The sequence below is a fragment of the Peromyscus leucopus genome, chromosome 12, assembly GCF_004664715.2.
Source record: "Peromyscus leucopus breed LL Stock chromosome 12, UCI_PerLeu_2.1, whole genome shotgun sequence".
In the NCBI taxonomy this organism is placed as follows: domain Eukaryota; kingdom Metazoa; phylum Chordata; class Mammalia; order Rodentia; family Cricetidae; genus Peromyscus; species Peromyscus leucopus.
Window position 1 is genome coordinate 59,022,592 of NC_051073.1, and position 288,210 is coordinate 59,310,801.

The 288,210-nt window shown below is 41.6% G+C and overlaps 6 protein-coding genes and 2 pseudogenes across 9 annotated transcripts; 4 read left to right on the forward strand and 4 right to left on the reverse strand.

The window, feature by feature from the left end:
- Window positions 1-415: 415 nt before the first annotated feature.
- Window positions 416-25,347, forward strand: Fbxo40 (F-box protein 40). Its single transcript, XM_028894990.2, is given in 5 exon segments — window positions 416-569; window positions 15,894-15,923; window positions 18,380-19,100; window positions 19,103-20,286; window positions 22,558-25,347. Coding segments are annotated over 4 exon segments (2,121 nt in total). The 5' UTR covers window positions 416-569; window positions 15,894-15,920; the 3' UTR covers window positions 22,771-25,347.
- Window positions 25,348-27,945: 2,598 nt separating this feature from the next.
- On the reverse strand, window positions 27,946-56,509 carry Hcls1 (hematopoietic cell-specific Lyn substrate 1). The gene is given in 15 exon segments (XM_028895001.2): window positions 27,946-28,524; window positions 28,718-28,780; window positions 28,931-29,138; window positions 29,585-29,646; window positions 29,649-29,700; window positions 30,149-30,351; window positions 30,941-31,010; window positions 35,120-35,175; window positions 35,754-35,864; window positions 37,504-37,558; window positions 41,002-41,112; window positions 42,768-42,897; window positions 53,328-53,401; window positions 53,925-54,008; window positions 56,371-56,509. Coding segments are annotated over 15 exon segments (1,545 nt in total). The 5' UTR covers window positions 56,503-56,509; the 3' UTR covers window positions 27,946-28,390.
- Window positions 56,510-58,518: 2,009 nt separating this feature from the next.
- On the reverse strand, window positions 58,519-124,155 carry Golgb1 (golgin B1). Its single transcript, XM_037209774.1, has 23 exons — window positions 123,998-124,155; window positions 115,810-115,904; window positions 114,210-114,350; window positions 113,879-114,031; window positions 111,120-111,248; window positions 101,368-101,493; window positions 99,218-99,340; window positions 97,687-97,800; window positions 93,968-94,333; window positions 93,548-93,584; window positions 91,951-92,066; window positions 87,468-87,582; window positions 84,774-84,847; window positions 75,740-80,871; window positions 73,035-74,913; window positions 67,214-67,392; window positions 66,163-66,316; window positions 65,831-65,968; window positions 61,565-61,708; window positions 61,319-61,416; window positions 60,681-60,815; window positions 59,454-59,559; window positions 58,519-59,221 (listed from the first exon to the last, which is right to left on the reverse strand). The coding sequence occupies exons 1-23, from the start codon at window positions 124,041-124,043 to the stop codon at window positions 59,087-59,089; spliced, it is 9,735 nt and encodes a 3,244-aa protein (XP_037065669.1). The 5' UTR covers window positions 124,044-124,155; the 3' UTR covers window positions 58,519-59,086.
- A 4,436-nt stretch (window positions 124,156-128,591) lies between these two features.
- On the reverse strand, window positions 128,592-177,469 carry Iqcb1 (IQ motif containing B1). 4 transcript variants are annotated; one of them, XM_028894981.2, is made up of 15 exons: window positions 177,350-177,469; window positions 176,766-176,836; window positions 173,905-174,020; window positions 173,369-173,531; window positions 170,986-171,115; window positions 161,922-162,015; window positions 158,309-158,408; window positions 152,941-153,119; window positions 150,660-150,769; window positions 149,198-149,307; window positions 145,694-145,836; window positions 143,257-143,405; window positions 135,374-135,505; window positions 129,929-130,085; window positions 128,592-129,342 (listed from the first exon to the last, which is right to left on the reverse strand). In XM_028894981.2, the coding sequence occupies exons 3-15, from the start codon at window positions 174,002-174,004 to the stop codon at window positions 129,113-129,115; spliced, it is 1,797 nt and encodes a 598-aa protein (XP_028750814.1). In that variant the 5' UTR covers window positions 174,005-174,020; window positions 176,766-176,836; window positions 177,350-177,469; the 3' UTR covers window positions 128,592-129,112. The 4 variants fall into 4 exon arrangements, with proteins under 4 accessions (XP_028750814.1, XP_028750812.1, XP_028750813.1 ...); XM_028894979.2 differs by having other exon boundaries at window positions 176,554-176,836; XM_028894980.2 differs by having other exon boundaries at window positions 176,554-176,836; window positions 177,320-177,469.
- A 120-nt stretch (window positions 177,470-177,589) lies between these two features.
- Eaf2 (ELL associated factor 2) lies at window positions 177,590-222,717 on the forward strand. The gene is made up of 6 exons (XM_028895016.2): window positions 177,590-177,825; window positions 181,342-181,436; window positions 206,092-206,228; window positions 208,607-208,734; window positions 218,600-218,848; window positions 222,525-222,717. The coding sequence occupies exons 1-6, from the start codon at window positions 177,720-177,722 to the stop codon at window positions 222,569-222,571; spliced, it is 762 nt and encodes a 253-aa protein (XP_028750849.1). The 5' UTR covers window positions 177,590-177,719; the 3' UTR covers window positions 222,572-222,717.
- On the reverse strand, window positions 191,530-193,629 carry LOC114710734 (annotated as a pseudogene).
- LOC114710726 lies at window positions 208,755-214,835 on the forward strand (annotated as a pseudogene).
- A 9,666-nt stretch (window positions 222,718-232,383) lies between the features above and the next one.
- On the forward strand, window positions 232,384-264,231 carry Slc15a2 (solute carrier family 15 member 2). Its single transcript, XM_028895015.2, has 22 exons — window positions 232,384-232,761; window positions 234,883-234,970; window positions 235,542-235,683; window positions 240,753-240,845; window positions 241,862-241,961; window positions 243,419-243,509; window positions 243,793-243,870; window positions 247,176-247,258; window positions 247,851-247,937; window positions 248,097-248,186; window positions 248,297-248,341; window positions 249,711-249,743; window positions 250,478-250,566; window positions 251,873-251,954; window positions 252,512-252,646; window positions 253,370-253,534; window positions 253,682-253,728; window positions 255,750-255,860; window positions 256,696-256,792; window positions 261,246-261,392; window positions 262,020-262,124; window positions 262,472-264,231. The coding sequence occupies exons 1-22, from the start codon at window positions 232,624-232,626 to the stop codon at window positions 262,646-262,648; spliced, it is 2,223 nt and encodes a 740-aa protein (XP_028750848.1). The 5' UTR covers window positions 232,384-232,623; the 3' UTR covers window positions 262,649-264,231.
- Window positions 264,232-288,210: the final 23,979 nt, after the last annotated feature.

Below are 288,210 nucleotides of genomic sequence, written 5' to 3' on the forward strand. Positions count from 1 at the left end.
GGCAGACCCCCCCAAAAGAGCCAAAAAGCTAAAGACTAATAAACAAACAAACAAACAAACCTATAAGTTGCTGCTTCCACCAGTGAGGGGCTTGGGTGAAAAGCAGGGTTATAATTTGAGCAAAAATCCTGCTGCTTCTCCCCCAGCTCCTGAGCACAGCTGGACCTGCCCTGGGCACACACAGGATTGTGGCTGTGCTGGCTTGCCCTGACCCTTCTTCCAAAGGCTTTCCTCCTTCCTTTGGTAAGAAAAAGCCCATTGGTATAAAACCCCGCTTCCCCTGGGCTCTGCTCCGCCACTCCAGGACTTGGACACCGAGTGTTGATAACCTACAGGCGAAGGGAGTCGTAAGCTGAGCCTGATCACGTTGCCCTTGTGATATAGTTTTATTTTTAACTTTGAAACACTTGAACTATGTCAGTTGACGTTTTCTCCCATTCGCTTGCCTTTCCAGGGGAACTCGGGTCCTCTGCTGCGGCAGAGGCACTGGCAGCCACCTCCTTGAGACCTGCTTGCGCACCATCTAAGAGCTGGTAGCTGCAGATGCTGAGTCAGCTTGTACCATTTAGGTAAGATTTTCAAACGCGGGCAGGTGCGACCCAGGTTGTTCCTTTGTGCCCTGAAGGTGGGTTGTTAAACAAACTTCGGAACCTGTGGGTGATGGGGGAGAGGTTGGTACTGGGAATCCTCAGCCATGTGTAATCTGTTTTGAATTTATTTCAAATCCTACAGCAGCTTGTAGTGCCAGCAGCCTTCTGCCGGCTTAGGCTGGCTCTTCTACGATCAATCAGAACAGTTCAGTGTCATCTTAGTTACAGAGCGGTGATAGGGGGAGGCGGCATGTGCCCAGGGAAGAAGTGGAGACCCAGAGTTAGTTCAAATGCTGCAACGTTTTCTCCAATCATCATTGCTGCTCTAATTGCAAGTCATTGTCACAAGGCTTAAATTCCATCCACTGTGACACACTGCGGGCTAACGCACCACAGCTGCATTCCACTGCACTCACTCTGCACTACTCACACTCTGCCTGCAATCTGAAACCCGGCTTTGCCTAACAAAACTGCCTAAGTGCAGCTCTTTCCTGCACACTTCCCTTGAATCCAAAAAAACACATCCATGAAAGTGAAAGTGTTCCACCAGATGAAAATCGTACACAGGCGGATGTACCTACTGTGACTGACTCGAAGCATGCACACCCAGAACAGCAGAAGTAAAGTGAGGAAAGCCATTCATGGTCTTAAAAGCTAGGAAAGCGGATAAAATTACTCCTGGAATAACCGTATAGCGTTGTGTGCATGAAAAAAGCTGGCAGCAGCCAAGGGGCCCTGTTTAGTTTCCGATATTTCTTCAGTTCAGAGTTCAGCTGAGGACAGTCTGGGAAGTGGCCTGAGCAGAAAGGGATCTGAGGTGTCAATGCTGAGTCAAAGGAGGTCTAAGGCAACTACTCAGAAGCCCTACCTTCCGGCTCCTTTTGTTCACCCTCCTGTACCCCCCAAGTCTGTACAGGAGTCTGTGTTAGTATCGGGACCTGTTTGCTTAGGCACAATCAGTTTCACTGTGGCCTCGTCTGAACGGCGTTTAATTTTGCCAGGGTTTCCATGGCACTGAGGCAGAAGTGAGTGCATGAGACTCGGGTAGGCTAGATTAGAAGTCTTCAAGGGGGCAACTTGCCAGCCCCCCCCCCAAGTTAAGGATTGACTATGAGAATTAAATGCTAATAAGTCAAAAGCTTTAAAGGTAGAGTGTCTTCTAGAGATGGAAGACTGCCGATTGTAAAGCTGACGGGATGCAGGGAAGCTCATTTTATTAGTGGATGGTGAAGTTGCTGGAATCACAGCCCAGAAGCCCGTGGACCACATGAGGGATTTATCAATAGATGCCTAGGGGAGTTAAAATCCCAAGAGGCAGAGAGATGAATTTAACGGTTAACTTTATACATGTTCTTTCTCTAGAGTTAAATATCTCCACAGCAGGAAAGTGGGTGAACAATGAGTAACTCTAACTGGTGGGTGAGTGGGTTGGGAGTTAAAGAGCATGTTCGATCTTTGCCTTTTAACCTTCCCACTTTCACTGAGTCTCAAGTTCAGAAAAATCAATCATTATTTCGAGGGCTGGCCATGTGAGGGGTCACAATTGTCACAGCACCATATGATGGGTGCTGAAAGGGCCATTTGCCTAAAAATATCTCCCTGACATCAAGCCTGTGTGTCACTAACTTTAAAACCATAGTAGAACATGTAAAAATTACTGTTGATCCCATTCTGTCTTGCTGGTTGTAAATACACCTGCTATGTGTGTTATTGCGACCTTGTTGGCCAATGACATTTAGTCACCTCCAACCTTGCCAGGCTCTGTCCTACTTCGCCTTTGGCACCATCTAAGTTCTTACCACGCCCTTGGCCACCCCCACTCAGGTACTGGCTGTGTGGGACCGGGGTTTCTACAGACTTATAGAACATCTGGGTGCAGCGAGAACAGAACATGTGGCTAATCACAGACAGTGTCCGAGCTCAGGCAAGACACAGTCCACCTCAGGGCCTCAGGTTCTCCTCTGAAAACTGGAGAGGTAGAACTTGGACCATCAGCCTAGCCTGGAGCTTGTTATGGGGAAATTCCAGGCTTCCCTCCGGTCCACTGAACCACAGTCTGTTACAAAGACCGCCCTAGTATATGCGCTGAAGTCAGACAAGCCCTGGAAGAGTTCCTGGTTTTCTGCCTGGTCCAGAGATGTCTGGTTATACAGCTGCAGGGGTTCCAAAGAACAAGGTGTGATAACAATTCTGGACGTGCTCAGTGTGTGTCTTCCAAGTCAGTCCCACTCAGTGCAGGTTTCATTTACCTAAGGGGCTGAAAAGCTTTCTTCTCCTGCCCCTCACCTCATTAACAAAAGACCTGGAAGTGACAGCCATCCATCATCACTACAGTACCTCCCTAAATTTGCTTCAAATTGTCCTTGGGGCCTTTTTAGACTGCCACTTAGGTTAAGGTTCTTTGTAGTGTAGGACAATTCAGTCCTATTCCAGAAACATCAACTGAGAAAACCCTGCAGCCACCCTTTGCTAAACCAGCACACTCCCTATCTACAGTCTAAATACTTGTTCTTAATTCTTTTTATTCTTTATAGATTTTTATTCTTACATTTGAGGGTTCTATGTTAGGGATGCTTGCTCCCCAGCTCCTATTCTAGTACATTCCTTGAGACACATTTGTGACCTCCACTAATATTCTGGTCAGAGGTCAGAGGTCCTTCTACTGCCTGAGTGCACCTGCCAGTCATGATATCTGCTCCGATTTGCCCATCTAAATTTCTCTCACTGTTCCCCCGACAGCAATGTCTAAGCCTAGTGGCAATGGGAACTCCCTTATTTTCTTTTAAAAATAGTTTAGAGATTATAATACAGTTATATCATTTCCCCCCTTCCCTTTCCTTCCTCCAAACCCTCCCATGTACACACTCCTTGTTTTCATTTAAATCCACAGCATCTTAATTGTTGTTACATACATATGTGTGTGTGTGTGTGTGTGTGTGTGTGTGTGTGTGTGTGTTCCCGAATATAAAAAATGCAACATTCTCAGTCCATATAATGATGTTCCTTGAATGCATATGTTTTCAGGGCTGAGCATTTGGTATCGAATAACCAACCTGTGTGCTCTTCCCTGGGGAAGACTATTCCTCCCATTCCCAGTATTCCTTCATTGCCTGTAATTCTTTCTAGGGTTAAGACCTCTGGAACCTTCTGCCTTCCATGTTAGCATGTCTATTGGTTTTCTCCTCCTTTGGGACTTTTTTAGGTAGCCATGTTGATGAGACTTCATAGATATAACTTCTCTGACATTTCTAGAAGACATGATCTCACCGCAAACTTCCTATTCTTTTGGCTCATATAATCTTCCCACCCCCTCTTCCACAATGATCCCTGAGCCTTAGGAGAGGAGCTGGGTTGTAGTTGTGTTACTTGGAACTGGGCTCCACAATTCTGCATTTTGATAAGTTGTAATTGTTTGGAATGATCTCCATCTGTATTGATGTAAGAAGACACCATGACCAAGGCAACCTCTAAAAGAACGTGTCTTAGGGTTTCTAGTGCTGTGAAGAGACCCCATGACCACAGCAACATGTGGCGCTTACAGTTCAGAGGTTCAGTCCATTATCATCATGTCAGAGAGCATGGCAGCAGGCAGGTGCTGGCTACATCTTGATCAGAAGGCAACAGGAAGTGGTCTGTCTCACTGGGAGTAGCTTGAGCATAGCTTGACCTCAAAGCCTGCCTCCACAATGACACACTTCCTCCAACAAGGCCACACCTACTCTAACAAGGCCACTCTATAGTGCCATTTTCTTTCACATTTCAAACCACCACAGAAAGTGTTGTGCCCATGTCACAAAACCCCCAGAGACCACCAAGGAGCCAGTTTCCAATGAAAGCACATAAGGGTCTTTTTGTCAGGTTCAAACCTGGGCCACCACCCGGCAGATGAAGGGAAATATGGCGGCAGTGGCAGGCCCATGGGTAGAAAGTTTTTATAGGGAAAAACCAATTAAAAAAGAAGAAAAAAAAACTGGGAATTACACGCTTTGCCATCTTGGGATTGGGTAGAAGGGATATGGGGCAAGGTGATTTTTTGAAACTATTGGTCTAGACTTTCGGCACAAAGCCACTTTTGAAACTATTGGGTTGGACTTTTGTCGGGGAACCACAACTTGCTGAGCAGGATTATCTGGGCTGCTCAGCAGGATTATCTGGGTATCTTCAAGGGTCATAAACCACAGACAATGTCTGCAGGAGCATACTGCCCTGTATCTGTTAGAGTTGCCATGGCACATTCCTGAGGTCCTTCCTGGAACTGAGTACAGCAGGTAGTCTAAGATGGTGGCCCTTCCCTAAGATGGAGTCTGTAAAATCAAGTCTAGGCCTTCATATTGCCTTCACAAAGGCATTTACTTAGGGACTGGCTTACAGTTTTAGAGTGTTAGTCCATGACTGTCACAGCAAGAAGCAAGCTGGTGGGCAGGCAGGCAAAGCACCGGAGCAGTAGCTGAGAGCTCGCATTTGTTGCAAGTTGAAGGCAGAGAGCCAGAGGCTGGGTCTGGAGTGGGCTTTTGAAATCCCAAAGTCCACCCCCAGTGACACACCTCTGCGAACAAAGCCACGCCCCCTAATCCTTCAGATGTCTGTGGCGGTTTGAATGTGAATGGCTCCCACACACTTATATATTTAAATGTTTGATCCTCAAGTGATAGAGCGATTTGGAAGAATTAGGAGGTGTGGCCTTGTTAGAGGACATGTGTCACTGGGGGTGGACTTTGAGGTTTCTAAAACTCAGTGCATTCCAGGTTAGCAAGGTCTTTCTGCCTTGTGGTTGTTATCTCAACATGTGAGCTCTTGGCTACTACTCCAGCATCATGCCTGCTTGCCTGCTGCCATGCTTCCCAACATGATGATCATGGACTCTAACCTCTGGAACTGTGAGCCTGAGTACACTCTTTTATAAGTTGCCTTGGAGCCGGCGGTGGTGGCGCATGCCTTTAATCCCAGCACTCAGGAGGCAGAGGCAGGAGGATCTCTGTGAGTTCAAGGCTAGCCTGGGCTACAGAGTGAGTTCTAGGATAGGCACCAAAGCTACACAGAGAAACCCTGTCTCAAAAAATAAAACAAAACAAAAAACAAAACAAAACAAAACAAAAGTTACCTTGGTCATGGTGTCTTATCACAGCAGCTAAAAAGTAACTAAGACACAATCTGTTTGCAAAGAAAAGTGTCCTTGGTGAGAAGTGGAAACCACACTTATCTGTGGGTATAAGAACAAATATTTAGAATGTAGTTAGGGATTATGCCGGTTTAGTAAGTGGTGATTATAGGCTCTCCCTCCAAGATCCATGATTTCACTAGTCCTGGGTGGCTGGCCAGGTTTTCCAGTATCAGGCATGATTTCCCTCTTGTTAAGCAGGCCTTAAATCAAATTATAGAACTATTCGTTACCACCAAAGTGTACATGCTACTACTACACCCTTAGGGTTACTGTGCCGTGCTTCTCCTTACTGTGGTTCGTTGGCATCATAGTGTTCCACAGTGTGTACGCACCACATTTTCACTGTCCATTTGTCAGCTGAAGGGCATCTAGGTTGCTCCCCTTTCTTAGTTATTGTGCATAGAGTAGCAGTGAACTTGGGTGAGCAAGGATTTGTGGAGTAGGATGCCAGCTCCTTGGGCATATACCAAGAAGTGTATCTGGGTCATACGGTAGCCTTAGAAGGTTTTTGAGGATTCTTCACACTGATTTTCAGAGTGGCTGCAATCTCTCCAACAGTGAACGAGGGCCCTCCTTTCTCCACATCTTCCCTGGCACCTGTTGTCAATTATTCTGTTGGTCTTTGGTATTCTCACTTGGTTAAGATGAAATCTCAAAGTTGTTCCTTACTGTTAAGGATGATGGGCATTTCCTTCATGAATAGGGCAATATGGATAAGCACTAAAAATTATAAACTTCAACCTAGAAAAGAGAGATTCCTTGAGTTAACTCTGTGACTTCTGATGACAGTGGGAGTCCCTAGACACAACACATGAAAGATCCGAGTGTACAATCTGCAGTCCTTCCGTGCTTAAGGAATGGCTTGTGGTGACCTGTGGGGGAGAGGATGTGGTTGATATATTATGCACCCCAATAAACTTATCTAGGGGTCAGAGAACAGAATAGCCACTATATTAAACATAGAGGTTAGGCAGTGGTAGCACACACCTTTAATCCTAGCATTCCGGAGGCAGAGATCCGTCACAGTTCAGCTGAGATCCCTTCTGGATGAGGACTCAGAGGCTTCCAGTCTGAGGAAACAGTATCATCTGAGGGGTTGGTGAGGTGAGGTTGGCTGTGGCTTATTCTGCTTCTCTGATCTTTCAGAATTCACCCCAATACCTGGCTCCCAAGTTTTTTATTAATAAGACCTTTTAATATTCATGCCACAAGAGGATGAGGATTTCTATTCTTTAAAAAAGTTAAGTAGAATTCTTTTTAATGGGATTTAAAGATCATTAAGCCACTTGTGGTCTGTAGGACATTGGAGCAAAGAGGAACCGCAAACTGAAAGACTAGCCAAGAGCTACCAGAGATGATGCAATGGACCAGGGAGATGGAGCAAAAATATCCTTCTCATACAGGAAGGATTTTAAAAAAATGGAATGATTTTATGTTTTCAGACACTTTCCTCATTTTGTCTCAGGTTACCTCCTCAGGTTCTGTGGGGGTGCTGAGCCCCATTTGATGGATAAATAATAGATTAACTTCCAGGATATTAGATAAGCACTTAGGTAATTCAGGAGAGCACTAATTGGTTTGTCTAGTACTAGAGCGGTCCAGAAGCTTCTCTGCAGAAGTGACATATTAACTGAGATACAAACACCGGCAAGGTGCTCATGATGCAGGTGGGACGAGGGGAGCACAGTCCTGGTGGAAAGAGCAAAGTGGGTTCCCTGCTAGAATAAGTGACAAGTCGGAGCAAAGGTGCAAGGTCAAAGGTGAGGTGAAAGGGACAGAGACAGTTCATGCCAGGGCTTGTCAGTCACAGCCATGACTTGACAGTTTCTTCCTTGTCTTGGAAATGGCTGAAGGCATTAAGCAGAGGAGTGATGGCACCATTTTTTTTTTTTTTTTTTTTTTTTTTTTTTTTTTTTTTTTTTTTTTCGAGACAGTTTCTCTGCGTAGTTTTGCGCCTTTCTGGAGCTCACTTGTAGCCCAGGCTGGCCTCGAACTCACAGCGATCCGCCTGGCTCTGCCTCCCGAGTGCTGGGATTAAAGGCGTGCACCACCACCGCCCGGCTACACCATTTTTTACATTGTTAAAGTCATTATTTCTCCTGGGAACTATGAATTATGGGATGCAAGATAGGGAAGTGAGCTTGGTTATATGGCCAAGGTATTAGAGCAGATAAGAGATCACCAACTTTGGTAGTGGTGCTAGATACAGAAATGAGCAGAGTTGCTCACTGTCTTTCTAGGTCTTTCATGAAAACCCTTCATCTAGCAGGCCAGCCTGGGCTACAGAGCAAGACTGTCTCAAGAAGAAAAACATAAGCCTTTATGCTTATTCTCACCCACCCAGCAGTGGTTCCATTGTGTGTCTGGAATTCAATGATTATCAAATTTGAACTTCCATAAAATTAGTGAGAATCAGTAGGTCTGATTCAGTAGATTTGGGTTTGGAACTCAAATGAGACTTCTAACAAGTTCACAGACAATGCTGCTGCTTCTGCCTTGGGGACCTCTCCTTGAAAGCTGTAAGAGCCACTGTTCTGCTTCCCTTGCCTTGGCTTAGCAACTTCATCACTTTCTAAGTAGTCAGCAGAATGCCACCACCATCATCTGGTTAAACTACTGTCCTCAACCCCACCAGACAGTCCTATCTCTCTCTCTCTCCATCCATCCATCCATCCATCCATCCATCCATCCATCCATCCATCCATCCATCCATCCATCTCTATCTATATCTATCTGTCTATCTATCTATCTATCTATCTATCTATCTATCTATCTATCTACCTACCTACCTATCTACTACCTATCTATTCATCCATCTATCTGTCTTAGACAGGGTCTCTCTTTGTCCTAGAACTCACTATGTAGACCAGGCTGGTCACAAATTCACAGAGATCCTCTTGCCACTGCCTACTGAATGCTGGGGTTAAAGGTGTGCTCCACCATGCCCAGCTCCTGCCAGGTTCTAAATGCTCCATTTCTTCATAGAGATATTCACTCCTTTACCACACACCTGCTCCCATCAACTTCACTCCGACTACATCTGATAGAGCCAATAAAATGGAGTGTATTGTTGGGCTAATAAAGGCTAAGTCATGTTAGTTATTGTCTCTTTTGGAGAGGGGAAATTTAAACCTGTATTTTGATGAAAGCATGTTGCACACATTTTAAACTAAATTTAGTTTGTTAGAGGTGGGGATAGAGAGTTTAAGGGCAAACACAAAAACACAAAAACTGAAAGGATCAGGGACACCTGGAAGCCATACATTGTTTCAGGAGCATCTTTGTTTTTTTCAAGACAGGGTTTCTCTGTATAGTGTTGGTGCCCGTCCTGGATCTCCCTCTGTAGACCAGGCTGGCCTCAAACTCACAGAGATCCACCTGGCTCTGCCTCCTGGGTGCTGGGATTCAAGTTGTGCGCCACCATCGCCCAGCTTCAGGCGTATCTTTTTTTATCATCTCTTTCACAGTGAAGAAGTTCTATAACATGTAACTGATATGGTGCGTATTTCACTTCAAGTTTCAGAACCAATACTGTAGTGTAGCATTTTAACCCTGAAGCTTTCTCTTTCACATTTGTGTCTCTGAAGCACAGCACCACCAATCGGAGACTGTTCTCTTGTTTATTCTACTCAAAGCGGGCACAATGTCGGATCTGATTGAAAGGCCCACAAAAACATCTGCATGGAGACAGGCGTTTCCTGCTGCAGAATATTATTTCAAGTTACTTTTGTTTTTGCTCTAGAATATTTGTTTAATGATGCAAAAATGTGTTTGATTAAGTAAAATTCACCTGTGGTCAGGAGGCTGAGTCAGCAACTAGCTGACAGGAAGTGGTAGGGAGGAGCCAGGTGGAGAAGGGTTTATAAGGAGGGGAGAGGCGAAACGCGAGGGCTTTTAGGAGAGGAGGTGAGCTCCTTGCTATTCAGCCTCTGAAGAGCAGAATTCCACCTTACCCTACGAATCTTGAGTTCTTTAGGGGGACAGAGGTTTAGTTAAGTTCCCTTCGTAGCTTTGCAAGAGTCAGAGCCTGAGGACACAGAATTCCTTCTGGCTATGGCCCTTGCAGCCTAATTGCTGCTGGCAGTGGTGGATTTAGATAGCTGTGGCTTAAAAGACAGAAACAATTTATAATAGGACAACAGTTTCCTGATAAGGATCATCTAGCTCCTTTCCACTCTGGAAGGGTTACACATGTGAACACTGTACTGTGCCCACTCTAGCCATGGCCTTGTGTTTTCTCCAGATGATGGAGATGAACCATACATGTCCCTTAGGAACACAATAGAGTGTTGGATTTGAAGCCTGACAAATGGAGATCTCCTTGTGCCTCAGTGTCCTTGTCTGTAAACTGAAGATGGCAACCCCCACCTCACAACGGTTTTTGTGAGGACTAAATAAATGTTAATATAGGCACTAAAACCTTCCTTCTTAGGCTAGCTAATTTCACCACAATTTGACACAAGCTAGAGTCATCGAGAGAGGAGGGGGCCTCAGTTGAGAAAATGCCTTTATAAGATCTAGCTGTAGGGCATTTTTAAAATGATTAATGTGAGGGGACCGAGCCCATTGTGATTACTGTCACTGTGGGGGGTTCTATAAGAAAAGCGGGCTGAGCAAGCCATGCATGATGAGCAAGCCAGTAAGCAGCATTCCTCCATGGCTCCTGCCTTCAAGTTTCTGTCCTGTTTGAGTTCCTGCCCTGACTTCCTTCAACGGTGAACTGTGATGTGGAAGTGTAAGCCAAATAAACCCTTTCCTCCTCAACTTGCTTTTGGTCATGGTGCTTCCTCATAGCAATAGAAACCCTAACTAAGACACTTCTCTTTGTCCATTATAGTCAACAGAGATACATCTTCAGTCTAGGTAAGTCAGATAAACTCCAAAGAAAAGCATCTAGCCACTGAGCACTGAATCAGAGGATGAGAGCAGCTTTCTTTACATCACTGATGTTACATCCAATTTGATTCAATTTGGGCAAGACTCACTGTCTGAAATTCAAGGTAATCAATTCACTGTGCAAATCTGCCTGCCCCTTAGGGGTTTCCTGGGATGTCTGGCTTTCAATACTACACTAGGAGAATCTCAGGCAATAATTCTAGACTCTCGAGAGTTCTGGATTGAGCCTTATCTAGGTAAAAAGAATTTCTCCCAAGTATACAATGGAAGGTTGAGATGTGATTTTTTTTTTTTTTTTATGTCTTGGACTATATCTGCCTTTCTTCTTTCTTTTTACTGCCAAACTTCTCCAAGGTGATCTTTGCTCAACACTAGTCCTGTCTCAAGGTCATTCAGCTGGTGACACTCTAGAGTTTGGAATGAGGTCTTTAAATAGTGACATTTAAAAAGGAAGGGGGAGAACATCTTTGTTAACAGCATGTGGTGTTTTCTCTCAGATATTTTCAAAAAACTTCACCGTAACAGAGAACAACAAGCTATAGTATATCCTCACCTTCACTCATGGTTCCTAAGAACTCTAAAACACTTAAGGGGAAAGCTTGGGCTTAGAGCCAATCACAATGCCTCTGGTGAAGTGCATCCTTGCTGGGGAGCAGAGTTCTCATGCCTGGAGTTCAGTAAACTAGCCAAACCCTTTGTTTCTCTTCCCAGAAATTGAGCTTAGCATTGTGACTAATTACATTGCCAACATGTACTAAGTATGCCGGACATTCCTGGTGTTGGTAGTTTTTTTCACACGCCCTCCCACCCTTTGTGATCAGCCTTTTTTTTCCACCTGAAAGCCAGAAGGGATCCAGAGGGTTCCACACTCCATCCTTACTGATTAGCTGCCATTCTGAACAGGAAGCAGATGGTGCCAATTCCTGCTGAGAGGTCACAATCCTGTCAGCATCAAAGTATCTGCTTCTCTCCTCTCATCCAGCACCCGTTTCAAACGGGCAAGGGTCCCACAGCTGGTGTGTGTGTGTGTGTGTGTGTGTGTGTGTCAGTGTAGGTGGCATTACTCACCTTTTCCTTTATATCTGTGACAGCATAGTCCTGATTTGCACATTTAGTCTCTCCTCTGGCTGCCCTTTTTCCTAATGTCTGCAAAGTGGTCACACATGGCTGGGTATTAATACTTCATGTCTCAGATGTCTATTCTGTGTTCTCATTTCCCGCTTAGAGCTTTCTCTCTCACCTGGGTAATTCCCACACCATCATCTCTGCCTCCAAGTTCCTCTTCTTGTCACAGGATTGCCATCACCTTGAACAATTTACATCAAACTTGTTGGACTTAGCTCGCCTCCTCAAGTAGTTTCTTCATAGACTTCCGTTTTTTCTCTGAACTTGTGGCCAATATTCTTTTCTCTTGGATTAAAACCTTGGCATCAACTTTAGCTCGTTTCCACATCTCCAGTCAGAAATAACCCGGAGTCTCCCTTTGCAATGCCTTCCATCAGATTCATCTTTCCGTTTCTGCTGTCTTCAGCCTCGCCTGTGAAACATCAGCTTCTCTACATCAGTTCCCAGCTCTAGAGCCTCTCCCTTCATCCCACTTAGCTCCCAAATCACAATGAAAAATGCCGCCTTATTGTGTACCAAATGGTTCCAGATCTCTTAGTCTAATATTTAAGACTTTTCACACAAAGTCCACCATGGACTTTTCCCTCTAGGAATGATCTCAAATATGGCAAGCGGCAACCTGCCCATTAAGCTGGTCTTAAGCGATCAGTTAGCTGGACCATTGCATACAAAAGATGTATTCTTTGGACTGACTTTGTTCTGTCTCCGTTTGCCATAGTTCACTTTGGTTACTATAACAAAACACCAGGGACTGTGTAACTTATAAAACAACATCAATTTATTTCCCACTTGGAAGTCCGAGATCAAGATTATGGCAGACTTGTTGTATTTTGAAGGCCTGCCTGCTGGTTCACAGCTATTGTGTTTTTTTGTGCTAAGAGGACAGAAGTCATGAGGGTCCTTCCTCTCAGACCCCTTTTATGAGGGCACTAATTTCATTTATGCAGGCTCTGCTCTCAAGACACAATCACTTCCCAAAGACTCCACCTCCAAATATAACCACACTGGTGATTAGGCTGCAGCATTAAAAACTTTGGTGGGCATAACATTCAGCCCATAAGACAGTCCAACCCTGTCAGTCCTCTAACCCTGTCCAGCTTCTCTCTGGCTCTCGTATCTTTGCTTTTGTATGACTGGGCCCTGAACCTATTTGATGCTGTGAGTTGCAGCTTCTTACCTGTTCCCTGGTTCAGGGTGGCAGGAGAACAGAGCACACTGGGAGAATCCTCCTTCATGATTACTCAGTGAGCCTGGTGCGGGATAACCAGATTGGAAGTGTGTTGACTAGTTTGGTTTCTATTGCTGTGATAAACAGCAGGGCCAAAAGCAACTTGTGGAGGAAAGTGTTTATTTAAGTTTGTAGTTTAGGGGCTGGAGAGATGGCTCAGTGGTTAAGAGCACTGACTGCTCTTCCAGAGGGCCCAGGTTCAATTCCCAGACCCACATGGTGGCTCACAACTGTCTGTAATTCCAGTTCCACAGGATCTGACACCCATAGCAAAACACCAATGCATATAAAAATTTTAAAAAGTAAAGTTTGTAGTTTATAGTCCATCATGAAGAGAAGTCAGAGAAGGAACTCAAGACAGGAAACTGGAGGCAGGAACTGAAGCAGAGACCACGGAGGAGGAATGTTGCTTACTAGCTTGCTCCTCGTGGCTTGCTCAGCCTGCTTTCTACACAACCCAGGACCACCTATCCAGGGTGGCATTATCCTCAGTGAGTTGGGCCCTCCCACATCAATCATCCATCAAGAAAATGCTCTGTAGACTTTCCTATAGGCAACCAATGGAGACAATTTCCTCTTCCCTGATGAGTCTAGCAAAAAACCAAATGAACAAAAAACACCAGGGCATGGATTGAGGGTATAAATCCAGTATTTATCCCACACATAGCCACGGGTGCAGACAGATTCTACAGTAGCACAGAGCATTATAACTCTCCATGAAAATGGAAATATTCTATTCTCCGTCATCCAACAGAGTAGCTACTTGAAGGTGTGACTACTGAACACTTAAAACACAATTGGCGTGAAGGAGGAATTGCTCTATTTTATTCCATTGTGATCAGATTGAAACAGCCACGTGTGGCTGACTACCACATAGAACAATGCAGATTTCCAGGTCCACACGTGCCACAGGTGAGTCTGATGAAAGTGTCTAGGACTCAGTTTGAAAGCAGTTTGTGTGACTCGCGGGCAGAGTACAATCAACAAATGTTTGTTGAACAGGTAGACAGAAAAACAAAAGCAAAAAGAGGGAGCCAGAGTTAAAATTCCTTGAAGATGTGGGGGGCAGGGGTTATTGCAGACTAAATAAAAAAGACTTGCCCAGCTTCAATACATTGGTACTGAAAAGAATTCTGTTTCAAACTAGGTGTGGTGGTGCATACTTTTAATCCCAGCACTGGGGAGGCAGAGACTTTTGATCTTTGTGAGTTCAAGGCCAGCCTGATCTACATAGAGAGTTCTAGGACAGCGGACAACGATACATAGGGATACATAGGGAGACCTGTCTCTGTGTGTGTGTGTGTGTGTGTGTGTGTGTGTTCATGATGCTAGGTAGCTGTTTTTAGTTTTTTTTTTGTTTGGTTTTGTTTTTTGTTTTTTGATGAGATGATGGTACCATAGATTCCAGAGGGAAAGGTCCATGCTGAAGTGCTTAGGGATGAAGCATCATTAGCATCTTTAGTATCTTGTTATCATGTAGGGTGACTCTAAACATTAAGAGGAAGAGGCACAAAAATAACACAATTGTTCGAGTGATGTGTCATGAATTGCTTATTGTATATGTTCATTCACCTTTTGTATATGTTTGAAAAAAAATTTTTACTGGGAGAGAATCACCCACAGCAAATTGCCAAATTCTAAATAAATAAAAATGTAAGGTTTTAGCCGGGAGGTGGTGGCGCACGCCTTTAATCCCAGCACTCGGGAGGCAGAGGCAGGCGGATCTCTGTGAGTTCGAGGCCAGTTTGGTCTCCAAAGCGAGTTCCAGGAAAGGCGCAAAGCTACACAGAGAAACCCTGTCTCAAAAAAAAAAAAAGGTAAGGTTTTGCACCTTCTGATTTTGGGGTGCTAACCTCCCAGCTGTGCCCCAGATGAACACAAACTGGAACAGCCTTGCTGACTCTCTAGGCCACGCGTTACAAACTTAGCCAGCATGGCTGGTCTAGCCTGAACAGTGTGTCTTTGCCCAAATAGAATGTTTTTGTTTTCAATTGAATTAGTTGTCAACACAGAGAATTCTGAGGATTTTCTGATACATCGTGTAGTAAAACATTTTGCACTATGATGAAATAGAGAAAACTTACTTTAAATTTCGTGTGCATTTAACTCTTTCATTCCTCTCAATAGTGCCAGCCTGCTCATTAGTGGTGTAGGTAGTGCTGGCCGCCTCCCTCACAGAGGGGGAATGGATTTAAAAGATGCTAAGAAACATTCCCAAAGCCTCCTAGCTACTGGCCTGTAGAGCTAGAGGAGAAACCTATGCAGTCGGCCTCCTAGCCACTCTGCTGATCCACAGTCAAGGAAATCTGCCCCCTCCCTTCTCTGGAAAACCCAGGAGATCCGGCAATCCATTCCCTCAGAGAACCAAGCAACCAGAGCTGGGTAAGAGCTGGCTAAGGCAGAACAGCTTCTCTTCTGATTGTCACTGTCCCCACTGTAGCCTGCTTCCAAGGTGAATGGCATAGGATAGGTATGCCCCAGGTCAAGCTGGACATCAGGCTGGCCCCTCAGTAGACATGAAGCTCCACGGGGGGGGGGGGGGGGGGGGGGAGCACGTGGACAGGCAAGGAGGTCAAAAGTACAGAGAGGTTTCAAGAAGCAGAAGTCGCGGGTTCCATAGTTGGAACAGGCCCCATCAGAGGACATGTGGGTCAGTGCAGAGAGCCTGGGCCAGCATGGCCTGACTTGAAAACCTGACTCCGTACTTAGCAGATGAGTGACCCTGGATGAGTTAGCTTCTCAAGTCTCCACTTTAACTGTAAAATGGGACAACCCCTCCAAGGTGGTAAGCAGAATTTAATGAGGGACCATGGGAAGCCTCTTTGGCCCTCGATCATATCAATAACTACAACACTTTCCTTACTAATCATTCATATTTTCATATTTCCCCTAGAGTTAAGAAGCCAGACATTGGGAAGCCATGGTAAGTATCAGGATTTTGTTGGAGCGTCACTGTTGAGAGATCCAGGTCTAACTCTAGTTATCCCAGAGCCCAAGCTGGTTATGGATGTGGCTGTGTGATATTTGTTATCAACAAGTGAACACTGACTAAGGGGAAAGATGAGAAAGAGTTGTGAGCAAAGACTTTTAGTGACAAAATGAAAATGAATTGCTCAACACATAGAAACAATAAACGATGAGATAGAAATGTTAATTACTATGATGTGGTTATTAGCCATTGGTTGATATATATGTGTGTGTGTGTGTGTGTATATGTATATATATACTGAATTATTATGTAATGTCAGTGAAATAATGAAAATTTTAAAAAGTAAAATATTAAAAATGCCAACAATAATCCAAATGGCTGACAGTTCCTTCATTCAGGAAGTACTGAATACCTAGTGTGGCTTATGTCAAGCACTGGATCCTAGAGAGGAAAACCAGACTTGGTCTTGTCCTCTGGAATAGTTGGCTAGATGAATAACAGCACATTCATCCTCAGAAGTGTTATGTACATCATCACTATTTTCAAAGAGTAAATATTATTTTGGTCTTGAATTAAATTATATACAAAATATAATCCCAATATATTGTAGCTCAAACTGGAAAATAAAACAAATAAAGACTCCTGAAGCTATGTAAATCTATATCTTCATAATCTTTTTTTTTTAACTGAGGATCGAACCCAGGGCCTTGCGCTTGCTAGGCAAAGTGCTCTACCACTGAGCTAAGTTCCCACCCTATCTTCATAATCTTAGGCAGAAGTTTGGTGGATTTTTTTGTTTTGTTTTTTGGTTGGTTTTTTTTTTTTTTTTTTTTTTTTTTGGTTTTTCGAGACAGGGTTTCTCTGTGTAGTTTTGGTGCCTGTCCTGGATCTCACTCTGTAGACCAGGCTGGCCTCGAACTCACAGAGATCCGCCTGCCTCTGCCTCCCAAGTGCTGGGATTAAAGGCATGTGCCACTGCCACCCAGCATGCAGAAGTTTTTAAATAATACTTTTAACTCTTAAAGAATTTCATACAATATATCTTGATCTTATTTACTTTTCCCCCATCTCCTCCTACATCTACCCTCTCCCCTTTTCATATCTTCCTTTCTTTGTCTTCTGTGGTGATATTTTATTTGTGCTCTAACAAAACTTATCTGGGGGTCAGAGAACAGAAACAGCCACTAGATTAGACATAGAGGCCAGACAGTGGAGGCACACATGCCTTTAATCCTATCACTTGGGAGGCAGAGATCCATCTGGATCTCTGTGAGTTCAAGGCCACACTGGGAACAGAGCTAGGCATGGTAGCACACACCTTTAGCCCCAGCACTTGAGATCTCATGTCTGTGCTTGGGAAGGACACATGCCTTTAATCCCAGGAACTAATGGCAGGAAGCAGAAAGGTATATAAGGTATGAGGACCAGGAACTAGAAGCTTTTTAGCAGCAGTTCAGCAGAGACACTTTTGGGTGAGGACTCAGAGGCTTTCAGTTTGAGGAAACAGAATCGGCTGAGGAGTTGGTGAGGTGAGGTTGGCTGTGGCTTGTTTTGTTTCTCTGATCTTTTGGCATTCACCTCAATATCTGGCTCCTGGTTTGTTTAGTAATAAAACCATTTAGCAATTAGTGTTACAGTCTTCAGAAGGGATTATCTCATAAAAAGTAATAAGCATGATGAGAAATATAGGTACATAGGTACAAATATAGGAATCTAGTCTTGTTTCTGAAAAGCAATGTTCAAAATTAAATTGATAGCTGTGTTGGCTAGTCTTATGTCAACTTGACACAAGCTAGAGTTTTCTGAAAGGGAACTTCAATTGAGAAAATGCCACCATAAGCTCCAGCTGTAGGGCATTTTCTTAACTAGTGATTGATGGGGGAGGGCCCAGCTCATTATGGGTAGGGCTATCCCTGGGCTGGTGGTCCTGGGTTCTATAACAAAGCAGGCTGAGCAAGCCATGAGGAGTAAGCCAGTAAGCAGCACCCCTCCAAGGTCTCTGCATCAGCTCCTCTCTCCATGTTCCTACCCTGCTTGAGTTCCTGTCCTGACTTCCTTTAGTGATGTAGAAGTATAAGCTAAATAAACCTTTTCCTCCACAACTTGCTTTTAGTCATGATGTTTCATCGCAGCAGCAACAGTAACCCTAAGACAATACTATTATCAATACAAATCACCCATAATACATAGTTTGAAAATAACAGTTGTCAAATGTAGTGAGTCACAGCCCAGTCTTTGGGATCAGTTTTGAACATACCACTTACACAGCATAAACTGCTACAAAGACTGTTCTGGACTGATGTGTTCCCAATTATCTCTGCATTCAGAGGTTGCTACAGAAGTCTTAAAGAGATAGGAGGTGAGTGCATCAAAACCCACTTCAGGAATGTATTCTGTTCCCCCTTGCTGCACTCACCTGTCTTTTCTGCCTTTGTCCCTACTGTGTCCAGGGCCGGGCGCGCAGGCCTCCACCTGGGCAGCACAGGCATTGTGAGGGATGCATCAACCGCCACTGCCATGTTCCAGTGGAGCCCAGCGTCTCCTGCCCGGTGATAAGCTGCCACCTGCTCTGTGGCGCTACCTTCCACATGTGCAAAGAGGCAGAGCACGCGCTCCTCTGCCCTCTAGAGCAGGTTCCCTGCCTCAACTCCGAGTATGGCTGCCCGCTCTCCATGGCCCGCCACAAGCTGGCTAAGCATCTGCAGGTGTGCCCCGCCAGCGTGGTCTGCTGCTCCATGGAATGGAACCGCTGGCCCAATGTGGACTCCGAAACCGTCCTTCATGAGAACATCATGAAAGAGACCCCCAACGAGGAGTGTTTGGACACAGCCCTGGCCCTCCAGGACCAGAACATTCTCTTCCGGTCCTTGAAAATGGTAGACCTTTTCCCAGAAACCAGAGATGCCGCCGAGGAGCCAGCCATGAATGGTGACACCAGTTGGGAAGAGAGTGGAGGCGCGGTGGGAGGAGTGGAGACCAGGCCAGGACCACACTGTTGTCTGCCAGCAGCCAACGGGCCAGTGATGGAACTCAGTCAGGAGGAACGAGATGCCCTGGCAAAAACCAAAGAAGGAATGGATTTGGCCAAGTTTGGCGAGTGGGAAAGCATGTTCAGCAAGGAGCACTCAGCCTCGGTTTTAACAGGTTCCTCGGGGAAGAGAGAAGACAAGGGTTTGACCGGAAAGAGCAGTGTCCCGGTGATGGTAGCACGCGTGATGCAGAGGACTCGCCCGGAGGGAGAGAAGCACAGGAAAGCCGGAAGCCCCAGGATCTTCCTGTTGCCATGGAGATGACAGGACTTGCCCCCTGGCAGGATGGTGTTCTGGAAAGACTGAAAACAGCCGTAGATGCCAAAGACTACAACATGTATCTGGTGCACAACGGGCGCATGCTCATCCACTTCGGGCAGATGCCTGCTTGTACGCCCAAGGAGAGGGACTTTGTTTACGGCAACCTCGAGGCTCAAGAAGTGAAAACGGTTTACACCTTCAAAATTCCTGTGAGCTACTGCGGGAAGCGAGCCCGCCTGGGAGATGCCATGTTGAGGTGCAGGCCAAGTGAGCACAAGGCGGTGGACACTTCCGATTTGGGCGTCTGTGTGGAGGACCTGCCCAAATCCGATCTCATCAAGACCACCCTCCAGTGTGCTTTGGAAAGGGAACTCAAAGGCCACGTCATCTCTGAATCCAGGAGCATCGACGGGCTCTTTATGGACCTTGCCACCCAAACGTACAACTTTGAGCCAGAGCAGTTTTCCTCAGAGACGGTGTTGGCTGATGTCCTAGGCACTGCCCAGCCTGGGGGCCTGCACGTGGAGCTCCACAGTGAGTGCGTGACCCGGAGGCACAATAAGAGCAGCTCAGCCTTCACTTTCACCTGCAACAAATTCTTCCGGAGAGATGAATTTCCCCTGCACTTCAAGAACGTCCACACAGACATTCAGTCGTGTCTCAATGGCTGGTTCCAGCATCGATGCCCTCTCGCCTACTTGGGATGTACATTTGTCCAAAACCACTTCCGGCCCCCTGGACAGAAAGCAAAAGTGATCTATAGCCAGGAGCTGAAGACCTTTGCCATCAAGCCAGAGGTGGCTCCGGAGCTGAGTGAGGGGTGGAAGAGCGACCCGCTCTCAGGCCATGGTAGGAAAAGCCTGAATTCTCTAACCAGCCTGCCGCTGGAGGTTTTGCAATACATTGCTGGGTTTCTGGACAGCATCAGCCTAGCCCAGCTCTCCCAGGTGTCGGTGCTGATGAGGAACATCTGTGCCACTTTGTTACAAGAGAGAGGGATGGTCCTCTTGCAGTGGAAGAAGAAGAGATATTCTCACGGAGGCACCTCCTGGAAAGTCCATAGTCAGGCAAGTAAACGCTTGTTTGGTTGTTTTTCTTCACTCACTCATTCATTCATGTGTTCATTCATTCAATATTTTTAAAAGTTCTCTTGGGGACAAGTGCTGTACCAGGCATTGGGACAGTTGCTGAAAGTAAGACTCACTGAAGCAGTTCAGTCCAGCAGGAAAGAGACTATAAACGTATCTTTGACAGTATAATGTGGATGCCAATGCCTGCTTAGACCCCTTGAATATCTTTCATTTGCTCACCCATTCTGTACGGGCTCTCTCTAGTCTCCATCCAGAGACTTATCTCTGCAGCTTGCCTCAGCTGGCTCCCCTCCAGCTCCTAGTTAGGCTGAACCAGAGTAACTGTTTCAGGAGAAGAAGGCAGGAGGGGGAAGTGCTGAAGGATCCACTCTCCTCAGCATGCCCGCCCCTCACCTTCAAGACACCATGAAGTGGCTGTGTCCCTCCACTGAAGGTGACTACACCAGGTGACTTGATCCACACAGCTACTTGTTCTGGGTGGAGTGAACAGTTTCCCCCTTTCCATGAAACTTTAGGCTACTAACTCTGAATATTGCCCCCAGATTTGCAAACCACCCCCCAAAAAAACCCACCCAATTTGAGTGTACCACTTGCTCCCTGCTTGGACTCTGATTGGTGTAATAGACAAACAAATTCCTCTCAGTCTCATGCCAACAGACTTTTAAAAATAGGTTTTATTTTGAAGTTGTGTTTGGAGCGTTTATTTCCCATGGCTGAATTGCTTGTTTAATATGAAACACTGCAATATATAAATCAAAGAATCTGTTTCTTCTGTAGAACCTTGTTCCTTTTCTCAAGTGAGTCCATCTTCACTGAATTACAACTTCCCCAGAAGTTAAACTCCTAATTCATCGTAGTCAAAGTGTCTGTGATATCTTTTCTCATAGCAAATGTGTTGATAACATGAACCCTGAATAGATGATGTCTACTTAGATCACTCATGCCACCGCTGTGTTTGCCCATAATACGTGGATGTTCTCAAACTGGTCTGGAGGAATTAGAGTTGTTTGCATCTATTTTTATTATGTCCAAAGTATCCTGTATATTTTCCCTTAATTATTCCTTAAACAGTCTTCATAAAAAATAATTATAAGACCATTTTTATTTATCTATGCCCACATTCACATATTAAAGACCAGTTGCCACCAACCCACGTTAGTGATAAACATTCATCTAAGACCAGAACATATCTTTCTCTATAAAATCAGATGTCAATAATGTAATTTACATACTAAAAAAAACTCATTATTTTTTGGTTCAATTTTGTCCCAAATTCAAATATGTCTGGCCACTTTTGGATATCATGTGGGACAGACTAATTTCCTTGCAGAAAGGGAGCAATAATTTATGCAAGGCTAAAGGATACACATATTAAAGGCTTTTTAAGAAAAAATGATAACAGTTCTAAGATTTCAGGAACACTTTTCTTGCCCAGGGACAATGATCAAACATGATGGTGGAGCAGTCAGGCTGAAAGGGCGTCTGTCTGTCTAACCCTCAGCCCTTTAAAGCTGGTGACTCTGTGGCCCTATCCCAGGTGGAAAAATCAATGAGCACCATACTCATAGACATCTTCTTTTGGCGTCTTTATTTCTAAGAATACCCTTCTTTGTTAGGCTATTTTTAATTTTAAGTTTTAGAAAACAAACATAAAGGGGCATAAATGATAAAAGAAACGTATTAACCGATATAATTAAAAAAAAAAAGGCAACAGCTTCAGGTAAGGTTTACTCTGGCAGCTCAAAAATGACTTTTGTTCCTAGCCTCGCTTCTGCAATATTGGCTGTATTCTAAGGGAGATCTTCCTCAGTGTCCCTGGGAGCTGCTGGGGGCTCCTCGGACCCCAGCCTTCTCCTAGTCCAAATACAGAGGAAAAGGAGAATCTGCTTTTGATGTCAAAAGTTCCAGAGCAGAACCCCACGAGTGCTAATCATCACCATTCGAACTGTGTCTAGACATAATTTTTGTTGCTCATAGGGTGCTGGGGAAGGTGTGTATCAAGTGCTGATTGACATCAGGCACGGCAAACAACTATAAGGCTGGCTGTGAAGGTGATTAATTAGCCAGGTGCTAGGCATTAGATGCAGGGAAAGGAAATAACGAATGTCCAGGCAGCCACTGAGCACTGTGGAAGCTGACCACAGAGGAACAGGGCCAGCCATCTCACGTACTGCTCAGACCCATTCAGCCTGGAAGCGCTCAGTGCTCACTGCCCGTGTTCACCTTTGAGCTTCTCTTTCCTAGCAGATCTGGCAGTTCAGCAGCCTCTTCTCCAAAATCAAGAGCTGGGAGTTTAATGAAGTCACCTCCATGTCTGAACACCTGAAAGCCTGTCCTTTCAACATCGTGGAGCATAAGACTGAACCAATTCGTTTGACCAGCATGTGTCAGCCCCAAGAGCAGGCCCGGGAGAGCTTGGTGTCCACATTTAGGGCCCGACCACGGGGTAGATACACCTAAATATTTGCACAGCCCTGCTCCTGGCTTCTCAGGGTTAGTGAAATTAGGACAGTACGGTTTGAGGACACCCCTCATATCTGCTTCACTGGGTCTGAGAATGTGTGAAGTCCTTCAGGCCTCAGCAACTACCCTAGGACACTAGTTTTCTGAGCTATGGCTTGTAAGATAGTGCCACATTTTTGCCTTATCTTAGTTCTTTCCTCTTTTCATTTCCTAAAATAGATCTGTCTGGGAGAAAATAAGTAACTTAAGGCCATTTGAAAAAAATGAACCCAAGTCCTTAGGTCAACTAAGAGAACCAGGAAATTCTGTAACTAGCATAGACTAGTGATTCTACACTGAGCTGTCTAGTTTACAAACCACCTGCAAGTTTTTGGAGCAGGCACTAGAGGGATAGAGTCTGAGGGGCAGGGGTATCCCAGGTGGAGGGAACTCGTCTGGAAGGTTCTAGAGTGTGGTCTTCCCTGACAGTTAAGGGCTCTTTTAGGCCCCCTACAGCATCAAAGCCCAGATGCTTCCAACACAACCCAACAGAACGGACCACACTGGGTAAGCATAGCAGTTTCAAGGACACCACAGGCCAAAGCCCAACAGTCCGTTGTGTAGAGTCTTGGCAACACAAAGAAAGTAAGTCCTTAAAAGTGAAGGAAAGGTCAAAGATCTCCAGGAACAAAGCAGCTCCTGGTTGAGAGCCACTGTCCTGAAGGTGGTTACACCAGCAACACCAAGCTAGGATGTGCTCCCCTTTTGGTGTGCCAAATCAGATCTCACAGAGCTATCCAGTGCTCCCCTTTTAGTGTGCCAAATCAGATCTCACAGAGCTATCCAGTGGCCATAATTCAACGCGACTCTTACTTGTTTACAAAATGGCTTTTAAACATGTGATGATGCTAAATTGAGAACCAGATGGAGCTGATCTCCCCAATATGGTTTTGGGCCACCAGTGTAAGAATATATCCTCCCTCCCTGGCCTCTTTGGGGATACCTGAAACCAGGAAAGTAATTTATCTTAGATTAAGTTACTCTTCCCTTATTTGGTGCCATTTCCCAGCAATCTTAGAAGTTCTCATGCTAATGAAAAACAAGGAAAGGGAGGCAGGCATCACTGGGAACCAGCCAGCCAAGAATTCAAATCACGAAGGAGTCTCGCCAATCTGTGAGCTGCTTGTCTGGGCATCCGCCTCTCTGACCATGGTTCCCAGCTTGTGCAGACGAAGAAGCTGGTGCGGATGAAGAAGCTGGTGCAGACGAAGAAGCTGGTGTGAATGAAGAAGCTGGTGTGGATGAAGAAGCTGGTGTGGATGAAGAAGCTGGTGCGGATGAAGAAGCTGGTGCAGATGAAGAAGCTGGTGCAGAGGAAGAAGCTGGTGCCTCTGCACGGCGTCAGGAAGGCAGCAGAGCGAGCCCAGACTGAAAGCGTGCTCACTTTTCACATCTTCCTCTCACACTATTGTTAACACCATGCTATGATACCCCATCTTTACAGCTTGGTTTGTATTTCACCACGCTTTTTGTATGTGTGTGTGTGACTTGTCATTTTCTAAAACTGTATCTAGAGTGTTCTCTAAGATTTTGTTCAGTGAAGAGGAATAACTTAAAAAAAGCTAAACAATGTCGTAGGCTGAAAGAAATTGAGTTCTTCAGGCCTCGGTTCTGACTTCTTCCCCTAGTGGAATGGAGTTCTCAGAGCCCTCTCAGGGTTTCTTATTAGAGAAAGAGAGAACTACAGACCACAGAAGCAAGCCCAGGACTCTAGTTACATGGGCCAGGAGCTGCAGAGAGACAGAGAAGCCACAGGGCTCTGCCTCCATAAGCCGCACTGCTGGGGGCAACCTGGCCGAGGAGAGCCACCCCTGCCCCACACACACCTGATTGGGGTGTGGCTACTTAGTCACACTTTCCTCCATCAATTCCCATCTCAGAGCAGCCCTGAGATGATTGACATCTTCAAACATTTTATAAGGGAATTCATTGTGTATGTTAAAGGAAACCAAGATTTCCCCTGTGGTATTCCCCGGTCCCTGGAGATACGCTCACTTTGTGGGAGGGCAGCCATGGCGAAAGGGACCTTCTCAGAGGCCCTGGGCTTGGTGGATGATTGGATGGAGGAAACTGCAGAGAACAGTATGAGCAGCGGGTCCCCTGTGACAGAAGCAAGGCATTGCCATGTGGCTTCAGTTTAAGCAGCAGGTGAGGAGAATGAGGATGGATGTATTGCAAGCACAGAGCCTAGACAGGAAGCCACCCATGAGCGGGGCGCTTTGATGACCATCACCCTCAGGAAAGGCAACCTAGAGGTGGAAAGCCGCTGAATGTGGAGCAGGGAGGCTATAGAACTGAGCCGCACATGACCTCAGCAGCTTAGGGACTTGAGAAGGAAGCTTGCCTTACCAGGAAGGGTCAAATGGGAAGCAAGGTAGGTTTAAAGCAACAATGTTGTACAAGTCTAACATGTGTGTGATGCCAAATCCAACTGAAATGGAGAACACAGCTTTATGTATCTATGCTGACTTATCTCTGCATCAGCAACCCCAGCGTGCCTCTAATGGGAAATAAAAGTTGCTTTGCACTCTAAAAGGTGGTGTGGAAATTTATGTAAAAATGTGTTGCATTTGTTTATGCTGAGGAATATTCAACTGTGTAAAGGTGTGTTACATTCATTTATGTTGCATTTGTTCAATTATGAAAAGATGTAGCCAGGCGGTGGTGGCGCACACCTTTAATCCCAGCACTCGGGAGGCAGAGGCAGGCAGATCTCTGTGAGTTCGAGGCCAGCCTGGACTACCAAGTGAGTTCCAGGAAAGGCGCAAAGCTACACAGAGAAACCCTGTCTCGAAAAACCAAAAAAAAAAAAAAAAAAAAAAAAAAAAAAAGAAAAGAAAAGATGTGTTGCTGTTTCACCTTGCCTGCCTAAAGTACCTGATTGGTCTAATAAAAAGCTGAACAGCCAATAGGTAGGCAGAAAAGGATAGGCGGGGCTGGGGGGACAAATGAATAAATAGGAGGAATCTAGGCTTGAGGAAAGAAAGAACAAAGAGAAAGAAAGGACCATGCCTGGGGTCAGAAGCCAGGCAGCCACCAGCCAGACAGACACAGAGACAACCGTAAAGTAAGACATACAGAAAGAAAGGTAAAAAAAACCCTGAGCCAAAACAGAGGAAGAGAAACAGGTTAGTTTAAATTAAAGAAAAAAGTCAGAAACGATCATAAGCTAAGGCCAAGAATTCATAACTAATAAGTCTCCATGTCATGATTTGGGAGCTGGTTTGTGGCCCAAAAGAAAAAGCCTGCTACAGAAAGGCTGAGTGGGTAAGTCTTGTGAGGTAGGTCCAGGGACAGATTCACTGCCAAGTGTAAAGGTCATCATTAAAATCCAGCAGTGTTTATCTTGAAGAAAGGCCAAAGGAAAGTATGGAGTGTGTAGAGTTCTAGAAAGGTGGGGCTCCCTCCCTGAGGCCCTGGGGCTACTGTGGCCTCAGCTATTGTAGCTCCTCCATGCCAATGCCTTCTCCATTTTTGGCAGCTGAAACCAATGTCAATACTGCTAACAGCTTCGCCTTCTATATCTTATCAGCCAAAGATGACCTATTTCAATCCCTGACTTTTATTTGGATTGTACTCCAGGATCTCTATTTTTCTAAGAAAGAAAAAATTCCCATTCTAAAAAAATGGGCGTCTCTATTTTTGCTGGGGCTGGGTTAAGCATTGGCCTCCCTCATCCCAGTATCGGGCTTGGGGAGTCACTTTTTGCTCATCGTGGCTGCCTGGGTGTCCTCATCTCTCTTTGTACCTGTTCGAGCTCTGGACCGCACAGAGGCTTCATGAACTTTCTCCATCTGCTCTTTCCTGGACATGGGCTCCAATTGTCTTGGTATCAGGGGGTCCGGGCCTTCCGGAGGTCCAGTCACTCTTCAGCTCACGTGACTTTGTTCTCCTTTGGTGTCCGTCTTTTCTTTTTGGCCACCTTCCCTTCCTATTTCCAACCCTCTAATCTCTGCTGCTTCCTCAAGAATCCACCATGGGCCAGAGGCTAGGGGAGATGGCTCAGTTAGCCAAGTGCTTGCTTACCAAGCACGAGAACCCAAGTTTGATCTCCAGAACCCATTCAGATGCCACATGGGGGTGGCTTTGGCTGCTAATCTTAGTGCTGAGGAGGCAGAGACAAGAGGCTCATCCCTGGGGCTCCCTGGCCGGTAGAATCTAGCCTAAGTGGTGAGCTCCAAATCAAAGAGAAATTCTTCTCAGAAAGAGGTGGATTCTATTCCTGAGGATTAACAGTCAACGTGGCCCTCTAGCCAACACACACAAATGTGTATGCCTGAACCCACAAGTGCACCTGTATACACACACACACACACACACACACACACACACACACACACACGTCACCATGTGCTGAAAAAGTCTGGTGTTTTTCCCAGGCAGGAAGCTAACTTCATACAACTGCTCAAACTGAGAGACGCTGAACTATCTTAATCTGGATGTCACCTGACCCTGTTATTCCACATTGCTGCCACTCTGGGTGTGCTGGGTTTTTTTTTTTTTTTTTTTTTTTTGTTGTTGTTGTTTGGTTTTTTTTTTGTCAACTTGACACAAACCAAGACATATTTGGGAAGTAATCTTAATTAAGAACATGCCTCCATCAGATTCCTCCACAGGCAAGTCTGTAGGACTTATTTTCTTAATTAGTGGTTGATGTGAGCAGGGCGGTACCACCCCTGGGCAGGTGGTTCTGGGTGTATAAGAAAGCAGGCTGAGCAAAACATAGGGAGCAAGCCAGTAAGCAGCATCCCTCACTGGCTTCTCCTTCAGTTCTTGCTTCTCCTCTAGGTTCTTGCTCTGAGTTCTTGTCCTGATTTCCCCCAGTGATGGAGTGTGACTTGAGAATTGTAGACTGAAATAAACCCTTTCCTCCCCAAGTTGTTTTTGGTCATGGATTTTATCACAGCAGTAGAAACCTTAACTAAGACATCAGGCTTGTCTGTCTTGGACAGGGGCTAAGGTATGTCCAAATAAAAAGGCCTAGCTCCTGACCCCTAAGGCTCAGGGTTTGGGCAGTGCTAAGAGCACCACATCCTAACCACCAGGCTAGAGGGAGTCTTCTGGGTGCATCTGGCAGAGGGATGGAAAGTCGGGGCCAGAGAGGCACACACTAAAAGCACCACTTAACCCCAGTACAAAACTAAGCCATAGTCTCGCTTTATTTTCAGTTTTAGGACTAAGCAGAAGGACAGTTCCAATTTGTCTCTTAAGGGAAGAAAAACAAGCAAAAAGCGCAACCAGGTAAATCAGGCAGCCTAGGCTTCCCTCTAGGCCAGCACACGGGAGCACCAGCACTCAGGAGGGAGAAGAGCAGAGTGGGGTGTTGGTGAAGGAGGCAGGACCACAAGATGATTGTGTGAGCTACTCCAGGGAAGAGTGGACACAGAGGGAAGGCCCCTGCCTCATGCTGGCTCTGCCTAAAGCTCTTAATGAAGCAAGAGAGGGAGGTCTGTCTGAACCTCAGGCGCCCATGACGTTCCATTAGGTCCTTGCAGCAGGTACTGTGGAGTGGGTAGAGGGTGGCCGCGCCACTTTGAACGTGAGGAATCAGAGTAGCAAAAGACAATGGGGCTGGTCCCTAGAGGAGCTTGACGTAGTTTGCAGGAAAGAGTCCAAAGTGGCCATGGCAACGGCCCCGCCACCAGCCTTCATCCACCATCTCAATGTCAGTGATGACGTCATCCGGATCAAAGGAAAGCTCATCGCTTCCCTCTGGGGAGGAAGGTGAGACATTAGGATGGTCAGTCAGGAATCCCTCTGTCCCTGCCTGTGCCAACTCTAAGCCTTAGGGAAGGGAACAGGCCCAGTCTTTGGGGCCCTTTCTTGACCCTCAGAACCCACCCCCCTTTTCCTATGTACCAGAGGCCACAGGTGCAGCAGGCCCTTCAGGTGACTTCAAACTTACCTCCTTGGTAATCATACAGGGCTACCGCAGAGGTTCCTGCCCCACCAGCCCCGGCTGGCGATCCTGAATAATGAGAAATAGAAACGTCGATATGGAGGAGGCAAACAGACGTGATCCTGTTGGGAGGAGAGGAGAGATTCCTCCTCCACCCCTGATGCCCAGAAACTGACCACATCTGGGAGCTGCTTTGCCCCGCCCATTCACCCCACTCACCAGCCTGGTAGGACAGAGAAGGGGTAGTCTCAGGCTCCAGGACATCCTCATAGTCTCCCTCTGCATCCTCCTCCTGCCGATCTAGCTCCCCAACATCCTCATAGTCGTTTTCAGGCTCCTGCTCAGGCGCTGCTTCATACACCGGCTCTTCCACCAGCTGGAGGCCTTCTGGGGTCCTAGGGGGCAGAGCTGGGGGCTCCTCGCTGTCCTGAGGAGAGATGTGTGGACCAGGAGGATTCAATCACGGCTTAATGGGGCTGCTCACAGCCTCACCACCCGACCTCTTCCCTGCCGTTTCGAAGCCTTTCCTCAGAAATGGTCTGTTCTTCATTCCCCAGTCTCCTAAAACACTTGCCTCCTCAAAGCCCCTACCCAGAAGTGGCAGGAGGGGACTCAAGGTGTGAGGTGAGGGGTATGGAAAGCAAGGCAGAGTCTTTGGAAAACCAGGGAGACATCAAAGCAAAAGCACACTGTCGGGATACCGCAGCTAAGAGAACCAGCTGTCCAAGTTTGCTCAGGACCGGGGAGTTTCCAGAATGCAAGGCTTTCAGTGCTTAAACCAGAGCAAGCAAAGCCCCATGACTGGCTGCCCCTCTACAGCCCCCAAGATGAGAACATGAGTTGGGAACTGAGACTCTCTAGGGCACTGCTTACCTCCAGGGGATTCTGCGGTGGAGTCTGCATCCTGGGCAGAGAAGGCACAGGGTGTTCCCTTCACTTCTCACAGGCTCGGGTTCCGGGGGTGGGCGACTCTCGGCTGGAGGCCAAACCTGAAGAACACCCACCCGCCATGTTCTCTCTTATACTTACCAGGAACCCTTCCAGATGTGTTGTCTGCTGGTCCAGTACAACTCATCCCTCAGGATGGGTCCCACATTGGAGGTGATGGCTCCTCCTCCGTCTTTAGTTGGGACAGCGAAGGCTACCGGTTGCAGCTGGTGACCTGCCATCTGTTAGACTCTATTATAGAGTCTCTACTTGGTGGCTTTGTTTTTTTCCTTGACCTGCTTCCTGGAGCCAATTATACATACTGAATCTTCTCAAAGACCCGTACACCAGGCTCTGCTCAACAAGGAGACATCTGCCTTCTTTTTATTTACTTATTTATTTATTTACATGCTTATGTCTTTATTTGCTTTTGCCTACCACTTGGGCACCTGAGACGCCTGTCTAGGCGAGAGATCCTGGACCCCCCCCCCCCCAAAACGAGGCACTCACCTCTGAGGAGATCTTCTTGGGCAACGGGGCTGGCACTGCTGGTTCTTCCTCAGGCTGCTGAGCTTCGTGGCTCATCTTTACCACAGCCTTTCGCTCCTGTTGCTGGCGGGCCATCTGCTGTGTCTTCTCTTCTTCCTCTTGCTTCCTCTTCTCCTCCGCCATGGACTCGAACTTTGCCTTCAGCCCACGGGCACCGCTGGACGCTGCCGACACGGACAAGAAAAATGAAGGGGTGTCTCGAATTGTGAGTGGAGAGAGAGGGGCTAGAGCTGGAGATAGGAAGGAGAGAAATCTGCTAAACATGCCGGAGGAGAGAAGATGAGGGGGTGACTCATGGAGGGGACGGTACGGAAGGAGTGAGAGAGCAGGACGACCTAGGGATCTGATGGTATTGAAGCCCAGATTCCATGTGACCAAAGGACCATTCGTCCTTCCAAAATTATGAGTCCTTGAACCAGCATCTTTCTCTGTCCACATTCCTTAAATCTCTGTGTCTCCACCCACCACCATCCTATTTCCCATCCCAAGGGTCTACTCTACCGGTCTGTCCCAGGTAACTCCTCACTCGTGTCTGTGTGTCTCTGCCCCTAGGTCCTTCCTAATTCCACTCCTCTTGTCGTCCAGTTGGTCTGGATTTTCTAGGGACAAGACTCTGGAACTTTGAGAGTAAGGGTCTCATCTTCCTTGGCTAATCTCGGTGGTTAAAGGCACGCAAGGGGAAGTCTTGGGGGAGAAAGAGTCAGAAGAGAAAGGAGGTTGAAGGGCACAGAGAAGGGAACCATGAAGACTAACCGGCTTCTATGGGTGTGGTTTTCTTATACGCTGTGGTTGGGGCCTCCATTTCATTGAAGCCAACGGCACTCTGTAGGCAGAAGAACAGTATGTATAGTGACATGAAGCAGGGGGGTAGTGATCCACAAGCCAGGACTGGGGGATAGAGCCACCCTGGGAGGCATCCGTAACCATGTAGTAAGCAACAGTTGGACTGGGTTCTCCAATATTATCCGGTGGAAGAGATGGGTAAAGAACTCTACTGGTGGGCTCAGCTCCCTCTTTGAAAGCTCAGTGGACTTAGAATTTCATGTTTCTGAGCCCAGTTACCGAGAAGGAAGCAAGGCCCTTGCTTATGCCGGAAGCAGAGGTGTTGAGCCTATATGACAGTGATGTGGAGCAGGAGGAGACTTAGACAAGTTTAAGAAATGCCTGAAATGTCGTGTCGGATTTCCCTGGTGTCTTTTTTTCCTCTCTGACTCTGCCACCCTCCACTCTTCTCAGTTAAACCTCAGAGTATAGAATTCATACTTCTTAGGTATTAAGGCCCAACACTCCAGGCTCAGGATCCAGCTCCAAGAGTTCCATTTTTCTTCTGGCTTCTCTTTTCTCTTGCTATCCTTCATGCACCCCGTTTACCATAGAGACACTCTTGGGACCATGGTGTCCTGTGTTTACCTTATCTACTCGGTCCTTCTGGATTCCATATTGGCCACCAAAGCCCTTGGCATAGTCTGTAGGAAAGACAATTCTGGGAGTGAAAACAGGAGACTAGACTATTGGAGTGGGTGGGGAGAGGGAGGAGAAGGGCTAGGAGACAGGCATGTGAAGGCAGAGGAAGAGGAAGAAATGTCAGAGGTCAGAGAGATACATGGATGATGGGAAGAAAAGGGAGAGGGTCGAGGGTCGAGGGTGGGGGTGGGGGACTCAGGAGAGAAAGAAGACAGAGGTGGAAAGAGGAAACAAGAGAAATGCCAGCCAGGGCAAAACACAAGGGAATAAATCCACAGGAAGACAAGGCAGCCTTCCAGCCCCCCCTGCTGTGTCCCAAGGAAGAGCTCTCTGTCCTCACCAAGGCTGACTGGCCTGTGCTACTCACATCAAGCCACCTCATGCCCATCACCCAGCCTGGCTCCACCCCTTCCCCAACCCCCTTCCTCCTTGCCCCTTCTCTGTCCTGCTTCCAATCCTGCTGTCTTTCCATCCATGATGACTCTCCACATGCCCCTCTTTATTCTGGGACCCTGGACCAGCTTCCAGAAGGGAAGGAAAGAGGACCCTGTGATCCCTAGTCACCTCCCTCCTCTGAATCCAACTTACCTCGCTGAGACTCATGCTTCTCTGTCTCTCCCTTGTAGTCGTAGCCTAGAGCAGCTTTGTCCCGTTTATCCTTCTCCACCCCATAGCGGCCACCAAAGCCATGGGAGTAATCTGCAACAGACATGGGAGGCCTGAGAGCCCAGCCTCGGGCCACTGGGAGACACTAGGGAGAGAAGTCCATAGGACAGAAGAGAGTGAGAGGGCTGGGAAAGGCTCAGAGCCCAGAAAGAGACGACTCCCTCACCTACATCCCAAGACAGGAAGACCCCCCTCAATATTTTCCCTTCTTCAAGGAAAGGCTATGTGTAGAGAATGTGAGACGTGATCTCAGGGGTAAAACACAGACATAGGAGATGTGTGCTGTTCCAATCCTGCCATAGAAACAGAGAAATCTCAGCTGAATATAGTAATTTCTAAGTAGTAAAAGTCAAAAAGGAGGAGGAGGGAGAGGAGGAGGGAAAGAAGGAAGATAGGGAAGGATGAAATAACCCTGTCTCCAGAAAGAAACACAAGAGTTGGAGCACACAAGTTCAAGGATGACTGTGAGCAGACATCATAGAAGCCCCGAGTACTGTAAAGTCAAAATTTAATGAACTGGGATTAGAACCTAGGGTCTGTGGCTCTAAAATCTATTCAAGAGTGGGTATGGGAGCTGGGAAGGAGGGTCATGTAAATATGAGGACTTGAGTTCGGGTCCCAAGTGCCCAGACACAAAGCTAAGTGTGACAATGTACGCCTGTGATTCTAGAGCTGCAGAGGCAGAGACAGGGTGCCTGGAGCTTGGTGAGCTGCTGGTCTTGTCAAATCTGTCATCTCCAGGTTCAAGGAGAGACCCTGTCTCCATAGTTAAGGAGGACAGTGATCAAAGAAATCACCCAGCATTGACCTCTGGCTTCCGAATGCCTGAGGACATACATGCTTGTGCATCCACACACAGGAGCAAGTTCACACAAGGAAAATACATATGTGCAAAGAACAGCATAAGAAAGGTAGCATGGACACAACACACAGTAGATGTCAAGAGAGAAAGCATTCTAAAAGGCAAGAGGGGACACAACATCATCCATCAGGAATATGTACACTCGCATAAATCTGCTAATAGAATCAAAGTTCATGAAGCAAAACCCAAGAGAAACGGCAAGATAAACAGACAAATCTATGGTCGTTATTGAAATTTTAAATCTCTTGAACAAAAAGAACCATCAAGAAAGTTATAGAAGATCCAAATAAATTTGTCACTAAGACCAACTTAGCCCTTAAGACCACTCTATCCTAAACCACACAATATACTCTTTAGTTCTAATGCACATAGAGCACTCACCAAAATAGGTCATGCTGGGTAAAGCCACTAGGAAACCTGAAAATTGTCTCCCACAAGAACCTCCGGTTTATAGCCTCAAGTCACTGACCGCTCACTCTCTGTTTCCTCATCAAAGGTGTGGGTTAAGTTTTAAAGGTAAAAAAATTCTAGGACAAAGGAGAATATTTAATCTTCAACCAGGGAAAGAAAGGATTAGTCAGACTTGATCAAGCTCATGGCAGGAATTGGAGAACCAAAGAAGCCAGCTCATAACTGGAACTGAAAAGTGGCCCAAACAGTGGGGAGCTGGAGACAGGGAGCCATGACAAGCTGCTGGAAGGGGGATGGGAGCAGGGGGAGCGGGCCAGCCAGGTGGCCGAGGTGCTGGGTACTTGCCTTTCTGAGATGCATGCTTCTCCACTTCTCCTTTGTAATCAAAGCCCACTGCTGACTGCAGAGGAGAGAGATGATTAGGGACCGGGTCTGCTTCCTCCCGCTCGGACTGATCCTAACTTTCATTTCAGTCCCGGAGACAGTTTCAGACCTGTGGCTAGGTTTGGAGGTTTAAAGTAGAAACAGTGCTACAGAGCAGTCCTCTGGACATAGACCACTCGAGATCCAAACCGACTCCTCCCATTGGTAGTTGTTTAGCTTTAGGAATAATCCTTAAAGTCACTGAGCACTGGTCCCTTTGAATAATATTAAATGTGTCTTATCCACTACACAGTAAAAAGAGAGACCCCAATCGTCTCTCTTCATTTGGAATACTATGACAGCTCAACAGAACAAGGCGTATACAGTGTCTGCACTGAATTACTCAGGGAGTCACCACTGTTTTCCCTAAGTGAGGCGCACAAACTCAGACAAGACAATGGGTACCAAAGCCTTGTAAACTGGAAGCTGTGTGTGCATATGGGCTAGTCACCTCAATCCCACTTAACCCTGCTGGTCTCAGCATGGCCTCGGGGGGATGCAAGACACAGATTTTGGTGGGATGGGATCCATGTTGGTCCCAAGACCTAATATCCTGTAAAATATTATTTTAAAGTGTGTTACTTTTGTTCATGTTGCATTTGTTTGACTCTGTGAAGCTGTGTTACTGTGCCTGTGTAAAACACCTGATGGTCTAATAAGAACTGACCAATAGTGACGCAGGAGAAAGGCTAGGCTGGGCTGGAAGACAGAGAGATATATAGAAGGAGAAGTCTGGGAGGAGGAGGAGAAAAGGAGATGGAGGAGTGAAGAGAGCTAGGAGCCAGAGAAGGAGGAGGACTCCAGGGGTCACCCAGCCAGCTACACAACAAGCCACAGAGTAAGAGTAAGATTTACAGAAGTAAGAGACCAGAAAAGGCCCAGAGGCAAAAGGAAGATGGGATAAGTTAAGTTAAGGAAAGCTGGCTAGGAACTAAGCCAAGTTAAGGCTGGGCATTCAAAAGTAATAATAAGCCTCCCTCGTGTGTGATTTATTTGGGAGCATGGTGGTGGCCGCCCCCCCAAAAAGAGCCAAAACAACCAACAACACCTCTGTGTACCTCCTTTACCATAGAGACACTTTTAAGTCCATGATGTCCTGTGTTTACCTTATCCACTCGGTCCTTCTGGATTCCATATTGGCCACCAAAGCCCTTGGCATAGTCTGTAGGAAAGACAATTCTGGGAGTGAAAACAGGAGACTAGACTATTAGAGTGGGTGGGGAGAGGGAGGAGAGGGGCTGGGAGGCAGGCATGTGAAGGCAGAGGAAGAGGAAGAAATGTCAGAGGTCAGAGAGATACATGGATGATGGGAAGAAAAGGGAGAGGGTCAAGGGTGGGGGTGGGGGACTCAGGAGAGAAAGAAGACAGAGGTGGAAAGAGGAAAACAAGAGAAATGCCAGCCAGGGCAAAACACAAGGGAATAAATACACAGAAAGACAAGGCAGCCTTCCAGCCCCCCTGCTGTGTCCCAAGGAAGAGCTCTCTGTCCTCACCAAGGCTGACTGGCCTGTGCTACTCACACCAAGCCACCTCATGCCCATCACCCAGCCTGGCTCCACCCCTTCCCAACCCCCTTCCTCCTTGCCCCTTCTCTGTCCTGCTTCCAGTCCTGCTGTCTTTCCATCCATGTTGACTCTCCTCATCCCCCTCTTTATTCTGGGACCCTGGACCAGCTTCCAGAAGGGAAGGAAAGAGGACCCTGTGCTCCCTAGTGACCTCCCTCCTCTGAATCCAACTTACCTCGCTGAGACTCATGCTTCTCTGTCTCTCCCTTGTAGTCGTAGCCTAGAGCAGCTTTGTCCCGTTTATCCTTCTCCACCCCATAGCGGCCACCAAAGCCATGGGAGTAATCTGCAATAGACATGGGAGGCCTGAGAGCCCAGCCTCGGGCCACTGGGAAACACTAGAGAGAGAAGTCCATAGGACAGAGAGCAGAGGGAGAGGCTGGGAAAGGCTCAGAGCCCAGAGAGAGACGACTCCCTCACCTCCATCCCAAGACAGGAAGACCCCCTCAATATTTTCCCTTCTTCAAGGAAAGGCTATGTGTAGAGAATGTGAGACGTGATCTCTGGGGTAAAACACAGACATAGGAGATGTGTGCTGTTCCTCCACCCCATAGAAACAGAGAAATCTCAGCTGAAGATAGTAATTTTTTAAGTAGTGAAACTCAAAAAGGAGGAGGAGGGAGAGGAGGAGGGAAAGAAGGAAGATAGGGAAGGATGAAATAACCCTGTCTCCAGAAAGAAACACAAGAGTTGGAGCACACAAGTTCAAGGGTGACTGTGAGCAGACATCATAGAAGCCCCGAGTACTGTAAAGTCAAAACTTAATGAACTGGGATTAGGACCTAGGGTCTGTGGCTCTAAAATCTATTCAAGAGTGGGTATGGGAGCTGGGAAGGAGGGTCATGTAAATATGAGGACTTGAGTTCGGGTCCCAAGTGCCCAGACACAAAGCTAAGTGTGACAATGTACGCCTGTGATTCTAGAGCTGCAGAGGCAGAGACAGGGTGCCTGGAGCTTGGTGAGCTGCTGGTCTTGTCAAATCTGTGATCTCTAGGTTCAAGGAGAGACCCTGTCTCCATAGTTAAGGAGGACAGTGATCAAAGAAATCACCCAGCATTGACCTCTGGCTTCCACATGCCTGAGGACATACATGCTTGTGCATCCACACACAGGAGCAAGTCCACACAAGGAACATACATATGTGCAAAGAACAGCATAAGAAAGGTAGCATGAACACAACACACAGTAGACATCAAGAGAGAAAGCATTCTAAAAGGCAAGAGGGGACACAACATCATCCATCAGGAATATGTACACTGGCATAAATCTGCTAATAGAATCAAAGTTCATGAAGCAAAACCAAAGATAAATGGCAAGATAAACAGACAAATCTATGGTCGTTATTGAAAATTTAAATCTCTTGAACAAAAGGAACCATCAAGAAAGTTATAGAAGATCCAAATAAATTTGTCACTAAGACCAACTTAGCCCTTAAGACCACTCTATCCTAAACCACACAATATACTCTTTAGTCCTAACGCACATAGAGCACTCATCAAAATAGGTCATGCTGGGTAAAGCCACTAGGAAAATTGTCTCCCACAAGAACCTCTGGTTTATAGCCTCAAGCCACTGACCGCTCACTCTCTGTTTCCTCATCAAAGGTGTGGGTTAAGTTTTAAAGGTAATAAATTCTAGAACAAAGGAGAATATTTAATCTTCAACCAGGGAAAGAAGGGATTAGGCAGACTTGATCAAGCTCATGGCTGGTTTCTTTGGTTCAACCAGGGAAAGAAGGGATTAGCCAGACTTGATCAAGCTCATGGCAGGAATTAGAGAACCAAAGAAGCCAGCCAGCTCATAACCGGAACTGAAAAGTGGCCCCAACAGTGGGGAGCTGAGGCAGGGAGCCATGACAAGCTGCTGGAAGGGGGATGGGAGCAGGGGGAGGGGCCAGCCAGGTGGCCATGGTGCTGGGTACTTGCCTTTCTGAGATGCATGCTTCTCCACTTCTCCTTTATAATCAAAGCCCACTGCTGACTGCAGAGGAGAGAGATGATTAGGGACCGGGTCTGCTTCCTCCCGCTCTGACTGACCCTAACTTTCATTTCAGTCCCAGAGACAGTTTCAGACCTGTGGCTAGGTTTGGAGGTTTAAAGTAGAAACAGTGCTACAGAGCAGTCCTCTGGACATAGACCACTCCAGATGCAAACCGACTCCTCGCACTGGCAGTTGTTCAGCTTTGGGAATAATCCTTAAAGTCACTGAGCACTGGTCCCTTTAAATACTATTAAATGTGTCTTATCCGCTACACAGTAAAAAGAGAGATCATCTCTCTTCATTTGGGCTGGCAGGCAGAGAGGATATATAGAAGGAGAAATCTGGGAGGAGGAGGAGAAAAAGAGATGGAGGAGTGAGGGGAGCTAGGAGCCAGAGAAGGAGGAGGAGTCTAGGAGCCAGCCACCTAGCTACACAGCAAGCCACAGAGTAGGAGTAAGATTTACAGAAGTAAGAGACTGGGAAAAGCCAGGCAGAGGTGTTGCATGCCTTTAATCCCAGCACTCGGGAGACAGAAACAGACCAATCTCTGTGAATTTGAGGCTAGCTTGGTCTACAGAGTGAGATCCAGGACAGGCATAAAAAATACACAGAGATACCCTATCTCGAACCAGAGAGAGACAGAGAGAGACAGAGAGAGACAGAGACAGAGAAGAGACACCAGGAGAAGCCCAGAGGCAAAAGGTAGAGGGGATAATTTAAGAAAAGCTAGCTAGAAACTAAGCCAAGGGAAGGCCAGGCATTCTTAAGTAATAATAAACCACAGTGAGTGATTTTTATTTGGGAGCTGGGGGGTGGGCCTCCCAAAAAGAGTAAGAACCGATAACAACATTTTTTGGCACCCCATATTGGGTGCCAATTATTGTCCTTCTTAAAATTATTTCAGCCTTTTAAGCCACAGCTGTCCTAATCAGCAACTTTGACTCCGCCCACTACCAGCAGCAGTTAGGCTGCAAGGGCCATAGCCTGGAGGAAATCTGTTCCCTCAGGCTCCAACTCTCCCAAAGCTACAGAGGGAACTCAGCTAGCTGACAGGAAGGGTTTTTAAGGAGAGGCAAGGAGAAGTACGTTTGCAGGACGTGAGCAAGGAGAGGAGGTGAGCTACTTGCTAGTCAGCCTCTCTGAAGAGCAGAATTCCACCTTAACCTTTGAATCCTGAGTTCTTTAGAGAGACAGAGGTTTTAGTTAAATTCCATCTGTACCTTTGCAAGAATTGGAAACTGAGGAAACAGAACTCCCTCTGGCCACAGCCCTTGTGGCCTAACTGCTAGTAGCTATGGAGTTGCAGTTGCTGATTCTGACAGCTGTGGCCAAAAAGGCAGCAACCATTTTAAAAAGGACAACACTAAAACATCCTGGGAGCTGCGTCCCTATTTGCTCAGCATCTATGGGTTTTGCATCTTAAGAACCAGTCTCCTCTTCTCCCTGCTCTCCTCTTCCATCTGCTCCCTCCCTCCTTCTCTGGGACTCCCATACCTGAGGCTGGCCTCAAACTTTCTCTACAGTCAAGGATGACTTTGGACTTGAGGGGAGACAGAAGAAAGTTAATTCTTGAATAAGCAGATACCGAGGGAAAGAGATCCTGGATCAGATCAGGCTAATGCCTGGGTGTTTCCACCTTAGATCCATGACAGCTTGCTCCAAGACTCTCACTCAGAAGAAATCCCTCTATTGCTGAGGCTTTTCCTCTCTGGCAGGCCACTGGGCTCACTCCCAGCCAGCTAGCTGACTTCCTCCCCACCCCATTGTGGGCCACAGATAACCCATTAGGTAGGCTTGGCTGGGCAAACTCCATGTCAGGAGCTAACTGCAATTGTGGACTACTGAAGAGGAGGCCCTGTAGAGTCCTGTGGGTTTTCTTCTCTGCAATTTTAAAAGTCTCCATCAGTGTCACACCTAGTCAGGGCCTTGCTGTTATTTAAAATGACACAACCAGCATTAAATGCATCCTGCCTAGACCGATTCAAGGAGAAGGGGAGCCAAGCTTTGCTCCACACCCTGTTAAGAAGTGTATAAACCCAGACTCCCTGTGGAGCAAGCAGATCATGTTCCCTCTCTAGACATATGCCCCTTGTAATGCAGGGAGCTCCGGCTTTGTGTGTCACATGCTGTCTCTGCTGCTATAAATCTTACCTGTGGTAGACTGCATACACACTTATCATCCTGCAATTCTTTAGTTGATGGACAAACGGACTTGTGGAAAGAGGGCAAGCAGGCAATGCATTTCTGATCCTCTGTTTCTTCATAGGAGTTAGTATGTACCACATACCTGGTTTATGAGATGCTGGGGTGGTACCCATACCCTAGGCTAGCATGCTACCAACTGAGTTACTTCCCCAACCTCTAGTCTCTGATTCTTGATCTATGGACACATGGATTGCTTAGGTGATGCAATTTGTGCTTGTAAAATAATAACAATAAGAGAACTGGACAAAGGCAATCAGGAGGGGAGCCAAGACTTAGCAGGAAATTCTCTGTTGTTTCTAGAACCATATGTGCTCCGCATGATATTATTGTCTTTAAACATGTTTTCTGTACTTTTTTTCTTTTACATCATATTTTGAATGCTATTGGTTTTGTTTTGGATGTATTTTCTCCTACAGTGCAAACAATTATCATCCTAGCACTTCGTAATGTGGATTCAGGCCTACCTGCTGGTAATAATAATAATAATAATAATAATAATAATAATAACAACAACAATCCTTCTCAGCCAGATGTGAAGATTTCCCACACCATTCCTCTCTTCCTCCCCCTCTTCTCCCTTCTCCTCTCCCTTCCCCTTTCAGATGAGACTCTAACCTGTGCCATGAAAAGGGATTCCGTTACCAATATCACAAGTTGGAATTCGAAGCACCAAGGAATCCCCAGCCCTGCTCTTTCCACTGGATCAGCTGAGCTCACTTAGAACTGTTTTTTTTTTTTCTCTTTAAAACTACTCTTGTATTCAAAGGAGTCTCCATCAACACTCAGCTTCACAGATTATCGTTTAACCCTTCATCTTCTCAGAGCACTGTCATCCTAATTAATTGACTGGCTTATTTGCTTATTTGAGAAATTCTCTCTTCTCTGCTAATGCCTTGAGGAATTCTTATTTAGGGTTTGAAGAACCTTTGCCTATTGACTGACTAAATGAGGCTTTGCTGATGAATCCCCGGGCTCTCCTGTGTTAGGCCAGAGCTGTACCACAACCCCAGGCCTGGCAAATTTAAGTGGATGATGATGCTCCACATGCAGCCCCCAGCACCAACAAATCTGCTAAGAGAGGTCATGAGAGCTACCCTAGCTCAGGACCAGAACCAGACACCGATGGCCTCCATTGTCCTGGATTTCACCTGAGAAGCATGGATCTACATTTAGGACTGGGTGTTGGTGAGGCCCACATAATTTAAGGACTATGGTAGAGGGAGAAAGCTGTCACTTACCTTGTCTGCCCGGTCCCTCTCAACTCCATATTTGCCCCCAAAGCCTCTGGCGGCATCAGTCTGGGAAGAGTGTTTCTCCACGTCAGCAACATACTCGTGGCCCACAGCACTCTAAGAAAAATCAGGAATGGTGTACAAAAAGATCAGAGTGACCTTAAGAAATAGATGAGGTGGCAAATGGATGTTGGGATGCAAGAAATTCCATCCTGGGTCAGACCCATAACCTCTGACAGTGATGCCAAGGAACCCACAGTGGGGGTGCAGTAACTTTCTCTAGAGCCGTGCCCATGCCAGATTCTTTTTCACATCGCTGGAGAGCTACCGGAAGTCAGAAGACAGAGAAGAGATAGTCAGAACAGTGTTGAACCCAAAGGAAGGGAGAGGAGAACTCAGAGAGGGGCATTACAGAAAAACAAAGGAGCAAAGCCTGGGTGCATCAGAGGGCGCTGACCTTTTTCACTCCATCACCCAGGTACCTTTGTCCTAGATCTTTACCCATTTGGACAACCAAAGTTCAGAAGTGAATTCTGAAGTTTTCAGTGTGTTTATAAAAGATGACTACAGGACTGAGGAGAGACTCAGTGCGTAAGAGTCCATGCTCTGCAAACATGAGGACCTAGGGTCAAATCTCTAGCTCCCACAAAAAAAGCCAGGCATGGTTGCATGGATCTATAACCCCAGCATGGGAGGGTGGAGACAGGTGCATTCTGGGAGCTCCCTTCCCAACTGGCCTGGCTGAAATGATGAGCTTCACGCTCAGAGGAGATCCTGTCTCAAGGCACTAAGGCTGAGAGCTACAGAGAAAGACATTTGACACCTGGCTGTGGCTTCCGCTTGTGCACACACAGATTCACTCACCCTCCCCTGCCCCCCCCACAACCTGCACACATGCATACACCACATACAACACATGCATACAATATGCACACACACATAATCACATAATACAATAAAGCAGTGGTTCTCAACCTTCCTAATGCTGTGACTCTTTAATACAGTTCCTTGTGCCGGCTGTGGTGACCCCCAACATAAAATTATTTCATTGCTACTTCATGGCTATAATTTTGTTACTATTATGAATCACAATGTAAATATCTGATATGCAGGATATCTGATATGTGAACCCTAAAAGGGTTGTTTGTTTCTGTTGCTATGATTAAAACACCCAAAAAAAACTTTAAAGGAGAAAGGTTGTATTTGGATACAATTCCAGGTTTGGGTCCTTGACGTTAGGGAAGACAGGGACTTGAAGGAGCCAGTTACATCCACAACCAGGAGCAGGGAGAGAATGAGGTACGCTTACTGCTTACCTCTCCATTTCTACTCTTCTACAACACAGGACCCAAGCCCAGAGAGTGGTGTCGCCCATAGTGGGCTTCCCACATCTGTAAAAGTAATCAAGACACTCCCCAACAGACATGCCCACAGGTCAGTCTGACCTAGACAGTCCTTCACTGATGCTCTTTTCTCGGGTGGTTCCAGATTGTGTCAGGTTGACAGTGTAAACTGTCCATCACACAGGGTCATGGTATACTTGGAGCTGTAACAGGTCAGCTGCTCTAACGTCTTGATTGTTCTCTGCCATCCATATCTTGTGTGTTGAGATTGGGGGCAAAAAAGATATAAATAGCACATAGATACTCTGCTTTAAAGCCCAAATGGAACACCGTATTTAGAACAAATTTTAAAGCAAAGCACCCACAAGCTAGTACTTTGCTTTTCATTATTTTTTTTTCTTTAAAATAGATGTCTCCTTTTCTACTCACCTTGTCCATCCGGTCTCTTTCCACTCCAAACCGACCTCCGTAGCCATGGGATGCTTTAGGCCCCGACTCCAACTCTTTCTTCTTGAGAATGTCATGCTCCTCGGACACTTTGCTCCTCAGCTGGTGGATGCTGCAAGTCACCACACAACTAAGACTCCCCTCATACAGGGAGGTCAACAGACCCCTTCCCCCGAAAAGTAGAAATCTTTTGTAGCAAAACTCTGAGTCCCCCAGATATATCAGTGACAGGCTTGGAGTAAGAAGTTGGTACAACCAACATAGCCTGATTCAAACTCTCTAGAAGCCAAGATCTTGTGGTCTGTCATCTTTCTCACTGCCATAACCTTGTCATCTTCAGTCTCATTTCTCATGTTCTCATGTGTCACAGAACAAATGGTATCTATATACTTATAACTGAGAAGTCATTGCTCTCTCTCTGAAAAGACCTGCCTTCAACCAACTAGGTGGTCTGTCTCAAGAATCATATAAAGACAGGAAAACACCTTTAGACCACAGTTCTCAGAGTCGACCCCAGAAAAATACTTCTAAATATGGCAAAACTTAATGTCTAGTGATGAAAACATTACAGATAATAGCAAAAACAAGCATTCTGTATGCCTAGTAATTGGAAAATAGCTTAGAAAATAGAAATGCTACTTTTCAGTAACATAATGGGAGTCATTAAAACTGATGTTTGTAAAAATGCAGTTTGGGGTAAGTTTATTAATTAGTATTGGTGTATTTTCTTTTTTTTCCCCTTTTTTTGGTCAAGCATTAACATTCTGCAACCTAAGCCTGATAGTTTCTGAGAATAACAAACAGAAACAAAGCCGCAAACCCCACTCCTTGTCATCTGTTAGGACAGTTAAAGGCCCCATAATTTAGGATTGGGACTTGACCTCTGACAGTGAGTGACACTTATTCCTCTTACTTAGTTTATGCTCATTTCCATCCTTACTTCTGTGGAGGCTGCAACACCAAAGAGGGTAGAGAGTCACAGTCTACTTAGTCTGAAGATAAGAGCTGACCGAACAGCACCGTACCCACAAATGACAGCAGTGGTTCACACATTTGGAAATATGCAAGGACCCCTGGGACCATGTAGAAATATCTGGGTGAGAGAACTCTAAATTGTAGAGAGCTGACTTTCTGCAGTAAGCAAAGGTCTGCAGGGTAGTTACTGTCCTTGGGACTCCAGAGCTCAGGCCCAGCAGAAATGGTTACAGGCAGAGTGGCCATCTCACAGTGGAGATGGTCTCCCCTCATGGAAGATTAGACCCATCTGCTGGTCTGGAGGGATAATCTCGCTGACCGCTTTCTAAAAGCCTTTCAGCTTTACCATGGTTAATTTTAGAAGGCTGGCTACGAACCAGATGAAATCAATCCCGCTGCTGGAGGCACCCAGTGTTCCCATGCCTCACCTGACCCCTCTGGCAGCTCTAAAAGCAGAAATCAGCAGCAGCCCTAGAGCTGCCTGTGCCTGAAAAGGACTGGGCTCCCAGAGCTTGTGAATGACTGTCCGAGGTTCCCAGCTGAGGTATTCAAGTGAGAAATCGAGGGCTGGACACAAACATTGTTTTCAATTGAGAAAATATGCAAATCCACCTACTCAATGGCAGGCTAGTTAGATTGGACCAACAGATTACATCATTTGAATGAAAATGTTTTGAGCAAAAAGAAAAAAATTTACAAAGTATTTTACCTTTGTTTTGTTTTTGTTTGTGAGAAGCAGTCTCATGAAACCCAAGATTGCCTTTAACTTCCTGTGTAGCCAAGGATAGCCTTGAACTTCCAATTCTCCCTCCACCACTTCCAAGTGCTAGGATTATAGGCATCTGCAGCCACACCCAACTGAAAACCCAACTTTTTATGAATTTCTTTACCATATAGCTGAATCCATCATGAGTAGGTCTTAATATATAATCATTTATTAATCATTGATAAATAACAGTTAAACAACTTTGAGTGTGAAGCATTGCTAGGCTCTGGGGACACAAAAGGTCTCATGTATGGTGACAGTGGACAGACGGAGACACAGAAAAAGAACATGTTACAGTCAGGGTGCCAAGTGTCAGACCTAAGAGGTTTTTGACACACTGTCTCTGCTTCAAGTTTGCAAATGGCTTGTGTAGACGCAGCAAGAGAGTCAAGCAAAATTCAGCACTGCCAAAAGAGGAGAAAGGGCAGTGCTTTGGGGCTTGATTAGAAAATAAAAATAAAGGCATAAAGCTGAATGAGTCTGCCTATAAAGTCTTTATTCATAAACATTATGGCTGGGCAGTGGTGGCGCACGCCATTAATCCCAGCACTCAGGAGGCAGAGGCAAGTGAATCTCTGTGAATTCGAGGCCAGCCTGGGCTACAGAGTGAGTTCTAGGACAAGCTCCAAAGCTACACAGAGAAACTGTATCTTGAAAAACAAACAAATAAGCAAACAAACAAACAATATGACAACGTGTTTAGAAAAGCCTAACTCCACAAAGAAGCTACCAGAACTATTAAGTCTTTATGACAAGGTTACAGGATACAAAGTCACTTTATCAAAGTCAAGTGCATTTATCTACCAGCCACAGACATTTGAAAACTGAAAGTGAAAAGTAAGTTATACTCCTGACAGAACCTGAAATGTTTTAGGGGAACTTTAATGAAATATGAGTAAGACTTAACACCGAACAATACTTCTGAAAAAAAAAAAATCTAAATAAGTAGAAGACTATCTCAGGTTCATAGATTGGAAAACCCAATACCATCAACATGTTTATTGTCCTCCTAAATGACCTTCATCTCAAGTGGAATCCTAATCAAAATCCCAATAAGCTTTTTTTTTTTTTTTTTTTTGAGGAGCTGACTACCTGACTCTAAATGTATAAAATTATAAAATCTTGGAACAGACAGGTCCCTCCTCTTAGACCTCAGGGAATTCTGAGGGAGAGGGGAAGGGAAAATTGTAGGAGCCAGAGGGGTCCAGTACACCAGGAGAACGTGTCCCGCAGAATCAACTAAGCAGGGCTCACAGGGGCTCACAGAGACTGAAGAGGCAATCATAGAGCCTGCACAGGTCTGAGCCAAGTCCTCTGCATATATGTCATGGCCATGGAACTTGGTGTTCTTGTGGGACTCCTAACAGCGGGAGTTGGGCATGTCTCTGACTCTTTTATCTGTTCTTAGGACCTTTTTTCTGCTACTGGGTTGCCTCCAGCCTTGATGTGAGGGTTTGTGCCTTGTCTTACCGCATCTTGTTATGCCACGTTCGGTTGATGTCTCTGGGAGGCCTGCTCTTTCTGAAGGGAAATGGATGAGGAATGGATCTGGGGGAGAGGGGAGTTGGGAGGGAAAATTGGGAGGAGTGGAGGAAGAGGAAACTGAACTCAGGATGTATTGTATGAGAGAAGAATTTAAAAAAAGATTAAAGAGGAATTAAGATTTTTGTATCAAAATAAAATAAAATAAGATAAAATCCTGTAATAGTAAGAAAAAAAATGTAAGGGGTATACTGTTGGAGGCCTGTTTGGTTTCAGTGACTTACCACACGACTACAGCAGTCATTGCACTTAGTAGCTATGCTGCCAGGGCAAACACATTGCTTAATGAGGCAGAATAGAGTCCAGAAACCAACCACACAGAAGGTCAAAGAAGCCTGCCAAGTCAGTGGAAAAAGGATATCCATAGAAGAAGATGAACCTTGATCTCAACTTCATGTTGCACATAAATATTAAAGATAAAAATTTTAAATTGAACCAAATGTTAGAGATGATCTTCACAACTTTGAGGTAAATTTTTTCTTTGACAACAACAGTAAACAAACAAAAAACTAACCAACTAATTATAAAAATCTTTTTATATAAATTAGACTTCCTCAGAATTCAAATCTCATGCCTACAAAATAATATCAGCAAGAAACTAAAAGAGCAATCATTACTCTTGGATAAATATTTATAGAACATACATCTCAGAAAAGATCTGTTCCTAAAATATAGAGAGAACTCAGTAAGAAGACAGTAGAAGACAGTTCATTTTAAAGGTGAGGAAATATTTGAACATACATTCCAGAAAGAAGATGGATGAAGACACACGGATGGCATATTCAAAACACTTAATAAAGTTTACTCACCCAAGAAATACAAATTAAAATCACCACATACCTACAGAGTGGCTAAAATTTGTTATAGAATATTATTTTAAGGTGTGTTAGTTTTGTTTATGTTGCATTTGTTTAACTCTGTGAAGCTGTGTTACTGTGCCTGTCTAAAACACCTGACGGTCTAATAAAGCACTGAATGGTCAATAGCAAGGCAGGATAAAGGACAGGCAGGGCTGGCAGGCAGAGAGGATGTATAGTAGGAAAAATCTGGGAGAAGAGAGATCTAGGATTGAGAGAAGGAGGAGGACATCAGGAGCCAACCAGCAACAGAGTAAAACAGAAAGGTATACAAAAATAGAGAAAGGTAAAAGCCCAGAGGCAAAAGGTAGATGAGATAATTTAAGAAAAGCTGGCAAGAAACAAGCCAAGCTAAGGCCAGGCATTCATAATTAAGAATAAGCCTCCCTGTGTGACTTATTTAGGAGCTGGATGGTGATCCCCCAAAAGAGTGAAAAAACAACTACAAAAGTTCAAACTACCAACAATAATAAGTATTGGCAAAGACATGGTCTAAGTGAAACATATACATTTCTGGCAAAACTCAATTATGCTAACTTCCTTTTGGAAAATAGATTGGCAGTTTCTCAAAAGGTAAACAGACACTGACTATATGAACAAGCAATTAGATTTTTAACTATACCCTGGGAAATATAAAAATATATGTCGACAAAGAGATTTGTGTTCAAATGCTCTTGATATGCTTATAGATGTAGATGTCCAACAACAGAGCTGTGAATAAACACAATGGTTATTATTTGACAAGAAATAAAAGACCAACGTATGCAATGCTCTAGCTAGATTTCAAAAACATTCTAAGTAAAAAAAAAAAAATGCCAACACAAAAGAGTGTAGTCTATGTTATTCATTTCCTGAAACTCTAGAGAGACCAGACTAACTACCCAACACTGACAAGATATAGGTTAGCATTTTTGTGCAGACTGGGCAAGGGGGCACCGACTACAGAGACACAGAAGACTTTCAGTCATAACTGAATCTTCCATGTCCTGACTGTATTGGTGGTTACTTGTAGTATTATCAAAATTCACTGAACCATTTGTTTATGATGATTAAACATTAACAACATTGATTTTTTTTAAATAAGAAAGTATTAAATGAATGTACTCCTGAAGAGGCCCATGCTGGTGCTGTGAGTATGGCATGTCGTCAAGACCAGACTATAATATAATCAGCTGTTTTCAACAGAACAGCAGCCTCAGGGAAAGGTGATAGTTGATCATGAGAATTCACATTCCATTTTTAAAAGAGAATCATGGACATTACAAAATGCATTTAATAGAAATAATATGACATAGTGGATAAGTATTCAGCCCATAGATTCAGACTGAGTTGAATTCAAAATATTTGTCTATAGTATTTCTATATCCTTAGACAAATTGTTAAAATCAAGAATGAATATCTTTTCTGTGCTATCAGAACCACATTGTCATCTATTAAAGACATGCATGACTGCATGACAAGACACAATAAATGTTGCCCTTTATTCTCATGTTATAGCTATGGTTCTTTACAGTACCCCAGTGAGGTAAGGAGGGCCAGTATTGATATCTCCAGTCACATGGGTAAACAGAGGGAGAGTGGTGAGATTATTCTCTTTAATGCCCTGGGTGCTGGCAGAGCAGATCTGGCACCCATCCCTGGACCTCTGGGCTTCTATTTTAGTACTCTGGTACTGTGTTAACTCTTCATTTCTACTTTGTGTAAAATGGTAGGACACAGAAATCAGATAAGCCGCTGAGGCAGATACTTAGAGCTATTTCTCAGTGAGACCTAATCTAAAGGCTTCAGGAAGCACAGGAAGGCCTTGTCCAGTGTAGTGCTGCGTGGTGATATATTGTGTACCCTAAGAAAATTTGCCTGAAGATCAGAGAATAGAACAAGCCACTAGATTAAACATAGATGCCAGGCAGTGGTGGCACACGCCCTTAATCTTAGCACTCTGGAGGCAGAGATCTGTCTGGATCTCTGGGTTTAAAGCTACTGTGAACTACATGAGATTGACTCAGTCGAGGAGAGAAACAGAGCCAGGCAGTGGTGGCACACACCTTTAATCCCAGCACTTGAGATCTCATGCCATTGCTTGGGAAGCACACACACTTTTAATCCCAGCACTAAGAAGGATATGGCTGGGTGGAGAAAGGTATAGAAGGCATGAGGAGACAGGAACTAAAAAGCCATTTTCAGGCTGAGGAGTCCTAGAGGTGAGAGGTGGCTGTGTCTTGTTCCTTTGTCTCTCTGATCTTTCAGCATTGACCCCAATGTCTGGCTCTGGGTTTTTTATAACACCAATTAAGATTTGAGCACCAGTGCTGCCCAAAGCATTGTTCGCGGGGCATTCTGGGAGCTGGCTTGTTTCTCTTCCACAGAGAAAAGAAGACAGAAATCAAGAGTATGGTTTTAGAAACACGAACAAGAGTCTGACACGGTGCTCTCTTATCTGTTTAATCCAAAAGTAAAAATTGTGCTTATATCTTCAATGCCGTTGTCTTTCGGTTATATTTTATTTTACGAAAGCAGACGAACAACAGACAAAAACCTCTGTCCTCTCCCACGGAGAGTTTACGAATCACTGTTTGAGGGTGGTAAGGACGCTTCACGAGTCAAGGAGAAAGACAGCAAGAAGAGCAGGCATGGGGGGAGCACAGGGACGTGATAGCCCTTGACTGTCGGGCCATTTCTTTCTACAACTGATGAGACATGGAAGAATCACTTAAGCTCGGCTCTGACTTAGAAAGCCATCCCCACACTAAATTTATTCAAGGCTGACCTGAAAGAAACACAGTGGTGAGGGGCAGGCCGCACGCCTACTAAGAACCACAGTCACTTCCTCTTCCTGTTTTGAGTCAGCCCGGTTGGGCAAGTACTCTCCCCTCCCGTTTCTCCTCCTCTCCCAGGGTCTTGGTGATTTCCACTTGACCATGAAAGGTGCTTAGTGGGCACCGAGCAAAGAACATCCGAGACTTTACATGGGAATGTCCCCCGGAGGGCTGTTTGATGTGGATGGGGAAACTGAACACCAGAGAGGGTGAAAGGTTTGTCCAAGGTCAGCCGGCCTCTTCCCAGGGGGATCCAAGCTTTTGTACCTTCAAGGCCTTAACAAATATAGACAAATAAGCCTTTGTGGAAATATCTCCAGCATTCACTATAGAGGACACAGATTCAGTTAGTTTGATATGCAGAGACCCACACGATGTGTGCAGTGCTACGCCATGCAGTCCTCTGAGTCAACAAAATTTAGGAAGAAGGAAGGTACCAGCTGTTGCATACTCATGTTAGGTTTGGGGATGGAAATGACGAAACTCATCTGTATTAACAGAGTATAGAAATAACATCACCAAAGTGCTAAGAAATATTAAGTACCAGCAGACACTCATGTATGCTACTCACTGAATTCTAAGCATAAACCTTTAGAGTAGCTGCTGTTATCCCCATGAATTAATAAAATGGGTTACTGAAATATGAGGGCTGACTAAGTTTACACTGCTAATAATGACAGAGCTGTGGGCTGATGCAAACCCTTCCAGATGCAAGCTCTTCCCACAGGCTCACAGGGGGACACTAGCAGTCCTTAAAATGCTCTATCCTAACATGCAAGATGCAGACACTGGGCGGGGAAAGCACTCTGATAGTGTTTTCTCATCTCAGCAGTTCCCAGAACTCCAGAGCGTGTGGCCTTCACTCAAAAAAGGAAAGAGCTTCAACCTTCTTGAATCTGTGAGCTCTCAGGGGCGTGAATACTAAGGAAGTTTCTGGAAAGGCCCTGTTTCTATTCTTTTCCTTTGTCACACTATGTATTTCCAGAATTGCTTGATTTGTTTAATATTCAGCTGGGCCTAGAGAGATGACTGAAAGATTAAGAGCTGTTCTTCCAGAGGACCCAGGTTAGATTCCCAGCACCCACATGGTAGCTCACAACTATCTGTAACTCCAGTTCCAGAGGATCCAACATCCTCTTCTGGATTCCACAGGCACCAGACCCACACATGGTACACAGACATACATACTGACAAAAGACCCATACACATAAAAATAAATAAAAATTTAAAAGAATAATATTTAGTATAGCTATGTAAGTCAAACCATTTAAGTCTGAATGGTGTTCAGTAATATTCCAGATCTGCACAAACATGTGCCAAGTCTCCTAAGACTATGGCTGTTGCAATGTGGTCATCACTGACACCTTTTAAAATCTAGGGGAAAATGAGGTCAAAATATTGTTAGAGTATGGGAGGAGGAGTTGGGAATAGAACTGAAAATTGCCTTAACTTGCCAAATTTAGGAGTAATGTTGATTCATTACTTTCCAACTTTCAATCTTACTCATTGTGTTTACTTTGCTACTAAAATATGGCCGTCTGGGGCTTTCCATAGCCAGCAGTCCTAATTAGAAGGTCCTGTCTAGTCCATGGAAGAGAGATGAGTATCTCTTGGTTGCCAAGTACAATATTCTACAGAAAACCCTAGGTGTGCTCATGTATTGTGGTGATATGATAGTCTAAAAATATCTCTTACATCCTAAGAGACTGAAGCTTTTGCTGGCCCTCGAAGCCAAAGTGAACAATATGCCTTGAAATCACTTACCACTTAAGACTGCTAGCCTGTTACGACTGACTTTAAGAGAACAATGTAACAACCAAGCTTACTTGCCATGTGATCAATTCTTCCAACCTTAGCTAATGCACAGCTGCAACTTAAAGTTATGTCCTCTTCCGTGCCCCTGACCCAGAGGAACGCCTGTGTATCATTTGCTGAAAGCAGCAAATACAGAAGTTGAGAGCAACTTCCTAAAATCTACCCTAAAGGTTGAAAGCCTCCATTTATGGGTACTGGTTGCTAACCAATGATATTTGCTATCTGGGTCAGTTGGAGCCAGTGACTTGATCCCTTGTTCAACTCTGTTGAAGATTTTTGTTAAGTATTCCTTACTCCTGCCCCACAAGTGAAGCTTTCCATGCAGTTCAATAAAGACAGAGCAGAGCCTTTTGCTAGGGAGATCCAGACACCAGGCACACAGTCACAGAGCAGCCACACACAAGACAGATAGACACACAGACGCAGGGACACACAGACTCACAATTCAGCCTTCCACCAGTCTAAGAGACTGAGACACATACAGCAGACCAACCGAGGAAGAAGATAGAGAGCGTGAAGTAGAGAATTCAAATCTAGACTCTCTTCCTTAAACAAGGGGAAGTGATTCTCTTTCTTTCCTTAATGGGACACGGGTGTATTATTGGTAGTGCAGAGTCAATGGCTAACACGTTATAATCCACACAGTGTAACCCAGGCTAGCCTTGACCTTGAACTTCTGATTCTTCTGCATCCATCACTCCCCCGACAGCCACCCCCTCCACCCTCCAGTGCCAAAATTATAAGCATAAGCTGCCCCACCTAGTTTATTTAGTGCTGGAACCAAATACAGGGCTTCATGCATTCTAGGCAAAAGTTTTACCACTTGAGCTACATTGCCCCATTTATTTCAGACAAAATGGAAGTTGGATCTTTGTCCTGAAGACTAAACATCATTGCTAAAATGGTTTTAGTCATCAGCTTTTCCAAATGTCATATTTCCTTATATTAATATTAACATTCATGGTTCCCAATTTCTATCAAGTAGTCCAATGCAAATCTGTCGCTCAAGTCACTGTACCAACTACAGATATTGTTCTCACAACAGCATTGATGGGAGAGCTCTTTCCCTTGACATTTTTACTGATGCCTTCTCTTTTTGAGACAGGGTCTCATTGTGTAGTCCTGACCGACCTGGAACTCACATGCAGACCAGACTGGCCTTGAAGTCACAGAAATCTGCTTGCCTCTGCCTCCCGAGTGCTGGAATTAAAGATGTGTAAGACCACACCCAGCACTGAAGTCTTCTTAACCCATTGGAAATCACCCTCCACTCTAAGCACATGTTCTATATTTATGAGAAGGGTTAGGTGAATGGCATTTGATAGATAATTGATAGATGATAGATAGATAGATAGATAGATAGATAGATAGATGTTAGATAGATGTTAGATAGATAGTAGATGATAGATAATAGATGGATAGATAGACAGAAAGATAGGTAGACAGACAGATAGACAGACAGAAAGATAGACAGAACTTCAGCATTGTGCCACTTCTCTGACTACCTCCTATCTGAATGAAGGAAGGGAGATAGTTAAAACAACAGACTAGCCTGGGGGGAGAATGATAGAGGTGTCCTATATAAAAGACACATAAGGCAGACGATGAGCAAGATTAAGTGAAAACACACGAGACGGCGTCTAGACTATATAAATAAACACAAAGATTCACAGGCAAGGCTATTTTCTTGCCACACGTTCCCCGGAGCCTGCAGGTTTTCCATCAGCTCTTCATGGGACACACTTCTCCTCCCGCTTCTCCCGGCACCTACTTAATGTGCTCTGTGCGTCCAGAGCCCTCGATGGTCTTGGCTCCCCACCGTTGCTCTTTCTCAGAGATGTCATTCTAAAAAAGATAGCACGCAACACCGTCAGCAAGAAATGTGCTATGTTGCAAGGAACCTCACGACCGACCCTCACCCTCTCTGTCCCTGCATTACTCTCACTTACAGCTGCAGTTAACCTCTCTCAACCCCACATGGGAATTAAAATTGAGCTAGTGATCCTTGGCATGTCCCTTCCTACTCTGAATCACCGTAGGTCTACTCTCCTCTCTGTAGGTCTCCCATGACATCTCAAACCATGGATCACAGGCCAGAAGAGTCCCAGGTCCAGAGTTCCTGATCCTCCACTTCAGGATAGAGTGACCTGGTCCCTCAGTTTCACTATCAAATGCACTCATATCTGTGCCCTTCTATGCTCATCACCAGTTATGCATTTAATAATGACAGCTAATGATTCTGCCAATCTGTCTCACCATGAAGACTAGCCTAATCTCAGCTAGTCCTTCCTAAGCCCCCTCAAAGGTCAGAGTGGCTGAGATGCGCCCCCCCCCACATTGTCCAAGCAAAGCTTACTTCCTTACTCACCACAAAGTCAGGGTCTGTGTCCCAGTCATCACCCTGGGTCTCCACGGAAACAGATACATCATGCCCGACTACAGACTTCCACATCTGAGGGTGATGGATGATGGAAATAATTAGGAATGGAAACAGAATTGAGAGAAAGGATGATAAGTATGCCTAAGTCAACTGTATAGCAATTGGGTGTTTCTTGCCCTTCTTAGAAGAAAACGAGAGCTGAAATGAAGCTGATAGAAGTTCTAGGGAAACTTCTGCTCAACTAGAAGATATTTATTTAAGATAAACCAGGATGGTTTGAGTCCACCCACATCTGCAGAGAAGTCATTGTAGATGTAGGTAAGAGTCAACAACCTCTGTCAAAGTGCCGGGACTGTTCGCTATGCAGGGGTGACCAGTGGTCATACAATACTCACTACAGGATTGTGGTGGCATTTCCCTCAGATTTCTCCATGGTTTCCTTTCTAGCTGTGAAGACGTAAATGAGTCCAGTGTCCTTCCTGTCTATAATCTGCTTAGCTACATTGAAAAGTTGTCACCTGTCCATGGACTACTGTCCCACATTCACTCTAAGACTGGTCACTCACTGCACAGCGGTAGATCATCAGTAGGGACAACTGGTTGAAATACCTACACTGGTTGATGCATGGGAAAGCATTAAATGACAGGAATCTCAATTTTCTAAGAAAGAAAATGCCAATGCTGTATGTTTTATCACTCAATAAAAATACTGTCCAAGTAGACTTAAAAAGATAAATATTCAAACACAGCATGTAACAAGTCCCTGTTTTGGAACACAGTGTGGAATTTACCAACCAAGTAAACATTGCAGAAGTCTTTGGAGAAGACTAGTTTGATGGGGTGTCAATCATCCTCTGGACACCCGTGTTTTATTGAGCCTTGCCAAGGGAGCGTGAGGAAGTACTGTCTAGTCACACTGTGGACTTCTGAACAGAGGTGTAGAGAGGTAACAAGGGACGAAGCCCATCTGCCCTTTGGGATTTCCTGGTTCAGCTCCTACCTACTGGCTAGCAAGTCCATGTTCATCCTTCTTTCTAAGGAACCTCCATCCCCAGGAGGCCTTCCTGGTGTTCATTACTCCCTCCTAAAGGAGACCCTCTTCAGCTACCCATCCTCAGGGCTCTGTCCATCTAGGCTCCAAGGGCTCTGTCCATTAGGTCTCCACTTTCTAGATTCACCTGGGAACCTCCACTCTTCCCCTGTTTTCTGATAACCCCTAGAAGATCATCCATGGGGAAATCTGAGGTAGGTGGGTTAGAGGTGTGTTATGGGGCAATGGGGGAAGTGGAGGGGGGTTAACCAGGCCAAGAGTCTGGTGAGCTACTAAGAACAATGCCTTCCCTACTTGGCAATAGCTACTGATAGGGGTTAGAACAGGTAAAGATGACCTGTGAGCCATATCCCTATGGCCTCTGTTTGACATGTCCTGGCTTTGAGGCTGTCCTGCAACAGAGGGAAACTGGAAAGGAGAAGTCAACTATATTCATGAGCAATAAGCAAGCAGTGAGGTCCAATGGTCTCATCCTCTGTCCTTCTATCCCCCCAGGCCTCAGCCCATCTCCCCCATCAGCCCCTCACACTCACTTTTAAGATCAAAAATAACTTAATATGCTTGGACTGTTGATGACTAGTCAAGAAGGTTGCCAACTTGAAGCAGAAGGCTGGAGAATAATCTGATGAAGGACAGTGAATGCCAGGCACATCCAGTGCCTGATGAGAGTGTCATCTTATGGCATCAACAGTCCATAGATACCTCAGTAATATAACAGCCCCTGTGGGACCACAGCCAATCACGCAACACAGTATACACCACTTAGCCAGACATTAGACTAAGCAATTCACAAATATTAAATACTTTGACAAATCATTGGTTGCTGTGATTTTGTTCCTCAATGTTAAATAGTGAAGAGGTTAGCCTAGCTGCCTGTTTCTGACACTCTGGGGTTCCCACAAACACAGAGAGTCACCCTGGCTGAATAATCAAGCTTGCATTTGGTCCCTAAAAGCGCTTGGCTCAGCACCAGTGTTCATGTGTGGTTAATTCCCGTTCCCTCACATTTCCCATGTGCATTTGGTGTCCTTGCTAGACGATACAAAAGCCCACTTTGTCTTCATCTTCTGTGGGTCTCTTTTAGTTTAATGCCCAGGGGCAGCCAGCCCTTAGCGTGGGCTGTGTAGATCATCAGTAGAACCCAGGGCATACTTGGCTGGACCCACAGTCCTAGATGGCTGATCAGTCATGTTCCCTGAGTGCGGGCCATTTCCTTGGTCCTATCTTCAGATGCTTATTGTCAACCACGACACAGGCCTTATGGCCATCAGAAGTTCAACACCTGTTAGCAAGGCCCTCCCTCAGCAAGAACTAAGTGCTATGCAGATCTCTCTTCCATGTGGCCCTGTGTTCCCCAAGTCCCCCAGAGCTCCCAGTACCTACCTTTATTACCGTTTGTGCGAGCTCGAAGCTCTGGCTCTTCAAGTCCACACCCGGCTCCCCCTCCAGCCGCTGCCGCTTCGGGGTAAGAAACTGAAGCAGCTGCTTCAGTTCCGTTTTCAGGTTTCCTGTCATTTCCTGCCACACTGTCCTCACAGCTACTTCCTGGAGTTTGAGTCGGTTCCCTAAGCGCTGGGTACTTAAAAGGGTTAAGTGATTCTGTGTCTCGTATTTTGAAACTTTTTTTTTTTTTTCAGGTCACAGGATGGTTATAAAAATGACCGCCGAGCCACATCCCTAACAGTTAAGACACGTTCAAGAATGCTGTAGGACTGCTCTGTGTCCTACATAGGGCAGCTGCACCTAAGACACTAAAAGAATTCACAACGGACCAGGTAGGTGTGGTAGCAAACATCTGTGATCCCAGCACTAAGGTGTAGCCTGGGCTCCAACATGGTTGTAGAGGCCGGGTCTCAGGGAGGGAAACAAAAACAGAACGTTTGATATTAGTGTGACAGTGATCTACATGTGAATTTTGAAGGGCGAGCCTTAGTAAGTAATACATACCTCTTCATTACCTATAGCACTTACAACAGGGCTCACACAGAGCTGACACCCAAAGGGTAACTCGTGGGAAAGGCGGACAAAGTTCCCTAGCTTGCTGGGAAGCTCTGTGGGGCCTGAGCTCACTGATAGAGGTCTGACTCCAGATGAACTTCTCCAAGAAGTGCACATGAACTCTGACACACTCTACACTGTTAAGATCTGCTGCCCTTCCCTTCTATCTTCAAGTGATTTGTTTGGACCAATGAAAGAGACCCTTTCGCTTTTACTGGCTGCTTTACAAATAATCCCCCAGGGGGACACCACACACATACACACACACATACACACACACACACACACACACACACACACACACACACACCACACACACACACACACACACACACACACACACACACACACACACACACACACCGGCAACCTGGGGCCCTCAGTGACAAAGATGAGGCAAATAAAGCCCCAAGGATCTCTGGTTGAAAATTAATCCTACTAAGAATTTATTGAATCTGACCCTGGCTCTCCTCACCTTGGTCATCTGTGGAGTTCTGACCTGATTGGCTTAGAGATAATGAACCCTGAGAGGGTCCCAGAAGGACTGGAGAAACCAGTCTATGACATAAGAGAGCGTTTCTGCAGAATAGAAAGCTTCTAAGTTCACTTCCAAATGGAAGCTGGACTTGGGACATCTTATTTGTTCTGATAAAGCTACTTTAGAGAAATATGTAGAAAGGGGAAATCTTAGCTAATTTGGAATTCTAATCCAACGTCAAAATTAGAATTATCAGAGCAGACATTATAACACATCATACAGCAACGCAGTTCTCTGGAGAAACCATAGAACTTCAGAGATGACACCAAGAAAACTCAATTCCCCTTTACAAATACCCCATGTTCATCCCTTGAGGAGCAGACTGTAACATGCAGGAATAGCAAGGCTTTGAGACCAAAGAGATCAGGTTCAAAATACACATGTACACTGAGACAGCCAGCTAGCTTTTCCCAAGCAACATCATATAAAAGCATAATTATACCTACCCAACGTGCACGAGATACAAAACTTCCCCTCCTGCACTGGGTGTGTGTTGGGGGGCCTGTCTTAGGAAACTTTTTTTGTTTGTTTGCTGGTGTGTGTGTGTGTGTGTGTGTGTGTGTGTGTGTGTGTGTGTTTCCTTCGAGACAGTCTTGCTATGTAGCACATGCTGTCTTGAACTTACTATATGGACAAGATTGACCTGGACCTTATGATCCTCCTGCCTCAGCCTCCTAAGTGCTGGAATTACAGGTAAGTGCCACCATACCTGGTGGCCCAATATTTTCCAGAGTTCTCTCAGAACTATACACAAGGCTTCAGGAATTTCACACCCCCTGATTCTGCTCCTTTAACTCAATTTCAGGATGGATGTCTTCACTATACCTCACCTCCTTCAGCTCCAGCGGCTGAGGCTAGAAGGATGCTCACAGCCATCTGATGCTGGCCAGTGAGAAGGGAGGATTTTCACAACTTTCTGCCCCAGTAAGCATTCCTCCATCCTTCACTCTCCATAGAGTGCAAACACAGGTCCATAACATCTGTGCCGACACAACTCATTCTGAAAATAATTTTATTATTTTACAGTAGTTCAGGAAAGTTCTTAGGATGTTGTGACTAAAATTTAATCACCATGGAACAAAGATCTGATGAGCCCATCAGTCTTTCTTCTTCAGATGATCGGCCCAGGAAGGAAATACATCATGTCCATAATGAGAAAACCAGTGGCTGACAGAAGAGAGAGGTACAGCGGGAGCCACTCGTGACCCTGCTGTCAGGTCTGGATTCGGGTGCTTTGCCTTCTCTTTCCATTGCCTCAGCCCTGTTCCCAGAGGCAGGTGACAATGGTGTTGAAGATGGAATAACTCACACCCGCACAGCAGTGTGGTAGCTCAAGTTCTCCAGGCTAGAAGCGGTGATGCTCCCCGCAAGGTCTCCGGACCCCTGTGTTGGCACATCCAGAAAATAGGACACACCGGGCCTGCAGCTCCAAATTGTTCTCAGAGCCGCCTTTGTTGTTACAGGAACTTCCCAAGGAGATAAGGTGGGTTCAGGGTGGGAAGGTTGTAATGGAACTAACAATTCTGATTAGTTACGAAGGAATGAAACGTTCTGAAGTCAAGTTCACAGGTAACCTGTGAGACACAGGATGAGAATGACGTGAACCATCAGGAAGTAGATGGCTGCAAGCAGCGGTGCTCGGGTCCGGGAATGGCACAGTGAACGCAGAACCCGCTTCCATCCAACACCACTCCGGGTCTGAAACCAACAACGTAACAACAATAACAACAAACGGGGAAGTCCAAGCTCCACCTGAGGGCTCTTTCCCTTCACCAGTAATCCTGCATGTAAGTCAAGCCCATCCTGTCCTCCCAGAAGGGAGGCGTCCTGCGAGGGTTTCCTCAGTGGCTGGACACCTACAACATTGGCCACCTCCATCCCTGCAGCCCAGTCCCAGAGCAGAGTCCTCTCTGTGGCCCTCCTCCCTTACCCTTCGATAGCTGCTGTCTGGGATATCTATTAACACAGACGTCTCCTGAGAGCCACAGGCGCCAATGATAGGAGTCCGGGCTGATTCCCATTCACTCTGCTCCAACCTGTGTTGAGGAAGAAGATATAACACGGGTCCGCTGCATGAGAATCTTCCCAGTCACCCTTCCGGTTGGGAAGCTGGTTAGTGTCTTGTCCTCGGGAGCATGACCAACAACCAATGGAACTGGGATCCAAGACCCGTTTGTCTTTATGCCTCATGTTCCTCCCCCCTCGATTCCACATTTGATTCAGAAACTCACTAATTTCTCTCTCCCCTTCCTTCTCCACCCCACCCCCCTTTTTTTTTTATGTGGCCCAGGCTGGCTTTGAACTTAGACTGAAGCTGACTGGCAGCCTCTGCAGTCCTCTGCTGACTGGCTTATAACTTCATTTGGGAAATTCTCCGTTTGTGAGAAGCTGCCATTACTCAGTGGTCTCTGAAAACAGGGCAAGGGCACGTCTCATCATTCATTTGCCTACAGGGACACACATTTCACCTGGAGTGGGGAGAAGGCCACGCCCCTTTCCTCTTCATGTTTCTTCCCACACAGGGAATCTCCATCAGCGGAACATTGCTTCTCGGTGGGCCACTCTCTTCTTCAGCAGAGACGAAATGCCTTAATCTGACCCTGGTCTACGTGGGCCATCCTTAGCCAGCCCGCGCTCCATTCTGCTCTCAGCCAGAAGGAAAGTGGGAAGGGGCTAACCTTAAGTTAATGTGGTCCAGACACAGGCTCCAGAGTCATCCTGACTAAGCTGCCTCAAGGGGTGCAGATGAATGACACCGGAGGGGGATAAACCTCCCCATAGACGAGGTTTCAGAAATCTGAACAATTTCATAAGTGGCAGAGAAATAGCCATGAACAAACAGGCTTGAAAGTCTTGGTATGGCCCCTCCACCATGCTGTACTGTGCTTCCACAGAGCCGACCCTCAAAGCTACCTAGACAGGCGCTGAAAACAAAAAGCTGTGAATATGCTGGATCTGGATGCAAAGGAAAGAAATCCCAGCACAAGCCTTTGAAACTCCAGAAGTACTGTGCTTCTCGGTGATGACTCTCAAGGCACTCCAGGACCATGTCAAGGGGAGATTAAGATCCTAACTCACCCTGAGCCTGGCCGCAGAAATGTGCAGGAGCAAGGTCAGGAACGGGGAGAAGTGGACAGAAGGCCCCCCCACACCTTACCGTCTGATCTGCTCCTCGGCCAGGGAGAGGGCGCTTTCAGCGGCCAGTCTTTGGTCGTGTTCTTCTTCCAGCAGCTTCTTTAACTCATTCACTTCTTGCTTGGTGCTGCGCAGCTGCTCCTGGGCCTTGGAAAAACTTGAGGGTAAAGGCAAACAAAGGGTGTCAACTAGATGCAGAACACAACCTCTAATACATCTTCACAAGGCTGGAAGCATTTCGCCAAACAGGGAAACTAACACAGAAGCAAACAGAGCAGAAAATACCCACTGAGAGATGGGAGCCTGCGGAACAGTTTCAATTCCGTTTGTAGCGCTGTATGTATGCACTTTTACTATAACTCCTGTTCACTCTTACACACCCTCTGTTAGGTATTGTTATGTTCAGTCTTTACCTCACTTCTGTGACACTAGTCAAGATAATAGGGCACGCTAAGTACAGACGGTGAACTCTACCTCCACCAAGATTACAACCCAATTTCCTTAAAATGGTGTACACTGACCATAGGTTTCGTTATGACACCTCCACACATGTAGATAATGTGTCTTTATCATATATATTCATTCCCATCGCCCTCTCTTGTCTACCACCCAATTTCTTTGCACACAGTGCATGATGGAGGGCAAGTCCTGATCCTCTACCTTGGCTGTGGCTCCCTTGTGGCCTCAGGATTACTCTTCTTCCAAGTTTGAGTCTTTTCCTGCGGTGCTCCTGGAGCAACATCTATAGTTGGTGACCCCTAGAAAACACAGCAGCGTAGGTAGTGGTCGTGATGGAAACTCTTCAGATACTGTATGTCTGCAAACCGAAAGCGGTCCACAGCCCCTAGCTCCCCCCACCCCCCCCCCGACTACCACTACTACTCTTTGCTGCGGCCTTGGCCTTACCGCCTGCAGCTCCTGCACCTGCTTCTCCAGGACAGCACAGCGTTTGAAGAGCTCACTGTAGTGGTGCTGGTTCTCCCGGAGGCTCTGGCTGGCGTCACTGAGCTGGATGGCGAGGGTATTCTTCTCCTCGAGCAGCTGAGAGAACTGGAGGAGGGAGAGGGGAGAAGGGAGAGGGGAGTACTGCCCTCAGGACCACATCACCGGAAGCAGCACTAAGGCAACTGGCCTGAGCTGTCAGGACCTGATTTGTAACACAGGACCTACCTTAGAATCACACCACAGTACGTTTCTTCAAAGGGAAAAATGCCTAAATGTTTCAGCCACAAAAGGAAAATTATTCTGGAAGAGTAGCAGGAAACTGGTTTATTTTTAATGGTGCCAAGGTCTATGAGCTGAACAATGATTAAGCAGAAACCCCTAACAAACATTCCAGTAGAATAGGCTAGTCCAGAAATGTAAGCAGAGGGTGGTAGATTGGGTCCATGTTTGAATTACTAGTAAATAACAAGGCCCAGAGCTCAATACAGCCAGAGAACAAGCTTGCACTTAAAAAAGGTGTATAATAAATAGTATGGCTGGGTGGATATGTTTCTGAGAGAGCAGAAATACATCATCATGTGTCTATGTCTACCGGAGAGACTGGAGTGGGAGCTCAGATGCCCACACGTAGAAATAGTAGTCTCAAAGCCAATCTTTCCTCTGGTTCCCAAGTTACAGGCAGTGGTCCGATCTGTCCCTGCACAAGTTCAGTGTCAGGGTGCCCACCGCCTGGCAAAGCAATCTAAGCCACTGGTTTCTGAGCCAGAACATTTTCTTTTTCTTTCTTCTTTCTCTCTTTCTTCTTTCTCTTTCTTTCTTCTTTCTTTCTTTCTTTCTTTCTTTCTTTCTTTCTTTCTTTCTTTCTTTCTTTCTTTCTTTCTTTCTTTCTCTCTTCCTTTCTCTCTCTCTCTCTCTCTCTCTCTCTCTCTCTCTCTCTCTCTCTCTCTCTCTCTCTCTCTCTCTTTCTCCAACGAGTGAAAACATTTACCTGGTGTAGCGTCTACCAGCTGATTGGGATTTGACTCCTCTGGAACCAGAATTCTGATTCTTCATTTGTGGGCTGTCATTTTAAACTTTAGTTATGATTAATACCAAGATACATTAGTAGCCATGGAGATGTCCCCTCTGAGTACCCCATCACAGAAACACAGGAAGGCTTGTATCACAGGAAATGGACAAATCTAGCTGCAAGTCTTGTCTTCTCTTGAGGATTCTTTTCTAAGTGTTTGTGTAGGAAAGTTTATCAATGTTTTAGAGAAAACAGTTTTCTAGAGACACCCCAGGAAAATGCATCTGATGCACACAGAAGAGCACACATGATTACAAACATGGTCTGTAACTGAACACTGCTCCAGATGACTCTCTGTGTGGTTGTAACTCTGAAGATCAAGGTTCAGTTCACGAAACATTTGGACAAATACTGTCTTTCTTGAAAGAAGCGGAGAAAGGATTTCCATCCTTGTTTACAAATGGAAAAAAGAAGTAAGTTTATACTTGTCAAGGCCATGACACCAATAGCTCCCAGAGCAAAGCTCACAGGTATGGGTCTCTCTAAGTCTTGAGATCCACCTGCTTTATGATGCTGCCCAAGCTAAGGGCCAGCAGAAAAGTCATGGGTGTCAGGAGCTGTTGCTGAAGAAAAGGTTGTAAACGTTTGAGAAGCAATATTAATTTGAGAGCAGAAAGCTGCGTACAATAGGAACTCCAGGGTAAGGAGTAACACAATGCTTTCCTAACACAGGAGGAAGAAGACGTTCCTAGTCATAATGAACAGCCCAAGCTACCCCAAACACAAGTAAACAGAAACAAAACAAAACTCCTCAGTGTTGAAAAGAACCTTCACATTTTGTCTTTGGTAAATCTAGAGACAGAGGGCAGGCCCAGGAAACTCGATAAAAGCAAGGCTTCCAAACAGCAAATGACAGGTAGCCAATGGCTAATAAGCCACCCCCATGATCCATTTCGGATGTTGTCTGCATCTGTTTAGGTTCCTGGAGTTTAGGAGCAGGCATGTGATCCAGGGACCACTGCCCTCTCAATGTCAGTGAGTTTCACCGGAACACAGCACTGCTCTTTTATGCACTGCTGCTTTGGAGTGGCAACCACAAAGGCATGCAATGCACAAACCAACTTAGGCTTCTAAGTCACTGCGCTCTGCTCTACCTCACAAGCTAACCGAATTTAAGCCGCTGAAATTAGAGGAACATTATTCCATCCATCACGTTTTAAAGTTTCTAACATATTCCTACACCACACAGAAACATTTAGCTAAGTCAGAACTGTGCAGAAAACCTGAGCCTCCAGCAAAGGAACCGGGGCACACAGGAGTAGAGAGAAACACCTATGACAGCCCTTCAGCGTCATCTCACTCAAGTCCCCAGAAGCAATTCTCCTAGTTGGTTGGGACCCCAATGACTGCAGGTTTCCTGTGTGTCCTCAGTGCCTACCACATTGCCAGACTCTCAGCCGGCAAATGAGAGCTACTTGTTAACCAGTAGCTGTTAACTACTACTATGATGAGGGAAGCTAGGGAGGAGGCGCCTTCCTCACAGCTAAGTTCTAAAGAGAACTGTTTCTTACCAGAGTGACAAAGGCCTATAGTAGTGCTGTTCACACTGCAAGTGATTGCACTTAGTTCTAAGGTGAGTGGCTGTGATCGGAAGAGGAACAGGGACTTGTGGGGGTGTGGAACATTATGGTTTTTATCTTGACTGCTTCTTACGCATCTCTTTACTTTGTGAAAATGTACCATGCTATGCTGATGATCTGTTACTTTTATTTATTTTTTAATTTTTTTTAAGATTTATTTTACTTATTATGTATACAGTGTTCTGTATACATAATAAGAAGAGGGCACCAGATCTCATTACAGATGGTTGTGAGCCACCATGTGGTTGCTGGGAATTGAACTCCGGACCTCTTGAAGAGCAGTCAATGCTCTTGACCTCTGAGCCATCTCTCCAGCCCCTACTTTTATGTTTAACTTCAATAAAACATTTACAATTTTTAGCTGGTATCATCTACCAAAGTGACTGATTTCATCATCTATAAACAGTTCTGTTTAGTTTAAAATGCTGTCACAGGAGGATAGATGCCAGACAGAGCCACAGGCTAGTATGTGGAGAGGAGTAAGAACTGAAGTGGACTGAAAGGTGTCCACTGGGTCTTCATAGCCACAGAGTGACAAAGGTCAGCAATTCTGGAAACAGGTAGGTCAGAGGAGACCCTCCCCACCAAACCAAACCAAACTAAACCAGGGCTGGCTCTTCCATCAACTCATTAGGATCCAAAGCCAGTGAAGTCTCTGACATTTCAGTGTTGGTTGAATTTAACATCTAATGAGTATCTCTAAGTGTGGCAAGCACACTGGCCACATATATAACCACTGACCTCAGAGTGACTGAAGCCTTGAGCAAGCCACTTAGTACTTGTGGCCTTTTCTCCTCATCTGGGAAAACCATCTCCTGATTTTTATGATTTTGAATCTCAATGTTATTAGTTGTGTGTGTGTGTGTGTGTGTGTGTGTGTGTGTGTGTGTTTGTTTGTGTGTGTGTATAATACTCGTGCATGAGTGTAGGCATATTCATTCTACACCACACATGTAGAGGACAGAAAAGAACACTCGGGAGTTGATTCTGTCTCTCCACTGTGGGATCCAGAGATCAAACTGAAGTCATCAGGATTTCGAGGCAAGTACTTTCTCCCCCTGAGCAGTCTCACTGGCTCATGTTATGTGAGTTCCTGTGATAAGATGCACGCACTCCCACTCCAAACTATGCATGTATTTTGGGGGCGTTTACAACTCTTCTCCAGGTAGACCTCTGGACTCCAGTCTCACTAGCCTCATGAATAACTTCTAATTCAGGCAGAGACTACCAATCTAGGCTTCTCTGAAGAGGGCAGGACTGGGGAGGAGCCACTGAGAACACTTTGACTAATCAGAGAGCAATAGAAAGACAATGACTCATGGGAGGTGGACAGGGAGATGCTTATATATTCCTAACAAGTGATAAGATGGGGTGAACCTTCTGTATGGGTTTTCCAAGTTGTTCTCAAAGACCTGCCAAGGGCAAGGAGAACATGGCCCATGTCCTCTGCTCTGGAATAAACACTTACTCTTATAAACTTCTGTTCCTAAGTTCTGCTGAAGCTGGGTGCCTGTGCTGAATCTTACCTCCAGGAAGAGAAAAAAGAAACTGAATTTCAGTCTAGCACAAAACACTGACCTTGCTGTTCAGCTGCTCGATTCTTATTTCCTTCTGGTGAATTTCCTTTAAGCTGTCATTGAGCTGAGTCCTGAGAAGTTCAGTCTCATAAACGAGGTTTTGTGACCCATTGAGGGGATCTGACATCTCTGGGGACGCCTGCCAGGGTACAAACATCACTGGAATTGTCTCCTAAGATTGCTCATACTTAATCCTCCCCTCTAGAAGAAACCATGTCCACCCAGAAAAAGTCAGGAGGAGGCTTGTCTAATAGTTGCAGATGGGCAGTTCGAGGAGGTTGATGCTTTTTGGATAGCGGCACCCTGAGTGGCAAAGCACATGGACATTCTCACCTGTCTTTGGTGCTGTGAGGGGAAGATCTGAGGTTGTGAGGAAGGCCTCGGGAGATTCTGCAGATGGTCAAACTGCTGACTGTCATCTGAGAAGGCCATAATATTGTGTTCCTTCATCCTTCTCTCATGATGTTCCCAGGCATTCTTCTCCATTCTACACCATGAAAAAAAAATGGCTCAAATACACTCATGATGCAAAGCAGACAAATTCCATATTCAAAACATTCTTATGCAATATTAGCAATGCAGTATAACTAATACAGATCAGAGTGAAATTTACTCTACAAGTGGAAACACCCAGTAAGACAGTGAGAGCAGGGCAGTGACGGGGCTAGGGATTGAAGTGTCTTCACAGAAGAACTGCCATTGGATTGGGAACCTGGGCAAAGAGCTGGGTTTCCAAATGGGAACCATAATTCAAAATCAGCACGAAAATTCAGCCTGAGACACCAGGAGGAATGCAGAGACCGAAGTTCAGAACTGCAGGAGTCAGTGTGTAGAGTAAATACGTATGGAATGAGGACGGTGAGACCATGCAGGGCACCGGAGACCACCGCAGTCCTTCAGCAGAGTCACGCCCATGATGCAGAATTAGCATCGGGGTTGGCTCTGAAGGACTTAGAATTCTGGTTGTTGCACATACTGGGTGTGAGACCTGAGGACATGCCATTCTTGCCAAATTTCTTCAATAAAGTAGGAATAAACTAGCTATTCCTTAAGACTATTGTTAAGGACTGAATGAGATCTCACACATCACTCATCAAACACAAAGCCTGGCACGTATTAAACATTAAATAATAAACATTAGTTGTTGCTATTTTATTTACTTATCTTCCTGAATTTGGTAAAGAGTGGAGCCATTTCTTTGTTAGGCACAAACCAGCTGGGTGTGATGTGTAACACATCACATAGGATGCTTTCACTGGAGGAAACTAGGCGAAGTGTACACAAACGTCCTCTCACTATCTCCGCGGCATTCTATAAAATCAACAACTATTTCAAAGTAAAATGTTAAGACAGTAAAGAAGGTCAAAATGCAGACCAGTCCGACCTGAGCTGATGCAGCTCCTGCTGCCAGGCGAGGTTTTCTTGCCTGAACTGCTCGTTCATCGTCTGCAGGGATTTTGTCTGCTCTTGATGCTCCTCAAGCTGAGCCTTGAGTGGACGTAACTCCACGACCTCTTTGTTCATCTGTAAGTACTGCTGCTGCAGGTTCTTCAGTTCCTGCAGCTTGAACCAGAGGGAGCAAAGGGTGACTCATTTCTTAGCCCGTACTGACCAGTCGCTCCTACCACAGGGACACCACAGACTGTGCGCGGCCTCCCACAGTCCACTGACAGCCAAGGAGCGGCCATCAAGGCCTCAGGGCCTAAGCATTCCTTCTACTTCTACCCCATAACCCCGCCTCAGAGGCCCGAAGCTCCAACTCTGACCCGAGACAGACTGGAAGGACCCACAGATTACTGTGACCGGCCAATGTGAGGAGCGGCTTCCCGCGTACACATGCGCTCTTGTTATGCTCCTCCGTTTCCTAAACGAACACCAGCAGCGTGGTCTTCGGTGCTGCGGTCTGCTTCTTTGTCTTGTCCTTGTTCCCCACACTCAGGCACACAGGCCAGTGCTCTACCACCAAGTCACAGCCCAGCTGGACTTCAGCCTTAACTCGAGCTGAGATGGTGTTCACTCAAAGAAGGTGTGCACCCTGGGCTGCTCTAGAATTGGATACCCTGTTTCTTGGATATGAGACAATGTAAGTCTTTATTTCACTGACCTACTAAATGAAGACCAATATAGCACTTTTCCTCGTTCAACTATGAGAATTAAATAAGGAAAATAATACATCTCACACAAGGTTAATGATTATTATGATAGACTTGCCTTTAGCAAAACTGCATTCTATACTCACTAAAAGTCTGGTCAAGAGATAATGTCAGGACATCTGGGGAGGACAACAGTCTTAAACACACACACCTTTCACCCACTCACAAACGTTAATGCCACTTTTTAAAAAGTACCAAACACAAGAATGGGAAGACAACCAAGGTCAGCGGCAACACACGCTTGAGGCTGGAAAGGAGATGACTAACAGTAACCGACTTCACACATTTTCTGAGAAAGCTGGGTCTTCAACTGGCCGCAGAGAAGCCAAGGACCAACAGAGCTTGCTCTGCAGAACCTTCAATGGGCTCAGGAATTAACAGCACAGGTTCCTCTGGAGAAAACGGTGATGGGGCTGGAGGGGGTCGGGAGCTGAGAAAAGGGGGACCAGAGCAGAGCTGCTTCGGAAGCAAGTGCATTCCAAATCCTCAGCTCCACCCTTTGGTATCCACCCGGAAAAACGAGCTTTACTCTCTGGAGAAGGCAAAGAATGTGTCCTCAAAGCAGGAAAATACCAGCCCAAATTAGAGTACTCAAACAGTAGCGATTGGTGATGCACGCTGTGAGTGCTCCTGCCAGTTCCCTACTCAGCTTGAAGATGTTGATTTCCTTCTTAAGAGGAGATGAAAGATCTCTCAAAAATCTCACCAGACCTTGAGGCGCCAAAGACACCAACTTGGGGGCCATTATCCATAAGCTCAACAAGATCACGCTGCAGTGACCTCACACCAAGTCCTTCCACTAGCTTCTTAGAGTCTACTCCTCATGTGAAGGTGAAACGATGGTTGCTCTTCATCTGAAGAAAGGCTAACATCGGGGATGAAAAGCAACTGCTCAGACGGTGATTCAATACATTAGCGAGGGGCAATCGCATGTGATGAAGGGCAAGAGAGAATGTTGGCGATCAGGAGCATTACAGCAGCAATACAAACAAATCACCAAGACAACTCACAGAAGAAGACAGGCAGGTGTGGAGGTGCACACACAATCCTGGCCTTTGAGAGACTGGTAGAGAGGACTGTGAGTTTGGGGGCAGCCTGGGCTACACTGACCCTCTAGGCAAGCCTCAACTATATGACAAGACCCTGCCTCAGAAACAAAATGGGTGGAGAGGTGGCTCAGCAGTGAAGAGCCCTTGCTGCTCTTCCAGAGGACCCCAGTTCAATTCCCATGCTGGGCAACTCAACATTGCCTGTAATTCCAATGCGCTCGCTCTTCTGGCCTCCACAACCACCTGCATGTGCCATACGTGCACAGTATGTACACATACGTGAAACAGCAACAGCCAAACACCACCATCCTTGGAGAGATAAGTTAGAAAATCCACCCATGAAACAAGAAAAAAAATACATTTAAAGAAAAAAAGGAATTTCTTACTAATTAAGAAGCAGGGCTGGAGAGATGGCTCAGTGGTTAGGAGCACTGTCTGCTCTTCCAGAGGACCTGGGTTCAATTCTAGAATGGTGGTTCACAACGGTTACCACAGTCTGAGGACATCCAAGGACACCACACATGCATGTGGTGCACAGACACACATGCAGGCAAACGTCCACACACATAAAGTAAATAACCAAGACAGGGAGGGCGACGACAACACGACGACAAAACCAGAAACATCACGTGGGGACAAAAGACAAGGCTGAGAGCAGATGAGATGCCCAGCGGCAGAGGCCCTCGTGTGCAGGCCACGCGAGACAAACGGTTCGGCAGGCATGGCAAGCACCTGGCAAGTAGGGAGGCAAAACAGAACCAAGCAACTGGGAAGTGTGGGAAGGGAGTTTAGGATCTGGAATGACCCCCAAAAGAGAGCAGTGAGGAAGGCAGCAGGATGGTAATGGGGGCAGGAGGTCCTCGCTGCGATCGCTGTGTGCTGAGGAGGTGGGCTGGCCACCTGCACAATAAGAACCAGTAAAAAGGCTGCAAAGACGAGGGCAAATCAGGAGGTCTTGAGTGGCCAACCCAGGCAGGGGTCCTAAGCCTCTTCTAGACAGTCATGTGCCTTTTAAAGGTTCCTGAGCAGGCAGTTCTAAGAAAGCAAGAGCTTGAGAATGATTTATCCACAAGCCTATTTGTCATCTACTGGAGAGGTTACCCAATGGAAGCAGTGTTGTTAATACTGTTGACGGTGAAGAAGCTTATCACGGGACGTTGAAGGTCAGAGGGGAGCTGTTTGAGACATTCAGAACAGAATCAGGTATCTTGATGGTTAGGTGATGGAAAATCAGAGTGACAGTTTTAAGAAACAGTTTCGCTGCAAGTTATAGAAACAGAGATATGGCTTCTTTAAAAAGGCGTGTCTCTTCAATATTCAGTAGACCAAAAGTGGGTGGGTGGGGTGGGGTGAGAGAACAAAATACTGTCCAGTGTTGACAATGCATAAACTTATAGTAAGCAATCTCTGAATGAAAGCACAGCTAACAGAATCTGCTGGAACCACTCAGGATTGTGACTTAGCACATAATGAATCCCAGCATGACATAAACTACAGCCTTCAGGCATAAATGTGTATGAAGTATATGTATGTTCATGAGGGTGCAGGCACATGTGTGTATACGTGTCTGCCTGGGTGCCAGAGGATAACTTTGGGTATATTCCTCTGGTGCTATACAGCTTTTTTATTTTTTATTTTTAAATCCAATTTTGGGTGTGTGTGTGTGCGTGTGCATGTGCGTGTGCGTGTGCGTGTGTGTGTGTGTGTGTGTGTGTATGTGTATGTGTGTGTGTGTTTTCAAGTGAGTTTGTGTACATGTTGTAGGTTACTGGTTTTCAACCTGGGGGTCGAATATCAGATATCCTGCATATCAGATATTTGCATTATGATTCATAACAGTAGCAAAGTACAGTTATGAAGTAGCAATGAAATAACTGTATGGTTGGGGGTCACCACAGCATGAGGAACTGTATTAAAGGGTCATAGCATTAGGAAGGTGCTGTGGGATAATGCTTTTGTATACTGGTTTAATAAAACGCTGACTGGCCAGTAGCCAGGCAGGAAGTATAGGTGGGATAAGCAGACAAGGAGAATTCTGGGAAGAGGAAGGCAGAGTCAGGAGCTGCCAGTCCACCGTCCAGGGAGCAGCATGTACTGGCACACAGGTAAAGCCACAGAACACATGGCAATATCTAGACTAACAAAAATGGGCTGAGTTTAAGTGTAAGCACTAGTCAGTGGTAGGCCAAGCAGTTTTAATTAATATAAGCCTGTGTGTCTACTTGGGTCTGAGTGGCTGCGGACCTGGCGGGACATAGGAAAACTTCTGGCTACAGGAAGGCTGAGAACCGCTGGTGCTCAGGCATGTGTGGGCAAAGGCTGACATCAGGTGCTTACCTCTGTTTCTCTTCACTTTATATTTTGAGACAGGGTCTGTTGTTACTTTTTCACTGACCCTGGAGATCACCAATTTGGCTTGGCTGGCTAGCCAGTGGGGTCCAGGGACCTGCCTATCTCTGTGCAGCCCTGGGATCACAGGTGCTGCTACATTTGTTTTTTTTTTTGTTTTGTTTTGTTTTGTTTTTTTGTTTTTTTCCTGGTGTGTTTAGCATCCAGACATATGTGTGGGTTCTTATACTTGGGCAGCAAGCACTTTTTTGTTTGTTTTTGAGACAGAGTTCCTCACTGGCCTGGTGCTTGTCTGCATAGGCCAGGCTGGCTGGCCAGTGAACCTCAAGGACCACCATCTTTGCTCTTTTAACAAGGGTTCTGTGAGTCCAACTCAAGCACAAGACAAGCTATCTCTCTAACCTCCTTTCTTCACTTCTGAAAAAAATTAATTGAAAGAAAGTGGGCAGAAACAGGCATGGCGCTATGTATCTGCAATCATATCTACTTAGGCAGCTGAGGAAGGACCTTGAATTTCATGGGTAGCTTAGCAACAGTCTATCTCAAAATAATAAATGAAAATAAATAAAACAAAATAATAATAAATTCCCAACCTAGGGATGGAGCTCAGTGGTAAAGGACTTGCCTAGCATGTAGGAGCCTTGGAATACATTGCGGTAGTGGAAAGGAAAAGAAAGATAGGAAGAAAGGAATGGACAATAGTTCATTTGCAAACAACCAATGACTGAATAGTGATTTTAAAAAATGGTTTTGAGACAGTCTTACTACATAGCCCAGCCTGGCCTGAAATGAGCTACATAGTCCAGGCTCGTCTTGAACTCACAACAGCCTCCCGAGTGCTAGAGTTTTAGGCATGTGCTGCCATGCCTAGCGACACTCACTTTAAAAAATCTTGTGGTGATACACTGTGTACCCCAATAAAGCTTTCCTGGGGATCAGAGGACAAAGCCAGTCACTAACACGAACCTTAAAAAGTCTTATAAAATCTCTTTTACATATAACTTCTTTCTTGACAAATTAGGTTTGAGCAACACTTCTAAGACGAGCTAAGTTCTTACTACCCTGATCCAGTGGACGATCAAGTGCTCAACCACCATTGTGAAAAGACACCGAGTGATTTTCTTCCAATCAACCTGCTTGAAATGCTGGAGCCACTTACAGAATGCTATCTTTTAATCCTTTTACAACCAATGCAGATGCTGTGCAAAGAAAAGTCAAGTTTGGAAATGGCAACAACATAACATGTCTGTTTCTCTTAACGGCAACAGCATGTCTGTTTCTCTTAAGACCCAAGCACTCTAGGAAATAGGCAGCAATGATGGTGACTTTATACACAGATTCTACAGATAGAAACATTTATCCTTTTCTTTCTTTTTTTTTTTGGTTTTGGTTTTGGTTTTGGTTTTTCGATTCAGGGTTTCTCTGTGTAGCTTTGCGCCTTTCCTAGAACTCACTTGGTAGCCCAGGCTGGCCTCGAACTCACAGAGATCCGCCTGCCTCTGCCTCCCGAGTGCTGGGATTAAAGGCGTGCGCCACCACCGCCCAGCAATTTTTTTTTTTTTTTTTTGGGAATTTATCCTTTTCTAGGGAGATAAAAATCAATGTAAAGAATGGCTCAAAACCTCTCAAACACAGATCTGAAACACACACTCACTAATCGATCTCTGTCATTCTGGAGAGAAGACATAGCTTTTTTCAAGCTCTGCATTTCAGCTGGGCTGGAGGCAGGTGAAGGAGCTACAGCCCTCTGCTTCTCTTCCTCCGACTTCCGGAATTTCTCCAGCTCATTCCACAGGTGATCTCTCTCATTCTGTAAACTGGTCATAGCCTTGGAAAAGGTCTGCATCTTGTTGCGAGAATCTTCTAGTTGGGAAGATAAATTAAGCAACTGTTTGTCTTTGGATATGAGCTGCTGGTCAAGTTTCTCAAGGCGGGGCAGGCTGTTCTCAGTGGTGGTCAGGGGCAAGGCAGCCTGGGGAAGAACGTCACTCTCTCTGCTTAAGTCCGTTTGCTCTTTTAGCTGGGCCAGCTCCTTCAGACTGGCATCATACTTCTTTTTCAGATCGCCAAGCTCCTCGGTGGCATGATCTCTGCTGTCCTGCAAGGAACTCATTGACCTTCTGAAAGACTGAATCTGGGCCGTGAGATCTTTATTCTCTTTGGTTACCGTGAGTAGCTTCTGCTCCATCTCGACCAGGTCCCTGGCCAGCTCTGCCACCCTCTCTTCTGCTGTTTCTGTTTCATTTCGCATTATCCCTGCATCATGATGGAGATGCTTCAGTTCCTTCTTCAGCTTGTCCTCGATCTCACTGACCTTCTGGGTCGCTTCCTTCTGGACACAAATGAGCTCCTCTTCCAGGTCTGCAGTTCTCTTCTGGCAGGAGGAGAGCGCCACATTTAACCTCTGAACCTCCTCGTCTTTCACTTTCAGCTGGGCCCCGAGGGTTCCTTCTTCCTGCAAGGCCGCCACGTGTCTCTTCAAGCCTTCAACCTCTGTAGACAAAGCACGTTTCTCCTCTTGGAGGGCTTCAGAGCACCTCTGCAGGCTTTGCCTGGCTTCTTCTGACCCCTTCAGCTTCTCTTCCAATTTTGTACATTCATTTTCCAACTCCTTATTCTTCTGGAGTTGAGCCTCAAGGAGTTGCTTCTGCTGACAGTCCTTTATGGATATCACTTCATTCAGGTCTTGCCTATACTGGATCAGCTCAGCATCCAGCTTGGCATTCTCGGAATTGAGGTCATCCAGATGACTCCTCAACCCTCGAATCTCTTCCTTCAATTTATTATTCTCAGCAGCAGCATCTTGGATGAGTTGGTCTTTTTCTAAGATCACAGAAAGATGTCGATCTTCCAGCTGCTGATAGTCACTTATTATACGGTCTCGGTCATTCTGAAGAGAGGACATAGATTTAATAAAAGAATCGAGATGTGCCTTCTGGTCAAGGTTCTCTTTTTTTATGTTTCCCAGAGTTTCCATAAGTTGATTGGTTTTCTCAATAGCCTTTTTGTTTTCTTCTTCTAAGGCAACATTCTCCTCTTCCTCCTGGGACAAGAGGTTTTCTAATTCCTTGATCTCTTTCTGGTGCTGCTGCTGCAGTTCGGCAACAGCTACTTGGATCGCCTCATCCTTGCTAGAAAGCAGGCTCATAATCTTCTCCTCCTTGGTTTTGATTTCATCATCCAACCTTCTGGTCAGCTCTCTGGAGGCCTTTAGATCAGTCTCGAGTTGTTCATAACTGAACTTACAATTCTGGATATCGGCTTCTTGCTGCTTTATGATCCCTTCCAAATTTTCTTTATGTTCTCTGCATTTTTCTAGAGAGTTATTTAAGTCAGTTGACTTGTCATTGAGATGTTTAAGTTCTGACTCCAGCTTAGCTAATTCATTCAAAGAATTGTGGTACAGCTGTTGAGTCTCTTCTAATTGGGACATAAGCTTTTTGTTGTCCCTCTGCAGGGTATCACAAAATTTCTGTTGATCCTGGAGCTCTGCCTGGGCCTTGGACTCCCACATTTCTTTATCATGTTCAAGCCTAGGGGTTAGGGGCGGGGAAGAAAAGGGGGAGAGAAGGAGAGATTACCTATATGACGTACACCTAACTGATCTACAAATCAGTCAACATTCATTGTTGAAGGCTTTAATAGAGAGCTTAGTTCTCTGCATCTATACACGTATACTAACAAGATCCACCACAGAGGAAAATGACATACAACCGCATCTCAGAGCTCTGAATCATGAAACTGTGTTCCTTATTTTAGTAATCCGTTTGAGACACTGAACAGCAAATCAGTCCAGCCCCCATTGTTTTATTCTACCTTGCTCCAGACAAGCTAATGGTGGGTTTCTTTAAAGTCATAATCCTGGCAAAAGACACAGTAAAGAAACAAAAGGGGAGACACGGTAAGGGTGGGGGCGCTGTCGCTTCCTGAGCTTGGACGGTGATATTCAAGAGTGTGAGGACGGAATTGCTAGCCAACATACAGAGCAGAGAGGTGGACAGCAGACCACTTAGGACACCAAAGCTATCCTTTGGGAGCAAGCTGGTGAAAATCTAGGTAAAGGTAGTCAGGTTGTCAAAAAATCCAGACACAAAAATGAAGAGAAACTTAGGCCATTTCTCAACGGAGATATGGGGGAAAAATACATCAGTGGTTTTATGTTAATGATTTTATGATAATACAAATTATAACAAGTTACAAAAATGGCAAAAAAAAAGTCAGAAGGTAAAGAGGATGTACATTCTAAGGGAATTTAAAACAAAAACTGGCTCTGTAATTCTAATAAAATAAATAAAAACAATTTAGAGACTTTCTTTGCCTTCACAATTCTCTCTGGAGGGAAAATGGTTTCCTGCTCACCTGGAGATATTGATCTTCAGTTCCTCTGTATGGATGGTCATTTGTTGAAGCTGGTCCTTTAGAGTAATGCAGTTCTCCTCTTTGAGTCTGATCTCTTCTTCCTTGGTGAGAATGGCATCACCAAACTTCCGTTCCCATTTTTTGGCTTCATCGATCACCCTGTCGCGGTCATCCTGGAGGGATGACATGCTCTTAGTAAAGGCTGCGAGCTGGGCCACGGTGCTGTCCAGGCCTTCCTGCAGCTGCTTCATGTCCTGGTCTTTCCTGGACAGCGTGACCTGCATCTCTACAAGCATCTCTTCCACGTGGGCCTTTTCCCCGTGCAAAGCATCCAGTTTCTCCTGCATGTTCTTCTTCTCTTTCAGGTGTTTTTCCTCTGCCTGCTCCAGTCTTCGCGCCAGATCGTCATCTTTTTGTTTCATCTGGCTTTTCACGGCTTCTTTGATGGACTGAAGTTCCTTTTTCAATTTGAGGTTGTCCGCTATCACTCGCGCGGCTTCGCTTTGTGTGTCATCGAGCAGTACTCTGATGCTAGATAATTCCGCTTGTGCCGTTCTGTGGTGCTCAATGGCTTGCGCCAGATTTCCTTTGGTCGCATCCAAATCCTTTTGGGATTCTGTCTGGACAAACTCCAGAGCCTTGACTGTCTTCTCTAGAGCACTGATTCGCTCCTGGTACCGGATACAGTCCTTCTGCAGCTGCTTTACCTCCTGCTGCTTTTCTTTCAACAGCTCCTGGAGCTCCTTTGCATGGCTCTTATTTCCAGGTTCTTTCTGGGCCCCTTGTATCTTCTCTAAGTACTCCTTGCGGATTTCTGACTCCACCTTGGTTTTTTCTTTGACCAGTTGCTGATTTTCCTTTTCTAAATTACTCATGCACTTTTTAAGGTTCTGCATTTCAGATTCTAGTTGCTCGTTTTTTATTTGGGCATCTGTAACATCCTGATAATAATTCCCAATGCTCCCATTAAGTTCTGCCAGCTGATTCATGAGCCTCTCTTCTAAGTCATCTTTTTCTTCCTCTGCCATCTCTTTCAGCTTGGTGACTCTGGAAAGTTCTTCTTGGATTTGCTGATTTAACATGTTTATTTTGGTGACTTCTTCCCCAAGTAGTTTGAGTTCACCATCCTTTGCCGATATTTGATTCAGGAGGGCATTTTTCTCATTTTCTAGTGTCTGGCTAAGCTCCCTATCACTCCGTTTCTCCACCTCTAACTCAGCAATTCTTCCCTTGAGCTGATCAAGCTGCTGGAGGTAGTTACTGATGTCATCGTGGGAGCTGAAAGTCTCACTAATGCCAGGCTTGGCACTGTTCACTGACAGAATACCTTCTGAATCGTCAAGTTGAACATGCACACTCTGAGACTCTTGCTCTTGAGACTTGCCCACCATAGCTTGCTTGACCTCTTCCGTGACATCCTTTTGTTCATCGGACTTCTCAGTGTCCTCTAGGCTAGCTTGTTTCAGTACGCCGTCTTCTACCTGATGCTTCAGACCTCGAATCTCTTCACTCAAAATCTCTCTCTCTGCCATTAAAGCCTCAAACTCCTTAGAAAGGGTTTTGTGCTCAGAAGTGACCTTTTCCAGCTCCTCTTTCAGGCTGGAGTTGGAAGAAAGAAGAGCTTCCATGCTCTCTCTGGCGCCCTCTACAGGCTGGGCCTCGGCTCTGAGCCGCTCATTTTCTTCCTCCAGCTCCAGGATCTTCTGTTGTTTAGACCTAGCGAACTTTCTCATCTTTTCTCTCATCTCTTCCATCTCTTGTTCTGCGTCTTGCAGCTGCTTCTCTGCCTCCCTCTTGCCTGCCTCCATGCTTCTCAGCTTTCCATACAGCTCTTGCTTCTCTTTCCTCACGCCTTCTACGACGTGCTGCATCCTCTCGGCCTCGTTGCTCACGTTCTCGTAGGACTGCAGAAGAACTTCATACTCCTTCTTCAGCTCCTGGTGCTTCTCCTGCCACTCGGTGCTCTCTGCCATCTTCAAACATCTCAGGCTCTCCAGGTCCCTCACCAGCTTGTCCTTGTCTTCGGTAAGGCCCTCCAGAGCTCGTTTCAGGCTTTCACAGGAGCCGCCAAGGCTCTGATTTTCGAGCAAAGACTTGTCCATCTCTACAATGAGCTTGTCTCTTTCTTCCTGAAGGAGGGCTAACTTTCCGAGGAACGCCTCTTTCTCTTTCTTTTGAACAGAAACCTGGCTTTCCACATCCGCCAGAGACTTGGTCAGGTGGTCCACGGCATCTCTGGCTGAAGACAGTTCCTCTTGCAGACTCTTGTTTTCCTTCAGAGCCTCCTTGCGGGAGATGAGGGCTGCCTGCAGTTTCCTCTGTATCTGTTGCTTTACTTTGGCCTCTTCTCCAGCCTCCTCTGACTTCTGCTTCAGCTCACACAGCTCCACCTGGAACTGTTTCAGCCTCTCCTCGTGCTCCTTGGCTTGCATCTCCAGCTGTGTGTGCAGAGCCTTGATTAAATGCTCCTGCTCCACCATCTCGGCCTGGACTTTGCTGAGGGTCTGTTCCTTCTCACCAAGCTGTCCGGAAAGGTAGCTGACCTCTTCTTGCTTCTGGCACACGTGCTCTTGCAGTTCATCTAGTTTGGGCTGTAATGTTTTCAGATGTTCCAGGCCAGCAAGCTGTACTTGGCTCCTTTCCAGTTCCTGCTGTAGGCTTTCTGCGTGGGCCTCGGCTTCATGGGATGTTGCTTTCCAATTCTGGATTTCTAAGCCCTGTTTATTTATCTCCTTTTGTAACAGGAGTACTTCTTCTGATTTTTTAGTCAGCTCACTTGCTGCAGATCTTACTTTCAATTCCAGCTCTTCTTTCTCGACCTCCATCTCTTTCCACTGGGCCTTAATCTGGGCAACCGTAGCCTGGAGAGCTTCTGCACCTCCAGGATAAGAAGGCTGACTTGTGTGTGCATTATATTCTGTAGCAGGCTGGGCGGGCTGCTGTTCTGTGTCTTCGAGTGAAACCTCCTTTAAACCTTGAGTGGGAAGACCAGGTTCCCGCTGGTCAGTACCTGGGAGCTTTCTGTCCATGGACTCCCTCACTTCGATCTGAAGCTGCCTTAGCTGGTCCCCAATGTTCTCATTTTCCTTACTCTGCTCAGTAAGCTGCTCCTGAAGGTGATTGTAAGCATCCTTCTGTTTCCCGAGCTCGTCCTTCAGATGTCTCTCTCTCTCTTGTGCCCTTTTTAGAACTGCCTTATGGGAACTTAAGGCTTTGTAAAGCTTCTTTTCAAGTTGTTCCTTTTCTTTTTCAAGGTCTGCTATCTTCCCCTCTAGTTCCGGCTTCCAGTGTTCTCCATCGCCTGCACTGGGCGGGCTGCTTACCACCGGTTCTTTTAGAGGTGCTGCCGAGTCTCCATCCCCAGCATCCGGGGCTCCCGTGGTCAATTTCTGAATAGTTGCTTCATTTGTAATAATCTCTGCTTGAAGCAAATCTATTTGCTTTGACTGATCTTGCAAGTTCTGACTCATCTGTTGGACCACAGCCTGCAGTTCTTCTTCCGCTGCCGTCTTGTCTTTCAACTCTCTCCTGACACGCTCCAGTTCTACTTCTTTTTCGGCTATCGTCTCTTTTAAAGAAGCTTCTAGTTCTCGACACTTAGAAGTTCCACATTTTTCTGGTCCATCTTTGTTCTCTCGATCTTCCTCCAGCTTCTTCCTCTCACCAACCCCGTGTGCCATCTCTTTGCTTGATTCCTCCCTCACCTTGGCTAACGCCTCCTCCAGTGTGCTGACTTTCTGGAGGAGTTCCTTTCGGTGAAGAAGTGCAGCATGGAGCTTCCGCTTCCTCTGGTCGCTCTCCTTCTTCAGGAGCTCCAGCTCCCGCTGCAGCTCCTCTTTACTCAGGCCCGCCGGGCCTGACACGTCCTGACCAGGACTAGAAACGACGCCATGATTTTCTTGGGCCTGCTCCTTCTTTGCTTCCTCAGCTCTGGACAACGAATTGAGCTGCTCCTTCAGGGTCTTAATTTCAACCCCAAGAGAAAACTTCTCTTCATTAAGCTGAACCATTTTCTCTGTCATGCTGTAGCTGAGTTCTGTCACTTGCTGGTCCTTCTCCTGGATGGTTTGCTGGAGTGTCTCCACGTCTCTCTCCATTTTGGCTATTTCCAGCTCCTTCTGTGAAAGAGCCTGTGAAAGGCCTTCCATCTTCTTAGAGATGTCCTTCATGTGCTCTGCCCCCTCGAGCACCTCAGTCTCCTTCGTCTGCAGCTGGCTTTGCAGGCTCTTGATCTGGGTGGCCTGCTCAGAACACTGCAGCTGCACATCATCCAGCTCCCTCTGGAGAGCTTCCATTTTCACATTTTTTGATCTGGCTTCTACAGTCAGGCTGTGGATCTGTTCCGTGAGCAGGCTGTGCTGAGTCTTCTGGCTTTCGTAGTCCAGAGCTCTTTGCTTTTCTGCTGCTGCCAGGCTGCCCTCCAATTCTTGGACCTGAGCCCTCAGCTCCGCTAAGACACTAAGCTCATCCACCCGAGAAAGAAGCTGGTCTCTTTCCTCAGACACGGTGGTGAGCGTGCTGTGGGCATCCTCTGCGCTCTTCCTGAATTGTTCCACAAGCTGGGTTAGGCTGCTAATTTCCTTAGCTTTCTCATCTAAATTTATCTTAGAAATCTCTTCTGCCTTATGAAGGCTTGTCTCAAGCTCACTAATTTTTGACTTGAGACTTTCCAATTCATCCTGGTGACACTGACAGGCATCTGAGAGAGAGGGGGATTTGTCCACACCATGCAGCTTTGTGGAGTTCAATCCCACTGCAGCGTCATTTGCAGACCCTGCCTCAGATGTTGGATGCTGATCTTCAGTGCTTGCCGGTTCCTCGTTTGCAGCCCCTGGGATGCCGCTCTCTTCATTGGGCACAAGGGGGATGTCTCCCGCTGTCACAGAAGGTGCTCCTTCATGCCCTATCAGCTTCACCTCCGTCTGGTCAAGGACCTCAGGGTCCCCATCGGGCCTCTTGCCCTGCAGCTGTGACTTCAGAAACGCGATTTCGTCATGAGCTTCCTTCATTTCCACTAGTAAAACTGCTAGTTCCTTATGTTTCTGAGATAATGTGTTCTCTAGGACATCTTGTCCATTTTCTTCGGTAGAAGAATTGCTCTTGCTGACCACAGTAACACCAGCTGTGTTGACCTATTAAAAATAAACAAAAGAAACACCAAGAAAGACCTTCATCAAATATTTCACAAAGCATTAAAAAAAAGCCATTACAAACTAACATTTCATGAATTTTCTAAAATTTGTGAACCTTCTGGTCTAAACTTCTTTTATATTACAAAACTACTAAAATTTGTAAAACTCTGCATCTCCCAAACTGAACGTGTAGGATTCAGTCAGCTCCACTTCAAGGTCTCTTTCTAGTCAAAGGGTCCAAGGAAACTTGGAATCCATTTTCTAGATATTTCCCATACCGGGGGAAAAAAAAAAGTCTTCTTGTAGGTTAAAACATCTAGTTACTTTCTCCTTCTTTTCTTTTCTTCTTTCTTCTTCTCTTCTTCTTCTTCTTTTTCTTCTTCCTCTTCCTCCTCCTCCTCTTCCTCCTCCTCTTCTTCTTCTTTTTTTTGTTTTTTTCGAAACAGGGTTTCTCTGTGTAGCTTTGCGCCTTTCCTGGAATTCATTTCGAGACCAGGCTGGCCTCGAACTCACAGAGATCTGCCTGCCTCTGCCTCCCGAGTGCTGGGATTAAAGGCGTGCGCCACCACTGCCTGGCTTAGTTACTTTCTTCTAAGAATTGCTTTTTAAAAAGCAGGAAATTAATTAAATACCCCATCCCACACCAAGGAGTAAGTTACAAGATTTCGTTTCCTAAGCAATTTACTGCAATAAGAAAGTTAAATAAAATAAGCATGAACACTGATAAGTAGACTACCAAACAAGTAGATGCAGATGAGTTATCAGAGTCAAAACGCCTAAAATGAGCTCTGCTGACACCTGAGCATGACATGATGGAGCCGTGTGGCAAATATGAGACAAATTTTTATAGATGACTGTGTTAGGCTGCTTGATTCATGTCATCTCTAAAGACGTTTGCTTGGGAAAGGAAACTAGTGAGTCCCATGATGCATTTGATTAGTTTAGGTTCAGTAAGAAACCCTGCCTCAAAAATACAATGGAGAGAAACCAAGGAAGAAACGGGACACTGACATCTGGTCCTCACATACACAAGCACAGGCACATGCGTGCATGCACGTGTGCACACACACACACATACAGATGCACACACAAAGGGGCGTGGGGAATGTGGGCGTGGCTCACTGGAAAAAGTTCTTGCTGAGCAAGCATGAAGGCTTCAGTTTAGATCCCCAGCACCCATGGAAATGTCAGGCATGGTAGTACCTGTCTATAACCGCCTCATTTTCATAAGTACTTTCTTAATAATTTATAATTCTTTGCTCTCTGCATTATGGAGACCACAATTCAGAGAGCTCTAAACTAGACTCAGTATTAGTCACAGGGCAAACTCCTCTAGAACCTCTTCATGTCACATTTCATGTTTCCATCCCTACGGCTTGGCGAGTCTGATACGGTCAAGTCATCCCCACCACAGGGTTTAATGTAACCTACTGCTTTTCGTTCTATTACCCAGAGTGCTTTTCTTTCCTCTTTCATAAGTACCTTCCATTCTCTTTCCTCACTCCCTACAGTATCTACAGAGTTCAGTTCACTTTGTGACATAGAGTCAAGTCAGCCCACCAGAAGGCAGAGCCCCCGAGAGAGAGCTTGGCTCTGTCTGGCCATTCCTGCTCTCCTTTCTCCTTCTTTCATTGAACTTACGTCTTCTCTCATTCTTTTCTAGTTCGTCTCTGTGAGCTCAAGGGACAGTACCCGCAGGCTTTTCTATGCAGTTTCTGTGGTTTACAATCCCCTTTCCTTACCATTGTTTGCTGTGTATTTTCTGCTTCTTTTGTTTCTCATTTTCTCACTAGATGGCCATCTTTCCTATTTGTGTTGTTGTTTTTTAAAGCTATGTTATAGCTTGTTTCCACTAGAAATCATTGGTAGACATTTAAGAGAATACTTTTAAGGATTCCCTTGGACAAACAAGATCCATTTTTAGTCAGAGTCTTACAATTTTTAACTATATAATATTACAGTTTTCTAAATGAAGTCTCCTTTGACAGCTTTGTGAATAAGGCCTCAATGGCTCCATGAAAAGGTGTTGGATGTAAGCTAGATGGTTAATTTTATGTGGTGACTTGGCTGGATCATGGTTCCCAGATGTTTGGGCAAACGTTATTCGAGGTGTTCCTATGAAGGTATTTTGGTTGATATCAACATTTAAAGCAGGAGACATGTGTATGTATTTATGTGCATGTGTGTGCATGTGCCACCCCATATGTGCACCTGCATGTAGAAGCCAGATGTCAGTGTTCAGTGTTGTTCCTCAGAAGCAATCCACCTTGTCTTCTGAGGAAGGCTTGGAGCTGCCCAGGCAGGCTAGCACGGCTGGCCGTCCAGCCCCAGGGATGTGTCTATCTCTGTTTCTCCAGTGCTGAGATGACAAGCCCGAGCCAGCATGGTCAGGTCTTCAGAGCTTCTAGGGCTCAAACTCAGCACTTTACCAACAGAGCTGTCTCCTGGCCATAAATCAGGACATTCGGAATAAGGCAGATTATCCTTCCTAATTCAGGCGAACCTTTACCATCACTTGAGGCCTTGGCAGGAACAAGAAAATCTGTCCCACCCGGAAGAGTAAATTATCTACTAGCAGATGATCTGGACTCAAGTTTTAATATTTCTCTGTCAGATGGCCTCTAGCCCAACTGGAAGATTCTTCATTTTCCAATTCCTAAAACTATGCCTCTTCGGGTCTACATACGGTGTTCATTCCCTGTCCCTGGAGACACAGACTAACATAATGAGCAGCACTTCTGTTAAGAAGCTACATCACTCCCAAAGACCATTTATGATTACCAGTTGAGAGCATGGCAAATTGTATATAAGACAGCTAACAATGACACATCCATCGAATGATATTAAGCAATGATGCCACTCTTATAATAAATTTCAGTTGGTCAAAGAGCCAGAAGAGACTCTAAACAGGACATCTTTATCATGCCACCCTCTATTCCCTGCTAAGGCCCAGAGAATGTCACAGAAGAGGTGGGAAGAATGTAAGAGCTGGACCACAGGGAAGGGTGTGTGTGCTATGTAATGCTGTCCTCCAGACATGATAAGACTATCACACCCATGAACTCAGAGCAGCTGTGGGCACCTGCACAAGAGCAAGCCAGAGACAATTCCAGCGTACATGGGGCAGGAGCTCTCCAGGCCTCACCCCTTACTAAGGAGCTATTAGCACTCGATGGCTGCTCAGGGAGGGAGACTCGCTCTTTTCTGAGGGCGTTCCCACTGGCAGGCTTCCTGGGCTACAATGGGTGGCCCCACACCAGTGCACATATCAGTTTTATTAATTGACTTATAAAGGACATAAAACTGGAAGAGGGACATGCTACGGGGATATGGGGGAAGCTAGAGGAGGGAAACAAGCTGTGGTGGTTTGACTGAGACTGTCCTTCCCAGGCTCCCGTATTTTAACGCAGCCCCAGCTGGCAGGCTATCTGGAAAGGTCTAGGAGGTGTGGCCTTGTTGGAGGAAGTATGTCACTGGAGGCGGGCTTTGAGAGGGAGAAGACTGAAGCCATTTTCTAGGGCTCTCTCTTTGCTTCAAGTTTATGGCGAAGGATTTGATCACATTCCTTCCGACTCCTGCTGCTTGCTTGCCATGCACCACGATGAACTCTTACCTTCTGGAACTGTAAGCCCAAATAAACTCTATGTACCTTCATTTGTCTTGGTCGTGGTGTTGAATTCCAGCAACAGAAAAGTAACTCATACACAAGTACTCCTATACTTGTGTTGTTTAGGACAAAGAATTCCAAATATTTGGAAATGAATAAATGAAAAAGTCTAATCATTATGAATCTCTTAAATGTTATTTCACTCCAAGGGTAATATTTTCTGTCAGTACTCACAATGGTTAGTGTTACCCCCTCCTAATCTCGTCCCATTGTGACTGTACCAGTGATCACTTACCTCACAGACTGCACCGTCAGCCTCCCCTGCTCTATTCTGAGCCTCCAGAAAAGTAATTCGAGAAGACAATTTTTCTGTAAGTCAAAAAGTAGTATCTTTAGACAATGTATGTGGAGTATTTGAAAAAAACAGTGATGTAGTTGGACCAAGGATACTTGAGATGCACAAAATAATGAAGAGGAAAGAAATAAGTAAAGTAGTTTGAGGCTGAAAGCACCAAAAGAATGTGAGATATCAGACATAATAGAACTCAGTGTGATAATGACCATGAGAGAAAGACTCTAAACAGTGAAAGCTTTGAAAGGCCATAGACACAAAGGCATGTGAAGTGGAACTGTTCCTTCTATGATATAGTCTGGAAGTCTACTGTCTTATTTTACCCACACTCTTACTGTTTGGATTGTGGATTTTTGCACAACTGCACTTACAATGTTCTCAGTGTTCTTTAACAGACTTTCAGACTTAAAAACATGAGCTATGCAATCTCAACAACCAAATGAGGAAACAGGTGACATGATATGAAGGGGTTACACAGCTGTATGGACAGCTGGGATCAGAATCCAGGTCTTAACTCTAACATAGGGTAGCAATGCCCTGGAAGAGAAAGCTATTTCACACTGACCTCTGAGAAGCTTACCTTCTTTCTGATACACTAAATACACTACAGAAAGAAAGTATGGTTTTTATCCACCCTCTCAAAGCCTTCACATGACCTTTTGGGGCTCTCTCTCATGTTTTGGCTCCTACTTATCCTCCGACCTCTTGTAGTACCACTTTTTTAACTCTACTACAAAAACTCAGCGCTTCTTTCTGTTCTGCCAACACATCAATTCTTTCACACATAACATTTCTTCCATTCTTTTCCCTGACTAAATGTTCTTTGCATGACTACCCTGCCTTTAGTCATTCAAATGTCAAGTTCCCGACAGACCTGTCCTGACCTCTCTAACACTGCCTTTCTCTTAGCTGAGATATACTTGCAGTACCCTATTTCATTTTTACCCTAATAGCTATTACTCTAAAATGTTCTTTTTTATACAGGTTGATGGCCTGTCCTTCATTCTAACATGTTCATAGCTGTATCCTCAGCAAGTAGAATAGTGCCTGGCTCATAAGAAAGGGAGAATATTTGTGAAACAAATGAATGCAAGACAGTACATATAATATGGTCAGACATTTCAAATCCCAGAGAAAGGGGTAGTAGCTGTAGAAAAGGCAGTGCAAAAAGTGAGATGAAAAGAACATGAGGCCAATACAAAGGTAATGTATGATGGCAGACACAAAAGCCAGTAAAGAACACTCTAAGGCCAATGGCCCCTGAGGACAGAAAATGGAATTAACACAACCTACAAAGCATGTGAACAGAATAGGGACTACTTCTGACATGGTAAAATAAGGATTAAGGATAAAGTATCAAAAAAGTACTTTAAGTGGGTGAAACAGTAAGTTGAATTGTGGCTTTATTGGCAATGATGGGAATATTTTTAATAATTATTTATGCATTATGCACAATTTCCAGGTAGGAGCTAAATGGAAAACTATAAATCGTTACACAGAAACATCTGATCTAGTTTTATAAAGGTTACTTGGTGTCCACTCACTCCCAAATGATACACCACAGCAGTCAGACTCTCTAGAGTAGAGGTTCTCAACATGTGAGTCACAACCCCTTTGTAGGGGGTAGAAGGACCACTTCACAGGGGTTTCCTAAGACCACTGGAAAACACAGATAGTTATATTATGATTCATAACAGTAGCAAAGCACAGCTATGAAGTTGCAACACAAATCATTTTATGGCTGGGATCACCACAACATGAGGAACTGTATTAAAGGGTCACAGCATTAGGAAGGTTGGGGACCACTGCTGTAGGTGAATGAGAGCTGGAACGCATTATCATCACATGCTGATGCTACTGAATTGAGAAGGTTCTTAGGAAGCACAGGATAGAGTAGGTCTTACATTCTCACTGACTGTTCACAAAGACCAGTAGAATGAAATGCTAAATACACTCAGCTTAATCCAGCATTTTATTCAGCAGCTGTTAATTTGCCAAGTGTTACTAAGTTTAGGTAAAGCAACAAAACAGTCCTCTGCCCTTAAAAAAAATCCCATACCATGTCTTCAGAAGGCTTACAATAAGAAGATAAATACATAAACAGAGCATCCTAATACATTAGTGAAGGTATAAAGGATGTCATGGGAGCCCAAGGCACTTAGCCCAGGATGAAGACTGAATTCCCAAAGACAGTGCCCTGGCTGAGGGCTCAACAGCCAGACTGGAAGGAAGAGTCTAAGCAGGACATGAACTTGAGCAAAAGCCAACAGGGAGTCCACTTTTAACTTACTGATTTCTCTTACCTCATTCCCTCCCTCATTTTGCCTTTTAGAAAATTCAACATCTTAGTAAAGTCCAATATGGGTCATGCTTCCTAGAAGATATTGTTGCCATTCCCAAATGAATATAAACTATGCTGCAGCATTTTACAGTAGACATCATAAAATGTAACCCTGAGATAAGCACCAGGACTGTGCCCAGCCACTTAGTACACACTATTACTTCTATATTGACAACCGCCAGCTCTGCTCCCCGAGATCCTTAGAGTACAGTCAGAAGAGCTACATGGATGTAGTGCTAAGAGCACAGACACTTCTGGGGTAAGAAGGCAGAATCATGGTTTTTATTGATACATACCATTCTTGGCTTTCAGCTCCTCCAGCTCCACAGAACCATGGAGCAAGGCTCCCTTCTCATTCTCTAGCTCTACCACTCTCTTCTGCAAAGAGGCAATCTTCTCCTCCGTGACTGTCTAGATTATAGAAAGACAACAAATTAATGATTACCCACCCAGTGAGAGCTCTCTCACTGATGCCCAGAGGGCCTCTAGCACTCATATCATCTGGAAGTTCTCCAGCCATGAGGCTGCTTTAGAAACACCCTTCTGCCTGGTGAATCTTTGGAGAATTTCTTAATTCTGAAGATAGAAAAAGAAATAAAATGTATCCCATGAGCTTCCAGTTCATTGGGTTTTGAATCCAGCATTGAAGCCTGGATTACAAAGATAGAAATCCCAAGTCAACTGTGTGTGAAAGAATGTTTTAAAAGTTCACAAGCAACACCGTAGATTAAAGCCAGCAAGCAGCAAGGTCCGGAGGAAAATGAACACAAATGAGATTTCCCAAGGGGAGGAAGAACTGTGCTTGCTGTGTTGTTGGGTTTTTCCCATTACGATAAAAAGTTCTTCTGTTTAACTTAGGTATCCAGAATGTTTGACTCTCTTAATGACAGACAGGCAAGTACCTATGTTACTAAGTCTTTAGTTTTTTGTCTTTTTACACATTTTTTCACCCTTCAAGGGACTTATTTTATACAATTTTCCATGCAATTCCACAGAAATGTCCATGTTAAGCATGCTTGATCACAAACCTTTACTGGTGATTAAAGAAACCGCAGGGGCTGTTTAGGGTTTGGGATTTTTAATCTAGAGGCAGGTTTCTAGTTTGTAATACATAAAGCAAATGAAACTCCAATAAACTAGCCAGAGGTATTCTATCTGGAAAAATAAGAGAGACCTGAGGAGGAGGACAGCTGCAGTGTGAGGTAAGCAAACAGGAAGAACATTAGTTAAGGGGCGTTAATTCTCTACAAACTCAGCCTAAACTCCAGAACGATGAGTGAGGTAACTAACGGGCCAACTCAAAACCACTTAACTAAGACAAAACTAACCAACCAAGTCCAGGGGCTCTCTACCACAGGCCAAAGTTTACAGTGTGGGTCCATGCTACTGGGTGATAAAAAGCAATCCGAATGCTTCAGAATTCTAGAAACAACAGAACAGAACCTCCCAGACAAAGCATGTACAGCATCTGGGACTTATGGCAAAAAAATGAAACGGTGATTCATTCTCTAGGGAAAATATAACCAACAGAGACCAATCACAAAATGCTACAAAGGTTGGATTAGCAAGCAAGAACTCATTAATTAATGAAGTGACAGCGATCAGACCCAGGGCCTTCTGCAGACTCGGCAAGTGCTCTGCCACTGAGCTACATTCCTACCCTTTGTTTTTTTGAGTCAGAGCCTCACAATATAGCTTAGCAAGACAGCCCTGAACTTGAGATGTCCTGTTTCTACCTCCTGAATTCTGGCCTTACAAGCATAAACTACCATGTCTGGCTGCAAGCTAGGATTTTAAGGAAGATATTAAAACTATGATAAGACATACTATGTTAACAATGAAGGAAAAAGCAGGAACTTTTGGTGCAGATAAACAACTTTATAAAAGGAAAAAAATTGAAAATCTGGAATAGAAAATCAGAAACATGAAATGAAAAATCCAATGGACAGGCTTTATAGAAGAATACAGGCAAAAGAAGAAATGCACAATGAACTTGAAGACAGATCAACAGAAACTAATGAGTCTAATTATTGAAGAAAATGACCATAACCTCAAGGACATGTAGGACAACATTAAAATATACTTTAATTGGCGCATCAGAGGAGAGGAAGGACAAAAGACACAGAAAAATTATTTTAAGAAATGCCCAAACTCTTCTCATTCACAAGCTTTATGTAAAAATGGGGGAGGGCCCCTGAACAACATCAAGAAACTTGCAAAGATACTACAACTGACTACATCACAAAAAGAAAGAGAAAGGTCTTCGTAAAGCTCAGTGGAAAAAAGATACTTGTCTATAGGAACAATCATTTGAATAATTACTGAAGAAATGCTGGAGGAGATGTAAGACAGGAGACAAAAATATTTTTAATGTCTTGAATAACAAAAGGTCAATACAGAATTATAAACCTATTCAAGAACAGAACACAATGCAAATATTGGATAATACCAAGAGAATTTTCTCTAGTAGACTTGACTACAACAAGAATATGGTGGTTATTTTAGAAAACCATGGTATCAGATGGAAAACAGAGCCTCAGAGAGGAAAGAACATGGCACACGGTTAGTATGTGGGTAAATAATAAGTCAACATCTTCTCCTTAGTGTGTTTTAAATACATGTAACTAACTGTTCAATGCATACATGTTAACAATGTGTGCTAAGATTTAAAACTTTAACATAAACAGACAGCAAACACAGCATAAAGAACAGGGTGAAAGTACCTCATTACAAGGTTTCTGTATTTTAAGTGACCCAGTTTTAGCCCTAAGAAGACTGCAATGTTAAGAATATCTCTCCTTCCTCCTCTCTCTTCTCTCCTCTCTCTCCTCTCCTCTTCTCTCTCTCTCTCTCTCTCTCTCTCTCTCTCTCTCTCTCTCTCTCTCTCTCTCTCTCTCTCTCTCTGTTTTCTATAAACTTAATATCCTAAATGAGTTTACAGGCCATGTGCCCCAAAGTGGTTAACATAGGCAGAGCCTGGCTGGCCCTGAGTCAAGGGGACAGAGCTAAGAGTCAAAGGGGGGGAAATGACAGAACAGAACATCACTAGATCTGCAGAGGGTCTCCCTAGGCGTCAGCGGACTGCAGAGGAGCACATAAGTATGATGCAACTGTCTCCGGAGATCTCAACTACCCAAACTATCTACTTGACAAGATTAGAGAATAGCATGTTGCGCTGTATGGCCAATCCCAATGGCAGATGTGTGGACCCGAATTCTGCCCAGGGCTTCAGTGCGATGCTCAGTGAAGTATCTTGCTTCAACAGTGCAGAACGAACAAGCACTGACTCAAACTCTTCCGATAAGTCAAAGATCCAAGTTGAGATAACTATCTGTAGCTGCACAGGAGTTGTAAGAACCCATCACCAAATGTCTATGTCTGTGAACACACACACAACACACCCCCATCCATACTCATAGGAAAGTTAAAAGCAGTCCTTTACACAGAATGGTATCAGATGGAAACAAGTAACTAAGGGTTAGGCAATTGTGGGGGCTTTCACTTGCTTTTATTAATAAAATTTCACTAGAACATGACTACGACCATTTATTTATTTTATCTCTGCTTTTTTCTACAATGGCAATTTAAAAGAATAAATGCAATAATAGATATAAATCACAAAACAAGGGAAAAAGGGCACATATTGCACGAATATATTTATAAGTAAACCATGCAAAATTATGGTGGAAATGGAATGGCAGTTCATGCAAGAGAAGATACTGTGTAGGGTGATGACAATGTTATACCTTTTTATTAAGAGTTTGGGTACCATAGCTGAATGCATCTGACAAAATGTACTCATGATATACTTATGATTTATGCATTTAATGGTTTATAAATTTTACCTCCAGAGAAAAAAAAGAATCACTCAACTAGTATACCTCAACTACCAACAAATACTGAAATCTAGTCAATAATACACATGCTGCAATATTTGGCGGGGAAGAAAAGTCCTGAGGTCAATAGCCTACTGTGAAATACATAAAACATTAAGATGAATTGGTGGACAGAGATGGACAAAAGGATAGCTATTAAAGCAAATACATACAATATATGATACAATCTATAGGAGGGGACATGAACATTCAGTATAAAACTGTTCCCATCTACTTGAATAGCTGGAAAACATCTTTGTAAATGCAAATGTTATTTATGGTTCACAATACTGTCCAAGGACCTTGTCCTAACAGCTCTGTCCATTTGAAAGGGCATCATCTCACGACAGAGGTGATGAACACACCCACTGCAGCTTGGCCAGCCTGGTCAACTAAGATCATCAGACCCCCTTGTTCTGATACTTACGTTCATTAAGTGCTGGGGTGATTATAATCTAGTTTTCTACAGAGACAACTGGAGGAGGAAAAGGGAATATACTGGCCAGCCAGCCAGTCGGCAAACAAACTTGTTTACTGTTAATATACTTATATTACGATTCCTCTAGTAGACTTGTAAGTTTGTTTAGACTGACTTGTGTACACTAAACCTGAACAGATCTGATCCCACACTGGGCAAATGAACACAAAACAGGAATAATGGCCCACCCACAATACAGACTCAAGGCACTGGCATCAGAAAACTCCTGAGATGTGTGTTAGCATCTCTCCTTATTATCCCTAGCGGGAAAGCGGCTTTAATGCCTTTCAGGATTCAAGTGGACTCCTCCTCCAAAAGCATTACATTAGGTCGAAAATGCACATTTACACTTTCTCTGTAATACTCATTAGAGCCCTTCAATACAGCAAACATAAATACATCATACAGAAAATCACATTTAATTACCTGTATGCCCTCATTATAAGCATCTGGTAAAGAAGTCTGAGATGCTGTTTCATGTTTTTGCAAGTTTGGTTTATTTACAAATTGGCTAATTTCTTTAGATTTTTGCTGGAGTTGATCTAAGGGAAAGAAAACAAACATGCAATGTGAGGAAACAAAACACACAGAGGTGAGATCTGCTTCTAGCCCGGAACTTAGTACTACCCTCTAAGGATCTACCACACAGACTTTACCAGCTCAGTTATCTTAATGGAGATTATGATGCCAATTACAGTTTCTAACAGTTTGGACCGAAGAGCATCTCAGTAAACTACTTCCTTCAAAGGAAAAAATAAGCACATGGAATGTTACAGAGTCACAAAGAAAACTGAAACCCTGCTGTTTGCATCAAAATGGATGGGACCGGGAAACGTCATGTTAGGTGCAGAAGCCAGACAACCACACATCTCCTCTCCTCTATGGGAACTAGAGTAGAAAAGACAGTGATGCCTGGGGACTTGGACAGGTGAGGGATGTGAGAGGAAGCTTGAGAACACACACTGTTTGCATGTATGGAATTCTCACATCAAATGCCATTAACATGCACACCTGATAAACGTTAGTAAAGAAAGGCTTAGACATTTCAAAGATTCCTTTTTCCTTTCCCCCCTTAAAAATGGCTTTAGTGGAGCCAGGCATTGGTGGCGCACGCCTTTAATCCCAGCACTCTGTAGGCAGAAGCAGGCGAATCTCTGTGTGTTCCAGGCATCTCTGGTCTACAGAGCAAGTTTCAAGACAGGCAGGACTACAGAGAGAAACCCTATCTCAAAAAAAAACTAAAGAAAGAAAAATGGCTTTAGTGGTTCATATTTACATTCTTCACATACCACTTAAGTATCATGAGCCCGTCAAGAGTCCCCAGCAGGGTTTTGAACATGTACTGGTTTGGGAAGGGGACAATGTACTCAGCTCCTCTTTCCCTCAGGATGCCCTCTAGACTTTCTGGTAGACAACCAATTTTTTGGTACTTGTTTGCACGTTATTTCTTCCTAAATTCTTATCAGGACCATGCACACTCCCATCTGTCAGGATTTTGAAGACTGGTGACATGGAGTATCAGTGTTCAGAGAGTTGTACTTTTTTTTTATAAACTTCTAAAATGTCAAACTTTTAGAGTCATTTTCAATTTTAATAAAACATTTAAATATTTTTCTTAAAACCTGTTTAGAGGACAAGTGTTCTCTTCAAAAGGAAATTTTCACCTATAGTAAAAGCAAGAAGATCTACCTTTAGACTTACAGATGACTTCTTGCAGTTTAGTCTGTGTACCTACACCTGGCCTGACATTTCCAGAAACAACTTCCGTTCCTGCTCATGTCCATCACCACACTCTTCCGGTCAGTCAAGTGACTGTTCACACGTGACTACTCAGCACCTGGACAGAGTGCACCAGGCTTTTGTGCTGTGACAACAATGTTAAGACAACTATGACTTGAAAGGCAAGAAGAGCAGGCCTGGCCAGAAGAGGTCTCTTTTGAATCCACTATCAGAGCCCTGAAAGTAGGAAGTACAGTCCTCTCAGGGGCTAGAGGTGTGGCTTCCAAAGCCGCCAAACACTGACCTTCCAGCTGCTGGATGGCATGGGCTGACTCGGCAGCCTGTTCATCCTTCTCTCGGAGCAGACCTGAGTTTTCCTCCTTCAGGGCATCACAGGCAGACTGCAGCTGCTGGATGGCCCGGGATGATTCGGTGGCCTGTTCATCCTTCTCTCGGAGCAGAATCGAGTTTTCCTCCTTCAGGGCATCACAGGCAGACTGCAGCTGCTGGATGGCCTGGGATGACTTGGTGGCCTGTTCATCCTTCTCTCGGAGCAGAATTGAGTTTTCCTCCTTCAGGGCATCACAGGCAGACTGCAGCTGCTGGATGGCCCGGGATGATTCGGTGGCCTGTTCACTCCTCTCTTGGAGCAGAATCGAGTTTTCCTCCTTCAGGGCATCACAGGCAGACTGCAGCTGCTGGATGGCTGGGCTGACTCGGTGGCCTGTTCATCCTTCTCTCGGAGCAGAATCGAGTTTTCCTCCTTCAGGGCAGCACAGGCCGACTGCAGCTCTTGCTCAGTCTTCTGAAGACTTGAGATATAAGCATTCTTCTCTTCCATTTCTGCTTTATGCTTTTGTTCGAGAGCACTATACTGAGTCTCCAGGTCAGCCTGGGCTTGGCCAGCTTGCTCCAACTGTCCCTGAAGGTGATGCATCTCTTCCTGCAGGTTATGGAAGCATAATTTTCTCTCTGCTACTTCAAGTTCGACCTTTTCCATCAGAATCTTGGACTCCTGTCTCTCTGTTTCCATGGTGTTCTTTAAAGTACTATTTTCAGCTTCCAGCTGCTGTAACTGCTGGGAAAGATTCTAAGAAACAAAAACAAAAACATAAACCACCATGATCCACAACTATATCCTTCCATTCAGGGAGCACACTGATGTACTCCTAGGACCAAGCAAGTAGCACTGAACCTACGGCTCCACCCTCCATGCTGGTTTCTAGACATTTTGGACCATTTGTACTCATATTTATCTTGTATCAGTTATTTCTTTCGTTTTTGCCTCTCCCACTAGAAAACACGTTTCATGAGGGAAGGAGGCACTTTGTCTCATTCTTACTAGTCTTCTGCACCAGCATAGTCTACAGCAAAGTGGCCTCAATCCACAATGAACAAACCCATCTAGTCCATGCCCTGGAGGAAGTCGGGGTTCAGGCATGGAGACAGGTTGAGCATCATGCAAGCACACAGAGGAACATCTGCAAAGTGTCCATGGGGAGAGGAAAGGGATGGGCGAGGGCAGCCTTCCTTTAAGAGAGCCAAATGATCTAAAATGTAAAAGGGAGCCATCAGCTAGGCAAAGGAAGTACTAAAAATGGTACGTCAGGCAGAGAGCCAAGAAAAACATGACCACCAAGGTAGCGGGAGTTAGGAGCAAGAAAATCTCCAGTGACAAAAGGAAAGAGGGCTGGAGAACCACCATGAAGCTCAGGGGGTGCCTTATCATCAGGAAACTGAGAGCTGTTCTTTAAGCAGTAAGGATTGTGGTCATACAAGTTTCTGAAGAGACGACCCTCTCAACGCCGAAGAGGATACATGGGGTATGGGAGGAAGAACAGAGGCAAAACCCTGTCAGGAAGAGCTCTTTCTGTGACGATGTTCCCAAGCCAGAGCTGGGTCCTGATGTTACTGATGAGGAAGGCAGAGTCTATAATTAAGAGATAAAATCAGCAGGGCTGACAATTAATTGTAGGGTTAGAGAATACAAAGGAAACAATAAAGCCTGAGTTTTAATCTTTTGAGTAAATAGTCCATTAAGAGAGAAAATGTGGTTAAAGTATTTTTTAAATGTGTTTTGAATTGGACACATAACAATTACACCTATTTGTGGGGTGAATGTAACATTTCAATGCACGACCCAGAATGCAGAACAATCAGATCAAGGTCGCTGGCATAGGTCATGTCAGCATGTCTTTTCTTGGTGTTAACAGTTAAAATCCTCTCTACTAGGATTTAAAACAATTGTGGCCAGTGCAGCTGTCCCTCTGTTCTACAGATGAGCACAGATCCAGGTATCCCTGTACCCACTTAGCATCCTCTCCACCCTCCCTCCCCTACATCCTTCCCAAGCTCTGGAAGCTGCTGTTCTGTTTTCTACTTCTTTGAGATGAACTTTTTGGCTTCCATGTGTAAGTGAGGACACGTGGTATTTGTCTGTCTGTGCCTGACTTATTTCACTTAGAACAGCAGTCTGTACTCTTTCCACGTTGCTGCAAAAGCACAGAACCGCATTCCTTTTTTAGGACTGCGTAATATTCTATTGTGTGCCTCTTTCGCTGTCAACTGCTGTGAACAGTGCCACAGCACAGGAGCGTGCAGGCACTCTGTTACTCTGTCGACTGCTGTGAACAGTGCCACAGCACAGGAGCGTGCAGGCACCCATGTCTGGTCTTCTGAGCTACAAATTATATGCTTTAAGAAGGAAGGTGAGTTTTGTTTTTTCACTTGCTGGGCTTGCCAAGCCTGTAGGTCAGCCATGTATCACGAGGGAAAGGGACACATGTCAACAGTGCTGGGAGATAAATATTTGGTGGGGACAGTCACATCTACTACCAGAGAGAGAGAGAGAGAGAGAGAGAGAGAGAGAGAGAGAGAAGAACGGGTATAGTGAGAACACTTGGCTGAGGCCAGTCCACGGTCTAATGGCAGGAAGAGAAGCCTCTGACGGAAAAGTAAACAAAAGAAAAGCTCCAGAGGCATCAGAAGAGAACCAAGATGTGCACTGTGCTAATGGGAAAGCAATGGGCTTTGATATTTTGTTTGTGATCTAACAAATAAAGCTTGCCTGAAGATCAAAGTGTGGAGCTAAGCCACTAGAGTTAGCCATAGAGGCCAGGCAGTGGTGGCACACACCTTTAATCCCAGTAATTGGGAGACAGAGGCGGACGGATCTTTGGGAGTTTAAGGCCACTCTGGGCTACTCAAGATTCAGTCTAAAAAAGAAACAGGGCCAGGCAGTGGTGGCACAAACCTTTGATCCCAGCACTAGGGAGGTAGAGACAGGAAGTGATATGGCTGGGCGGAGAAAGGAATATAAGACAGGAGGAGACAGGATCTCAGTCTGTTTCAGGCTGAGGAGTTGGTGAGGTGGCTGTGGCTTGTTCTTTCTTTTATCTCTCTGATCTTTCAACATTTACCTCTATATCTGACTCATGAGTTTTTACTATTAAGACCAGTTAAGATTCATGCTACAGGTCCTTTACATAAATATTACTACTCTTAGTTTACTGACAGAAAACCTGAAGTCTATCAAATCAACCAGGGGTGTGTGGGAATTCTCTATGCCCGAGTTTCTTTGTCTGTGATGAGGGAAAGAATGCTATCCACTGCAGGAAGGAGCTGTGAAGATCCTCAGTGCATTAACTCATACACAGCTGACAAAGGGCACCAGATACAGCCATCTGTGCAGCAATGGCCTGGTAAGTACCACAAAGGAAACTAGACCTTCACTGTCCCAGGACACCCAGAGGGGACACCTAGAGTCAGAGTACAGGTTTTATGAGGATGAAGGGGAGGGAGACTACAGAGAAAGTGGCCTCAAGAAAGCATGCTGAGCATCAAGGAGGAGGGTGTGGCTGGCTTTTCCTGGCAGCGGACAGTACCCAGGTGAACGAGCAAAGGCTGTGTTGCCATAGAACTAATTCCGAACTAGAATTTGGCTACCTGGATAAGATGACAGGACAAGGGCACAGGGAAGCCAAAGGCAGATCAGAGTAGCCCAAATCAGAGCATGGGCCCATACAGTCTAGCAAGACAAATGAAGTACTGCTGCATGATAGGACCACTTCCGTCCAGCAGAAAGTTGACCAACGAAAATAGGCAAGCAGAGACCATGCATAAAACACAAGAACCATTCAAGACAGACAAGGGGAAAGTGATGAAAAAGAAACTCACTAGAGGAAAAGAGGAAACTCTGCAAGAGAGACTCTTACCTCCAACAATGAAGGAAAAGTGTGACAAAAGATGGAAACCGGAAGCCCTGGGGAAGTAGCTGTGTTTGCTTTTCCACTGGGTACATCAGGGGAGCACTGAGTGTTTGCTGAAGAGAATGAATAGAGGGCACCAACCCTCCGATGGCTCAGACACTGTTCTGCCTGCTGCCCAACAACCTACCGTAGAGACCAGCCCTCCCCTGGCAGGTAGTGGGACCACAGCCAGTACCTGGTTTCTCTGTTCGGCTGAAGTCAGCTCCTGTTGCAACAAATCCACAACCTGAGCTCGGCCCAACAAGGCTTCCTCATTTTCCTCAAGTTTCCTCTGCATCACCTTCAGTTTCTGGAAAGAAACATGGAGACACAATTGCAGATAAATAAGCACAACTATTTGCCTACCGTCCAAAACGCCATGTGCACCTGTAAGGCTACATTCTGGAGTGTGGGAGAAAAGGGCTAAGTAGGACACCAGCATGCCATGACCCATCCAGCAGCAAGAGTCTGCAAAACGTCTTCTGCAGAGCGTGACAACAACCAATCCCAAATGCAAGCAAGGCCTCGTCAGGGAGCTTACTGTACTTAGGATAGAACGACACACACTCCCTTTCAGAGTCATACAGTTCCTGTCCTGTCCCTAAGTAGCATAGGTAACATGCATTTCTTACCTACAAAAGAGAGCAATCTTTATAGGCAAAACCATGTCTCTTCTGTTTTCAATCACAGGCAGGCACTTGAAAAATACCCATTGAATAAATAAATCAATATATACAATTAATATTCTACTTTTCAAAGTAGTGTACTCTGAAACTCCACTTAAGAGTACATTCTAAAGACTGCTTAGACCTTGGAACAAGTTTTCACTCAAGATTAAAGAGATGAGAGGCTGGAACAGATGGGACAATTGGCAAAGTACTTGTGAGGACTTGTGTTCAATCCCCAGACTCCATATGAAAAAAGCCAGGCCAGGTGAATCCCAAACTGAGGAGGTAGAAACAGGATTCCTGAGGCTTCTTGGCCAGCCAGCTAGCCTAAGTGGTGAACTAGGCTAATGATAGGCCCCACCTCGGAGGGGAAAAATATCAAGCTGAACGGCTCCTTAAGGAATGACATCCAAAGTTGTCCTCTGGCCTCCACACACATGTGCATGTGTGCATGCATACCTGTGTGCATAAACATGCACCTGCACATACATGAACACATATATATAAACACAGATCAAACAAAGTGCCACTAAAGTGCCTTTCATTACAGGGGTCTACATTCTAAGTACAGACAATGTGAGTTAGTACATGGTAAACTCAAATACAATGAAGTCAATTTTCAGTATCTACATAATGCACTTTTTAAAAAGTACTTATTTAATGAAAGACTGTGCCTTCAAAAGCACTTTTTTAACCTCATTTTTTTAAATATAAAACTGACTTCATCTATTTGAAGTTTTGGATCAGGTTTAGAGCATGAACAGTAGCTGTAAATCCACAAATGAAAAAGAAACCAGCCCTTGCTGACTCCCCATAAGTCCCTGAGTAAATTCAGCTTTAAAGTTCCAAGTTCCAACCTGATGAGATAAGGAAAGGGGAAAAGAAGGACGAGACAAAAAAATGATATGCAAGGAAAGACAAGACACCAGTAAGAAGCCAAGGAACACACGGAGGCCACGTGGAGCAGAGCGGGGAAGGGCAGTGGCTGGGAAGTGGCTGGGAAGTCTTGGTTAAGCGTGAACCAAAATGACAGTCACTCTGCGGAGTGTGATAACACACCTGCTGCACCTCTGTCTCCACATCTGCCTGGGTTACTAACTGAAGCAGCTCATCTTCATGCAGACGAACCTGTGTTTCAAAGCGGGCGTCTTTCTCTCGGACCACCTGCTGCATGGAACTCAACTGAAGACATATACCAGAGAAACTACACAAGTTACACTCCGGAGGATTTCACAGGATTTCCGCTCTTCCAGCCTCCCCTCCAGAGATGGGCACACGGCACTGACAGGAAGCAGTTCTCTAACCCTCAGCTCTGAACATCAAGGGGGAATGTCGGAAGAGCAAGAGGCCCAGCAGTAACTTCCAGACATGAGAAGAAGCCTACTATCAAATGCAGAATCAACTCATACATATTTTAATTAAAAATCTTCATGGATACTAAAAATGCTTTACATATGCAAGGAGAGTAGTTTTTTTTTTTTTAATTTGAAAAGATTAGGAAATTAAACATACAAGTGAAGTTAAATTTCTGTTAACTCCTTCAGTATCAGACTCAGGCTCAAAAACAGTCCAGGAACCTCATGGCCATAAACGAGCAATTCAAGCTCATGAACATTATTCAAACTGCTCTACAAGTGGAAATACAAGCCTATTCTTTTTTTCTTTCATTTTTCTTTATTAAGAAATTTTCTACTCACTCCACATACTATTCACAGATCCCCCTCCTCCCTCCTTCCACCCCCAGCCCTCTTTCCCAAACCACCCACAGCCCCACATCCCCAAATCGAGGTCTCCCATGGGGAGTCAGCAGAGCCCAGCACACTGAATACAAGCCTATTCTACTTGTATGGTTTTCAAAAATTCGCTTTGACTAAAGAACTGTGTGCGCGTCCAAGGGCACGATACCTCCCCAGAAAGTCCTCTTCAGCTGTCTGTCCCTCCTGCAGACTTTCCTTTTAATGAATTCTTCTTCTCTGCCTTTCCCAACGCTTCCCTCAGGAGAATGCTGCTTGTCTAGAGTGTTATCTAGCTCTCCTTTTTTTGTGGAAGCTTCTATAACTTCCATGTTCACAAAATACCTTTTCTCTCCCAACATACTTCAATGCTAATGTTACTTTTATCATTTTTATTTTTTGAGGTAGGGTCTCACTGTGTAGCCTGGAACTTGCCATGTAGCCAACACTGGTGTCAAACCCATGACCTGTCGACCTCAGCTTTCTGAATGCTATGATCATGGTTTGTGTCACCACACTTGGCCTTTGGTATTTTATTTGGAGTGGCTTGCTCCACGATGGGTCTGTTAACATATTCATATGCCTTGGTTGCCTTTGTTTTAAGCAATTTATAAGATTAAGAATGTGTAACATTTTCCTATCCTACACTGTATATAATGTATCAAAGACCAACAGAAGCTAATAGGATAAAGTTATCAATTTCTGGGTATATAATTCTGTGTGCCCAACCATCGGTCATTCCTACATAAAAGGCACCTCTGTTATCAATATATTTGATGGATACGATCAGCTGTGTGCTGTGTGCAAAGGCCCTCCAGGGATAAAAATGTGGCATGAGGCAAAAGCATCCTCAAAGAACTATGTGGTAGGTTGTCAAACAGGAAACTATGAAAATCAGAGAGTTGAGGGTGCCAGCCAGCATAGACAGGCTGGTTCTAGCTTCAGAAATGAGTATGAAGAAGCATTTGATGACTAGATCCATTAGCAAGGAATTTTATACCCTTCCCCACTTCTTTATTATATGTTCATTAAGTAACTTTAAAGTGAAGATGTATCTTCCTAACAAGATTTTAATTAGAAAATAAGGGAGCTAGTAATTTGTATTTCTTTTGGTCTACCTATCCTTTGAGTTCAGCATGAGCCCATTCCCCATTCCTAAGAGACAGAATCTCTGTGTGCTATTAAAATGGAGTATCTGGACCTATGAACAAAAACAGTCATCAATAAAACTATGGCAAGTTCCCCAAAATAAACAGCACTTTCTGAGGGGTTCTGGCGTTTCCTATTAATATGTACCCCTTACCATACTTACCACACTTCTAACTTCTTCTACCCCACCCTCCTAGGCTTGGCTTTAATATCCTGGCCACCATGCTGTCCTCCACCAAGCTTTTGAGTGAGTGTTGGGACTGACTTGCCGAAGACACCACTCTGGACCCCATGGTCCTTTCTCCTAATAAAGGCGCCATCACCTACCTGTGCAGCCTGCTCTGCCTGGGTCTGGCTGAGCTGAGTTTGCAAAGTCTTGATAAGTTCTTCCTTTTCTTGGAGTTGCTGCTTCATCAGGACAAACTCCTCCATCTCTGCAGAACTCTTTTCCAGCTGGAGGGGAAAATATTTACTTAAATAAAGGGGTTGACATTCTTAGATCTTTGACTTTTTCGTTTGTCTTGAGTATCGACCATATTTCCTTCTACTTTCCACTTTAACACGAAACAGAATTCCATATACTAATTTTTAAAATATTATTGAATCGCCAAAATGTTTCAGAAGAGGACAGAAGCAATAGCAACAGTGTTTTCGATTTCTTTGAATGTTCACACAGCAAAGAGACAGACCACCTAGACAGTGAACCGAAAAACGTGGACAATATTGAAGGCATGTAGGAAGATAAACCTACGAATTAAGGGCAAAGCATGAAAATCAGGGTGTTCTTGGCATTCGAGATTGTATAAGAGAAGAGAGACAGCAACAGCGTTACGTCTGATGGCCCCGTAGAAAATGGAAAATCCAAGGTAACCACCACCAAGTATTTGTGGGGATAGATGGAGCCAATATTAGAGGAGAAGCAACACTTCCCATCCTCTGACCTTGGGTAAATGCAGGACTTCCACAGGAAGAGAGAGTGAAAGGGCAGGACAATCTAGACCCCCTGACGTCTCAGAACTGAGTCAGGGGCTCTGTTTAAAACATGTGAATGAACTTGGAGGAAACTACGAGGAACTGCACCAGGATGAAGAGGCCTGACAAGCGGCTCACCAGCAGACTCTCTGCCCTGCGTGGTCAAGGCCTTGGCTTCTAGCTCTAGCACTGGGGAAAATGGCTGAGGACAGTGGCATGTGCCTGTGATTTCATAAACAGAAGGCTGTGACAGAATGACTGGCAGTGCAAGACCAGCCTGGGCTACGAGGTGAGACCCAGTTCAAACAGAGTAGGAATAATAGAGAGAAAAGCGGGGGAGAGGAACCTCTACGCATTTGCTGCATAATTTGGTATCAACTAACCACATGAAGCTACAAGAGTCTTAAAATGTGATGCCTCTAAAATAAGTATTTCATTTTAATATTATTTAACTAAAATTTAAGGCTGAATTATTATTTTTTTCATTACAGTTCTGTTTTGGTCTGACTACGTAACTTTATCTGTTATTAGATGAGTTTTTTTTTTTTTTTAAGATTTTAAAATTTTGTATGTATGTATGTGTAGCTAGAGTTTTCTTGCCAGCCACCGCCAGGACAAGCAGCATGTGAAGACGCCGGTAAGCCACAAGCCGCATGGCAAGGTATGGATTTATAGAAATGGATTAATTTAGGATATAAGAACAGTTAGCAAGAAGCCTGCCACGGCCATACAGTTTGTAAGCAATATAAGTCTCTGTGTTTACTTGGTTGGGTCTGAGCAGCTGTGGGACTGGCGGGTGACAAAGATTTGTCTTGACTGTGGGCAAGGCAGGAAAACTCTAGCTACATGTATGTGTGCCTGCATGAGTTTATGTGCAGCACATGTATACGGGTACCTGTTGAGGTCAAAGGACATCAGATCATTAGGAACTGGAGTTACAGGTGGTTATGAGCCACCTGATGCCAGTGTTGGAACTTAACCTGGGCCATCTGCAAGAGCAGTCCCATTATGTGCTCTTAACCACCAAGCCATCTCTCTAGCCACTCAAGTGAGAATTGCTAAGGTGATATGCAATGACCAATGTATACACAGTCGATGTCAACAAGTTGACTCAGTTTGAATTATTTTTTGTTGCACTTGTATGCAGTATTGTAATGTGTTTATTTGCATAGTTAATGCAGATAGCATGAGTAAGAGTTGATATCAAGATAAATAACTGGAGAATAAATATAAAGTTAACTATTTTAATTATAATTGAATAATTTTTCTAATTCAAAACTAAGGATTTATACATTTTAAAGTTCTAAATGGAGGCAGACTAATGATCTATAACTCATTCCTTTTCATTTTTTTTATACATATATATTTTATTTTACAATACCATTCAGTTCTACATATCAGCTACAGGTTCCCCTATTCTCCCCCTCCCACCCCTCCCCTTACCCCCAGCCTACTTCCCATTCCCACCTCCTCCAGGACAAGTCCTCCCCAAGGACTGCGATCAACCTGGTAGACTCAGTCCAGGCAGGTCCAGTCCCTTCCTCCCAGACTGAGCCAAGTGTCCCTGCATAAGCTCCAGGTTTCAAACAGCCAACTCACGCAGTGAGCACAGGACTTGGTCCCACTGCCTAGTTGCCTCCCAAACTGATCAAGCCAATCAACTGTCTCACCTATTCAGAGGCCTGATCCAGCTGGGGGCCCCTCAGCCTTTGGTTCATAGTTCATGTGTTTCCATTCATTGGGCTATTTTTTTTCAATAATTGAGTAAAACCGAAATTTATTATAAGCCACAGTCATCCTAGGGACCTCCATGCTATATATATAGCCTCTATGGTTCTATGGATTGTGGTCTGATTGTTTTTTATTTTATATCTAGAATCCACCTATGAGTGAGTACATACCATGACTGTCTTTCTGGGTTTGGGTTACCTCACTCAGGATGATTTTTTGTAGTTCCATCCATTTGCCTGCAAATTTCATGCTTTCATTGTTTTTTCTCTGCTGAGTAGTACTCCATTGTGTAAATGTACCACATTTTTTCCATCCATTCTTCCGTTGATGGGCATCTAGGTTGTTTCCAGGTTCTAGCTATTACAAATAGTCCTGCTATGAACATAGCTGAGCATGTATCTTTATGGTATGAATCAGCATTCCTTGGGTATATGCCCAAGAGTGGAATGGCTGGGTCTTGAGGTAGTTCGATTCCTAATTTTCTGAGAAACCGCCATACTGATTTCCACAGTGGCTGTACAAGTTTACATTCCCACTAACAAGGGAGGAGTGTTCCCTTTGCTCCACATCCTCTCCAACATTGACTGTCATTGGTGTTTTTGATCGTAGCCATTCTGACAGGTGTAAGGTGGTATTTCAGAGTTGTTTTGATTTGCATTTCTCTGATGATTAAGGATGTTGAGCATTTCTTTAAATGTCTTTCAGCCATTTGTAGTTCTTGTTTTGTGAATTCTCTGTTTAGCTCTTTAGCCCATTTTTTAATTGGACTGTTCAGTATTTTGATGTCTAGTTTCTTGAGTTCTTTATATACTGTGGAGATCAATCCTCTGTCAGATGTGGGGTTGGTGAAGATCTTTTCCCATTCTGTTGGCTGTCTTTTTGTCTTATTGACTGTGTCTTTTGCCCTGCAAAAGCTTCTCAGTTTCGAGAGGTCCCATTTATTAATTGTTGTGCTCAGGGTCTGTGCTGTTGGTGTTTTATTTAGGAAATGGTCTCCGGTGCCAATGCGTTCAAGAGTACTTCCTACTTTCTTTTCTATTAAGTTTAGTGTAACTGGATTTATGTTTAGGTCTTTGATCCACTTGGACTTGAGTTTTGTGCATGGTGACAGATATGGATCTATTTGTAATCTTTTACATATTGACATCCAGTTATGCCAGCACCATTTGTTGAAGATACTTTCTTTTTTCCATTGTATAGTTTTGGCTCCTTTGTCAAAAACCAGGTGTTCATATGTGCATGGATTAATGTCAGGGTCTTCAATTCGATTCCATTGGTCTGTGTGTCGGTTTTTATACCAGTACCAAGCTGTTTTTATTACTATAGCTCTATAGTAGAGTTTGAGGTCAGGGATGGTGATGCCTCCAAAGGTTGCTTTATTGTATAGGATTCTTTTAGCTATCCTGGGTCTTTTGTTTTTCCATATAAAGTTCAGTATTCTTCTTTCCAAGTTGGTGAAGAATTGTGTTGGGATTTTGATGGGGATTGCATTGAATCTGTAGATTGCTTTTAGTAAGATTGCCATTTTTACTATGTTAATCCTACCTATCCATGAGCATGGGAGATCCTTCCATTTTCTGATATCTTCTTCAATTTCTTTCTTTAGAGATTTAAAGTTCTTATCAAAAAGGTCCTTCACTTGTTTAGTTAGTGTTATCCCAAGGTATTTTATATTATTTGTGGCTATTGTAAAGGGTGATGTTTCTCTGACTTCTTTCTCAGCCCTTTTATCATTTGTGTATAGGAGGGCTACTGATTTTTTTGAGTTGATCTTGTATCCTGCCACTTTACTGAAGGAGTTTATCAGCTGTAGGAGTTCCCTGGTAGAGTTTTTGGGGTCACTTATGTATACTATCATATCATCTGCAAATAGTGAAAGTTTGACTTCTTCCTTGCCAATTTGTATCCCTTTGATCTCCTTTTGTTGTCTTACTGCTCTAGCTAGAACTTCTAGTACTATATTGAATAAATATGGGGAGAGTGGACAGCCTTGTCTTGTTCCTGAATTTAGTGGTATCACTTTGAGTTTCTCTCCATTTAATTTGATGTTTGCTGTTGGCTTGCTATAAATTGCTTTTATTATGTTTAGAAATGTTCTTTGTATTCCTGATCTTTCTAAGACATTTATCATGAAGGGGTGTTGGATTTTGTCAAAGGTTTTTTCAGCATCTAAGGAGATGATCATGTGGTTTTTTTCTTTCAGTTTGTTTATATGGTGTATTACATTGACTGATTTTTGTATGTTGAACCATCCTTGCATCCCTGGGATGAATCCTACTTGGTCGTGATGGATGATTGTTTTGATGTATTCTTAGATTCGGTTTGCCAATATTTTGTTGAGTATTTTTGCATCAATATTCATGAGGGAGATTGGTCTGTAGTTCTCTTTCTTTGTTGCATCTTTGTGTGGTTTGGGTATCAGGGTAATTGTAGCCTCATAAAAAGAGTTTGGTAGTGTTCCTTCTGTTTCTATTGTGTGGAACACTTTGAAGAGGATTGGTATTAGTTCTTCTTTGAAAGTCTGGTAGAATTCTGCACTGAAACTATCTGGTCCTGGGCTTTTTCTGGTTGGGAGACTTTTGATGACTGTTTCTATTTCTTTAGGGGTTATTGGTCTATTTACATGGTTTATCTGGTCTTGATTTAATTTTGGTATGTGGTATTTATCCAGAAAATTGTCCATTTCTTCCTGGTTTTCCATGTTTGTCGAGTACAGGTTTTTGAAGTATGATCTGATGATTCTCTGGATTTCCTCGTTGTCTGTTGTTATGTCTCCCTTTTCATTTCTGATTTTGTGAATTTGGGTGCTCTCTCTTTGCTTTTTGGTTAATTTGGCTAGGGGTTTGTCTATCTTGTTGATTTTTTCAAAGAACCAACTCTTTGTTTCATTGATTTTTTGTATTGTTCTCTTGTTTTCTATTTTGTTGATTTCAGCCCTCAATTTGATTATTTCCTGGCGTCTATTTTTCCTGGGTGAGTTTGTTCTAGAGCTTTCAGTTGTGCTGTTAATTCATTGGTATGGGATTGCTCCATCTTCTTTATGTGTGCATTTAGAGCTATGAATTTTCCTCTTAGCACTGCTTTCATAGTGTCCCATAAGTTTGGGTATGTTGTACTTTCATTTTCATTGAATTCTAGGAAATCTTTAATTACTTTATTTCTTCCTTGACCCATTGATGTTTCAGGTGGGCATTATTCAGATTCCATGAGTTTGTGGGTTTTCTATAATTTTTGTTGTTGTTGAGGTCTAACTTTAGCGCGTGGTGGTCTGATAAGATAAAGGAGGTTATTCCAATTTTTTTGTATCTGTTGAGATTTGTTTTGTGGCCTAGCATGTGGTCAATTTTTGAGAAGGTTCTATGGGGTGCTGAGAAGAAGGTATATTCTTTTGTGTTAGGATGGAATATTCTGTAGATATGTATTATGTCCATTTGAGTCATAATATCTGTTAGGTCCTTTATTTCTTTGTTAAGTTTCAGTCTGGTAGATCTATCTTTTGGTGAGAGTGGTGTGTTAAAATCTCCCACTACTAATGTGTGGGGTTTGATGTGAGTTTTAAACTTTAGTAGTGTTTCTTTTATGAATGTGGGTGCTTTTGTATCTGGAGCATAAATGTTTAGAATCGAGACTTCATCTTGGTGGATTTTTCCCATGATAAATATGTAATGTCCATCCTGATCTTTTTGGATTGATTTTAGTTTGAAGTCTATTTTATTAGATATTAGGATAGCTACACCAGCTTGTTTCTTAGGTCCATTTGCTTGGAAAGCCTTTTCCCAACCCTTTACTCGGAGGTAGTGTCTGTCTTTGAAGTTAAGGTGTGTTTCTTGTATGCGGCAGATAAATGGGTCCTGTTTTCTTATCCATTCTGTTAGCCTGTGTCTTTTTATAGGTGAGTTGAGACCATTGATATTGATGGATATTAATGACCAGTGATTGTTAATTCCTGTTATTTTTTGTGGTTGTGTTGTGTTGTCCTTCTGTGGTGTATGTTGGTGTGGGATTATCTATTGCTTGATTTTTCATGGATGTGTTTAGCTTCTTTGGTTTGGATTTTCCCTTCTAGTGCTTTCTGTAGGGCTGGGTTTGTGGACAGGTATTGATTAAATCTGGTTTTATCCTGGAATATTTTGTTTACTCCGCCTATGGTGATTGAGAGTTTTGCTGGGTATAATAGTCTGGGTTGGCATCCGTGGTCTCTTAGTGTCTGCATGAGATTTGTCCATGATCTTCTAGCTATCATAGTCTCTATTGAGTAGTCTGGTGTTATTCTGATGGGTTTGCCTTTATATGTTACTTGGTCTTTTTCCTTTGCAGCTCTTAATATTTTTTCTTTGTTCTGTGTGTTTAGTGTTTTGATTATTATGTGGCGAGGGGACTTTTTTTTTTTTTTTTGGATCCAGCCTATTCGGTGTTCTGTAAGCTTCTTATATCTTCATAGGTATTTCTTTCTTTAGGTTAGGAAAGTTTTCTTCTATGATTTTGTTGAATATATTTCTGTGCCTTTGAGTTGGTATTCTTCTCCTTCTTCTATCCCTATTATTCTCAGGTTTGGTCTTTTCATGGTGTCCCAAATTTCCTAGACGTTTTGTGTTACAACTTTTTTGTCTTTAATGTTTTCTTTGACTGATGAATCTATTTTCTCTATCGTGTCTTCAGTGTCAGAGATTCTCTGTTCCATCTCTTGCAATCGGTTGGTTATGCTTGTTTCTGTAGTTCCTGTTCGTTTAGTCAGGATTTCTATTTCCAGCATTCCCTCAGCATGTGTTTTCGTTATTGTCTCAAATTCATTTTTCAGATCTTGGAATGTTTCTTTCATCTGTTTAATTGCTTTTTCTTGGCTTGATTTGATTTCTTCCCATTTTTTGTTCGTTTTTTCTTCCATTTCTTTAAGGGAGTTTTTTATTTCCTCTTTAATGGAGTTTTTCATTTCCTCTTTAAGCAAAGTTTTTATTTCCTCTTTGAGGGAATGTTTTATTTCTTCTTTAAGGGCCTCTATCATCTTCTTAAAGTCATTTTTAGGGTTGATTTCTTCTGTTTCTTCTGTCTTGGTATGTTCAGGTCTTACAGGTGTAGAATCATTAAGTTCTGATGTTGCCATATAGGTCTTTATGTTGTTGCCAGTATTTTTGCACTGGCGTCTACTCATCTCTTCCTCTGTGCGGTGCAGGTGGTGTATGTGTCTGAGAGTGCCTCTCTTGTTCTAATTTTTAGTCTTGGTTTAGTAGGGGTTCTTGGTTAAATTGGTGCTATTGGGCTATTTCTTCAGGGGCAGCTGATTTCAGTCGGTGAAGTATATACTTATGATTCTGGTGATCTGGTTTGGTGGCTGGGTAGTGCCTTCTTCTGGGTTCCCAGGTCATGTTTTGTTCATTCGTCAACTCCTCAGCTGATCTTGTTTCTTCAGACTTCAAACTGTAGGGTTCTGAATCCTCTCCCAGATGGGTTTCAGCTGAGCGGGGTAGTCTCACCAACACCTCCAAGTTGTTGGGTTTCACAGGATTAGCAGCTGGGCCCTGGGTTGTCCTCAGACGGAGCGTTCAGATTCATTCTGGTTCCGTCCCACGGAGATAGCTTCTTCCCCAGGTGTTGGGGTTAGAGGCGTCCCTGTTCCAAGCTGCGCCTGCTTGTCTCCGTCCCAGGGCCTGTCTACCTCTGCGGGTCCGCCACCGGGCCTGTATGTCCCTGTCAGCTGCCACTGGGTCTGTCTGCCTCTGCGGCCCCCGACGGGCCTGTATGTCTCTGCTCTGGCTGCCACTGCGGGCCTACCTACCTTTGCTTGTCACTGCAGCCGGGCCGTCTACCTCTGTGGGCTGCCACCGGGACTCTATGTCTCTGCCGGCTGCCGCCCAGCCTGTATGTCCCTGTAGGCCGCCGCTGCCAGGCCCGTCTACCTCTGCGGGCCACCGCTGCGGACCTACCTGTGTCTGCTTGTCTCTGCCACCAGGCCTGTCTACCTCTGTGGGTTGCCGCTGGGCCTGAATATCCCTGTCGGCCGCAGCTGCTGGGCCCGTCTACCTCTGCGGACCCTCCTTTTCATTTTTAACTAGCATTTCACTATAGACATTCTACTGTTTGTTTACATAATCACCTGTGATGGCAAAGTGAGTTGACTACAGTGTTTGGCTAGTACTGTTGGACCATGATGGTGTAGACCAAAGTGAAGGGTGGGAGGAGACAAACCACAAATCTGAGAAATCTAGCTCCCGTATACTTAAGTACAACAGCAACAAAAACCACAGAACAGGAGTCTGTGAAATTTTCTCCTAAAACAAATTAGATGTTTAGAAAAACTAACTTCACACAAAAATAGGAACATAAGAGGATCCAGTCAAAGGACCATACGCAATCTGTATCTACAGAGGCTCAGCGATGACCCGGCAGTTACAAGCACTTGCTGTTCTCCTAAGAGGATCCAGGTTTGGTTGCCAGCACCTAGAACCATCTGTACCTCTGTTCAGGGGATCTGACGTCCTCGTCTGACCTCTATGAGAACTAAGCGTGCATGACCTCTATGAGCACTAAGCATGCATGTAGTGCATGTAATAGACATGCAAGCAAAAACATACACACATGAAATAGAATGAATAATTACATAATGTCATTAAAAAGCCAGGCATGGTGGCTCGCGACTGTAATTCCAGCACTCAGGAGGCTGAGACAGGCTGGAATTACAGGCTGCCTGGCGTAAGTTCAAGGGAAAACTGGCTACAATGTGAGACCTTGTCTCAAAAACAACAAAACTCATGAAGAATAAGGAGAACAATATGCTGAAAGAAATTATAACTTATTTCAGAGTTAAACATGTTTAAGAAAAGTGTACAGGACATGAAAGGAAAATTAAAATTAGGAAAGTTTAAAAAAGTAATAAAACTCATGAATTTTATTGTGGCTATAAAAGAGAACTCATTTCAGAAGAGAAAACCAAACACAAAGCAGAATGCCTTGAGTTAAGTAAGAAAAAGGACAAATCTAAAAAATACTATCAAAAATTGTTTAAAAAATATATAGCCAAAAATAAAGGCTAACAAAAACAGAAGTCTGCAAGGAAGAAAATGAAAGTAACTGAGCTGATCAAAGGCTGCAAATCATATAATTCAAGAGTTTCTCAAAACATGTGAGCCATGTATGGAAAGAATATTGTATGTGCAATTATCAACCAAGAAGTCGCACCCCAATGCAAGCTCTGACCAAGAAACTAGACTTGAAGGAAGGAAGGAAGGAAGGGAGGGAGGGAGGAAGGGAGGGAGGGGCATGCAGGGGGGCTGAGTGCCGGGAGATAGCGACTGGGTATGCAGAAAGAGGCATTTACCATGATGTCCACTGGCTGTTATTATTAGGCTGTACCTAATTATAATGAGGTAACTCACTCTCACCTGCAAGGCTTGTTCTGCCCGTGCCTGGTGAAGCTGGGCTTGCAAATCACTAATTAATTTCTCCTTCTCCTGGAGATCATGTTTGATCTCTTCTCCTTTCGTTTCTTCATCTGTAGAATTCGCATCATGCTGAAAAATACAATAAAGTCACTTTATTGAGTGTACTGCAGAGGGTGGAGCTGGAGAGGTAACCCAAGCCCTTAAGAAGAGTCCAGACGATTGTGAGTGGATCCCAGATCCTGGACAGCTGGAATTTGGTTTTGCTTTGATTTGACTGTGACTCTGCCCTGATTTTCCCCTCTTGAAGTAGAAATGTATATATATATTATTGGAGTCCATAGTTGAGAGACTTTCAATTTTAAAAGACAGGATTTTAAAAGAGATTGACTATTTTAAAGGGATTGACATTTTAATATGTTTGAATTTGGAAAGACTGTGGGACTTTTAAAGTTATTTAAGTTTTTAATGTGAGGTTTTGTGATGAATAAGAAAAGGGTTGTAGCTTAATAGTGATGTGTTTGTCAAGTTGACGAGGGGTCAGTTGTACTGGCTAGTTTTGTGTGTCAACTGGACACAAGCTAGAGTCATCAGAGAGGAAGGAGCCTCAACTGAGGAAACGACTCCATGTGATCCAGCTATAAGGCATTTTCTTAAGAAGTTATTAATGAGGGGGCCCAGCCCATGGTGGGGGGTGTCATTCCAGGGCTGGTGGTCCTGGGCTCTCTAAGAAAGCAGGCTGAGCAAGCCATGAAGAGCAAGTCTGTAAGCAGCACCCCTCCATCAGCTCCTAACTCCAGGATCCTGCCCTCTTTGAGTTCCTGCCCTGACTTCCTTCAATGATGAACAGTAATGCAGAAATGTAAGCCAAATAAACCCTTTCCTCCTCCTCAAAAAACAAAAGTTATAATTAATATATATTTTATCTTTTACACTATTTGCTCTTTAGAGCAATAATTACAGCTTTATTAAACTGACAGAAACACTTAGGAGCCAGAAGCAGAAAGATCTCTTTGAGTTAGAAGGCAGCCTGGTCTAGAGTTCCTGAACAGTCAGAACTTCACAGAGAGATCCTGTCTCAACCAACCAACCAACCAAAAAAAAAAAAAAAAAAAAAAAAAAAAAAAAAAAAAAAAAAACCAACCAACCAACCAACCAACCAAAACCAACCAACCAACCAACCAAAACCAACCAACCAACCAACCAACCACAACAACAAATCAAACAACGACGACAGGAGCAAGAAAACAACAACAACAACAACAACAACAAAACCCAACAACAAGTGAATTTTGGGCAGGAAGACAGCTCAGTTTAAGAACGCTTGCTATATAACCATGAGGACCAGGGTCTGGATCCTAGAACGCACGTAACAAGCCACAGATCCCACAAACACCTGTTACTCCAGCTTCAAGGGATCTGACACTCTCTTCTTGCCTCTGATACCCCCCCTTTGTTGCTGTGCTCCCACACACCCCCACACACACAGCACACCATGGCATACCATGGTGACCAGGCTGCTGACACTTACAGCTGGAGTGGACTGGGACTGCTGGACACCATTTATTTAACAGGGAAAGCAAATGAAGGTATAGGAGGCTGACACACTGAAGGCCTGAGGGATAAGTAGTAAGCTTAAAATGAATAAATAAAACCTAATAACGTGACTCAAGGGAAGTCTGAAAGAATAAACACGAAAAGATAAAGGTTAGTGCCTGCCACACAGCCAGGGGAAGAGAGTTGCCATAGGAACCATACAGAAGGAAAAGAATTCAAAGACATTACTTGCTCTTAAAATCAACTTTGAGATGTTAAACAATCCTATTCTCTTCTCCTCCTTTTCTCATGCCCCTGCGGTGCGAGGAACTGAACCTAGGGCCTTATACACATCGCAGAGGTGCTCGTCCACTGAGCCATACCCCAGTGCAAACAAGGAAAAGTGATGTCCCGTGAGCATTAGTTCCTGAAAGGCAAGGCGAAGCAGGGTACTGGAAGGTAACAAGCGTACTCAAGGCTGTGGCTCGGAACCTGAGCCCACTCCCCTCAGAGCTAACATTCCTGAGAATAAGAAGCCAGGGGCAGGGTGACGTCTAGGCTGACTTGTAACCACAGTGTGCAGTGATACACTGGCTTCAGCATAATCTGCACAGATGCTCCCCAAACCTGACACTCCCTGTCCTCTAAATCGATCCCCAAATGTGGCTTCAAGCAGAGGCCAGGAGAGTGCATACTGCGACACCCCCAGGCTCTTCTAAAGACAGCTTTCTTTCGTCCCTCTGCATCCCGACTGGACACTGCTTTCTAGTGGCAACCATAAACCTGGCGAGCCCCCTTCCAGGGAGACCAGGGTGAGTCAGGCTACTCAGCCCACAGTTCAGGAAACATTAATGCACCATTATTCACTTACAGAAACAGAGAATATTCTCTATTAGCTAAGGAATAAAAGGATTTCAGAGCTGGGGGAAAATCTTAGAGATCATAGTTTTTAATGTTCTAACCAAGAATCAAACTCATCCACAAAGTATATGTTTCTCCTCTCTGTCTCATGTCAGTACTGATTTCTTCCCGTCAGCCCTTTCAAATTCTGACTGGGAGTCTGGGTAGCAACTGCCGACTCGAGCCCGCGTTTCTGTATGCCTTTGCTCTCCCTGTGTGGCCTTCAGTCCAGGCAGACCACAGGCTGGGAGGGAAGGGCAGCACTCCGGCCAGTCTGCTGGAACAGGGCTCTGTCGGGAGACACCGAGTCTATCCAGTCCTCATACCTCGGAGAGCCGCGCCACTGCCTGGGGATCCGTAGGCGAAGCCGCCTCTCCTTGAGCTTTCAGTTCTTCTATATGTTTATTCAAAGACGCGATCTTCGCTTTCGCGTGCAGTTTCATTTTTTTCATTTTGGTATCGGCAGCTTTTTGCTCCTCCTGCCACAGAGCAATGGAGACAATAAGGGAGTGTTCACTGTTTACCTAGCACACAGCTTACTTCTGGCAGGCGGCAGGCCTACAGCCCTTAGGAATAAGACCCAGGTTCTCGAACACTCGAAGAGAATGACCTGTCTGTAATCAAACGCTCAGCCAACGGCCGAACAACCAACAGTACCTGCAGAGCTTCATCTTTCTGCAGGAGTTGAAGGTCTTTCTGCCGAATGATTTCTTTTAACTCCACCACTCGCTTCTCCGCATCAGACAGGCGTTCCAGAACATCCTCTGATATGCTATTATTTAACTCCATATCAGATTCCTGTGGTAGACATAAAACAAGAAAAATACTGCACAGGGAAAAGCGTCGCCGACTCTCAGGAATTAGCACATCCTCACCTCAGCCTCTGCCCAACTCCTCTCTTTCGAAACTGAGCCCTAACCAGTCCCGCAGCACTGTTCCTCACCATTACAACACAGTTCGTATTTTGTCAAACTTCAAGTTTTAGTATTCTAATTTTATCAAGGAGGAAAATCAAGTGAGGCAAGGATTACATATTACTGAGTGGAGAAACCCCAAATTTAAAGTTAGAGATGAGCTAAGGGCTAGAGCTGTGCCTTAGCTGCACTAAAGCCTGGCTTCAATTCCCAGCACCACACAACCATGACCCCAACACCCAGAAGGCACAGGCTCAGAGATCAGGAGTCCAAGGTCATCTTGGCTAGCGGCGTAGCAAGCTGGGGCCAGCTTGGGAGACATGAGACCCTGTCTCAAACAAAATAAATTCAATAAAATAAAAAAAAAGTTATTTGAAAATTTAAAAAAAAAACAAACACCCCTTAACCATTTAGTTTGTTGCTTGTCTTTCAAAAAGCTGGTGGACTTCTTTTGAATCCTTAAGGGTCAGAAAATACAATGCCAACTATAAGAAAGGTAAGCGGATTGATAGAAACAAACAGATGTTTTCAAACAAAAATGGTGCTCCAGTCTCCTCTTTTACTTTTTACACCTTTCCCATGAACCAGGAGTTATGTTCCCAAGGAGGAGGAAGGGGAGGGAGAGGAGGAGGAAGGGAGGAGTGGGAAAAGGGGAGGAGTTGGAGGAGGAGTGGGAGGAGGGAGGAGGAGTAGGAGGAGGGAGGGAGGAGTGGGAGGAGGAAGGGGAGGAGTGGGAGGAGGGAAGGAGGAGTGGGAGGGAGGGGAGGAGTGGGAGGGAAAAAGGGAGGGGAGTAGGAGGAGGGAGGGGAGGAGGGGGAGGGAAAAGGGAGGGGAGGAGGGGGGGGAGGGGGAGGAGGGGGGAGGAGTGGGAGGAAGGAAAGGAGTGGGAGGGAAGGGAGGAGTGTGAGGGGGAAGGGAGGAGTAGGAAGAGGGAGGGGAGGAGTGGGAGGAGGAAGGAGAGGAGCGGGAGGAGGGAGGGGAGGAGCAGGAGGAGGGAGGGGAGGAGTGGGAAGAGGGAGGGGAGGGAGAGTGGGAGGAGGAAGGGGTGGAGTTGGAGGAGGAAGATGGTGACAATGACTTCTTAAGACAACATGATCCTAAACAGGTCAAGCAGCCAACAGAGACCATCTTTCCAAGTTCCTCTAGACTCGGTTTCGGTCCCCACAGCTCTCAGGCTAACAATCCTCAGCAGACGTTCATTTCCAGAGTCGCAGCAGTTTTCTTCACCGTCACTTCTACTCTGCCTGGGGGAGGTTGCCCACACTCCTCTAGCTTAAGGTATACTCCTCAGAAAAACCCCGAACGGAGGTCTCATCAGTTTGGATCTGGACAGAGTTACTCACAGCTTCTAAACGAGCTGTCATGCTCTGGTCAGCACTATTTCCTGATAATTCATGAATAACAATATTCGCCAATCCTGTTAATCGACTCAGCATCTCTGCGGGTGAAAGAAAAGAAAATGCAACAATCAGTAAAAACAGAAAGGCAGCTAGAGAATGAATGCAGCAGACAAGTGCCGCTAGACATTGGTACCCATATCACCTACGTGAAATAAGGTGTGGATTTACGCATCCAGGCAGTGTGTAAAGTACAGCCACACCCTGGCCTGCTCAGGGGCCATATTGTAAGTGCCATCACCAGGATCAATTTGAAAAGTAAAATGCAAGAACACAATCCTTAAATACAAGGACGTAATTGTCAAGTATGTCTTAAAGGCTGTCTTTAATGCCTTTTTTCCACTGGTAAACAAAAACCTTAAGTTTTTCTTCTTCCAGATTTACCCTTTTCTGATTTCCAATTAAGCACCAAGATGTAACAGGATTTCCCCTTTCATGTGTCCCCGATCCCATTCTTTCATGTAGTTTTCCTGACAAACTGTGTGATGTCAGCAAAGTCACTGTTCAAAATGGGGTATAAATATCTATATTAGTAAATGACTGAAATCAGTATCTTATGCTAGTTCTGCAAGGAATTAGAGAAACAAAAAGCAACATAAGCAGAAAAGAGGAAATGCAGCCTAGAGCAAAAATCAGTAAACAGAAAATTAAAACCCATAAAACAAAGGCTGTTCTCAGAAAAGAGCAATAAGGATGACGAAGCATGAGAATTTTTTCAACTGATATCACCAATGAAAATATAACATCACTACTGACCTGCCATACATTAAGAGAAAACACAAATACTCCTACATCCATAATGTCAGAAAAGTAGGTAAAACGAGCCAGTCCTTTAGAGGGTACAAGCTCCCAAATGTCAAGGTAATAAAGCTAGAGTCTGAACACATTCAGCTGAATGTATGGCAATACATCTATATCTGCATAAGCACGCATACATGAGATGATGCTGGGTTTATATTTTATTTAAAATTTTCTGAAAAAGGAAAAATCCAGGTCAAGAGGGCTCCACCAGTGAGTGGCAGCTGGTGAGGACTGAATCGTATCAGTTTACGTCGTTTCCAGAAGATAGGAGGCAACACTATGCAACTTATTTCATAAGGTCAGCAATACTGTAAGTAATATGAAAGAAGAATCCTATGAGAAAAGACAACTTACCATAGACCATGTTTCCCATGGTCACAACAAAGGATTCAAATTCTTTAACAAAATATAGGCTACGCAAACACCGCATGACATAAAAGGCCCCCACTTGAAGACATGGCAGGTGATTCAGTGTTGGGCAGAGAAGACATAAGACAGAGGAAGAAGAGCTGGAAAGTGAGGCACAAGGAACCCACTTGAAGCAGCTCTCTCTGAGCAAGGCTAAACATAACTCACAATGGGAACGTGGCACGGCTCAGAGGTTAAGAGCACCAGCTGCTTTTCCAGGGCCCAGGGTTCGCTGCTCAGCACCCACACAGCCGCCAACAACTGTCTGCAACTCCAATCCTAGAGGATCTGATGCTCCCTTCTGACCTCTTCGGGTGCTGCTGCATGCACATGGCACACAGACATCCATGCAGGCAGAACAGCCATACACAAAAAATAAAATGGACAAAATATTTAAACAATAAAATAAAAAAATTCACAAAATAAGTTAATCAAAGTCACAGCAAGAAATGTAATTCAAATAAGAATATACCTGTCTACATTGATACATACATATACCAAAAGAAACAAAGTAAAAGAAACAGATCGCCTTACACAAGAATTCCAAAATATTAACATAACAACCACCCCCTTAAGAAGTAGATTTTAATTTCACCCTCACCTGCTCCATGCCCCTGTGAGAAGTGATCTTTGTCCCACTCTCTGAGTATGGATGGACTGGACTTAGCAAGCCATTTCAAAAGAGTACAGGTGTACAGATCAGAGTACAATGATGCAGCAGTCACAGAGATGGTTAATGGCCACTGACAACTTAGCTGGATTTAGAACGACCATGAGAATACCTCTGGCTGTGTCTCTGAGAGTGTTTCCAGAAAGGGTTAGAAGCTGTACAATCTACCCTGGATATGAGTGGCACTATCCCATGGGTTGGGGTCTTAGATTGAATAAGAAGGAAGGAAGGAACTGGGTACCATGTTCTTCTCCTGTTCCTGACCATGGATACAGCCACCAGCTGCCTCACGCCCCTTCCACCATGCTTCCCCTACCCTCAAACTGGGAGAGCAAATATTTAAGTTCATTTTGTCACAGTAATGCCATCTCAACCACAAGACTGTCACAACATACACCCTCTGATGTGATGAGAATACCTTACCTCTGTAGTGTTCTTCCCACAAACCATAACCCAAGGTTATGACAGACACCAGGAAAACCTAAAATCAGGACATTCTAGAAACAGCTCACCTATATTCTTCACAGCAATGCACAATAGCAAACTAGAGACTAAAACAAGTGAGACCACTCTGATTAAACCCAAAGAATGACATCAGATTGAATTCTGAAATGGGAAGAGGATATTAGTGGGAAATGGTGACAGAAGTGAAGTCTACCTGTAGTTCAGTTCATGGCACTGTACTAACACTCACGGTTTGGAACCCCTTAACCACAGTACGGGTTAAGGGTTTACTTACTTACTGCATTAATTACTGTATTAATCTTTGTTAAGTTTTTAAGAATTTGTTTTGGCGCTTGCATTTTATTCTGTGTATGGCTGTTTTGCCTACATGCACATCTATGCATTATGTGCATGCAGGGCTCACAAATCCAGCACAGAGCCTTTAGATCTCCTGGAAATGGAGTTACAGGCGGTTGTGAGCTGCCTGCCATGTGGGTGCTGGGAATCAAGCTTAGGTTCTCCAAAAGAGCAGCTAGTGCTCTTAACCACTGAGCAATCTCTCCAGGCCCTAATCGAAGGACCTATGTTTCTCAATAGATGATTGTAGGAGAGAGATGGGAGGTGTATCGAGTGTGAAAAGGGCAAGATTCCCAAATGGATACTAAAACTATGAGGAAACCACAAGGAAGTGATTATTTTAGGGAGAGAGGGCTATGAATGGGACAGGTCATATGGAAGGGCTTCTAGAATGGTTAACCAAGTCATATTTGTTACAGTAACTTATGAAACTACATATATTTTAGTGTGGTTTTCTTTATTTGTGTTTTGTTTTCCAATAAGAAGTGCTTTTAAGAAAAGTTAACAGAAATTGTTAAACAATTATGTTTAGAGACACCCATAAGGAAGTTTTCATTCTTATTTTTATTGTTATATATCTATATAGTCTATAAGGTATATGATGTTGAGATTCAGGCATACTGTGGGCGGTAATGAACTCAGGGTAATTAGCATATTCATAAGGGAGTTTCTAGACTTAAAGCCAGGCTTTGTCACACACCCTGACCTATAAACACTTAGCTAGTTGGCTGCTTTCCATCACTTTCAGCTCAGATTCCCCAACCAATCCCCAACTCCATCTGTACTGCAGCCCTGCTGGTCCACCCACACTTACTTCTTTGAGTAGCTTGGACTGTGGTAGTACTACTTTTTGGGTTAATGAGAAAAGTACTGGAATCTCAAGCATAGGACTCCTCAATGTTTTTAAGCTATAACTTCTTTAGAGAAACGTAAAAATAAAGTACGTGGGGCTGGAGAGATGGCTCAGAGGTTAAGAGCACTGACTGCTCTTCCAGAGGTCCTGAGTTCAATTCCCAGCACCCACATGGTGGCTCACAACCATCTGTAGTGAGATCTGGTGCCCTCTTCTGTATACATAATAAATAAATAATCTTTAAAAAAAAAATAAAAAATAAAGTACGTTAGGATGCAACACATGTGTACGTACCCACCCGAAGCACTGTATCTTAAATATTTTGTACACTGTCATTAAAAGATAAGATGGACTGACTGAAAAAAATCCCCAAGGTTGATGGGAAGGGAATGGCAATGTAGAAAAAGCATGATGTAGAGCTAGTAACAGCTTCCTGGCTCAGCACGCCACGGTTCTATCACACGTGCTATCACACGTGCTCCTCAGTCACTTTACCTTGTCAACGTCAACTCCTTCACCTTGAGATGAAGAATAAGGACTAGTTAGAGACAACTAATGCAGTTCTACGGCCCAAGAGTGGGTTCTGGAACTGAAACTACAGCATGCCAAAGAGAAGGCATCTTTCACACAGCTGGGAGCTTTGTATAGCTCAAAGGCCAGGAAGCCACGGGCATGAACGCTAAATGGAGCAAGATGGTTATCCCTTCTAAAAGGCTCATCCCGAAACACAAATGGCAAACACACTGTAAGAATCGGCAAATGGAAAACACTGTGGTGAAAAATTCACACAAGGAAAATGTGACTGCTATCATTTTACAAAGCACCACTAAACAGAAAACTAAAACAGAGCTCCATGTGAAGGCCAAGGATTTATAAAACAGGCAAAAAAAAAAAAAAAAAAAAAAAAACCAAACAAACAAAAAAAAAAGCTCTTCAAGTCCATGCTTGCCACACACTCCCTGCCATAAGACCCAAAGTTATATGAAGTACTATGAATTCAAATAAAAAGCCTTGGGCTGGAGAGATGGCTCAGTGGTTAAGATCACTGGCTGCTCTCCCAGAAAACCTGGGTTTGATTCCTGGCACTCACATGGTGGCTCACAACCATCTGTAACTCCAGTTCCAGGGGATCTGGCACCCATTTTTAGATTCCAGGGACACTAGGCACACACATAGTGCACAGACATACATGCAGGCAAAACGCCCATACAAATAAAATAAAATTTAAAATAAAGTAGAAACAAAAATAAAAAAGTTTATTTTCTCAAAGCCTTCACTGTTTATTGACAATTATTATTTTAAAAAATATGTATCAGGTATGTAGTGTTTCACTAGGAATTATAATAATAAGGAAATAGATGGCACATCCCTAACCACAGAGAACATAGTACAACATGCGCAGGAATATAAGCAAAATAAATAGCAGAAGCGTGTGCCTGTGTGTACATACTCCCGCATCACTTGCTTTGGAATTTGAATCACATGCCCACAGTACATCACTGAGCCACTCAAGTTCATTTCATGCATATTTGATTGCACCTCAGTGGTTTTGAGTTCTTAACTTTCAAAGTGATCCACAACCAGGCTGAAGAATTAATAGGACAGTGTTGCTACTATAGCTAGAAAAATCATATTCGATATTAGGCTATTCCTTTACAATTAGAAAAGCAAAACTTTTTGTTAACTTAGAAATAAATGGCAACTATAGCATACAGACACAATCAATGCTCCAGGCCTTTACATAGACCTACTTATCCTCACTGTTTATTTTATCCAAAAACGCTAAAAAGAGGTACTATCAGTAGCCCTCATTTTAAGATGAGTAAACTAAGACAGGGAATTTAAGTAACTCATCCAGTAACACCACTCTACAAAGCTTGGTTGGTAGAGACACACAAAGACAACTCTTTTTCTGAGTGACTTCCTCACCCTACATCCTTCATCCAGGATGAAAACAGGGATGCGTGTGAGGGCACCATGTTAATAGCAATGTGGGCGACCTTATTTTTCTGAGTAGTAAGTGCATAAGCAACCTGACGATTCATAGCAGTAAGCCCTTACATAATTTATTACTTTTCCACACATAGGCTCACACAGACATAAGCTCACACAGACACAAAGACATCATCGCAGCCGTGTTTGACGGCTTGTGACTGGAAACAATCTAAACGCCCATCCAGGGGAGACTGCTAACTGTATTTTTTGAATTTCTACAAGGGAATGCTGTATAGCTGCCTGGAAGAATAGGGTAGTGTGTTTTCTGCTCGTGCTTACTGAAAATGCATTTTATACAGACTCAATTGCTGTGTAAAAATTCTTTTTTTCAGATTTTGAAATGCTTTAGATTCTGGAATATTGTACACATATAAAGAAACATCTTGGGAACAGGGCCTAAGTTTAAACACAAAAATCATTTATATTACATATATATATTTAACACACACAGACTGAGGGCAATTTTATATAGTATTTTTAATAATTTGTGCATGAAGTTTCATGGTGTTGAATTTTCTGTTAGCATATGAATACTCACCAAGCTTTATTTTTGAACCCTTCATGTTTCAGATGTTAAGATCAGAGATACTGTATAATATTAAGTGACAGAAAGATGCATTGTGACTCACATGAGGACAAGTATGCATTACGTATGTGCTTTAGCAGTCAGAACATCTCTTAGGGGCATATTATTTACCTGGCTGATTTCTGGAGTGGGGAATGGAGACAGAGGTAAGTAGGTAGAATTGTGGTTTACATTATTATTCTCTTTGGTTTTGAATTTCCTTTTATCAAAAGCATATATAATTGATCCTAAAATCATTAAAATGAGAAAGAATATGAAAGGGCTGAGGGTGTAACAATGGTTGCCTAGCATGCATTGATTCCAGCCCTGAAGGGGGGGGGAGGGGTCTCAGGCAGCCCAGGGGCTCTTCACAGGCTTGTTACTAAGGGACGGTATGTAATAATCAGTGGTGAGATGTCTCACAAATAACTTATTCCTAATAGGCAACCAAGAGAAGTTAATGATATATTTTATATACAAGGGAGTATCAACATCTCTTTAATTCAAATGGGTGTGGGCGGCAGGGAAAGAGATGAACTTCAAAAGTCAATCCCAAAGTTAAGATGATTATTTTTACATCTTACAGTAGAATGGAAAGCCCACCCCCCAAAAGCGTGGGAATCCTCAGAAATGCTGACAGCTGTCTTGAGAAACCAAGGAAGCACCTTCTATGTGATCTTCAAATTCTGTTGAGTTGGGCCAGATTTTCTTTATTTTTCACTTAATTTCCCTAGTTTGTATTTTTATAAACGTGGCATATTTACATAGGTATTCACACACTATCCAAAATATACTATATACTTAATATTATATAAAACAAAATAAACATATTTAGGAGGAACAGGCTCAAAATGTTTTACCTATAGCATATGCAATTAAAAACTATTCAGGAACTACTAATGTAGTCAAATGTAACTGCAGCGAAGAAGGAAGCATGGAATGGTCCTTCCAGGATCAAGGAAGTAAACGCAGTGTAATGAATACACAACGCTTCAACTCCTGGAGGCAAGAGCTCTACCACTTGGGTATACTTTTAGCCCTGAAACTTTTGAGTTATCTTCCATTTTTTTCCCCGTACCTATTCCAAATCGTCTCATTTTTCTAACAATATTTCCGGAACCTGACCCTTAACAGCCATTCCGACCACCCACACCTTATTAACTCATATTTCTGGAAAGGACTCTACACGGTAACAAACTTTTTCACTGTCATCTTACCCAAATCTGGAAGGTCGTCCTCAAAGCGCCTGGAGAGCTTCCAACTGTCTCCAAAAGTCAACGTGTTTATTACCCATGATTTTAAATATCTGTCCCACCCTCACAACGGCCCTCTCTCCACAGACCAACTGCAGCGCTTTAAATAAACCAGGCAAATGGTTTCTCCAATCGCCTAAGGGACTCACCCTCCTGGTCGCATTCCTGTGACCCATCAACCAACACCAGCCCAGCCCACACAGCCAAACCGAGGTGGTTTTTTTTGTTTTCCTCCAGAACTCCCTGTTCACAGGTCCCTTTCCTGTGAACACCTCTGACTCCTGGATCAACTCTCCTTCCTCCTCTTTCCCAACCCGTTAGCATCAGCAGGATCCTGCGTGGAAGATCGTTGTCCTCTGCCTACTTGGAGTCCCGCCGCCGCTGCCGCCGCGGGGCACAAAGTTTGTTCAGGGGCCGGCGGAGCTCAGGGCTGGAGCAGGCTCCGTCCGGCGTCCTCGGCTGCGTGCCCAGCCTGGCTTCCACAGGCCGCTCGGACACAGGGCCGTGCACGCAAAGGGCTGGCCAGCTCGCCCGCCTCTGGGGCTCTCCCCACGGGGGAGAACCGACCCTGCTGGCCGCCTGGGTGTCCGTGCTCCCGGGTCGCTTACGGAGGGGTGGGAGTGGGGGTGGGGGAAGCCCCGGGTGACCCACCTAGGCCGGGCAGGTGACGGCGGCGGAGCCCGGAGGGGCGGGGCGGCCGGCCGGCTGCCGCTGCCCGTGTCCCTTGGCCAGCGGCCCGCGGCAGGCCTGTGGCGGAGCTCCCCGCGGAGCCCGCCGACCCCACTCACCTGCAGGTGGCCGCCACGGGCTACTCCAGCCGCCCCTGCCCGACATTAGCCACGTCAGCTAGGAAATCCCAAGCTGAACGCCTCCAGCGCCGTGCCCCCGGGACACAACCACTCTCCGTGGGACGGAAAATGGGACTGAGACGTCGGCCTATCGGAGCTGCGCACGGGCCGTTACCGTGGCGACCAGGCACGCCTTGTTTGTAACTAATCGCGTCACAATGGCAGACACCAATCAATGCCCTAAAACCTTCCACTTCCTCAAAGAGGGAACCAATGGAATCTGGGCAGGAGAGGCATGGCGGATGAGTCTGTGTTGAGGTGTGACCCGGAAGAAGATCCCAAAAGGCTCGGCGACGCCGAGGGGGCGGGTATTCTGCAAAGATCAGGTGTCTGCTGTGTAGTTTGGGAGTTCCGGTCTACCCTGCTTTCTCACATAGTGTTGCTCTTGCTAGCGACCATGGCCTTGGCTTCTGAGGAGATTTTGGACTAGGGACGCTAGCGGCTAGTATTGGGATATGTGTGAGAATCAACCCTTGGTAGAGCCTGAAACTTGCATGGCGTTTTAACTTTGTGATGGAAAAATATGAGAATCAGAGACATGGCTAGCCAAAGACAAACTGCACTTTAGTAATGGAACTCGGACCACAGCATGACGTCACAAGGCATCGTTTGCTGACACCGCTCAAGATGTGAGTGTGAGAGATTGTAAAGGGTTGGAAATTGGCGCTTTAGCTGGGATAAGCAAACGAGATTTAAGGGCTCAGGCTCTGGGATGAGTCATTGAGGAGCTCCAACAAGAGACAGACAGTACTCATCAAGTGCTCCTTCATCCTAAGACGGCGGAGGGGGCAGAAACCTAGCCAACTCCTTCCTAATGATCTCAGACATCCTTCATAAGAATGTTAATGTTAATTTATTGAATCTCATTATACACCAAGCACTCTAGCCCACTATATTTGCAATCTCATCCTAGTGATCACTTCATCTTTTGAGGCCCAAATAGTAGCTCAGTAACATCTCCTAGCTGTTCATTTAAAATTGTAGTTCCTATATTTACTGGATATCTTTTGCTACCTAACATCTTATTGTCTTATCACTAGTTTAAGAAATCCTGATGTTTTTGTCTCTTTTGATCTCAGTTGTATCTCCAGGTCCCATAATAGTATACAGGGTGTACTAAATGTCCCTTGAAGCAATAAGTTATGTGTGATTATCTTTAATTTAAATATAATAAACTTCAAAAGACTGATTTATACAAGATTGTGGGGGAAGGGACAGAGCCCAGGATAAGAAGTAAATTTTGCTGGGCAGTGGTGGTGCACTCCTTTAATCGCAGCACTCGGGAGGCAGAGGTAGGCGGATCTCTGTGAGTTCGAGGCCAGCCTGGTCTACACAGTGAGTTCCAGGACAGGCTCCAAAACTACACAGAGAAATCCTGTCTCAAAAAAAAAGTAAATTTTATCTTTGTGTACTTTTATTTAGATCTTTCAGTTTTAAGATATGTCCATACAGAAGTTGGAAAATTATCTGATAGTTATGGCCCCACTGTCTCTTGGGCGGTTCTAAACTGGTTATTCACAGAGAATTGCAGTGACCTCAAAGGAAATGAAATGTGGAGAGGTTAGAGCTGAGCTGAGCTCTTTAAACCTTCAAAAATCAACGAAGGACTCAAAATGGTTTAAAATGCAACTCACTGACAGCACATTGGCTGAGAGATTGATTGAGATAGCAAAAGGGTAATTTAGGAATTATCCAGGTGTGGTGGCACTTGACTTTAATCCCAGCACTTGGGAGACAGAGGCAGGCAGATTTCTGAATTTGAAACCAATTTGGTTTACGAATGGAATTCCAGGCCAGCCTGCTGAGTGGGCCAGTCTGTGTCTCCAACGTCTCTCCCAAAAGCAAATAATTAGGAATTGACACCAAATGAGAATGGAGAACAGTGGGGGTCAGTGCAGCATCATATGTGGATTGACTGGGATATTTGACAATGGTGATATGAACTGATAGGCAAGGAGCATGTTGACTATATAAAATGGTATGCCGTTTTACGCAAAGACATTTGGATAGTATTCTGAAACCAAAGAAGTTTGCATCACTCTGGTGTCTCTTAGAGAGTGACCATTTGGGGCCCATGAGATGGTTCTATAGGTAAAATGTGATGATCCAATTTTGATCCCTGGACTCTACATGAAGGTGAAAGGGAAAAAAAAAAGTTGTACTCTGACCTCCACATGTGTCGTGGAAATCATATACACATATCATACACAATGATGATTAATATTTTAAAAAAGGAATGATCGTTTCTCTAATTACAAGTATAGTGAGGAAAAGTTGAGGGAAAATGTCCTATGCTGCAGTAATGAAGGCGGAAAAGTCTGAGTGGAAAGGGTATGGGAATGGAGATGTTAGGAAGGGATGAGAAGACAGCGAACCCAAACTAAGATTATGGGAAGTCTTTTTATTTGTAAGCTAATTTATTTGTAAGCTGATTTATTTGTAAGCTAATTTTAAGACATACTGGATTTCTAAAATGGAGTTTAAACACAGGTACTTTGCATGGGTGGATAATGCTGTTCCCATGCCCATGGGTTCTTCAGCAAATCCCAGTGCTAAGTATGGGATATCTCCCTATGAGTTATTGGTCAAGGAGGGCTTAGAAACCCAGACAATACAAGCTACTTCAATTGCTCTTGGTTGTCCACCAGAACTAGATGGTAAAACTGTATAATAGAACATACACACTTTCCTTACAAAACAGAGATATAAAACTGAGACTGACCTGGAAACTGACTAGCCTTTGTAGTGCTAGAAATGATTTGGGCTGCTGGGAAAGAAGTTAGCATTGGTCTTAGCTACAGTGGACCCTGCATGCTACAATACTGGCCCACCACATAAGATGTGCCCAACTGGTGCAACCATGCTACAATGGCATGAATGTTTTGGGAGTTACCCAATCTCTTTCTGGTTGGATTCAGGCATGCTCTACAAAAGGGAATTCATGTCTGGTACTGTAAATCTGGTCAAAAGCCCTTAGCTGGAAGGTATAGACACTAGGAAGGAACATCTATTGTTTTGATGAATGAACATGTTTCCACATTGCCTTGTAAATATGTGTATACCCACTGATTAGTGATGTTTCTTTTTGCCATGAGCAAAGGTGAATACAGAAATTTGCACATAGTCAAAGGACTGAGAATAAGGGACCATCGAGTACTTAGCCTTGAAAAGGACATCAGTATCACTCCCCACCACCATGGCTTAGAGAATGTCACAGAAGAGGAGGCAGTAAGAATTTTAAAACTGGAGGATAGGGAGAAGGGCCTTGATAAGCTGCCTTCTGGACATAACATGGCTGTTGCACTATGGTAACTTTCATAATATCACTCAAGATGAAGCTTGTCAACATTGCAGCATGGATGGAGGAGCAAATGAGGCCCCACTCCTAGTCAAATAGCTAATAGGAGTTAATGCATTTCGGAGAAGAGTATCAATCTTTTTCAATGATGTCACCATTAGTAAATTGCCCATGATTTGGTAAACAATTTATCACCCATGCAAATGCAGGCAACCTTAATTAAACTCAATTGTTTTGTTTGCTTTTTAAAGACATGAAAGTAGGAGGGGGTTGCTGGTTTTCTAGAGGAACTGGGAGGGGGATAAGAGAAAGTAAGAGTGTTCCCTATCAAAATGCATTGCAAACATGTAGGAATTAAGAAAGAATAAAAAAATTTAAAAAATAGTCTCACTCTTCAGGTTTAATCCTCTTGACAGTTTTCTCAAGACCCCTCCTCATCTTCCCCTATGCCAAATAGACATCCCAAAACTTTCCTACAGCTTGTGTCTTCCAGATGTATTTTATCTTCAATTTAACATTCAAATATTTGTCAAATATATAAGTTGCACGTAAGTATATCACACACACATATATTATCTATATATACAATGTATACTGTATATACCACAAGTATAATCTATACCAATGAAGCGTATCATCTTATAGATTAGAAAAAGAAGCGGCCAATTAAAGACTATTTCATTGAAAATCAGTGTCGGGGGTTGGAGAGATAGCCGGGTAGTTAAGAACACTTGCTCTTGCAGATGACTCACATCAAGTTCTCAGTACCAATGTCTGGTGTCTCACAACCCCCTTGAGCTCTGGGGGAATCTGACACCTTCTTCTGGATGTTTTGCATACAGACTTCGGCATCGTTACACAGACACACTCTCATACTCGAATAAAAATAAAAGTAAAACAAAAACAAACAGTAATTGAACTTATTTTCCGTTTTATCATTTCTAAAAGGAAATACACAAATCCAACAGCTAAGCATGGTGGTATATGCCTCTAATCCCAGCACTGGAAGGCAGAAGCAGGTAGATCGCTGTGAGTTTGAAGCCAGCCAGAGTTAAATGATGACACCCAGTCTTTAAAAAATGCATTATTTGGGGGGTTTGGAGAGGCAGATCACTGGCTCCAGGTTCAGTTCCCAGCATCCACACGGCAGTTCACAACTGTCTGTAACTCTAGTTCCAGGGAATCCAACACCCTCACACAGACACACATGTAGACAAAACACCAATGCACATAAAATAATTTTTAAAATGTATTTTTAATACAGTATAAGAACTATAATCAACTGTTTCCCTCTATGTCTCTTCTCCAGTTTTTCAGATAATTAAATGTCCTTTAATTGACCACTGCTTTTTCTAAACTTTGTCAAGGTGAAAGATATAATGGTAGTAATAATAATGGAAATTCTAAATAACAAATGTGAAAAATCAAAATAATCCTGACAAGTTTTTCAAGAACACAATACTTATTTATTTAAAAAAACAACAACCAACCTTTAGTTAGAAAACAGAAATGAAAGAAATTTCATATTACATGTCAACAATAGAATTTCACACTGACTTCTGTTTCACAGTAAAAGCTGATGAATCTGTGAATGGAGACAGGGTAGAGAAGGGGGAAAGAATTGGGATCGAGGTAGGCAATGCTCTGCTTGTTGCTTCCAAGTGTTGCATGAAGATCCTCTGGAAAGCCACTGGTAGTCCAGAGGCAAAACTAACAATCTCCTAAAATGTAAGATTGCTGGCTTTCACAGTTACCCTCTAGGGGGGTTTGGTTCCACCAATAAAGAGAGTTCCTAATTCTATATTAAGCTCATCCTTTGGAACATCAATCTCATCGCCTGCTTCTTCACCAAGCTTCTTCCACCAAGGGGCTTGTATGTGCTTCAGGGTGGTGAGATGGGCTTGTTTGGCCTTGGCTGCCACAGGCCTAGATCTACTTAGGAAGTGCTCAGGTTCCTTTCCTTCTGCCTCCTTCAGACTTGGTGCTTCTGCAGCAAACAGAAAGTATGGGTTAGTACAGTGTTCCAGGCAAACAGCAACCTGCAAACAGCAGAGCTGGGGCCCAGCTACAGTCAGGAACAGGACAGAGTTCCAACTCTCAATGTGTTGTCACTGCTAACTATGAAGGTAGATGTCTAGTCAAAAGTTGCAGTTGTGGGTGAAAGCAACAATCCCAAATTCTCGCCAACTTCCAGGTTTAAAATAAAAGGATAAATATAGTTAACTTAAAAATGTAAACCTTGGTGAAAGCATGTCATTAGAAGTTATAAATGTTCTATAAGTGCACTGTAACTACTGTCATTGTCTATTCTAAACATGAAAAAATTAGAAGAAGGCTTTGGGGACTACAGAACAGAATGTGACTAGTAGGGCACAACACCTTTGAAATTAGTAATTTTGCTGGAGCTGAAATATTTGAAACAGAAACTACAGAGTTTTATACTGAAAATTGAGACGTAAGATTTCCTGAGGGCTAGGACAGACTATTTGTGGCATGTTCCTTCTAAAGATTTTGGATGCCACATCTCTTGCATGGGGTATTCCTTTTATGAGACAGAAGGAAGCAGAGCATACTCATCAACTGTTCAATATTGGTGCTGATCTGAGCCATCAAAGCTTCTCTGTGTTGCTGGGCTCTTTCTTCTATGGCCCTTCCCATAAAGTAGTGTTGAAGTTGTTCTTGTGCTTGTGCATGGAGCTCTCTGCTGGCCACATCTGACATCTGAGAGCCCTGAAAACACAATACAGAAAACTTGTCATAAGGACGGATACATCAAAAATATGCTCTTTACCTAACCACAAAGCAGAGCTTCTAGAATTCTTAGCAGTCTCTCATTTTATCTATAGAATCTACTGCAAGTATTAAATTGTCTTCCAATTAGAAGCTTTAGTTGGGTGTAGTCATGCCTAGAATCTTCATGTAGAAGCAGAGGCAAGTTGATCACAAGTTCAAGGCCAGCCTGGGCTACATAGTGATCTCTTGTCTCAAAAAACCTAAAAGACAAATAAACAAGCAAACAAACCAACCCATAACAGAAACAAAAAAGTAGCCATCCGGTCAATTGGTCAGAATTTAAACAAAAACAACTTCCCATCCCCCAGTTTTATATAACAATGTGGGTGGGCAAGTTTCTTTTTTTTAAAATTAACTTATTTTCTCTTAGATTTTATTTTATATGTATGAGTGTTGTGTCTGCACTTATGAATGTGTACCATGTGTGTGTCTTGTGCCCTCAGAGGCTAGAAGAGGGTTAAATAAGATCCTCCTGGAACTGGAGTTACAGATGGTTGTGAGCCACCATTTTGGTGCCAGGAACAACAAGTGTTCTAAAACCCTGAACTACCTCTCTAGGCCCCCAAGTTTCTTTCTGGTATGCTTCCACACATCATTTCTTCAAAGACATTGAGATTAGGAGACCACAATGAAAAGTACAAACAGTTTAGTAAGGTCTAGAAGAGGAATACTGTCAATTCCTTTTGTTTTGGATCTCATTTGAAATAATATTTTATTTCTTATCCATCCCTACTCCAAATGCATCTATACCACAATGCTATAACTGGCTCTGGTTTCACAGAATGAGGGATAAAAAGCCAAAAGACCCTATTGCTCTAATTGGGGGGAAATTAGTTGACTAATTTAGAAAAGAATAAGATAATCTTATTCTTTTTATTTATTTATTTATTTTTTAAATTACACTCATGACATTAATCACATTTGTGGTATTCATAGATTACATTCGCAGTATTCATTCATATATATATATATATATATATATATATATATATAATATATATATATATATATATATAAACAATTTTAAATGTCGAATGTCATTTCTTGAAGGGGGTAGGAAGTCTTAATTACAGGCTTACAGCACAATGGGAGGACCCGGGAGGGCAGAAGTTCACTACTGATGTTTTACAATCTTGCATCTAAGCTGTTAACGCCCATTATTCAGACAGAGACAAAGAACTTCCCTTAAGCATTCAGGAGGGTGGAACCTGGCAGGGAATTAGCATTGGGAGGATATCAAGGTCAAGGTCCGCAAACAAGGCAACAGTTACCCAAAACAGGGGCCAGGACCCTGCAGGTCCCCCTTTTATAAAAAAATGAGCTTCTGACTTGGGTTGCGTGGGACATTAGCAGGTCACCTTACCCGTCATGGAGACGCCTGCCCAGGCCACACAGGTGCTCTGTCTTAGGTTTGTGAGTGCCCCCCAGGCATTACAATAATCTTATTCTTACAGCTGATAAAATTCCTCATACCACAGCTTTATCAAATATTGATGTAGTCTTGTTCCAGTTGGTAACTTGGTAACTTACCTTTCAGCCACAGATCTTACTAAAGTGTACTAGAATCTTGCCAAAGCAACACTTAAAAAAATGAATTGGGGAAGGGGGGGAGGGGACTGGAGAGATGGCTCGAGTTAAAGAGTACTGGTTGCTCTTCCAGAGGTCCTGAGTTCAAGTCTCAGCAACCACATGGTGGCTAACAGCCATCTATAATGAGATCTGGTGCCCTCTTCTGGCATGCAAGCAGAACATGGAGTACATAATAAATAATTCTTAAACAAACAAACAAAAAACTAGGGTATTCATCAAAATTACACTCATCCTTCCATATCTGTAAGATCTATACTCATCTTCAACTGAAGAATCAAAGTATTAGAAAATACTACATCTATGCTGAATTCATACATACACAAACTTTTCTTGTCATTATTTCCTAAAAAGTACAGTCAGAGAACAATTTACACAGTCTTTACACTGTATTAGGGAGTGTAAGTAACTAGAGGTGGTTTAGAGTATGCACAAGGATATGCAGAGATTATATTGAAGAACTAACCATTTGATAAAAGGAACTTGAGCACTTGTGAATTTTGGTATCCATAGAGGTTCAACAACAGTTCCTAGAGGATACTGTAGGACTACTAACTGTTCAAAGGTTATTTTTTTTTAAAGGAGAGGTCAAAAACATAAAAATAAGAGCTCAAACTGCATAACAAAAGGCAAAATGAAATTCATAAAAGTAAGGATTTTTGGGGTATCAAAGGACACTGCTGAAGGATTTTTGGGGTATCAAAGGACACTGCTGAAGGGCAGCCCACAGAATAGAAAAAAAACATTTCCAAATCATGTATCAGATAAGAAACAGTATACAGACATCTCAAACAGTTCATCAACAAAAAAGCAAACTGATTTGAAAATGGGCCAAAGTCTTAAATATATGTTTATGGAAATGGCAAATGAATACATGGGGATGTACTGAAAATAACCAATCATAATAGAAACACAAATCTAAAATATAATGAGATAACAATTCATATTTATTAGTTATATTTAAAACAAAAAAATAGGCTGAGAACAGTTAAATTTTGTACATGGTATGGAATTTGGATTGAAGTTCACTTTTCTATATAAAGATATGCAACTGCTTTACTTTTTCTATCATATTAATTACATGAAGCTTTGGAAATTATACATACTTAGCTCCTTGAAACCATGATTCTGTTTCAATTAGTTGACATATCTATTCAACTTGGGTAACTGGAACTACACAGTATTTATCCTTTGTATCTGGCTTATTTCACTTAAAATTTCTTCACAGTTTATTCACATTGGCTTTGTAAATTTTGGGTACATCAAGATTTAGAAATTTTATGTTCTCTTGATTAAATGACGCTTGATAGTACTTAGTTTCACTTTATTTTCCATTTAAAAAATACATTTTCAGCCGTGTGGTGGTAGTGTACACCCTTAATCCCAGCACTCGGGAAGCAGAGCCAGGCGGATCTCTTTGAGTTCGAGACCAGCCTGGTCTACAGATCGAGATCCAGGACAGGTACCAAAACTACACAGAGAAACCTTGTCTTGAAAAACCAACACCCCCCCCCCAATAAACAAAAAAAGTTTCTAATCAGCATATAACCAAGCCTTACTTAAAAAAAAAAAATTATGTGTGTACCCTGCTTGTCTCCCATGTGTACCATGTGTGTACAGTGCCTACAGAGGCCAAAAGAGGATGTTGGATCCTCAGCACTGAACTTATAGGTGGTTGTAAGCTTCTGATGTTGGTGCTGGGAACTGAGTAAGGGTCTTCTACAAGAGCAGCAAGTGTTCTTAACTGCTGAGGCATCTCTCCAGCTCAGATTTTAGTTTTAAGTTTATTCTGAAAACCCTTGTTTTCTAACTGGAGACATACCGTTTACATTTACTATAACATAATCACATTTCAGTCTCTTACCTTGATATTTCCTATTTGTCCCCTTACTTTCTTGTGCATTCCTTGTTTTTCTGTCTTCTTGATTAGTCAAGTATATTTTTTGATTCAGTTTCATTTCCTTCATAACTTTTTGCTCTTTGTTCATTGTTGTAGTATGTATCGTTAACTTACCAATTTACATCTGAGAGATACCATGCTAATTTTACATATGAATCTTTAAATCATACATGTCTTTTTTTTCTCCTGGCTTTTATGTTATCGTTGCCATGTATTTTATCTTTTAGTATGCTACAAAGACTATATTATAAACTATTACTATTGTTCAAAACAAGGACCAGCAACAAAAACCAAAAGCTTATTTTAGAAAATGAAAAGTTTTCAGTGTGAGATGGCTCAGTGAGTAAAAGCTCCTGATGGCCTGAGTTTGATGCTCATGACCTACATGGTGGAAAGATAGAACTGACTACAAATTGTCTTAGAACTCCCTGACAACAAATAAGTAAGTAGGTAGTAGGTAGGTAGGTAGGTAGGTAATTTAGTTGAAACACTAACATACTTATTCATTTAGCTATAACCTATAGCTACTTTAGTCCTACAATAATAGAAATGAATAATTGCCATAAAGGTTAAATATCTCCTAACACTGAGGTTATTAACTATGTAGTGCATAGGACATGCTTCTGATATTTTATAAAGGTTTGAACAGTGAGGAAAATCTGTTACATAGGTAGGACTAAACCTTGCTATCCACTTTACTTTTTGCCCTTGCTCTGATCCAGTGGTTACTAAGTTTACATATAATCACACATACGTATTCTGCTTTTCATTTGGTGGAGGTCAGGCTCTGGAAGAATAAAATGTTAAATGGTAGGATTACCTAAAACTATTATATCAAACCTCTAGCACCAGTCATCTAAAGTCTTTAGATTGTAGAAATTTGTGTTTGCATGAGGAGGGGAAAGGAAAGAAGAAAGGGAAGAAAAAAGAAAGCATGCATTCAGATACAAGCAGCATTAGCACAATCCTAACAAAACATGAGCAGTACTTTGATATACTAAGAATGGTTGGTTCAAATGAGGCAAGAATTCTGACTGAAATGTATAAACTATCACTTTCTCCATAAAAAATGACAAGTGTGAAAAAAGTAGAGGTGATCTGTAGACATACGGGTTATTAAAAATAATGACAGAAATGGTGTGTCATTCTAAACAAAAAAGAGAAAAGACCTTCAAAGATGTGCAGGAGTGTAAGGTCAGGAACTCATAGGGAAGAAGCAGGTAGCACCTGCTCGTTGCACTGTGCTCACACAAAGTCAGAGATGTGGGTGTTTCTCTTGGGGAAAAGGTGTCAGCAGCATTACAGTAATAAAACCAAAGAGGCAGGTCATCAAATTTTACATCTTAGTAGGTCTTGGAGGTTTATTAACAGACTAGTAAATATAAGTTCTTCTATGTACGTTTGAGTATATGGAGGTAAGGATGAATATTCATTAATTAACAATACATATCCTTATTAGAAGATTCAACACAGATTTTACTATACTATTATAAAAGAAACAACATACAAGTTTTGTTGACATAGTACAGGAAATAACTGATTTTTAAGTTGAGTCCCCATTTACTACCAATTATATCTTTGGATCCTGTAACTGTAAGAAGAGTTCAATTTCACTAACTCTGTGGAACTACCTTGCACCCACCAGTCAATGTGCATATACATATGGAACACTGCTTTGGTGGTAAATACCATGCAATGGATTAATAAAACGTGTTTTTCAGCACACAAACCTACATACCGGATGTCTTCTGACATAGTCATCCACTTGTTGCTTCAGTTCAACTCTGCGTGCATCAGTGAGTTCTTGGAGTCCATGCCAAGAGGCAAATAGTTTATTTTTCTTACGGCATTTTGCTAGGAATTTAAGAACCTGGAGTGAGGTAGAGAGATGAAGAAGAGCCTGTTAATTCTGGTCTCTTAATAGCTATCTATCTTTTCCCTACAACCTAAGTCAATGACATCACTACTGCAACAGTTAACTCAGTATGTATGAGGAATGGAATGAGACTGTGACAAAATGAAGAAATATAGTAACTTTTTAACTATACAGATCCACCCTTACTTCTAATAGGGCTATGTTCCAATAAATCCATTATAAGTTGAAAATACTGGTAAGTTGTAAATATGCTTAATACCTTTACTATCATAGCCTGGTTTCTACTAAGTGTACATCACTTTCCCACCATGGTAGGATAGGGCTATCTGTATATTTTTTCCTCTTTCACTTTTTTAAGGATATGCCCAAATATTACTATTACTGTTGTTTTTGGTTTGCCAGGCCTCACATAGCTTAGGCAACCCTTGAACTAACAATGTAGCCGAAGAGGACCCTTTCTGATCCTCCTGTCTCCACCTGCTGAGTGCTGGCATGTACCATCACTCCTAGCTTATGTGGTGCTAGGCATCAAACCTAGGGCTTAATATACTCTAGATAAGCAATCATATTATTTCATTAAAATTGTTTTATATATTTTAATTGTTTTCCTTTACCCCAACTCCTCCCAGATTCTCTCCACCTCCCTACCCAACTTCATGTTCTCATTCTTTCTCTCTCTCAAACAAAAAATGAAAATCTAACAAAAAATCAGTAAGACAAAAAATGCCCAAACAAAACAAAATGAAACAAAGAGCCAAGAAAAGGAAAACCATGGAGTTTTGTATTGGCCAGCTACTCCTGGGCATGGGACCTATCCTGGAGAAGGGCTGATATACCCAGTGACACTCCTTCAGAGAAAACTGATTGTCCCTTTGCCAGCAGCTATCACTTTTCATTCTGTCAGTTCTGGGACCTCATCTGGCTTGAACCTGTACAGGTCCTATGAGTGCGGCCATAGTCTCTGTGAATTCATATGAAGCACTCATATTATTTATGTAGTAAGAAATGAATATATAAAAGGAAATAAACATTGAGTTCTAATCTCAATTTTAATTCCTTATAAACACTATGATTCTGGGCAAGCTACTGGTTTCTACAGCAAATGCTCTATGTCAATAAAAAACAAGGACTCTTTTTACTTGTCTTACAGTATTACAAATATACAAGACAGTATATAAGAAAAGGTTTGGTAATAATAAATTATTAAAAAAACTTTAAGCTATAAGCAACTTTTCTGAATGTTCTTTCTCAAGTCTTTCATAATAGACAATTTTGGCACAAATATAAGATTATTCTTTGCAATTCTTCATTTTTCCATGTTTTAATTTTCATTAAAATCATATACTGTTTTAAAAGCACTGGTTGGCAAGTCATGCTACAGGTCAAATATAGTATACTATTAGTTTTTGTATAGTATAAACTGTTGTTTTAATTATGATTTACATGGCTAAACATTTTTTTAATTTTATTTTGTGACATGTAAACTGAATGTCTGCAAATTTTTATTGGTACATAGTTATACTTGTTTAACTATTGTCAGTCTGTTATCTATAGCTGCCTTTGTGCTTCAACTTTAAGTAGCTATTACAGGCTGCACAGGTTGCAAAGCCTAAAATATTTTACCTAGTCTTCCCCAGAAAACATTTGCTGGTGTAATTCTATTGTTTAAAGTGTCAGGTTTACGAATCCCCAAAGCAAAAGCTTTTTTTTTCCTTCAAGTGAGCATCATCTACTTTTCTATAATTTTTCTCCCAGATTAAACATAGTTACCTATTGATTTTCTTGAACAGAAATAAGGATTTAACTCCTTCTTATTGCATGTACATTCTACCCTATATATCTAATATAATTATGTCATAACTTCAGTTAAAACAATATACACATACTGATTATTAAATTAAAGGTGAGCCACTTTTTTTTTGTTAGCAGGCAGTTTGGTTATATAGCCTATGCTAGTCTTAAACCTGTAATTCTCCTGTGTCAGTCTCCTGAGTGCTGGCTGGTATTAGACATACACGATAATGGCAAGTAAAGCTATTATTCACTGAAAAACATATTATAATTACTTTTCCTTTCTTGCCTATTTTCTCTAAAATTAACTTATTTTTTCTATGTACTTGATTTTCTACATATTTATTTCTGATTATGTTCTACAACTTCACTCTAATAGTCAAGACATTAAAATAGATTAGATATTCTATCAAATCGATTTTCTAGGGCTTTCTGAGTTGCACAAAGCTCATCCTGAGGTCTCCATCACAGTTACCTTGGTTTCTCATTTTCATCTTTCCCTTGTAGTTTCTGCAGTTTGGCTATCTACCCACTGGCTTAAGAGCTTCTGTGATATGTCAAAGTGTCTTTTTATCTTCCTTTACTTTTAATTCCCTTTTTGGTGAGCACCTAATTTTAGTTGGAAATGATTTCTCTCAGATATGTCCCAGTTTTACTTTAAGATTTCCTAAGTTCCAATGCTGCTGCTGGGTTCTTTGTTCCCAGTACGTTTCACAGAAATGTGAAATAAACGTGTTTCTTTTGGTGTATTGGACATTTATCTATGCTTTAAATCTAACGTTTGTGACAATCAGTTTTAGAAAATTCTTAATTTGATTTCCTATTCTGCGTTTTTCTGTTCTTGACTTCAAATGTTCATACATTTGATTTCCCAGATTGTTATTTTATTTTTGTCCTGTTTTCCAGTAGATTTTCTTAACTTTTCCACCTACCCTCCCCATCTCTTTTTTGTTACCCCTTTTAACCATCATGTTGATTTGTTTCATGTACTCTCTTATCTAGGGAAATGATAGATCAAAATCAATTTTGTTTTCTAATTCCTGCAACATCTCTCTCTATATTTTAGTTGCCGCACCTCTTACACCAGGGATTGAATCCAGGACCTCACATATGCTGGTCAGGTGCTCTATCTCTGAGGTACATCCCTGTTGGAGAATATTATTTTAAAGTGTGTTACTTTTGTTCATGTTGCATTTGTTGAACTCTGTGAAGCTGTGTTACTGTGCCTGTGTAAAACACCTGGTGCTTTAATAAAGAACTGAACGGTCAATAGCAAGGCAGGAGAAAGGACAGGCAGGGCTGGCAGGCAGAGAGAATATATAGGAAATTTGGAAGGAAGAGAGAAGTAGCTAGAGAAAGAGGAGGATTCCAGGGGCTAGCCACAGAATAAGAAACAAAGAAAGGTATACAGGAATAGAAAAGGAAAAGCCCAGAGGCAAAAGATAAATGGGACTATTTAAGTTAAGGAGAGTTGGCAAGAAACAAGTTAAGCTAAGGCCAGGCATTCATAAGAATAAGCCTCTGTGAGCGGTTTATTTGGGAGCTGGGTGGCAGGCCCCCCACAAGAGCAAAAACAAACAAGACATTCCTGAGCATTAAGTTCTCTATTTCTATCAAGCAGTTGTCCTCATATTCAATGATACTTGCCTGTGGCTGTTAAGGGTGAGCACTAAAAGGCTATTTAGAAGTTCTGAGTTGCTCTATGGGGCTACTGTATATTTCAACACAGGGCCAATGAACCATGTTGTTTTGTTCAGATACCTCAATGTTAGTAAACTTTGACTTTGCTCATAGGCTATTCAGATTTCTCAAAGAAAATGTTTCTATTCTACTATCTGTAGTTATAATCCTGAAAGCTGAGAAGCAAAGTGGTTGGGTAGATGTCTTAAATGTTAAAATGTCCCTTAACATTGATCTTTAATATGGTGCTTAATCCCACAAAGCAGAGAGACTCTTTTCCTTTCAGTTTTCTGTTTGGAGATTCTTTTTTACCTCTCCTTCTTTCTTCCACCCTCCTTTTAGTCCCACCCTGGACTTAAGACATTCCAGTGAGAACTTTTTTTTTCTATTCCTCTCTCAGAAAAACTCCCTGGATGTTTTTCTTATTTGTCATTTTAGTTTTCACAGGGATTGTTTTTGGCTTTTTAAAATACCAATGGTTTGTTTTGCTAATTCTTTTAATGGCTTTTAGTGATGGACATGTATATAACATTATGTATTCATATTCTGATGATCAAGTCACCATTCCGGTTCTAGAGAACAATTGCTACTTTCTTTCTGAGCTGCTGCTGCTGCTGCTGCTGCTTGGTAGATGTGAAAAAGCAAGCAAACATCTAAAAACATTCAAAAGGAAAAGTCAGCTAAATTCACACTTAATTCTAACACTGCAATGCTACCAAGAACTCTTAATTTGTCTATGAGAATAAAGATGTCTAATTATTGAAGTGTTTCCAGTGTTCCTTTATTGTAGGGGCATGTCTATATATAGCCCAGAAATGTCTGGTACTTGCTATGTAGTCTAGGTTAACCTTGTATGTGAGATCCTGATTCAATCTCTTGAGTGCCTAAATTATAGATATGAGCTACTACATTTCATTTTGGATTTTTTCCTTTCTACTTTTAGCAATTAAAAAAACAATGCCTCAGGCCGGGCGATGGTGGCGCACGCCTTTAATCCCAGCCCTCGGGAGGCAGAGCCAGGTGGATCTCTGTGAGTTCGAGCAGCCTGACTACAAGTGAGTCCAGAAAGCGCAAAGCTACAAGAAACCCTGTCTCGAGGAAAAAAAAAAAAAAAAAAAAAAAAACAATGCCTCAGTTAAGTGTGATGGTACACTATTATATTAGCAGTGAGGGGTGAAAAAGGAGAATTTAAGTTCAAGGTCAGCCTGGGATACATAGTGAGACCATCTCTTGAGAGATTCTATACAAAGCAAAAAAGGAACAGAAGATAGATAACAATTTTAACTTTTCTTTCTTTTCGCCAAGTACCTGAAAAACCAATTGTTCCCAAGAGATAAGAAAATAAATGATAACCTTACTATTTGGTATTTACTTTCAATGAAACTGATGAATTTCCCTCTCTTGCTCTGAAATGAAGACTTGCTATGTTATCCAGATGGTTTCAAGCTTAGCGATAATGGGATCCTCTGGCCAACGTCTTTAGAGGCCATATTACCATGCCCGGCTTATCCTTTTCTTTTTTACAAATCACAATACTAATGGCAATATAACACAAACCACAAATCCCAGTTATTTTAAATTTCATATAGCTATACTGAAACTAGTAAAACATGAAATAAGTTTTTATATCTACTAAGTTATATAAAACATAACTATATGTGCTGGCCAGTTTTTTTTTTTTTTTTTTTAATCAACTTGACACAAGCTAGAGTTATTTTGGAAGAAGAAACCTCAACTGAGAAGATGCTTCTACCAGATCAGTCTGTGTGAAAGCCTGTGGTGCATTTTCTTGATTGATAACTGACGTGAGAGGGACCAACTCAATATGGGCAGTGCAACTCCTTGACTAGTGGGTGCTAAGAGAAAGTAGATAAGCAAACCATTAAGCCAGTAAGCGGCATTCCTCTATAGTCTCTGTTCTAGTTCCTGCCTCTGAGTTCCTGCTATGATTTTCCCTCCCTCGGTAATGTTACCTGGGAAGTATAATATGAAATAAATCCTTTCCTTCCCAAGTTGCTTTTGGTCATGGTGTTTTATCACAGCAATAGAAACCGTAACTAAGACACTATATGTATAACATTAGCATTCCAACATGTAGGCACTATGAACATGTTAATGAGATTTTTATATTTTTATAATATTAAGTTTTCAAAACCTGGTGGCTATATATACTCAAATGCATTTCAGTTTGGACTAGGCACATGGTAAATATTCTAGAGGCACATGTGCTTACCTGGCTGCTGCACTGAACAAGACATCCCTAAAGTGTATCTTAAAAAATGATGATGCGCCCGGGCGTTGGTGGCACACGCCTTTAATCCCAGCACTTGGAAGGCAGAGCCAGGCGGATCTCTGTGAGTTCGAGGCAGCCTGGGCTACAAGTGAGCTCAGGAAAGGCGCAAAGCTACACAGAGAAACCTGTTCGAAAAACAAAAAAAAAAAAAAAAAAAAAACAAAAAAAAAAAACGATGATGCTTTAAAAATATGGTAAAATGTGCCCTTTAATGGTCACTGCTCTGTTCTAATTTTCTCTAGGACTTTTCTTTTTCTTCTCTCATTTTCATTCTTTTTGGTATTTGAAAGTAATCTTATTTCTGTTTCCATTTTGCTAGCTTTGGTTTATTCTTTTTCTTTTTGTTCTGATTTTAACAATAATCTCTCTTCCTTCTTTTAGATTAAGCAGGCATGAGGCAAATATAATTAATCTTTTCCTTGGGTGTTAGTGGAAAGTATGAAAACCAAAACAACTTTGACATAGGGATCACTGCTTTTCTAGGGAATGAATGTACATAAACTAGAACATCTCAGAGAGCCTTTTACAAAACAGTAGATTCATTTAAATCAAGCAAGTTAGTACATCAACTCTGTAAGGGCCCAACTTTAAAAAGGAGGCAGCTATGAAGTAAAAGTATCACAAAGAAGGCAAATTTCTCTCAAAAGAAGTATCTCCAACCTGGATATAAATGAGCTATCCTTAGGTTACTCTGTTTAGCTCAGGGTAAATATCAGGAGTATGTATATAATTTAGAATGATACAGGACTGTTTGTTACATATACAGCATAAGGGAGGAGGGAGAGACAGATCACTCCTCACATTCCCCTAGTATTTATTCTACTGGTTTAGAAATGAGACAGCTCAGCAGTTATGAGCACAAACTGCTCCTGTAGAAAACCCTAGGTTTAGATCCCAGCACCCATGTCTGTTGGCTCACAACTACCTGTAACTCTAGCTCCAGGCACTGTGATGCCTCTGGCCCCAGTAGGCACTGACAACTCAAATGCACACATCCCCCACCCCACACACACACACATACACACATACTCACATATATTTAAAAAATAAGTTAAAACATCTTTATAAATGTTAATTCACATTGTGCATTCAAAATTTATCACAGTAAGAAATGAGAATAAACAAAATTTACAAAAAAGATGATTAAGTTACATGCATTAAGACTTGAAATCTTAATAGAAACCTAATGATGTATAAGAGAAGTAAGTTTTAAGAGAGAAAAGGTTACTAAATGAAAACAAGCCTTGTGCTATGCTTTTCCAAGATATATTTATTATACATAATCCCCAGGAAAATTACCATTTAAGAATACCATTCTACAATTCAAGAGTTATAGCTAATACTTTCCACGTAAGTTGGCTATTTTAAAAGAATCAAATATGATACATTTGCATAGGACTTTGCAATTGACAGACTTTAGAATCCTCATGTATGTCGTCTGATGTATATAACAGAATTTTTCTTTTTTAAAACAATAAATATCCATTCACATCAAGCTCATTGAGAGCTGACACCAATATAGAAGGTTTGGTTTGCTATTCTTGAGGAACTTGCAGTTCAAATAGGAGAGAAAAATAAACAATAACAAGGTTACAATCTGGCAAATGGCATACAAGACTCTAAGACTCTAAGACAGTGCTAAGGACTTAAAGTCTATACCAGCTTTTGCAGAGGCAAGTAGGTTGTTATTAATATATATATATATACATACACATATATATATATATATATATATATATATATATATATATATATATATACATACTTAAATTTTTGTTGCTAGGGATTGAGCCTAGGGTCTTGCACATGCTAAGAAAGTATTCAACCACTGAATTATAGCTTAAGTTCTTATAAAGAAAGAAACTAAGCTCCCAAAAGCTAAGTGGCCTAATCATGGATTTATATTTGGTCAACACCAAAGTCAATTTTGAACACTTATTTGCCTCTTTATGTAGAATTGTGTATAATGCAGCAGACTCACTGCTCTTTGAAGTGTAACAGCTGCTTTATACTCTGTGAGAGATGGCCTCTGTTGGCGGAAATTCTTCCTTTCCCTGTACCCTCTCCAATGTTTCTGGATAGTCAATGCTGATTTCTCTTCCATTTCCCTATTGTACTTCTCCACTTGACCTAAAGAGATGACAGACATTATTATAACATATTCAACTATGTTTTCTCAAGTACTGAAATTAGGACAGCAGGAGTAAAAACGATTTTATGGGGTGTTGTTTGTTTTTTCTTTTCAAGACAGGGTTTCTCTGTGTAGCCATGACTGTCCTGGAACTCATTCTGTAGACTGGCCTGGCCTCAAACTCACAGAGATCCACCTACCTCTGCCTCCTGAGTGCTAGGATTAAGGATGTGTGCCACCACCACCCGACAATTTTACAGTTTTCAATTTTTTTCAGTGCTCTTCACTAATTTGCATTTTATAATAGTTCTAAGATTGTAGAAACTAAAGTTTTTCTAGAATACACAGTTCATTTCCAAAAAGACTCAATACTTTTGCCTCAGAATAATAAGAAAAGGGATGAAAGGCCAATAGTCAGAACAGTCTGACAAAAGAATCATGAGTCTACGTAGGAAAGTATTTGGTATGACCAGGGAGAAGGAAAAAAATGTGTTTATGTGCTCTTTAATCTACTCTGTGTGTTTCCAAACTTCTCTCTGATTGGTTACACCAATGACGGTCCTTTGACTTTTGGAGTTGGTCAGCATACAGCTCAGGGTTCACAGTAGTTAAATGACAGAATTAAAAGCTGTAGAGCACAGTACTGGTGGTTAATACAAAGAACGCAGCTTAAAGAGAAAGTATTAAAAAACAGAGAATTTAATGATTGACATGATGTAGAGGGGTGACAAATAGAAAGTAAGGATGCTGAATGGAAACTGAACAGATTTTTGGTGCCATTACCTGAATTGGGGAATCAATGGAGAGGAAATCTGGGAATGAAATCTGACTTTAGTTTTGGGAACACTTGTGGAGAGCAAAAAACAAAAACAAAAAACAAAAAAACTAGCCAACAGGCAGCTGGTCACAGAAGCAGCCATTAGATACATGTAGCTATTGAGTAGGTTTAAATAAAGGAAAATGACACATTCAAGTCCTCAACTGTAACAGTCCATTTTGAATATTCAATAGCTGCTTGTAGCTATTGCTACTGTATTGACTGGTGAAAACAGAACATTCACTGGTAACATAAAATGTTTTACTGGGCAGTGCTGCTTAGGAACTTAAGAGAGAAAGTAGGGTGGAGAAGAAGCCAACGATGAGAGTGCTAAGCCTTTTGCTGATAACTGACATTGTAGCTATGGATAGGATATATCAGGCGAAGTAACATGAGAATAACTGGGTATGGACAAATTTTGGAAAATACATTTAAAGTAAAAGAGAGGGGGCTAGTGAAGGTTCTTGGAAATGAGTAATAAAAGAAGTAAATGAATGGTGATAAGCATGTAGCTGAGTTGATAAGAGTACTTGCCTAGCATGCATGAGGTTCTGGGTTCAATCCTCAGCATGCCATAAAACCAGAAGTGATGGCCCACACTTATAATCCAAGGACTTGGGAGGTATTGGCGGAAGGATGACAAATTCAACATGATCATTAGCTACATATTGAAGCCAGACCAGGCTATATGAGATCCTGTCAAAAAATAAAACCAACAAAAAATTCTAGGGAGATGGCTCGGTTGATAAAATGCTTACTGTGCAAGCATGAGAAACTGAGCTTGGACTCCTAGTACCTATGTAAAATCTGAGCACAGTGGCACATGGCTGTAACTCCAGTACTGGGGGAAGACAGGACAGAGACAAACAGATACTAGCAGTTTGCAGGCCTGCTAGCCTAGCCAATTACTGAGCTACAGGGTCAGTGAGAGACCCTGTCTCAAAAGCTAAGGTGGAGAGAGATAGAGGAAGATGTCTGATGTTGGCCATATATACATGTGTACCCACTACACATGTACACATAAATACACACACACACACACACCACAGCATGCTCTTGTTGATCCAACTTAGTTTGTCACAAGTGGTGAGAAGATGTCACAAGTTTTATACTAGAGAATGAATAAATAATGAATGAATAAATAAAGTTCAGACTGTACAAATATTTAAACTTCTTTTAAGAATATTTTTATGTCAATGGTGACTATCTTTAATTATTAACTTTTATGTTTAACACATGTATCTGAAAGTAAAACAAAACAAACAAACAAACAAACAAACAAACAAAAACCCTTAAAATGAACAGGTATAAATAAGAAAAGCTGTAACTTTTAAAATCCAGAGCTTTAATATGATTTCTCTAGTGATGGGGAAGGGAAAGGCAAAGAGTTCCACATACAAAAAAGAAAAGAAATTATCAGGTTGCCAGAAAACTTGGCTTAAGATTTATGAAGTTGATACCAGTACTCACCTGGATGAACTATTTCAAGCATATTCAAGCGTGACTCTCGGGAAAGCCTCATGGCTCTCTGTCTTTGAAGCTGCAATCTTAATCTGAGGTCTTCTTCTTCCTTTTGCCTATTTAGCTCCAACAATGTCTTTGTTCGTTTAGATCTGTGAAAGAAAAAGGGTAAGTTCCTTGCATACAATTTTATGTCCAGCAAATCATGAAATTCTTGATTTCATGAATAATCAAATAAATAGAGACAAAAATGTTTTGGAAGGTAACTCCTATCTCTAGAGATATTTAGATCATCAAAAGTCTAGAGAAATATTTAAATACATATAAAAAGACTCAAAAAATGTAGACCAACCATTCCATTTTAATCATTTTCTTACTGAAATAATCAAATATGTGAAGACTTATGTTCAAGGATGTTGTAACATAGTATTACAGTGGTAATAAGTTGCAAAGTATCCCACAATAGTGGACTGAATAAATAACAGTGAGTCATTTAACAGACAGGATTTTACTAATTTTGAAAGTAGAAAACATGCAAAAACTTTTTAGTGACATGTACTGTCAGGTGAAAATAAAATCAAGAATACAAATTGTGCTAGAAAATTGTATTTATTTACATAGAAATATAAATTATTTAAAAATGTTAAAATTTCAATAGTGATTTTCACTGCATGGTACAATTATGTCTAACTTTTAACTTTTTAGGTTTATTTTATTCTTTCTTTTTTGTTTTGTTTTAGGTTTATGGGGACTGGAGAGATGGCTCCACAGTTAAATCACTAGCTGTTCTTTCAGAAGTCCCAGGTTGGATTTCTAGCACCCATGTGGTGGCTCACAACTGTATACAACTTGAGGTCCAGGAGATCCAATGTCCTCTTCCTGCCCCTGTAGGCACCAGGAATGCATGTGGTACACAGACCTATATGTAAGTTAAACACTCATATATATATATAATCGTTTTATTCAGCCATAAGAAAAATGAATCCATGATATATGCATAATATGAAGGGAAATGGAAATCATTAAGTAAGCCAGACTAACAAATATGCAAAATCCGTATTAAATTTTGTCCATATTGTGTATGTTTAATGAAACTAGAAAGAGGATCAAGAGAGGGGAGAGGAGAAGAAAAAGAGTCTATTCAGGGTAGGAGAGAGAACCAGCCAGAGGTGGAGGCAAGTGCAATGAAGGAGTGGGTAGGTTAAAACAACGTGTAACAGCATGTATGTGTGAAAATGCTATAAACTCTTTACTTTTATGCTAACTTAAAAAATTTTAAATGACAGAATATTAATTAGATCCCATATATACACTTCTACATGGACAAACTCATAATCCTGAGGTACTTGTTTATTCAGTGTAGTGATGTAGGTTGTATACTAACTACGCATTCTAGCATTGAGCTAACCTAGTCTTTGGAGATATTTTTAAATAAAGATTTTAATCTTGAAAGAAAAAGTAAACAAGTAACTTTGGCAACTTTGGGGCCAAACCTTAAAGATCTGAATCTAATGTCTTGGGGTATCCCTTTAAATGTAAAGGGATAGATGGCTGAAGATGATGGAACGTAGGATCCCTAAGCAATAACTACTGAGTTCACTTACAGAAGGGATTATCAAGAATATTCAAACATTTTAGAAAAACAGACATAGTCATTTAGGAAGTATTCAGTATTTCTCAAATTCTTCTGGCCACAGAAATGCTTTTTTAAGTTGTTCAGTTTTATTTTTCTTTATTTCTTAAGAAACAGCTGTAGGAGAAAAAAAAAAGCAATGCTAACAGATAATGATAGCATTGCTTCTCATGAGGGACATTATTTAATGTATCTGTCTGGAACTATAAATTTTAAGGGCAAGAAAAATATTTTTTTTCATCCTATCAAGTGCCATATACTAAACCTTTTCTATCATCTCAAACTTCTGTTTCAACCTTGTGAGGTACACCTTCTAGTCATACATTCATTTACTTGTTACAGTGCTGAGAGTCAACCTAAGGTCTTAGGCATGCAAGGGACAAGCTCTACCTGAACTATATCCAGTTCTCTTTTACTCTTTACTTTGAGGCAGGGTCTCTGCTAAGTTGTCCAGAGTACTGGTAGCCTTGAACTCACTCTGTAGCCTAGGCTATTTAAACTTACGTTCTTCCTACCTTAGTTTCCTGATATTACTGGCCTATGCCACAAGCCACAGCTATTATCTGTATTTTCTAGATTTGAAATTTGAGGCTAAGAGTTTGATAACTTGTCCAAGATCATTCAGTCAATAAGTTACTGAAGTACACACACACACACACACACACACACACACACACACACGCACACAATTCTGGAATACTTTCATATAAGTACAGTAATTTTGGAATACTTTCATACATATGTATATGTGTATTTTATGTATGTTGTTTACATATGTATTTTATACATATGATTTACATATGTATTTTGTATATATATATTAAGTGGACATATATATATATGTGTATACTTGATGCATGTTTATACTTGAAGCATAATACTTTCTTTGATAACAATACTCATGCCCAATAGTATTTACAGCTTGTCTTTAAATTTCTCTGAAAGAAAATTTTCATAGGCTATCCACTAAGTAACACATCCAGAGTGATTGTGTGACAATGTATTTTGAACATAGAGCTATTTTTAAATGTTTTTATAACAGAAAGGCAGCTGCAGTTATTAAAAGATTGGTTTCAGTTTTTAAAGTTTATTTCTGTAAATTGTCAGTTTCATTTTAGTGAGTTAAATTTGGCTTTAAGTAATGATGGATAAAAATAAAATCACCTCTAAGATGGCTCTACTTTATAATCAATGTTAGATTTGTTTTCATTTACTTTTTGCTGTAGTGCTTTCTGTAACCTGTAAGAATTTGGCTAGGTTAGTCGAATCAGAAAGTGACTCATATCTTTAGTATTTCATTTTTCAAAGTACAACTGAAGTAGAGATCAATAGTTCTGTCATATCTAAAGGATCACTCTCCCCACGCCATATTTACTCAGGAAAAGTTGGTTAACATCTTTAATCTTTAAATAATCACATAGATTATCATAATTACATATGAGCACTTATAAGAACCATTGGTTTTGAGAATTTAATAATATAAATATCACTGACTCCTTCTTCAGGATTGGCCCACAAACCTAGACAGAAGTGGACAGGACTGAGTACTGGATTCCATCAGATTTGTCATATTATGATCTTTGTTCTGAAAGGGTACCTGGTTACTTGAGCGTTGATACTCAGTAACACTATGGAACAGAATAAAGACAAGAATAAAACAAAACACATCAGGAAAGTAAGAGGAGAAAAAAACTCAAAGCTAATAAAACCTCCCTATTTTCATTCATCTGTACTTTGGTAACATTCTCATAACATTGTTTCGTTTCTTTTCCTTTCTTTTTTTTTGGGGGGGGGGTAGCATGGGTAATTACAAATTTACATGCAAAGCCAGATAGATCATCAATCATTTCAATCAAAATTGTTTGGTTTGGTTTTTCTACCTGAAACTCCTCTGCAAAGCAATCACAGCAGACGGAAGCATCTTTAATCTCTTTCTGGTCTGGAAACCTTTCCAATAGGCTTGAATCAAGCAAGCTGCTTTATGTAGTTTCTGAAATTATACACCAGAAATAATTTTGATACATCTCTAGAAAGCCTTTTTGAGAAGTTTAATCTCTTAAAATACCAGGCCAGGGTAAGTGTTAATCCTTACTTCTAAACAGGAAACAAGTTCATCAGGACCAGAATGCCCAAGTATACTATACCTGGCTGTCCAGATACAGTATGTTAAACTAGGGTAATAACTTGTCTAGTTAGCTACAAATTCTCTCTCTGATCTCACTTCCTTTTCAAGGATTTCAAGTCCTGCCTAATCTTTCATAATCTATTTTGAGCTAATGTCTTTTGTTTGGTTGTGGTTTTTTGAAACTAAATCTTGTTAAGATAGCCCAGAGGCTTCAGATCCCCCTGAAATCGGAGGTGCAGGCATTTGTGACCCATCCAAATGGGTGCTGGCAACAGAACTCAGGTCCTTTGTAAGAGCAGTACATACTCTTAACTGTTGAACCATCACTCCAGTCCATTTAGTGTTAATCAACTTGATTAGGCTTACACTATATAAGTTCTGTTGACTATTTGTGGGTAATTATGCAAATCTGTTTTAATCTTGTATGCTTTCAGGATGCTGTTTTGGGTCTGTCCACCACATGTATAGTTTTGAAAGTAGTCTATGGAAATAAAGAATTCTTTTCCTTTACTCCCTTCCATCCTCCTGCCTAAACTGGACTTCCTTTCAATTATCCTTTGGTTTAAGATTTTAGGTATATAATAATCTTACTTCCTTTTACTCTAAAAATATCTTTTATTATTTTAGACTCTATTTTCCATATATATTTAAGGCCTTATCTGAAAATAATAAACCTGTGTCTCTTTCTATAGAAGTAAGTTACCTGAAGCCTCCATTTTGAGTATATGTTGAGGAAGTATGATAAAACAAAACCTATCATATCTCAAACATAATTTTTATTCATATAATTTTATGAAAAGAAGAAAAATAATTATTTTGTATCAATGAAATCAGACGGTTCACCATAGGTGGCCATATATACAGTTTGCTATAATGAGAGACACTGTTAAAGCAAAGGAGGTTTAAACAGCTTATAGACAAAAGAGTTAATAAACAGGGGATTTCATGAGAAATTCTGAAAAAAAGTTAATAAATAGGGGATTTCATGAGAAATTCTGAAAAAAAATTAACCTGCTCAAATCTTTAGATATAAAAGGGAGACAAATTGTGTTTATGGGTAGAATGAATTAAACAATACAATGAAAATCTTAAAAGATTTCTATTATCTAGGGATAATATTTTGTTTAAAGGATTAAGAGAAGGAAAGTGAGGCTTATTTAAGGAGAACTGAGGTTCAATACAGTTATCAATATCACACAAATTATTTTTTATATTACCTGTTCTTCTACTTCCTGATGGATCTTAGGGGTTAAAAGACCAACAAGCTGTCTAAGTTCTCGACTAAATTCTGTCATAGTTTCCTGTTTATTTAGCAGACTTGTAAGTCCTGAAATAAAATAATAAGACATAATAATTATCAATACAGTAAGATTTTGTTATGTAGGTATTAATGAAGTTTAAGTCTAGTTAGGAAATGAATAAATACAACAACATGATTATGTATGTGATTTTCTTCTTCTCAAAGACTTCTATGTTGAGGTCTTCACAATCTTCCTATGTTCTGAGAATTTTTACTTCCTTGACTAGTGCGATCTGAATGTAAAAATATGTCTAAACAATTTCTTTATTAAAAAAGAGCAGTAGGTTCACTGCAGTGAGAGTAGAGAGAATGTGTTTTCCTTTCAACACAAAAACCTTAAACTGAAACACTTTTAAGAAGACAGTTATTGTACACACATACTCTATATATGCCTACCTTGTAGAAGCACTTAAGCAGGCTATTATTAGTCACTATTAATCAAAGAAAAATTTTATTACACTAACATCTATAATTTGGAGGTAAGCCAAGAGGTTCTAAGTAAATGCAGAAATGCTATTAGGATACTGCATTTTAATTTCAAAATAATGTAGTAGTCATAAAAGGGACAATGTAACTTTTGTATCCAAAGCATGTTGGAATTATGTGTGATATAATAAAAATAAATAAGCAAATAAAATTGCCTTGCCATGCACATTTGGGGCTGCCATCATATGGATCTTTTCATGCCTTATATATTCTTTAAGAGCCAAGTTCTCAGAACTTAAAATTATAAAATATCTTGGTAAATTTGAGTAAATTCTACTGTTGCAATTTTATCACTCAAAGAAATGAACAGGGATTAAGGTAAAATTTACATTTTCTTGCTTTTATTCTTTTTTGGGGGGACGGGGAGAAGGTGTTGAGATAGGGTCTCACAATGTAGATCTGGCTGTTCTAGTATTCACTATGTACTCCAGGTTAGCTTCGAAATCATTGAAATCTGCCAGCTTCTAACTCTCTCTCTCTTTTGGTTTTTCGAGACAGGGTTTCTCTGTGTAGCTTTGCGCCTCTCCTGGGACTCACTTGGTAGTCCAGGCTGGCCTCGAACTCACAGAGATCCACCTGGCTCTGCCTCCCGAGTGCTGGGATTAAAGGCGTGAGCCACCACCGCCCGGCTAACCAGCTTCTAACTCTCAAGGACTGGGATTAAAGGCATGCACCTCCATACCTGGCATGGACATTCACATTTCTGGAGGACTCTAGTTACAAGATTGAAAATGTATGCCTGGCATAATAACAACTACAGGTCTATTAATGGTGCTTATCCTACCTCTTTTCTTACAATATATAAAATAATTAAAATGGCTACAATAACGATAGATATAAGAAAGTTACTAAAGTACCTTTTCAATCACCAAAAATGATTAAGGTCTATTCTAATTAACTAGTAATTAAACAGATCCTACAAATTTTAAAAGTCCCATGTAGCATCCTATATTAATCATATTTAATGAAGTACAAACCAATAGTTTACTATACTGAATATAAATATACTGGCTAACAAAGAAATAATAAAAAGCTGACATATAATTTTGGCTGGTAGTTAGAAAACTATAATCTAAGTAATCTTGAGTAAATTATCTAAATTTTCCACACCTCTTATTCCATACCTATAAGGATAAGAATATCCAATATACCAAAGGAGTATTATAAAAACTAAAGTACATAGAATAGTGTGTTACAAGCAGTGTTCAATTAAATGAATACTCTCACACAAAAATGATAGTTAGCAATGAATTTATTTACTCTCAAGATTTATGGCATTTTAATCTTATGTGTTTGAGTTGGAAATGTAAGGTGTATTTTGTTGTTGAATTTTTTTTTTTTTTAGTAAAGGCAGTGAAAAAGTAAGAGATTAATTATTAATTGATAGCACACAGTTCTATTTTCTTCTTGAGTAAGTTCTGATAAGGTCACAGACATTCTTGGTCATTATGTTACTACACTATTTGGTATAGCCAATATAAAAAATTTTTGTCAGAGAGGAAGTAAACATTTATTATAACCCCACCAAGAAAATATGCATGCTATCTGTTGATCAGATAGTGACATCTGTTCTGAAATGGTATATGTTATAACAGGTTTATCTGCACAGTTCAGCTACTAACTTTTCAAAATATAAACATTTTGTCATTCATAAACTGTCAATTTATTTTTGTCTTGGAGAATACCAAGAAAAGAAAATATGTATGACTTACCTTTGTAGCAGGCACTTAGTCTCAGTAAAATCAAAATTTCCTGATGAGATTCAGCTAGCACTAGCAGGAGCTTTGTAGCAATACTTCTTATGACTGGACTAGGAGTTGATAAAAGCTTGAAAAGAATTTCATCTAAAATAGAATGCAGGGTTTTTCCTTCTATTTTGAGTAAATCACCACTAATAGGACAGAATAAAAAAAGTATAATTACTAATTCATACCTGGTTATCACAACAAATTTAAAATAAAAGGTTAGTAACTTAACTGCCTGTGTGTGGCCTGATCCATGAAGATAGCCACTTTTTAAAGCATTTAACTTGGTTCTAAGAATTTAGACTATAGCATATTAAGTCAATTAACACTGCTGATTTCCTACTATGGGTAGAGGACCTTATTAGGTCCAAAAGAGAATACAAAGTAGATGAAGATCCTCTCTTTCTTCTCAGAGAAACTTGTTATCAAATTGAATACAAAAACAAACAAAAAAAACTGTACGGTTAATTAAGTGCTTCAAAAGTTTCAAGGTGACAAATCACAAGACTGCAGTAAGACTCAACAATTAAATGATATACAAAACCATGTGCATAATTTATGAAGAGCATTTTATTTCTTTTGGCATTTCTTTATTATCATTTTGCATTACTGTTGTGGACTTTTTGCTTTGTTTGGGCTTTTGCTTGTATATTTCGAAGTTTGTTTTTTGTTTCTTGATTTTTTTTTTTAAGAGAGAAAACAACAAAGTTTGGTAGGTAGGGAGAGGTGGGAAGGATCTGAGAGGAACTGGGAGAGAATAAAAAACATGATCAAGCAGGGTGGTGACTAGTTCCCAGCACTGGGAGTAGGAAGAGAGGGGCACATGCTGGGCTAAGAGGCAAGCAGATCTCTTGAATTCCATGGCAGCCAGGGCTATACAAAGAAACCCTGTCTTGATGGGGATCGGGGGGAGATAAAAATGTATTGTCTAAAAAAAAAAAAAAGAACTTGTCTATTTCATCTAAGTTGTTGAGTTTATGAGCATCAAGTTGTTCATTTTATTCCTTTGTGATTTTTTTAATGCAATAAAAGATGTTATCCCTCTAAACTTTTACATTAGTTGTTGGCAATTCTTCTATTTCTTTCCTGATCACTCTTGCTGTAGGTTCATTTCATTCATCTCAGATTCAACTTATGGTTTCTCTTAGTTTCTCTATTGCTTTCATTGGCTTTATTGATAATGATTATTGCTTTGATGTTTATTGTTTTCACTTTTTGGTTTAAAGTTTATTATTCCCATATTTTCCTACTTTACTTAAAGCAGAATTGATACCTTGATTTGAGATTTTTCTTTCCCAATATCAATATTATTAATCGATAAAATTTCTAAGTATTGTTTGAATTATGATGTACCTCAGAAATTCATGTTTCTTTCACATCTATTCATTTAGAAATAATTTCTAATTTTACTTTTTATTTCTTCTGTTTTGTAGGTTATTTAGGTATGTACTATTTCTTACATTATTCAGGGACTTTTCAGAGATCTGCTTGTCACTCATTTCCAATCTGATTCCAACTTTCCAACATTTTGTTATTTAAATCCTTTTAAGTTTATTGAGAACTGTTTACAGTCACTGGATATGACTTTTTAAAGATGTTCCCTTTGACTTAAAAGAAATGGGTAGACTTATGTAGGTGGGCTGATTGGTACACTACTGCAATTTTTTAAGAGAACCCTGTGCAGGTATCGAATAAAGCTTTTTTTCTAGTAGTCTGCCTTGTGAATTTTAGTCATCTTACTTTCCTCTAGATTCTCCACTCTATTTCTTTAAATCAAGCTTTCCTGCTACACTATGCCACACCAACTCCAGTGTCGTCCATGTGACATGAACAATTATGTCAATAATAGCGGACGGGGGATACGTGTCCCATGAGACTAAGCTCCCTGGAGGTCCCTGGCAGAGTGCCCGAGTTATGCTTCTCAAAGATGTACTTCACAGATCATGAGGCTATGGGTTCTGTATAACTGCTTTTCTGATAATGTCTTAATTAATCTATGAAGCACAGCCAAAATTAATGAATGCTTGGGTAGTAAAATATGGAGGAAAGGGGAAGCTGGACATAGATCTTAATCAGATATAACAAAATGAGCTATTTTTTAAGACCCCAAGCCACTAGATAAAGAAAGTATAAAGGTTCAGGCACTTCTAGGGAATGAACACTCACCCACTAGGAATCCTTTAGGAATCCCAACTAAAGTGATTTATGGTAGAAAACGTTATCTCATAGGAGGCAGATGGTGGGCCCCTTTGTTGAGGAGGTTCAGCATGGGAAACTTAAGGACTACAGCAAAACCCTTCCCCCTTACAGGCGAAAAAGTCTAAGAGTCCATATTCCAGCAGGTAAAAAGGTTTTATATTAGAAGAGATATATGGTAAAAGAACTAAAGAAAGACTTAGAGAGGGTCTACAGCATCCAAATTGACTAAGTGGGTCATGAGAAACAAAAAAGTAGAAATGTATTATAAACTAAAAAACTGCTGAGATAAGATAAAGAACACAGCTACAACCACACAAGTCTACACAAGTCTAGTGACTGTACTAAGTTTAAAAAACACAGACTGCTCTTTGGGTCATAAAGTTATTGTGGGTGAAGGGATATGTCTAGCGCTGATTAATAATTGTATACTTGCTGTTTTTTAAAGATGATGTAATTGAATTATTGCCAAGTTCTTGTTGTTCCTTGTATGACTTGATAGTTTTCTTTTCTGTATATAAACTACTGATTTACAGAAGTAAAATTGCAGCAGATTCAAACACTTCTGAGTGTGTTGTCTGTCTGTCATTTGCCGAATCCTTGCCTTCCTGACTACCCAAGCCCTGGTTCTCCTACAGTCGTGGTACCCCCAATGGGCCAGTCTGTGGCAACACTACATCCTAGAAACTTAGTACTAAGTCAGGGCAACTATGAAGCTTTTTGTATACTTGGGATCTTGAATGTACTCCAAAGGCTCATGTGTGAAAAGCTCAGTCTCAATGAAGGAGCTATTAGGAAGTGTTGGAATGTTTAAGGGGTGAGACATACTGGGAGATTCAGAGATCACTAAGGGCATGTTCCTTTCTCTCTTTTACTTCTTGGCTATAAGGTGAGTAGCTTTGCCTTGCCACCTGTTCTCACTGTGATATGATGCCTCACTACAGGCTCAAAACCATTGGGCAAATAATCATGTAGTGGAGTCCCCAAAACTGTGAGCCAAAGTAAACGTTTTCTTCTTATAAATCTGTTATCTCAGGTTTTTGTTACAATGATAGGAAACCCCAACCTTACTTATTCTTTTTTCTTCTTCTGGGGTTTCATTCATACATTGAGTCATGTTCAGTTTACTGAAAACTGATCCTTCATGATTTATCTTTTTCTTTTCCCCCAATGGTCAAGTAAATTTATCTCTGTAATTCTATTTTAACCCAAAGTGAAAATAAAGGTCTGGGTGATTTTAAATAATTAGCAAAAATCAGACGAGATCAGGCGCGTTCAGGGAGGTATGGCCGTAGACAACTGACCTACTCTGGTGATGAGATGGCCAATCACCCTAATTGTCGTGCTAGAAACCCCGTCCAATGACTGAGGGAACTGGATGCAGAGATCCATGGCTAGGCCCCGGGTGGAGCTCCAGGAGTCCAATTAGCGAGAAAGAGGAGGGTTTATATGAGTAAGAATTGTTGAGACCAAGGTTGGATAAAGCATAGGGACAAATAGCCAAACGAATGGAAACACATGAACTATGAACCAAAGGCTGAGGGGCCACCAACTGGATCAGGCCCTCTGAATGGGTGAGACAGTTGATTGGCTTATCTGTTTGGGAGACATCCAGGCAGTGGGACCGGGTCCTGTGCTCATTGCATGAGTTGGCTGTTTGAAACCTGGGGCTTATGCAGGGTCGCTTGGCTCAGCCTAGGAGGAGGGGACTGGACTGCCTGGACTGAATCTACCAGGTTGATCTCAGTCCTTAGGGGAGGCTTTGCCCTGAAGGAGGTGGGAATAGGGGGTAGGCTGGGGAGAAGGGGAGGGGGGAAGAACAAGGGAATCCGTGGCTGATATGTAGATCTGAATTGTATTGTAAAATTAAATTAAATTAATAAATAAATAAATTAAATTAAATAAAAAACAAAACAAAAAACCAAAAATTTATTTCCTATTACCAGTACCAAGATTTTATCACTTTACTTGAATTGCTATGGTTGCTTGTTCTAACTTTTTTTTTTGCATTGCTGCACAACAAATTTAGGATATCTAACATTCAAGGCAAGTGCCCCACCACTAAGATACCTCCCTAGTCTTCCAGTTGTCTTCTTTGTCTGGAACAGTGGTTCTCAACATAAGGTTTGCAACCCCTTTAGGGGCTGAATATCAGCTACCCTGCATATCAAATATCTACATTACAATTCATAACAGTAGTAAAATTACAGTGATGAAGGAGCAATAAAATAATTTTATAGTTGGAGTCACCACAACATGAAGAACTGTATTAAAGGGTTGTAGCATTAGAAGTCTGAGAACCACTGGTCTAGAGTTGTTCTCCTTATCTTCTCTACATTAGTAACTAGAGTAATAAAACTGAAATGTAATCAGACCATATTCATTTACTTAAAAAAATTTTCAATGGGCCCCATTATCTACAGGATATGATTGTTTCCTTAACATAGCATAACAATTTTTCATAACATAAGTCTCTTCAAAATTTGCTGATCACACCTGAAACCGAACTTTAAACAGCAAGATGGATCTTCCCTTCTTTTTACCCTGAGCATAATATTTCTTTCTTATCTCTGACTTTTGCTTATGTTGTTATCTCATTCTTTCTCCTCATCCTCCCTGTACAACTTATCTTTAAAGTTTCATTTCAGGTTTTAACTTCTCCAGGATGCATCTTCACTCAGATAGGGTTAGAAGCAACTCAACACTTGTGGATAACATAAGAAATTAATATACAAAAATATAACTGTGTCTCAATATTCACTCAATGAAGATAAGATTTATATTTGAATAAGCACTGTAAGTATAATGAGAAACAGAGTAATTGTGCCACATAGCAGTCAATGAATAAACCCATACTCAAGTGAAATAATGAATAATTCCACTAAGTATATTTTTACTGTGATCCTAATATTTTTCTTTAGGTATCACACCAATTCTCTTTTCTAAGCCTGAGATTTTCTAGAGCTCTGAGGTAACAATTTGATAACAAATTTCTAATCGTTTGAAGTATTTTATACTACCTTTTTCTAAAAGTCAATCATAAAAGAACTTAAATTTCATGTACAAGCCATATGTAAAATATTGACAAATTGAATAAAATTAGAATGTTTCTGATTAAAAATTGTGTAAATTAAGTCACCTGTTGATCTGTAGTATATTCTGTAGCAGAGTCATGACCGTAGCTCCTATCTGAACATTGTCAGTTTGCAGTAAGTGTAAGAAATGATCACTCTGCAGTACTAAAAGAGAGAAAAAGAAATGATTCTATAACAACCCAAGTAAGACTTTGTCTTTTTAAAATTAAATCAAAGCATGATAATTTCTGCTAAACTTTTGGCATTGTAAGCCCAATAATAAAGATTTCTATAGATGCAGGCAGTTTTAAATGGTCATAAAGTTAAGAGTCATTCCATTTTTATGAAGTTAGTTATAGTCAATGGGGCACCTATAAATACCAAGCTAAAAATTTATTATTACTTCTTTTAAGTTGAAAATAACATCTCCTAAACCTGAATCTTTTTTTTTTTTCTTGCAATGAGTTTCATTAACTAAATAATAAAACAAAGAATAAATTTTTTTTCTGGGTTTGTAATTTTTAGTTAGAAAAATATGCTTCACCTCTGTCCTGGCTATTTTAGGTCAATTTGACACAAGCTAGTCATCAGACAGGGAGCCTCAATAGAGAAAATGCCCCCAAAAGATCAGGCTGTTAGCAAGCCTGGAGGGCATTTTCTTAATTAGTGATTGATGGCAGACAGCTTAGCCCACTGTGGGTGAGGCCACCCTTGGGCTGGTGGTTCTGGCTTCTAGTAGAAAGCAGGCTGAGCAAGTCATGAGGAGCAAACCAGTAAGCAGCACTCTCTATGGCCTCTGCATTGGCTCCTGCCTCCAGATTCCTGCCCTATTTGAGTTCCTGTCTTGACTTCCTTCAATGATGAACAGTGATGTGAAAATATAAGCTAAATAAAATAAACCCTTTCCTCCTCAAGTTGCCATTGCTCATGGTATTTCAGCATAGCAACAGTAACCCTAAGTAAGACAATCTCCCATAATCTCCATTTCATCATCTGTGAAACTAAAAATAAATAATTCTTACAAAAGTCTAAAGCATAATGTCCTAGAAAAGGCTGTTTCCCAGTAATTGCCAGTTTCTGTTCCCCACATCAGCTGAGCACAACAATAACTAAAAGTGAGATTAAATAAGTTGCAAGCTTTGCCCTACTAACAGTACCCTAGCTTTCATAAAAATAACTTTATTCTTTCCTTTTCTATTTCCTGAAATATCAGATTTGCTCTTTTCCACACCAACTCCTGTTCATGTATACTTATAGCCCAATTATTCACCATACATCATTTTTAACAACTTAGAAAAAATATACTACTATGTTTTACAAACTGTTACTTTAGTAGTAAAAAAAAAAAATCTGTAACTACAATAAGGTGTATTTTCTATTTGTGTATCATATTTTACTAGTAACTCTAGACATATCCAGGATTTACTAAAATCATATGGCATCTAGTTCAATAAACTTTCCTTTTTTTTCTGTTGAAAAGTGATATGATAAAGTAATATATTAAGGAGTTATTGTATTTTATTTTTATACTGTTTGCCTTGTAATTCCTTAGTTTCAAAATAGATGAGTACTCGCTAGAGTAACTCCTACTCCATTACCACATTCACAGTGTCTATAATTTACTTAATTTTTTATAATAAAAGTTTCAAGCACACCCAAAAGCAGACAGAATAATGTAATAAATACCCATGAGGCAGTCAATTATGGCCAAACTTGTTTTACCTATACTCTCATCTGCTTCCATTTTAGTTGAAACAAATCTGGGACATAAGATTATTTTATCCATAAACATTTCAACATATATTGCCTAAAAATAAGAACTGATGAACAAAAATGCATAACCATTATATCACATGATAAACATTATCTCTTAATTTCATCAAGAAGCCAAACAAATGTTCTAACCTCTAAGTGTTTTGTGAATTTTTAAATTTCTTTCAGTCAAGATTCAAATAAGATCCATGGAACATGGTTATGCTTCAAATTTAAAAATACCAATTATTCTTCCATTTTTATTTTCTTTGTGATTTATTCAGAAAATAAAACCATTTAAGTTGTCTTCTGACAGGTTTGATTTTGTTAATTACATTCCTGGAGTATAATTTATTTCTGATTTTCTCTCAGCTGTTAGTTGGCATTAGAGGATTGAAATGATGCAGGTTTGAATTTTTAGCACATATATTTTGTCTGTGATGTTATGACAATCTGTCTCTCTTTTTAAGGTGTTTACAGGCATAGGTAGGTAATTACTGAATCTGTTCATCCATGAGGGGTTCTAAAATAAGTGGTACTCTTTCATGCCTTCATTTATTAGCTGAAATCCTTTCACATAACAGAGAAATTTTTCACTGATGTATATGGCAGAACAAAAGCTAGATTCTTCATCTTACAGTTTAAAAACAATACATTAGTTCTCTAGCTGACTTCAATAGTAACATTTGGTGTGTCTAAGTTCACTGAAGTTATTGTTATTATAGCTCAACTCTTCTTTATTTGGCTAGTAGACGCCTCTTAAACTAAAATAAAAATGTCTCTATCTGCTGAGCCATTTCACCCGTCCTTGTAGAGGCCTCTTTACGTAGGCTTTTCAGTCCTTTTAATTCTGATAAATTTTAATTGCTTCCTTTACATCCGGTATTGAAGACATTGCAATTCATTTGTTTACTTTCTATTCCAGGCCTAGAGGTCAGCAATTTCTTCATAGGCGTGTAACATTTTATAGGGAAAAAATTATTAAAAACTCTACTTCAATGTATACATTTGTTTTTGCACATTAATTTATAAGCATTTAACAAATTTTTGATACCTCCATTATGGTTTCATATTAACCCTAAACACACTTCATTTTTATTATAGTTCTTTTCAAATATGGTATTTTCTTTCTCCTTTATATCTAGTTCTAAGTACTTTATATTTTTTAGTTAAACAGTCTTTAAACTGGGAATTTGTAACAACAGTAGATTCATAATAAGAAACAGATAATACTTTAAAAAGTATTTAGGCATTCACTTAGCTATATGGCTATAACTAGCTATCTAGCTACCAAAAGTATCAATTAAATTAACTGAAAGCAGTTACCTTTAGAAAATTGAAAATGGTATGGATTATACATCCAAGGAATGTACTTTTAATACTTAAAGAACTATGTGGCTCTTTACATGCATGAATAATTCTGAAAGGAAAATAATAGAATTAAAGATTAAAGTGTTACTGCCTGGAAAAAAATGCCATGGTGTTGCATTTATGTAATGTGAAATTTTTCAAAGAGTAAGAATTGTGCCATGATTATTGGGAGGGATTACATTTTTAGTCTTAAGAAAACACAAAATTAGTACATATTTATACTTTTCAATAAAAACAAAATACTTAATAAAGTAACTTTAGTTTATTAAAATTTTATAAAATCCTATCCTTTCCTGAATAAGTCAGATTATGAGTGAAACTGATTTACTCTGTACATGGGGATCTCTCCAGAAAACTAAATCTAAACTTAAATTCTAACTGTAATTTTAAAAATTACTTTCCCAAACTTCCAAATTATTAATATCTCAGATTTACTAAATAGAAAAGTTAAGGAGTAAGTTATATTTCAGCAATAGTTTCTTTTAATTTGTCATTTAAAAAGTCAATGCTGTATGATTATTGTTTATATTAAACAGCTGGGTTTTTTTCTCTTACCATTCTGTATGAGTTGAATATGACCTCCCAATAGCCAGAAGAGAGAATCAGTCACAATTTGGAAAAAATGTAGTAATTTATCTTTCTCTTCACCCTTAATACAAAAGACAAAAACAATTTACTTTTCTATAATCCATCTTATATAATAAAAAGAAGGAACATGGAAAGACATCTATGAGAGTAATCAGCAGACTTTGATTCCGGATTCAATAGCTATTTATAAAGTATCTGAACTTGTAATGCTTTGTTTCTTCATTTGTAAAGGCTATGGTTGCAGTACACGAATGCTCTACTAATCAGAGATAAGACGAAATTACCCAGATAAATCAAAATAAAGTAAATAGCCTAAGAATTACAGATTGATATGGCTAATATGCATCAGAATTTTTAAAATACACAAGTCCAAATATATATACTCTGAAGTTCCAAAGCTAAAGTCTAGACATCTATATTTTCACAAAGTTAGATGAGTGATTTCATTATGCAGCCAGGTTGAAAACTATGGCAATATGAAAATGTAAGCATGCAAGGCATTATTAATAGAACTTTTCAGTTCCAGTTTCTACTCTAAGACTTTATTAGAGCAGAGACCATACCGCTTACTCCCATTATAACTCACTGTCTCCAATTCCGAAGTACAGTAAATGTTCCGTTAATATATACTAAGTAAATAAACAATGTTTTCTGATGAGTCTATTCTTGTGAAAATGTAGTAGAGTGCCACAACAGGAGACAAAACAGATTCCATTGACTAGCCATCTAACTTTAAAGTTGTATAAGGGCCTCTAAACTCATCCAGGTCCTGAAAATTTCTACTGCAGCACAAAACTGATAATAGTTAACAAACAAACCACCTGTTAATTATAACAACTGTCCTTCCTATAAAACTACCAAACATAAAAAATGTCACATTAGACTGTTTCCTCTTAGTCTAGTAAACTCCCTTTTCCAATTTTATCCAAAGATACAAGAAAGGGCATCATAGTTCTTGTTGTCAATCTCAACATGTCCAGACTTTACTTTAAAAAGCCTGTTAGAGAGCCGGGCGGTGGTGGCGCACGCCTTTAATCCCAGCACTCGGGAGGCAGAGCCAGGCAGATCTCTGTGAGTTTGAGGCCAGCCTGGGCTACCAAGTGAGCTCCAGGAAAGGCGCAAAGCTACGCAGAGAAACCTTGTCTCGAAAAACCAAAAAAAAAAAAAAAAAAAAAAAAAAAAAAAAAAAAAAAAAAAAAAGCCTGTTAGATAATGTCAACCATTAATTTACAACTCCTGACACTGGTTAACAAAATTTGCCCTTAGATCATTTCAAAGTTCTTGAATAGGTATTTTTCTTTTCTGATACAAATGAAGATATTAAAACTAGTGTGTAGCTTTGGCCAAAACATCTAATATATGTCCTACTATGTTATATATTACCCACTTACTATCAAATTCTTAAAAATTTGCTTGGAAGCTCCTAAGTAGACTGTTACTCAAGATTCTGTGACCATGGAGTTAAATCTACAAACAATATTTCTTATTATTTGGGCTAGCATGCTGTCCATGTTGTTGCATTTCTTATTTAATTCTTTTTGCTTATAAGATTTATTTAATATGTATGTTTTTGTCTGCATGCATGCATCCAAGCAATGCCTGAGGCCAGAAGAGGGAGTCAGATCCCCTGGATGTGAAGTTAACAGACAGTTCTGAGCTACCATGTGGGTGCTGGTAATCAAACTCAGGTTCTCTGCAAGAGCAGCCAGTGTTCTTAACCACTAAGCCATCTCTCCAGCTCCTTAATTCCACTCTTGTAATTTTTTTATTTAATGTTTTGAAATAAAAATACATTAGTCTTTGGTTTTCTGTAAGAAACAGCTGAGATCTTATTAGTCTAACAATTATTTAGGTACAAGGCAGTATCTACTCTTCATAAAATCAATACTCTAAAATAGAATGTAATATAACAGTGGTTATTATGAACTGTGTCTCCCAAAATTCATATGCTGATGTCTTAACCCCAATGTGATATTTGTAGAAGCATGAAATCATAAGGACAGTGTCCTTTTGATGAACTTAGTGCCCTTATAAGATTACCCCACCCCCTGACAAAGACCATGTGAACACATACCCAGATGGCAGCCATTTCTATCTGCCAACTACGAATTAGGTTCTACTAGTAACTAAATTTGTCTTATTTTTGTACTTCCCAGCATCCAGAATTGCAAAACCAAAAATGTCTATTTTTTTAAAACTGAACAGTCTACTATGTTATAGTAGCCTAAACTATGACACTGATGAATTCTCTCCATTATTTACAAAAGTTGTGAATGTATTCAAATCTAATACAGCAGTAGGCCCAAAGGTATATTCTGCCAATAACTCTTCAAAGGAAAAAGGATTTATCCTCATAGACTGAGGGTGAAAGTTAACAAGCAACTTTCATAAGGGTCTTATAATGAGAAAAATGGATATAGAGAACTGTTTTAAAACTTGATCCTGCCAGGCTTTAGATTGGTGCTATTCCAACAACTCTACTGGTTCTCAGCTTTTGAATTTAAAATATCAATTCATATATATATATGTATATATATATGATTTATATATAAATTAAATTATAAACTATAAACTGTCATATATCAGATTATATAACTGCTAACTTCTTTAAATTAATTCATATGGGGGGGGCACAAACTCCTATTTGTTCTGTTTTTGCTTGAGTTCTGTTTGCTAGAGCACTAATACATGTGGTTGTCCCCATAACATTCAAGTGTGTATGTGTGTGTGTGTGTGTGTGTGTGTGTAAAACAGAGGAAAAGAAGCTCAAAAAAAAATCCATAGAAAGAAATTCAAGAGTAAAGAGACTACCTATTAAATATTTGCAAACTATGTATCTGACAAAGGTTTGATGAATAGAATAATATATAAAAATTCAAATAACTGAAAGCAAAAAAGAAAGAATTTGATTTTAAATCTAAAAGGACATTTCTCAAATGAACACATACAAATGGCCAACAAGTTTATTTGAAAATGCTCAGTATACTATGAACCAAAGGTTGAGGGGCCCCAGCTGGATCAGGCCCTCTGAATAGGTGAGACAGTTGATTGGCTTGATCAGTTTGGGAGGCAACTAGGCAGTGGGACCAAGTCCTGTGCTCATTGCATGAGTTGGCTGTTTGAAACCTGGAGCTTATGCAGGGACACTTGGCTCAGTCTGGGAGGAAGGGACTGGACCTGCCTGGACTGAGTCTACCAGGTTGATCGCAGTCCTCGGGGGAAGACTTGTCCTGGAGGAGGTGGGAATGGGGGGTAGCTGGGGAAGGGGAGGGGGTGGGAGGGGGGAGAATAGGGGAACCCATGGCTGATATGTAGAACTGAATGGTATTGTAAAATAAAATATATATATATATAAAAAAATGCAAAAAAAAAAAAGAAAATGCTCAGTATTAATAATTATCAGGAAAAGGGCAATCAAAACCCCAGTTGGCCAAATGGCTATTATCAAAAAGACAAAAATAACAAAAGTGCTAAGGAGAATGTAAAAAAAAAAAAAAGAAATATAAATTTGTTATAATTACAGAACATTGTGTGGGAATTCAACAAGATTTATATGCAGTAATTAATTACTATGTTTTTATTTAGAAGGAGTGAAATTAACATCAATATGCAAGTACTCCTATTTTTGCACTCCTTTATTGTAACACTATTCATAATAGTAAAAAAATGGAAATAAACTAAGAATCTATCAACCAATGAATGCACAAATAATGGAATACTTTTCAGGCATAAAAAGGATGAATTTCTATCATTAGCAACACCATTAGTGGAAGTGAAGGTCAGTAAATGAAGTAGCCAGACCAGAAGGTCACATACTATATGAATTCACACATAAAGAATCTAAAACAAGCTGATCTCATAGAAGTTGAGACTAGAATACTGGTTACCAGAGGCTAGGGATAATAGGAGAAGATTATAGGGGAAAGTTTAACAATAGGTATTATCTAATATTTAGAGATAATTTGAGGTATTCTATGGCACATGGGATGATTATATATAATGTTAAACTTTTACTTTTAAAAAGGAGTAATTTTATTTTGAATATTAAAGAGATTAACAAATAGGTGTCTCATTATTCTGACAGTAAAAGTTAATACTGTTAACAAAGTTGCAAGCTCATATAGTTTCTAACAACTCCTAATTAATCATTCAAAGAATTATAGACATGAAGTGGCTCAGGCCCATGGTCTTAGTACTTGGGATGTTGATTCAGGATGATTGCTGAGTTCATGCCAGCCTGAGCTGCCACAGTGAATATTGTGGCAACCAGAGCAAGACATACCTATTTACATATATGACATAATCACAAATGTTATGTGCATAGAAAATAATAGAACATGTCAATGAGAGATATCTAGATAGATAGAAAGATTTTTTTCCATTTTTCCCCCACCACCTCCTATTTTTTCCCCCTGGGATAGAGCCTCACTATGCAGCTCAAGCAGCTTTGAACTCACAATCCTCCTGCCTCAATCTCCTGACTGTTGAAATATAGATGTCCATCATTACACCTTGCTAAAGTGAAGTATTTCCTGGCCATGAGTCAGGAATAAAATGCTTCTTGTTGGGCTTAACACACCCTTAGCACCCAGGATGCAGAGGAAAGCAGATTTCTATGGGTTTGAGGCCAAACTGACCTACATAGAATTCCATATAGGTCAGCCAGGATTAGAGTGAAACCCTGTCTCCAAAGTCAAAACAAACAAAAAGCAAAACCGACAAATGAAGATGAGAAGTCTTTGGTATTCAAATTGGAATCTGAGTTCTCTGCTGTGCCATTTTGGACTAGTTTAATACAACTGGTTGAAAAGGATTGAAGATGAAGAAATCTCAACTCTGATCTTGTTCCTACCCTCAGAGTTAGTTTAGGACTGAGGACTAAGGACTGAGCACAAATACACTTAAAGCCTGACTGTGACTGCAGTGGGACAATTTGGAGGACAATCACTTAGGGTCAAGTCAAGAAGATCAGCTCTATCCTGGGGCCCTCATAATGGAGTTCTGAGGAAGAATGGGAATGGTAGATGAGAGGCTGGTAAGTTCGTTTATGACAGATTTAGTCATCCACAAGGATGGAAACAGAAGCTGCCAATACAATTTAACAGATAAAAAGACACCATTCCATCTTTATAGGCAGCAGTGCTAAGCAAACTCCCAACGATTTCTCGTTAGGCAGGCTTCTCTGCTTATATAGCATACAGTACAAACTACACGATCTATACTATGAAATATGTATACAGCATAGATCTTGTAGAGTAATAGGCCAGTAGAAAATCACCCTGGTCCTGGCCTGGCCCTGAACCCAGGACTTGGAAACCCCCACCCCTGTGACTCAGGGTTAATGGGAAAGCAATACTTTGTGCTGTATCTTTCCACTTGTTCACAGCGAATACTCCAAAGACCTTATAAAAGTCAGACCCTCAGCCAGCCCACTGTTGTCTCTGTTCCTGCTCAGAGGCAGCCATTTTGTGTTTTTCCCCAATAAATCTTGTATGAGGTTTATTGTGTGGTGTGACTTTGTGGTATTCCTTGGCTCCAGATTGCCAAAATACTCCTATACCAGAAAACCCTTTCAGATCTAATAGGCTTGTTAGACACTTAAGAGTGGCAGAACACATGGTCTCCAAAAATTTGCTCCTCTTGTGATGAAAAGGTTTTATCACAAATTCCAAGGTATGATCACAAATTCCATCTTGAAATTCTGATGTGCTGATGTGGCACTTCTTTATAGAAAGTGGACTACAAACAGAATATTCTTAGATACTAGAATAGTGGTTTCTAGACAAGGCCTGGATTTTGCCCAACAGCTCCTCAATCTGAAGATCTGAAGTAGGTACTTGATAAGGCAAAGAATCATCAATTCTGTGGCCTATGTAACTCAACTACCTCTTGTTCTCCTTCAGATCATTTTCTCCATTCATTCTCTCCCTCTTCCTCCCTCCCCCATCTCCCTTGTCTCCCTCTGGCCTTCCCCCCACTCCTCAGAACGTCACATATAATCTTGCTGTCACTTAGTTTTCTTGACTGATCTAGAACAGGCTTCTCCATTCCTTTAAAGTTAACAGCTGGACTTGAAGCTCATCTACTCTGATCTCCATCTTCTGACTTTCTGAGGTCATCTTTGGGTTGGTTCTTTCAGTTGATACAGTTCAACCTCCCAACAGTCCTTATGCTCTTCCACATTTATTCTAACTTCTAACTGATGCTCTATAATATCTAACTTCTGTATCCTTTGGAGCTCAGTCTGCATGTCTGAGTTCTGCTTCCAAAAGCTTTCAGTTGTAGAGCTCAATCTCTTCCTCTATTCCCTTAGTCCTAACAACATTATATCCTCTTCACTTTATGAATGATACTGGAAAGGAATATTTGCTCCTCAGACCACATCATCTTGATAGCCATTATAGAGTTATGGGGTCACCTATTGTCTTTTCTATGGTGAGGTCCAGGAATAGCAGAGAGCATTAATGCAACAGCAAGAGGGCACCCAAAGGCAAACTACGTGTTTTTTCATAATAAAGAAATGATAAATGTCTGAGGAAACAGATTGTTTATCCTGATATGAATATTATATACAGTATAAAGGCATCAAAATATTACATCGTTCCCTTAGAGAGTATGTACAACTTTACTGTCAATTAAAAAACAAAATCTAGTCTAACTAGCCTGAAGTATCAGAAATTAAGTTTGAAACAGCTAGAGCAACCTGGAAAGAAGTGAGCTATAAAGCAGGAAGCTCCAAAACCTGTATGTAAATGTCCACTCAATTTCTGACTTTAACTATACACTTTTAAGAACAGGTTCTAAGAAGCCAGGGAAAACTATAGCTGGAGGGCTGAAGGAATTAGTAGAAGACTTATTTCCTGCCAATTGCTGGACATACAGAGTTTAGAGTTTAGGCTCTTCCATATTAGATGGTTTGGGTTAACACTTTCAATTAAACCAAAGCACTACATAGAAAGAGTAGGCTAAGGGCAATCCTCCGCTCATAAAACTGGAATAAATCTTTGGAGGATCACCTGATCTGCCAGAATGTAAATGCTTCTCAACAGTCCTTAAAGGAAGGTAAGTGATCCTACAATGTATCATTTTGTGTCCACGATAAACCAAAAATCACTAGATGTGAAAAAAAAAATTGACCTTGTAAAAAAGAGGGGAATGTAAAGGTAATAGAAGCAAACTCTCAAGTGATCCAAGTATTCAGTCTGCGAATAAAGGCTTAGAATAATTACAATAAAAATAGTAGAGAATCTACAAGAAAAGAAGAATATGAAGATTATGATATGAAGGAAAAGATTATGAAAACTCTAAAGGAGAGAGATCATAATTAAGAAATATAATACATCATTGGATGGGTTACAAGTAGCTTAGATTGAAGAAACAGTCCATAAATGTGAAGGTACACTAACAGAAAGTACCCCAACTAACAAACAACTACTACAGGATGCATAGATGGAATGGCAGGAACAATGAAGACTGAGGCAGGAAGAGAAGGAGTTCAAGGTCAGCCTTGTGGCAAATAAGCCCAGTTCACATGAGACCCTAGCTCAAACACACAGAAACAAACTAAAAACAAAACCAGAAAGAGACAGACACAGAGACAGAAATACACAGAGTTAAAAGAGAATGAATAAATGAATAAATCATACAGTATTCTTTAGCTAGCACGTATTCTAATGTGGAGATAAAGATATTTAAATTCACTACTTATATGTTCAGCTATATATAGCATAAATGAATGTTGTTATCTGGTGCTTTGGGACGGTCTATATGTCAAATTGCTCTGATTGGTCAATAAATAAAACACTGGTTGGCTAGTGGCCAGGCAGGAAGTAGGTGGGACAAGGAGAGAGGAGAATGCTGGGAAGCAGAAGGCTGAGGCGGAGAGACACTGCAGCCGCCGCCATGACCAGCAGCATGTGAAGACGCTGGTAAGTCACCAGCCACATGGCAAGGTATAGATTTATGGAAATGGATTAATTTAAGCTATAAGAATAGTTAGCAAGAAGCCTGCCACGGCCATACAGTTTGTATGCAATATAAGTCTCTGTGTTTACTTGGTTGGGTCTGAGCGGCTGTGGGACTGGTGGGTGACAAAGATTTGTCTTGACTGTGGGCAAGGCCGGAAAACTCTAGCTACAATCTGGTAACAATAAAATTAAATTAGAAATCAATTAACAATAAAGTAAAAATGAAATTTTCAAATATTTGAAAATTATGCAATATACATTTGCATAATATGCCCAAGAAATATTTGAATTATAAAGGTCACCATGCTTGAGTTGAAATATTTTCATAAAGAATAGGTTTGAAATATGAAACAGAAAGTTTATATGTTTTCTTTATCACCATTAGATATTCAGAAAAGCCCTGGGCTTAAAGAACAAACTTTGCTTCAATTAAAGAGGGGAATAACAAGAAGAACATTTAAGTAGAGAGTATGTTCCAGGAAGATGCTATAGATACAAATATATATAGATACTGCCCAAAATTGAGTGGTTAGACTCTTCAAAAGTCATACACTATTCTTTAGTGAGCATTCACAAATTTTCTAATGCAGAGATTAAGTTCTCCATTGTAATTTTTTTTTTTAGCTAAAGATGTTTATCTACTTGTATTCAGCCAGATACAGCATAATTTGATAAATGACATGGGAAAACTGAGAAGTCTAGATCTGGTATAAAATCCCAGTACTCAGGAGACTTAGGCAGAAGGACTGACACTCTGAAACCTTCAAGGCTGTACACAGGGAGTATGAAGTCAGCCTGGGTTATAGAGTGAAACTCCTTCTCTTCCTGCCTCAGTCTTCATTGTTCCTGCCATTCCCTCTATGCATCCTGTAGTAGTTGTTTGTTAGTTGGGGTACTTTCTGTTAGTGTACCTTCACATTTATGGACTGTTTCTTCAATCTAAGCTACTTGTAACCCATCCAATGAATTTTTGCTTTCATGTATTATATTTCTTAATTATGATCTCTCTCAGGGAAAAAAAGAATAAAAATTATTGGGCTATAAAACACCAAATAAAAACATGCCTTAGCTGCATTGATGAAACAAGTTTGTAATCGTCTCCCCAAGACAAGAAAATTTTCGGCAGCTGATGGAAGTAATTCCTTGTAAAATTCCTCTCCATCTTCTCCTGGCTCTAAGCCCACACAGCAATGGCTGAAAAAAGAGTACAAGTTTGTGTTAATAACAAATATCAGTTTCATGTTCAAACTTCCATAGGCACTGTGCTTTATTGAAAAACATAAGTGCCATTATTTTGTTGACAAACCAATAAAAAACTTGCTGGAACTTTTCAACTTTTTAGAGAATTAAATAGCACTTTGGACATTATGGCACTATGGACCTTGCTTGCATTTAGTTCCAGGGCTCACATACTTTAAAACTGAATATACTGGCCCTTTAAGAAATGAAAGACATGTCTGCATGATAGTTCATGCCTTTAATACCAGCACCCTGGGAAGCAGATACAGGCAGAGCGCTATGAGTTCAAGGCCAGTCTGGTTTACATAGTCAGTTCCAGGTCATCCAAGTTTACATAGTGAAACCCTGCTCTGAAAACAAAAACAAACAGGTAGGCGGGCAGAGAGAAAGAGAGAAAGAAAGAGAGAAAGAGAGAAAGAGAGAAAGAGAGAAAGAGAGAGAGAGAGAGAGAGAGAGAGAGAGAACATGAAAAACACGTGGTTTACAATAAAGAGAAATGAGACAAATTTTCAGTGAGATGGCTACAATCACCCTAAAAGGCAAAGAATACCTTGATGATTTAATTTATGTTAACTGATATATTTTAGAAATCTAATAGCAAAAAATAACTAGGGTAAAGTCAATCTTCAAGGAACAAAGATAAGAAAACAAAATACTCTAGCTGCATACCCAATTCTTCTTTCCAACAGACTTTCTTAAGATCCACAAATTATCTGCCTGATATATTTCTTATATCAGAAAAGAAAACAGTAAAAAGTATACCCTAACAGTAATAGGAACGTTCACACAAAAAAGAAAAAGCTCTTTAGAGAACAGTATCTCCATGAAACTACATATTAAAGCTACTCCTTGAATATGAGTTGAATATATTTAAAAAAATCAATATTAAAAGTACTTGTAGTCTCATACCAAAAAGAGCCTTCAACCCAAAAGTAGGCAGTAGTATGATAAGAACTATTGTCTAAGTCTTTTCAACAAAATGTGTACACACTGATAAAGAATGGCAATTACAAGTTGAGTATGCTAAAAACCTAACTGGCTAACGCTTGCTATCAAGTTTTTACTTTTTATTTAATTTTTAAACTTAACTACTCAGGACAGCTGTATGACAGATGGCATTAATGAAAGAAATTATATTCAACCAATAGTCATGAGCTAGCACATCTGATCAAAAAATATACAGGCACTTATTTACTTATGTTCAACCAATACTGAAATAAGTAATCTTGAAAATTAAAGTATAAAAGAGTATTACATAGATTTAATAACTTCTTTTGTAACTGCATACTTTGAATCGGGCCTTTATGAAATAACAAAGTAGGAGTAGGCAGTTTAGAAAGTTAGAATCTAAAACAGGATAGTATAAATATGAAAAAAAATATCTCTCCTGTGGGGATAGTGGATAGTTCATTTAAAACCAAATCGGATGGGACTGAAGAGATGGCTCAGTAGTTAAGAGCATTTGCTGCTCTTAAAAGTATCAGAGTTGAAATCCCAGAACCCACATCTGACAGATTACAACCACCTGGAACTTCAGCTCCAGGGTATCCAATGTGCTCTTCTAGCCTCTGTGGGCACCAGTACTCATGTGCATATTCCCACACACAGACACCCATAAAAGATAATAAATTTCTTAAAATCAAATGGAAGTGGAAAGAAGATTAACTCATGCACTGAGAACACTTATCCTTTATTGTCTTCTTTTTAAAAATCATTATGATCTTTCAATTTTTAACATGGCAGTAGAAAAGTAAATGCTGCTTCTAAATTTCATGGACAGCATTTGGGCTCCCTAATGAATATACAATTTAGATAGCTAAATCACTACAAAGTGAAATGAAGTTCAATACTTGTTCTTCTATAGTACTTTGCTATATACATTTATTTTGGCACCCAATTCAAGTACCACTGCTGCACAATCTCTACTATTAGTTTTTCAAGTACAGAGTTTTAATTTATTCATTTCTTCAAATATTCCCGAGTCAATAGGAATATATTAGCCAGTTGGGACTCAAGTGGTAAACAAAAGAAATGATGACTGTGGAAAGAAATCCAAAGACAATCAATTGCTACTAGAGTTACAAACAATAGCAGTGTAAAAGAAAAGTACAACCAAACATATCAGAGGAGATTCTAATTCTATTAGAGTGACAAATAAAAAAGAAATAGTTAAAATTAGAACAAGCTAATCTATTAGCTTCATTTTACCTTAGGATCTGTGTAAGCTGGGAAATAGTAGTCCAACCACCCTGGATTCGAGAACAATCTTGACTGAGGACCAATAGACAATACTGAATGAGGTCATAACAATATATATCTTGTTTGACTTTCTTCAACTCTGAACTTCCCAATGGGGTGTTGTTTATTATTTCTAAGGCAAAAGAAAAAATATACTTAATTTTGCTCAACACACAAGAGATTTATAGGTTGTGATCATTAAAAATATGACAATAAGGAAAATGTTATTCTTCAGCGTTAAGATTTCTCTAAACAAATTATAACACTAACACCATTATCATGATAGAACCAATATTTACTTAATGTCTTTCCTAACTATAAAAGTATTTTTGCTGGGCGGTGGTGGCGCACGCCTTTAATCCCAGCACTCGGGAGGCAGAGCCAAGCAGATCTCTGTGAGTTCGAGGCCAGCCTGGTCTACAGAGCAAGATCCAGGACAGGTACCAAAACAACACAGAGAAACCCTGTCTTGAAAAACCAAAAAAAAAAAAAAAAAAAATTCTTACCTTTTAACTTCAACAATATAACAGGGACATTTTGTTCAGGACTTTTCGCTACTTCAGCAGCTAAAGACAAGATCCTTGGGTCTGTACCTGTTGGCTTCATGTTTTTCCCCTACTACCTGTGTTTTAACATAATAATAATAAAAAAAAAAAGTAAAACAAACCAACCAACCAAAGGTCAAATGTACTAAAAACATCAGAAATTATGCTAGCTTTACATTCACTCTCTGTCCACACAATTCTAGGATAGAATTCATATAGGAGAAACAGATTGTAGAAAGAGGCTTCATATGGCTATTTCTTCAAAGATCAGCTTATGAGGCTAGCCCTTGGCTAGTATCTAGAATGTGGATTTCAGGATTTTTATTGTTCTCTTATACCTAGATCACTGTGCCTAAAACTGTTATAAAAATAATGGTTTGTGGTAAACATCTGCTTTTCTTTTAGAGCCCAAGAAAATCAGATACTTTATCTGATTTTCAATACTTAATGAAATATGTGAGATGTAATATTTTACAAAGAAGTTTATTTAGCTCACAGTTCTGTAAGTTCTAGGGCCTTGTGCTCTGGCAAGAGCTGTCTTGGCTTTGCCACATGACAGATGGTATCTTAGCATGAGTGGAAGATATCATATAGCCAAGATATTCAAGAGAGACTGAGAAGGGGGCAGGCTTACTTTTTTATATAAGGACTATCAAAACTCTTACAAAAACTCTCTCAATTCTTTTGAGGGTGGTGACGCCAATGATGTAATTATTTCCCACTAGGCCTCACCTCTTCAAGGTTCCACCACCTCTTATCCTTAACATTAGGGACCAATCTTTCAACACATAAACCAGCAAAAGTTCTGGTCACTGAGTATCTAATAAGCTTTCCCAGTAGAAAACACTTCACAGGTGTTGTCACAACTGTTTTGCTTGAGAAATTGGGTGTGTATCCTATGTAACTTCACTGGGAGAGGATCTTGGAAGACCAGGCCTGATTTCCTCCGGATGTACCCTATATGGTCTTTTACTTTCATGACTTTGCTTTGCGTATCTTCACTATGAATATAGCTAACAAATAAGATAATGTATGAGTTGAGTCCTGTGAGCCCTTCTACCTAATCAATAAATCTGGAGATGGCTTCGGAAGCCTAACATACTAGGCCTCAGAAACGCTATGTAATTATAAGAAAATTAAAAATTATTTATAGTGAATCAACTCTAAAATGTAAAAAAGTCCACACCTCAATTTTCTTACCAAAACTTTTCTATATAAGTCCTAAAGTATTTGAAGCTCAAGAGTATCATTAATATAAAACATATTTTTATTCAATAAGGATAACATAGTATTTATTATGAGCTAAGAACTGTGCTAAGTGGGTTTTAACGCATTATTTTATCCTCACAATGGGGCTATGAAGTAGTGCCCATAATCATCTCCAATGTGCAGTTAAAATTAAATAAATATAACTTAGCTGGGCATAGAGTGGCACATACCTTTAATCCCAGAACCTGGGAGGCAGAGGCAGTTGGATTTCTGAGTTCAAGGCCAGCCTGATCTACAGAGTGAGTTCCAGGACCACTACAGCTACATAGTGAGAGCATCTTGAAAGAAAAACCATAAAGAGAAAAGAAAATATGGTAGTATCAGTAAGATATCAATCTACCCACAAACCTTGTGACTTTACACTTGATCTTATCAATAAAAGCTGAGAATCTATAAAACCTGTGATTTTAATTATAATGTTCATTATTTTTTTCTCCCAGATAAAACTGTAACCATAAAACATATTTTCAAATACTCTTCTAACTCATTTCTTAGCTATTATTCTATTATGACTGACACTATGGTCCCATCTTTGCATTTAAGCCTTGGCTGCTATACAGTCTTCAAAAATCATCTCTTTTCTTGGGCACAATATAAACCATCAATAGACAAGTTCACTGAAGCTATTTAAAGAAAGCCCAATAAAACTCCTAGTATGTAGAAGACACAAAACTTTCCTATAGAATGCATGTTAATTATCTTACTCTTTCCAGTGTCTACATTATTCTTCTATCTGTTCTTTGTGAGAGTACATCAAAATATATTTAAACATTCCCTTCACTGGATGCCATTTAGGTTGCAAATTACTATATACAATACTGCAATAAAAATCCATGTGCAAGTAAGTATGTATGCACTCATTTGGCCTATAGAACAAATCCCCCTTGGTATTAGACGGTCACAAAGTCAACAACCTGGGCTTCTCTAAACAAATATTTTCATCTGTGAACAAAGTTGCCATTCCTAGGCCCTACAATTCATAATTTAGAAGGTAGCTATCGATAATAAATCTTAAAATATGAAAGTATAACTGAACCCTAAATAATCATTCGGAGAGCCATGTGTACTATGAATCATTCTACTTGCTTGTGTGTATTAACTCATTTAACCATCTCAACAGTTTCTAAAGGATGGGCCTTATTTTCTACATCGCTATTATCATTACTTCCCCAATTCTAGTGATAAACACATTTGTTTGATCTGCTTGCACAAAGCCACACTGTTAGTATGAAGCTGGAGTGACAAGAGATCCTGGCTCCAGAACCTTCGTGTCCGATTACCATTTAAAACAGTCTCCATGCACCTTTCAAGGGTAGAAGGCAACCATCATCACCCACCCACCTGGAAAAATGGACAGACCAATCTCCTTAAGGTCGAAGTGGACGGATAATCCGACCATACAAACGAGGCTGAAAAATCGTCTGCTGGAGCAACTCGGAATGCTTTTTTCTGAATCCTCTAATACAACGAACGCCTTCTCCGACTTTATAACGTCGTGAAGTGTCCAGAGGGGTGGAGAGACCGTTACTGATGAATTTATTATATGCTCTCACCCTGTTGCTAGGCCGATCCTCGAGGAATCAGGAGCCCCAGGCCGGGTGCCCTTCACCGCCTCCAGCAATCACTAGGATGGAAACAAATGCCAGCAACCTCATGCAGTCAGTTGCCCCCTAATCCAAAGCTTCGGGGTCCCCTCGGGAAACGCCCCCTCCTCGGATCCTCACCCTGGCGGGAAAAGGCCTGTGGTATTTACAGATTAAAAAAAATAATAATAAATTTAAATAAAAAATAAATAAATAAAACGGCCCTCAAGGGAACTGCATCACCTCAGGCCTCAGGTGGCTCCCAGTCTGGTCTCAGCCCCCGCACCACCGAGGGGGCGCGGCTGGGGCTCCAGAATGCGCCCTAGAGCCGCTAGGCCTCGGGAAGCCCCCGGGCCTGGAGGCCCGGGCCGCCGCCCCTCCTCAGGCGTCCGTTTCCAGAGCTGCGGGCCGGCCGCCGAGGAGGCCCACGCTCCTCCCGCCACCAGGCCCCGCCAGCCTCTTCCCTAAGGTCGGTGAGCCCGGCCTCCGAGCCTCCCCGCCCCCGTCTCCCCGGGAGCCCTCACCCATCCCAGCCGCCATCACAGGTCTGTTACCTCATCTTCGCCTCGTCTCCGTCCACCTCCGGGCCCGACCCGCACCGCGTACCTCGGCGTGGCGGCGTCCGCCGAGCTGCGTGCGTCGCGACGCGGGAAGGGGGCTCAGGGCGGGAGAGGGGGCGAGGGGCGGGGCGGGATCCCCAGGCGAGGGGGCGGGGTCCCCGGCGAAGGGGGCGGGGCGACTGTCTTCAGGCAGCCAATCAGGACTCAGGGCGCTTCCCCCCCCCTCCCCGAGGGGCGGCCGCACGCGCCGGGAGCCCAGGAGCCCCGCAGGGCCCCGAGCTGGGGCTCGCAGCCCCGCGCAGCTGCATCGGAAAGCTGCTGCGACAGCCGGTGGCGAAGGCCAAGCGGGAGGCGGAGGACGAGAATGAATGGACCAGCGGGACTCGCGTCCCTGGACCGTCGCGAGCGGGTTCTCAAATTAGGCGAGAGCTTCGAGAAGCAGCCGCGCTGTGCCTTCCACACCGTGCGCTGTGAGTGCGGGCTGCCAGGGATACCCGGGAGGAACCTCCTGGGATGGGAATGGGGTGCTAGGGCGGCAGACGCCGCCTCGGAATTCTGTAATCCTGTCCCCGCGCGGCCCTTGACTGCCCGGGGACCCGATGGGTGGCAGCATGATCCACGACCCGGTTCCCGGCCTCGGTTTCGGCACCTGGCGTCCCGCAGGTGTAGGAGAACCCTGGACGGATTTCAGAGGGACTGACAGACAGGAGAGGAAGTTTTGTGGAGATCTGTAGGGGTGGCTGGGGAGACTAGCGTGACAAGTGGTTAGTGCAGAGTGGAAAGGTGACAGATGGAACAAAGGACCGAATGCAAGGCAAAAATGGTGTTTGGAAGCCACAGGGGCATTTCTTCCCCATTTTCACTTGTCCTCTGGCTTATGAGGGGTCTCGTTTAGTTTGTTTGTGGGGAGAGACTGTCAGCTATCTCAATAGTTTGTATCGCTTTTGGATCTCAGAGTTCATCAGCTAAGTAATTACTGATTATCAAAAATTGACAGGTGGGGTTTTAATAAGTTATCTTTAATATTGTTGGAAAATTGGCTATAATGTGCCTTTTTGTTTTAGTAATTAAATGATATAGATGCCAGTACGAAAAATATAGCATAATTTTGTATGTAAAACTTCTTTTTTGCATAATAGGCCTCAGAATTACAGAGCTTAAAGGAAACATCACTGAGCCGTGACCTCTTCTCTCTCTCTGTATGTGTGTGTGTGTGTGTGTGTGTGTGTGTGTGTGTGTGTGTGAGAGAGAGAGAGAGAGAGAGAGAGAGAGAGAGAGAGAGAGAGAGAGAGAGAGAGAGAGAGAGAGGAAACTGTAGATTTTTTTCACATCTTTTCTCCAGCCCAGCTGTTCTTTACTGTCTCATTTTTCACATTCCTCAATCACTCTGTTCTTTTTCTTATAAAATCTGTATTCTGAAAACACCCAATTAAAACTCGATCATAGAGGTTTAAGTTGTAAACAATCTAGCTATAATAACTCAGAGTAAATGTAGGAAGAACCAATGGTTTTAACCTTCAAACTTACACTTTATAAAAAGGCTTTCTTATGCAAACATAACATGTTTGGGTGGACTAAATGGACAGGATTTCCCCGCAGAAGAACTCCAATGGTGTCACTTGTTTATTTTGCCCTGGATGACAATTCAGAGTTCCCTACAGTGAAATAGCAGAAATAGCAGTGAGTGCTATGCAGGTCCTGCGCTCTCTCTCTCCTCTCTCTCTTCTCTCCTCTCTCCTCTCTCCTCTCTCCTCTCTCCTCTCTCCTCTCTCCTCTCTCCTCTCTCCTCTCTCCTCTCTTCTCTCTCCTCTCTCCTCTCTCCTCTCTCCTCTCTCCTCTCTCCTCTCTCCTCTCTCCTCTCTCTCTCTCTCCTCTCTCCTCTCTTCCTCTCTCCTCTCTCTCTCTCTCTCTCTCTCTCTCTCTCTCTCTCTCTCTCTCTCTCTCTCTCTCGGTTTCATTTTTCAAAAGTAAGATACTGTTCTCATCTGATTTCTCAATGCCCTTTTCCCAATTAGCATGTCCTTTCTTCTTCCTCCTCAGGTTTGCAGTAATATTCTATTTTTCAAGCTACAAAGTTTAAGATTACAAAAAAAAAGTTATATAGAGATAGATATATTTTTTTTTTAAATTTTACATGTATATGTGTGGGCCTGAGTGTATATATGTGCTTCCCTTGTATGCAGGTGCCCTCAGAGGCCACAAGGGAGCCTCAAACCCCCTGTAACTGGGGTTATCAGTGGTTGTCAGTCACCTGATGTTGGTGTTCAGAATGATCAAGTTTTCTGCAAGAACAAGTGCTCTTAACTGCTGAGCCATCTCTCCAGTCCCCGAATGTGTGTGTGTGTGTGTGTGTGTGTGTGTGTGTGTGTGTGTGTGTGTGTAACTTAGGTATACATTCTCTTCTTACAGATAAAATCCAGAATTGAACGAATGAAATAGAGCTTCTTACAAGTGCCTTGCAGGTGCTTCAGAGACTTTCATTTATAGCTTCTTTGGTTAATTGATTAATTACAGGATTAGAAATCAAACTCAGGGCCTTGTACCTACTAGGCAAGTGCTCTGCCACTGAGCTCCATTCCCACCTTTACAAAAGTTCTTAAAATGTTGAAGTCATTTTTTCCAAACCAGAGTCAGATAATCCAGCCACAATAATGACAACAAACAAGAATATGCAAAAAGACAATGCTAATAATAACCACAGGGTAAACAAACTTAGATTCCACACTTAGTCTTGCAGAAGGCACTAAAAGGACTTTCAGTCTTTTTTCCCCCTCTCCTTATTGAATTAAGTATAGTATCACAAAGAATCTTCTTAGGTTTATTTAAATAAAACCTGCTGTTTGAGAACAGGTTCATTTCCAGAGTAAGTCCCAGTCTTAATAATTCAGTGATAAATGGAGACTATAAAATAGAGAATTTGGCATTTATGCAGGGCAGATGGACCTAATTTATAATAAATATTCAAGCCAGTGTTCTTTGAAAGAGACTGTTATTTTGACTTATCTACAGCATAAGTTTTGCTTGTCTATAAAAGATAAGCCTGGCTGTGAACCCTGACCTTCACTAAATGCATATATAATGTGAGTTTGGGAGCATTGTCTAAGCTTTCAGCTGCAACGTTCATATGTGAAAATGTTAATAGCTACCTCTTAGATTTTTTTTTCTAGAGGGATTGTGGTATCATTTTAAAAAATCCTAGCACAGTGTTTAGAACATGGTAAAGAATAAATAACAGCCACCATTAGTTTTTATGAGTTATTTTCATAGATGCATGAGGAGTAGTAATACATGTAATTTACTTAAGTGTAACAACAGTAAGATTTAGGACCAAAGATTCACTGTATAGAAGAGTTTAACACATTAGAATTAATTTTGGATTTGGGCTAGCACTAGCTTTATATCTATATAAGGGCTAATAATCAATGAATTTCCTGTTTTTAGTGACACCATTTATTATTATTACAAAATAAGCTTATAAGTAGTGACTACAGAAAGACTGTTCTCTATTTGAGTGGGCCCACCCACCAAAAATAGTAAAGCTTTAGTGTAAGTAAATATCAGAAATGACGCTTATTTAAAATAGGATTTAATTATGTTTATAGTGAAGGTTCTTTGATCAGCACAGACTGTGACACTCTTTCCCTGCCGTGATGGATTGTACTCTCTAAAACAGTGACCCAAGGGGCTTGGCAGTTAAGAGCACTTGCTGCTCTTCCAGAGGACCTGGGTCTGGTTCCCGTCACCCACCTGGTAATCGACAACTGTCTGTACCTCCAGTCCCAGGGGACCCAATGGCTCCTCAGGCTCTCGCACACAGGTGGCACACAGACATACCTGCAAGCAAAGCATTCATACACAGTAAATAAAAAGAATTAAAACGACAACACCAGGGACCAAATCATCCTCTCTTGGTTGCTTCTCTCGGTATCTGTCACAGTAGGATGTTGTTCTACCTTATAAAAATTGATATTTGTATCTGTTTTTAGATGACTTCAAACCAGCTTCTATTGATACTTCTTGTGAAGGGAATCTTGAAGTTGGCAAAGGTGAACAGGTGACAATTACTCTACCAAATATAGAAGTAAGTAGCTCTATAGCTTACGTTGGAAGAGATCTGTATTACAGGATTGCCATTAAATGTCAATGAAAATATTTGTACAATTCATAGAATGGTGGTTGGTTAAAGAGATGGATAAAAATAGAAAGCAAAATCAACATGTTTCAAACTATTTTGGCTGAAATAATTTTAAAATACTTTAATTCTTTAATAGTTTCAAGGAATTGTATAGCAAATGACTTGAAAGTAATTGCAGGGATAAACAAATATTTATAAAATTCCTAGTATAAGCCATATTTTATATTCTGAACTAGTGATGATAATAATAATGTTTCTTGCTTTCTAGTCTGATTTGTCATTGTGAATGGACATGTAAACAAATATCTAGTGCTATAAGTTAGAACACTTATAAAATTCTGTGCCCACGCTTAAACAGGACAAAATACTCTACCCAGTGAAATCTTGGAAAGCTTCATAAAACAAGCAGTCATTGAGCTGAGCCTTTAAGAGACAAAGTGACAGGTAGACAGGAAGTACAATACTGTGGTCAAGCAGAGCATTATATAAAAAGGCTCTGAAGCTGAAAAGAACAAGCCTATGAAGTAAATGACTTATGTGCAGTAAATTAAAATGTAATGAAAATAGATTAAAAGGAGTGGAAACTGAAATATAGGCTGGATCAACTGTGAAGTGTATTTCATGTTGAAATTTAAAATTTGTACTTCATCCTATTGATATTAGAGAAGCATTAGGAAACATTTTAAGCAGAGAAGGATATGGTATTACTTATGGTTTGGTGGGGAAGAGATTTGGGAGATATGCAAATTGAGCATCTTTTACACTTGGGACAATAAGTTTTTCCACTTTCTCTCTTTTTTTAAAAAAATTTGGAATATTTGCAAATATATAATGAGATATATTGAGGATAGGGCCTACATCTAAAATACAAATTGGGGGGGGTGGTTTTTTGTTTGTTTGTTTGTTTTGTTTGTTTTTTCCGGAGCTGAGGACTGAACCCAGGGCCTTGCGCTTTGCTAAAATACAAAATTTGTTCATCTTCCATACATACTTTATACACATAGCCTAAAAATAATTGTTTGTCATATTTATAATAACTCTGTACATGAAGCAGTCTATGATGTAGAATTTTCCATTTGTGGTGTCATGTTTGACCTGAAAAGATTAGCATTTTGGAGCATTTCAGATTTTGGAAGTTTGAATTAGAGAAATTCAGACCTGTAGCTTAGGGACTGGACTGAAGATAGTAGTTCTGGATCCCATAGCCAAACATTTTCCCTGGTTTCAGAATTTTCCAAATGCGTGTGCATAACACAACCAGTGCTACTTGCATAAAATACAAGCTTTCTCAGTTCAGTCCTTGAGTTAGAAATGTCTTATTATTCAGGGTCTTTTTTTTTTTCTTTTTTTAAATTCTGACTTCATCTGTTACAGAGAAAGTTATGGAGAAAACCAACTTCATGATTTTGTGTTCCCTATAAAGAAAATCCTGAACTTTTTGAGACATTTTGCCTTTAATTTTATGGTGGGAATAGTTTGGAGATGGCCAATCCACGTTGTCTTACATGGATCAGTGAGCTGGTGTGTCATGGTTATAGGTGCAGCAAGTTTTATCTTCTAGTCTGCTGTCCTTTTCTTACTTTTGTGACTCAATACCACTTCCTGAGACCCCACTACTATGTCGGATGGAATCAGTTGCTGCTTCTGAAGGTTTTCTTAAGGTAGAGCTCTGTATGTGTATATGAGTTTTGAATATTTCTCCTTTGTTTCCATAGGAGCTGAAGAAAGTGAATCAATTCACTATGCGATGTCATGGCTAAGTTAGCTTTTGAAATCCTCTATTGTGGAAAATTTTCAGATTCTGGCGTTTCTATACCATTTGTAAATTTATTCAGCAGTTTCAAGCCTTATTTGCTTTATGGTGTTTATAAGGAACAACCTGGATGAGTCATTCAATTTTATTTTCAGTTTTTATACTCTCATGAAATATGTTTTAATAGAAATAATTAAACTTTCCAATCCCTTTCCCCCCTCCCGCCCCTCCCAGCTACCTTCCCTCGACCTCCTCTCATGTCCTCCCTACCTCCCAGCCACTCAAAGAAAAAGAGCCACTTAATTTTAAAGTGACTGAAAAGCTTTAAGTTCTCAATGGGAACTGCTGTCCTGTTGTTTCAGCCTGTGGTGGCATTAATCAGTGGCAATTAGTTTGCCCTAGAACTGTAGGTGGGCTGTCTTTGCCATATAGAGTATTTGTCTTTCAAATTACAACCTTCCTATTTCATCCCTTATATTGCTCTTCTATGACAATTCTTCTATGTATTGATAAACATTATTTTGTTCATTCTTATCCTGTTTAGTGAAGAGTTCTGATCTACCACGTCTGATTATGGTCTCAGTATAAATCCTCTTAAATAAATGGCTGTTGGACTAGCCTATATTTTCAAATCTATGGCTTATAAATTTCTGAAATGTAAAAAACAATGGTAGGAATTAACTATCACCTTCCAAGCTCCACATGCATCTGTACTTGTGTGCACATACCTACACACACACACAATTTAAAAATAAAATTAATTGCCGGGCAGTCGTGGCACATACCTTTAATCCCAGCACTCGGGAGGCAGAGCCAGGCAGATCTCTGTGAGTTCAAGGCCAGCCTAGGCTACCAAGTGAGTTCCAGGAAAGGCACAAAGCCACACAGAGAAACCCTGTCTCCAAAAACCAAATAAAATAAAATAAAATTAATTTTTTAAAACAAGAATGATTTCAGGTTCTGATGGTTCTTTTGGTAAGGTAGATGTTTAAATCCCATTCTTTTTTTTTTTTGGTATTACCAAATAGAATAAACAAATAAAAATGAAGACTATAGACCAGTTAAATACTGTTCATTTGTAAGTTTTATAATCATTTTTAAAAATAATAAATAATAATGATAACAGACATTTATTGGATGTGGAATGGATGGTCCTACATGCTGCTTAGTGATTTTCATATATTACTCACTTAATTTTACTTAATCTCTACAACAAGTACTAGGAGTTAGTTCCTCTTTTATAGAGAAGGAAACTGAGGCTTGAAGAGAGTAAATAATTTGCACATAAGTATAAAGCTAATAGGTAACATTCAGGACTCTGCTCCAGTGGGGTTTGGGGTTCACCCCATATTCCAATAGCGTACACTTCACGTTGCTCACTCCATGCCAGACACTCTCTCAAGGACTTTAATTTTCATAGTCTCCAGTTTTACCTAGGAGGAAGGGGTCCAGTGAGGGGCATTATCTCTCCTATTAGTAACTGGCAGAGCAGGTCCTCTGGATTCTAAAACTCCCACATTTATTACTTTATTCCATCCCAGGGATCAGATCTGCTCACTCACATTTGCAGCAGAGTTATCTAGCAAGGGCTTGTGATGGGCCTTGCTTTTCCATAAACCATCTGAAACCTCCTCTAACTGGCCTTGCTTGGGTAGCTCTCCTCATTTTTTTCCCTTAGGGAGGTGGGGTGCCTTTGGCCTGCTGGGACCTGTTCTTCTCCCGTGGGACGTGCTTCCCTCCGAATATCTGCAATTTCTGTTCTCAGTGAGTCTCCTTCTAGGTGGAAGGGAGGGGCTCAGAGGACATGGAGTAGTCTGGAGTTCTAAGAGGTCCCCTGCGTTCTTTCCTGCCCAGCCTGTTTCGGACAGTGCACACCGTACCTGTACACTTAAACAAACTAACAGAGATACTACAAATGTCAAACACGGAATAACAGACAGAATGTTCCTTCCACAACTTCTGATATGGTGTAGGAAATGAAGTTGAGCTACAAATAAACATTATTTTAAAAGATTTAATTTAAAAACATTAATTTGTGTGTGTGTGTGTGTGTGTGTGTGTGTGTGTGTGTGTGTGTGTGTGTGTGTACTTAAGTGTAGGTGTTAGTGGAGGCCAAAAGAGGGCATTGGATCACCTGGAGCTGAAATTATAGGCGTCTGTGAGCCTGCAAAGGAGCTGGAAGCTACACTCAGGTCTTCTGCAAGAGCAGCATGTGGTCTTAAGTATGGAGCCATCTTTTCTGCCCCAAAAGTAAACAATTTTGAAGGCAGAACTGAGATCCTGTTTAGAGGACAACACAAAGGAGTTTGTAACATGTGAGAACATACGAAAACAGGAACACCAACTCTTTTCTCTAGCTTTGCCGAGAAAGGGAAGGTCTGAATTTATCTCTTTCTGTTAAGGGGAAAGAAACTCTTTAAGGAGCCCTACTGCCTTCTGAACTGTGACAAGCAGGTGTGGGCGAGCCATTTCTCAGTCAGGAATGACTTAATCGTAGGACATGACTCAACCTTTGGGAAGCGGCTGGACAGATAACTGGACATGTGAGGCTTAGGGGTAATGGTTGTGTGTCTGGTGTGGCAGAGCAGCTGAGGGACCAGACATCAGGCAGGATAAAGATGACGACCAAAGATACCACCCAAACAGAGTTGCTCGCTTAACCAAGTAGGCGAAGGAGCATATGGAGAAGAAGAGTATAAGTAAGATTTTATTTCTTCTAACCTAGATTCCCTCTTATTCCAAGAAACACCCACCTCAAATAAGAGATACCATGTTACAAAGTTTGCTTTTAAGTCTCCTTTTTCCCCTCTTTTTGTTTTTTTTTTTGAGACAGGAACTCACTCTGTAGACCAGGCTGGCCTTGAACACAGAGATTCACCTGCCTCTGCCTCTTGAGTGCTGGGATTAAAAGCATGGGCCTCCACCGTCTGGTATTAAGTCTCCATTTTGATAAAAAAAAAAAAAAAAAAAAAAAAGGAAGAGTACTCTGGGTCCAAAATAGCAGCTAATTCTACTTAGCCCTGCTTTATTATATATATGTAATCATGGGTATATGCTTCATATAAATACAGATTGTTCAATTATAAGTAATAATTAATCTCTGCACAGCATATCACAACATTATAAAAATCCACACATACACAAATGCCACCTGTATTCTATTAAAAGAAATTCAGTTATTTTGCCTCAGATCATTTGAGCATTTTAAAAATGGGCCTTGCTGTCCTCATTCCAAATCGCTACTCATGGCTGTGACACACTCTGATGGAATGAGACATGGGAGTTAGAGTCTGGACACCAGCAATAAAATTCTTGCTCCACTCTGTGTAACTTAGGGCAGAGATGTCTTCCCTCACAGTGCGGTGTCTTTCCCAATAAACTGAGACTAGGAGTGTCTCAAGGGGCTATGGTAAAGCATGTATGAGATAGCACATACAAAAAAGCCTTTGTAGAGATGGAATCAGATCATGGAGCTGGAGACTCATAGGTCATGTTAAAGAACTGGTGCTTTGTCTTCTGTTTAGTAGGGAATTGCAGCAGTTTGTGTAGAAAGGGAATTGAAATCATTTTCTTGGCTTCTCCCAAAGTTTCTTTCCCATCTGAATCCACCTCGTATCTGGTGCTCTAGTCTCCTGTCCACTGTTCAGCATCCCTTCAGTTCTAGAAGTAGAACAAGAAAGTTGTTGACAGGTAGCTACAGATACCCCAGAGGTGGTGGACCCATGGAGGCAGTCAGGTTGGGTTGGAGTGACCAAACACTTGACTGTTTGATCCTTTTGCATAACAAGTCATAGCTCCATTTCAAAGAAGTTCAAAGTCATACATCTGGAATTGGACTTCCTGTGTTTAAGTCTGCCTCTGCCACTTACCAACTGTGTAAACTTGGGCAAATTATCAAGCCTTTTGTGCCTCATTTTTCTGATATAAAGATAACAATTGTCTCATAAAGTTGTTATAAAGATTCAATGAATTAATATGAGTAAAGTGCTTAGAACAGAATGTAGTCCACAGCTACATAAGAATGTGATGCTTATTGCCACTTTTTAAAACTATTTTTGTTGTTGTTTCCATGTTGACTTAGAGTGACTTAGAAGACACTGTTGGGAGAGATGGCTGTGTGGCTCAGAGGGTGAAAGGTGCTTGCTGTGCAAGCCTGGAACCTGGTTCAATTCTGGGGACCCACAGAAGGTGGAAGGAGAAAGCTAATACAATAAAGATGTCGTCTGACCATAGATGTGCTACGGAATGCATTCTTTCTCTCTCTCTGTCTCTGTCTCTGTCTCTCTCTGTCTCTCTCTGTCTCTGTCTCTCTCTCTCTCTCTCTCTCTCACACACACACACACACACACACACACACACACACACACACACGCACACACACACCTTGAATTGCTAAATGGTCTTATTAATAAAAAAAAAACCCAGAGCCAGATATTAGGGTGAAAGCTGGAAGATCAGAGAAGCAGAACAAGCTACAGCCAACCTCACCTTGACTACTCCTCAGCCGATCCTGTTTCCACGAATCCTCAGAATGAAAACCTCTGAGTCCTCACCCCTGAGGGTTTTAGCTGAACTGCTTAAAAGCCTCTAGTTCCTTGTCCTTACACCTTCTATACCTTTCTGCTTCCTGCCATCACTTCCTGGGATTAAAGGCATGTGTCCTTCCCAAGCAAAGACATGAGATCTCAAGTGCTGGGATTAAAGGTGTGTGCCACCACACCTGGCTCTGTTTCCACTGTGGCCTTGAACTCACAGAGATCCAGATGCATCTCTGCCTCCAAAGTGATAGGATTAAAGCTGTGTGTGCCACCATTGTCTGGCCTCTATGTCTAATCTAGTGGCTGTTCTGTTCTCTGACCCCCAGATAAGTTTATTAGGGTACACAATATATCAACCACACACACACAGTGTTAAATAAAAACTTAAAAAGACACTAGGGGAGATCATCAGAGGACTGATTCTTCCTAGGCACCCCTTTGGCACCACCACTGATGATGAGACTTGTACCAGTAGACTCCTCACTCCTGCCTTCTTGTTCCTGTCTTTTCTGGATTATTTGTGTCCACCCATGCAGTTTTTAAAGCCTCATGGAGTACCTTCTGAGGCACACCACCTTCCCCGGTGTCAGTTCCATGCGGTGGAGGCCCTACACTTTAGCTGTAATAGAAAGTGGAGGCTTTGGCTCTTGTCCTCCATTAGCCTCTGTCTGAGATTGGTTCTTTCCATAGTAACACATGGCCTTGCCCAGTGCCTGTCTTCAGTCTATTTCCTGTTGCTAACAATGCAATATCATAGTCTAGATAAGTGATGAAGAGAATGTGTTTATTTGGTTTTATCATCCAGAACTGGGATAGCTAGATCATAAGGTAAATCTATGTATACTTTTTTTGTGTGGAACCCCCGAACTGTTTTCCATATAGCTACAATAATCACATTGTACAAATATTTCAGAGGGTTAGTGATGTTGAACGTGTTTTCATGTGCTTATTGGCTATTTGTATTTCTTCTTTAGATAAATGCTTATTTGAGTCTATTGATCATTTTACTTGTTTTATTGGGGGATTTTTTTTTTTAACTATTAGCAATCCCACTTCTCTATTTGGTTTTTGTTTTCTGTGCTTTGGACATTTTGTCCAAAAGTTCCTTACCAACTACAGTGTCCACAAGCATTCCCTCTGGCTTTTTTAAGTCTTATACTTAAGTCTTCAATCCATTTTAAGTTGATCTTTATAACTAGTAAGAGGCTGAACTTCATTCAACTATTATTCTGTGTATATCTAATTTTTTAATAGCATTTCCTTAAGGTTATCTCTTTTGCAATGCATATTTTTAGTAATTTTGGTAAAAAAAAAAAACAAGAAACAAACAAACAATGGGCTCTACTACTGAGTAGCTTATTTCTAGGCTGTCTGTTCTATTCCATTGGGTTATGTGTTTGTTTTTATGTTAGCACTATGCTTCTTTGATTAGTTCAGCTTTTAGCACTTCTTGTAACTCAAATATATCATGCTCTGTGTTTTGCTCAAAATAATTGGCTCTTCAGGGATATTTTTGGTTTTCTATAAATTTTGGTTGTTTGACAAATACCATTGGTGTTTTGAGAGGAATTACACTGAATCTATAAATCACTTTGGGTAGCATAGGCATTTTAACAATATTGATTTTTCTAACCTATGGGTAAGGATATCTTTCTGTTTATTTGTATCCTCTTCGGTATCTTTTATCATTTTTCAGACTGTTATTTTTTGTATATTTCATTTAATTAATTACTAGATGTATTTTATGGCTTATTGTAAATAGAATTACTTTCTTGATTACTATTTCAAATAGTTCACATGAAAGACCCCCGAAGGTAGTCTTCCCTCTGGAGAGACCCTCGCCCAGAGATCACACCGAGACCATAAGTCAGATGCAAACAGCAAGAGGCTTTATTCAGGAACACGGGTACCCGGGGCGACACAGTCCCTCAAGAGGCTCAAGAGACTGTCGCGCCGACGGGCTGGAGTGGAGGGTTTTTATAGGGTCTGGCAGCAGGAGCACGAGAAGCTCGGTTTACAGGGTTCTGATTGGACGATTCAAATGAGGCCAGGTTCAAACTCAGGACAGCTCGTGGTTTTTCCCCAAGCTCGACACGCCTGCTGTCTGGCTCCAAGTTGTTTTTCTGACCTTTAGTACCCTTTTCTGGGCCAGGTGGCCGGCCGTAGACACCCCGTGCTTTTCAGACCTTACTCGAAATGGCGTTAGGCTAAGCTAGTATGCTGGGGTCTTTCATTCCCCCATTTTCTTATCTCAGGGAATGGAATCCTCCATTCATGGGAAGAATAGGGATGTGGCTCCATTTCCACCTGGTTGAGTCGTTGGTATTGTTGGGTCAATACCAAGGTCTGAACAATAGAAACACGTTCCCTGATAAATTGGACAAGTCTGTTTAGGATGCAGGGCCCGAGCGTCAGAAGGAGCAATAAAATCAGAAGGGGTCCTATAAGGGTGGAGATGAGGGTGGTGAGCCAGGGGGACTTCCCGAACCATCCTTCAAACCATCCCTGCCGTTCTTCAAAGAATTATCTCTCACCACCCCAGTATGATACCGGGCCTGGGTGGCTAGAGGGTGACTGGGGTTACAGTAGCATTCGGAGCCGTGCTTGGGCGAATGGCCGAATTGGGTCGGGGGTAGCCCTCGGGGGTGCCAGAGCGGGTAAAGAGGGGCGCTTTTGGTCAGAGAGAACCTGGTTGGGACCTATAGAGGTGAGGGCTCCGTGATTTTAAGCTTAATCGTAAATACGACTCCCTGGTCCCGTCCCGTCATGTAAAGTCTAAGTCCCCATGTTTTACCTTTAATCCAGTCTTGTGTTATCTCCCTTCCCTTCTGAGTAAAAGATATATTCAGGGGGTTGCAGGTGAAATTTACACAGGGGCCCCCCCTTTCCAGTAAGTGTTATCTCTTCCTGACGTGACAGTTCCCCAACAACGTCCTTGGGTAAGGGGACGCCATGAATGGCTTTCTCCTTGGGTAGTCCTTTTTACCCTAATGAGGTCCCAAGTGGATGAAGGCTTCCAATAGGTATTACCAGTTGTTTCACATCCCCATGCTTTACAGAAGTAACTTTCATAACCCCCACATTGTCTAATCATCTTTCTGTCCTTGTCTCGCTTCTTGTCTTTCTCACGTTCACGCACCCGTTCTCTTTCTCTTTCTCTCTCTCGCTCTCTCTCTTTCTCGTTCCCGTTCTCTTTCTCTCTCTCGCTCTCTCTCTTTCTCGTTCCCGTTCTCTTTCTCTTTCTCTCTCTCGCTCTCTCTCTTTCTCGTCTTCCAGTTTATCCTATTCCTTGTTACTTTCCAAGCTGAGTTTCATCTTGCATTAGTCACCATATGATCTCTTGTGTGTGTCTCTGAATTTGCTGATCTCTCGCGATATCAAGTCTCTTTTGTATAGCATTTATATCCTCCTTGGTGATGAGTGGGTAAGGGATCAATGGGCCACTGGAAATCTACGAAAAATGTCCTCCTTCTTTTCCTTCTTTTTCTTCCTGGGGTGAGAGTCAGACTCCTGTGAGGGGGCATTTAGCTCACTGGAGTATTCACATATTAAAACTTCAATAGCCCCTTGCACTTGCCGAAGCACTCGTGGTACACGCGGACGCTGCGCTCGCTGAGCTCCAGGCCCAGCGCCAGGCTGGCCGTCAGCTCCTTCTTGCAAGGAGGCGGATAGGCGCCGCCGTAGAGCAGCGCGTTGCACAGGCGCTCGGCGTCCGTCTTGGTGATGAGCCCGCACGAGGGCGGGAGAAGGGCAGGATGCCCATGACTTTGAGGATCTCCAGCTGGTCGGCGGTGCAGCGTGAGCAATAGATGTGCAGCTCATCGCAGACTGAGTTGATCTGCTGCAGTGAGAAGTCGTGCAGCACTGAGTTAAGGATCTGTGGCAGGCACAGACGCTTCTCACCTCCCACTATGAAACAAGAGATGGTCTCCCCTTCCAGCACGGTCTCACAGCGCTCGTGGAGCGATCCGACGGCATGAAGAAGGGCCCGGGTAGTACAGGCGGCGGCTCCTTTATCACAGCTTGGCACCCTTGGAAGGTTCTGAGGACTGCCGCACATCTGTCCACTCCTGCATGGTGTTCTGCAGGGCCTGGGTCTTCTCTTTATCCACTTGGACATAGTCTACCTTCTCATCCGATGTGACAGATGATGTGGATGGCTTGCGGTGAGGGCTCGGGGAGCCTGGCTGGAAGTCCAGGGCTAGGTAATCCACACTGCCAGTACTCTTCTTTGGAGCTGGGCTGTTGGTGCCACTGGGAACAGGGGATGAGGGACGTAGTTCTCCTCGCTGTCTCCCGAGTCTGTACTGGTGGCGGCAGTACTGGAGGAGCTGGAGTTAGCGGTGTGGTTGAGCCTGGACCAAGACTTGGTGAAGGGGAGCTCATCGATGACAGTGTTGTTTCTCAGGTCCAGGGGTGTTGGCTTTGCTTTCCGGTCAGGCTTGAGGTTGCGATTGACCGGGGGTGGCTGGATCTCACTTCCTCGGCTGGGACCTCTATGGATAGGAAGGGCTGTGGATGAGTAGCCAAGGGGGTCAAAGTGATGGGGCCCTGGGCTCATGGGGATGTAGACACTTTGGGAGTTGTCCCCTGCTCGTTCCATAGCCAGCAGGGTAGAAGAACCTGGGTTCATGGGCACATAGTTGTCATCAGAGCTGGCACTGTCTGATCGACCCACGATAGTCTTCCCTGGAGATTCAGCAGACCAACTGGCACTCTCTCCGCCTCGAGTTGGGTACTCATAGGTCTCACAGGAAGAAGCTCGGTGGAGTCGGCTGTTGTCCATTGCGGGGAGGGTATTGCGTCTGGGAATAGTAGCAGCTACAGATCTACTATGTTCGCTGATTGGAGGTCTTTGCTGAGGACTGCCCCACCGAGGTGTTTCTGCCTGACTTGGCTTGGGGGGGCGGAGTGGGGGAGCTATGACTGAGTCTCCAGGAGTGGCCATTGTCATGGTATTGTGGTTTTTGTCCAGTGTGAATGTTCTAGGGATCTGGTAGGCTGAGAGAGGGTGGTTGGAACATCCATATTGTCCACTAGGAGGTCTCCAAACTCCCGGCACAGGGTGTTGCTGGGTGTCTTGAAGGTGTACACATCCTCAGTATCTGTCTCGGACCCTGTGAGGCTGCCCTTGGTGTGGCCATGTGAAGCCAGGCTACGGGGGAGGTCGTAAGTACTGTCTTTGAATTCTGTATTGTGTCGGCTTGGCTTGGGAAGGCTATAGAAGCCATGGACTTGACCGCTGACTCCATTGACACAGTGTCCATTGCCCTGGGCAAGTTTTTTGCATGGCTGTATCACTCTTCTGCCGGGTGCCCTGAGAGAAGCTGGCACTCCTCGCATTTTCTGTCCTTCCGCTTATGCACTGGTGCAAGTAGAGATACTCCTGAGGTGCACTGGTAGACAAGGCAGGCTGGATGTGGCCTGACACAGGGGGCTCAAACGTGAACAGAGTGGGCTGGCCAGAGTGTGAAGGGGCGGAGGACTTCCTTTCTCGGAGCAGGTGCTGAGTGGAGCGCTGACCTCAGCTGGAGAAGAGCGGGAACCATGACTGGCTGAAGAAAGGTTTCTCAGGGAGTCTGTGCTCTCCCCAGCCTGATTGAAGCCGCAGATCTGGCAGATGCTCTGGACCCACTTATTCATGCCGGCCTCTGTCTCAGCCACCAGGTAAAAAGTACGCTTCGGCTTGATATCGAACAAAAACTGTCCTGCAGCTTTTTCTTGTTGAGGTCAGGCCTGTACACCTGCTCACACAAGTTCAGGTTGATGATCCGCAGGGTTTCTTGGAGTGCTCGTTCTTGTAGTATTCCAGAACATCTGGGTCGCCACTCATCCGGCCGCTCCGCAGTATAAACCAGCATTTCTTCCAGGCATAGCGCCTCAACTTCTTCTCGGGAGGCGATTTCTCAGCCAGGCGGTGCACACCACGTCGTTGCTCGCCGGCTCATGTTTGTGCACGCCGTGAGGGCGAGGGCCGGCACGGAGGGGTCGGGTGGAGGAGTGGATGCGCTCCGGGCACAACCGCCACACACAGCCCACGGGAACTCGCAGATTCCCCGACGGGCGGCGGCTCCCGCGCCTGGGTCGGCGGTCCGAGCTCTCTTCCGCAGATCCGCGGACCGAAGCGGAACCCGAGGCGGGAGCCGCGGGACCAGAGCTGGCCGGCTTCTTTCAGTGCACCCTCCCGGCCGCCAGGCGCGCCGTCCCGCCGCCTCGGCAGCAGTCGGGCTCGGCTGGGACTCTGCGGGACCGGAGCCGGGAGCTCAATGCCCCGCGCTCCGCCCCTTGGGGACGGGACCTCCACGAGCGCTCCCTGCTGCGGACCCACGCTGCACGTGCACACACAACGCCTGCGCGCGGTGTCCGCTCTGCTCCGCCCGCTGGCGCTTTCAGTGAGCGGGGTGCGATCTTTTCCTTCTCCCTGCTCCAAGGAGGGAGCCCGGGAAGGCGTACGGCGTCCCGATGGCAGCGGGCGCAGGGACAGCACGAGGACTGGTGGCGAGGCGTGGGGCGTCGCTGGGCGTCGGGGAGGTTGTGGGTCCGCGGCGGAGAGTGGGTCTGCGCTCCAGTCTCCGGCGAGGGGCGGGGATCAGCACAGGGATGAGGCGCAGGTCGGCTCTGCTCCGGGGGGGGGGGACCCCTCTGTCCCGTCCCCTGCGCTCCTCCCCCACCCGGGGGCGCGCGGCGGGTTCGGGGGGGCGCGGCCGCGGGAGGTCGCAGCCGGTGTCGCAACTAAAGCCACCGCGGCCGGCACCGCAGCAGGGGCCGCCGCGGGCGCCGCCGCGAGCACAACCGCCGGGGTCGCGGCCGGCGCTGCGGCAGGGGTCGCGGCCGGCGCCGCGGCAGGGGCGCAGTGAGCACAGCCGCCGCTCTCGGAAAACGCGGCCCGGCGGGCGGGCCCGGTGGGGAAAGACCGGCGCAGCCCCGACCCTCCGCCCGCGCGGGAGACGCGGACGGCCGGGGAGAGCGGGGAGCGAGGAGGGGAGGCCCCCCCAGCACCGCCCCGGAGCGGCGGAACGCGGGGAGAGGAAACAATACGCCGGTGGAGGGGTCAGGAGGAACGGGGAGCGGGAGAGATCCGCTGATCCAGCTTCCTATGACTGTTTCTAGGAGGAGAACGGTTAAACAGAAAACAAAAAAAGACGACAGACAAACACAAATGAGACTAACACACGCTGCGCGGCTTCGGTGTAAAACCGAAAGCAAAAACTCAGATGGGGACACGGAGTGTTTGAATTCTCCGTCCCCTACCAGCACCATGTATTCTTCTGATTCGGGGGTGGCCCCGAAAAACCGTGCCCCAGAGGGGACTTCAAACCGTGCCCCAGAGGGGACTTCAGACCGTGCCCCAGAGGGGACTTCAAACCGTGCCCCAGAGGGGACTTCAGACCGTGCCCCAGAGGGGACTTCAAACCGTGCCCCAGAGGGGACTTCAACCGTGCCCAGAGGGGACTTCAGAGACCCGTGGAACGTCTTCCAGGGTCGCAGTGGCGAAGTCCGAGCTCGTCAGCTCCTTCAGCCCCACTGACTCCAGACCGATTCAGGCGCAAACAGACAACATTCAACATTCAGACAAACCGACAACACTCAGACAGGACAGAGATGACATACACCAAGGCCGGCCGGCTTACCTCCTGACAGTGGGTCGGTGGTCCCGAGGCGGGGGGTCTCCGATCCCGGACGAGCCCCCAAATGAAAGACCCCCGAAGGTAATCTTCCCTCTGGAGAGACCCTCGCCCAGAGATCACACCGAGACCATAAGTCAGATGCAAACAGCAAGAGGCTTTATTCAGGAACACGGGTACCCGGGGCGACACAATCCCTCAAGAGGCTCAAGAGACTGTCGCGCCGACGGGCTGGAGTGGAGGGTTTTTATAGGGTCTGGCAGCAGGAGCACGAGAAGCTTGGTTTACAGGGTTCTGATTGGACGATTCAAATGAGGCCAGGTTCAAACTCAGGACAGCTCGTGGTTTTTCCCCGAGCTCGACACGCCTGCTGTCTGGCTCCAAGTTGTTTTTCTGACCTTTAGTACCCTTTTCTGGGGCCAGGTGGCCGGCCGTAGACACCCCGTGCTTTTCAGACCTTACTCGAAATGGCGTTAGGCTAAGCTAGTATGCTGGGGTCTTTCACACTATTGGCATATAGTAACACTAATGACTTTTGTATGTAGATTTTTTACATCCTGAAACTTTGTTGGATTTATTTATTAGTTCTAATAGCCTTGGTAACATTTTTGTGTCGCTCTGTATGGAAGATCATGTCACCTTCAATGATTATTTGATTTCTTTTCAAAGAGTCAACTCACAGTTTCATTAATCTTTGAGTTTTTTCCCCTTTGTGTGTGGTGCGTGTATATCAGTTTCATTTATTCCCCTTCTTTGCCTTATGGCCCTGGTGAGGTCCAGCATGTGCTGAATAAACATGGTGAAAGTGGGCATCTTTGCCTTGTCCTGATCTTATAGACAAATCTCCATCTCTTCTATATTATATGATGTTAGTTTATTGGCTTATTATACACGTCCTTTAAAATGCCATATTCCTTGTATATTAGGTTTGCTCAACATTTCTATCATGAAGCAATTTTGAATTTTATTGAATGCCTTTCCTGCAGCAATTGAGATGTTAACATGGTTTTGTCCTTTATTATGTTGATGTCAGATTTATTGATTTACATATACTGAAACATCCTGACACCTCTGGATGAATTGCACTTGATCAAGGTGAATGATTCTTTTATGTATTATTGGATTCAATTCTCTGGTATTTTGTTGACGAGCCTTATATCTGTTATTAATCATATTGATCGGTAATTCTCTTTTTCTATTTTGTTTTTTCCAGTTTGGGTATCTGGGTAGTTCTGCCTTCATAGAATGTATTTGTGAGAACTACTTCCTGTTATACTTTTTGGAGAATTTTATTATATTAGTTCTTTAACTGGCAGAATTCTGCAGTGAATCCTTGTCCTGGCTTTTTTTTTCTTTTTTGTAATGGGAAGATTTTTCCTACTAATTCAATCCCATTACTTGGATTTTATTGATTTAGGGTTTCTATTCAATCTTGATAAGATGTGTATATTGAAGAATTTATCTCTTTATTCTAGATTATTGAAGTTGTTAGCATGTAGTTTATAATAATCTCTATCTTTTACATTTCTGTTGTGTCCATTGTAATGGCCTCTTAAAAAAAAACTACTTTAGTCTTCTCTCTCCTTTTCTTAGGCTAGCTAAGAGTTTGTCCCTATTGTCTGTCTTTTTAATGAGACAGCTCATAGCTTCATTGATCTTTGGGATTATCTTTTTTGGTGTACATTGATTTCTTCTTTGATGATACATTTCCTTCAAATGCAGTGGTAGATTGTTTATTATAGGTCTTTCTACTCTCTCTCAGCTTTGGGGAATATATCCCTTCTGTAGCTAGAGTTTTCCTGCCTTGCCCACAGTCAGGACAAATCTTTGTTACCCGCCAGTTCCACAGCCGCTCAGACCCAACCAAGTAAACACAGAGACTTATATTGTTTACAAACTGAATGGCCGTGGCAGGCTTCTTGCTAACTGTTCTTATATTTTAAATTGATCCATTTCCATAAATCTATACCTTGCCACGTGGCTTGTGGCTTACCGGCATCTTCACATGCTGCTTGTCCTGGTGGTGGCTGGCAGTGTCTCCTTCTGCCTTCCTGTTCTTTCTTTTCTCCTCTCTGTTAATCCTGCCTATACTTCCTGCCTAGCCACGGGCCAATCAGTGTTTTATTTATTGACCAATCAGAGCAACACATTTGCCATACAGAACATCCCACAGCACCCTTCTGCACGTCTACAGGATAGCTTTGATCGGTACAGTACAGTACCTGCTGTCAAGAGACTAACAGCTTTCAGTACTGGAAGATTGCTGGGAAACCTGCTGTCAGACTAAGTGGGCATCTTTATGTGGTTTCTTTTCTCTTTCAGCCTTCATAATATTCTTATCTTTCTCCTGTGACAGAAAGGTATCTCTTGTAGACTTGATTGAGTTAGATTTGACTGGTGACTGTTCACCCTCCTGTACCTGGACTTCTGAATTCTTCTCCAGGTTTGTTAAGCTTTCTGTTCTTAATTTGAATAGGCTTCTACCAGTTTGGAATTATCATCAGTTCCTTCTTAAGCTGTAATAACCCAAACGTCTGCTTTCTAGTTTCCTTAAATTTTTTAATTTATGTATTTTATTTTATTTTATTTTATTTTATTTTATTTTATTTTTTATTTTATGTGCATGACTGTTTTGCCTGCATGTATGTGTGACTGGTGCCATGGAGGTCAGGGGAAGGCATCAGATCCCCTGGAACTGAAGTTACAGGTGGTTGTGAGCCACCATGTGGGTGCTGAGAACTGAACAATAGCAACACATACTCTCAATCACTGATTAACATGGTGATGATTTTTATTTTACAACTTTGGGTAGTGTGGGCATTTAAACAATATTAATTTTTTGAATCTATGGGTACACGGTAGCTCTGATTTCTATATCTTCTTCAATATCTTTTGTCAGTGTTTCACACTTTATTATTACCAATCATCTGTATATTTTCAAGTAGATGTTTTCAAGCATACTAATTCTTTCTTCTTTTTCATCTATTCTGTTATTGATACCTCCTATATCACATTGTTAATCTTCCTGAGTGAATTTTCAGCTCAAGGATTTCTATTTTCAAAAATCGTTGCCGTGTCTTTTAAATTTTTCTGTTAGACTGTTAAGTCATTTCTTTTTGTTTCCATTGAGATTGTGAGGTTGTTAGTTCCTTTGAAACAGTAGTTTGAAATTCTCCATCTGAGAATCCCCTGTACTGATCACTTCCTAGTCAGTTTCTGGCACTTTATTTTGAGTTGTAGGTTTATATTTCCTGAAACCATGTACTTGTTAGTGTGTGACATCATCTAGGCATTAAAGAATCGGTCATCTGTTTCACTTCCTAATTTGACACTCCTCATCCACCTCCAGAAATTCTAAGCAGTTTTTCCATATTCTCTGAGCCTGTGTTCATTCCTGACATTTCAACACTAGATGGTGCCCAAGTCCAGGTTTTCCCAGAAGCTGGCTGTGTTGTGTCCTATTTCAGTATTAGGGGGCTATCTAAGCCCAGATTTATACTAAATACACTGTTGGTGTTCTGTTCAGTAAGAAATAGGAGAGTATCAGGAAAGACTTATCTGTTCCTACAAATATATTCCTGGGTCCAAGGCAATCCAGATACCTCATGTACAGTAGTCTATAGTCAGACACAGGAGGATTCTGCCTGGCTCTAGATACTCACTGTGGATAGACTGAACCTAGGTTTCTATGCGATGCCTCTGAGCCCATGCGTCATCAGCATACTTGATTAGAACCAAGGCCCAAGCTGCTATGGGCTGTTTGTTCTGAAATGAACTTGTGATCCAGAACTACTAAAATCAGTCACAGCTGCTGTTGGCTGACAGTGAAGTCCAATAGAATGAGACTGCACGTTTTCCCTCGGAACTGTAGCTGTTCACAGATAGGCCCGAGGATGGGACCATTAGTATTTACCCAGTGTCAGGTGTCACCAGCACTGAATTCCAGGGCAAAATCTTGTGCTTGCTATTATGTCTTATTCCCACCGAGAAAAGTCTTGCAAAGTACTTTGCAGCTTCAAGTTGGGATAGTGTTAGGGAAGGTAGCCCGTGGGCCACCAGGTTGATGCTATCAAGCTAGATCACATGAGTCACACAGCCTCAAGGACCTGTGCAGCCTCTAGGTGTGTGTGCTGGTGTTCACAGTGGAGCTGATGACTATGCAGATCACACCAGTGTGGCCCACTAGAGCATGGATCTCAACCACATATGAGGTCCTATAGCCTTGTCTATAAGCTTTGGCCTTGTGATATCAATAATATCTATGCACCGGGAGATGGAGAAACAGTCTCTTAGCTATGAAGGCAGCTGTTACTTGGGTTGCAGCTATAAGATCCTGCACCTTAAGAGGAGATAATTGTACCCCAAGTTCACACCATGGCTAGAACTGATACATTCAAAACTGCCCAGTCCCTTCAACATCCATGTCTGTCTGTACCTCGTGCAAGGGCCAATCTAGAGTTTCTGAGTTCAAGGCCTTTAGTTTTTCTGGATCTCTGTGGTGGGTCTGGCTCTATGCTCAAGACAGTTTCTGCTCCCCAGTGGATAGAGTTCTGCTTTTTGTCAACTGACAATGCTAGAGATATCTGACCTAACAGGGTTCCACTGGCTCAATCCTAGGTATTAGCCATGTGGGAGGGATCATGGGGCTTTGCTCAACACTGTAACTCACTAGGATGGGCCTCATACTGGTTTTTAAGTCTGAGGATTGGACTGAGTTCTCTCTCCTTACCCGAAGCTGGAGGTGTGTTTCTCTCTGCAGGGTTCCTTACAGTTGGGATGCAGGGTGATTCTGACAATTCTTTCCTGCTTGCTTCAGTATGTCCTTTTGTTTCATTACACAAAAACAGGTAGGCTGGTCTCTCACCTTATTCTCCTAGCTCTTTGGAAGATAGTTTGGTGTATGAATAGCTGTTCAACTTGGTGTGTCTACAGGGCAAGATCTTATTAGACATCATCTTGCTCCTTAACTTTTATTGTTTGGTCCTGGGGTTGAATCCAGGGCGTTGAAAATGGTATAGCAGCTATTCTGTCAATGGGCTATAACCCCAGCCTTCCTTATTTGTCCTTTTATATTCTTTATTAGTTTTGCTAAGCATCTGTTCTTTAAAAATTATCATTAATTGGTGTTAATTTCCCTTTCCTGTTAGTCATAATCGGACCTGTAATTCTCTGTTATTTATGAAAACTGCGCTCCTTCAGCTATTATGAAATCACAACAGAGGGTGTTGGGGATCCGTTATTGTCCTTATGAAGATCTCCCCTCCTTCTTCCCATTGCTCTTCCCTTCCACCTTGGCCAAACACCCAAGTGTTGTCAATGTAGCGTTTCATTGCAAAATATCTTTAAGTAAAGAAGTTTTAGCTTTCACATTATATGTTTGTATAGACTATTTCTATCTATTTAAAATCAATTATGCATAAATGACCAAATTCCTTTGCTCAACACTGCTATGGCTTCATTCTCTTATACTGAGGTTTTGTTCTAATTCATTTGTCCATGCTTAAGAGTCTTTGCTTGGCTTTTTCTTCTCAGATAGAAAGACGTGCTCTCACTTATTTCGTATTTTCTCTTGCAGTATATCTTTTGACTGACCACTTTAAGTCAATTATCATACTATGTCACGAATGCCTGTGATAATCAGTCTGTAAAGAGAAAAGGTTTCTTTCAATTCATGGTTTCATTGTACTACTTTTAGTCAGAGAAAAAAAAAAAGAGTCTCTCATAGCTAGAGAAGAACAGAATCCTCAAATCTTCTAGACTATTCTTCAGTGCCTGAAAACCTCCCACAAGGTTCCACCTCTTCAAGGCTTTCCCTTCCCAGTAGCACCAAGCTAGGGACCAAAACTTCGATACATGGTCCTTTCAGGAACATTTCAGATCCAACTGTGGCATTCTACCCTGCTTCCCCAAGATTCAAATCTATATCTTAATGCTAAGTACCTTTAATGCACTTCAAAGAGTCTCCAGTGTGTTAAATGTTCAAAAGTCCAGATTCAAAGTCTGTTCTGAGACACAAGGCACATTCAGCTGTGAGGTCCTGCAAAAATAAAAAATAAAGTTACATGTTTCCATTGGAATAAAGTAAACAAGCATTCCCCTTCTAAAAGTGAAGAAAAGGAAACATCAAGAAGGAATGAGATCAAAATGCAGCAGATATACATTAAATCCTGAATCTTTATGCTCAGCATCCAGGGCACACCATGGTAAGATGTTGGCTCCCAAGGACTTGGACAACTCCATCCTCTACAGTCTTGATGGGTGCAGCCCACATGGCCCCACTTCTGGGTTCTGCTCACTGATTGCAGTTTTGTGTGGCAGGCATTCTTTCCTTCCTGGGTCTCCCCTGTAGCTTCAGCCTTACTTTCCCAGATCTGTGTTCCATCCTGTCAGGGGCCCGCTTGCAGCGACTCAGACCCTGCCAGGACCACTACCTGTTCCCCCAGAATTTCCTTTGAAATCTCACTGGAATCCTACATGATCCCATAACTTTTATATTCTGTGTGTTAACAAAACCTAAATCATACAGATGAGGCCACTGAGGTGACCACGGCCTCTGAGCTCCTTACCAATTTAAGCAGACCTAAGTGAGCAGGGTACCCTGGGAAATCTCTTCTCAAAGACTATGCTCTAGGAAGTGTTTGAAACAAATTTGCATTCTTTACATCTCTGAGTCCTTGATGGCTGTGACCTCATGAATTTCAGAAAATCCCTCAGGCATCTTTCTTTCTGTCCAGTTGCAAAGCATTTGACTTCTTCCTACTAATACTGATTCTCTAGCAGCTGCCCTCTCTGTGCACCCTTTCTGGCTAAACTGCAAGTTTCCCCAATCATTACCTTCCATTCTTTTTTGTCCTCACCTCTCACTAGAAATCTGGCTAAAAGCAGCCAGTAATACCCATGCTGTAATCTAGGGACTTTGCTGCCTTGAAATTTCCCCCTCCTGCAAACTCTCAGGGAATAGACAAACAATGCGGGCATATATTTACCATGATGTATTATAACAAGGATGGCCTCCAGTCCAGTTCTCAACAGAATCCCATTTCTATTTCAGGCCTCATTAACGGCATCTTTGCTATCCCATATTTCTTCTGCAATTGTAGTCATAACAAGGACCCCAATTCCCGAAACCTGTTTCTTAGGTTAGTCAGCTTTCCATTAATTTCCGTTAAGAACCCCCTGACATAATCAGTTTATAAAGAGAAAAGAGTAATTTGGGGCCATGGTATTAGAGGTTTCAGTTTGTGATCAAGTTGGTCTATTGTTTTTATCCCTCTTATCTGAGGACAACCATCATAGTGGGAGTGCATAGCAGTGTGTGGGGGGTGGTAGTTACTTCACCTCCTAGGTGCAATAAATAAATAAATGCATAACTAAGAGAGTAAGAGGAGGTATTGGAGACCCAAAAGCCCAAAGGGTATAGCCCTAATAACCAGAGCCTGCCACTAGACCTGACCTGTGTTTTAAGTTTGCACCATTTCCTGATAGCACCACTACAGTGTATGATGAGACTTTAATTCATAGGGCGTTGGCAGATATCCAAGATCCAAACGATCACACATGCAAACCAGCTATGTGTCATTCTACACAGTTTGTGAATGCTGTGTAGATTGGAGGGTGTTGGAGAAGAAATGAAAACGTCACGAAGGACCCCATGAATTCTATCCTGAGTACATAAAGATTTTAAATACATAGAGATTTAAATCACAGGAATGATATGATTTGATTTGCCTGTCAGCATAAGGAATAATAAAATTAGAAAGAGGATAATGAGAATGATGTCAATAATGAAGGTGAAATGTTGATTGAGAGCTCAAGTTGAATAATAGTGAATGTGGAGATGTATGAAGTATTCAATAGTTATTTTTGAGGCAAGGGTAATTCATATACTTACAAGTTACTTGGTACTTTAAGGAAATGTGCAGAAATTTAAGTTTAAAGTTAAGGAATGGTAGGGCTGGACAGGTGGCTCAGCAGCCAAGAGCACTAGCTGCTCTTTCAGGGGACCCTGGTTCAATTCCCAGCACCCACATGACAGCTCACTGTCTATAACTCCAGTTCCAGGGGATCTGATGCCCTCTGCTAACCTCTGTGGGCACTGGGCACACACATGGTGCACAGGCATACATGTAGACAAAATACCCATCCCCATAAAATAAAGTAATTTTTAAAGAGAAAAATTTTAAAGATTTGAAATGGTATTCAATTTGATGATGAAGAAAGTTTATTTTTTATTTAAGTTTATTTTTATTAAAGTTTATTTTAAAAAGTTATTACTTTTTTAAATTATAGAGACTATGAGAAATTGTGAGCTATGATCAGAAGTTGTTCATGTTCTTATTCAACATCCAGTGTGTGTTTGTATGGTCTTAGCACTGGGAACAATTTAAAGAATTAATGATTCAGTTCTTATTCTAAGAGCTCAGAGCACAATAATACACTGTAACTTTAGACTGTATTCTACTCTAAGGAGTAATAAGCATCTCTAAGGAAGATAGATTGTACAAATCTGTTGTCAACTATATCTCGACATTCATAAGTTTCTATTTTAGGGTAGTTTACTGACTTGTTTTTAGCCAAGTCTGAAAATCAACTCTCCAGCTGAGTAGACCTAGTTTTTGTTTGTTTGTCTTTGTTTTTGTTTTTTGTTTTGGGGGATATTTTTTTTTTGTCATAACCACACTCCTGGCTCTCTATCTCAGCAGGGCCATGGATAAGTGTTCCACACATCACCCTTCTGAATCCAGACCAGCTAGATTTCTATTTATGTTCTATGTGTTCTTGGTTTCTGTAGATTACTTTAGTCTTAAGGAAAAGCTAATAAAGTTGTTCCTTCCTTTATTTCTCCTTCATGGTTTCCAGTCCACACCTATCACAAGTCCCTAACCTACTTCCTGTTTGTGGCATTCCCAATCACCTGATTAACTCATACTGCTTTCAGTGGACATTTAGTAGAGCTCTAATAATTATTAACAAGTTTAACACGATGGGCCTTTAGCTTTCTTAAGTCACCCTTTTCTAGTCCAATTGTTTTATTGTCCTTGATGAAAATTAGTGTTAAAAAAGAAGACACTTTTTATAAAAGTCAAAAATAGATGAACAATGTTTAGGGATTATATATGTGAGACTAAGAGAATAACAAAATTTCTTCAGGTTTGGAGGCGGCAGTGACAAAAAATAAGGGACATTGCAGAATGATAGAAATGGGCTGAGTTTCGTGTGTATGTGTGTATGTGTGTGTATGTGTGTATGTGTGTGTATGTGTGTGTATGTATGTGTATGTTGTGTTGTGTGTTATGTTGTTTTTTTTTTTTTTTTTTTTTTTTTTTTTTTTTTTTTTTTGTATGTGTATGTGTGTGTGTGTGTATGTGTGTGTGTGTATGTATGTGTATGTGTGTGTGTGTGTATGTTGTGTGTGTGTGTGTGTGTGTGTGTGTGTCTGCATTTGCACAAGTACTCGTGCACTTGCACATGAACTTGGGTTGAGGCCGGAGATGGTCATCACATTTTATTTCTTAGGAGCCAATTACTTTACTTTTTGAGGCTCACAGATTAGGCTAGGTGACCTGGCCCTCAGACTCCAGAGACCTGCCTGTCTCTTCTCCAGTGTGAGATCATAGATATGCACCACCATGCCCACCTATGTGGGTGCTAGGGCTTGGACGCAGGTCCTCACACTGCATGGCAAGCATTTACCAAGTGAGCTATCTCCCATTCTCTCTTTAATTCTTTATAAAACTAACATGATAGAAAAATTAGCTGTTACTGAGCAGTTATTTACTTACCATTTTTTTTTTTTTTTTTTTTTTTTTTTTTTTTTTTTTTTTTTTTTTTTTTTATTACTCACCTCTTCTGCTGTTTTAAAGAAGAATCCTAAAGTGTAATTCATTTCTTGAATCAGTGTCTATGCATTGTTAAGAAAGAACTTTTCAATTTCTCATTAACTATATGTTGTTATCACACTTATGAGAATTAATAAAATTTGGTCTTTATTAACATTTTCTTGATGATCTCAAAATAGGAATATGATAAAGATTCCTGTTTCCTTGCCTGTAAATATATATTTAGATTAGATTAGATTAAATCCCAGTTGCCTAATGCAAATAGAACAAAATCTTAGTGTTTCAGGATAAATATCTCTTCCTTTTCCTTTCTTCAGTGATAGCAGGTTTAAGATCTCAGCTTGTGTGTGTGTGTGTGTGTGTGTGTGTGTGTGTGTGTGTGTGTATGCACATATCCATGTGTGTGCATTTGTACATGCCCATGTGTGTTTGGACTTAAAGCTTCATACATGCTAGGCAGGTGCTGTACCACTGATCTGCATCCCTAGTCCACTTCTTCAGATTTTATCTTGAGAGAGGATCCCTCTAAGTTACCTAACCTGGCTTTGATCTCATTCTGTAATCCAGAAAGGCTTTGAACTTGGGACCCTCCTGACTCAGCCTCCTGAGTAGCTGGAAACTGAGGCCTACTCTACCAGGTCTGCCTTGAGCTCAGCCCTTTTAAACCCCTTTTATCTTTGTATTTCTATTTTTAAGCCACATTGTCTTTAAGTGTAGTAAGTTAAATAGTTTTCAAGTGACTTGATATATAATGTGGATTGAGAAACAGTACCAGAAAAACTCAACACCCGTCTCAATTGAATTGTTATGATAAATTTCAAGTAACATGGTTAACTTTTTAAACAGGGTTCAACTCCACCAGTCACAGTTTTCAAAGGTTCCAAGAGGCCTTACTTAAAAGAATGCATTTTGATTATTAACCATGATACTGGGGAATGTCGCCTAGAAAAACTCAGCAGCAACATCACTGTGAAAAAAACAAGGTACGTGGTGTATTAAAATATATTACTCTGCCAACATATACATTTCTAAGGTAAAAGAATTAATGGATTAAGTCAAATTATAGTAGAGGGTGTGTTTTTAAAAAACACCTTTGAATTGGGCTGTAAAGATGGCTCAGCTGTAATGAGTACTGGCTATGCAAGCACGGAGACTAGAGTTCAAGTCCCAGTACCTGTGTGACAAGCCGGACATGTCACATACATGTCTGCAACCTCAGCATGGCAGCAGTTTGAAACAGGAGGATCCTGGGCTTGTTGGCCTCCACCTTAGTCAAAAAAAATGCAAGTTGTAGGCTAAAAGAGAGACCCTGCCTCAAATAACTAAGTGGAGAGTGATAAAAGAGCATACTCAATGCCCACTAATGCACATGTGATGTGTACATACACCACACTCAGACATATGCACACAAAGAGACACACAAAAAAGGTAAAAATTTTTAAATGTCTTTAAATCTTTTTCTAAGTTTAAGTTTAGTGATAATCCTTAGTGAAAAGATCTTATCACACTGCCTTGTGATGTATGAAATGATTTCTATGTGTGTAAGTATACCTTTTGTAGATACTTTTATAGGCTTGGACTGAACAGACTCATTCTCCACTATCCAGAATAACTTCATCTTTATTACTAAAAATGTGTTGAGCACTTGGGATATTAAAGTCACTAAGAGAAGGAAAGTTTGCTATATAAAGACTAACCATAAGACTTCTACACTTTATACATTTTTAGTCATCTAAACAGATCAGTTAATTTAAAATTCAGTAAGAAAATATAACCACCTTAAATCCTTTTTAGATATAACTGGTACATTCTAAACTAGATAATATAAAAGCACTTGCTCTAAAAGTTAAACAAACAGTTCAATAAAAATTACTGTAAGAATTAAAAGGAGGGGTCATGGTTGATAAGAACTTTTAGGAAAGCTTTGTGGAAAATGTTATTTCTGGGGCTGGAGAGATGGTTCAGAGGTTAAGAGCACTTGTTCCTCTTGCAGAGGACCCAGGTTCAATTCCCAGCATGCACATGGTATGCACAACCATCTGTAACTCCAGTTCCAGGGATCCAATGTCCTCTTCTGGCCTCCACAAGCACTCATGTGGTGCACCTACATAAATACAGACAAAACATACATAAAATAAATAAATCTAATAATAAATCTTTAAAGAGGAAAGAGTAATATTACTTCAAAGGAAGTTAACATCCTAAGAATTATCTTAAATATATGTTTAAAACAGAAGTTCCTATAATGGGAGAAAGCAAGGGAGAGGGACTGAAGACTGAATATTATCAAAGCACATTATACAAATACGAAATGTCGTAATGAAGCTCATTATTTTGTTCAACTAATTTACACTAACAAAATGTGTTTTTAAAAAGTTGTCATTCCCAAAGCCAACCTCAACCGAGAGGAGAAACCCAAGAACCTCTGTTTGCTAATGTCCCTGCCGCCCTAGCTCCCTCAACTGATCAAAAAGGATATGGGAATATAGAAAGCAGGTTTTTTTTTTTTTTTTTTTTTTTCAGGGCTGGTGAATAAGACTCATTTAAACAGCAGACTTTTTTCTCTGCACCCATGTATAAGAACTGCAAAGTGGGGAATGATGTTGGTAGGGAATTAGAGTTTAGGTTGTAAAGATAGGTTGGGGTTAATGCCTTGAATATTAACTAAGAAAGTAGGACATTTCCTTGCTGGCAGTGGTTACATATTAAGATCTTTCAAACTAGGGATTGGCATGTTTACAGCTCTGGTTTGAAACATTAGTCCAGCAAAGAAACAGAATAAAAAGAACCAATGTGGAACACTGGAAGATGTGTAAACCAGGGTTTTTGAGGGTGTAAATGAATGTGAAAGTGAGGGGCTAAGTACTTCGGGAAGGAAGAACTGGCACAATTTGACCACAGGAAATGGAAAAGGCAGGCCTCGCCCATGATGTTGAAGTGTACTCTTGGTTAAAATGTTGAAAAAGAGTATTTATATCTCCTCTGTTAACATGTCTGTTTTCAAATTATGAATGGGATATGTGGAAGTGATTCAGTTTTAATAGAAGTGATAAATTCACACATATTTTCTTTTTATTTTAGTCGCTTATAACTGATTATCTGCTCAGTTTGAGCAGCAGGGTTGCTCTTGTTTTGTTTTGTTTGTTTTTATCATTGTTCCATTTATATCCCTCACTGGACTGGTGTGTATTCCAAACATATAGAAGGAGCTCAGTAACTATTTGTTAAATGAATTAACATTTCAGTTCCTAAATGTCATTTGAGAGATTTCTCAGAAACGAGGGATGACGTTTAGTAAGTTGAATTTGTTCCATTACTCTCCTGGTATTGCTATTTTGGTGTTTGGTATTCTTAATTGCAGAGCTGAAGGAAGTGGTAAAATTCAGTATAGACTGGAGCAGCAGCAGCAGCAGCAAGTGTGGAACCCACCTAGGACTTCCAACCTTGAACGCCATTCTCCATCGTCTCTAATGGATGATATTGAAAGAGGTAAAACCTAAGTGTCTATAATGTCAGTTTATAAGAGGTAAGTAATGTTAAGTAAAAGTTTCAATTCCATTAATAGTGGGACTAACCATAGGTCTCAGTGAGAGAATAATATATTTTATGATTGTGTACTTTTCTGGGATAATGATGTAACATATAAATTAGCATGTTATATGTTATATCCATGTCAGATCATTTCTTTTTATTATCATTTAGGGGCAAAAAAGTGTTTTATATTCAGTTCTTCATAGCATCTTCCTGTGAAATGTATTGTTTACAGTCAGTTGTAGATGTCTAAGGCACCACCAAACAAACAGGAGCAGGAGGAGAGTTGTTTCAGTTGAGGTGTCCCTTATAACAGGAAGGCATCTCTGGGGAGGGTTAGAATGTTGAAAAGGAAGAAATTTAAAGTTCCTTCTCCCTGCTCCCCTCCACCCTTGGGCTACAGTTAGGATATTGATGTTACAGTGATTGTAACAGCAGCAAGACCCCAGTCATCAATAAATTATTGATTGCTTCTATACTCTGCAATCATAATTTGCATATAGCTCAATAACTCCCCTTCCCTTTTAGGCCCAGTAAAATACTTAATCCCTAATGGGTTAGGCTTCTCTAGATGAGTAGTAAGGAAGCTGTCAACTCCAAACTCTTGTTACAAGAAATCTTGAATTTTATTTTATCTTATGCTATGACTACTTCCAAAATAGATCTGAATCATGCTATCATTCTATACATGTACGCAGTTAGAAAATTAGGCGATTAAAAGGAAATTCTAAGTAAATTTGCTAGTTATAGAAATTGAAATGGAATTTAGTTCTGTGCTTACTGGACAGCAAAACAGAAATAAAGATGTACGTTGCATTTTCCATATTATATTAATATGTAATATATTAACATAGATTCCAGAGAACCATTCTATTCCTTGCTACTAAATCCTAAAGACAATTCATTGTATGGAATCAGTTCTAGAAAGCAATCAGCTATATCATGTTCTCAATAGTGATTCTGTGCTGTAAGTAGAAGGTCCTACATGTGGCGCTTTTGTGTCAGACCTTAATTAAAGCATTGTCTGGAAGTCATAACTCATAGAAAAGAGTTGTAGAGAATCAGTTAACATGAACCAAGAATAGTTTTCTTCTTCTAAAGTTGTTTGACAAAGGAACATTATCTACCTGGAGATGATTGTATAGAATATTCCTTAGACTATATTCTGTCAAATACTTTATTGACCTTACAGTACTACTACTACCTTTTTTTTAAAGATTCATTTAAAAGTTAGGTATATATGTGTGTGTGCAGGAACCCACAGGTGCTAGAAGGGGGCATTGGATCCCTTGAACCTGGAGTTCCAGGTGGTTGTGAGCCACCTGACAAAGGTGCTGGGAACTGAACTTGGATCCTCAGAAAGAGCATGCTCGTAGGTGCTGCCCATCTTTCCAGTCCCATTACTGACCATTCTCTGATGGCTGAGTCATCTTTTCCAATTTATATCCAGAAGTTGCACTAGGAATTTAATGTATCAGTTTTTGCATTTACATCTTTGTGTTATCTGAAACTGTGTCTGTATCTGATTCCCCATCAGAGACACCAGAAAGCTGAGTGTACCAGAGAAAGGAATAATGCCCCATGAATGTTTGTAGTCTTAAGGTGCTCCTCTGTGCTTTGGTTGAGACTGTCGTTCCCCATCAGGAACTGTCTGGGGAGAAGGCATGTGCATGTGGCATCACACTATGTCAAATGCTCAATCCCCCCTCTACCACACAGATACCTTCTCTGCCTTCAGATTTCTCTCTCCAGTTGAAAGGCACCTTGAAACTTGGTGACACTGGCAGGGGGCACCTACCATAACAAGCGCCTCAGTGGGGAGCATTTTCCACTTTCCTCCCCCTACACACACACACACACACACACACACACACACACACACACACACACACACACTCAATCCTGGAAGCAGTCTCCATTGTATTAGGCCATAGACTTCCTTTGCCCAGGAACTGTGCCTCAATGCTAAGAAAGCCCCTTTGTCAAGTTCACCAGTGGGAACTCTAGTTGCTGGAGATTTACCAAGAAACCCAAAACAGACCTACAAAAGGTCTGGAATTAGAGTGTCATTTGAAACACAGCCCACAAAAGCAGGCAAGTATCTGCATGCTAAACCCAAACCATGACTGCCTGGTAAGCAAAAGATTTCAATATTGTCTCCGAATTCAAACCAAAATGAAAATGGCCTAGGAAGTTACCTGTTATACTGTAAATCAGGAAAATCGCAACTTGAATGAGGAAAGTCCATATCAATTTTCAGAGAAATTAGATGTAAGAAGTATCTGATGAGGATCTTAAAATAACGTTCATAGAAAGATTCAATTATGATTTCTCTTGAAGCAAGTGAGAAAGAAATTTTAAACATGCATCAAATGGAAATTATAAAAGTAACAGCACAAACCCACTGGACAGAGAGCCCTTTACTAGAGAATGAATAGAGTGATAGAATTCACTTAATCTAAAACAGAAAATATACTGAAACAAAGTAAACAGGTCCCCAAAGATCTGTTGCAGAGTGACAAAAGTTCCAAAATTTATAGCAACTGCACTCTTAGAGGACAGAGAAAAGAGGACTGAAAAATAGTTGTCAGAAATAATGCCTGACAACATCTAAGGTTGATTAAAGACATGAACCATGGATTCAAGAAATCGAACTGAATAGGATAAACCCAAAGAAATGCATGCCAAGATACATCAAAATTAAACATCTGAAAACTAAAGGCAAAAATAAAAGTCCCGAAAGCAAGAGAGACATGACCTATCACCGTAGAAGAATACCATGTAGGTAATACATGTCTCTCATTGGAAACTCAGAAGTGGCACCATACTGTTTAAGTGCTGAAAGAAATGTTGGTCATGAACTCTGCATTTACCAAAATTAGTCTCTAGTAATAAAGGAGTAATAAATAGACTTCCCCAGAGAGGAAGACTAAAAGTACTTGTTACTGGGGGACTGCTCTGGAATATTTGCTATAGAAGTTGAAGCAATCATAAAAGAAATGAATGATAAGAGGAAAACATTTGGGAGCATCACTTAGGGATAAAGAGCAATAGAAAAATAAAGGACAACAGACCACAACTGTCCTCATGACTTTTCCAAATCATTTATGGCAATTAAAACAAAAACTAATCTTTAGATTAATACTGACATTTAAGACAATAATATTTAAAACTAGAGTGGAAAAGCGACCTAAATGATAGTGAGGTTTCCATATCATACCTGTAATGGTGAATCACAGACAAGACATGTATGCTTATTGAAGAAACCCAAAACCACCACTATATATACAAAGTGACACCTAAAACACAGTAAATAAATAAAGACAGGATTCTAAGAAAGGTTCCGGTATTCCACAGAAATGAAAGGAAAGAGAAACAGAGGGATCAAATACAGAGGAAAGAAACAGAAAGCAAATAATAAACGACACAGGTAAGACTTAGTATACCAATAATTAACTTAAATGTGAATAGTCTGCATTAGTTGAAATGGAGATAGAAAAAAAATACAACTGTGTGCTTTTTACAAGGAATTAATGAAATGGGCAGCTGTAATGAAATGACAGAATGTAAGAATGTACTATGTAAACATTTTAAAAGTTACATGATTTTGTTAATATCGGGTACAATAGACTTACAAGCAAAACAAATTAGTACAAAGAGGTGCATTAGTAATAATTAAAGGATTGATTTAGCAGGAAGACAATGTGTCTAGTAACAGAACTGCAAAATTATAAGATAAAACTGATACAGTGGAAAAGCAATAAAAATCTACAATTCTTAGTGAGTTACTTTCTCACTGTGCTCTCAGCAACAGATGGGGCCAGTGGTCAACAAGAACTGAATAAGATACAGAAAATCCTCTAGTCCATACATCTTTACTTGTAAGTGATCATTGCAATGAGTCATTGGTCTGGTACGAGGCCTCTGATTTCTACTACACTACCAATATTGGATCCTCACTAGGACTCCTCTTGGATACCCTGCTGTTGCCCTGTGTCATGGAGATCCTGCAGCTTTGGATCTGCAGATCTGGCCCCTTCACGTGCTCCAGCAGATCATAGATGGGGTCATGTTGGTGTGGGCCAACTCATAGCCCTGGTTCTGGGCCTTGTTGGGTGGTGGCTGCGTTGATCAGCCCAGAAGCTTTCCCTCATCCTCAGCACCAGGGCGAGCTCTCCAGCACTGTCCTGGCTAGCTCACCTGGACTGTGACTCATTATGTCACACTATAGCTTCCATGACAAATTATTTTTTAATTTTTATTATAAATTTTATTTTATTTTATTTTGGAGGGGATGTTGCAAGTTCAGGGGTAGATGTGAAGGGATGAGGAGATGAATAGGACCAGGATGCATGATGCAAAATCAATAAAGAATCAATAAAACTTTAAAAAAAAAAGATACAGGAAACCTGAGCAATATAATCAACCAACCAACAAGGTATCTGCCTGTCTCTGTCTCCGTCTCCATCTCTGTCTCACACACACACATCACTAAATACAACAAAAGAATGCACCTTTTTTTTTTCAAGTGCCCATTGATTATTTTCAACAACATAAAACATTTCCTAAGCTATAAGAAAAACCTTAGGTGTTGGTGCCCACCCCACATTGATGGCAGTCACACAGCTGACCCCAAAGTGCAGCCAGGGCACAGGCAGGACCTGGAAAGCCACTGCACCTGGCAGCATTGGCGCTGGCCCTCAGCAGCATCAAAGACATCTTTCTGAAGAACAACCAATGCCTGGGGTTGGAGGCGGGGTCGTGATTCTGCTCGGTGGGTTTCAACAGACAATGATGAAATTGAGAGTGTGGCCAAACACTTCGGGACACAGGTTCTTCAAAGAAGTTCTGAACTGTCCAAAGACAGCTCTACCTCACTAGAGGGCATAGTAGAATTCTTTAATTATCACAATGAGGCTGACATTGTGGGGAATGTCCAAGCCATATCTACAGGTTTACATTACACTGTACTCCAGAAAGTTGCAGAAATGATTCCAGAAGAAGGATGTGACTCTGTCCTCTCCATTGTGAGGTGCCATAAGTTTCGATGGAGTGAAATTCAGAAAGGAGTTTGTGAAGTGACTGAGCCTCTGAATTTGAATCCAGCTGGACGGCCTCATTGACAAGACTGGGAGGGAGAATTATATGAAAATGGCTCATTTTATTTAGCTAAAAGACATTTGATACAGATGGGTTACTTATATGGTGGAAAATGGAATATTATGAATATGAGCTGAGCACAGTGTAGTTATAGACATGGGCATCGATTGGCCAATTGCAGAGCAAAGAGTTTGGAGATTTGGCCATTTTGGAAAAGAGAAGCTGAAGAAGGTAAAACTTTTGGTTTACAATATTGATGGATATCTCACCAATGGCCACATTTATGTATCAGGAAACCAAAAAGAATATCTTATGGTGTAAAAGATGCTATTGGCATACGTTTATTAAAGAAAAGTGGTATTGAGGCAAGGCTCATCTTAGAAAGGGCCCACTCCAAGCTCTGCCTTAAAGCTGGGCTGCAAAACAGAAGTCAGTATGTTGGACAAGCTGGCCATCCTTGGATGAGTAGAGGAAAGAGATGGGCCTGTGCTGGAAAGAAGTGATCTATCTATGTGAGTCATTTGTGGATCTGCTTATCCTGTCAAAATAACCAGAAGGGCAAGTCCCCAAATGACTGCAGGGAGGTGGGCAGCTCCTAAACTGTAGGTCAGCGTATCACATTATTACAGTCTGGGTCAGTCAGATGGCTCAGAGGGTGATGGCAATCACTGCCAAGTCTGGTGGCCAGAGTTCAGTTCTCAGGATACACATGGTAGAGAGGGAGAGCTGATCTTTGAAAGGTGCCCTATCCTTTAACCTCCACAAGAAAGCCATGGCACATGTTCATACACACACACACACACACACACACACACACACACACACACACACACACATACACGCACACACACATGTACCATAAAATGAAAAAACCTTAATTCATTTATTTAAAACAAAATCATGAAGTCTCTGTACTCTGACCATAACACAGTCACACTAAACATCAATAGCAGACAACAGTAAACCCTCTCTAAACACTTGGAAATTCACATACTTTTAAATGGTGTATGGGTTAAAGAAAAAGAATCAAAGCAAATTAGAAATATAGAGTACTAAATGCAGAAAGTGAGCACAGCATACCAAAAATATACATGGGATGCCTCCAAAGCAATGGCAAGGGGGGATGTGTGGCTCTACATGATTGAATTAGAAAAGGAGAAAGGTACCATAACTGAAGTTCCAATGCCCAGGAAAAGAAAACAATAAACCCATAGCAAACAAAAAGAAATAATCAAAGTAAATGAAATTGAAAACAGTAGAGAATTTCAGTGAAACAGAAAGTTTCTTAATACACGGACACAACTGATAAACCTCTATTAAGAACCAAAATGGAAAGATAGGAATCATTAACATTGGGAATACAATGAACACTTCTGTAGTCAGTAGAATAATGCATTCACTATGGATCCAGTAGCCATCAAAAATATTAAGAAAATTACAACTATATCAGGGAACACTGGGGAAGAAGGGAAAGAATGTAAGAGCCGAATGATAGGGAAGGGGCTAGTGACATGCTGTCTATGGCACTCATGAACTCCCAACAACTGGAGTCGCCTGCCAAGGACCTGCACATGACAGAGACAGTAAACATTCGGTCACACGTGAGGAACTAATGGGATGCTGGAGGAGAGGAGGACCTTGTCTTCAGTGATAGAATCACTGATGGGTTGCTTGCTCATCCTCAAGTGGGTAGCTTCACACCCATGCCCAAGAGGATGGCTCAGGCTAAACCTCATGGGTCACAAAGCAAAAATCAAAAAGACATGAAAATGGGGTGGGGACCTCTTGGCAGGGGAGGGGGTGTACATTGGCAGTGGGAGGAGTGTAAGAGTGGTTGGAGGAATGAACGTGTCAAAGAGGAAATTAACTTTACCAAGAGGTGTTTCCTAGTATCCTGTGCCCTAGAAAAGGCTGTTGTGAACCTAGCCCCTCCCTCTTCCTGGTCACTGCCATCTGGCACCCCCATCAGATGCACAAAAGCAATGGGTCTGCCTGATTGTGCCTGAAACCTCTAATGCTGAGGTCCAAAGTAAACCTTACCAGCTTATGAACTGACACCTCAAGTATTTGTCCGAATCATGGAAAGGTGGCCAGCATAGGAGGAACACTGACAAGCTCATTTGTTGAGGCTAATATTATCCTGGTTCCTAAACTGGATAAGTATGTGTAAGAAAAATAAAACTATAAACCAGTGCCTTTCATAAGCTTGGAATAAAAAAAAATCAAAGAAATATTAGCATTATACGAAAAGAATTGTACAGCATGACTAAGATTTCTCTTCTCACATGTAGATAAGGGAAGAGGAGGCAAGAAGTAAAATGGCAAACATATTCAAATGAACTCTAGAAATAATTGTCCCAAAGAAAATAAAACAGGTAATGGAGACTGGAAAGGAGAAATCCTTAGAGAAGGTCACATTTAAACCAAATATGAGAGGGAGACCTTTCAGGGACTTAGTGAACATCAGAGAGTACTGTAGTCTAGCTACACAGATTTGGAGGAAGTATTCATAAAGCACGTATCTAACAAAGACTCACAGTTAAAATTAGCTAAAAGAGTGTTTGCAAATCCACAAGGAAAAGACAACCAAAAACAAGGAAAATATTTGAGCAGATTCTTTTTTTATGTTAAGTAACTTTTAATATAATATAGGGATTTAACATTTACCTTTTTCTTTCTATTACCTTGGATTCCTTTTATTTTATTTTAGAAGCATAAATATTTATTTGTAACAAAGGAGTTTGTATACAGTGTTGAAAATCTACAACTTCTTGTTAAATTCACATTTGCACTTAACCTTTTTAAACAAACATTTATAATCATTATTTTATACAGATATAGATATGTAAATACAACATCGAGTTCAATGGTCCTTCAGCATTTTCCACTTAATTTTTTTAACATAATAACAGGTTATAATTCCAAAGTCCAGAGTTATTTGAAACTGAAAAATATTTTCTCTGTATACAGTGATATGGATAAATATAAAGTTAGATTTAGATGTTACTTGTGTCCTCTTTGTTCTTTTTTTTTTTTGAAATTTTATTTATTATATCAATGAGTACATTGCCTACATGTATGACTGTAAACCACATACATGTAGTACACATAGAGGCCAGAAGAAGGCACTAGATCCCCTAGGACTAGAGTTTCAGATGGTTGTGAACCACACTACATGGGTTCTGAGAATCTAACCCTGGTCGCCTGGAAGAACAACCAGCTCTTAACAGCTGAGCTTTTCCATCGTTTTGAGGGAGGGTCTCACTGTGTACATCAAGCTGGCCCTTGAACTTGATATTCTCCAGCCTCCTGAATGCTAGGATTACAAATTATGATGCCACACCCAGCTGGTTACCCATGCCTTTTAATTCTCATAATCTCAGTATTAAAATACAACTTGGTGCAACATGATGGGTTTTTTTTTATTTAATTTTAAAATGTTTTTGAGATTATCATTTATTTAAAATATGTCTCCCTTTCCTTCCTTCAAACCCTCTCATATACCCTTTCCCACTCTTCTTCAAATTCATGGACTCTTTTCCACTAATTGCTACTACATGCATATATGTACATTAAATACATATATATTCCTAAAAATAACCTGTTCAGTCTGTATAATGCTCCGTGTGTGTGTGTGTGTGTGTGTGTGTGTGTGTGTGTGTGTGTGTGTGTGAAGACTCTCTCATTCCAAGATTTCCTCGGCTTTTTATATTCTTTGTGCAGAGTTGAGGCCTCACTGGCTTTTCTTTGTCCAGCTTGCCATGCTCGATTGTGTCTTCCTTATTTAGCTAACATTTGGGCAGTAAACTCTGTGGGTAGAACTTCTGATATTACTAGGAGACACAATCTCACAGCAAACTTCCTGACCCTTGGAATCTTACAATCTTTCTGTCCCCTCTTCCCCAGTGTTCCCTGAGCCTTAAGCTCAGGAGTGTCTTTTAGCTGTATCTATTGGATCTGGGCTCCACAGCTCTGTATTTTGAATGATTGTGATTTTCTGTTGTGATCGCTGTCTGTTGCAAGAAGTTTCCTTGATGAGGGGTGAAGACTGTACCTATCTGTGGGTGTAAGGAGGAATTTTTATTGATTGTTTCTACTAAATATTATTCTGGATTTTACTAAATTAGTGGTTGTAGATTCTCTTTCAATAATCGTGACTTCACTAGCCCTGAGTAGTTAACTAGGTTTCCAGTAACAGGTATGGTCTTTCTCAAGTTGAATGGGTCTTAAGTACAATTAGAGAGCTGCTGGTTATCACCAAGGTATGTATGTGTACCACTACTTCTCTCTTAGGGTTATCATGTCAAGCTAGTCTTTGATGTGGCTCCTAGGCATGGTTGCTGGGTGAAACTGTTGGTTGCCTCTCTCCATTGGAAGCTTGATGGCACCTCCTGCTACCATGAAAGTTAGTCCTCAGGAAGAGGGCATTCAGGTCAGTTCCAGCTCAGGGGTCTCTGGGCCCTATTTCTGAAGTGCATGGTGTCTTCAGCAATAGGAACCTACCTTCCACCTCAGGGGTAACCAAGGGCAACAGCAACAGGCTGTATGTTTGGAGAGTCTCTTGAACAGCATGCTACAGGAAATTTTAAAGTACATGCTTTAGATGCTGGAATATGTATTTTAATTTTATTTATTTATTGCCAATGTCTTCTTAAAAGCTAATGCATTTATGTTAATTGTGTTTCTTCATGTTATTTATTTTACCTATTATTTCCATTTTCAGAACTGAAGGCAGAAGCTAGTCTAATGGACCAGATGAGTAGCTGTGACAGTTCATCCGATTCCAAAAGTTCTTCATCTTCAAGTAGTGAGGATAGTTCTAGTGATTCAGAAGATGATGATCGAGTCTCTCCTTCAGGCCCAGGGACATATAGTCCAGTGCATCCTAGCATGTCTGCCAGGCCACAGTCCAGGACTAATGCTAGCTGCAATGGATTTTCTGACCACAGTGCCCTTCTGATGAGTACTTTACGTAAGTATATGTAACCACAAGTAATTAAAACAGGATCTGCAATGTAGGCACATTTGTTAGGAACTAAAATTTAGTCAAAGAAGAGTCTTATTTTATGTATTTTATAACCATCAGCCATTTTTCTCCTTTGAAAGTTGAAAATCAAGCTCTATCATTAGAGTTGGGGTTCCTCAAAGTCTTTTTTTTTTATTTTATCCTCTTTCCTTAGATAACCTTGTCATGCTTCTGGTTCAGTCAATACTTACATGTAGATAACTGTCCAGTACATATCTCCATGCAGACCTCTGAGTCCTGGGCAGATAGGTCTAGCCTCATCTCCTAGTAAAGGGCACCTCAAATACACTTTGTCCGAAACCCAACCTGGTATTCTTTGACTCACTGCATTTAAACCAGAGCCGGACTGTACTCTAGGATTGAGTTCCTCTCTTTTCTTTTTGTGTAGTTGATACTTCACCAAGTCCTGTTGACTTTTACCTCCTACCTGTTTTTCAAATCCATCTACTTGTTTTCATCTCTACTACTACCACTGTAGTTCAGCTCATTTCCTCGATTCCCACCACCACTTCCTCCCAACTCCATGTTCTCCCTCTGTCTTCACTGCTGTGTCCCCTTGATGTTGCCAGTACGTGTGTGTACATGGCTGTCGGACCATTTGCTGAGGCAAGGGCAACCTTCCAGGGGATGCATCTCCGAAGATAACTTTATAGAGTTTCCTTACCAGCAACCAGTTAGTAAGGTGCTTGGAAGACTTTAGCTGAATCCCTAGAACCAATGTTAAAAAAATAAAAACCCAAGAACAAAATCTGAGTATCGTAGTACAGAGACAAGCAGATCCCTGGGGCCAGATAAACACACTTACTAGATTCCAGTGAGAGATCTCGTCTCAAAAAAAAAGTAGATGGCCTTGAAGGACAATACCGGCAGCTGTCTTCTGACTTCCACATGCCCAGATGTGCACATGAACACACACAAAGTTGCTTGATATGATGCAGGGAAGATAAGTTATGATTTCTGTTGGAAACTATAGACAGGGTATGGTGGGCACAGGGCAAGACGGGAAAGATTAGTAGATATGTGGATGACCTTGAGTTAGTGAAAGGAAGCTAGGAAAAAAGCAACCATTTACATGCTGACTGTGGCTGCTTTTTCAGAAATCAGGGTTTGTACAGCCTTGTTATTCCTTGGCTCCTTGAAGGGATCTACCACATCTTCAGGAGATTGCAATCTTCAAATGTGGTTGTGAAAACTATTTCTAGTCAATGGGGCTGTAGGCTAGGTTTAGAGAGCCACAAAAACCTGTAAGGGTGTTATAAAGGAAGAAAAAAGGAGAAACTTCCCCCTCAAAATGGGCAAACAGAATTCTGAAACAAGAAAAAAATGTGTTGTAAGAAAGATATATAAAGACATAATTCTTTTCCTTTCTTTCTTTCTTTCTTTCTTTCTTTCTTTCTTTCTTTCTTTCTTTCTTCCTTTCTTTTTCTTTCTTTTTAATTTGAGACAAAAATCTCATTATGTAGCTCTGACTGGCTTGGAACTCACTTTGTAGACCAGGCAGGCCTCAGACTCACAAAAATTCACCTGCTTCTACCTTCTGATTGCTCTAACCCAAGACATAGCTTTAAAAAGATAATAAAACAAATGAAAGCAGAAATAAAACAAAATGTAATAAGTTATAAAAATAAGAACCAAGTAGCTCTACAGAAGAGTATTTGCACAGCATATACAAGGCCCAGAGTTTGAGTCCCAGTACTTTAAAAATAAATTAGCATCAGTGGGATGGTTCAGTGGGTAAAGACACTAGCCACTGAGCTTCCTGGCTTGAGTTCATTCCCCAGAATTCACATGGTGGAAGGAGAGAACTGACATCCACAAACTGTCTTCTGATTCCCACATGCATGTATGTACACACATGTGAGTAAATAAATGTTTAACTAATTTGGAAGGACAGGTCACGGAAATTTCTTGAAAAAGGTCAATAAATAGTCAAGATGGACATGGGTGAAAAATGAATCAGTGAGATGGAAGATAATACTAAGGAACTACCCTAGAACACAATATAAAATAACAAGTAAGAGAACAGCTTAGAGGTAAGGAAAATGGATGGCAATGAGTAAACACTGTATACTAGGAATTCTGAAAGACTAGGAGGGAGAGTATGAAGACTCAATCTTCAGGATGGTCCAGGACTGCAGACAGTCCCGAATCTCCTCCAGCTCCTAACCTGGAGAAATAAAACAAAGGCACACCTCAGCCCTTTCACCAGAGCATCAAGGAGGCAGTGACAGTCCTGTGGGCACACCCCGGTCGGTCACAGCTGCCGTTTCCTTCGGAGAAGCTGAAAAGACTCAACCTCTCTCCCTGCTTCAGGGTTTCTTCTACACCATTACAGTGTGTTCACTGATGGAGAGTTAGGATCAACTTAGTTGCCTGCTTCAAATTGTCCCGGCATTCTCAGTATGTCTCAATCTTTCCTGTGACTTTTTCTGTATCTTTCTGACCGCATTTCCTATTTGTCTTCCTCATGTATCCCACTCTAGCAACAGTAGCCTTTTTTTTCTGCAAGTCAAAAAAACCCATATAAGTCCCACCCCTATTCAGTCAGGTAAAGCATGCCAACTGAGGAAAAGTCAGTTTTCTTCAGAAATGTGACCCAAGCTTCAGAAGGTGGCTCTACACCCTTGTTCATACAGGTAGAGAGCTAATTGGACTCAGTGGGTTATTTTTTAAAAGAAGAGGATGAAGAAGAAAAATAAGACATGAATTTTGGAGAATGATGTGGGGTCAGGAAGAGGGGGTCCAGGAAGAGTTAGTTGGAGGGGTGAGTTGGAGGTGGATATGATGTAAATACATTGTACTCATGTGTGAAATTACCAAAAAAAAAAATGTATAAAAAACCACAACCACTCTACACTTGCCTTGGGCATTTATACTTTTTCTCTTAGGTTAGACACTATGTCTTCATTTTTTTTTTATGACTTTCTACTTTAAATTTCTGTTGGAATGTTGCCCTCATAAAGCTTTCCCATCTAATAGCACCTCCTGCTATCTCCACAGATCCTCACAGTACTTGTCCCTACTTGACAGTATACTAGCTAGATAGTTGTTTCCTGTCTTTCTGCTCCATTGAAATGTTAGCCCCATGACCAAGCTCACAGACAGTTGCAAATCAGTGATCAGATCTTCTTTAGGGTGCTAGGGATTAAACACCAGGTCCTGTGCATCGTAGGCAGGCATTCTGCTGTTGAATGTCATCTAGCCTCTGATTCTTGACGTCTTTTCCATAATGGTTTGGAATGCATCTTAAATTCAAGAAATTATATTTTTTTCACTCTTGAAAATAATAGTCTGATTTTTAAAAGAATTTTCCTCTCATTTCTTGATGTAATAAGTCAATAGTGTAAAGAGGGATAATGTCATCAGTCTGCGAAAGAAGGCTAAAATAAATGGCAGGTGGTACTAAAACTATGTTGAAGTTTGCTGCTGTGGTTTTTACTTTCTAGGCAGTATTGATTGGTTTACAAATTATATGATAAGCAATCATATTATCAATTATAAACTGCTAGATTGACAGAATCACGTTTGACATGACATTTGCACATTTATTTTTGATAGACTAACATATTAAATTAACAGTTCATATCTTTAATCATTATAATTTTGTTATGTTTTATTTTAGGAAATGATTTGCAGCTGAGTGAATCAGAAAGTGACAGTGATGACTGAAGCAATATTGAGTCACAAAGAGAACATTTGTAAAGCGTGTGGTAATCTGTTTTGTACAAGAATAAACATTGTGATGACTAAGGAAAAGATGTAACTTTTGCTGACAAAAAATAAATTGATTCAGAATTTTTAACTTTTTAATGGCATCCTCGTGTGTTACCTTATTTATTCATAACAAAACTGCCATCATATTTGATAGATGAGAAAACAGATTCAGAAGTTAGGGAACTTGTCCCAGGTATTGTTAATGAACAAGCTGCAGGTCAGGTATTTTACCATTTTGTTGTCCCAAACTGTGAAATGCTATAGTAAGAGTTTGTAGTTTTTATTATGGTGGTGCCTTTCCTCTCTGATATTCCTTAAATTATGACTGAAAATACTTTAATTCTTGCCAAATTTACACTTTAATTTCTATAAAACTGAAGTTAAATAATTATTCTAGTAGCTGTTTTATTATCTCTTATAATTTTTTTGCTTTCAAGAGAAGAGTTTAAGAATTTGGTTTTTATCGGCCACACTCATCCTAGGGTCCCCCCTGCTCTATAGCCTCTCTGGTTCTGTGGGTTGCAGTCTGATTGTCCTTTGCTTTATATCTAGTATCCACTTATGAGTGAGTACACACCATGTTTGTCCTTCTGAGTCTGGGTTACCTCACTCAGGATGATATTTTCTAGTTCCATCCATTTGCCTGCAAATTTCATGATGTCATTGTTTTTCTCTGCTGAGTAGTACTCCATTGTGTATATGTACCACATTTTCTTAATCCATTCTTCAGTTGATGAGCATCTAGGTTGTTTCCAGGTTCTGGCTATTACAAATAGTGCTGCTGTGAACATAGCTGAGCATGTATCTTTGTGGTATGATTGAGCATTCCTTGGGTATATGCCCAAGAGTGGTATGGCTGGGTCTTGAGGTAGATCAATTCCCAATTTTCTGAGAAATCACCATACTGATTTCCACAGTGGTTGTACAAGTTTGCATTCCCACCAACAGTGGAATGTAAGTTGTGGCTTATAGTAAGTTTTGGTTTTACTCAATTGCTGGGGAAGGCTCAATGAAACATTTCACTATTAGGATAAGAATTTGTACTGTATCAAGCTGATAATAGGAAAAATAAATAAATAAATAAATAAATAAATAAATAAATAAATAAATAAATAAATAAATAAAATAAATGAAAAAAAAGGATGGGGCTGGAGAGACTGCTCGCAGATGAAGAACACCAGGATTAGAGTTCAGTTTCCAACACCCATGATTCGTCGATCATAGCTGTCCATAACTTCAGCCCTAGGAAATAGAACATCCTCTTCTGACTTCTGTGGACCCCTGCATACACATGCCACACACAGAGACACACAATAGGAAATGGTAAAAATAAATCTAAAAACAAGAGGAGGAGGAGGAGGAGAAGAAGAAATACCAGCATTCATCTATCTTTGCTTTGTGACTGCAAATTCGATGTGACCTGCCCCTTAACACTCCTGATGCTACGCTCACCCACCAAGATGGACTGTACCCTTGAACTGGAGGTTAGAATAAATCCATCTTTCCTTGGAAATAAAAACAAAAAACAAACAAACAAAAAAAAGAATTTGCTATTTATATTTTATAATACCTTTGAATTTGAAAGAAATATACATATCTAGTTATAGCTGAAATCTACCAAACAACATGTTCTTTATTAATTTTTAAAGCAGTTTTAGATTCACAGCAAAACTGATAAGAAAGTTGGGAGAGTCCTTTTCCTCTGGCCCTGCTGCCACCCCATGCCAAAGGGGTATAGACTTGTTATAACTGATGGCCCCCACTGACACGTCATCACTGCCTAAGTCCATAGTTTACAATAGGACTCATACTTGATCGTTTACACTCTATAGATTTTTCACCAATGTATACGGTAACAGCATAACTCCATCATTACAGTAAACACAGAACAGTTTCACCGCCTTAGAACTCTGTGCTCTGCTGATTCTTCAGGCTGGCCCTGAATATTTTTCCCCAGTTCTCCGGCCTCCTCTCCAAGTGCTAAGGTTAGGAATGAGTCATTGTCACTCCTGGCTTGACAACACATTACACATTACTGTCTCCACAGTTTTTACCTTTTCCTAGTATCCTAGATGGAATCATACAGTATATGGCCTTTTCAGATCAGCCTTCATGGTTCTTCTGTGCCCAGGTTGCAAGACCCCCAAACAAGACCACCACAGAGCAAACACACAGAGGTTTTTTAATAACAAAGCAAGCCTGGGCTTTGTCCCAGGCAGTGGAGGAGGACAGCCCCCAGCACTCACTTCGATGGGTTTATATAGGAAAGGTTTACATACAGAGTTACATATCTTGGGACTGGACAAGGGGGCTAGGGGTGAGGTAGTTCTTTGAAGTTATTGGCTGAACTATAAGCGTGAGGTTACTGATGGCTAACAGGATTCAGGATATCTACAGAGACATTTTTTTTTTTTTTTTACTCCCTATGTCCTGGTTTTGCTGAACCCAGGATATATACATTCAGATTTATTGTTCCAGTCCTATTTTCCCATAAGTTCAGTATCTGGTCAGTTGAGTCCATTACTTCCCATATCCTGTTTTACCAAGTCCAGGATACATAGATTTATTGTTCCAGCCTTATCTTCCCATGAGTTCAACTTCTGGTCAGTTTGAAAACTGCTGGTCAGCAAATACCTTTAGAGGAGGAGGGGGGAGGGGAAGGAGCATCTCTCAAGATGGCTACTGATTTTTCCCTTTCAGTTCAGTAGTCTCTTGTTAAGGCTGAATACTATTCCATGTGTATATGTACCATTTGCCTATTGAATAACATCTTGGTTGCCTCAAATTTTGGCAATTATGGGGAAAAAAATTCAACTTCATCTACTCTCACTGGTATCCCTTTAACTGTAATTTACAGACACTCTTTCCTAAGTTCTGGCTTTACTTTCTGCTTTATTTCATTTTTCTTCTCTCTAGTCTCCCTTCCATTAATTCATCTTCGTTTTCTGTTTTACTCATCAATACTTAGCTGAAAACTACCTCTATGTCATTTATTATTTAACTAAAGCAAATCTGTACATTCAATGTAGCTAGTAAAACACTCCTCTTGTGTTAGTAAAGTAATTTGGAGTATAAAGTTTTACTCAAAGTTGTTATGCTGGAATTCCTTTATTACTATGACATGACGAGTCATGAGTACACAGTACTTGGAGCTGGTAAGGCTGCCTCCCAGACTCTATTTCCTATAATCAAAACAGCTCAGCTTGTTTCCTCCTTTTATTTTCCTTGTAAATGAAATATCTTAAGACTTTTTGAGGGGGGGCATGTTTTGAGACAGCATTCTCAGTACGTTCAGTACGTTCTCCGTATGTAGCCCAGGCTGACCTCTAACTCATGACCCTCCTGCCTCAACCTCCTAAATGCAAAAATTAGGCATGCATCACCACACCCAGTTTAAACACCATTTTAATGAATTCATCTTTATTCTGTATATCCTTCAAGGAGAAGGGAATAGGTTTTGAGTTTGTCCTATAGTCTTACACTGTCAAAATCAACTCAAAAAAAACTTCTGATCCCCAAATGTGTGGTGGATTTCTCTCCAACAAGCAAGCAAATATTCTGCAGCAGACACCAGCTATGTGTCTTCTAATCCAGTTTAGTTATAATACTACCTGCCTGGAGATAACATCAGATCACACAGGTTGAAGACCCAGTCCCCAAGGCTGCTTCCTCTCACTTCAGATGTCAATCACAATTACCAGATTGTTTCATTGTATTTCAGACCAAGTGGCCAAAAATGGAGCTCACTATAATCACCCCTCTTGTTCAACTAACTTGCTTCAGTGGTTTACAGACTCATAATCATATTTTTTTTTTTTTTTTGAGACAGGGTTTCTCTCTGTAGCTTTGCGCCTTTCCTGGAACTCACTCGGTAGTCCAGGCTGGCCTCGAACTCACAATGATCCGCCTGCCTCTGCCTCCCGAGTGCTGGGATTAAAGGCGTGCGCCACCACCGCCCGGCTCATAAACATATTTTTATGAAGGGTAATGTGAAGAGGTGATAGGCCAAGGTATGGGGAGGGTTGTGGAGAGTCTACACCCTCTCTGGGCACACAAAGGTCAGCAATCTGGATGTTCTCCAAATCATGGCCTTTTGGAGTCTAAGGAGACTTCATTGCGCAGGCAGGACTACAAATAGACTGGATGAAGAAACCTAAGAAGGCCTGTCCAGATAATGCAGTATTTCTTCCCCATGGGCCTGGGGCAAGTTCTTCTGTAATTAAAAGGGTCTAGTGACCTCCTGTTAAACAAAGGAGAGCAGACTTTCTTCTTATGACCTGCCCTAAAGACAATAGGATAAGATTAGGATATATTTTTAGTCTCTGTGGTCTTCCTTGTTAGATTGCAAATCTAGTTTCTCTGGTCTGCCTTGGGGAGAAAAAAAACGAGCAGGTGGAATGGCAGAAGGAGGAAGGAAGGAAAAGAGGAAGGGGAAAAATGAGGGAGAAAGGAAGAGAGACTGTCTTCTGGGGCTTTGGAGGTTTGCTTTGGAGGATGACAATATCCTAACATTATTCTGTGACATAGAAGACTTAGAAAATAAGAATTACAGGAGCGATGAGCCAAGAGTCATGGATGAAAATCAAAGTATGTATGTCATAGTATCACAGACACTCTGAAGAGCCTAAGAAAAATAAAACTCTACAGACTTGAAAACGACACAGACTTCAAATGCATTGCCTACACTTACAGAGCCATCAGGGAGCGGCTCATTAATGTCTCGTCCCCCGTCGGTCCGTCCGTGCCCCCCCCCCCCCCCCCCCAGTCTGACACTCAGGTAACACCTGCTGCTTTCTTTTCTACTTCCTGAGTCTCACACAAGTGGAGATCAGGAGCCTAACAGGGAAGGTGATTCTGAGAAGCAGTTTCCAGTTGAACCTAAGTTGACAATTGCCAACACCAAAGCTGGAACCACCCAAGTGCCCATCAAAGGAAGAATGGCTGAATAAATAGTGATACATTTGTATAGTTAATTTGACCAAACAGAAGAAAATCAAATCTTGCTTTGGGCAACAACAGAGATGAATCTCCCCAATGTAGTATTGAGTAACAGGAATCAGACACAGAGAACGCAAACAGTGTTACTCTGTTTACATGAAACTCAGAAGCAAATAAAATCTTTGCTGATGACAGAATAGTGATTACTCTGGTGGAGGAGAATTTGACTAGGAGGCAAAAGACAAGCAATGGGTATTATTCTTTGAAGGATTTCCAGCAATGAAGAGAGTATTTTTTTTTTTGGTTTTTCGAGACAGGGTTTCTCTGTGTAGTTTTGCGCCTTTCCTGGAACTCACTTGGTAGCCCAGGCTGGCCTTGAACTCACAGAGATCCTCCAGCCTCTGCTCCGAGTATGGATTAAAGCGTGTGCCACACGCCGCTAAGAGAGAGTATTTTTTTTTTTAACTGGAGAATATTTTTTACCTTGCCTTTGTGGTAGCCGTGTGTAAAAATCAATAGACTTGTATGTTTATGATTTGTGCACTTTGTTGTAAGTTATATTTAATTGTAAAAGTCCCTAAAGTCAATAGAAAAGACATTTGCAATACAGGGGATGGCAGTGTTAATATCAGTAATACTCAAATATATCTTACAGATTTACAAAGGTTAACAATTCAATAGAAAAACGGGCAGAGAAAATGATAGATCATTTGAAAAATTTCAAAATCATTTATTTTGGCTCAGCAATCTCCCTTCTATGTATTATCTTACAGATAAATTTAATTCATATGTCATAGTTGAACTGTATTTGCACCCATACAATTGATGACCTGTTTGCAGACTTATTGGCTACTTGAGAAACATCTGTTTGTTCCTTTGGAACATTTTTTATTTACTTACTCATCTACAGTTGATTTTTGGAGTTGCTTACATAGTATGGGCATATTACTTTTGATAGATACATACATTATGAACATTTTCTCCCACTGGGATATATTTTTTCATCCTTAATGGTATATTTTAGCAAACAATGTTTATTAATTGTAATATTAAGTATGTCATCTTTCTTTTCTTTTAAGATTACCCTACTTTATATAAGTCTTTGAGAAATTTTGACTTATTCCACAGTTATAAACATATCCCTTGTATTTGATTCTCAATGTTTATTAATTGTAATATTAAGTATGTCATCTTTCTTTTCTTTTAAGATTACCCTACTTTATATAAGTCTTTGAGAAATTTTGACTTATTCCACAGTTATAAACATATCCCTTGTATTTGATTCTAAAAAAATCTCAATTTTGACTTGAATACTTAAATCCTCAATCTATGAAGAACTTAAAAAACTTTTCTTCATAAGCCTTTACAAATGGTATGTTTATTGAAAGCACCATCTCTCTCTCTCTCTCTCTCTCTCTCTCTCTCTCTCTCTCTCTCTCTCTCTCACACACACACACACACACACACACACACACACACACACACACACTGTAGTATTAGCTTTGTTAAAGACAGAATTTGTATGGATGTTCTGTTCCATTGATTGCCTTGCCTATCTTGGTGACAGTTACGTTCTGATTACTTTAGCTTCATAATAGGTATTATTTTGGGCAGTTCAAATCTTCCACAGTTATTCTTCAAAATTGACTTTATTATTCTTGGCTTTTTGTATTTTTGTTTGAATTGTAAGAATCAAATAGTCATTTTTTTTCTTTTACATTCTTAAAACCTACTGGGATCTTACTCTCCAGATACAAGGGACTATTGACATTTTTATAATATGAGCCTTCCAAATCATGAATATGGCATCTCTCCATTTATTCGAGTCTTTAATTCCCTCTTTCTTTCACTAACATTTGATAGCTTCAGGATTGCGCTCTTCAACATCTTCCATTTCATTGATTTTTTGATATTAGGACTGGTATTTAAGTTACCTTATCTATTTACTTGTTGCTGATATTTAAATACAATTTTGTGGGGGGGGGCTGATTTTTATATTTTGGACATTATTAAATACAATTTACTTTAATTTCATATTTGCTTCTTTTCTCTGACTACTCAATTTAGAGCTCATGTCTGTGAGTGACTTAACTCTGCTGCTGTCAAATCACAGAGGCCACAAATGTCTTTTATCTCTGTCACTGAAATTTGACTCTGGTATTCAGATTCTTCTGTTTCTATTGTCTTTCGTGTCTCTGGAGAGTTTATATTCATTCTTATGTCAAGGACGTTTTCTTTTAGACCTTTAACCCTCTGTTTGGACCAGCCTAACAAAAACAGCAGAACACAGCAAACATCTCATATGATATTGCTCTAAATGATTCTTAGCATCAGAGAAGCTGAATTTACCAAAGAAAGACTCGACCTTAAGATTACTTACGTCTCTGATGTTATTTGATTCTGTGAATACTGTTATTTTACTGGCATAATCAAAAGACGAATTTCGGGCTTTGGGATGTGACTCCGTTAGTAGAGCACTTGCTCAGCATCCTCAAAGCCCTGAGTTCAATCTCCCGCACTATATAAACTAGGAGTGGTGGCTCATTCCTGGAATCCCAGCATTCAGCACAATGCAGGGAGAAGGAGGGGGATCAGACATTCAAGGTCATCCTTGGCTAACTAGGGAGGTGGAGACCAGGTAAGACCCGGTCTCCCATAGAGAGACAAATTTCATAGGAATTTGTTTGGAAACCCAAGTTCACACTGGAGTTTGGTGATCGGGAGACCTCTGCGCATGAGTGAACTGGCACCTTTACATACGGGCGCTTCCAAATTAAACTGGCCATCTAGAAGTACAAGGCCAGTGCAAGGGAAGCCAGAACGTAATCCCATCTAAAGGCCCGTGTGCCTCTACTAGTTAACTTGACCAGAAACTTCTGCCATTTTAGATTTAGTATTTAACCAAGGTGGGTCAGGAAAGGCAATATTTCCTAAAAGAATAACTACAGATTAATCATTAATGCTACAGGCAGAAGTAAAGTTGGACTATTCCTTGGGTAAAGGTTGGTGTGAGAGAGAACAGAAGAAGAGTTTTAATAGAAACTGAGAAAAACCTGGTCAAAGTCCAAGTTAAAGTTTAGGAGGGGAAAGATTTCATTTGCGGAAAAATAATTTAAATAGGTAATGTAAAAATTTTTCAAGAAATAGGGCCATAGACTCTTTTCTCTTTTTAAAATTTTTTTTAGTGAACATAGAAGATTTCTTTATAAAAATTGTATATGTGCATTTTACTTAGCTGATATTTGCCCTCTCCCTGCGTTGCCCTCCTCCTCCTTATCCCAGCACTCTCAATTTTCCGTAGTTTCAAGTGAAATTACTCATGTAAATATTGCCTAACTTGGTGGTTTATGCCTCATGGTGCAATCTTAAGGTTTAGAAAAAAAATATAGCCTTTGGCAATATTTTTTCTCTTTTGCTTTTGACTTATAGATGCATGGGCACTAGGTTCTTTGGTGCCTCTCTTACCTCTTTGAATTGACCAAAAAATAATGCAATAAGGTGAGTGAGAGAAGGCAGGGCGGGGAGACTATGTTCAGAATAGATATTGTGCCTCTGTGGAAATGTCCTATTTAAAGCCAATACTTCTATAGAACTAATATACGCTAATAACATTCCAGTGTTCTATACATTCGATTCGATGTAGAGTATAAGTGTATCTCTAGCCCCTTCTTCTCCTACGAACTAAGATTAGTATTCTAGAGTCAGAATAAAGTCAATCCACTGAAAGTTAGGAAAATGGAATGTTTTCAATAATACCTGGAAAGGAACTGGTTCATATTTTTTGCACAAAATCAAATTTTATTTTTTTAAAAAAATGAATGGATTAATCTGGAAGTGAGAAATTGAAAATCCAAGGAGTGGCTTTAGCAAAGGACATCACCAACATTTTTTTTTCTGTTATTCTCTTCTATTTTTGCTTGTGAGCCCAGACTTTAACAGCCGGGCCATCTCTTCAGCCCTTCCGTCATTTTCTTTTCTTTTTTTTTTTTCTTTCTTTTTTTTTTTTTCAATGGTTTTTGAGACAGGATTTCTCTGTGTAGCTTTGGAGCCCGTCCTGGAACTCACTGTGTGGACCAGGCTGACCTCGAACTCACAGAGATCCTCCTGCCTCTGCCTCCCAAGTGCTGGGATTAAAGGTGTGCGCCACCACTGCCCAGTGATCCTTTTTTTTTTTTTTTTTTTAAGCGCTATCTTTTTTATTTACAGGTTTTTCTATCTGAATGTTGCAATATTGAAAACCCAGGTCAGTTTCACGCTTATTCTCAGCTTCCGTTTTGAGATGATTTCCCCTGTTCAAAGCATTTTGATTTCCTTACAGTCCTACACGTCCGTGGCTTCCATACCTGCAGAGCCTGCAGGGTCACTGCTGATACCTATCTCTGCCTTTCCTATCTGTTGCGGAATAGTGAAAATTCCAGATCTGCCAGTTTACTGGCCCTTTGATTTTTAGATAAGCTTCTCAATTTCTTGGAACAATAATTTCTGTATAATGGAGATAGCAGTAAAATTTATAGTAAACAAAATTATAGGTTGTATATGCACCCATATAACATGCATATAGCTCATATATATATACTAACATTGCACATGATAAGTGCCCAACAATGGCAGATATTATTAACCTGAAATTAGCCTTCTGTATTTAAGATGTTGTATTCTTTTTTTCCCCCAAATCATTCGCGATCAGATCCAGGACCTTGCATAGTCCTCTCCCACTGAGTTTTATCCCTAACCAAGATGTTGCATTCTTGAGTACTATCTGGTACTCATTCACAAAGACACTTCTCTGAAACAGATACCCCTAATCAATTCTCTAGCACTGTTTCTTTTTGTCTTGTGGCTTATGACGAGCTGTTCTTCCTCGTACCGTACCTTTCACACAAACATTCTTTTGAAGTTGGCGTGCCGACTTTCTCCTCGCCTATAGCTTCCAGCTCTGCTCTGAGGCAAGCAGCTCCCGAAACTGACACCCACAGGGTTAAACCTAGTTGCTGTAGCCACCATCCCTCCTCCCCAGTCCCCCTTTTCACTGTAGGCTGGCAGCTGTCCTAACTGCCTACTGAAGCCAAATGCTTGAGGAGAGAGAGAGTAAGGAGCCAGCCATGAATCCCTTCCAGAAAAAGGAGTCCAAGGAAACTCTTTTTTTACCTGTCTCTACCGAAGAGGTGCTGCCCAGACCTCCAAGTCCTCCAAAGAAGCCACCTCCGGTGAGTCCCCAAATTCAGTTTGTCTCTTGACAATAACAGCGTACGCACTCTTTTGAAGTTCCTCCTTGGCTGTTGGAACTTTGCGCTGAGCTGTAGTCGAGTAGAAAAACTATTCTCTCATAGAATTAGGATTCACCTGAAAACTAATTCTAGTTTCGTCTGTTTCCGGAAGGAAGCCACGCGATAGGTTAGGCAGAATTTTCCTGTTGGGTCCTCGAGTTTAGCTGTATGTCATTGCATATTCCCCGGGGGAAAAAAAGCACTTTGAATGTCCAGGGAAACTTGGCAAGCATTCCTGTCTGGAGAACTGTATGTGATTGTTCTTTTACCAATACGAAAGCTCAGCCTTCAGTTCCCCTTGTGTGCCGAGCCTTCTCTTTTGGGACACCAGCAGAAGTTTAGAATAGACCCACTTTCTGTTACTAAGTGTCCTACTTTAAAGTGGGAGGTCGGAGAGAGGAACAAAGAATAATATCTTGCATTATGTGCTTGTTAAAGCACTTCCGAATTTATCACCTCAGTTCATCCTCATATAATAGTAAAATCCTCTCCATAGAGAGGCTACAGTAATAGTAGCCAATATTTGCTGAATTCTTACTATCAACCATGAGCTTAGTATGATTCTTATTTATTTGGAATAACAGAATTGAAACACAGAGACAGGGTAGCAATGTAGCTTAAGTAAGGTTTGAATGTTAATCCAATTAGTGACAGTGCACACAGTTACTGTTAAATAAATTCTGTGTTCTTAGTTCTCAAGCTGGGAGCTGGGAGGATAATATTTCAATTCATTGCATCTTTCAAGGAAGTTATTATTATGTAGTAACATGCATGTAGAAAGATGGTTTATTCATATCTACATGGGTATAAGACAGACTCTATTAATTTATTATATATAGTTCATCATACTATGTCTTGTTAAAGATGATTAAAAAGAGGTACATAGCTATGAAATAAAAGAGCATACAAATCTCATGTTAATGTTTAATGTCCCAAGAGACAGATTATCTCTATCCCTTTTCCATATTAGTGGAGCTATTGTAATGGAAAGAGATTTGAAATAAAAACATGACATTCTTTATAGTCTGAATTACATAATGCATAAAATAGTACAGTTCCTCTAATGTGCAGGCTGCAAATGAAAATCTCGGTGCTGGAGAGATGGCTCAGCAGTTGAGAGCACATGCTGTTCTTCCAAAGTTTGGCTCCGAGGTCCCATGTCAGACAGCTCACAACAACCTGTAACTCCAGCTCCGGGAGATCCAACACCGGTTTCTGGCCTCTGCAGGCACCCACATACACATGGCATACACTCCCATGTATACAACAAACACACATATGCATAAATACAAATAAAATTTTAAAGGAGATATTACGGAAGCGTACTAGTCGGGAGGGTGGACACTTAATTTCACAGGATATCAGAATTCGCTTCCTAGAGTGAAGGTGATGGATCAGCTTACCTTTCGGAATGTCTGGCCTCCGTTTTGATCTCTGCCTGCCTGACTCCAGCTGCCTATGAAAAGGAAGTCATCATATTGTTAAGATCCCTCCCAGAATGGTAAATATGGCAGTCAGTCTCTGTAAGGCAGCCATGTGAGATAATGATATCTGGCCCTGACTGCTTGCATATCAGGCCCTCCAAAGGCCATTTCTTCATTTTATTCTTAACAATAAGTATGACCATCCTCTTGCCTAGAGCCATAGCCTTTAATTGAGATACTGTGGGAAGATGAGCAGGTCCTGATCAAGGAATGACCAGTTCCATGTTAAATAACAGACTGAGTAAGATTCTGATTTCTTTTTACCCCCACCTTGACAATACGAGCACAGCTAGTATGACAATATATGTTTTATGAAGACACTACTGTTCCATGTTAACTGACAACAACGATTTTAAAATGAGTTTAGCCAGGCATGGTGGGGTTCACCTGCAACCTGAGCTCTCTAGGAGCCTGTGACAGGAATATATCACATAATGGAGGCCAGCCTGGGCAACATGGTGAGAACCTCTTCGTACACGTATATATCTGAAGATATGTTTTCAGGTGTAGACTTACCATGAAGTTTAAACGGGAAAACAGCTCATGCCTCCTCCCCCTGTGCCTCTTTGTTGAACAGAAAATCTTTGGCTCCAGCTATCCACTCAGCATTGCCTTCATCGTGGTGAATGAGTTCTGCGAGCGTTTTTCCTATTATGGCATGAAAGGTAATTCTGCGTCCCAGAGTGTTCTGCCTTAGGTTTACAGCAGCCTGCTCTCCTTACAAACACTTGTTTCCTTTGTCCATTCTTTCTGCCTTAGTATAAGTCTATCCTTCCCTCTGGCCATGATAGTAAATGCCTCGTGAGATTTTATTTAATAACTCATGCCGGTTAAGATCAAAAAGGCCAGCAGAACCAACACATAGCCAAATGAAAACACAGTGGAGAAGCTCTCATCATGTAAGTTCCATCGAACTATGGTGTTGCTGGGAAGGAGAGGAGGAAGGGGTATGGGAAGTACCATGTTAACTTCCCACGGTCTAAATGATGCTATGGGTGCACAGAGAGTGGAGGGATGAGTATTGTGTTTGGGTATCCAGCATGCCTCATTGACTCCACAGTTCCCATGAGCCCTGCTCCCCCTGCCTGGCAGTCATCACTCAGGGATTTCACTAGTAGGAGTGCTGATGGCCAGGCACACCTGTAGAGCCCTGAGATCAAATCTTTTTCTCTGTAAATCGTTTTATTGCATCTATCTTATTTTGCCTCCCGATTGTTTTCTTCTGTTTCTTCTCAGCTGTGCTGACCTTGTATTTCCTGTATTTCCTGCACTGGAATGAAGACACCTCCACATCTGTATACCACGCCTTCAGCAGCCTCTGCTATTTCACCCCCATCTTGGGAGCAGCCATTGCTGACTCATGGCTGGGGAAATTCAAGTAAGGACAATGGCAGGTCGCAGCCTCAGGTGCCTCACAAGTTCATTGTCCATAAAGTTACCTGCAACTCCTAGTCTTTTATCTTCTAGCAACAAAACAAAAAACAACAACAACAACAACAAAATGAGACAACCAAAACCAAAAGAACTCATGGCTACAACAAATACGTATCTCTCCAAGACTGACAACAACATAAAAATCTATTCTTTCTATGTTCACCCCTCAATATTTTCACATCCTTTTAGTCAAGAGTTCCCTTTTAAAATCTAATTTTAGTCTTCTACTCTGTAGCTTAGGACTGAATTGTATTTTATCTCAGCGAGGGTAAAGATTGTTACCCTCTGGGAAATGTCTCTTAGTAAAGACTTACTGTGATTATCTAGTACTTTCTCCGAGTCTTCTCCAGACTGTCACGCCACTCCCTTTAGCATCTTATTGTTCTTCCTTCTCAGAGGTTTTAAAATCATCTCTGTGTACCTTTGTCACCTCTTTCTGTAGTTTCCTTCTTTAGACTCTAATAAAGATTTCCACAAGCTAAAATAATAGTCCATTTAGTTCAGCTCTTCTGTTCCTAAAAACAGAAGCAGCAGACATGGTATAATGGTATAGTTGTCCTCTATGACATTGTCCTCATAGGCTAAAGATAAGTTTTTGATATCCACTATCTAGTAATACTCTGTGGGTTTGCCATCCATGGATTTGTCTGAATTAGCATTTCTCAAAATACACTCTTTAAAACTTGATGGTATAAGATATAATGAATTATGTGGGAAAATAAATCTTTTATGGCATTTGTTTAGAAAAATCCTGTTGTTTTGGAAACATTAGAAAAGTTTCCTTACAGTATAACTTTTTTCAGTCTCCAATAAGTTAATATGTACTGTAAAATCTCCAAGTGAAAGTTAAGTGTGCGTTGTTTCCTAGAGTAGCTTGACTGTGCGATACTGCATTTGTAGACCTAGAGTTGGAAAGACCTTGTCTCTGTTTCACTCCTGTTGCTATGACAAATATCCTGACCAAAAAAAAAAAAAAAAAAAAAAAAAAAAAAAAAAAAAAAAAAAAAAAAAAAAAAAAAAAAAAAAAAAACAGAAAGAAAGAAAGCAAAAACCACAGGGAGGAAGAGGTTTATTTGGCTTACAATTCCAAGTTATTGTCATCATTTTGGCCAAGTCAAGGCTGGAATTCAAGCAGCTAATCACATCACTCCCCATGTCAGGAGCTGTGAGAGAGTAAACTCAGGCCTGCTTGTTTTCTCTCAGCTAACTTTCTTCTCTAATATATTCAGGACTCCCTAAGGAGTGGCACTACCCACGGTGGGTTGTGTCTTCTTTCTACATCAATTAACAATCAAGACAGTCTCCCTCCCATAGACATGGCTAACGGCCAACCAGATCTAGATAATTCCTCATTAAGATTCTCTTCCCAGGGGATTCTAGTTTTGTCAAGTTGACAGCTAAAACTAACCACATAGAATTCTAACTGTAGTATCTTAATTTGGTATATTTATGTACATATACATTCATGTGAATATATGAATGCAGTCTCTTGGGAGAGGCATGGTGGGTAAGTGGCTACATTTGTTACTTATGTAGTAGTAGTCACTGAATTCATTCAGCTATGGATTGGCATTACATGAAGAGTAAAAAAATATGAGCTACGGTCTTTTCATTCAGTTATAGAATAAAGGCTGACACTGCAGTTGTATTTTTAAAACAACTTCCTTTGAGATTGAAGAAGTACAACTTCAGGATTTGGTGAACAATAGCTTCCTGAATATTTCAGAGACAATTTAATACTCTCTACTTGTACTCTTAATTCAATCTGACTTGAGTCTTTTTTTCTTTTTAACTTATTTTTACTGCAGTGCAACTTACATGAAGTACACAAATCCAAAAGTCTTGTGTAGACAACTTGAATTTTTACAGAGATATCACCATTGCCTCAACTACTTTCGTTAGCTTTCGAATCCCTAGGAGCTAGACTATTTTTCTGTACTGCAATCAGGTACAGGTCTCTAGTATCTCCAAATAAACAAACAAAAATCTTGAGTGAATTCAGATTTATTTTCTCCTCCAGCCATTCCCACAATTTTAAAAGGGCGTCTCTAATGTTAGCCACTTTTCTCTCTCCTCATCATCATTTTATATGACAGAGTAGTATAACTCAATGTAAGGGAACACAATATAGTTTAAATGTTTGTTGAACATCCCTTATTTGTCCAATTAATTATGAGCATAAAGAGATGAATTATACATACTGTTCTCACATTGTTTGAGTTCAAATAGCTTGAATAAAAGCAAATTGTGGTAGCTTTCATATGAAATAGTATAAATCACCTTTATTTTTCCTACTGGAATGTCTCAGAATACTGATGACTTCTATTAACAAAATACAGTGGCCATTTCTAGATTCTTGTTCATTCTGAACTTATATTTTCACTAATTCAGCCTGTTTATCATTCTCAAACTCTTGAAACTTCCTGGCCTTCCCGAACACTGTATTTTCTCCTTCTCTGACTTTTGACTTTCTGGGTTGTTTTTAATCCACCTCCAGTTTTGCTTTTCGTTTACTTAGCTCTTTCCTAAGTGTCAGATTTCTACCAGACGCTAACTCTCACTACTTACTTTCTCCAAACTGGCTGCCCCTTCGCAAGGCTGGAGGTGCATAGTTTAGTCATCTGCAGACAGCTACTCCAAGTGTTGGAACATTGAGTTCAAATTCATCAAGCATTTATAACTGCATATTTCTTCTCAAGTTGACTGTTCTTTATACTGGCTTCCTTGTGTTCCCACATTGAATCAACTATGTGATTCTATGAATTCTGAGTGTACAGTAGTACTTAGACTCATCCTCTTCAATATTAACTCCAACTGCTATCAGTTGCCACCATTTCATTTTTATTTTCTTTGTCTCTAAACCAGAAGATGGGAAAGGACACCAAAATGTTTTCATTGCTGTCTTTTTTTCTATAATTGTGTCTATGCACTATTGTCTAAAACATGGTTGAGACTGAGAATAGGTATGAAGAGTAGTGAAGGTGATTTTTATTTACTCTGGGCCTTGTCTTTTTTAAACACACTTTGGGGAATGCTTTGAATCTCTTTCAAAAAGGGGATGATTTAAAATTTGAATAATTTGTCCTCCTGTAGACATGTCTGTCTGTCTGTCTGTCTGTCTGTCTGTCTCTCTGTCTCTGTCTCTGTCTCTGTCTCTCTCTCTCTCTCTCTCTCTCTGTGTGTGTGTGTGTGTGTGTGTGTGTGTGTGTGTGTGTGTGTAGACATATATGTGAGAGCCCTCATACACAAATAGAACCATGACTACAATCTGGTGGAATAACTAGGTATTTCCTTCCACCATACCTTATTCTCGATTTTTAAAAACTGGAATTGGCTCCTCTTTCATTTTTTAAAACCTGACATGGCAGCCTTACTTCAGTGGAGGAAAGGGAATACTTACATGTTCAAACTTATCCCTCTCCCCTTATCTGTCTGTCTGTCTGTTTTGTGCTTCTATGAACTTTCCTCTCTTTCTCCTTTTCTTCCTGTTCCTCTCTGTTTCTCTGTCTCTCTGTTTCTCTGTCTCTCTTTCTCTCTTTGTCTCTCTCTGTCTTTCTGTCTCTCTGTCTCTCTCTCCCCCATACTTTTCCCAGCGTTATCTTGGAGGTAGAAGACTTATGTTAGGAAGATGGTTTAAACATTCAAGGAATGATTTTGTGGATTCCCTTAACAACGGCCAGAAGCTTTCCCCTGCTTACCAGCCAGGAATCCAAGCTGTATAAGAGTAAATGGGCACCCAGAATCTCCAACTCTTGTACAAGGAAATCTTAAAGATTTAGCTTCAGTATTTTTACAGTATGTATCTGTATGTCTTTGTGAGAGAATGCCACATGTGTGTGCATGCTTGCAGAGGCAAAGGGGGGATATCAGATCCCTTGGAGCTGGAGTTACAGGGAACTATGAACCACCAAATATGATGGGATCCAGTCTCTAGAAGCACTAAGAGCTCATAACCACAGAGCTGTCCCTCCAGTCCCATTTAGTTTGTTTCTCTCTGGTGATCTAGCATCCTCTCCTAGAGGTCCATAATAACTAGTTTTCCTTCCGTTTTTTTATTCCCTTTCTTTCTAATTGTTCCCTTTATCTCAATAAAGATTCTACCCCTAGGAAACCAATCTAAGAAGATTAGGCATTTGGAATGAGGAATTCCTAAGTGGAGATTTCCAGTATTTCTATGTACAATTATATAGAAACTATATAATTCTGAAGGTTTATTATAGCATTAGCCTTCTGCTTATATGGTAATATATATAATATACATTCCACTTACTGTAATACACACAAGGAATATAAGGAATATACTGTGCCATGGCAGTGTGCAGAGCTCTACATATGTTCTTATTGGAATTCCTTAATCTGCTACTTATTTGCTGTTCAAGTTCATTGGGAAAAAATAACTCAACAGGTAGGGTTTTTTTTTTCCCAAAAAATTTCATTAATTTTTTTTTTATGACCGAACAGCTTCCGTGTGGAAACTGTCCTGGAGTTTACAGTTAGCCCAAGTGTTCCAGTTACCCAGATTGAACCTAAAATCCCTTCACCTCTCTGTACATCTCAGTGCTTGTTTAGAGAAAATCCTTTGTATTAGTGCTCCTATGTACTTGGCAGTAATCTTTCATGCCTCCAGCTTCCTAGAGCCAAAAGATGTTGCCTGAGAAAAACAGCAGGGGGAGGCATCCTGTCCTACTGATTTTACCAATTGAAAACATCCCTGTGCTTGCTGCAAACGCACCTAGCTCTCGTCGTATCTGTATGAAAGTAGGGTTGCTCTGGGGATGCAGAGTAGAGTGTAGATCTGGGAAGAGAACTTGAAAGACACGCCTGTAACCTCCAACCACAGCGTGAAGAATCACACACCTCTGTTTACCGTTCACCATTGTTTCTACCTACATTCCCAAGCTCATTCTTCCCTCTCCACTCCTTTCTCTTCCTCCTCTGTTTACTGAAAACAGTGTGAACCCTGACTCTGTATTATTCATGTCTCTGAATTCACTGGTTTAACTTTCTTCACAGGACAATCATCTATCTCTCCCTAGTGTACGTTCTTGGCCATATATTCAAGTCCTTGGGTGCCATACCAATACTGGGAGGAAAGATGCTACATACGTGAGTAAAATGGAGCCATCTGAGCTGCTTGTCTGACATCAGACAGGTGTACGTCTCAGGAAGAAGCCACTACAGATGGCTTTCTATTTTATACCAGAGACCTTCCTTTATTTTCTAGTGTATAATTGTATTGCCAAGCTTATTAAAAGAAAAGGTTTTATGAGCAATTGAACCCTTTCCTACATTATCAGGTCTCATTTTTTTATTAAGTAAACCTTTGAAGACACTTTGAATGCCTAATTAGTATTGTTCTCATAAAAATTCTTCATTTGTTTGAAAATAAGAAATACTTTTATACCTTCTGTTTTCCTTCACATCTAACTATGTATCTGCACACCATTACAAATTGTATAAGTAGTTACTCTTTATATATTATAAAAGTGATATTCAAAGCTTGAGGTACTTCTATTTATATATAGTTCTGTGTATTCCCATTTTACTATCCCTCTTTACTTCAGATATTGGTTTTTATAGAGTAGAGATATTCGATAGATTTTAATATATATAATCAATTTAATGTAATCACACACCATATATGTACTCTGAGTTGAAGTTTTTTTTACTTTATTTGAAAAGTAATAAACATTAAATACCTTCTTACTATTGCTCCATAAAACTTATGATGCCATTCCTGTTTATTATGATAAGTGTTAATATTTTACTTTGTAGTTAGTATGCAAGATTAGAGTCCTTAAGATCTTTCAACTGAATTGCTAAAATAATATTAAAAGCTGGTGTGCTAGCTTCCAAGTCCCTGTAGTGTCTTCCACTTGATGCATGCAAAGGATAAAGGGAGCTTAAGGGAATCTTCTCAGAAAATACAATGTCCAGCAGAGGCTCAAATTCTCATGAATAGTGATTGAATTGAAGGCAAGTAGAAAGTACCCACAAGGCAGACGTGCAAAGAAGATATTCTCTTTAAATATCTTTTTTTTCTCATATTGCGTCTTTATAGTCCATCTCTATAGTTGGTTTGGTATCCACATGGTTATAGCATCCTTACCTCTCCATTTCAGAATCTTATCATTGGTTGGCCTGAGTCTAATAGCTCTGGGGACAGGAGGTATCAAACCCTGTGTGGCAGCTTTTGGTGGTGACCAGTTTGAAGAACAACATGTAAGAGTCTTGTTATTTCTGTATTTCAAGAGTGTGTAGCCAGCATCAAAATGGGGAACCTTTCAGGTGGCCATTTCCTAGGACTGAAGTAATCCCACTGATGAAGCCCTGTCTGGGGAGTTGAGTTCTGCACTGGATGCTGGTCATCAGCAGAGAGAAAACTAAATCTCAGTTAAAGGAAGGAAGCAGAGTGGGGGGTAGACATGTCATATGACAAAAGACTGAAGAAGATAAGGACATATCGACTGAAGAAGACACGCAGCAAGGGAGCTTGGATGTGGCAAAGTTGGTAGAGAACCTGAGTAGCACCCACAAAACCCTGGGTTCAGTCCCCAGAAAAGTATAAACTGAGTCCGGTGGCTCATACCTATAATCCCAGCATTGCATTTGGGAGGCAGAGGCAGAAGGATCAGAAGTTCAAGGCCACTCTTAGCTACATCTCTATTTCAAGGCCAGCCCAGGATACACAAAATCCTGACTCAAAACAAAATACAAATTAACAAACAAAACACAAGGAGAAAATTACATATAGCTGTTCATAAGTATTGGAGGAGTGACAATGTTTAAATCTGAGCCCAAGAAGTGAAAGCTAAAGGAAATCAGGTGCCTGCTTCACTGAAGGAAAAACTTCACATAGGATTTGGAAATAGTGACCTTACTTTCACTTGAGGTACCTAAAAATTAATGTGGCGAGTACCTCAGGAGTGGGAAGTATAATACAGAGATGATTTTGTGAATGATTTATTATCCTAATGTGTCAAGAAGAGCTAAAATACCAGAATGAATTAAGTACATCCTAGGTAGAGCACCTATTAGACATTTACTTGAAAGTTGTTGCATGTAGTATCTGGCCCACAGGCGTAGTTCAATTAATAGAATAAACTCACCCCCAGGCTTGTGCAAGCACTTCTAGGCCAGGAGGTGCCCCTTTACACTCTCTGGAAGATCTCCCTGGGACACTAGGTGCACGACCCTCCTAGATCAACAGCTTACCACACTGTCCTACCATATGCCCCACAAAATATATTCATTAACTTGAGGAGTCATTTGCTTAATTAATACAGTCAGTAAACATTTATGGATGCCTAATACATGTTAGTGTTTGTTCTAGGTACTAGGCAATCCTGAAAGAACTCACAACATACTGAATAAAACAGATATTTAATACAAATGAATTAATAGTATTCCTTAATTAATAATAAGCATGTACATGTCGCAAGAATGGTATTGAGGACAGGTTGATCACTTTTTGTCCAGGTCCTAAGGGGCTTGTACTGGAGCTTAGAAAGTGAGTAAAAGCTTGTCCAGGGTCAGCCAGCCACTGTGTTAAAGAGCTAAGGAGAGGGCCACATACCACTCTCTGAACCTGTTGCTTTGTATGTACCTTCATCTGAACTTGAACATGCAGTGGGGGTGGAGCTAAGAGAACATTTCTCTGATGATCTGTCTCATTCCAGGCAGAGGCACGGACTAGATACTTCTCAGTCTTCTACCTCTCCATCAATGCAGGGAGCTTGATTTCTACGTTCATCACACCCATGCTGAGAGGTTAGGACTCCTTCTGTGGGGCTGACTGTGCAGGGCTTTACTCGACCAACCAAAAAGCTGCTGGCAACTGCAGGTGGTCCAGCTTCTCCTTTCATACGGGTTCATAAATATCTGAGAGGTTATTTGAGTTTTGATTTGTCTGGCCTAAAACAAGGGGTACGGGTTAGATTACGAGAAGAAAGAGGCTAGCTATGTCTGCACCTATCTGCACCAAGAACCCGACCTAATAGAGTAAAATATGATGTCTAATTCATCATTGCTCTTCCCCTCCTGTTTCCTTCAGGAGATGTGAAGTGTTTTGGGGAAGACTGCTATGCACTTGCTTTTGGAGTTCCGGGATTGCTCATGGTAGTAGCTCTTGGTGAGTAGAGGGGGAAAGGAAACTGGTAGCTATTGAGTCCTGCTACGTGAAAGGCATTGTGTATGCACTCTGCACCAACTATTTCTTTCTTTCTTTCTTTCTTTCTTTCTTTCTTTCTTTCTTTCTTTCTTTCTTTCTTTCTTTCTTTTTTTTTTTTTTTTTTTTTTTTTTTTTTTTTTTTTTTTTTTTTTTTTTTTTTGGTTTTTCGAGACAGGGTTTCTCTGTGTAGCTTTGCGCCTTTCCTGGAACTCACTTGGTAGCCCAGGCTGGCCTCGAACTCACAAAGATCCACCTGCCTCTGCCTCCCGAGTGCTGGGATTAAAGGCGTGCACCACCACCGCCCGGCCTACACCAACTATTTCATTGAACCCTGACACTAGCTCTATTAAGCATGTGGTATGCTAGTGATTTCCCCTTGATTTTGGAGATAAATTGTGAATGACATCTGAATTTTCTTATTTTTATTATTTGTGTATCAGTTTATGTTTGTGTATCACGTGTGTGCTTAGTGCCCATAGAGGCCAGGAGAGGGCCTCAGATCCTGTGGAACTGGAGTTACAGACAAGTGTAAGCAGCCATGTGGATACTAAGGACTCTATTCTAGGTCCTCTGAAAGAGCAACTCTTAACTTCTGAGCTGTCTCTCCAGTCTCATAAATCATTTTTCAAGGGCTACAGTCACGTAGTTCATACATTTCAAAGGAGTTTTTAAAAACCCAATCTTTGAAGCACATGCAGAACTGCCAATCAGGAGTTTGAATGCCTACAGATTTCAAAAATCTCAGGTGATCTTTTTTTTCCCCACCCGCCTCTGCCTCCTGATTGATGGGATTAAAGGGGTGCACCACCACCTCTCCTGAGTTCTTGGCTGATTCTTGAGTGTAGTCAGGATGAAAGCCCATTGATTATTACTGAACTATACAAGGAAGGAAAGAAGATAATTCAGCCTCTATCTCAAACTAGTTTATGTTATTTGACACTTATTTTTCTGGTAAGTAGATGCCACTTTTGATTACCTGGGCATTAAAGTAGCTTCCAGTTTTAGCTGGTTTTGCTCTGCTCTGCAAAGCTCCCCAAGGAATTTCTCCTTGAACAAAGAGAATTAAAGAGGAGTTGGATAAGTAGTTAGGGAGTAATGCAATTTAGATTAAGTGGCATTCTTTCTAGCACTGAGAACTTTGTCCTGGAAAAGACAGGGGATATGTGGGCTTGTTGGCTTAGGCAAGTCCCCTCAGGGGAGGCTTGGGTGTGATTGTTTCTAGTCAATGACCTGGAAACCTGTTCTCACTCTGGGCCTCTGAGTGACAACCCTCTGGAACATATCCAGTCCAAACACATAAAGAGCTCAACAGAGGCTAGGGAGCCCAGAAATTCAATGTTTGGTCTGATTCTTTTCTCCCAGAGAGGCTGAAAGTAATACAGTTCCCAATTCCAAAGAAATTTATTCTGGGAGAGCCATGAGCCATGATCAAATACTCTCTCCTTCCTTCTCCCATCAATGCCAAAGGTTTTTTCCAAGTACTTTCTTGTTTTTTCCATTTATTAGCATCATGACAGATTCTCTATATAACTGGTAATAATATCTAGACATTAAAGCAATTATGGAGTTCAAAAAAGATTCTGTAATTAGAATGTTCTGTTTTAAGTAGGTAGTATCTATCATTGTTAGTCAACTGCTTCATTTTATGGTGCTAGTAATATTTACTATGTGATCAGATTTTGTGCTAGGTACTGGAACCATATTGATGATTTAGACAGTTAAAAAGTTCATATTCTCAAAGACTGTATATAGTACATGAAGAATAATACAGACAAATAAATAGGGATTTGCCATATAGTAAGTCAATGTCATGACCAGGGAAGCATAGTGAAGGCTATGGAGCTCATAGAAGGGCTTCCTGATGAAGACGCTGAAGGTTGTAAGGGTTTGCCTACAGAGAAGACTCCTAAGATAAGCCCTCAAGGATGAACAGTGGTTCATCAAAGAGGGGACCACATGGAAAGACGATGTGGTTGGTGTCTTTAGATGAGAGACAGCGTGGTTGTTCAAAAGCCTTGGATGATTCAAGTTGTCTGGAGCACAAAGGAGAGAGACAAAGAAGAAACCTTGCCAGAAACAAAATAATGAAGGATAATTTAGGCCACGAAAGAATTAAAACTTCATTGTGAAGACAGTGGAGAATAATCAAAATGGGTTCTGAACAGAGAAATGACTGTTAGATTTATTTTTCATAGCATCTCATTTTTCAAAGGTCTGCACTGTGGAGAAGATATTGGGTTGAGGATGAGGCGAAGATAATATTGATCTAGTTTGTTCCATCTATTATACTCATTTAAATTTTGTACTTGAGGTGAGTGCCTTACTCAGCTCACCCGGTCTTGGTCCCTGTTGAATTGTCAAGCCGTGGTATGACTGGATATGGAAAGTGAGGGAGAAGATAAAACACCATTGAATACAGGGCTCTGACTTGAACCACAGGCTAGATAGATAATTAACTAACATAGTGAGGACGAACAGGTTAAGGCAATGCTGATGGATTTTTTTCTGGGATAAGTTGTGTTATAGGTGCTCTTGAAACATCTAAGTGCATCCCCAAATAGTTATTTGGAAATACTGTCTTCGGGCCCAGAGAAAAACAATTGGGTTTTAGACATAGATATGGATTCATAAGGTGCAGCCAGCGACTAAGCCTTGAAAATAGACAACTCTGAGATAATTAGAGGATGGTAAAAAGAAGACCTAGGCCCAAACTTTAAAGGCACGCCACCATTTAAAAGACAGGCAACATGGAGAAGTTGACACATTTGTAATTCTAGCACTCTAGAGGAAGAGGCAGGAGGATCATGAGTTAGAGTCCAGCCTAGGCTGTAGAGTGACTTCCAGGCCAGGGTGGGCTACAAAGAGATACTCTGTCTCAAAGATGGAGGGAAGGAGAAAAAGAATGGAGAATGGATAGAATGGTTAGGAATTGTTCTAGGTAGAATAGAGGAAGCAATGGTAATGTAAAAGAACAGCTGAACTATGCACTTAAGAAAGAAAAAATAATCAAAATTGGTATCATATTAGATATGGAGATGGACCAAAAAAAAAAAAAAAAAAAAAAGGAAAAGAGGAAACCAAAGATGACTTCTGTCTCTGCTATCCCTTGAAAGTCTCTCAATGAATATCTCTTAACAACTGACCACTCTCTTCTCTTGGCTACTCTGAAGTTAGGGAGTGAGAGTCAGTTCTCTATGGGAGGTGATGCTAACACACTGAATATTCTAAACGAGTGACTAAGAACATTGTCTGTGCATCACCTGCAGTTGTGTTTGCAATGGGAAGCAAGATGTACAGAAAACCCCCTCCTGAAGGAAACATAGTGGCTCGAGTGAGCAAATGCATATGGGTAAGTTCCGGGATTGTCTGCCTGCCTCTTTCAATAAAAAAGAGAGATGCCATGCTGAGCGTGCATTTCTCCACACGTGGGCATGTTTCCCTCAACCACCTTCCTTCTATGTGCCTACCTTCTGAAAAACTGAGTTTAATTTATTCTCCTTGCCTCTACTTGACCATTAAGTTTCAGAAGCAGTCACTTTAAAAAAAATAACAATTTATTTATCTTTATTTTATGTACATTGGTGTATGCATGTATGTCTATGTGAGGGTGTCAGATCTTAGAGTTACAGACAGTTGTTAGCTGCCATGTGGGTGCTGGGAATTGAACCTGGGTCCTCTGGTAGAACAGTTGGTGCTCTTAACCACTGAGCCATCACTCCAACCCCCAGAAGCAGTCACTTTTTTAATAGGCAAAAAATCTTCTGAGTACAGTTATCTATGATGCTATTAGGAAATGAGGAGAGATAAAAATTATACCTCAGGTATTGGGATCCGATGTTTGATGAAATTCAAAGTACTTGTTTGGGGGGAGGGGAAAGGAACTGGGAAAAGTCAGGGGATGCTTCCTTTTTGTCTATCTCTGATTCTGGTCTCTACCTTAGTTTGCTGTCTGCAACCGCTTCAGGAACCGTTCTAGGGATGTTCCAAAGAGACCCCACTGGCTAGACTGGGCAGCGGAGAAATACCCAGTAAGTAGAAACTGCAGCAACACCTCATAATTCTGTGAGATCTTTCCAATTCTTTTCTTCTGGCGCATTCACCCTCTTCTGTTACTGCTTTGACCATGTCTACTCCAAGCAAGGAAAGCACATTTGGAACCTCTGGCAATTCTTTCTTCTTCCCTGCAGAAGCATCTCATTATGGATGTGAAGGCACTGACCAGGATCCTGTTCCTTTATATCCCACTGCCCATGTTCTGGGCTCTTTTGGACCAACAGGTAATAGTGTTTTTGTTTGTTTGTTTGTTTGTTTTTAAAGATATGTCTTTTTTCATCCTCTTTCTTATCACAGGAAAAGGATGTCTCACAACAAAATCTGTCTGCTCTAGGGCTCACGATGGACCCTGCAAGCTAACAAAATGAACGGTGATTTGGTGAGTGGACAAAACTTCCAAAGAAGCCTGTTAGTTCTTCTTCACACATAATTTGTAATTAATTTAATTTGTACATAATTTTTATTTCTACATATTTAATTAATTTATTAGTTATTTTTCTTAAAAAACTGACTTAAGATCATTTAGAGATGAACATTAAGCCCCAAAACACTGAGCAGGTAAAGATAACCAAAGTTAGGCTAGAAATAAAAATCATAATCTTGTCTTTAGAAATTGGGGGGAAGGGCAAGACATGTGCAGCTACCCCCATGATGGGCTAAAAGGATACCAGATGAAGTCATGCAGGCCTGGTTGATAATTTTCTTACACTTAAGCCTGTCTTAGATATACCCAGGGAAAGCTTGGTTGGTGCTTCTACACAGCTTGCCCCATTAGTTAGTCAAGATCAAGCAGGGGACTCATAGGACCTGAGGGAATATTAATAAAATGTCTGATCTGTGGCTATGGGAAGAAAACATTGTAAACATTATTTTCTCTTTTTTCAGTGTTCATTCTTTGGTCCACTCCATCCCTTGGTCCATTCTCCATCTTAATCATTCCACCTCTGTATTATTATATCGATAGCTTTGAAGAAGAGAGGGTGGAGTGATACCAGGAGCCTCCAAAATATAATTTTACCTCTGCCTTCCTCTAGCTGTCCAGGAGTTACCATGACAGTTCTCTTAGTGATTCTCTGGAGAGCAACTTTGGAAGTTGAACATAGTGTATCAGTGGCAACTTCACCCTAACCACAACACCCATCTTTCCGCTGTTACAACTATTGAATGTTGTTGAGATTCAGTGAAGCATACCAACTCTATCACTCTCAAGCAACGTGTAGTTCAGGTTGAACATCCCTAATCCGAAAATCTGTAATCCTAATTGCTCCAAAAGACAAAACTACCCTTGAGCAGTAACATGATAACACAAGTGAAAATTTTCCCCACCATAAAACTTTCATGCCCAAAATTTATTGAGTAAATTACCTTCAGGCTAGTGTATGAGTCATACATAAAACACAAATGAATTTCATGTTTAAGTTTCAGCCTCACTGCCTCTCCCCCAGTCTCCACTATGCACATACACAATGATTGCAAATCCCAAGCATTTCATTTTGGAGAATGAATACGTAACCCAGACACAAAAAGCAGTCTTCTCCCTAGGGCCCATCTGTCCTTAGTGAACAGTCACAAGCCATCCCAAGTCTCTTCACAGCCCACATATCTTAGCTAGTAAACAAGATAGCTTGAACCAAAGGTTTGATGAATTTTCTTTTATGTGCTTCTTATCTACAATCAAGATGGGTACTCTAGGCTTTCGTTGTCTTTTGCTACCATCTAACTATAATCTATTATGATGTGTGTTTCAGGGATTTTTTGTGCTTCAGCCAGACCAGATGCAGGTAGGAAACTTCTCTGTAGGCATGGACATGTGATTCTTTCCTCCCCTGTACCTCTACCAGTTAGTTACTCAGATTGACAACTGTCTTCGGATACACTCCTCATTGTGTGCCGAGGAGGCCCAAACATAGAGATGAAAACAGTTTCTTTCTCATCCTTTGTTAAGGTGTAGTTCTGTGCAGCTCCAGAGCACTGAGCATGAGCCCACAGATAGAGTATGAGCTAAGAAAGAATTTGCTTTCTATGCCAAGAGAGTATAAATGAAAATATTGTCAAAGAAAAGCGTAAACCTGAGGTTAGGGCTGGAGCTCAGTAGTACGGCACTTGTCTGATATGCAGGATGTCCTGGGTTCAATGCCCAGTACTACCAGAAACAAACAAAAAGAAAGTATAAACTTTTACTGTGTGTCAAAATCTCTGCTTACCAATGGCAACCTTCAGGATACTTTTTAGCCCCTTATTTTTCCGTTTAGGCTATGACACTAAAGAAAGGGACAATGGGAGAGAATAATTTCTAATTTGACTGACAGAAAACAGGCTCAGTAAAACTAGTCCCTTGGTATATTTGGAGTTTAAGATACTTTGCAAGAGAAGTAGAGCCTTATAGATATAGAAATGGAGACTCTCTTGCCTACTAAGATGAAAGTGAGTAGCTGTGAGAGGATACATGCAAGCAGATGCTCGCACTCATGACAGAGGGATGCTCGTATTAATCCTTGTTACCATGGTGTTTCAGGTACTTAATCCCTTTCTGGTTCTTATCTTCATCCCATTGTTTGACCTTGTCATTTACCGGCTGATCTCCAAGCTCAGAATTAACTTCTCGTAAGTGTTCGCTACGCCATGTATTATTGCATACTGACTCAACATTTGTTCATTTTGATGATGATTCAAAACTTGGACATTTCTATTTAATGATTAATTATTTGGACTTATCATTTATCTGTTTCTGCTTTTCCATGTTGACAAAATTCTATTAGTGTGGAAAAGTGGAAGTTAGAACTAACTGTTGGTTGTCAAGGCCAGTGCTGTAGACTTGTGTGTCTGGTGTGGAAGGGGTAGGTCTAGGCAAGTATGTGATATCAGGTTTCTGAAAAACCATGCTGCTTTGCCCTTGAATGTTGCCTCTCCAAAGAAGTACACTTATTTAATTATTTCATGTGTGTGTGTGGGGGGGGCGGGTTAATGTGTGTGCAAAAGCAAGTGTGTAGAGGTCAGAGGAAAGCCTGTGGGAATCAGTTCTTTCCCTCTACCATGTGGGTTCTGGGGATTGAACTCAGGCCATGACCCTTCACAGAATTATGCTCTGAGCCATCTTTCTGGACCAAGTCCTAAGGATTTTTTTGTTTTTTAGTCCTAAGGTTTTGATGACAACTAATTCTTTTAAATGTCCTGCTATTTCTATGTAACTAAGAAAGGACCTTGTAGGACTGGGTACAGCATCATTTTTAGCTAGTATTCACTGCAACCTGCCCCATGCTGAGTAGAAAATTTCACTTGTAAGGTTTGGCAGGGAACAGGTCAGGTCTCCTTCCATCTCTGATTTAACAGCAATCTAGCTGTGACAGTAAAGTGATGTCCACTTTGCCACACACCAATGCCCCTGTCAGTTACCTACTGATCAGGGAATAGGGTGTCTAGGACCAAGTTCTATGCAAATCCATGTAAATCCCATGTAAATCAAGTACACAGTTTTTTAAGGCGTCCACTGGTTAGTGAGGGAACTAGAACATAGGCAAAGCTAACCATTACATGAGTACTGTGGTAAATACCCTGGGGAGGGAGGATGGGAATGCTACAGAGGTCAGCAAAGACTTCTGAAGAAGAAGAAAATGAGTTGAGGAATTACAGCAGTTGGTGCACATTAAAGGACAAGGCCTGATTATATTGCTAATATTATGTCATAATGGCTAAAAGTCATCATAATCATAAGTAAAGGTGGGAAAAGTGGTATATTATAGAGGAGAGGTGTTACATGGTACTTGAGTAAAAAAGCTGTTTGAAGGAGAATTCTAGAAATACTTTGAGAAGTCATTGGAACTAAGCAAGTCTTTCTAGAAAGGCTAAGGAGTCTAGGCTTTGTGCCTTAGAGTAATGGGTCGATATAATGGTCTCTCCTTTCCCTCCGCAGCTCACTTAGGAAAATGGCGGTTGGGATGATCCTAGCATGCCTGGCATTTGCAGTTGCAGCACTTGTAGAGATAAAAATAAATGTGAGTTGAATAAACGTGAAGCTCCCATCTGCTCCGTTCACCCTCCTAACATGTTCGCTCTCCATCCCTCGGGACTCACCACTGTATCCATTTCACAGGACAGTCGCGGTCAACATTTCAGTGGCTAGAGTAACAATGCAAAAGGAGGCCCGTTTTCCACCTGAGTGACTCAGAGTTTATTTTCAGGAAATTCCACAACACAAATACCCAAGACACCCGAGAAACAAAGGTTTCTCTGATGCCTTTGAAGCTCTACACATAATCCTTCTGGCCATCAAGTAGCCACTATTAGTTAATGACCTTAAGGCCACAACTGAAGGGATGTGTTTGTCACCTTCCATTGGTGCTTGCTTCATGGGACTGGGTCTTCCCTGATAAAAATAAATAAATAAATAAAGTCTCCATTTCAGATTTCTAAGTCAACTGCTCTTCAGAGGGATAAACTTGTAAATCTTGGCTAGAAGGGCTTAAGCTGTCAAACATAGGACTAAGGTACGTGTTCTTGTACCTAAAGGGTTGTGTATAGATAATTCAAATAAGTATTGGCTGTCTTTCAGGAAATGACTCATCACCAGCCAGCTTCCCAAGAGATTTTCTTGCAAGTCTTGAACCTGGCAGATGGTGAAATAAAGGTGACGGTGCTAGGAAGTAGAAATAATTCTCTCTTGGTGGAGTCCATCAACTCTTTCCAGGTGAGGTATGGGCCCAAATGAAGTAGAAAGTGTATGTGTTATAGTTAGTTATAGCCTTGGCTGTGCAATGGCATTAATCATATAATCTGATCAGTATCATCTTGTGTCCTTAAATAATCTCTGATAACATTATTCTAGTGGTTGCATAATATTCTATCCTTTAACATAGCTCATTTAAGCATTGTCTTGTAGATATTCAACCTGGGTTTTGTTGTTGTTCTTGTTTTGTGGCAATACTGGGGATTGAACCTAAGGCAGCAAACATACACTGCAAGCATTCTACCATTTAGCTACAGTTACAGTACTGCAAGATTTATTTATTTATTTGTTTGTTTGTTTATTTTGGGGGGGGCGGATGCATGTCTGTGTATCATATATGTGTCTGGTGCCTGGAGAGGTCAGAAGAGGATATTAGATCTCCTGGAACTGCAGTTGCAGATGGTTGTGAGCCACTATGTGGGTGCTAAGAATCAAACTCAGGTCCTCTGAGAAAAGCAACCAGTGTTCCTAACCACCAGGCCATCTCTTCAACCCTGCCCCTGCATTTATTATTATGCATAATGCTATAATGAACTTCTCTGCTCTTCCTTATGTATGCTTCTATGTCCTGTGCCAGTGTCCTGAAAACGAAATAACTGGTTTAGAGAAAGAAATAACTAGGTTACACATCCTGATGTCCACACTGGGGTAGAAAGTGATTATAACAGATTCTTCATTCCATAGAACACAACGCACTATTCCAAACTACACCTGGAAACAAAAGTCCAAGATTTACATTTTCATCTGAAGCATAACAACTTGTCTGTCCACAATAAGCATTCTGTAGAGGAGAAGAACTGTTACCATTTGGTTGTTCATGAGGATGGGGAAAGTATCTCCAGTGTGCTGGTAAGTTAGGGAATTGCACAAGTTCTGTTTTGAAGTAAGATGGCTGACTCATCAGAAGCTTACAAAGGATCTGCATGGAACTGGAATGTTCTGATTATTTGTTTCCATTTGTCTGCTCCTACTGATGTTTGCTTTTCTCTGTTGCAGGTAAAGGATATAGAAATCAAACCAGCCAATGGAATGACAGCCATCAGGTTTGGATCGGGGACTTCAGATGAAGAGGCCTCACAGTTTACTTTTCTGAGCAGCAATGTTCCCCTCTTAGAAAGTCAAGGGCTCTGGTGTCTGTGGAATTTCCTATGACAGTGAAAGGCAGAGGGCATGCTTTCTCCAAAAGGACTGGCAGATCACCCTGAATTAGTGATAGCCTTTTCTCCCTACCATAAAATTTTTTCTACCTAATATTAGCCATTTATCATACTCTCAGGAAAATACCAGTGTGTAGTTAGAGTTTTCCAGTTCTGTCTGGTCCACAGTCAGGACAAGTCTCTGTCACCTGCCAGTCCCACAGCCGCTCAGTCCCAACCAAGTAAACACAGAGACTTATATTGCTTACAAACTGTATGGCCCTGACAGGCTTCTTGCTAACTGTTCTTATAGCTTAAATTATCCCATTTCTATTAATCTATACCTTGCCATATGGCTTGTGGCTTACCAGCATCTTCACATGTTGCTTGTCATGGCGGCAGCTGGCCGTGTCTCTCTGACTCAGCCTTCCACTTCCAACAATTCTTCTCCTCCTTGTCCCACCTATACTTACTCCTGCCTGGCTACTGGCCAATCAGTGTTTTATTTATTAACCAATCAGAGTAACACATCTGACATACAGAACATCCCACAGCACCTGTGTAAATGTCCGTGTTCATCAGATAAACTTTTAGAACTGAGCAAATACTCCCACCATCATTTTTTGTAGTTGGCTATCTGTCCTAAGGGAACAGGAGTATCAAAAGAGTTGGTTTTTAATCCAGATAAGGCCGATGGTCTTGTCAGATGGCACAGGACAGATAAACAGGTACTCGCCTGCCCTCTGTGGCTGGAACTGGATGTGAAACAGAGGAATGACGGCCCCAAGATCAGGTGATTATTGTAGAAAGTACAGGAAAACCTGTGAGTAAAAGCCTGAATTCACTGAAAAGTAAAATACATGTAAGAACTTGCCCTTGAAAGGCTTCAGAAAAGACAACCCACACAAAAGTAAGTTAGACAAGAAGGGGCAGCAGGGACCGATTTGTCTGCATAAGTGAAGGAAGGCCTAGGAATCAACTGTTAGAATACTAGAAGGACCTGCCCTTCTCATCTCTAGAGCAAGACCAAGATTAAACTCATTAAAACAGAAATGTAACAAGACCCCCATTCTGAGGGGGACTTACTTTTAGAATACTAGAAAGAAGATTCTGGAAGGGTCCAAGATTCCTGAAAACTGGAATATAGTGACAATACCTCCTGTGGGCTGGGTCTCTAAATTTTGTGCAGGTCAAATTAGACTCCATTTATAAGAAGATAATTGCTTTCTATAAAATGTTATGTCTTTATATATACTTCTATTTCTCTCGTTTTTCTTGAATCTTACTTGAGAAATTCCATTAGGAGGGGAAAATGGCTGGGGAGGTAACTAGGTTGGTAAAGTGTTTGCTGTGCAAGCATTATGTTCCAAGTTCAAGCCCCAGAACCTATGTAAAACACTGAGTGTGGTGAGGTGTAATACCAGCAGCGGTGAGGCTTGACTAGCCAGCTGCCCGGTCTTAATGAGTGGACTCCAGCTCTCAGTGAGTTACGGTCTCCGACAACAAGGTGGATGGCCATCCTGAGAAACATCTGTGGTTGACTTCAGGTCTCCATTCAACATGTGTACATACATGTACATCTGTACACACACACACACACACACACACACAGAGAGAGAGAGAGAAAAAGAAAGAAAGAAGTTAGGTATTTCTAAACTAGATTGGAAAGGGAAGTCAGATTGCCATGTGTGACTGTGATAGCGTCCATCTAGCTGGCCATCTGGTGAATGTCAGTCATAAGTTAATATTTTTCCTAGAGTAAGTTAAGGTTAGTGATTACTTCTTACATTAAAGGTCCTTGGATTGTTTGTTCTTGTCCCAGCCACTATTTTATGCACTTGGACTATAGCTAAGAGCGACACAGGATCAGGTATCCATCCTTCTTTGGATATTTTTGTCTGACATGTAAATAATTTGTCTACCCTCAGGTTTATTAACGCCTTGCACAAGGACATCAATATCTCCTTGGATGCAGATGCTCCTCTCAGTGTGGGCAAAGACTACGGAGTGTCTGCATACAGAACTGTGCTAAGAGGAGAGTAAGAGAGCCTTGTCCTTGTGGGCATTTTCCTTTTAGCCAACCAATCTTCTTCGAGTGCTGGTTTTGCGTTTGGGTGATGGACACAGGCATAGCTGTGCTAGTTTGGAGCCTAGGAGGATTCCTGCTCCTTTGTAATTCTTGCCCTTTCTCCCGGGCTCATCTTCTTTCTGCCTTGCTCTGCCGAGACTGTGAGAGTTACGATGAACAGACTGTGTAGCTAATCCAGCCCATTTCTGTGAAGCTCACAGAGTTCACTGTGGGTTTCGGCTCCTGTTCTTTGGTACCTGTCATCAGTACCTCATCACTTACAGTGCTGGTTCTCAACCTTCCTAATGCTGCGACCCTTGAATACAGTTCCTCATGGTGTGGTCACCCCACTCTCACTCCACCCTACCCCCGCCAACCATAAAGTTATTTTTGTTGCTACTTTGTATCTGTAATCTTGCTACTGTTATTAATCACAATGTAAGTATCTAATATGCAGGATATCTGATATACAGCCCCCAAAGGGGTCACGACCCCTGACTTGGAATTTCTCTCTCACGTTCCCTGTTTTATACTATTCTGCTAAGTCATACGATTTACATGAAGAATGTTCATGGGCCTGAAATGCGCAAAAGTTGATCTGTACAGTCTTTCTTCTGGATTAGGATTTTTAAAATGTACTTGGCAGGTAAGATAGAGTGCAGATCCAAGGCAGAAATCTGGGTCTATCTTCAAAGACATGTGGCTTACCTATTTTCCTCATTAGAGTAGAGATCTATCTACCCCAGAGATGGGAATAATTTTCTAAGCCATGCTGTTTATGCTAACACGATCTCATCTTGTTGCAGGTACCCTGCAGTGCACTGTAAAATGGAAGACAGAGACTTTTCTCTTGATTTAGGTCTCCTAAACTTTGGTTCAACATATCTGTTTGTGATCACTAATGTAAGTAGCTTACAGCCACCTCCCCTTCCCTCTGTGTGCTTGTCTGCCTGCCTGTCTATCTATGTCTCCTTTCTTTTTACACACACACACACACACACACACACACACACACACACACACACACACCCCTTGGGATCTTCTTGGTGAGGACAAAGTGCACATGGAAGACTTTGTAGCAAGACAGGATTACATACTTCTTTCTGGTCCAGTATCAGACTTTCCCACCACTGTGACAAATGTCTGATAGAAATGACAAATGACAAGTGTCTGGTACAAAGGCAGAAACATTGATCTTGGCTCACGGTTTCAGATGTTTTAGTCTAGAGTTGGATGACTCGATTGTTTTTAAGTCTATAGAAGAAACATCACGATGGAAGGACATGGTGGGGAAAAGGTGCCAGAAATGCCATAGTGACCTGGAAGCAGAGAGAGCAGCAGGGAAAGGGGTCAGGGACAAGGTGGACCCTTCAAAGGAATGCCCTCTTTGACTCACTTCCTGCACACCTATGCAGGACCTCACCTACCAGTTTCCACCACGTCCCAACTGTCCATTCAGGATTTAAATCTATCAGTCAGTTAATTCATTGGTTAGGTCAGAGCCCCCATGATCTAACTGCACCCTTGAAGCACCATCTCTGAGTGTTCCATTGGAGACCAAGCCTTTAAACATGCCTTGGGAGAACATTTCATGTTGAAAGAGCAATCATTCTGTGGTGGCTTTAGACAGCCCACCATCTCTACTGGGCAAGAGGTAACATCAGAAGCAGGCGAAGAGTGTTGGGAATGGAGACATGATGTGTCCCAAAATATCACCATGAAATCTCATGGTCTGCTCCAGTATCATTATGACCTTAAGAAGCTAAATATTATTCATGGAAAATTACTTGTTTTTTGTTTGTTTGCTTGTCGCCCCCCCCCTCCCCCCCCGACTTGATATATAGGTCTTGTGGGTTCCTGGAATTTTGATCTACTACTATACAACAGTCTGAAATGTCAGTCTCCACACAAACTTTGGGTGTTGTTGGTTGTTTTATTACTCTTTGGGGGGGGGCACCACCCAGCTCCCAAATAAATATACACAGAGATATATTCTTACTTATGAATGCCTGACCTTAGCTTGGCTTATTTTCTAATAAGCCAGCTTTTCTTAACTTAAATTATCCCGTCTACCTTCTGCCTCTGGGCTTTTCCCATTCTCTTACTTCTGTAAATCTTACTCTTACTCCATGGCTTGCTGTGTAGCTGGTGGCTGGCCCCTGGAGTCCTCCTCTTTCCCTGGCTCCTAGCTCTCCTTCCCTCAGATTTCTCCTTCTATATATTCTCTCTTCCTGCCAGCCCCTCCTATCCTTTCTCATGCGTTGCTATTGGCCATTCAGTTCTTTATTAGACCATCAGGTGTTTTAGACAGGCACAGCATCACAGCTCCACAGAGTTAAACAAATGCAACATAAACAAAATGACACACCTTAAAAATAATATTCTACAACATTTAGGGATTAACTGTGTTCTGTCAAAAGTAACTGCCACTGGGCATAGTGGAACACACACACATCTTTAATCCCAGCATTCAAAAGGCAGAGGCAGGCAAATCTCTGTGAGTTTGAGGCCAGCTGGACTATGTAGGGAGCTCAAGATTAGTCAAAGCTATATAGTGAGACACTGTCTCAAATAAACAAATAGTAATTTTCTCAATAACTAGAAGTTCTGAATCTTAATTAAAAAATTTTTTTTGTGTGTGGGTGTATGAGTATTCCACGTGTATGTTTACAACATGCATGTCTGGTGCCCATGGAGGCCAAAAGATGGCATTATATTTCAATTAATTTTTGTACATAAGGATAGTTTGTTAAAGGTTCATATTCTATTCTTTCACACACAGACCTATAATTCATATATATGAATGATCTCCAGTTATCTCAGGACAATTTATTGAAAAGACTGCACACTAAATTGTCATGATACTCTTGTTGACAATCAATTGACCATAAAATGATGTCTTATTTGTAGATTCTCAACTCTGTCCCATTGATGTATGTGTACATCCTGGGTTAATTTCACATGGTTTTTGTTTCCTGTTTATTTGTAATCTATTTTGAATCAAGAGAGTGTAAGTGTCCACATATTCCCTTTTTTCTCTTTCAAGCTTGGTTTGGAGGCTGGGGATGCAGCCCAGCATCACAGCACATGCCTAGCGTATGAAAGGCTGTAGGATCCATCCCTACACTTAAAAGATAAAGAAAAGATCAATTGTTCTGTATGACACGAATTCCCTACAAAGTTAGGATTAACCAAGATTAGAAGCCAGATGGGATTTTAATGAGATGAGATTGTGCTGACTCTGAAGATTATTTGAGGAACCAGTTGCTATCTTAATAATGTTCAGCCTTTTGTTCTATGAATAAGAAATGCCTATCCATTTGTTTAGGTGTCTATTCTTCCAACAATGTTTTTGTAATTTTTAGAGCATATCTTTTACATTTACTTTATTACATTTATTCCCAATTATTTTATCATTTTTATTATTAATTTCATTTTCCTAGTGGTTATTTTAAGTCATAAAACTAATTTTGTGTATTAATCTGTGCATATTATTATATTGAGCTAATTTGTGAGACCTAATACAACTTTAGTGGAGCCCTTAAACTTTCCACATATGAAGTCATGTCATCTGCAAACAGGGATAGCTTCACCTTCTTTTCCGCCTAAATGCTTATTATTTTTTTCCTGCCCAGTTGCTCTGGCACAGTGTTGGACAGAAATGATGAGACAAGACATCTCTTGCGGGATCTTATCACTAAGAAAATTGCCCATGGAGTTTAAGTAGATGCCATTTATCAGATTGAGGACATCTCTGTCCACTTGTTTCTCAGGTTTTATCTGACTGTTTCCTTGCTTTTCTATTTTACCTCATTTATGTGGGGCTGGATTTTGTTAAATGATTTTTGTGAATTCATTTAGAAGACAATATGATTTTTGCCCTTTATCCCATTGATACGGTATATAACATTAATTGATTTTCAAATAATAAACCAATCTAGGCCTATTACTTTTATGACAAGCCAACATAAGCCAGGGGGCTTACAAAACAGAGGTTTAGTGTTTTGTATGTATGTAGGCTTCAAGTCTGAGATCAAGATGTTTGTAAGGCTGGTTCATTCTGAGAGCTGTGAGGAAGCCTTTTCCATGTCTCTGCTATAGCTCCTCATGGTTTGCCGAGAATTTGATGTTTCTTGGTGTATAATATAATCAGCTTGTTGTCTACCTGTATCTTTGTATGGCACTTTTCTTGTATGCTTTCTATCTACATTTCCCCCTTTCCATTTAAGTATGTCTATCACATTCAATCTTAATGACCCCATTTAACTTGACTAATTACATCTATAAGCACCCTATTTCCAAATAAGCTTACATTCTCAAATACTGGGTATCATAACATCAACAATTGAATTTTTAGGGACACAATTTGACTCGGAAAGGTTGTATTCCTTGTATTATTCCAGTCTTTTCTTGTCCTGTCTTTCTAAATGCTTCAGAATCCCAACATCTACTAGGCATCTAAAATAGAAGTCTAAATTGAAGGTTGTGGAACCCAGTTCTTTCCACAGTCCTATCTTGCTTGGCTTATACAGTGTTGACAAAAATGATAAAAGAAGCCAGGCAGTGGTGGTGCACGCCTTTAATCCCAGCACTCGGGAGGCAGAGCCAGGTGGATCTTTGTGAGTACAAGGCCAGCCAGGTCTACAGAGCGAGATCCAGGAAAGGCACAAAGCTACATAAAGAAACCCTATCTCGGAAAATAAAAATAAAAATAAATGATAAAAGAATCAATGGCTGATGTTTAGAATTTCAGAGATTTTTACATAAGAATTTGTATTATTTATATTGTAATAATGTCAAAAGATCCTATGACAGATATCACCATGTCAAGGGTTCTGCCCTTTGATGATTGAGTTCAGCAAAGTCCTTTCCACTCAGCAAGTTAATTACTTACCTTAGAACACTTGACTATCTGACTTTTAGAGGCTCTTTTAGTCTGCTCTTATGCTGAACACACACACACACACACACCACACACACACACAGAGAGAGAGAGAGAGAGAGAGAGAGAGAGACTTAGTCCTAGATATTACGTACATTCTCAATTAAAGAAAAACCAGGATTCTTTTACTACACTATTTTGAATCTAATTCCCTTTTGACTTAGAGCCAGAAGCATTTGGACATTAAAGACTTTTAATCTCAGAGATTTTGACTGTAATTGACTGAATTGAAATGAATGTAGTATTACCGAGAGAAAATTCAAAACAATGGAAGTGTAAAGAAATATCTAATCTCTTGAAGGTAGCAGAGAAATGAAAATAAAAAGAAGGAATAGATATAGATGATAGGATGCTATAGTTAGATATATTTGCTTAAGATTACTGAAAAGTCCAATTCCTGTTTCTCCCACTAAGATCACCAGTCAAGGTCTTCAGACTTGGAAGACAGAAGAAATTCCAGCCAATAAACTGTCCATTGCATGGCAGCTACCACAATATATCCTGGTTACAGCAGCAGAGGTCATGTTCTCCGTCACAGGACTCGAGTTTTCTTATTCCCAGGTAATGTTTTTGCATGTAGAAGTGATGACACCACGACACCACTTAGAAAACAGTGAGTTTTAATTCTGATACTTCTCACCTACGTATGTCATCCTTAGACCTCCATCTCTTTAGTCCGTGAGTTCCTTAGATATGACCTTGAACAGTCATCCTGATTTCCAGAATCATGACATGTCAACAACAACATTGACTCTATGTTGTTTTGCTCTGGAGGGAAAAAAAAAAGGATGAAGACTGAGGGCTCTAGGGTTAGACTACTCATGTTCAAATATTGGCTGCATGACCTGTATTGAAATAGGAATAAGTAAATTATCTCTCTAATCCTGTTTTGTTTCCTTTTCTTTATGTTCTTTTTACTTTTCTTATATTTTTAGAGTACCATAGTAATACAGATTATCTCTTAAGGTTGTGACAATAATTATATGATATAATAAATTAAAACATCCAGTGAAGAGATCCACTTTCTTCTTGCTGCTGTATTATTACCATCTTATGAGTCAACACAACAGCTGAACTTAGTGGAGAAGACGGGAAATGGAAGCTTTTCTGGGACATGTTTCATGGATAGGCTCATGGGGCAGAAAGGTGGATAAGGAGTTTGGATGTTTACAGATATGTCCTTCCTAGGCACCATCTAGCATGAAATCTGTGCTCCAGGCAGCCTGGTTATTGACAGTTGCAGTTGGGAACATCATCGTGCTTATTGTGGCACAGTTCAGTGGCCTGGTACAGGTATGTATGGATCTGAGGGGAAGAGGAGCTCAAGTCTATACAGTTTCCCTTCCAACTTCCTGGTCTTCCTTTTCCTCGGCCTCAGATCCCCCATCAGCGAGATGAGAGTTAGATGGGTTAGATACCCGACTTTGCCAGGAAATAGACATATGCATGTGGCAATGATAACCACCATGTACCTGTGGGAAAACAGACCAGTCAATCTAGTGTTCTTCAAAGAAAAGTGGCTCAGGTTGTGATTCCCTAGTCATCTTCCCATCCTGCCACCCCTAAGTATCCCACACATGCTTTTTTTTTTTTTTTTTAGGTTTCTTCATAATATTCTCTTTTGTTTATTTCTCCTGCAGTGGGCTGAATTTATTTTGTTCTCCTGCCTCCTGCTAGTGGTCTGCCTGATTTTCTCCATCATGGGCTACTACTATGTTCCTCTGACATCAAAGGGTATTCAGGAGCCAACGGATAAGCAGGTTCCTCAGACCCAGGGGAACATGATCAACCTAGAAACCAAGAATACAAGGCTCTGATGACTCACTGGACTTGTGACTGATTCCTGGCTCTGGTTTCAGTCATCTCTTATCTTCGAGCATATTTCACCCCTACCAGGTTAGGAGAAGGAAACAGCATTTTATCTGAGTAGATCGTCTCCATTTTTTCTACCACAACAGAGGCAATTCTAGGACTAGGTTTTCAGGTATATCTTTAAACAAGGATCCAAGAGATTCTGTGTCCTCCGGGCTATCAACAAGCTCACTAAACATTAGGCAATGTTTCTCAAGTTAGCCTAGTATCTCCAAAAGGCTATGAAAATACAAATGTGTCATAGAGATAAGTCTCTGTGGGTAAGCTAAGCTTGGGAGACTCCTTTATCAGGTATTTAGAACTGATAACTCCACTTGTTGACATGTTGGTTTGGAAGCAAAAGTGCAGAATAGTAGAGGAATGGTATTTCACATTTCTTTATCAGTAGTATAATTGTACTGTTCATGAAGATGTCAAGAATGGTATGTATGGCATGATCTAATCCAGAGGCTAGCTTGTCAGCCGCTAGCAAGTTTAATATGATTTGAAATGGCAGGCTACAGAATGGCATTTTATTAGAGCATGGAAGATACATCTTTCTGATCACTACAGCGTTTCATCTACTCATCCAAACACCCCTTTATCAGTACTGATAAACCACAATTAAAGACAGTAAGAATAGATGTGGGGACACAGGAATTCAGATAAATTATTCTTTGTTCTTTACTGCACATTCCTCTAAAGAACTCCAGTGTTTCCGCCCTGAACTGTGCTCTTCCAAGGACATCTGTCTAAGAAACTAACTTTAACTTTGCAACCCAGCCTTTTAAGCATTGCGGGAACAGCTTTATCTTATTATTACATCTCATTTTGCTTATTACAGCAAATCTTCAGTAACAAAATGTTTTTCTAGCCCAACTTCCTTTAATTTTTTTTCTATTTGGCTTGCTTGTGATGTATTTTTAGTTTTTTTCCATAATTTTTGTTTACATTTCTCCCTCTAGTCTTAGAAATTTCCTGTTTATTGAAAAGGGATGACAATACTACTGTTTTGAAGCTCTAAACTGTAATATTCAACAAATGGGCAAGGTCCTGCATGAGAAACCTATCAACATCTTCAGGGGTGGGCAGAGCATGTGGACTTTCTGCTTGTGTGTGTGAGACAGGATCTCATGTGCAATGTGTGGATCAAGGGACAAGCTTGGGAGCAGCAGGATGGTACCATGTGTTGCCAGGAGGAAAAATTCACAAGCTCTGTGTGAAAGACCTCATTTCCACTCCTTTTGTTACTTTGTTCCCATCTATAACTATGTTGGATCGCATATTGTTAATAATGTAATATATTCTTAAGAGAATTTGCTCCAGTTCTTCAAGCTTTAAATACTGTAGTTTTAATGACTAAGATTTCAGAAGCACAGAAGATATTGCAACACCATTCATTTCCCCCAGATACCTTGCTGTGAACTTGTCCATACTCCTTTAGAAGATGTTCATTTTTAAGCAGCTTTAACTCAAACTATTTTTTTGACTTTTGTTGTAAGAGATGTTAACACTGATCTGTGAATAAAAGGTTTTATGTACAAGTAAATTTGAGAAATTAGATATAATATTATCTTCTAAATATTCTATTTGTGTGTTAAAGAGTCTGCGATATCCTCAGGGAAGTCATAATGTCCCTAGATTATCTTAACGTGGTAGTTTTCTCAGAACACCAGTTTCAGAAGAATCTTTCTGCTGGCTAATGGCTTTACCTGCTTCCTGCTATTGAGCTGTGGACACAGCTCAGTGGTAGAACACTTGCTAGTGTGCATAGGGTCCCAGATCCAATCCCCGGCACTACAAGCAAACAGACAAAGACTGTCTTACGACACCGGTTCTGTCACAATCGAGGATAAGCATAGCTTTTTCTTTTGGGTCTTTGAGGTATTTGGGAAAGCTCACCTTCAGTGTGAATTCCACAAATGGATCATGAAGCTAAATGTTCTCAGTTCTTGCAACAGTTCCTTATAAGGCATAGCTCTGTCTTTTTACTACCACAGCTTCTTTCTTCTAAAAATAATCCTTTAATCTAAAATATAGCAATTAAGAGTCAGATATGTGATGACTAGAACCAACTATAATATTTCAGAAGTCCTCTGACCAATAAGGTTAGCACCATTTACTAAACAAAGCATTTTTGTTAAACCATTGAATTAGCTGAGAGAGACACACAAAAAATTAACAATCCACTCTATCTATGCTCAAAGTTGCCTTTCACATCTTGTCTGACAGCTGGTGAGCTCTTGGTGAATAGATACTTAGGGGAGCAAAGACACAATGAGATAGGGAAACAAACAGCTCTGTAAGAGCAGAGTACAAGAGGCAGAAGACTCATTTAGAGGCATCTAGGGCCCAAATCCTGTGGGGCCTTGAGACCATGGCGGTTGGGGAAACGGCTCAGTGGGTAACATATTTGTTGTGCTAGCATGAGGCCCTGAGTTCGGATTCCCGGTACCCACATAAAAGCTGGGCATGACAATAGCAGTGCTAAGGTGAGACAGGCAGATTCCAGGGGCTCACTGGACAGCCAGTCTAGCCAAAACAGAGACCTTCAGGTTCAGTGAGAGACTGTCTCAAAATTAAGGTAAAGAGTGATAGAGGAAGACACACAATGTCTTCTATGTGTGTGAGCCCACGTGCACACATAGACACATTCCTTTATTGTTTTATCATCGTGTGTGTGTGTGTGTGTGTGTGTGTGTGTGCGCGCGCGCGCGCAGAAGCCAGAAGAGGATATTGGGTGTCCTTTTCTATCACTGTCCACTGTATTCCCTTGAGTCACAGTCTCTCACTCAATCTGGAGCCAGGCTGGAGGGCAGTGAGCCCCAGGAATCCCCCTGTCTCCATCCTCACACCACAGCACTGGAGTTATAGGTATGCACATGACTATGACTGGCTTTCTACATGGGTTCTAGGGATTTGAACTCAGATTCTCATTCTTGCACACCAAACATGCTTAACTACTGAGACATCTCCCAAGCCCCCATTCCCTTTTGAATAAAGTGTAATAAAACACCGAAACCTCCAAAGCTTGACATTTACAATTCAATCAAGATCAACTTAGCAGATCATTAATAGATTAAAAAACTCTATCTTTAAGAAAATATTTATAAACAAATGAACAACAACAGCAAAAGCACATAAGCAGAGAACTTTAGGCCCAGACTGGGAATGGCAGATGACTGTCTCAAATGCTCATCCCAATGGCTTCATAATGGCTTTTTGGAGAACTCTTTGTGGGGATTTGTACAAACTCAGCAGAAAAAAAATTAACAAACAGACACACAGAGTACAGGGAAGTGGACCATTCTGGTTATGATCAACTTTCTATTTTGAACTTCTTCCTGCATCTTCCAGCTTCATCCACTCAGCTACACTATCATTTCCCCAAAACACTGTGCAATTTTTCTCACCATGAAGCTCACTGCTTTCATAATTTCTTTCTTTCTCTGTCTACACTGCTCTGGCCTGAACTTCCTCAAATGAGACTCTTTCTCTTCTTCCTCAAGTCTTCTCCCTACACCCGGACCCCCCCCCCCCCCCGTGTCTTCCATCCTCCTCAAGAGTACTTCTCAATCTGTATTTATTGGACAGCCCAGAAAGCATCACATGGGGAAGGAGCAGGACACAATAAGAAATCTTTAAGAGTTTTATAAGAGATTAAGTCACTGGGTCTAACTGACCCAGACAAGGAACAATACTATCAACATCATTGTTTATTAACCAATATCCACATGTTGTATTCAACATTTATGGTGGATATTCATTTTAGAAGATTGCTTTCTATCTTTGTATTTGCTGTGTTCAGCTAATGATACATACACATGCATTGTTCTGGGTCGGGGCATAGAAGAATACATAATTTAAGATTACAGCTATGCATTAGCTTAGGTCATAAAAGTTGGTTACATGGGCAATCCAAGGCAAGGAATGTTTGTTACATTATTCTCTTATAGGCAAATTAAACAAACAGGCTGAGCACACCGTAGGACAGCAGCCTTAAGTCTTAAGTAACTTCAAGATGTGTTATTAACTCTGATGTCCAGCAAAAGTTCCAGTCTCTTAGAATGTAAAAGATATTTTCATAATATTGGCTCCATCACAGTACACAGCATTGCTGTGAACAGTAGCATTTGGGTATCTGTTTATGTTCCTGTTTTTTTTTTTTCAGGTGTCTTTCTACTTACTTCTTTTTTATTTTTTATTTCTTATTATTAAGAAATTTTCTATTCATTTTACATACCAACCACAGAACTCCCTCTCCTCCCTCCTCCCGCCCCCAGCCTTACCCCCTCCCAACCTACCCCTCCATTCCCACCTCCTCCAAGGCAATCCTCAAATCTTCTAACCAACACTCATACCACTTGGGAGCATGGGCCAACCTCCTTTGCTTTATAAATGTCATGTGTGTATACTATATGTTGTGTGAGTTTCTGCTTCTCAAATTGGGCAATAGACTTGTTGAAGACAGTTAAAAAAATATTAAGTCACATACAGTTCTGTAATTTGATCAACAATGACTCACAGATGGGAGGTGATGGCACATGCCTTTAACCCTTGCACTCAGGAGACAGAGGCAGGTGGATCTCTGTGAGTTTGAAGCAAGTCTGGTCTACAAAGTGAGTTTCAGGACAGCCAAGGCTACACAGAGAAACTCTGTCTCAAAAAAGAAGAAGATGGAGGAGAAGGAGGAAGAGGAGGAGGAGGAGGAGAAGGAGAAGGAGAAGAAGAAGAAGAAGAAGAAGAAGAAGAAGAAGAAGAAGAAGAAGAAGAAGAAGAAGAAGAAGAAGAAGAAGAAGAAGAAGAAGTTCTCCTCATCATAAAAATACAGTGTGTCCAGTAGAAGCTGTAAAGGTGCTTGGTCTCAGTACCATGCCTGTCTTTGTGTGCTTGTAAGAACTGACCTGTGCTGAGGACTCATCAAAAGCCCAGTCAGGAGGACAATAACCTGGACCTGGGGACTCCACCAGCACAGAATCTGAATTTCTAGACTATTCCAGCTACTATTTAAAGACACCTACTTTCAAACTCTGGAGACAGTTCAACCACTCAGCTTCTTCAGGCTCATCTGACATTCTTCAGGGGTCACCAGCACTTCCTGCATTCCTCTTGGCTCAGCTGTGGCAGAGAACACCACTGCTATTCATGTAGGTAAGGGCTATGGTTTTACAGAAGTGTTCTTATCTCTGGAAAATTCACATTGAACCAATTACATAAACTCACAGAGGCTTGGAGTCACTGGCAGTCAGCACAACAACCATTTGTTGTGAAACTCAAGGTTTCCAATACCCCCATGGCAGCTCAATCACTTATAATTCCAGTTTCAGGGGATCTGATGTCCCCTTCTGGCCTCCTTGGTACACATACACCATGGAGGTAAATACCCATACACATTAAATAAAAGTAAATCTTTTTTTTAAAAAAATCTATTTAGAGAGATGCACTTGAAATAGTATAGATAAATAAAAATGGAAATCTAGAAGAGATGTACATATAACCCACAGGAAGGCAGAAAGGGAAAAACAGACAGCAGCATTTGGTGTCCTTAGTGTTTTGGATTAATAGGTGTCTACTGGTATCTCACTTTTTAAAATCTGCATTCCTTAATGATATGATATTGAACATGAGATGTATATCTCATTTTCCAACTGGCTGTCTTCTTTGGCAAATGTACTATTGATATACCTCTTTTATCCATTTTTAAACTGGGTCATTGTTTTCTTCTTGAGTTTAAACTGTTCTTATTATAAGTTAAATATATATCTTTTGTCAGATTTTTTTTTCAAATTCCCTCCCATTCTGTAGTTTGTCTTCTCATTATATACTATATTTTGAAGAAGTTTGTATGAAACTGAACTTGGTCTGAAGATACTTTTGTACTTGAAGCCTTCCCTAAGGAACCACAACTTAATTGAGTATGTAACTTGACTAAGCCTCACTTAGGGGTTTACCTACGAGACAAATTGCTGACTCCTGGCCAAGTTTCACAAATCACAGCCAGCCAATTGATCAGACCAAGTGCAAATAGAAAAATGCCAACTCTCTGTACTCACTTCCCCTTCCTAACCATAAATGCCAGCCTGCCTGCTCTGTTGAACATGCCTCTCTGAACTTCCCATTCTGAGAGCTGCCCAGTTTGTGAATGGCTCCTTGCTCCATTGAACTCTATTAAGTTCAACTTGTCTACATGGCTTCTTTAAGTAATTGTTTGCCTTTACACAATAACACGGTCATGGAAGACAAACATGACTCAGGAATGCATAAGATACCAAAGAATCATGTAGTTCTCAGAGCCGACTTTGAATCCAAGTTTGCCTACTTTCTTCCATGATCAACAAAGCACAGCAAGATTTTTTAAGACATAACCAAAGAACAGGACTTAGCTTCTTTGTAAGCAGCAGACTGTGGGAAGGTAAATACATGATCGGTGAAGGCTGGTTAGGAAAGGTTCTTAAACAGTCCTCTGGTGCTGATATCCAGGCGATGGGTGATCTAACATTAGCCTTTGCAATCCTCCTCTGTTATTCCCGGTAGGCGAGGTGGGAGAAGCTTGGTAAATGTATCTTCTGCTTTGGAGGCCAGAGAGATTTCCTTGAAACTTTTTTCTGCGTTTGTTCATTTGATTTTTTTTTTGGGGGGGGGGCGCAAGTGCTTCAAGCTGAGGGTGAAATTACCATATTGAACTGTCGTGAAGCTCTTCGAAGCTATTAGACCATATACGGCACTGTTTCAAACCTGTTTTGATCCTACATTTCCCAGAAAGCCTTTGGGTAAACTTTCCAGTTCTCTTTACAGGGTTTCCGCTTTTACAAAGGAAGATTTTTTTTCTAAGCTTGCTTTAGAATGCTTGTGCCACCACTTAACAGATGTACCTCTCTAATTAGATCTTTCACCTGACCCAGTTCCCAAGCTTTGCCTCTGTTTGTCCCCACACTCAGGCTGCAGCTTATTGCCTGAGGCAAAATTCTTAGGACTTCACTCCAGGTCAGAGAGGCAAACCGAAAGCATTTAGTCCTTTCTCTGATAGAAAAAAAAGAGCTTCCCTCCTGGATAGCTCTCCGTCCTGTTCGGCTTGGGTCCTCCCCCCAAAGAGGATCCCTAAGGCTAGAGCACGTGTACAGCTGAGAGGCTTGGCTTGGCTGCTTTATCAGCAGCCCCTCCATCAGGGAGGAATCTGCCTGCTTTCCCATCAGGCCCTTGCCGCAGGGGACTTTCCCATCCCGGGGAAACTAATTTTGTTCTTACAGAAAAAGAACTAAGAAAGAAAGTTCTGAAAGCTTTTTAGAGAGAGATTACGTTTTTTTTTTTTTCCAGAGAGAGAGAGAACAGCAAGTTTTTCCCAGACGTCTGCTCTCTAAACTTTGGCTTCAATGGCCGAGAGGGAACTGATTCTGAGGGTGAGGTGTTGCACTGCCAGAGGAGCAGAGGATTTTTTTTTGTTGTTTCCTTCCACACCCGCTGCAGGGGGAATCTCTTTTGTCTTCGGCTTTTTTGTTGTTGTTGTTTCGGTTTTTTGTTTTGTTTTGTTTTGTTTTTTGTTTGTTTTGGCATTTTAGCATTTTGTTTTGTTTTGTTTTTTGTTTGTTTTCCCAGGCCAAAAGCTTCCACAGGAATCTTTTCTCTGCCTGTTAAGCTCTTCTTTGATAGATATTTCCTCTGGTTCTTCCTCAGGGTTTTGTGTTCATAGCCCCATAGTTAGGCTTATCTTATGCTATTTGACCCTAAGCTTTTTCTTTTCTATATTCCTAACCTAATATTTCTATTTTCTACCTTCCTTAATTTTGTTTTTGTTTTTGTTTTTCGAGACAGGGTTTCTCTGTGTAGCTTTGCGCCTTTCCTGGAACTCGCTTGGTAGCCCAGGCTGGCCTTGAACTCACAGAGATCCGCCTGCCTCTGCCTCCCGAGTGCTGGGATTAAAGGCGTGCGCCACCGCCGCCCGGCAAACTTCCTTAATTTTTATAGATGAGAGAGAGAGAGAATCCATATAGAGAGAAATCTAGTGCTGCAGTCTTGTGGCATTTCACCCCTTAACCTATACACCAGAGAATAAAATACTGTTGCCTTCATTTTTCAATTCCTTGTCCACATGCCTACACTTGAAATGCCCCCTCAATCCGTTCACCAAGTCCTAGGGTTATTTTTGTTTAATCTTTTTTTTTTTTTTGAAATAAATACTGCTTTTAATCCCAGCATTTGGGAGGGACAGGCCAGGCAGACAAATCTTTTTTTTTTTTTTTTTTTTTTTTTTTTTTTTTTTTTTTTTTTTTTGTCTCTGTTCAGGTGCCATTTGTGGGGGACCAGCCCCCACATTTGTTTACCCCAGGGACTCTTGAGGAATGAGGAATAAGAGACTTAGTTAGAAATAGAGGCAGAAAAAACACAGGATAGCCTCGGGTGGACCTGGATCCTTATCCATCGGCCCAGAACTTTATTCCAAAGGTTTATTTATAACAATGCCAAGGGGTGGAGCAAAAGACTTCCCCCTTGCTAGTTACAGTCAAGTGTAGACCCTTACAAATACCTGATACTCAGGCCTGTGATCCAATCAACTTCTTATGCAGTCCTACTGGGTACAGTCACTAGGAAACTTAGTTGGCTCCAACACAACCTTATAGATTTTCTTAGTTTGAGTGCCTCACATGATGTCAAAACTCATGTGTTTTTTGAGTGACTTCCCAGTAATGGGTAAATAAATAAATAAATAAATTATATATCAACTTCTGTGGTGATTCATTTAAAGTTTATTTTGTATTATAAGGCCTCAGCTCTCAGATTCAGTGTAGGGTAAAAGGTCTGAGCCCACTTCTAGGTTTGACTGCTCACCAAACCCCACCAACCCCTGAGCTCAAAATCCCACCAATCCTCACCCTGGAAATCTCCACCCTGGAAAACTCCTCCTCCAAGAAACCCTATGTAAGCCTGCCTCCTGCTCAGCTCCCTTCTGTTTCTCACCTGAGCAGAGGCAGCCACCCTGTGTGTTTCCCAATAAATCTCTTGTGTGAGGTTTGTTGTGTGGTGTGACTCTGTGGCATTCCTTGACTCCAGACTGACAGACACCTTTCCTCTCAGAGATGCAACTCTTACGTTAGGAAAATCTTTCTTACTGTATCCTCCCTGTTCTCTAGTTTTGTGTTATCTCGTTGAAGTTTGATATACAAACAAAAACAGTTCAGTAGACATCCAACAAATATGCAACTCCTCTCAAAAGACAACCAAAAAAATCAAACTCAACAACAAAAACTTCTTTAAATTTATACTTGCTACACAAATTAACTCAGAATCCATAGGTTTAGATATACTTAATAAAAACAATACAATTTTAATGAAAAAAATCATAGAGAAAAATCTTCAGGATATATGTTTAGGTCAAGAGTTTTTTTTAGAGTTGGCATGCATGACTTATAAAAGGGAACAGGATAAGTTAGACCCATCAAAAGGTCTTTGGGAAAACTCATGAGAAGAAGTTTATTAAAAGACAAATTACAGACTAACAAAAAAAATGAAAACTTGCAAACCACAATTCCAGTAAAGGACTAGTGTCTATACTATACTAAGAACTCTCAAAACTTGACACTAATAAAGCAATTGAACAACAAACAACTAAAAAAAAATGAAGAAACAGTTCTAAAAAATAAACAGATAGCAATTAAGCATGTAAGGAAGACATTTAGCATTATTAGCCACTAGGAAAGTAGACATTAAAAACAACATTAAGAGAGTGGCTACATACTTACTAGAATGCCCAAAGTAAAACAAATAGTGGGACTGAGGATTACTGCTCAGTGAGGCAGCACACGCCTAGCACACACAAGGCTCTTCTTCTTGGCTTCTCTTGTTACATTGATAAAACACTGACCAAATGCAACTTGGGAAGGAAAGGGTTTTTTTGGGTTTTTTTTTTTTTTTTTACATTTTATAGGTTATAGTTCATCATGGAGAGAAGTCAAGGCAGGAACCTGGAGGCAGGAACTAAAGCAGAGACCTCCAAGGACAACTGCTTCTTTATACAGCCCAGTTATCATCTGCCCATAGTAGACTAGACCCTCCTCCATCAATTAGCAATGAAGTAAATGCCCCGCAAACCTGCCCATAGGCCCATCTGATGAAGGCCATTTCTCAACTGAGGTGCCCGCTTCCCATGTGTGTCAAGTTGATAACCTAGAATAGCAACCACAAAGAACTTGGGTTCAATACTCAGTGTTGCCAAGAACATACAAACAAGCAAATAAATAAGATATAAAAAAATCAATCAACAACAACAAAAAAGCTAACAACACAAATTCTAAATTCTGGTAAAGATGCAGAGAAACTACCAATCTTACAACTGCTGGTGGCAATGTAAAATGACAAAATTAGACTTTAAATGTTATAGTATTATTTCTGTGGGATAATTGTTCTGTCCACTGTGAATATGTATTACTCTGATTGGTTAATAAAAAGCTGATGGGCCAGCAGTCAGGCAAGAAGTATAGGCGGGACAGTCAGACACAGAAGACTCTGGGAGGAAGAAGGGCAGAGTCAGGGGAGACACGAGAATCTGCAGAGAGAGCAGGACATACTGGAGGACAGGTAAAGCTACAAGCCACGTGGCAGAATGTAGATTAATAGAAATGGGTTAATTTAAGTTGTAAGAGCTAGTTTCAGTAATAAGCCCGAGCTATTGGCTATATGCCCCACAAATCTGCCCATAGGCCCATCTGATGAAGGCCATTATATGACATATAATTTGTAAGTAATATTCAGTCTCTGTGTGGAAATTTGGGAAGCGGCTACCAGTTATTTGAGAGCAGGTGGTCAGGACAGAAAAACTCTGCCTACAGATACTAGTTTAGCAGTTTCTGAAAACTAAATGTGGTTGGGGATGTGGCTTGGTGGTAGAATGCTGGTATAGCAAGCACAAAAACACGGGGTTTGAGTGTGATGCACACACGTAAATCCATAAATATGATTTAACAGTTGCTCCTTGAGCATTCATTCCAGAACAAGGGAAATCTGTGTAGGAATGCTTCATGGCAGCTTTACAGCTCTGTTGACCATATCCAAACCCTAGAAACACCCAGCTGTTCTTCAGAGCACCAACAGTTAAGTGAATTATGCTACATCTATACTTAGCAAGAACCTGAATGCATCTCAAGAGAATCATTCAGTGTGCTAAGTACCAATCCTCAGAGGATACGTAACAATTACGCCATTTATACATTTTCAAATGCCAAAAACAGAAACAGAGAGCAAACTAGGGGTGGTTAGGGCTTAAGGAACTGTAAGAAATTGGTGGGCAAAAAGGAAGCAGATGAGGTGGTATGATACTGAAAGAGATCCAGTGACGTTAGAAACAGTCTTCTTCACTGTATCAATGTCAATGTGCTAACTGTGGTATTGCACTATCATTTTATATAAAAATATATTAACATATAAACATGGGTTGAGTATATGTTTAGCATGTTTACAAGCAAAACAATATATTATTTGGTTTTATATTTTAAATATGATCACATTTAAAGAGTCAACATACCTCTCTGTGGCTTGCTTGCTACCCTCTTCAGTATAAACTGTGCATACAACTGAAAAATAGCCAAATTAGCTAAATGGACATTTGATCCTACAGTTAGAGTTCACTACACATCTATTAAAATATTTAAAAAAACAAAAATTCAATGTCAATTGCTGAGAGGACAAAGAGCACAAAAATGTTCCTTCATTGCCTGTGGCAGTGCAAAGCAGTGCAGCCATTAAAAAAAAAATAACAGTATGGCAGTTTCTTGTAAAGTTAAGCTTTATAAATAATTAAGCACATTCATATGCATATATTAATACAACCCATAAGTTGTCTAGTTGTTTTCTCAAGGGATTGGAAACTCATGTTCAAAGTAAAACCTGCACATAAATGTTTACAGCAACTTTTGTTATATTTATCCCCAAGCTGTAAGAAACCAAGTTGTCCTACATCAGTTGAAACAACGAACTGTGCAACTCTCATACAACAGAACAAATAAAAAGAAACAAGGGACTGGTTTTCATACAGAGACATGTACTCATAACAAATAGATGAATGGTGGCTGCATTCCACTAAGCAAAAGAAGCCATACCCAAAGGCTACATGCTGTTTACTTTATTCCTATGACTGCTGGAAGAGGCAGAACTCTAAGAGTAAAGAACAGATCAGTGGTTGCTAGGGCTCTGAGAGAGGAGATCTGCTGATTATAACAGAGAAGCACAAAAATGTGCTTCAGATGATGAAACTGCTGTGTGAGGTGGGAGAGGGATGCTGACTGCAACAACCAAGTCTCAACATAGAGACTCTGCAATGTCCAAGACATTATCACAACTTATCACAACTGAGGGTGCTTTGGGTGTCCACTGGGTGGATGTCTGGGATGCTTGTTGTCATTCTGAATGGAATGGATGGCCCCTTTCTCCACAACAAAGGGCTATCTGACCCTTAATGTGCTAGAGTTCAGAAGCTGAGATCTGTGCATAGTCAAACTTCACACCCCAGTACATAAAGGCAGCAGAATTAGACTCAGTGGGTTAATAATAAACAAACAGGATGTGAAGTCAGGAGGAATATGTGCTGGGAGTTCTGAGAGAAGTTGTGAAGGCATAGATATAATCAAGATTTATTGTATACATAAAGTGCATTTTCAAAGACAAAATAGAAATATTTTTAAACATCAGAAGGCCACACAAAGTGAATACTAACATGTGAAGAAAAATTTAAATCAACTAAAATGTCAAAAATGCATCAAGCAGATATGGACATAGATTAAAGTATAGACCATTTCACAATAAACAAGATCATTATGGTGAGTATATTAACTAGAAAACATGGCAAATTTCTCTATGTATTTAGAGATTTTAGTATCTTACAATAAAGCCTCATAATATTTCCCATAAGCCCCTTCACACATTTTCTTATGTCTCTTCCTAGTGTTTTTTTCTGTCTACATTAGGTTTTATTTTGAAATAGCTTCAATAACCAACACTCCTATTGCAGGACCATTAATAAATACAGACATGTCAGCTTCTAGAATGCATTTCCAAAAGTAAGCACAGTCTTTGGCTTCTGGCCAAGATAGAAGAGCAGGAGTGGAATTTACCAGTTTGCCTCAAACAAACCAACTGGACAGAATCCATGAAGCTGAGTTTAATGACGCTGGACGCTGGATTCCAGGCAACCGGGACAGTACTCCCCGAGACAGAAGAATGACAGAAATGAGCCATACAACTTCTCAAGTTTGCCACCTTAAAAGAGATGAGAAGGGAGAACCTAGTTAGCCCTGTGGATGCACTGAAATAAGGAGTTCAAAGATACTGGGGCAGAGCACCAGAATGAAAAGAGCATCATAAAGATAACACCTAGAGATCTGCATGAAGCCCCAGTTGTACGTTCCAAAGAACACTAGGTGCATGCATGTGAAAAAAACCACCCAAAACAGGAAAAGGACCATTTGAGAGCAGGTGAGGGAACTGGGTCCAGGACTAACACAAGGCAAAGAACAGAGCATTTTATTGTATGCTAGATTAGAAAGTGGAAAATTCATGGATGCTGGGCAGCGAGTTGAAGACATTTGTAAATGAGTAGTAGGGATTTATCAGATATAGATGAACTGCTCTAGAGCCACCTGACCAGCCATTGAAGTAAACTCTGAAAAGATGAAGCTGCTCTTCCTTTGTACTTCATTGTGCTCAAAAACAAATACACAGAAAACAGGGCCACAAGTGGAGGGCTCTGTTGGTGGTTCCCAGTTGCAGGCCTTTCTAACACCCAGTGAGGTATATGGGAGGAGACCAAAGGGAAGCTCTGGGGAATTTACCATCATGCACTTGTTCCAAGATCTCTTCCTCTCTTCTTCATCTTCCTATCCAGAGCTCTTCCTGCATTTGTAGGATTATGGCCAGGGTTGTTTTGTTTTGCTTTAGCTACAAGGAGCACTGGAAGGCCTGGGCACTGTATGGTGGCGCTTCTTGGTTATCAATTTGACTGCATCTGGAACGAACTAAAACCCTATTGGCTTGGTACACCTGTGAGGTATTTTCTTCTTCATTAAACCATTTAAAGTAGAAAGACCCACTTTTAACCGGGATCTTTGAGGTGAGAAGATCCACCTTCAATCTGAGCCACACCTTCAGGTGGCAGCCTATATAAAGGACATGACAAAGGATGTTTGCACTTTTTGCCTGTTTGCTCTTGTTCTCATGGGCAAGTCCATTCTTTCACTGGCATTGGAGCCTACTTCTTTGGATTCCGACATAAACTGAAGACCAGCAGGGGCATCCAGCTTCATGAACTGAACAACACACTGGGGATTCTTGGACTTTTTATGGGTAGACAGCCATTGTTGTACTAGCTGGATCACAGCCTGTAAGCCATTCTGATCTCCCCTGTGTGTGTGTGTGTGTGTGTGTGTGTGTGTCTTTCTCTCTGTGTCTTTCTTTCTGTCTCTCTCTGTGTCTTTCTCTCTCTGTGTCTCTCTGTCTCTCTCTGTCTCTGTCTCTGTCTCTGTCTCTCTCTCTCTCTCTCTCTCACACACACACACACACACACACATTGCCACAGAGTTTCTTGCTGATGGAGAGAGATCATTACACCTATTCAGGTCCCAGAAGTCTTCACATGATTTCATTGTGAGACTAGAACAACCAACTCCCCTCTTTTTGCCCCCAACACACTTAAAGTCAACCATATGAGTTTTGTTCTGTCTTGTTGACCTTTTTATTTCTTCCACAGACTACAGCAGAGGGCTCTTTGGGGGTGACAGAAATACTTGGTATAGGAATAGGGGAGGGTTTGTCAGGTCTTCTGTGGTCCCCATGAGGCCTGTGCAGAGGTATATGGACTTAGGTTGCAATGTATAGCCTGAGTAAGGGCAGGTAGCTGGCTTCCTAGGCTGAACTCAAACCAAACAAGCCAGTTAGCCCAACCCACCCTTAGCATAGCTGACATCTGCATTGCTTAGATGCCATTCTAGGGCAGTAGACCCTTAATCTGAACTAAAGGCATGTTTGTTCTTGCTGTGTTCAGATGGGCACCTTTGTCCCCTTCCTGGCAAGAACATAGACTGTAGAGTAACAGACCGCACTCTGGATTTTGATTCTGCTATCTACTACTATGGTTTTCTGTATAAATATTCTTAATTTCTCTGAGCCTTGGGTCAAAGAGTGATAATAACTTCTTTATAGGTTTATCAAGATCATAAAATAGGTGCCAAGCATTGGAGATAGTGCAAGTGCTCCATAAATGTTGTAATCTACCATATTACATTAATTAATAAGTAGACAAGAAAGTTCAGTTCTTGGTAAGTTGGGGCCTTGTGTTTGTAAGCCTGTTCTGGGCCAATACCATCTATGATCCCCATGATGTTTATTTACAGACACTGAAAAGGAGTCAGAAGTAGGACACTGAGGCACAGAAGTCTCTGAGCTTGTGATGTTAAATTCCCTGATGACAAAGACCATATGTTGCATTTCTTTTATAAAAACTCTCCATCCATAACCCAGAAGAGGGGACTCTCTAGCTAGCACATGACCCCTGTCTTTCTTGGAGATTCAACTACAGGTTGATATTAACCCAAGCAGACTTAGCAGTCTCTCGATAATTTAGAATTAAGACACAGTACATAGACTCAATCATATGTTGGGAGATATTAAACTGCTTGGGGGTGGGGCAGGTGTTGGCACCATGGTAATGTGAGCAGGAGCAGAAGTCACACAGGAATAAAATTAGGGTCGTGTACTGACATGAGGGGGAAAAAAAGCAAGGTGTTTAACAGAGAGAAGCTGAACAAATGGTTCAGGAAAGAGGAAAAAGAAAATGAAGGGAGGGAGAGAGAGGGGAGAGAGAGAGAGAGATTTGGAGGACAGACTTCTAGGGGAGGGTGAGATAACTAGATTAAGACTCCAATTAAGAAAACATCTAAGGTTGGAGATGGCTCAGTGGTTAAGGGCACTTACTGCTCTGGCAGAAGAACCAAGTTTGGTTCCCAGCACCTACATGGAGGCTCTCAATCATCTTTAACTCCAGTTCCAAAGGATCCAACACCCCCTTCTGGCCTCCACAGGCTCCAGGCACGCACACACACACAGTGCACATACATACAATACATATAGGCAAACGATAATGTTAAAGGAAAGTGTGGAACCCATGACCTAGAAGGTTACCCTAGATGACTCTACCATGTAACAGTACCGCCCGTGCTATGTGTGCAGCAGAGACCGCCACCCTCTAATCCCCGTCTGATGGCGATCCTGCTTTTGCGTAAAGACCTGATCCTAAGCCCACGTAAGTGGTCATTTGGCAAATGTCAGTTGTCCTCATTCCCCACACCACTCTTGCCTGTCCCCTCTGCGTGTACAGCTAAGAGACTGTCCTGAAATATCCATAGCGCTATTGCAAAATCACGATTAGAAGTAAAAGTTCTGTGTGGCAAAGGAATTACAAAAATTTCTCTCAGCAAAATGTGGAATTCTAAGAGCACTGCACTGGGATGGGGGCAAACAAACAAGTTCATCTGGGGTTATTCCGTAGGTTCATTTCCCAGAGATTCCATAAGCAATATGCTTACGCGTGCAGCTGATGGTGTTCTGGTGGATTCACAGGTGGCTTATGCCGAGTTCAAATCCCATAAATCTCCGGTTGATATGGGAGTAGAGGAATTTAGGGAGATGATAATGTCACAGTGCAGTTGCTAGGTATTACATCTAAGCCCAAAGGGCCAACTTGTCACCATGAGAACATTGAGAAATGCATTCAGGAAAACAATTCCAGCATAATTAAAAAGTACCATAGTGGCCGGGCAGTGGTGGCGCACACCTTTAATCCCAGCACCAGGAGGCAGAGGCAGGCGGATCTCTGTGAGTTCGAGGCCAGCCTGGTCTCCAAAGCGAGTTCCAGGAAAGGCGCAAAGCTACACAGAGAAACCCTGTCTCAAAAAACCAAAAAAAAAAAAAAAGTACCATAGTATCTGTCTTCTGAATACCAGAGGGGAGTGTGCAAAACACCGGTATTTGATAAGCTTCTACCATTTTAATGAGGATAATATCATCTTGGGGTAGCAGAGACAATAATGAGCAGCCCTGAATTATCAGAGATACATTGGGCTGATTATTTTAATAACCAACTAATTATAATTGATCATACGGTCTCCAGTGGTGAAATATAAGTGTTGAGTTACTTACCTGGGCAAAGCTCTCTGGAGGTGTAGTTCAGTAGTAAAGCTCCTGCCTAGAATATGAGAGGCCCTGGATTCTATCCTAAGCACCACCATCCAGTAGTAAGAATAAGAATAGCAACAGAGAGCTTTCTCTACAATAAAAGCTATTTGCTGAGTACTTACATATGACATAGGACACAAAACTCCCCTACTTTGAATACACTCTAAAAGATCCTCCACAAATCCACTCTCCAGAGAAGACACACCCCCCACCCCAATTTGTTATCGGCCCCCATATCTTACTCTTTTCCTCAACTGTTCTGTTAAATCATTAACTCCTTCACACACATTACTCAGCAAATTTATTTAACTCCAGTTCCAAAGGATCCAGCACCCTCTTCTGGCCTCCACAAGTACCAGACACGCACACAAAGTACACATACATACATACAGGCAAAACACTTGTACACATAAAATAAAAATAGTAATGTCAAAATAAAGTGTTGAATCCATGAACTAGAATGGTTACCCTAGATGACCATCATCTTTAGTCTTCCTCAGACCATCTTTCCTTTGGGCGAAATGGGCAATGAGATATCCTGCTTCCACACACCAGCAGAGATACTGCACTGCAAGTGTCCATCTCCAGCTTTCCTACCAAACTATAAACTAGGCTCATGTTTTTTTTTCCAGTCAACAGGCCATAGAGATCACCCTATGTGATGGTTAATTCTAATTGTCAGCTTGACACAATCTAGAATCCTTTGGAAAGAGAGTTTCAGTGGGTGATTATTTTAGATCAGGTTGGCCTGGGGATATACCTATAGAGAATTATCCTGATTGTTAATTAATGTGAAAAGCCTAGCCAACTGTGGGCAGCACCATTCCCTAGGCTGGGGATGTTGGACTGTATACATGTAGAGAAGTTTTAAGGACAAGCAGAACATGTATGCATTATCTCATTTCTTTCTGTACCAGACTGTGGATGTGATGTGACTAGCTACTTGGAGTTCCTTACCTTGACTTACTGCAATGATGGACAGTAACCTGGAATTAAAAGCTAAATAAAGTCTTTATCCTCTAAGTTACTTTTTGTCATGGTATTTTATCAAAGCAGCAGAAATGACACTATGGGAACCTATTTGGCTTAAGTGTAAATGACGGCAGGATGACAGTGTCCTGGGAGTAGTTACACCAGGAGTGAATGCCACTAGCTCGTTCAATTTACTTTCAAAGCCTGCCCAAGCCCAATTCTAAATGCTGCGTGCCCATGAGGAAGGGGTGTTAATAGTGTGCCAGGCTCTTTGGCTCCATATGGCCAGTGTGGCCAAACAGTTACTGGCGGCCACAAAGTTGCAATTGCAGATTAGGACAGCAGTTGCTTTAAGGGGCAGCTACTGAATTTAATGAAAAAACAACAGTATAAAAAAAAAAAGAAAGAAAAACAACAGTTTTTATGGGCACCGAACCCATGTGAGGCAGCTAGTATCCTACAGTTGATTAGATGTTCAGGCTTTATTATAGCCTAATAGCCAGTTGAAAGCTATCTCAAAATAAAGCTAGTTAAATTTCATAGCACATAGACATTTCCCCAAAACCTTATTTTTATTATCAGTTTGGTTGTTTTTTTTAAACCTTTGGCTCAAGTTTCACAAAAAGAAAGAAAATGGAAATTTGAAAACTTCAAATTTCATTTCAAGAGATTTTGTTTCTTAAAGGAGCCTACCCAGGTGTGACCCAAAAAGATAAAGGAACAAATTCAGCAGTTGGAGTCATTGTGTTATGAACTTTGAAATGGACTCCATGCATTAAGAATGCCAGCGCTCTTGTAATCTCTAATATTACTGCTCTTCCCTTCCCAGCTCAGTACTGTTGTTAAATAACACTGCCTGTTTGTTTTAGAAAACCCTAAAAGGAGTGTGTTTATTCAAGGCTCTTCTCTAACTTCTGCAGAAAGGAAACAAAGAATTTCGGTGGTCACCCTGAAAAGGCTACCTGGTCTTCTATAATTCTGTAAGAAAACAAAACGGAACCCTGAAGCAGGTTTGTGGAATTTCACAAAGGACAAAGCTCGTTGAACCCCCTTTAAGCTCGGGCATCTCAAGACATGAATTAGTTAATTATTTTAGGCACATTTCACAACGCTTGACAAACATATTGGTTTACATGCAGGGTAAGTCATTTGGCAGTTTGACAGCAAAAAGAGTCTTAATTTCTTCACACTGAATGGAAGGAAGGTAAGCAGAGAAATACCAGGTAAAGTTATAGTCAGGTTTCATATTTTAGGAACATAATCTGCACCTGAGTTAGCTAGTAAATACAGCTTTATTCATACAGCTAGCACATAAATCTACAGTGCTGCCTAGGTTCTATTATCAGAAAAAAGAGACTTACAACGTAGCGTCTGAATGAAAAAAAAATTTTTTTAGTAGAAGTTGTCTACTAAACAAGAGAGATGTCTCAGTGATTAAGGGTGCTTGCTGGTGGTTTTGTTTTTTAAGGATTTATTTATTTCTATTTTGCTTGCATATACATGTGCACCACATGCAAGCCAGACATTCATAGAGGCCAGAATAGGGAATTAGAATCCTTGAAACTGAAGTTACATATGGTTGTGGACTACCATGTGGAGGCTGGAAACTAAGTCTGGGTCCCCTGAAGAGTAGTGTGTGCTCTTAACCACTGAGCCATCTCTCCAGCACCAGGAGTGCTTACTGAGAACCAAGGTTCAGTCTCTATGCAAGCTGGGGGCTTGAGTTCAAATCCTTGGCATCAAGTAGAGACCCAGATATGACCATGTGTGCTTGAGAACCTCGTATGCGGGAGGGCAGGTGAATCTTGAGAGCTCATTGGCTAACCACCCTAGCCAAAATGGTGAGCTTCTGAGATGCTCTGTCTCAAAGTAACATGGAAGTGAGTGATAGAGGAAGACAGCTGATACCCTCCCCTGGCCTCCACGTGCATGTGTGTACCACAGCCACGTTAACATACATGTACCACACACATAACACACACCAAAACAAAACAAAAAGCTACAAATAGCAATCTATATAAATACATCTTAAAGAGATATGTATTGCTCTCATCCTGCATGTGCAGAGAAAATACTTTTTATAATATTCATCTAACTTTATGAAAATCAGGAGAAAAATACTTACAAATAAAAATAAACAGGGTTGAGAAGATGGCTCAGTAGGTAAGAGTATTGCTCTACAAGCATGAAGACCTGAGTTTGAATCCCCAGCACCCACATAAAAAGTCAGACATGGTTAGGCATGCCTGTAACCCCAGAACTGTGTGGTAGACACAGGAAGATTCCAGGAGCTCACTGACCAATCAGTCAAGGTAAAATTGTGAGCCTCCAGATCAGCAAGAGACCCTGTATTCACACACACACACACACACACACACACACACACACACACACACACACAGAGAGAGAGAGAGAGAGAGAGAGAGAGAGAGAGAGAGAGAGAGAGAGAGAGAGAGAGTAAGATAACCAAGAAGGCAAAAGACCTCAACAATGAAAATCATTAAACTGAAGAAACTGAAGACACTAAAATCTGGAAAGACATTCCAAATTCATGGATCAGGAAAATTAATGTAGTTTAAAATGCTACATCACTGAAAACAGTTAACAGATTGAAGGTAATTACCAAAATATTAATGGTATTTTCACAGAAATAGAAAAAAATTAAATTCACAAGGAAGCACAAGAGATTCTGATTCACTCAAGCACTCCTGAACAAAAAGAACAATATTGGGGCTATCACGAATTATGCTACTGAGCCACAGTAACAAAAACACAGTGGGATTGGCAGAAAACCAGACAGAGGCCCAGTGGAATAAAATATAACACCACCAATAAAAACTCACACAGCTGTAGCCAACTGCTTCTCAGACTAGACAGCCTTCGGACTGGAGAAAATAGTGGACAATGAGAATAGAAAGCCTGTGGACTGGGAGAAAATCTTTACCAACCATTTCTTGAGGGAGGATTAATATCCAGAATATGTAAAGAACTCGAAAAGTTAGACATAAATGAACCAACAGTCCAATCAATGACTGGGGGAATGAACGTGGAGTCCTCAAATGGGAAAATACAAGCAGACAATACATACATGAGCCTGAGTTTGGTGACAACAGGCCTGTCATCCCAGCATTCAGGAGGGGGAACCAAGATGACCACCAATCAAAGGCTAGCCTACATACCAAGATCCTGTCTCAAACATTAAATCAATCAATCAATCAATCATCAATTCATTCATAGAAGAACTTCCATCTATGCTCAGGAGAGATGTTGCAGCCTTATTATGAGTTTTTCTTCCTTTGTTCTGGACTGCTAACTGAGGTGAGGGCTTTTACCTGCTCCTCTGGTTTTGGAGATTGTAGAAGGCTACTGTCAACTCCCTCTTGAAGATTTAGCAGAATTCTTCAGTGAGACCATCAAGGCCTGGAGATTTTATTTGGGGGGAATGTTTCAATAAAACTTTAGTCTTTTAAAAGGGTTATAGGGCTTGTAATTCTCAAGGCATTGGCACATTTCTTCTAAGTTATCAAATTTAGAATTATATGTGATATGCTCTTATTAGCCTCTGTCTGTCCTCTCCCCCGACCCCTCCGTGTGTGGAGGGCAGGGGGACTACACATGTGTATTAGTACCTGAAGAAGCCTGAGGAAAGTGTTGGGTCCTCCAGAACTGGAGTTACAGGCTGTTAGGGGCCACTTAATGTGCGTGCCAGGAACCAAACTCAGGTCTTGCAGAAGAATAAAAAATTCTCTTAACTGCAGTGATATCTCTCCAGTCCCTATAACTTCCTTCTTTTAAAAAAAAAGATTCTGAGCATTTTATTCTTTTCCATTTGTTTCTAGAGAATTTATAATTGATTTCTGTAGTATTTTGATGGTGGTTGCTTTAAAAATTTTTTCAGATAATTCCAGCATCTGGTTCATCTCAGTGCTGACATTGGCTGGTTTCCTTTTTTATTCAATGCGTCACTTTCTTGGCTGTTGGCTTATATTTTGGATATTTTGTCTGAGACTTTGGGTCATCTTTTACAGAGCCACCCTGTTCTGTTTCGTATACAAGCTGCTGCCTGCTATCCAACAGCTATTTCAAAAATTGAGAGTTGTTTTGGTCAGCTTGATTTATGTGTGCTGCCCTGTCTCCACCTGGCTTCTGCTTCGGCTAAAGGGACTGAAAGGATTTTCCATGGCCACGTGTTGCATATCTCTTAAGAGGGAGGGATGGGAGAGAATTCTCTTGATGGTATCCCCTACTGCCCAGGTTTGTCTAGGTCAGTGAATGGGAAGAGAATCTTGGTTCCTCTAAGACCAGGCTGGCAGGTCAGTTTTTCTGGTTCTACCCATCAGCCTTGGTGTCTCTGGCAGGGCAAGAGGCAAAGAGGCTTTCCTGACTGAGCCTCCAGCTTTATCTTACCGTAGGCTTTTCTGACTTACCCTGTCTAATCTCTCTCCTCAGAAAAGGGGGGCTGGGAACAGAGGGCCTCCCCTTGGCTGCTTTTCTTCATCAGGGCTCCCCACTGGCTCTCCTGTTTGACATTGTAAGAGAAACTCTACCAGACCTGACCCAGGACGAGGAATCAAAGACTGTGGCTACTTTGTTGAGAGGGGATGAAGATGCCCTGGTTCTGTGATAGTCTTCCAGCCCTATGTTCTCAGCCACCCCACTCTCCCATCCCAGCACTCTTCAGAGTTTTAGACTGTCTCATGGCATTTCTGGATTTACAAAATTTGAAAATCAGGGATGGTGATACCTCCAGCAGTTCTTTTATTGCTTTATCTATCCTGTGCTTTTTTTTCTTTTCTTTTTTCTTTTCTATATGAAGTTGAGAATTGTCCTTTCAAGGTATGTGAAGAATTGTGTTGGAATTCTGATGGGGATTGCATTGAATCTGTAGATTGCTTTCTGGTAGAATGACCATTTTTATTATGTTAATCCTACTGATCCATGAGCATGGGAGATATTTCCATCTTCTGATATCTTCTTCAATTTCTTTCTTCAAAGATTTGAAGTTTTTTACCATACAAATCTTTCACATGCTTAGTTAGAGTTATCTCAAGATATTTTATATATTTGAAACTTTTGTGAAAGATGCTGTTTCCCTAATTTCTTTCTCAATCTGTTTGTCATTTGTATATCGGAGGGATACTTTTTTTTTTTTAAAGTCAATCTTGTATCCAACCATTTGCTGAAAGTATTTATTAGCTGTAGGAGTTCCCTGGTGGAATTTTTCAGGTCACTTAGGTATTCTATCATATCATCGACAAATAACAATACTTAGACTTCTGCTTTTTCTATTTGTATCCCCTTGATCTTTTTCAGCTGTCTTATTGCTCTAGTTAGAACTTTAAGTACTATATTGAATAGATATGGAGAGTAGACAGCCTTGTCTATTCCCTGATTTTAGTGGATATGCTTTGAGTTTCTCTCCACTGAATTTGTTGGCTATAGGCTTGCTGTAAATGGTCCTTATTATGTTTAGGTATGTCCCTTGTATCTGTTTATCACAAAGGGGTGTTGGATTTTTATCAAAGACCTCTTCTTGTATCTAATGAAATAATCACATTTTTTCTTTCAGTTGTTTATAAGATGGGTTACATTTACTGGTTTTCATATATTGAACAACCCCTGCACCTCTGGGATGAAACCTGCTTGATAATGGTAGAAATTTGTAGGCAAATGTATGGAATGAGAAAAAAAAATCACCCTGAGTGAGGTAACCCAGAAAGACAAATATGGTATGTTTTCACTTATAAGTGCTTATTAGATTTTAAGTAAGTAATAACCAAGCTATAATCCACAGACCCAGAGAGGTTGGGTAAAGAGGAAGATCTAGGAGGATGCATGGACCTCCTTGGGGAGGGGAAATAGAATAGATTTTATGGGTGGACTGGGGACAGGTAGGGACAGAAGCAGGAGGAATCAGGTGGAGGGAAGGAGGGAGCAAGAGAATCTTGAGAGAGACAGCTGGAACTGAGGGGTATTTGGGGTTGGTGTGGAAACCTAGTGCAGTGGAAACTTCCTGGAGTCTATGAGGGTGATCCTAGTGAGGACTCCTAGTAATGGGGATACAAAGTCCCAACTGGCCATCTCTTGTAGCCAGGCAAGACTTCCAGTGGTTGGACAGGTTGCATTTGGTTGATTTATTGGCCAAGGGGGTCCCATGGAGGTCCCCAACAACCCAGGCTGATGCTAGGACAAATGATTGCTCTCTGAAAACTCACAGCAGGGCCCCATTGCCAACGACAACATCCACACAGCTCATTGAACGTGGAGAGGTGGAACTGGTGCCTGCATGGAGCCTTCACCTCTACCTTCTAATCCCTTTGGGACCAGAAGGTACTCTGCAGGCTATGGGAAGAGAAACATAGAGACCAACCCAGCCACAAAACCTTTGGCCAACAATCTGTCCTGCCTGCAAGATATGCTGGGACGATGGTAGTGCAGAACTTGTGGGAGTGGCCAACCAATTTCTTATCTAACTTGAGGCCCACTCCATAAGAGGGAACCCATGTCCTACACTGCTTAGATAGCCAGAAACTGGAGTCTGGTAAGCCCAGAGACCTAGGGTAGAACCAAACACAACTGTTAAAAAAGAAAAGAAAAGAAAAGAAAAGAAAAGAAAAGAAAAGAAAAGAAAAGAAAAGGAACAAACATTTAACAAACAACAGTGAAGTGATTGCTAACGACATTCTGCTATACTCATAGATCGACGTCTTGGCAGTCGTCAGAGAGGCTTCCTCCCACAGCAGATGGGAGCAGATGCAGAGACACAGCCAGACATCACGTAGAGAAAGCATAAATCGGAGGTCTCCATCAGGTCTCTCCTCTTGGAGGTTGGGGAATCCTGCAGGAGAGAGGGCTGGAGGACTCTAGGAGTCAGTGGGGATGGAGGACCCCAGGAGAACACAACCCACTGAATCAGTGAAGCAGGGCTGGAATGGGCTCACAGACGCTGAAGCAGGAGGCACGGGGCCGGCACGGGTCTGCACCGGGTCCTCTGCACGCATATTAGCTTGGTGATTTGGGGGGGCTCCTGACTGTGGGAGCGGGTGTGTCTCTGACTCTTTTGCCTGCTCTTGGGACTCTTTCCTCCTTTTAGGTTGCCTTGTCCGGCTTCAGTGTGAGGAATCTTGCCTGGCCTCACTGTATTCTGTTTTGTCGTGTTTGACTGTTTCTCTTGTAGGCTGCTCTTTTCTGATGGGCGACGGAGGGGGAGTGGAAGGGAGCTGGGAGGAATGACAGGAGTGGAAGCTGGGGTCAAGATGTATTGTATGAGATAAGAATCTATTTCCAATCATTTTGATTTACAAAATTATACTTCACCAGGAAATAAGCTGAAAATGGGGTCTGT

Bases quoted from the DNA above. Each gene is read 5' to 3' on its own strand.
- Golgb1 (XM_037209774.1), bottom strand. From the start codon at position 124,043: ATGTCGGGCAGGGGCGGCTGGAGTAGCCCGTGGCGGCCACCTGCAG. The intron at 84,848-87,467 runs GTATGTATCAAT...TTTGACTTACAG, and splicing joins GGAGCTGAAAGCCAAGAATG to AAAAATTGTCTTCTCGAATT. The intron at 80,872-84,773 runs GTAAGTGATCAC...TATTTTTAATAG, and splicing joins CTGACGGTGCAGTCTGTGAG to GTCAACACAGCTGGTGTTAC.
- Iqcb1 (XM_037209775.1), bottom strand. From the start codon at position 174,004: ATGAAGCCAACAGGTACAGACCCAAGGATCTTGTCTTTAGCTGCTGAA. The intron at 153,120-158,308 runs GTGACTTAATTT...CTGTCCTATTAG, and splicing joins AATATACTACAGATCAACAG to TGGTGATTTACTCAAAATAG. The intron at 149,308-150,659 runs GTAATATAAAAA...GTATAATTTCAG, and splicing joins ATCAGGAAGTAGAAGAACAG to AAACTACATAAAGCAGCTTG.
- Eaf2 (XM_028895016.2), top strand. From the start codon at position 177,720: ATGAATGGACCAGCGGGACTCGCGTCCCTGGACCGTCGCGAGCGGGTT. The intron at 181,437-206,091 runs GTAAGTAGCTCT...CTTTTTAAACAG, and splicing joins TTACTCTACCAAATATAGAA to GGTTCAACTCCACCAGTCAC. The intron at 208,735-218,599 runs GTAAAACCTAAG...TTCCATTTTCAG, and splicing joins AATGGATGATATTGAAAGAG to AACTGAAGGCAGAAGCTAGT.
- Slc15a2 (XM_028895015.2), top strand. From the start codon at position 232,624: ATGCTTGAGGAGAGAGAGAGTAAGGAGCCAGCCATGAATCCCTTCCAG. The intron at 253,535-253,681 runs GTAAGTTAGGGA...TCTCTGTTGCAG, and splicing joins AAAGTATCTCCAGTGTGCTG to GTAAAGGATATAGAAATCAA. The intron at 253,729-255,749 runs GTTTGGATCGGG...GTCTACCCTCAG, and splicing joins AATGGAATGACAGCCATCAG to GTTTATTAACGCCTTGCACA.